At 36.3% G+C, this 288,358-nt stretch overlaps 4 protein-coding genes, 1 long non-coding RNA gene and 1 pseudogene across 23 annotated transcripts; 3 read left to right on the top strand and 3 right to left on the bottom strand.

Annotated features, from left to right (window-relative positions):
- Positions 1-32,956: 32,956 nt before the first annotated feature.
- Positions 32,957-138,909, bottom strand: CAAP1 (caspase activity and apoptosis inhibitor 1). Of its 10 annotated transcripts, XR_014247047.1 has the most exons (7): positions 138,499-138,909; positions 133,794-133,994; positions 132,867-132,951; positions 131,893-131,968; positions 104,474-104,547; positions 35,262-35,386; positions 32,957-34,433 (listed from the first exon to the last, which is right to left on the bottom strand). XR_014247047.1 is itself a non-coding variant. In XM_082400600.1 (6 exons), the coding sequence occupies exons 1-6, from the start codon at positions 138,802-138,804 to the stop codon at positions 35,328-35,330; spliced, it is 801 nt and encodes a 266-aa protein (XP_082256726.1). In that variant the 5' UTR covers positions 138,805-138,909; the 3' UTR covers positions 32,957-35,327. The 10 variants fall into 10 exon arrangements, 9 of the variants coding, with proteins under 9 accessions (XP_082256726.1, XP_082256727.1, XP_082256723.1 ...); XM_082400600.1 differs by having other exon boundaries at positions 32,957-35,386; XM_082400601.1 differs by lacking the exons at positions 32,957-34,433; positions 35,262-35,386 and adding an exon at positions 47,810-48,140.
- LOC309632762 (MICOS complex subunit MIC26 pseudogene) lies at positions 107,555-111,861 on the top strand (annotated as a pseudogene). Its single transcript has one exon. The product of its transcript is annotated as an MICOS complex subunit MIC26 pseudogene (transcript).
- Positions 138,910-148,714: 9,805 nt separating the features above from the next.
- Positions 148,715-185,048, bottom strand: PLAA (phospholipase A2 activating protein). The gene is made up of 14 exons (XM_082400542.1): positions 184,586-185,048; positions 178,097-178,290; positions 170,122-170,222; positions 169,914-170,034; positions 167,486-167,653; positions 166,583-166,718; positions 164,351-164,520; positions 160,615-160,772; positions 159,708-159,927; positions 157,780-157,851; positions 154,833-154,901; positions 152,200-152,301; positions 150,483-150,647; positions 148,715-149,448 (listed from the first exon to the last, which is right to left on the bottom strand). Exons 1-14 carry the CDS (start codon positions 184,921-184,923, stop codon positions 148,883-148,885), a joined length of 2,580 nt encoding a protein of 859 aa, XP_082256668.1. The 5' UTR covers positions 184,924-185,048; the 3' UTR covers positions 148,715-148,882.
- Positions 157,859-161,422, top strand: LOC309632779. The gene is made up of 2 exons (XR_014247067.1): positions 157,859-158,676; positions 161,002-161,422. It is a non-coding gene; the product is annotated as an uncharacterized lncRNA (long non-coding RNA).
- A 2,044-nt stretch (positions 185,049-187,092) lies between the features above and the next one.
- IFT74 (intraflagellar transport 74) lies at positions 187,093-265,963 on the top strand. 7 transcript variants are annotated; one of them, XM_082400549.1, is made up of 21 exons: positions 187,237-187,402; positions 191,994-192,132; positions 195,446-195,581; positions 197,772-197,820; positions 199,323-199,421; positions 199,588-199,648; positions 201,580-201,639; positions 202,818-202,879; positions 219,759-219,897; positions 221,314-221,376; positions 226,476-226,619; positions 227,948-227,988; positions 230,953-231,032; positions 248,246-248,299; positions 249,631-249,728; positions 250,548-250,674; positions 258,799-258,903; positions 259,553-259,716; positions 260,633-260,758; positions 264,247-264,307; positions 265,653-265,963. In XM_082400549.1, exons 2-21 carry the CDS (start codon positions 192,013-192,015, stop codon positions 265,769-265,771), a joined length of 1,908 nt encoding a protein of 635 aa, XP_082256675.1. In that variant the 5' UTR covers positions 187,237-187,402; positions 191,994-192,012; the 3' UTR covers positions 265,772-265,963. The 7 variants fall into 7 exon arrangements, 5 of the variants coding, with proteins under 5 accessions (XP_082256676.1, XP_082256678.1, XP_082256677.1 ...); XM_082400548.1 differs by having other exon boundaries at positions 191,838-192,132; XM_082400550.1 differs by lacking the exons at positions 187,237-187,402; positions 258,799-258,903 and adding an exon at positions 187,093-187,230.
- Positions 206,617-219,752, bottom strand: LRRC19 (leucine rich repeat containing 19). 3 transcript variants are annotated; one of them, XM_082400595.1, is made up of 5 exons: positions 217,340-219,752; positions 211,609-211,698; positions 210,072-210,585; positions 209,215-209,403; positions 206,617-208,691 (listed from the first exon to the last, which is right to left on the bottom strand). In XM_082400595.1, exons 2-5 carry the CDS (start codon positions 211,687-211,689, stop codon positions 208,363-208,365), a joined length of 1,113 nt encoding a protein of 370 aa, XP_082256721.1. In that variant the 5' UTR covers positions 211,690-211,698; positions 217,340-219,752; the 3' UTR covers positions 206,617-208,362. The 3 variants fall into 3 exon arrangements, with proteins under 3 accessions (XP_082256721.1, XP_082256720.1, XP_082256722.1); XM_082400594.1 differs by having other exon boundaries at positions 211,609-219,752; XM_082400596.1 differs by having other exon boundaries at positions 206,617-208,570; positions 211,609-219,752.
- Positions 265,964-288,358: the final 22,395 nt, after the last annotated feature.

The following is a 288,358-nucleotide window of genomic DNA, read 5'->3' as shown; positions in this document are numbered from 1 at the left end:
TACAAACACATGGAGGCTAAACGATACACTACTTAATAACCAAGTGATTACTGAAGAAATCAAAGAGGAAATCAAAAAATACCTAGAAACAAATGACAATGAAAACACGATGACCCAAAGCCTATGGGATGCAGCAAAAGCAGTTCTAAGAGGGAAGTTTATAGCAATACAATCCTACCTTAAGAAACAAGAAACATCTCAAATAAAAAACCTAACCTTACACCTAAAGCAATTAGAAAGAGAAGAACAAAAAAAAAACCCCCAAAGTTAGCAGAAGGAAAGAAATCATAAAGATCAGATCAGAAATAAATGCAAAAGAAATGAAGGAAACAGTAGCAAAGATCAATAAATCTAAAAGCTGGTTCTTTGAGAAGATAAACAAAATTGATAAACCATTAGCGAGACTCATCAAGAAAAAAAGGGAGAAGACTTAAATCAATAGAATTAGAAATGAAAAAGAAGAAGTAACAACTGACACTGTAGAAATACAAAGAATCATGAGGGATTACTACAAGCAGCTATATGCCAAAAAAATGGACAACCTGGAAGAAATGGAAAAATTCTTAGAAAAGCACAACCTTCCGAGACTGAACCAGGAAGAAATAGAAAATATACACAGACCAATCACAAGCACTGAAATTGAAACTGTGATTAAAAATATTCCAACAAACAAAAGCCCAGGATCAGATGGCTTCACAGGCGAATTCTATCAAACATTTAGAGAAGAGCTAACACCTATCCTTCTCAAACTCTTCCAAAATGTAGCAGAGGGAGGAACACTCCCAAACTCATTCTATGAGGCCACCATCACGCTGATACCAAAACTAGACAAACATGTCACAAAGAAAGAAAACTACAGGCCAATATCACTGATGAACATAGATGCAAAAATCCTCAACAAAATACTAGCAAAGACAATCCAACAGCACATTAAAAGGATCATACACCATGATCAAGTGGGGTTTATCCCAGGAATGCAAGGATTCTTCAATATACGCAAATCAATCAATGTGATACACCATATTAACAAATTGAAGAATAAAACCCATATGATCATCTCAATAGATACAGAAAAAGCTTTCGACAAAATTCAACGCCCATTTATGATAGAAACCCTCCAGAATGTAGGCAAAGAGGCAACTTACCTCAACATAATAAAGGCCATATATGACAAACCCACAGCCAACATCGTCCTCAATGGTGAAAAACTGAAACCATTTCCACTAAGGTCAGGAATAAGGCAAGGTTGCCCAGTCTCACCACTATTATTCAACATTGTTTTGGAAGTTTTAGCCACAGCAATCAGAGAAGAAAAAGAAATAAAAGGAATCCAAATCGGGAAAGAAGAAGGAAAGCTGTCACTGTTTGCAGATGGCATGATACCATACATAGAGAATCCTAAAGATGCTACCAGAAAACTACTAGTGCTAATCAATGAATTTGGCAAAGTAGCAGGATACAAAATTAATGCACAGAAATCTCTTGCATTCCTATACACTAATGATGAAAAATCTGAAAGTGAAATTAAGGAAACACTCCCATTTACCATTGCAACAAAAAGAATAAAATACCTAGGAATAAACCTACCTAAGGAGACAAAAGACCTGTATGCAGAAAACTATAAGACACTGATGAAAGAAATTAAAGATGATACAAACAGATGGAGAGATATACCATGTTCTTGGATTGGAAGAATCAGTACTGTGAAAATGACTATACTACCCAAAGCAATCTACAGATTCAGTGCAATTGCTATCAAACTACCACTGGCATTTTTCACAGAACTAGAACAAAAAATTTCACAATTTGTATGGAAACACAAAAGACCCCGAATAGCCCAAACCATCTTGAGAAAGAAAGATGGAGCTGGAGGAATCAGGCTCCCAGACTTCAGACTATACTACAAAGCTACAGTAATCAAGACAATATGGTACTGGCACAAAATCAGAAATATAGATCAATGGAACAGGGTAGAAAGCTCAGAGATAAACCCACTCACATATGGTCACCTTCTTTTTGATAAAGGAGGCAAGAATATACAATGGAGAAAAGACAGCCTCTTCAATAAGTGGTGCTGGGAAAACTGGACAGCTACATGTAAAAGAATGAAATTAGAACACTCCCTAACACTGTACACCAAAATAAACTCAAAATGGATTAAAGAGGCCAGACACTATATGTAAGGCCAGACACTATAAAACTCTTAGAAGAAAACATAGGCAGAACATTCTATGACATAAATCACAGCAAGATCCTTTTTGACCCACCTCCTAGAGAAATGGAAATAAAAACAAAAATAAACAAATGGGACCTAGTGAAACGTAAAAGCTTTTGCACAGCAAAGGAAACCATAAACAAGATAAAAAGACAACCCTCAGAATGGGAGAAAATATTTGCAAATGAAGCAACTGACAAAGGATTAATCTCCAAAATTTACAAGCAGCTCATGCAGCTCAATATCAAAAAAACAGACAACCCAATCCAAAAATGGGCAGAAGACCTAAATAGACATTTCTCCAAAGATATACAGATTGCCAACAAACACATGAAAGAATGCTCAACATCATTAATCATTAGAGAAATGCAAATCAAAACTACAATGAGATACCATTTCACACCGGTCAGAATGGCCATCATCAAAAAATCTAGAAACAATAAATGCTGGAGAGGGTGTGGAGAAAAAGGAACACTCTTGCACTGTTGGTGGGAATGTAAGTTGATACAGTCACTATGGAGAACAGTATGGAAGTTCCTTTAAAAACTAAAAATAGAACTACCATATGACCCAGCAATCCCACTACTGGGCATATACCCTGAGAAAACCATAATTCAAAAAGAGACATGTACCACAATGTTCATTGCAGCTCTATTTACAATAGCCAGGACATGGAAGCAACCTAAGTGTCCATCATCGGATGAATGGATAAAGAAGATGTGGCACATATATACAATGGAATATTACTCAGCCATAAAAAGAAACGAAATGGAGTTATTTGTAGTGAGGTGGATGGAGTTAGAGTCTGTCATACAGAGTGAAGTAAGTCAGAAAGAGAAAAACAAATACTGTATGGTAACACATATATATGGAATCTAAAAAAAAAAAAAAAAAGTGGTCATGAAGAACCTAGGGGCAGGATGGGAATAAAGACGCAGACCTACTAGAGAATGGACTTGAGGACATGCGGAGGGGGAATGGTAAGCTGGGCCAAAGTGAGAGAGTGCCATGTACATATATACACTACCAAATGTAAAACCAATAGCTAGTGGGAAGCAGCTGCATAGCACAGGGAGTTCAGCTCAGTGCTTTGTGACCAGCTAGACGGGTGGGATAGGGAGGGTGGGAGGCAGACGCAAGAGGGAGGAGATATGGGGATATATGTATATGTATAGCTGATTCACTTTGTTATAAAGCAGAAACACACCATTGTAAAGCAATTATACTCCAATAAAGGTGTTAAAAAAAAAGAATTAATTAGTAAAAATTCCATGGGGATTTTATATTTAAAGATAGTGTATTTAGCAATACTAAACTGAAAATACAATCAAATAAGAGATAATAAAAAATTTCAATTTGTAACTAAAAAAAATAATAATAACATTCATAAGTTACCAGTTACGTAATTAAATGCCAGAGGTGTTATCAAAGATATATTTTAAGGTCTAATTAACTGATAAGTATGGTTCAATGCTAAGTCTACATGATAATTAGTAAGACATAAGCAGAGAAAGTCTGCTAATCTGAAAATTATGAAGCTATTTCTTACCTGTTGCAGCATGGATGGAGATCTGCCTGCAAAGAAATGGCCTCAGGTTCTCAGGTTGGACTCAGAAAGGATAGATGTGGTTTTACATGCTGCTGGAATAAAATATTATTCATTGCTCCTGTACTCTTTTCTTTTATAGGTTTTTAAATTTTTAATTGTAGTAAAATACATATAACAAAATTTACCATCTTTATTTTTAAATGTATAGTTCAGTAGTGTTAAATATATTCATACTGTTGTGCAACCAATCTCCAGAAGTTTTTCACCTTGCAAAACTGAAATTATACTCACTAAACAACTCTGCATTCTCCCCCACCGCCACCCCAGCCTCTGGCAAACCATTCTACTTTCTGTCTCTATGAGTTTGACTACTCTAGGTAGTCTATAGATACCTCATTTAAGTGGGATCATACAGTATTTGTCTTTTGTGACTAGCTTATTTCACTTAGCATAATGTCCTCAAGGTTCATCCATGTTATAATCTGTGTCAGAATTTTCTTCCTTTTTAAGGATAAATAATGTTCTATTGTATGTATATACCACATTTTGTTCATCCATTCATCTGTGGGTAGACATTTGTGTTGCTTCCACCTTTGGCTATTGTGAATAATGCTGCTGTGAACATGGGTGTACAACTGGACTCTTCTCTTGATTTGATATAAACAGACACATTTTTCTGGTCCAAAAATTTGACCCTAACTTCAACCTCCAGTTGCCCCAGTTGCATTGGCAATGCATCCCCCCTGCGACTGGTGAACCAGTCTTTTCCTTGAGATTGGTGTGCTTTTTCCTAGGAGGGAATTTGGAAAAGATCTAATATTTATTATGCCCAGTATGTGTCAGTCTCTGTGAATGGTGCTTTTACTTTCTATTCCTAATAAACCTTTGAAGTAGATATTAATCTCTTTATTTTACAGATGAGGATCCTCAGGCTAAGAGTTTAACAATTTCCCCAAGATCTCAAAGTGGTGTCAGGAAAAAAATATTTTCCACTATCCTCTTAGGTAATTGTATGGGGGCCTGCAAATTAAACTAACAAAAGCTTGATTAACAGAAGACACACAATTTTTATTAACATTTACATGCACAAAAGTTCACAGAAAAGAAGTAAAACTCAAAGAAGAGGTTAGTCTCTGGGGTTTGTATAATATTTTAACAAAGGAAAGGCAGTTTAGGCTTTAAGGGACATTAATGTTGTGGAAGTGACTAGGAAATATATGGGGGAATTAATGGAAAATAAGGGTTATTTTAGTAAAGGCTGTTTATGCACACTTGTCTCAGTGTTGACTCTCCATCTCTGGTAATAAGAGGGTCCTTCTCTTCCTGGTAGAGGAGGACACTTTCACAAAGGGACATTTATGACCTGCTTGTAGGCAGTTAACGAGAGGGCAGAGACTCTTCCTGCATCTGTTGATCCTCCATTGCCTTCGACTCAAAATAATCCTATGCCAAAGTGGTATATTTGGGGGTGGCATATCCTGATCCCCTTCAGTAGTAAAAAGTGAAATGAGATTAAATTCCAAGTCTTTTGGGCTCTATATCCCATGTACTTTCCCCACTACATTGATAATTAATAGGAACAACTTTTCCCACTTACATTCACAGAAATATATCATACCATTTCAGGGGGGTCATTCCGCTTGTCAAATGTTTCTTCATTTCATCTGCACTGCCACTCCCATCCCCTCAGTCACCCGCTGTTATGTGTCTAGCCCTATCCTATGCACAATGGGATACTGAGGGATACGATGAGGTTATACCTATAAGAAACTCACAGCCTAGCTGGGAGAAAGCATGAAAGAATTTCAAGGGAGTGCGTCTCTACAGACACATTAGGGTGTCAATCAGGGCACATGAATTCTGATCCAGTGCCATCCACCGTGCATCCTCTGCTGGACAATTCACCTCTCAGTCTTAATATGAATCTGGAATATGAGGGCATTGGATTGAAATTCCTTTAGACCCTAAATTTCTGATATGTCATTGCATATATACAAACAGGTGTATATTACACGTGGCTGAAGGCAACTTGCTTAAGCCCTCAATGTCTTTGTGTCCTTATTTGTAAAATGGAAGGTTGGATATATGCCTTGTAAGATCTGGAGGAAATTAAAAGCAATACTTCCAAAAGACAGTCAGGAATACTCTTTGGTACAATAAATGGTAGCTAGAATTACGATAGATCTTCAGGTAGATTTATCAAATCAACAACTTTGCAGGGTAAAGATAGTGATATAGCAATGGGCTTCAGGTGAGGTATGGGAACTTTTGTTTCCCCTGGAAACAAAATAACCCTATTAAATATAATTTGGTTTACCATTCTTTCTTTTATCCAATCACAGAGTGGAAAGAAACCTTGAAATCATAGAATTCCATGATTCCTCAAACCTAGCTGGTCATCAAATCATCCAGAGTACTTATTAAAAATATGGATTCCTAGCCCAGCACCCAGAAGGATTCTGATTCAGTAGGTATAGCTGTGGTGGGTAGCTCTCCAACTATACCTGGAATCTGATTCCTCCACCTACGACCCTTTTTACATCTGGCTTCAACCTCATGCCAGGCTACAGGCATCCTTTAAAGAGTAGTTTTCCAAGCAATTCCACTTCTATGTTTATACCCCAAAAGAAACGAAACCAGTCACTTGAACAGGTATTTATACATCCATGTTCATAGCAGCATTATTCACAATAGCCAAAAAGGGGAAGCAACGCAAGTGTCTATCGACAGAGGAGTGAATAAAAAAAATGTGGTAAAGGCATACAATGGGGTATTATTCAGCCTTAAAAAGGAAAGACATTCTGACACGTTATAACATGGATGAACCTTGAGGACATTATGCAAAGTGAAATAAGCCAGTCGCAAAAGGACAAATATTGTCAGTTACACTTAGACGAGGTATCTAGAGAGAAGTCAGACTCACAGGAACAGAAGGTAGAATGGTGATGGTAGTTGCCAGAGGCTGGGAGGCGGGGGATGGAGTTTCAGGTGGGGAAGGTGAAAACGTTCTGGAGATAGATGGTGGTGACGGCTGCACAACAATGTGAATGTACTTAATGCCAATAAACTGTACACCTGAAAAATGGTTAAGATGGGAAATTTTATGTTCTATGTATTTTACCACAAAAAATAAAAAATAAAAATAAACTAGAGAGGTAAAAAAAAAAGTTTTCTGGCTGGGGGAAGGGAGAGATTTATTTTGAGCATCTGCCATAAACCAGGTTCCCTTGTAAGCACTGGGGAGATGGTTCCTTTTCTCAAAGAACCCGTGTACCTCTACAGAGAGGAACTGGATTGTTTCAATGAATTGGACCTACAGTGGAAAACTTCTCTGATAGCAGCCTGTGGAGTCAGAAAAGGGAGCCATCAACTCGTCCAGGGAAGGATGGGGTGGGCGTGGTGAGGGACAGTTGAAGGCTTCTCAGGAAAATAACACAGATGGTGAGTCTCCTCCGTAGCTCCAGCTCTGCTCTTACTCGCCTCCCCAGCAATTTCAGAGCCAGCGTTGCGTCCTCCTCTACTCCAGCCACTGCCCCATCTCCTCTGTTTCCAGGTCCTTTGTCTCATGTCCTGAAGTCCCAGCTTGAACTTCACGAGCACCAGCTGATTAACATTTTACAGAGGGCTGAGAAATTCTTCCTCAGTCAGAGGTCAGGTCCTTTAGGAAAGTCTCTTATACCTATTATTCTGCAGCTATTTTTGTTCTGCTTTGCTTTCTTATTATTACCATCCACATATCTATTGTAGAAATTTGTAAAAGCAGATAATAAAAAAGAAATGAAAAATAAAAGTCACCAATAATCCCACCACCTACCTACCTCCGGAAATACTAATGTGCACACACACACCGCACACACAAACACACACACACATTTTACATGAATGGGGTAACACTATACATTATCATTTTTAACCTGCTTTGCCCACTTCACCCTGTTTTATCTCAGGTGACGACGCCTCTAGATTTGTGGATGGGGAGAGCACTGAAACAAGATTCCAACATTCACCACCCCCCATGCAGACATGCAGTTCTCATGCCCAGGTTTTCTAAACGGCAGGATCCCTAGAGGAGTAAAGCAAGGTCTGCTGCTACATGGGGCCAGGAGCCTGAGGTTGAGGACGATGCAAGAAAAAGGAGTTTCCTGCACCTCCTGCCCTTCCAAAGTCCACTGCTCTCCCCACCCCTCACAGCCATCCCTCCAAATACCACTCACTGAAACTTCAGCCCTTTGGACTACACCCGCCCTGCCAGGAATCAGGCACCGTGCCACCCCAGCAGATGGGCCAGAGAATAGGTAGTCAATGTTGATTTCCTGGGACAAATAGGAGTATCAAGTGTAGGTGTTGAAAACAGGACTCCTAGGTAAGAATTTATCCTTCAGCACTCAAATCCTGACAGACACAGTCAGAATTCTAGCTGAGGGAAAAATTCACTCTGACCCAAGAGGAACAGCTGTCAAGTCTTGGGGAAAAAATGCTTCCGTGGAGAGGGGAGGGCGGCAGTGAGGCCAAGGAGCTCTCTGGTGGGTTCCCCTCGCATTCTGCAGAATCCATCTTCAAGCCAAAACAAGCTTGCTCAGCCCAGGCAGAGCCTGGTTAAGCGGCCATTAGAATGCAGAGCTGCACACGCAAGGCTCTCCAGATACATAAAGAGTCCATAACATTTGGGCTGCAGCCCTAACTCATTATTTGCTATGAAAGTTTATGTAGCCACAAAATTAAATGAGAAAAGCCCATTAGGAAGGGTTTGAAACCTACTTAACTCATGCCTGACAACAGCAAAAGAGCAGAGCGTAGCTGTCAACTTAGTGGTTCTGCTTCCCAATCTAAATCATGGCTACTCCTTTTGGGAAGTTCCAAGCAAACTGGAGCCTCTCACACATCCTAGGGCCTGCCCCCTGTGGCCTGGGACCCACTCCACAGAGGTAAGCGAGCCCTGCCTGTAGCAGTCGCGCCCTTACAGGACACTGCTGGGGCCCCTGCTCCAGCAGCCACTTGGCCAAAAGGCTCAGGCTGATTCTACAGGCTCCAATGGGTCATTTTAAATAGGGTCTGAAAATTCCCATTCAGCCACAGATTAGGCCTTTCAACAAGATCGCCTCTTTTTATTAAATCCTGAGTCAGCAAATCACGGCCCCCAGGTCAAATCCAGTCTCCTACTTGATTTTTAAATACTGTAAAGTTTTTTTTTTTAATTTTTATTTATTTATTTGTTTATTTTTAATTTTTGGCTGTGTTGGGTCTTCGTTTCTGTGCGAGGGCTTTCTCTAGTTGTGCCAAGCGGGGGCCACTCTTCATCGCGGCGCGCGGGCCTCTCACTATCATGGCCTCTCTTGTTGCAGAGCACAGGCTCCAGACGCACAGGCTCAGCAGTTGTGGCTCACGGGCCCAGTTGCTCCGCGGCACGTGGGATCCTCCCAGACCAGGGCTCGAACCCGTGTCCCCTGCATTGGCAGGCGGATTCTCAACCACTGCGCCACCAGGGAAGCCCTACTGTAAAGTTTAACTAGAATACAGCCACATTCCTATTTACACGTCCTCTAGGGTTGCTTTTACTTTCACCCCACTGGGCAGAGTTGTAAAGTTGCAAAAGTCTGCAGAGCCAATAAATTCAAAAATATTCACGAATCTGACCCTTTATAGATAAAGTTTGCCAACTCGTCTACTAAACCACTATACGGATCAACTTCTATTAGTCATTGTTACTTAAAAATTTTTCTGATATATTTTAGAAAAGACATGAAAACAGTGGTTATTCAGGGATGGAGGGATTATGGAGAGTTTTATTTCCTTCTTTTTACAGATGTGGTTTTTTTCCACAAATGTTATGTATTCTTAATTATTAATAGGAAAAAAAACATTTTTAAGAAAAAGACGAATGGATGCCTTTGCTATGGAAAAAAGAACCTGTGGGCCTGGTTGCAGTTGTACAAATGATGCTAAAACCAGACCAAATTTTCCATCTCCTTCCATGGAGAAAGGTGAATTTCTTATCATACCAAATATAGGTTGTATATGAGTCCAGGTCACCCAAGAAGCAGTACCCAAGACACGGAAGAACTTTCTAGGGGAAATGCCTGTGAGAGAAAATGAGGAGGAGCCGGGAGCCTGTGTAACGCTGGTCGGACCCCAAGTGAAAGAGAAAGAAAAGGAAGATTGGGTGGCAGCGTCTGAGAATATGGTACAGTTCTAAGAAAAGTTCAGGACTGTCAAGGAGTTCTTGAGCCGAAACCATCTGTCAGTGGAGGCCCGTCTCTCCCAGTGATGGGCGAGCTTCATATCCTAGCCTAGCTCAGGTCACTGACTGACAGCAGCTGGCAGGAAACGTGGCCTCACGGAATTGCCGGAATGGATTTTTAGGCCAGGAGCTGGGACCTTGAGCAACTACACTCCTTACAGTCAGAGATCTGAGAGATGCACTGTCACGGTCAGCTCAAAGAAAACCATAGAGAACACACACACAAAACTACGTGACTCCAGCAAAGGAAACCATAGACAAGACGAAAAGACAACCCTCAGAATGGGAGAAAATATTTGCAAATGAATCAACGGACAAAGGATTAATCTCCAAAATATATAAACAGCTCATTCAGCTCAATATTAAAGAAACAAACAACCCAATCCAAAAATGGGCAGAAGACCTAAATAGACATTTCTCCAAAGAAGACATACTAATGGCCAAGAAGCACATGAAAAGCTGCTCAACATCACTAATTACTGGAGAAATGCAAATCAAAACTACAATGAGGTATCACCCCACACCAGTTAGAATGGGCATCATCAGAAAATCTACAAACAACAAATGCTGGAGAGGGTGGGGAGAAAAGGGAACCCTCTTGCACTGTTGGTGGGAATGTAAATTGATAAAGCCACTATGGAGACAGTATGGAAGTTCCTTAAAAACCTAAAAATAGAATTACCATATGACCCAGCAATCCCACTACTGGGCATATACCCAGAGAAATACATAATTCAAAAAGACACATGCACCCGAATGTTCATTGCAGCACTATTTACAATAGCCAGGTCATGGAAGCAACCTAAATGCCCATTGACAGACGAATGGATAAAGAAGTTGTGGTAAATATATACAATGAAATATTACTCAGCCATAAAAAGGAACGAAATTGAGTCATTTGTTGAGACGTGGATGGATCTAGAGACTGTCATACAGAGTGAAGTAAGTCGGAAAGAGAAAAACAAATATCGTATATTAACGCATATATGTGGAACCTAGAAAAATGGTACAGATGAACCGGTTTGCAGGGCAGAAGTTGAGACACAGATGTAGAGAACAAACGTATGGACACCAAGGGGGGAAAACCACGGCAGAGTGGGGATGGTGGTGTGCTGAATTGGGCAATTGGGATGGACATGCATACACTGATGTGTATAAAATTGATGACTAATAAGAACCTGCTGTATAAAAAAAAAAACAACCTAATACTAAACTTTCTTTGGGTTATTTGTATGGAAATATGTTAATATAAATGTTTCAGACATTACATGAAATTCCTAAAAATCTTAAATGCTCTGGTATAATGTTATAAGTCATAATTCTAGTTATTACTTTAAAATGTATATCTCAGAAATAACTAAATTTCCTTGTCAATTGCATTATTATGCACTTTCATCAAATCTTTAACCGTGGTCATTTTTAAGTCTTTTGTCATTTACAGACAGTTCTGGGCGTACTCTGATGCTTTTGCAAAAATGTTCCTATAGAAGGGTTTCATCTTCAAGGAATTCATGGAAAAGACTCTGACAAGTACAGGTTTCTGGTAACTGACTATACTGCTGAACTGAATGAATAAGCATTTTCAGAACTCTAATGGAAAACTGATGAATTCATAAAAGTGCTAACAGAAGATCAAGATGAAAAAAAAATTAATGACATGGGACTGAGTGAACTGATGAGGATGATTATAATTTTTGTGCCTTTCTGTTTGAATTAAAAAAAAAATGTTAAAAAAAAAAAGTGCGTGACTCTATGAAACAAATCATTTTAAAACCCCAAAGAAGCATATAAATGAGATTCCAAAAAGATACTGACATTTTGGAAGCAGAATGGACCACAGAACTCACTAATTCAAGGTGTTTACAGATAAGAAGGTATTTCAAATAGTTCACCCTTTAGAAAATGTCTAATGTCCTATTTTTCAAGAGTATATTTTATATTCTGAGCAACACTGATTTGAGAACTTGAGATTTTCTGACATCGGTTAAATCCACAGGGCAGAGAAAAAGAGTTTCAGAGTCAAAAGTGAGCCTCAAATGTCGGGATCATTCTTTAGGCCTGGGCCCAAATTCATCAATGGTAAGATTTTCAGGCAGAGGTCAAATGGAAACCCCATCCTTTATTTCTTAGAGGCATATAAAATATCAGATGAAGGCTGGATTATAGAGCTATCTAGTCTAAATCTTTCAATTTATCAGATAAAGTCACTGAAGCTGTGGAAGTAATAAACTAGCATTTATTGAGCAAATATTACACGAAGCAATACGACAAGCAGTATCACGAGTTCACAGGTGTTTTGAGAAGCTAGTTCTAGCAGCACAACAAAGGCTACTTTGGAGGCACACAGGTCAGTTAAGAGGTCATTATAATTGCTGGGGCAATGATAGCAGGACTAGGAACAAGGGGAGACACACATCCCCTGGTCAAACAAGAAAGTGCTGAACGTAGAAATTAGAGAAACTGGCAAAAAAAGACAAAGATGTTTCCAGACTGAAGGAGTCAGAGAAGATGAGCCCTTTATCCAAGAGTCAGTAAGGACAGAGTAGGTGAGGGCAGAAGATGGAGAGAGAACAGACGCTGCTGAGCAAAACCAGACTTGTACGGTTTGAGAGGCTGCTGGAACTTTCATGTGGACCCAGCCAGAGAGGGGATGACAATTCAACCCTGAATCTCATTAGCAAGGACAAGGCTAGAGAAACAGACTCAGGAGTCATCAGTACAGATGTGAAAAAGGACCCGGAAGATGACAGTGTTTGGAGAGTGGATGGAGGCACAGTACCCAGCTGAGCACAGTGGGGAAAAGGGGCAAGAAAAGAACCAGGCAGGGCGGAGTCAACATGGCAGACGAGGAGAATGCAGAGTTCACATCTCCGCACAACTAGGGCACCTACCAGGCACTGGTTGGGGACCATGGACACGGACGGGAGGAACCTCCGAGCAACCGGGTGGAACATGGTGGGGAAGTGAGCGGGGAGGAGAAGTGGAGGCGGGACGGGACCGGTGCCCCTGAGGGGCGGCTGGGGGAGGGGAGGGGTTCCCACACCCAGAGGGGGAACAGGGGAGACCCTCGGGAGAGCGGAGGAACAGAAGGGAGCCCGGAGGAACAGAAGAGAGCGTGGCCGGTGTTTCCCCTGCCCACTTGGGCTCCAGGGAGCCTGCTGAGGTCCTGAGCCTAATCCTTTGGCTTCGGAGGCTCCCTCCAGCGGCACTGAGCCTAAGCCCTGCCCCTACGCCCCTACCCAGGGCCTTACCTCCTGAACTCCGGGCCCCCCCTCAGGCCGTGCTGCCTTTCCCCAGGTCCTAAGCATAGGCCCCGCCCCCTGCTTAAACATCACCCCAAGCCCCGCCCCCACCTAAGTTCCCTCCTCCTGCCTAAGCTCCGCCCCCCACAGCCAAGGCCTTTTCCGGACTCTTTTTTTTTTTTTAGGTTGTGATTCTGTCTTACCTTGTTGTTGTTGATTCATTTATATTTTTACTTATTCTAATAAATTTTTTATTTTTCTAATTTTATTTTATTCTTTATAATTTGTTATTATTCTGCTCTTTTTGGCTTCTTCCCCCTTTTTTTGTTGTTTTTCTTCCTTTTTCTGCTGTGGTTCTGTTTTACCTTGTTGTAGTTATTTCACTTATATTTCTCCTAATATATTTTTTATTTTTCTAACTTTATTTTATTTTTTATTCTTTGTTATTGTACGCTCCTTTTTTTTTTTTCTTTTCTTTTGCTGCACCATGTGGCTTGCAGGATCTTGGCTCCCAGACCAGGGGTTGGGCCTGAGCTCCTGTGGTGGGAACGCCGAGTCAAAACCACTAGACTGGGCTTCCCTGGTGGTGCAGTGGTTGAGAATCCGCCTGCCAATGCAGGGGACACGGGTTCGAGCCCTGGTCTGGGAAGATCCCACATGCCGTGGAGCAACTAGGCCCGTGAGCCACAACTACTGAGCCTGCGCGTCTGGAGCCTGTGCTCTGCAGCAAGAGAGCCTGCGATAGTGAGAGGCCCGCGCACTGCAATGAAGAGTGGCCCCCGCTCGCCACAACTGGAGAAAGCCCTCACACAGAAATGAAGACCCAACAGAGCCATACATAAAAAAAAAAAAAAAAAAAAAAACCTACTGGACTAACAGAGGACCTCAGACCCCAGGGAATATTAATCAGAGTGAGGCCTCCTGGAGGTCCTCATCTTGGCATCAAGACCTGGATCTACCCAACTGCCTGCACACTCCAGTGCTGGACGCCTCAGGCCAAACAACCAGTGAGACAGGAACACAGCCCCACCCATCAAAACAAAAAAAATGAAATGACAAAAAAAATATGTTACAGACGAAGGAGCAAGATAAAAACCTACAAGACCAAATAAATGGAAATTAAAAAGGCAACCTACCTGAAAAAGAATTCAGAATAATGATAGTAAAGATGATCCAAAGAACTGAAATGAAAAATACACTAGAAGGAATCAATAGTAGAATAACTGAGGCAGATCGAATAAGTAAGCTGGAAGATAGAATGGTGGAAATAACTGCTGAGGAGCAGAATAAAGAAAAAAGAATAAAAAGAATTGAGGACAGTCTCAGAGACCTCTGGGACAACATTAAACACACAAACATTTGAATTATAGGGGTCCCAGAAGAAGAAGAGAAAGAGAAAGGGACTGAGAAAATATTTGAATAGATTATAGTCAAAAACTTCCCTAAGTGGGAAAGAAAATAGCCACACAAGTCCAGGAAGTGCAAAGAGTTCCATACAGGATAAAACCTAGGAGAAACACACCAAGACACATATTAACAAAACTAACAAAAATTAAATTCAAAGAAAAATATTAAAAGCAGCAAGGGAAAAGCAACAAATAATATACAATGGAATCCCCATAAAGTTATCAGCTTATTTTTCAGCAGAAACTCTGCAGGCTAGAAGGGAGTGGCAGAACATATTTAAAGTGATAAAAGGGAAAAACCTACAATCCAGATTACTCTACCCAGTGAGGATCTCATTCAGATTCGATGGAGAAATCAAAAGCTTTACAGACAAGCAAAAGTTAAGAGAATTCAGCACCACCAAACCACCTTTACAACAAATGCTAAAGGATCTTCTCTAGGCAGGAAACACAAGAAAAAGAGAAACACACACAAAAACAAACCCAAATCAATTAAGAAAATAGTAATAAAAACATACATATCAATAATCACCATGAATGTAAATGGATTAAATGCTCCAACCAAAAGACACAGTCTGGCTGAATGGATATAAAAAGAAGACCCATATATATGCTGTCTACAAGAGACCCACTTCAGACCTAGGGACACATACAGATTGAAAGTGAGGGGATGGAAAAAGATATTCCATGCAAATGGAAATCAAAAGAAAGCTGTAGTAGCAATACTCATATCAGATAAAATAGACTTTAAAATAAAGACTGTTACAAGAGATAAGGAAGGACACTACATAATGATCAAGGGATCAACCCAAGAAGAAAACATAACAATTATAAATATTTATGCACCCAACATAGGAGCACCTCAATACATAAGGCAAATGCTAACAGCCATAAAAGGGAAATCGACAGTAACACAGTAATAGTGGGGGAATTTAACACCCCACTTATACCAATAGACAGATCATCCAGACAGAAACTAAATAAGGAAACACAAGGTTTAAATGACACAATAGACAAGATAGATTTAATTGATATTTATAGGACATTCCACCGAAAGCAGAAGAATACACTTTCTTCTCAAGTACACACTGAATGTTCTCCAGGATAGAACACATCTTGGGTCACAAATCAAGCCTTGGAAAATTTAAGAAAATTGAAATCATATCAAGCATCTTTTCCAACACAACGCTATGAGATTAGAAATCAATTACAGGAAAAAAACCCTGTAAAAAACACAAACACATGGAGGCTAAACAGTGCACTGCTAAAAAACCAAGAGATCACTGAAAAAATCGAAGAAGAAATTAAAAAATACATAGAAACAAATGACAATGAAAACACAATGATCCAAAACCTATGGGACACAGCAAGAGCACTACTAAGAGGGAAGTTTATAGCAATTCAAGCTCACCTCAAGAAACAAGAAAAATCTCAAATAAACAATCCAACCTTACACCTAAAGCAACTATAAAAATAAGAACAAAGAAAACCCAAAGTCAGTAGACAGAAAGAAATCATAAAGATCAGAGCAGATAAATGAAATACAAATGAAGAAAACAATAGCAAAGATCAATAAAACTAAAATTTGGTTCTTTGAGAAGATGAACAAAATTGATAAATCTTTAGCCAGAAAAACAGGGAGAGGACTCAAACCAATAACATTAGAAATGAAAAAGGAGAAATTACAACTGACGCCACAGAAATACAAAGGATCATATGAGACTACTACAAGCAAATATATGATAAAATGGACAACCAGGAAGAAATGGACAAATTCTTGGAAAGGTACAACTTTCCAAGACTGAACAAGGAAGAAGTAGAAAATATAAACAGACCTATAACAAGTAATGAAATTGAACCTGTAATTAAAAATCTTCCAACAAACAAAAGTCCAAGACCAGATGGCTTTACAGGAGAATTTTATCAAACATTTAGAGAAGAGCTAACACCTATCCTTTTCAAACTCTTCCAAAAAATTGCAGAGGGAGGAACACCCCCAACCTCGTTCTATGAGGCCACCATAACTCAGATACCAAAACCAGATAAAGATATCACAATAAAAGAAAATTACAGACCAATATCACTGATGAACATAGGGGTAAAAATCCTCAACCAAATACTAGCAAACAGAATGCAACAACACATTAAAGGGATCATACACCATGATCAAGTGGGATTTATATACATATATACAATGGAATATCACTCCGCCATAAAAAGGAACAAAATTGGGTCATTTGTAGAGACATGGATGGACCTAGAGTCTGTCATACAGAGTGAAATAAGTCAGAAAGAGAAAAACAAATATCGTATATTAATGCATATATGTGGAATCTAGAAAAATGGTACAGATGAACCTATTTGCAGGGCAGGAATAGAAACACAGATGTAGAGAATGGACGTGTGGACACAGGGGGGAAGGAGAGGGTGGGATGAATTGGGAGATCAGGTTTGACATAAATACACTACCATGTGTAAAATAGATGGCTAGTGGGAACCTGCTGTACAGCACAGGGAGCTCAGCTCGGTGCTCTGTGGTGACCTAGATGGGTGGGATGGGGTGGTGGGAGGGAGGTCCAAGAGGGAGGAGGTATATGTATACATATAGCTGATTCACTTCACTGTCCAGCAGAAACTAACACTAAGATTGTAAAGCAATTATACTCCAATAAAAAAATTTTTAAAGGAAAAGAAAGAAAAGAAAAGAAAAGAGCAAGGAAAGCCTGGTGCTGAGGAAGGCGGAGGAGGGGAGAGCCTCCAGACGCCATAGCACTAACTTGACGGAGATCAAGTCACCAATACTTCCAAGACACCCTGCCCCGAAACCAGGCCAGGAGAACAAAAGTCACACTGCAGAGCTGGAATCCAGCAGATTGTAAGGAAGTGGAGTCCAGCCAGGAAGGGAGGGAGCGGGGGAATTAGTGGAATAACCACTGGGGAGATGAAGGTTCTAATTGGCCAACCTTGAGCTTTTCTCCACTGATTTTGCTGTTGTCACATGCTCGGGTACTTGGGTCTTATTGCCTTATTTCTTCATTCACTCTCACTCCTGACACTTAAGTTTGCCTAATCTGGTTTCCAGGTAACTGCACCCCATAGAATTCAACTGCATTAAGGATTAAATAGGATTTTTGTGAGCAAGCCTCAGCACAACTATACGTAATAACCAGCTATAAAGGAAGCTAACCTATTCAGGATGTGGTCTGTCTCTTCTTCTGTTCATAGAGGCTTAATTTATGTCTTTTCTGAGCTTTATGCCTTAGAGAAGGAAAGGGATTGCAGTTAAAAAGCTTGTGTACAAGAAAAAATATTTTTTAATTTCTTAGTAAATTGACCTCTAAGCATAATCATATCTTGGATCTCTGTTACTCTCTCTCTCGGTCTCTTTCTCTGTCTCTGTCTTTCACACATCCACACAGTAGATGTTAAAGAAAGTTACATGAGTTTTTTTGGCTCTGGGATCATTATTATAAGTCATAATAATGTGGTTTTCAAAACATTTTTGTGTTGGCTCTGTAGCCAATCTTAACTGTAAAGATGATAAGCAGTTACTGTTATATTACAAATAAAACTTACACCTGTCTCTGTCTAAAATGCTACAGTTTATTATTGTTGTTGTTGTTATAGGAAAAGGAAAAAGCAGCCCTATAGGTATAACCCTTCACAGAAGAAAAATATCACGCTGGCAACTCATTATTTCAGGTTGTTATTATGTTAGATGATAGCTTCTAGGTGTAAGGCACACACCTATAATGATCACATTAAGGCAGAACCTCATTAATAATAGATGAGATCTGATTATATCCATTCCTGATGTTAGTTTAATAACCTGTGGCACTTTTTCAACAAAAAATAATCACTTGAACCTTTTTGCTTTTTAAAAAAGTCATCCTTGCCATATCTTGGTACCAAGCTAGAGAAAACAGTCTGCTTTTGAATCAAGGAGTCTTTCTGATATGAGTCTTCCTGGTGCCTTTTACCAGTAAGAATTAACATTTCAAAGAATAATAAGAATAATTTTAGACTGAATTTCTAGCCTTTTAGAGATTTGGGGAGAAGCGACTTGATCATTTTTCACTGTTGTATGTCATGATTTGGGTTTTTTAATAGAACACATCAGCTTCTGCATTTACACCAGACCCAAACACGTTGTATCTCCTGCCAGTGCATTTGGTCCAGTACAGCTATGATCTGTAAGACATGAACAGATATTCTGTGTAAAGTACTTGTTATTTTACATTATCAGAAACTTTGTTGCGGCTTTTCCTTGCCCAGTTTTTGTTTGATTCATCACCTCTTATACACAAGCCCCATGTGCTGGGCTTAGTGATGTCCCCTCATTAAAAGATCTCCATATGTTACCTAATATGGCAAAAAAGAACTTTGCAGAGGTGAATAAGATTCTTGAGATGGGAGACTGTGCCGGATTATGCGGCTATGTCTGATGTAATTACAAATGTCCTTACATGGAAAGAAGGTGATGTGATGGCAGAAGAAGAGACTGGAGTGATATGCTTTGAAAGTGAGGGAAGGACTTACTTCACTTAGCATGATAATCTCTAGGTCCATCCATGCTGCTTCAAATGGCATTATTTCATTCTTTTTTATGGCTGAGTAATATTCCCTTGTATATATGTCAGACAGAGAAAGACAAATATCATGTACTATCACTTATATGTGGAATCTAAAAAAATGATACAAATGAACTTATTTACAAAACAGAAACAGACTCACAGACTTCAAAAACAAACTTAAGGTTACCAAAGGGGAAAGGTGGGAGGAGGGATAAATTAGGAGATTGGGATTAACATATACACACTACTATATATAAAATCATCAACAAGGACCTACTGTATAGCAAAAGGAACTCTACCTAATATTCTGTAATAACCTATATGGGAAAAGAATCTGAAAAAGAATGGATGTATGTATATGTATAACTGTACACCTGAAACTAATGTAACATTGTTCTGGGTTGGCCAAAAAGCCAACCGAATAAATCAACTATATTTTAATACAAAATAAAAATTAAATTTAAAAAATGAAATAAATTTTTAAAAAATAAAAATAGAAATACTTTATTACTAAAAAAAAATGAAGGAAGGAGCCACAAGGCAAGGAATACGGGCACCCACCAGAAGCCAAGAAAGGCAAAGAAATGGATTCTACCTTCACAGACCCCAAAAGAACCAGCCCTGCCCACACCTTGATTTTAGCCCCATAAGAGTCATTGCAGATTCCTGATCTCCAAAACCGTAAGAGAATACATTTGTGTTGTTTAAGTCACTCAGTATGCAGTAATTTGTTACAGCAGCAATTGGAAACAAATACACCCCATATCTGCTTTCCTTTCAAAAGAGTAAGAGAGAAGGGTAGATTTTATGGAGCAGAAGAAAAGGAAAAGGAGATTCAATAGATATTATTATAATCCATGTGATCTTGAACAAAAGAAGATGTGCTTTTATAAACCGTAATTTTCCTATTGAAATATAATGCTTGCCTATATAGAAAGTTGAAAGGTGCAAAACAAAGAGGAAAAACAAACAACCATTTTTAACATTCTATTTTTTCCTTCCAGTCTCTTTTCTACGTTTATTTTTATATACTTGAGCTTTTACTATCAGAGTGTTGGAAATATCTATGGAAGACAGGTCTTTGTTGCCCATCTTGTAGGTAAGGAATTTGAGGACCAGAGAGGTGAAAGTCATTTTGCCCAGTCATACTACTCATGAAGGACAGAGCCTGGATTCCAGATCTCTCTTAACAACAAAACTCTTTTAACCACAGCATACGATGAAGTTAGGAGATGGGAGTAAAACTATGGGGGGAAGATCCATCAATTTTTATGGAGGCTTTAAGATTCCACTCTTGCTCAAGTAAGTCCCAAGGTTCCTGGAAGCTTGGGAATGAGGTTCTGATGAGACTCCCCAGTAGAGACATCTTCCTTTTTCCTAAACTGACTCTCCTTCTAACAGGCCAGTGAGGCCAGGAAGACGTTAGGTAGATGTAATTGATATTTAGATGAGATGCCTAAATTAAAATCCCCTTTCATACCAGCAGCCAAACTGCTCCATTCATACAGCTGAAGGGAGATTTTTTTTTTTAATTCTTTGCATTTTTGAATCCTCCAGATAAAGGCTTTCATGTCCATGCATTCTATTCATTGTGCTACCAATGCCATACTACTTTAATTGTTTCCACTTAAATGTATTTGCTTTGTCTTTTCAAAGGAAACTTAGAAAGGAAAGAAAAAGGGAGAAAGAAAAGAGGAGAGGGAAAGAAGCAGGGAGCACGGAAGGGAGAGAGGGAGGGAGAAAGAGAGAGAGTCAAGCTCTATGCAATGTGAAAAGTTGATTAACATGTTCTCACAATTTTGAGTTTTGGAGGATCCATAGGCTACTTTTTAAAAATTATTATTCACTAAACATTTCTACTTGTGTCAAGCAATTGGGAATTGTTTGCATTTAATAGTTTAACGCCTCATGCAGTCACTGATGTAGAGAAATTAATGTAAATGAAAATAAATTGGGTATTATGCCCAATAGGAAAGCACCCCAGCCTGCATCCCTCATCTAATTCACTCCCTAAGCCAGAGGGCAAAACTTCTAATGCAGTGTAATTTCCTCTTCGTAAGGTGCAAAATACAGCCTCCACTAATGGTCAATTTGAAGGATGTTTCACACAGGGAGAGTATCCACATCTCAGGAGGTACCTGGGGAGCTGGTGTCCTCTATAGGGGTTCTGGCTGGGACATTCATCCTGAAGGCAATTTGGAGAGAGAGACAATAGGCAATAAAGCTAAATCATTGCAGAGATATCAGAGGGCTGTCCTCTGCACCTGGCTGGTGAAGCTGGGCTTGTAGCCAAGGCTGTTCTACCTACTCAGAGTGCAATTCTCCCTCCTTCAAGGTCATTCTCCCTAATAAAAGGGATAAGGAAATGGGGTTGGAACTGAGATGAGATCTCTGACCCCTTTTACACAGAAAGTCTACAGCCACCGTGCTGCTCGCATTTCTCTCTTTATGCACGTACCTATTCCTCATAGACCCAGGGCCTGACTGCTCCAGGTCATCTGACTACATGGTTACAATGCATGAGGATTCACTGTGCTTGTGTTAGGACCTGTATTCTAAGATGATGATGATGATGATGATGATGATGACGACGACGATGATATGATGACAAGGAGAGAAGCTAGCCTTGATTTATCACTTACCATGCACCAAGCACTATTTTAAAAGCCAAATGTATATTTTTTCTTATTTAATTCTCCAATCAACCCTAGGAGGTAGGCACAATTGCCATCACCACCCTCTACATGAAGAAACTGAGGCACAGAGAGGCTAAATAACATACCTGACACAGCAGCAGCTAGTAAGTGGAGAAGCCAGAACCCTGGCTGTCTGCCTTCAGAGTCTTCGGCCAGTATCTCTTCTGCCTCTTTTACATTTATAGTTGGTAATTCTCCCAGCAACCCCTAGGACAGATAACATTATCTATGTTTTATAGATGAGGAAACTTGGCCTTGCCCAAGCTCACTCAGCTTCTCACATTTATTTATAATTCCATAGGGCATTGGTTTGCAACCATTTTTCTTTTGCTGAAGTCTTCCAAGAAGGGAAAATTTATTGGAAGCTTGAGGCCAAACAAAACTTTTCAGACTGGAGTGAGAACAGGGTCACTCTTCACATCCCCACTTGCAGCAGGCAGACAAAATCACCTTTGTTCCTTTCATAGCACTTATCATAATTTCCAATTATTTGATGTCATTGTCTGATACTTATTCATTGTCTATCCACATAACTAGGCTGTAAGTTCTATGAGGCCAGGAAACTTAGTCCTATCTTATTCACCTTTGTATGTCTAGCACCTAGCAATGCTCCAGGCACACAGTAAGCAATCAGTAGGTATTTACTGAAATGTACAAGGTTAAGTAATACTTTTCCCTCAATCCCATTACGGAGCAAATCAAGACAAAACAGAACTTCCAAAAACTGGAGAGCAGAAGGAAATGTTAAATGAGGTTCTCTATTAACTGAGGTTTTAGTTCATTTCTATCGCTAAAATCACTTTACAGGGCATTGCTGCCCCTGTGGGATAAGCGTGGTGACTTAGGTCACAGGCACAGGCTCCAGTCACTCAGCCCAATGGTGCAGTAGGAAAAGGATGAGAGGATGAACCCAACAAGCATCTTGGAAGGTAAACAACTACACTTATGCATAGAGAGGTCATCTTCTTTTAATTTGAAAAGTGTTCCCAGAGCATACCTGGTAAATTCCCCAGAGAAACTGAAGTACAATTTACTGAAACAATGCGATGTTGTAAAGGTTTCTATCGGGAAGATCTGCTAAAAAATTAAAGAAACCATGAAAGTAATGTCAGCAAATTTGGCTAGATCAAATAACCACATAAAATATTCACAAATAAAGTTAAAAGAACTTTAGAAAACTATTTTTAGCAAGTAGGACAGATACTATCAAAAGATCACCCAAATTAATAGGAAAAAAATTCTCAGACTTAGTAGACAATTCTATAATGGGATTAAATACAAGTCTCCAAAGAATTCCATTGGAACTAATTCTCCATTAAATGACTAATCAATATAAAGTCGTTCAATTTCACAGGAAAGCAAAAGAACTGTGACTTTAAAAAATGAGCAATGTCATTTTTTATAAGTTAGGTTTATTGAAGTATAATTTACACACAGGAAAATTCATTCAAGTATATAGTTCAATGAGTTTTGATAAATATGCACAGTCACGAAACCATCATCAAGATCAAGATATAGAAAATTTCCATCACCGCCAAAAAGTTCCCCTGGACCCCTTTCTTTTCAATTCCTTCCCTCTTCCCCAGACCCTGATCCAATTTTTTTCCCTATAGTTTTTCATTGTCCAGAATGTCATATAAATAGAATCATAAAGTTAAGTAGCCTTGGAGCCTGGTTCAATGTTTTTTTTAGTCTATCAAAGTAGCAAAGATGTAAAAGGTAATAATAATGTTCATGAGTGTGCTCAGACACAGCTAATGTATGAATAAACTGTTATTACCTCTCTTGGGTGCAAACCGGCAATATGTACTGAGAGCCTAAAAATATTGATACACTTTGACAACTAATTCAATTTGTAGAAATCCCTATACCAACAGTTAATATCAAAGATGTGCACAAAAACTTATATACGCCCAAAGATGTTCATTACAGTGTTATTTATTATGGTAAAAAATTACAAACACCCTAAATGTTCAATGTAAAGGGAATGTATAAGTAAATTCATACAATAAACATATTTATCTATACACCAATTAGAAGTAAAGTTTACTGAAAGTTTTTGATGACATGGAAAATACTTATAATACTGGAATAGTACAAAAGCAACATACAATGTTGCATATATATTATGATATCAGAGTAAAAATGCACAGAGAAAAGAATGGAAGGAAAATTATTTTCTCCAAGTGATAGATGACTGTGAAAAGTATATATTCTTCTGTATTGTCCTAATTTTCTTCAATGCCCTTCTATTAATTTTATAATTAGACAAATACCTTATAAGAGATATAAAGCTCTGCTTTCTATCTAACCTGAATCACTTTTGCTCTACTCTAAACTCTTAGGAAGATTCAGATCAACTGGCCAATTACTCACACCTTTAACTAATATTTATTAAGCACCTACTAGGCCCCGAGCACTCTGTTAGGTGCTAGGACTACAAAGAGGAATTTGACTCTGCCCTTATCTCAAAGGAATATTAGGTCAATATGTAAACACATAATATTGATTACTTCTAATAATTTATTTTACATCTTTACTTTATGCTAGATACTAACCATTTTTCATACATTACCTCACTTCCTCATCTGTAAAATGGAGATAATACTTGGGTGGTTATGAAGAGTCACCCTTAAAGCACATAGCCAGTTCCCGACATAAGGCAGGCAACAGATATTTGTTCTACTCTAAAAGGTGTTATAACAGAGGCAGGAACTCAACAAACTAAGAACTAAATATACTAGGGCACAATTCTACAGAGGAAAGAGAGGTCAGAGACACTTGTGCTCTGCTTGACAAGATCAGGATTTTGCAGGTGGTCAAGCAAAGGAAGGGTATTCCAGGCAGAGGGGCCAGTGTACATCCTCATCTCTTTGAAGATGACTTCTCTAGCACTTCTATAAGGAAAGAGTTCCCTGTGTGATATACTCACAAGAGCCTCTTGAAAGCAATGCTGCATAGTTGCATGAGATGGTCTCCAGTGTTATGACACCCCCTGACAAATGTCGAGATTCATTTTCTAACTTGATTCTATAGGAAAGAGAGACAATTCCACCCCATGTATTGGAAATTGCCCTTTTGTTGGCCTTCCTACACAGAGTAGGACCTTCACGGAAACTCACCAGAAAGCACACAAGCTACTAGGTAAATGGAAACATCACACAGACCTTTGGAGGCAGAAAAACAGCAATATTATTTTTGGCAACAAAGAGTTTGCTCACTATCTTTTCTTCCTTACTCTTTCCTTGTCCTTTGCACTATCTACTGGGAGCTCTTCAAGTGCACAAACAACATATAAATTCTAGCCATCTCAGTGATCTTCTGGAAGAGGAAAAAAGGGGAAGAAAGTTTTCTTTTAGATAAAATTATCCTTGTTTTGCTTCACAAAGATTAGTCACTAGTTGAGTGGTGTGACTGGTTACATCGCCAGCTTGAGCAGCATAAACTGAACACACAAGTTCAATGAAGACAGATGGTGAATATCCATGTTAGTTATCAACCGTACTGAAGAGAGAGCTGAAGAGAAACACCACGTCAAGGGAAGAAGAGGCACAAAGCACGTCAACATCACGCAGTTAGAAATTAGGTCCATGTAACTGCTTATGGCAGGAGGTGGAACTTTCAATATACATATTCAATATAGATAACCTTCAAGGTTTCTGAACTTTCCCTCAAGAATCCCAGTTATTTCAGCCATAATTTCCAAACACCACTGCTTCTGCTAATACTTTGGCCCCGATTTAAGGAAACACTCCTGTTTAATTTAGAACCTAACTCCCACTCATCTTCACATTTTTCTCATGAGCACAGCTCACAAGAGGTTTATTTATAAATGAGTACAGAAAGTCACAATGGACCGACAAAGCCAACGACATCCCTAGAAGTGGCCAAGTCAGCAGAAGCTTTGACATTCCATCAGCAGTCCTCTGCTCCTCTTAATGAAAGCACAGGAAGTAGGAAATGTAATACATGGTGGAAAACACTAGTCACAAGAGACCTTGTGAATATCTGTTCTTAGAGATGTTATGCATATAAACGAGGTCCATCCACCTTAGATTGCTGTGATGCTTTCCTGTTGGAACTGTGGGGCTGACTCTCAGAGTTTGTTCACTGATAAGATTTTGCAAAAGGTAAATTGAGTTACTCTGAAGAAGTTTTCCTAAGTAACTTAATAATATGGCACTTTAATGTGATGGGACTATTCAATCCTAGAGACAATTGTCCATGTAGAGTAAGAAGACTATAAGGTGAAAAAAAAAAAAAGCTTCCACTCATGAATCTCCTTTCCCTAATACCTAGGACCCACTGGACCTTCTGGATGAATATGTGCCATTTTATTTCAACTCAGCCAACCTACAATGGTCCTGAGCAGAACCCATAAATCCATCTATAATTTATTAAAGACTTTCATGGCGCTCTGTTCAACCAGTTCACACAGCATGCTCTGTTAAAAAATGGTTCCGTCACTGGAAAAGAGAAAATACAAGTCTTTGCCCCAAAAGGTTTAGAGTGACTGCATGTAAATGTTTATGGACTGGAATTCCAAGTATGTCTTGTCTTGATGCTGACCGGGCAAATAGCTCTGCATTTAGCCACAACTAATAGAATATGTGTCCATGGACATTCCCCTAAGTATGGCTGGACATAATTTCATCCACAACTTTCCCTGAATTCAAGGAGTCCACAACTTCTAGGGTAAAATTAAAAACAATAAACACTCAGATTTTTGGTGTAACTGCAATCTTTTGTTAGCATCTTCTTTTTGCATTTTGAGTCGCATTAGAAAGAAATGCTTCATGAGCACACCATGTGGAAACAACCCTACTGCTAATGTGTTATTTCTATTCTGGGTGTAATATATTTTTACCCAGGGCCAGCAGAAGAAGAGAAATGATGCATAGATTTCTCTAAGGGGAGCAGGAAGGGGGAAAATACTGAGAACACACAACTACACTACCAAAAAGGTCTCAGCCAGGGATCTGTATAAGTCGGAAGAGCTGGTTAACAAGACAAGGAAAAATCTGAGCCTTCACTGAACTTAACTTGGTGTCTTCCAGCCTTCTCAGGGCTGCCAGTGACAGAACTAGAGGGCCCTCTCAGATTCAGAGTCAATGCAGGACATACTTGCTAGGCACTGTGCTAGATGATATCACCTCCATCATGGGCCACATGCAAAGGGCTCAGGCCTTTGCAGGAAGACTTGGCTCCCCTTTGCTGGCCAGAGAATATAATAGCACCTAAGTAGGAGGCTTTCAGGATTGTGAGGCCAAGTGTCAGAGACCAAGTGGCCAATGGTGGGACTAGCACTGCTATTTTTAGAGCATTCACTGATGTCCAGAAGAATTCCCAGTGGCTACAGAAATTTAAAGAGATGAAACAGAAGCTCAAGGTCAAGGAGTGCCTTCAAGGCAGACTGTGCATGGTCGCTAAGGTCTTTTCCCAAGATGCCTCCACAGAATGATATTCACTATCTTGAAAGTAGACCGTGGTTCCCAGTAGGACAAAGTCAAAAACTAAATTTTTTCAGGATCCTGAGAATGAACCCACATCTCATATTAAACAAGCAAAAGAAACTAATGTGTAAAACCAGAACACCAATGTATTTTTTCACAAAGAGAAATTAGTATCAAAGGGAATACATGGATTCCATTTAACCATTGTTTTCTGGTTCTGTTCACAGATCTCTATGGAAAGCCATTAGAATGTACTTAAAAACAAGTAATAGAAAATCCAGCTCAAATTGGGTTAAACAATAACTTATTGATTGATTTATATAACCCAAAAAGTCTGTGCTAGGAAGTACTCCAGGCAAGGCTTGATCCAGCAGCTTAAGGCTGTCACCAAGAATTAAATTTCTTTTGATATATTGGCTCTATTTTCCATCATATTGGCACCCTTTCCATGGTGGCAAAATGGTTGTCAGCAGCAATAAGATGATATGCATTTTTCTATTCAACTTCAGTAAAAGAGTGATGGCTTCTTTCTGCCCAACCATCAAATAAAGGTCCTAAACTTTACTTTGACTGGAATAAATGAGATAAGTACCTATCCATGAACTAATCACTATAGCCAGAGGATTAGTTTAGGCCTAGGTCAGTTTTTATCCCTGAATCAATCACTGTGACAAAGAGTACAGGTTTGTGAAAATTGGTTTACAGCCAATCTCTGGAGTTAAGGGATGGCCAAACTACAATACAATCTATACAGTGTAAACAGGATGGGATAAATGCTTGGGAGGCAGCTACATGATTCTACTGTACAAAGGTATACTGTAAAGAGGGTTGCTTTATAAACCTGGGATCAGAAGAAATCAGAAATACACATTTTAATGGCGTTAAGATAAATAGCAGGATTCCCCCAACTCCATAAGAATTCCATTGCCAAAGTTTCTAGAAAGTAACTGGCTAACTTCTATAAATATACCTTAAGAATGAAAGGGGGAAAAAAGGCCAATACTGTGTGATTCCACTTACATGAGGTACCTAGAGTTAATCAAATACATAGAGACAGAAAGTAGAATGGTGGTTGCCAGGGGCTGCAAGTGGGGTGGTGGAGGCATGATGTGGAGTTTTTGTTTAATGGGTATAGAGCTTCAGTTTTGCAAGACGAAAAGAATTCTGGAGATAGGTGATAGTGATGGTTGCACAATATGAATGTACTCAATACCCCAGAACTGCACTCTCAAAAATAGTAAAGATGATACATTTTATGTTTTGTGTATTTTACCATAATTTTTAAAAAAGGAAGAAATGGATTAATTGGATGAGTTATGGGCATATCTTATAGGCCTTGGAGTTGAATTTCAGTATCTCCACTCTAAAGTGTTATGTGCTTGTTTTTAAGTCAAATTACGAAAGAAAAAAAGTATTATTTTTCTGTTGCAAAAGATCTAGGGTCAAACACCACAATGACATACTAAGAAGAAATTGTCTTAGGTTCCTTTGGGCTCAAGGAACAGAATGTAGGCAGTTACCTAGTCTCCCACCATCATATGGCTGAAGTTGAGTCCGTCCTGCTTAAGCGGGCATAGCTGGAGACAATTTAAATTGTGCTCCAGGAGAGAGATCTTCTGGTACCCGCCACCTCATATATTTATAGCTGGGAGGTGACAGAGATCACCCAACCCTGTTGCTCTGAAAACGAGGCACAACCTTGCAGTGTGAAAAAACATTCTCTTCTCAATGCCCATCTTCTGGGAAGTTTGTGTATCAGAATTGGTGCCAACCAGTACAACTTCTGGCTCTCTCTGCCGGGCCAGCTCATTACTGGACGACCTGAGAGAAAGTTGCTGGAGGCATCCAGAGAGAAACTGGCTCGTCCCTCCTCATCATATGACATCCAAGTGCTTGGAGGAAGCTTCACTGTGGTCCCTAAATACTGACTGAAAACATCGATTGTATTTCAAAAAAAAAGTCAGTAGGACACAGGAAAACACTTCATTGGTAGTTAAAGTAGCATGTCCAGGAGCCTGGAAAAAGAGCTGGTAGAGTTAGAACCGGTAAAGGATGAAGGAAGGATGCCGCGTGTGCACACCTGATAAGGTTTATAAGCCACACGGAACTGCAGCTAGGCTTTGGTTATCTTAGCATAAGTAACGGGGCTGCGTAGAGCTCTTTTATTACATTGACTTTGATTTCTTTATGCCGTGGGATCCCTGCGTATCCGATAATTGAACTCTAAAAACACCACACAGACACTGAGCTGATGTGGCCCAAGAGCAGCCATAGATATGCCCTCCAAAGACTATGTCTAACGTTGACAACTAAAGGATAAATATCTCACTGACTCCTTAATAATCCTTATAGAATTAATGCCATCATCTGGTGGTGGCTTAGCATTTCCTAAATAAAGGAGCAAGTCCCTGGAGGGATGTAAGATGTTAGGTAGTGATGAGTTAGTGTTTCATTTAGGCTTTGTAGTGAGTGAGACACTTAATACACCTATTCTTAGTGTGGTTGCACATTATTATTTGTGACATGGTAACAGTGTTTTGAGAATTTATTAACTGTAGGACATTGTGGTAACCTATATATTATACATCAGCTCCTCTAACCCTTAAAACACTGTAAGGTCAGTATCATTCCAAGTTCACAAATGAAGAAATCAAAGCCCAAAGCATTTGGTAATTTGTCCTGGATCGCGTAGTTAAGAAATAACAGATCTGTGATTCAAACTCATTATCTCTCTGAGCCAAAAAACTCACATTCTTCAGCATCATGGTTCAACAGGCCTATATGTTTGTTGGACTGATGAAGTTTTGGTGGGTATTCTACACTTTGAATTCTTCTCTCAAGAGGCATCTAGACAAAGCTGGATGTTGGGAAAACATAAATTTTATCCTTTAGGCAAAATAGATGTCCAGACTTGAAGTTCCATGATAGCCACTGTGACTGGTGATAGGCTGCCCCATCAGGAGAGGAAATTCAAACTGTATTCCTTAGTAAGAAGTGAGTTCCCCCGTTTCCAACCTTGGCTTTTTTATTTTTTTAATTTTTTATTTCTTTAATGTTGTATCTATTTTATTTATTTATTTTTGGGTCTTCGTTGCTGCGCGCAGGCTTTCTCTAGTTGCGGTGAGTGGGGGCTACTCTTCACTACAGTGTATGGGCTTCTCATTGTGGTGGCTTCTCTTGGCATGGGCACTAGGTGCACGGGCTTCAGTAGTTGTGGCACGCAGGCTCAGTAGTTGTGACACGCAGGCTTCAGTAGTTGTGGCTCACGGGCTCTAGAGCGCAGGCTCAGTAGCTGTGGAGCACGGGCTAGTTGCTCCGCGGCATGTGGGATCTTCCCAGACCAGGGCTCAAACCCGTGTCCCCTGCATTGGCAGGCGGATTCTTAACCACTGTGCTACCAGGGAAGCCCCCAACCTTGGCTTTTGAAACCTCCTTCAAAGGACTACTGTTTGAATAGCATCGGGTTTAAGCAGGGGTTAGCAGACCTGGGTTCAAATTCAAATTCTACCGCTTAATAGCTGGTCAACCTCGGTCAAGCTATGTAATTCCCAGAACATGACTTTTCTCATCTATAAAATGGATATCATACTAATGTAAAATTTTTGCTCCCTTTTAACCTTTGCCATTTAAATAAGCATGTCAGTTGTGGTTTTAGTTTTCATTTCCCAAATGACTAATTTCTCTAAGGACTACATCTTCTTTGCCAAATTCTCTGTTGAAATCTTTTATACATTTTTTTAAAAATTGGGTTGTTGGTCTTCTTAGTATTAAGTTTTGAGAGGTTTTTTAAAAAATAAATTCTGGATACATACCAAGTGTAGGTGAGAATATGTAGCATTTGGAAGTCTCATGCATTGCTGGTGAGAATGTAAAATGGTAGAACCACTTTGGAAAACTGCTTGGCAGTTTCTGAAAAAGTTAAATATACACCTGCAATATGACCCAGCCTTTCTATACCTAGGTTTTCACCCAAGAGAAATGAAAACATGTGTGCATGTTTAGTTAGTTTCCAATATTCCCCTTGTCCTGGGGATTGCCCCTTTTACAAAGGAGGAACCCCCCGCAGTCATGCCTGGACCACATGACCCTGCCTTCCTAGCCAGAGTCGGTCCATCTGACGGCAGGTCACTAAAGCTGAGAATTATAGATGTCAGTATTCTAGAAAAAAGGTCCATAATGTCCTGCTTCTGAGGTCCCTGACATTGCCTGGCTCCAACTCAACCAAAGACTGGTTGCTTTAACTCTTAGATTTCAGAACCTGAGCGTCCTGTCAATAAATTCCTTCTATGTTAGCTAGTTGGAGGTGGTGTATGTTGTCTGCCACCCGGGGGAAGAAATGAAATTGACATTTAACTCATTGCATTGATATTTCTTATGTTTTCTATCACAAGTGGGCACACCCCTATTTTTTAAAAAAAGGGTGTTCAATTGGCTCTGTGAGTCATTCATCCATCCCTTCATTTAACAAACTTTGATCCGATGACACACTCTATGCCAGGCACTGTACCAAACATTTTCAAATCTTGTTCAAATCATACAACTGCCTGTGTAACAATCTCATGCTCACAGCTGAGAGAGCTCAGGTTAGAGGGGTTCAGTTACTTGCTTAAAGCTGGAGTCCCTAATAGGTACTGGATCCTGCCTGCTACGATTCGAGCCCAGGCCTGACTAGCTTCAGAACCACACTTTTTCCATTACCCGTGCTCTGTCTGCTGGTAGTGGTAAGCCCCAACATGAGCAGTGAGCTCTCAGTGACCAGTCAAGCTACTGTGGCTGGCGGCTTTGGCAGTTAGGGGTGCCAAGATGTTTCCTGGATGCTCTCATGACCAACAGGAGTTAGGTCAGGAGTTTGCCCCTGTAAGGCTTAGTGTCCTGGGAACAGATGAATTATCTATTCTTGAAGGCAGGGACAATCAGAGGACCTTTTTTCCGGATGTTGATGTCTACCTAGTAATGAAACTGACTCCTCAGTGACAAACGAGCAGCAAAATCCTAAAAAAAAAACCAGTCAACCACAAGCACAGGAAATGCTCAACCAGTGCCACCCTTGGTCACAAATCAAAAGATAATGGGACTGAAATAGTCTTCCTGAGAACTCATTGGAACTTTGACCACTTATGAAAAGCTGAGGATTGAAGCTGCATTTTTACACAGTTGCTGGAAACACCCCTAATAATTTCAGTTGCACAGGTTCAGGCTAAAGCCAGAGACCTCATGGTACATTCTTTTCCTCAGGGAAGTAAGTCTACCAGAGCAGGGGGAGATTTTCATTTTCAATTTAGAGATTTCAGTATAGTTTAAACGTGCTACTATTGAATTTTAAAATATAATCAAAGGGGAAATTCCACAGACCTTCACTTTATATATTTTTCCTTATGATCAGCCTGAAGAAATACGAAAACTGCCCAGAGCTCATGTGCACTGAAAATCATCACAGTGTCATTTGTAAGAGGAAAAATGGAAACAAGCATTCAATAATCTGGTAATGATACGTACAATGTTACAAATTGATTTTATTCAATTTTTTAAAGTTTTTAAATAATCTGGTAATCCATGTGATAAAAACTATGCACACATCAAACATATTTCAAATACTAATTTAATAATACAGGGTAATATTTATGATTCGTTACATGATAAAAAATAGGGTACAAAAATAGATATTCAGTCTGATCCTGAAATGCGTGTGGTGTGTGTTTACGTGTGTGTGTCAGGAAGAGAATATACCAACAGCAGTGATATCTGAATATGTATAAAACGCTTTCCGCCTTACTTTTATATCTTATCCATTATTAAAATACATATATGCTAAATGTAATGTGGTACCTCAGCAGATTGGATCCTGGAACAGAAAAGGAATATTAATGGAAAAACATGGAATCTGAATAAAGTCTGTTGCTTAGTTAATAGTAAGGTAGCAATGGTAGTACTTTAGTTTGATAACTGTACCATGGTTATGTAAGATATTAACACTGGGGGAAGCCGAGGATAAGGCTATATGGAAACTCTCTGTACTATCACCGCAACTCATTTATAAATATAAAATTATTTTTCAAAATAAAAAAAAATTTTAAATACATATATGGCAAGCCACAGTGGAACCATAGTGGCAGAAAAGCCGTTCTTCTTTATTTGTAAGGGCTGCATAATTTAGCATGTATAAACTGTCTCATTTTCTAGATGTATCTTGTTCTTCCACTTAGACTGTAACTTCTTATGGGTCAGAGCTATCTTGGGCTTCTCTGGTGTTCCCCAGAGAGCACGTAGACCAGTGCTGGGCTAAGGATGTACAACCAAGACCAGCAGCTTCATTGGTTGGTTGACTTGTCCTGAGAAAGAAGACACCAAAAGGGACAGCAAAAAAATCCATTGTTGTGCCACTTTTCTCCTTTTCTTTCAAGCACTTATGGCTCATTTCCAAGTGTATTTTAGATGAATGATAGAAAATATTAACAAATTAATTAGTTTGAGCCATATGAAATTGCATTTTTAGGCCAAAGATGTCTGATATTTACATCCATATGGTGCAACTTAAATAACAAGTATTTTGTGTTAATCATTGAGGGAGGCCTTCAGAGGCAATACCTTATAAGCAACAGTCTACACTTTACAGCCATTATTATTTCCATGAGTTCCTCTTCTACAGGGTTTGCTATTTTTCACTCTCAACTCAGGCATTTTCTTCTTCTCCAAAAGTTATATGAGCAGTAAAAATCTCCCCAGTGGTTTGGAACTAATTTCTGAAACACCAATTCAAAAGATCACATGTCATGACACACTGATATGTCTTGATTAGTTGTGAGGTGTGTAGCAAATCACTCATTATTATTATTTTTTAATCCAAAATGTACAATGGGTTTGTCTTGTGCTTTTTCATATAAATTAGAACAAATTCAAGGTAATCCTTCTAATAGCCTTATACTCACACTCAGTCACTCTCAATGTGGTTTCTCGAGCAGGGGAGAAAGAGGTGCAAGAACAGCCAGGGCTCTGGGAACCATACACACCTGAGTGCGTCCACGTGGCATGTGTCAACAAAGCATCATCAGCCTGTGCACATCTGCAAACGGAGGGAGGGTGAACACCACTGTTGTAAAGACTTAGCAGCTGCTACATGTTCCGAATTCAGAATACAAGAGTCTGTTTAACTATTTAACCACACATGAGAAGTTGATTTGAAAGGTATATGCAACCTGACATCTGTAAGAATATCTCTTGGGCTTATGGTGACAATCATTTAAAGCAGTGCTTTTTAAACTTTTTTAAAATTAGGGATGACTTTTCTTTAAAGAAAAAAAAAAGCTATCTTACAGTTTATTTATTTGTACAAAAATTCTTTCTGAGTGCCTATTACATGCTAGGAAGTGCTGTGCCACAGTAATTAATAAAACAAATGCTGTCCCTCTGCACAAGAAATTAGTTGTAGAGACAAACAAAAAGTCAGGCAAACACTAAATAAAGAATTATAAGGAGTCAAAGTGTCATGAAATAAATGAACAGGCCCCAGGTGAGGGGGGGGGACCCACTTAGGCAGAGAGATCAGGGAAGGATTATTTGACGCAGTTACGTTGAAGGTGAGACCTTAAGAATCGGAAGAGGACAGCCATGCAAAGAACAGGGAGATGGTGCAGGAGAAAAACAGAAGTCCCTGAGGTTGGAAAATAAAAATGTGTACTGGTGCCAGTTTGCAGAACCATGTGATTTCCCTCTACTGATGCTTGCTTAGCAGCCAAGGTCAAGGATACAGAAGACATATTTTGAATTGACACAGAATTGGGAATTGGCAGTGAGCGTCACTAAAGGTCTAAGATGTGATAGAAATGAAGGTGTTTTGAGAAATATGCAAATGTTAACATTCGGTAAGAGACCAGAGAGATCCAATATTTACCTATGCAGAACCTTTTTTTAATACTCCTCTGCCAGCCTTTCCAGAGGTCTGAATGTTTCTTATCCATCACAGAGACACGGAGACACTCAGAATTGTCGAGCAGATTTCACTAAACCTGGAGGTGTCTGGAATAAAAGTGAAGTTCACATCATCGGGATTATACCATTTCTTAGAAGACAGCTGTCATCTATATATCAACAAATGGAGCCTAAGGCAGCACTTTCTTCAGTACTTTTCTGTGATTCCATCCCCCGCCTAAAGGAATATTGCCAAGTCCGTGATAACTTGCCATGTCTCGCATATTATCCACCATTAACATAAATCAAGTTTTCGTGTTTGTAATTTATGTTTCAGCACTTAGGGAATACCTTGCTAGTTATTTTAGATAGATAAATCAAATCAAAATTTTGTTAATAAAGTATTAGATATGTCATAAGACCTCTGATTTATTTAAAGATGTCTAACATTCTTGATCTCCATTTATTTCAAGTTTTAGGAAGAAAAATGGTTAGCTGGATCATCCTGCTCTTATTTTTATTCCTTCATTTAGGAGATTACATCTCAGCTCCAAAACCATTTTTAATAATAAGATATGCAATTTTTAACTGTTGATATTTTTTAAAGAATAAACACGATTAAGATTAATTCATGCCATCCCAGATATACTCAAATAATGGATTAGTCTGTATAGCACATTGGATTCACGTCTGATAGCCAAGCTTTTTTTCATTTTAGCTTCATCCATATACTGTATACAGAAATTTACTCCTTTGTTTGCATAAAAGCCAGAACTACTTATGCAATAGAAGGAAATGAATGTAGACTGAACACTGCTAGGTAGCATATACCAATTACCCAGCTTACAAATTGTATACATTTACAGGGAATGCCTAGGATATAGCAAATTAACACTATAAAACAAAAAGCAAATGGTGTCCATGGATTACAGAGAGGTCTTTTTCAAATGTAGAGTGTCAGGAGATAAGACTTAAATATATGGAAAAAAAAAGTAAAAAGAGCAGCAGAAAACCTTTGGAGGTGATGGGAAGGAGTAAAGCACAGATTGTAGTGATGGTTTCACAAGTGTATACTTATTTCCAAACTCATCAAGTTGTACACATTAAATATGCACAGCTTTTTGTATGTCAATACCTCAATAAAGTGGTTTAAAAAACAAACAAAAGAATTAAACAAATGGAAGACACTGAAAGAAAAAGACAAAATCCGGATAAGCACACAGAGGAGGAATGGAATGGAAACTTTCCTTTTCTAGCAAAGAGTTAGATCCATGACAGATCTCAAGTCAGATGCTGATTCTCCATTTTAGGTGCTGCCTTATTTACATTTTCCCTCTGGGAGTCCGAGGGACAAAAGGTTTGTCGTTGACCTTGGAAATAATTAGCAACATTCTTCATTTACTACTTGACTCATTTTTGGCCTCCCTGCACTGGTGAACATGTATATTTTAGATGCTGATGAACACTCAGACAAAACAACATGATGGAGTTAGTCACTGCTTTTACAATTTCAGAGTGGACAGCTAAAGGATTCATAGTCTGGGATCATATTGGAAGAACTTAACATTGATTTGTCTAGTATTCGCCAAATAATAATAAGCAACAATATTGAACATCCAAGTAACATTTAGTGTAAAAGTAATAAATAATTCATGACATAAAGGTTAAAAATGCAAAAAGAAGCTTGCAGTTCTTAAGGTCATTCTTACTTGGTGTTGACTAAACAAAGCATAGTGAGTTGGGGGGGGAGGAATTTAACTAGGCTCAGCAACTAAGTAGCCAGGTGACCTAGAAAAACTCAGGAGCTTCAGTTTCTCTATGGACAAGGAAAGAGTATGAAACAGTATGACTTCTTAGTACCTCTTTTACCTATAAAGTTCTATGATTGATCTAAGAGCCATGATAGAGTTGCCTTCCATTTAGTATAGAATCTTATACATTAGTTTCTGCCTTCTAAGTATGCTTAACTAATTACTGGATAGTCTAATAAAATACTACACTTTTAAGCTTAGGTCTTGCCTGAGAAATACTGGACCATACTATTGAAAGAGGTCTTCAAAATTAGTTATCTGTATAAACTCCAGCCTGAAGTAACATCCTCTTTTCAATTTCATTTCTATTCCTTACATGACTTGTTCAAAACCAAAAGAAGTCAGACACTGTTCTCTCCTCTCATTTAGAGGAATTCAATACTCTATTGCACACACATTATTCATTGTATTCACACTACACCTTGCACACATATTATAGAACTATCAAAAGAGTAAAAAGAATCGTATGGTCAAAGAACAAATGGTACAAATAGTGCAGTTTGCCACAGTGGCAATTTAAAAACCTCTAAATATTGTAAAGGTTAAATAAGGAAGAGAAAGAATTGCTTACTATGCCCAAAGAGGCATACCTGGGTACAATTAGGAAAAAAACAAAAGAGTAACAAGGATTCTCAGTAATACCTAATGCACAGCAAAGCCATTTCTTAAGAAAAATAAAGAGGAAAAATGGTTAGCACTAAGCTTAAACTGGGAAAAGATCAAGTTGCAGAATATAATTTTAAACAGAGTTTTATAGGACGAGACAACCTAACAGTGAGTCTTTTTTATTTCTTCCATTTTCAAATTCACAATTTCTGTGACTCTTTCCGGTGAGGTTGCCAATACCATACAATGGTAATGAAAAAAACAAATGAACAACCAGCAGCTAAAAGAATGAAGAAAGTCTCTGTATTCCTATGCCCTCAAAATTAAAATCCAGAGTCACCATTCCAGAGCCTGTCCAATAAGATAAAAGAGAAAAATTCAGATACTTGAATTTAGTCCCCAAAATCGCCCTGTTATATAAAGTGCTTCGCAGTCCTTCTCTCTCTGAAGCTATTGTCATGAGCCCTTTCCATCCTTGTTCCCATTAACACAATAGCATAACTGCCTCTGGCACATATGGGAAAAATGTAATAGCACCTCGATCTAGCCTTTCCAGTTGCAGGGAATCCAGAGAAGGCTGCAGTGGGAACACACGTCTACTTGCCCAGTAATGCTAGGTTTTACCTGTAGAGTATGAGTGTGTAGAGTATGAAGATGTAGTGGGTTGGAATAGTCAAGCAAACCAGGACGTGGAAGATCTGACTTTGCCTAATGACCTAAAGAGAAAGCCACATACGCCCTCCAATTTCCTGGGCGCAGAGAGAAAGGAGACTTGGTCTGCCTCTCCCAATTCCTGGACATCCCTTTGCTCTGTTTGGTGGGACATTAGGTGTCATGTGGCCCTGAAGAGAAGCCTCAAATCCCACATCTAAACTATAAGGAGAGGGACTTCCCTGGTTGCACAGTGGTTAAGAATGCATGGGACACAGGTTCAATCCCTGGTCCGGGAAGATCCCACATGCCATGGAGCAACTAAGCCTGTGCGCCACAACTACTGAGCATGCGCTCTAGAGCCCGTGAGCCACAACTACTGAGCCTACATGCTGCAACTACTGAAGCCCGCGAGCCATAGAGCCCATGCTCCACAACAAGAGAAGCCACCGCAATGAGAAACCCATGCACCGCAACGAAGAGTAGCCCCTGCTCACTGCAACTAGAGAAAGCCAGCGCGCAGCAACAAAGACTCAGTGTAGCCAAAAAAATAAATAAATAAAATAAACTATAAGGAGGAATGTGTTATCGCGAGATAGGGAAGTGCCCTACTCCCCTGCTCTAGCCATGGCTTCCTCATTGCACCCAGGGATTCAGGATGATGGAACCAGACTCATGAGAACTTACTGCTTTATGATGACCTTCAACATTAACACTCTAAAGAAAAGAAAACTTATTTATACCCTAAGCTCAGAGTATAGAAGCAGGAACAGTTGTGTATCTCAACCTTTGCCTAACCTGCAAAGGCATCATTGTGACGGTCCTGCCCAATCTCCTTGAATTTAACCTGTGAACAGAACATTCAATGTGTAAGGTTCAGGCATCCTTCTTCATTTCTCAATTACTCCTCTTTCAAATCCAGGTTTTTCTTGGGTCTCTAACAGCTTTCAAAAGTATTTCAGGCAATTCCTAGTTTTCTACCAAGGTTGAAGGGTCTAGAATGAAATTGGTTAATGTTAACACTAGATCCAGCACCCAGCACAGAAGAGGCTGGGATTAACAGGGATCCAGTTACCTGCATCTGACACAAATGGCCTTTTATTTTAATAAACTGCCTGTACAAGAGGCTTTCTAACAGAGCAAGAAAGAAAAGAAGCTTATGATCTGGCAAAATGTTCTGAGAAGTGTGCTAAGTTTGAACTCAAATTGAAAAGGACCTTATTAACAAAGTAGTCTTTCTTAGAAATTGAGCCACAATCTTATTAGGCTCTCAACATCTAAATGCCAGTTAAAACCAATATATAGTCGGCGCTCCACATCTGCAGGTTCCCCATCTGTGGATTCTAGCAACCGCTGATGGAAAATATTTGAAAAAACATTTTTTCAGAAAGTTCCAAAGAACAAAACTTGAATTTGCCATGGCTAGCAACTATTTGTGTAACATTTACATTGTATTAGGTAGTACAAGTAATCTAGAGATGATTTAAAGTATACAGGATGATGTGCGTAGGTTATATGCAAATACTATGCCTTTTTATATAAAGGACTTGAGCATCCGTGCATTTTGGTGTCTGGGGGGAGGGCTGGAACCAATACCCTACAGATATCAAGAGACTTCTGTAGTAGATAGAGAAACAAGTTAAATGAACCTTAAGGAAACTTTAACCTCAGAATGTAGGACACTCTACAGGACTTCTGACATGGTTTCTCCAATAAATTGATGCCATTAAAAAAAAAAAAATGTGTGTGTGTGTGTGTGTACTGTTTAGAATGAATAAAATTTTAATGATGTAACAACCAATTGCAACTTGTAGACCATAATTGGATCCTAATTTGAACAAACCAAATATTAAAAGTCACTCATGATAATCAGGGCAATTTAAACCAGACTGAGTATTAGATGATATTAGGGAAAAGCCTTTATCAGTTATAAGTCTATCCTGAAGTATTTACACATGAAATGACAAGCTACTTGAAATTTTCTTTAATGTCCTCAAGAAAAAAGTGGGGGAATAGATTAAACAAGATGGGCAAAATGTTGATTATTGTTGAAGCCTAGTGATAGGTAGATGCAGGTCCCTTCTATACTCTTATGAATATTTCACAATTTTCATGATAAAAAAAGGTTTTAAAAGACAATGCATTACCATTAATCTAAAAAACTACATAAGTATCATTATTATAACAATTTATTGCAGCACAAAATGGAAATAATCTAAATGTTCTACAGGAGAAAAAAAATTTTTAATCTCTGATAAACCAATCTGATGAAAACTAGGCAGCCATTAAAATGACAATACAGAAGAGAGAAACAAAGAAAATGGTTATGGAATTCTTATTTTTAGAATAAGGCCTACATTCACATTACAATCACAACTCTTTCAAATATGTGTGAATATAAACAAAGAATAGACTAGTGTATAAGAAATATAAAATAGCAAGTTGATGTGTCATAAAGTGGTGAAATGTTTTTCTTTTTGGTGATATAATACTGTTTCTGAAACAAATAAAAAACTGATATGAACAAAACAACAAAAATTGACATGGACCTACATATGCTGAAATGTACCCTAATGCAATGGAAACAGCACTGGCTTTGGAGTTAGACAATCTGGGTGATTTCTTTAAACAATCTGAGAATCAATTTCCTCGTCTCTAAAATTAATGTAAAATATTGGCCCTTTAGGGATGCTACAAGGATTAGAGATGTAAGTAAATATCTACCACAATACCTGGCATGTATATAGTAAACATTCTGTAAACAGTATTTACTACTATTATCATATTAAAAATGGGAGAGTTTTGAAAAAAAAAAAAAAAAAAAACCAGATAAAAGGTAGGTGAGCTAATGGTGAAATGGCCGCAGATTTTCATGGTGGTATGGCTTTTACACAAAAAACAAAGATAGGGCAAAATGCAAGGAGGTTTTAAAATCTTATCTGGGCCAGTAGGAGGTAAGGATGAGCTGGAGAGGGGCCAAGGCTTGGATGAGGGCTGGTGTAATGAGGCAAAAGAGGCCACGGAGCAGAGAATAAGGTCACCCTACAGGAAGAACGGGAGCAGCATGTAACACCACATTCAAACTACCCTGCAGCTTCAAGGCAAAAACTATAGTTCTAGAGGAAGGAGATGGAGGGAAGTAAGAAAAAGTACCTACAGGACCCCAAATCTGAATAAGGTACAAGAAATTTAAGTACCTTATTTGGGGGCTAGAGAGATGGGGCTTCTTGGCACTAACAGACAATACCTAACCGGGATGATTATGATAGATGATAGAGTTTCAGAGCTTGAATGACCTGGAGTTCTTATAAAATTATCTCATCCTGTCTCTCCATTCTACAAGATGAGAAAATTAGGTCCAGAAAAGGGAAAACTCCAGGAACTGTGACAAGATTCTATGGCAAAGCTCTGCCTAGGATGCTGGCTTATGAACCTGAGACCAGGGTCCTTGTCCTACCTCATCATGCCATCCTTCAGGATGGTTCAGCCTATAACCTCACCAAGTCAATCATTTTTTCCCATATTTATTAAACACATGTAGCCTTCCATGTCTTCAACAAACAATACAATACAAGCAGTTAATCTCTTCATTAATATCTTGCACGTCAGAAGCTCCCTATTAACTTCAAATTATTTTCTTGCATGAAACAAAAGAGAATGTACTGAATGTTTGTTTATCAAATGTGCCATCAGCACCTACTATGTACCACGCACATAAAAATGCATGGCACAGACCCTGTCGTCAAGGAGCTGACAATCCAGTGAAAAAGACGAGCGTGCCTGCATAGAAGCATAATCCTACAGGTACAGGTTACAATGTTGTGCTGTGGAAATGAAGAAAATGGAGCTCATTAGAACTGAGATGGGGGGAAAGGAAGAGAAAACTTCATGGCAGGTGATGCTGGAGGAGACCCTGAGGATGAATAGTTGGTCAAAAGGCAGGGACAAGAAGGTGGCTGGTTCCAATACATGCCTGGCACAATAGCTTAGTGAGAGGTGGTAAGGGAAAATACAGAAAATACAGCAAGCATATACAGGAATGAGAGTTGGGTGGGACTTGTGGTAAGAAAAATCAGTCAGGCAAACTGGCAGCAGAGTCAAGACCAAAATAAAAACCAACCTCTTTTAAGTTGTAAGGAAATATAAAAGAGAGGGAGAGAGAAGAAATGTATTTCTTATCTCTGAGCTCTAAGTATAATCAGGTGATTAAAAATGAGTCATTGCCAGCTGAGGTATAAGAAGACTCCAAGAACAGAGCTAATTCCTGTCTTGGAGAGATTCCAGCAGCTGCCAGCAAACCTACATCTGGGGGTGCTAGTCCTGGGGTGTATATACAAATTCCGGCTTCCTGGCAAAAATTCCTTTATTCCCTTTTTTTTCTGGGATCTGGCCTCTCTTCTTCTGGCTTGTCCCCCCCCTTGCTCTATAGATCCGTTGTGGTATTTAGATTAGATATTCCAACCCAAAAATATTTGGTCTCTCCTCCCTGGACCTGTATAACTTTCAACAAATGATCCTTCAAAACTACCTGATGATGACAGCCCTCAATACACAGATGCTCCTTCTCTAAAGAACAACGTCAATGAGCATCAAATTATAGGGACATACTATTACAGGGGGGAACTATCAATATATACTCAAATCCAAAGTCTACTCCAAGGAAAACTTTATGAGAGCTGCAAAATACATGAGGGCCACACAGGAAGGCGAAGTGAAAGTTCCTGAGGAAATGGACCACTTCCTCGAAGCAAAAAAGAGCAGGAAACGAACACTGCTTTATATGTACCCCCCTTGTGCTGGGCACCACCATGGGTACTTTACACATGTTACTGAATGTTTTTCTTCCCTTCTTTCCTCATTTCATTCAGTTTTATTCTTTCAAGTATCTCTCAGTAGTTTATACACATTATTCCATTTCTACTAAGATGATGGAGATGATGAGAACAAGGAGACAGCCAGTGCTAGAAAACCTATTTCTTCAAACTCATGTACATATATTCTTTGTAAGAGTTCTTACTAGTTTTCAGATGACAGAGCATTAAGGATATACACTGACATGAACATTAGTATTTCTTAAAATACATTGTGGGCATAAAGAATGCTAAATACTCTATGGGTTTTGCCTTGTACTAGCACATCCTTCTGTTCAAAATGAGTACATTTTCTGAAACTGGTTGCTGAGATGAGAATGAAGCCAGGAAGAAGTTAAGAAAGCTTTATGAGGACTTAGCTCTCCCACCTGGCAGACTCTCTGGAGACCACCCAGCAACCCTGACAAATGATTTACATTCTTCTCTGTTGCATGCTTGCCTGGGCCTATTGGACTATTACAATATTAAAAGGGTCTTGGTATCTGTCATTATTAATTTTAGAGAGTAACAAGGACATGCTGAGCCCTAGTATTGATAGATTTGTAGAATATGTTAATCAGAGCACTCATTACTCAGCTAAGTTACCATTTTTTTTCAGATGGGCTTTCTCCACTAGTCATTTTTGATATTTAACAATTTGTCATTTCCAACTATGCACACTTGTTCCCTAGAAATCTATTTATAGGGACTTTCCTGGTGGTGCAGTGGTTAAGAATCTGCCTGCTAGTGCAAGGGACACGGGTTTGAGTCCTGGTCCGGGAAGATCCCACATGCCGCAGAGCGACTAAGCCCGTACACCACAACTACTGAGCCTGCGCTCCAGAACCCGCGAGCCACAATTACTGAGCCCGCATGCTGCAACTACTGAAGCCCACATGCCCTAGACCCCATGTTCCTCAACAAAAGAAGCCACCGCAATGAGAAGCCCGTGCACCGTAACGAAGAGTAGCCCCTGCTCCCCACAACTAGAGAAAGCCCGTGTGCAGCAACGAAGACCCAATGCAGCCAAAAAATAAATAAATAAAATAAATTTTTAAAAAAGAAATCTATTTATATACATATTTTGTAATGTCTTGATAGCAATGATTTATTAAACATTTGTGCCTCATCACGGAAGGAAAAAAATCTTCTGACAAGTATCTGGAGAATTCAGCTAAGAAATGAGTGGATTATGAAATGTGGCATAAAAATAATATGTTTCTGCTTTTGAAATGAGAAAGCTGAAGCATAAAGCTAGATGAATTCCTAAGAACTAACATGCATGAAGATCTAATCTCTTCTAATTCCAGAAGCTTGAAAGGTACCAAGTTTAGATTTGGGGTGTGCATTTAACAAAGGCAAACTCAGGTATTTTTCTGGGTCAGGGTAAACAACTCAAATATAATTGAAAAAGTAAGAAATATTTTTCTGTTACCTAAAATACAAATTCTCTCTTCAAGTAATGATTGTTTTGTTTTTTTTGTGGGTGAAGGCCATCACACCCATATATCTCCCCAGTCTTTTTATTCTCCTCAATCTATTTCCACGATCATTTCTAAAAGATCAGTACTTTATCTGCCCAAAACAGAGATGGTGGTAGCAAAACACATAAGCCACAGTCTTAAGTCAGAGAGGCTTATGCTTCATACCCAATTATGTATAGCACAGTCTATGTTGAAACACCCAGGATGGTTCAATGCTCACACTATACTTCAAACAACTGTGTTACTGCTTACTTACTGCAGTAGCCTGGCTCTCCAGGACAGGGGCTCTGATGAAAGGGTGAGGAACGCAGGTGGAACCAGAGAAGAATTTGTCTGGTTGCAATATCACCATCACTATTTACAAAATACCCCTTAATGTGGCTTTAAGCAGAAACAGAAATGTTTTCTATTTGGAGGCTGAAGTAGCCTCAATTGGGCTTTGCCTAAGGTCGTCTCTATCACAAATCAGGTAGTGATATATCTCTTTTTTGACATGGCCATGGCTCTTCATGGCCCAGACTCATTAAATGACAAGTTAAAATAACAACAGGGACTTCCCTGGTGGTCCAGTGGATAAGACTCCACACTCCCAATGCGGGGGGCTCGTGTTCGATCCCTGGTCGGGGTAACTAGATCCCACATACTGCAACTAAGAGTCCGCATGCCACAACTAAGAAGTCTGCATGCCACAACTAAAGATCCCGTATGCTGCAACGAAGATCCCTCGTGCTACAACTAAGACCCGGCACAGCCAAAATAAATAAATAAATATTTTAAAAAATAACAACAGACTGCTTTGTTTGTCCTCTTGAGCCAAAACTAAAGTGCAGAAAAACCTCAACCAACCCAACCAACCAAACAACAAATGAACCGTTGAGGAAGGTGTTTTCCATTTTCAATATTGTACAGTTCATGTTTAAACTGACAATCCAGATCTATTCTCATGACCTTGGAGAAGCTCATATTTTTCAATTGTACAGTGTAAATCTCAGCCCACCTCCCCAAAGCATTGAATAATGAATTCTGTGAAAAAAACCATTATATAAAATGGGATGCTCTGGAAATAGGGTGTTATAATAAACCCATGATTCTCCACAAACTCCTTCTTACTTTCTACTCCTGTCATTAGACATCTGAAAATTAGTTCTTTTTCCATCCATTATATTCAGAATATAACTGAAAACTCTTCGGTGAGTGAGCCTCCCAAGTGGGTTCATTTATCATTCTGAAATCAGTGATCAGCCCATGTTACAGCAAGGGTGAAAAGTGTGATAGAAAATACAAGAGAATGTTGACACCATAAGTATCCTGAAGCCGTGGCTTTCCCATTTTGTTCCTGACACAAATGCTTTCTCTTGTGATCTTTTTCCTAAGATTTGAAAGGGGGTGTGGCAGGGAAAAGTGAGTGTGGGTGTGGGTGTGTGCGAAGAAGGGATGAAGAATATGGCCATCAAGGGCTCTGGTTCATTGACATTTGCTCCATCGTGGACTGAACTACTAATATCCTTCATGTCAGCCTTGTTGGCCACACAGTAGCTCTCTTTGTCTCAGCCTTAGTAACTTTGCCACAATAATACAACTGGATGATGCTATGAACTGTACCACCGCCCCCACAGATTCATGTGGTGAAGCCCTAACCCCCAAAGTGCTGGTATTTGGAGATGGGGTCTTTGGGAAGTAAACAGGCTTAGGTGAGGTCATGAGGGTGGGGCCCTCATGATGGGATTAGTATCATTATAAGAAGAGCCATCAGAAAGCTTGCTCTTTCTCTCCCTGTGGATGTACAAAGAAGAGGTCAAGTGAGCACCACTGGAGATGGTCATGGTCTGCAAGCCAAGAAGGGAGACCTCCCCAGAACCCAGCCATGCTGACACCTTGATCTCAGACTACCAGCCTCGAGAGTTGTAAGATAATTCATTTCTGTGTCTATGGTATTTTGTTATCACAGCGCAAGCTGACTAAACCAGGTGAAGAGACAAAGACATTCTGGGAAGAGTGATCTCCATAAAGATATAGTTTTTCTAAATGCAATGGACAGTTATTTCATCTCCTTCATACTCAAATTTATGTAAGTTTCATTGAAATAGACATCCCTTGGCCATACCCAGGGCTACCACCCTTAGAACAGGAAACAAAAGGATAAGAACTAAGGAACAAGAGGGTGGATACAGCCCTTCTCAGGAGATGGAGCAGTCGATGCCATTTTCTACATTTGATGTCTAGTCCAATTGCAACAGGTACAAGCAAAGACACTTCCTGATCCTCCCACCGGAGAGGCCAGCACTGGGGCAGACTGTGGGCCAAAGAGCCCTTCTGCACCCCATCGCCACCCTCCCTTGCCTCTGTGGTACCGGGAAGTGAATTAATTGAAGAGCTCACCTGCCTCCATCAAAGAGTAACTTAAGGAAAAGAATATAAAATGAAAAAGAAAGTATATATATATGTATATGTGTGTGTATATATATATATATATATATATATATACACATACATATACATATATATATGTGTGTATATATATATATATATATATATATAACTGAATCACTTTGCTGTACAGCAGCAATTAACACAACATTGTAAATCAACTATACTTCAATTTAAAAACCTTAAAAAAAAAAAGAGTAACTTAAAAGGAGAGGAAAACTACTAAATTCCACTATACAAACCAGGTTTGTTCAGTTCTTACTTTTGCAAATCTGAAGCATTCTATTTGACTACTTGTGGTTCTGTTACGTTAGGACTTGTGCAAGGCCAAGATAGCTAGGTTTACTAGCTGCCAAGGATCAAAAGTGAAGAAGCTCTCAGAGACAAATAAGCTTCTAATAAACTAAGTTTTCCCTGCTTTAAAAAAAATAAGAATAAAATGTCAACGCTGTGCAAGCAAGTTTACAGAGATGGAAATGAAAGCTCTGCCTATCACCACAAGCTTTATTTTTTTTAATAAAATTGATTTGGATCAATTTGAGATAACTGCTGGGAGATGCCAGGTTTTATTTTAGAGACATCATTTGTTTTTGTTTCTGATCTGAGCTCAAAAAGGAACATTGCCAGTGTTTTTCCAGTGGCACAATGCTGTTCTAGAAGAATTAAAATAAGAAACCGTACCTGCATAATCTGCCAGAAAACACATGAGAGGAGCAATCAGCTCTGGGAAGAGTTGCTCTGAATGAGGTTTTCCTGGCTGCTTTAGGCCATGCTGTTTGTCAGTCTTTCAAAATTCAAGTCATTACCAGATGCTGATCTACTATAATATTGTGATATTTTATCTGATTACACTTACCTGATTGTGCCTTATCTGCTATTTGCCTTCCCATTCTTCCATGTATATTAAATGCAGGTGCTTTTATTATTCTGGGAGCTAGAAAGTGTTGACTGCTCTGAATATAAATGGGGATATTATATCATTAACTTGCTCCAAAAGCAGGGCCATTCACTGTATAAATCACACGCAAGGCACCTAGTGGAGACACAATAAACCATAATGTCTTGAGAAAGAAAGCAACGAGGAATGGATAAGGAGATAAAAATTTAAGACATTGTTAAAGAAGGGTAATCTTCAAAACCCTATTTGGGTCTTTCAAAACCAGCATTGTTGATAATACAACCTTTATATTAGAAACTTTTTTAACTTCATAAAAAAAGCTTTGGGGGGAGGCATCATAACATAGAATGTTATCACTATTGGACTGCATAAAAACATGATCACTAACCTTCTATGGCTTGTCTAGGTTAGAAGAACATTTTGGGAGTACCAGTCTAAACTTTCAGAGATGTATACTCTGCTTTGGCAGATACAGTCTTACCCTCCCTGGGTTGTTCAGCTTAAACAAGGTGAGCAAATGGCCAAATGCTTTCAGCACTGCCAGACGTTAGAAGGTGAATAGTTTAGAACCTGGTTGCAAATTTCAAAGGAAGTAATATGCAGCGAATTAAGGCAGAACCGTGACCACGTGCGGCTGCCCAACAGTCTGGGGTTATACGCTCTGCTTAGTTTCCACTATGTTGGCCTCACTAAAAAGTTAATCCACAGCTATTTAAGTGGAAAGTTTCAGAAAATACATTTTCAGAGCAAATGTTTCAATGAGACACTGCCCTCTGTTGGATAGACGACTATCCGATGGCCTGTGCATTTATCAGAGTGTCAGGTTCCTCCACCATGTAACAGCTGGGAGCCAGGCCTTGGAAAGGAACACAGGTGACACTCTGCCTGAAGCAGGGTGGCCAGAGTCATCATCTGACTATCAGATCTGAACATACGAGACAGAAAAGAACAAGTTATGAGGACAACTGGGAACAGGAGGAGTAAGTTTGTCTCTCCTGTGTCATCAAGGAGGATGTGGTTTCTGCTCTCACTTTCCTCCCAAATTCCGTGCGAGCAGAAGAAGCCCAGCGTGTGGATGCTATTCTTGTCTCCCTGCCCCTCACTGTTACTTATAAATGCACAGAACAGTCCATTTTCTTTTAACTAAACAAACATATGTTTCAAACCTCTTTAAGTCAAGGTTGCTCTTTAATCAGAGAATCCTTTATTATTCTTAAATGATATGCTTGAAAACAAAGCATGAATATGGAAGATAGTCTGATCTTTTCAATAAGCCCATGTTTACACATATTTTCTCTGGAAAGACACTGTAATGGGTTTCTTGTAATGTGATGTTGGGGCTCAGGGCAGGATACCCCAAAATATGCCACAATGACGTATTGATTATTTTGAATTGAAGTTACTTGAGAAGCAGAGGACCAAAGGAGGAAACTCTGATGTTCCTCTGTCTCCCTGAAAGCAGGAAATAAATCTCTCATGTGAAAAGTGTACCCCCTGCATTTGGAAGTAAGACAGCCTTACCACAGAGACAGGGAGTTTGGGCCGAGAAGCTTCTATAAACTAACCTTGTTACTTCTTTAATTTACTACCACAAGACCAAACTCTGTTTAGATTCTTCACTAATTAAGCACCCAAAGCCTAAGTGTCTTTGTCCTGTCAATTCCTCACAAATTGTTTCTTTGACAGTTTATACAACTCAATATCAAAAAAACAAACAACGCAATCAAAAAATGGGCAGAAGACCTAAATAAGCATTTCTCCAAAGAAGACATACAGATGGTCAACAGGCACATGAAAAGATGCTCAGCATTGCTAATTACTAGAGAAATGCAAATCAAAACCACAATGAGGTATCACCTCACATGGGTCAGAATGGCCATCATTAAAAAGTCTACAAATAATAAATGCTGGAGAGGGTGTGGAGAAAAGGGAACCCTCCTACGTTGTTGGTGGGAATGTAAATTGCTGCAGCCACTATGGAGAACACTATTGAGTTTCCTTAAAAAAACTAAAAATAGAGTTGCCATATGATCCAGCAATCCCACTCCTGGGCATATATCTAGAAAAGATGAAAACTCTAATTCGAAAAGATATGAATACATGCACCCCAATGTTCACAGCAACATTGTTTATAATAGCCAAGACATGGAAGCAACCTAAGTGTCCATGAATAAATGAATGGAGGGACTTCCCTGGTGGTGCAGTGGTTAAGAATCCACCTGCTAATGCAGGGGACATGGGATCAATCCTTAGTCCGGGAAGATCCCACATGCCATGGAGCAACTAAGCATGTGTGCCACAACTACTGAGACTGCACTCTAGAGCCCATGAGCCACAACTACTGAACCCACATGCCACAACTACTGAAGCCCGCACACCTAGAGCCTGTGCTCTGCAACAAGAGAAGCCACTGCAATGAGAAGCCCATGCACCGCAAATCCACCAGAGGGCAGACAGCAGAAGCAAGAAGAACTACAATCCTGCAGGCTGTGGAACAAAAACCACATTCACAGAAAGATAGACAAGATGAAAAAGCAGATGGCTACGTACCAGATGAAGGAACAAGATAAAACCCCAGGAAAACAACTAAATGAAGTAGAGATAGGCAACCTTCCAGAAAAAGAATTCAGAATAATGGTAGTGAAGATGATCTAGGACCTCAGAAAAAGGATGGAGGCAAATATCGAGAAGATACAAGAAATGTTTAACAAAGACATAGAAGAATTAAAGAACAGAGATGAACAATACAATAACTGAAATGAAAAATACACTAGAAGGAATCAATAGCAGAATAACTGAGGCAGAAGAACGGACAAGTGACCTGGAAGACAGAATGGTGGAATTCATTGCTGCAGAACAGAATAAAGAAAAAAAAATGAAAAGAAACGAAGACAGCCTAAGAGACCTCTGGGACAACATTAAAAGCAACAATATTCACATTATAGGTGTCCCAGAAGGAGAAGAGAGAGAGAAAGGACCCGAGAAAATATTTGAAGAGATTATAGTCAAAAACTTCCCTAACATGGGAAAGGAAATACTCACCCAAGTCCAGGAAGAGCAGAGAGTCCCATACAGGATACACCCAAGGAGAAACATGCAGAGAAACACAGCAATGAAATTGGCAAAATTACAAAGAAAAATTATTGAAAGCAGCAAGGGAAAAATGACAAATAACACACAAGGGAACTCCCATAAGGTTAACAGCTGATTTCTCAGCAGAAACTCTACAAGCCAGAAGGCAATGGTATGGCATATTTAAAGTGATGAAAGGGAAGAACCTACAACAAAGATTACTCTACCTGGCAAGGATCACATTCAGATTCGATGGAGAAATCAAAAGCTTTAAAGACAAGCAAAAGCTAAAAGAATTCAGCACCACCAAACCAGCTCTACAACAAATGCTAAAGGAATTTCTCTAAGTGGGAAACACAAGAGAAGAAAAGGAACTACAAAAAGAAACACAAAACAATTAAGAAAACGGTAATAGGAACATACATATTGATAATTACCTTACATGTGAATGGATTAAATGCTCAAATCAAAAGACACAGGTTTCCTGAATGGATACAAAAACAAGACCCATACATATGCTGTCTACAAGAGACCCACTTCAGACCTAGGGCACATACAAACTGAAAGTGAGGGGATGGAAAAAGATATTCTATGCAAACAGAAATCAAAAGAAAGCTGGAGTAGCAATACTCATATGAGACAAAATAGACTTTAAAATAAAGAATGTTACAAGAGACAAGGAAGGACACTACATAATGATCAAGGGATCAATCCAAGAAGAAGATATAACAATTATAAATATATATGCACCCAAAATAGGAGCACCTCAATACATAAGACAACTGCTAACAGCTATAAGAGAGGAAATCGACAGTAAAACAATAATAGTGGAGGACTTTAACACCTTACTTACACCAATGGACAGATCATCCAAACAGAAAATTAATAAGGAAACACAAGGTTTAAGTGACACAATAGACCAGATAGATTTAATTGATATTTATAGCACATTCCATCCAAAAACAGCAGATTACACTTTCTTCTCAAGTGCACATGGAACATTCTGCAGGATAGATCACATCTTGGGTCACAGATTAAGCCTCAGTAAACTTAAGAAAACTCATATCATATCAAGCATCTTTTCTGAACACAATGCTATGAGATTAGAAATCAATTACAGGGAAAAAAAACCTGTAAAAAACACAAACACATGGAGGCTAAACAATACGTTACTAAATAACCAAGAGATCACTGAAGAAATCAAAGAGGAAATCAAAAAATACCTAGAGACAAATGACAATGAAAACACGACCATCCAAAACCTATGGGATGCAGCAAAAGCAGTTCTAAAGAAGTTTATAGCAATACAATCCTACCTGAAGAAACAAGAAAAATCTCAAATAAACAATCTAACCTTACACCTAAAGGAACTAGAGAAAGAAGAACAAACAAAACCCAAAGTTAGCAGAAGGAAAGAAATCATAAAGATCAGAGCAGAAATAAATGAAATAGAAACAAAGAAAACAATAGCAAAGATCAATAAAACTAAAAGCTGCTTCTTTGACAAGTTAAACAAAATTGATAAACCATTACCCAAACTCATCAAGAAAAAGAGGGAGAGGACTCAAATCACTAAAATTAGAAATGAAAAAGAAGAAGTTACAAGAGACACTGCAGAAATACAAAGCATCCTAAGAGACTACCACAAACAACTCTATGCCAATAAAATGGACAACCTGGAAGAAATGGACAAATTCTTAGAAAGGTATAACGTTCCAAGACTGAACCAGGAAGAAACAGAGAATATGAACAGACCAATCACAAGTAAAGAAATTGAAACTGTCATTAAAAATCTTCCAACAAACAAAAGTCCAGGACCAGATGGCTTCACAGGTGAATTCTATCAAACATTTAGAGAAGAGCTAACACCTACCCTTCTCAAAATCTTCCAAAAAATTGCAGAGGAAGGAACACTCCCAAACTCATTCTATGAGGCCACCATCACCCTGATACCAAAACCAGACAAAGATACTACAAAAAAAGAAAATTACAGACCAATATCACTGATGAATATAGATGAAAAAAACCTCAACAAAATACTAGCAAACAGAATCCAACAACACTTTAAAAGGATCATACACCATGATCAAGTGGGATTTATTCCAGGGATGCAAGGAATCTTCAATATACGCAAATCAATCAATGTGATACACCATATTAACAAATTAAAGAATAAAAACCATATGATCATCTCAATAGATGCAGAAAAAGATTTTGACAAAATTCAACACCCATTTATGATAAAAGCTCTCCAGAAAGTGGGCATAGAGGGAAACTACCTCAACATAATAAAGGCCATATATGACAAACCCACAGCAAACATCATTCTCAATGGTGAAAAACTGAAAGCATTTCCTCTAAGATTAGGAACAAGACAAGGATGTCCACTCTAGCCAGTATTATTCAACATAGTTTTGGAAGTCCTAGCCACAGCAATCAGAGAAGAGAAAGAAATAAAAGGAATACAAATCGGAAATGAAGAATTAAAACTGTCACTGTTTGCAGATGACATAATACTATACATAGAGAATCCTAAAGATGCTACCAGAAAACTACTAGAGCTAATCAATGAATTTGGTAAGTTGCAGGATACAAAATTAATATACAGAAATCTCTTGCATTCCTATACATTAATGATGAAAAATCTGAAAGAGAAATTAAGGAAACACTCCCATTTACCATTGCAACAAAAAGAATAAAATACCTAGGAATAAACCTACCTAGGAAGACCAAAGACCTGTATGCAGAAAACTATAAGACACTGATGAAAGTAATTAAAGATGATACCAACAGATGAAGAGATATACCATGTTCTTGGATTGGAAGAATCAATATTGTGAAAATAACTATACTACCCAAAGCAATCTACAGATTCAACGCAATCCCTATCAAATTACCAATGGCATTTTTCACAGAGCTAGAACAAAAAATCTTAAAATTTGTATGGAGACACAAAAGACCCCGAATAGCCAAAGCAGTCTTGAGGGAAAAAAACGGAGCTGGAGGAATCAGACTCCCTGACTTTAGACCATACTACAAAGCTACAGTCATCAAGACAATATGGTACTGGCACAAACACAGAAATATAGATCAATGGAACAGAATAGAAAGCCCAGAGATAAACCCACGCACCTATAGTCAACCAATCTATGACAAAGGAGGCAAGGGTATACAGTGGAGAAAAGACAGTCTCTTTAATAAATTGTGCTGGGAAAACTGAACAGCTACATGTAAAAGAATGAAATTAGAACACTCCCTAACACCATACACAAAAATAAACTCAAAATGGATTAGAGACCTAAATGTAAGACTGGACACTATAAAACTCTTAAAGGAAAACATAGGAAGAACACTCTTTGACATAAATCACAGTAAGATCTTTTCTGATCCACCTCCTAGAGTAATGGAAATAAAAACAAAAATAAACAAATGGGATCTAATGAAACTTAAAAGCTTTTGCACAGCAAAGGGAACTACAAACAAGATGAAAAGACAACCCTCAGAATGGGAGAAAATATTTGCAAACGACTCAACGGACAAAGGATTAATCTCCAAAATATATAAACAGCTCATGCAGCTCAATATTAAAAAAACAAACAACCCAATCCAAAAATGGGCAGAAGACCTAAATAGACATTTCTCCAAAGAAGACATACAGATAGTCAAGAAGCACATGAAAAGCTGCTCAACATCACTAATTATTCGAGAAAGGCAAATCAAAACTACAGTGAGGTATCATCTCACACCAGTCAGAATGGCCATCATCAGAAAACCTACAAACAACAAATGCTGGAGAGGGTGGGGAGAAAAGGGAACCCTCTTGCACTGTTGGTGGGAATGTAAATTGATACAGCCACTATGGAGAACAGTATGGAGGTTCCTCAAAAAACTAAAAATAGAATTACCATATGACCCAGCAATCCCACTACTGGGCATATACCCTGAGAAAACCATAATTCAAGAAGACACACGCCCCCCCAATGTTCACTGCAGCAGTATTTACAATAGCCAGGTCATGGAAGCCACCTAAATGCCCATCGACAGACAAATGGATAAAGAAGATGTGGTACATATATACAATGGAATATTACTCAGCCATAAAAAGCAACGAAATTGGGTCATTTGTAGAGACGTGGATGAATCTAGAGACTGTCATACAGAGTGAAGTAAGTCAGAAAGAGAAAAACAAATATCATATGTTAATGCATATATGTGGAACCTAGAAAAATGGTACAGATGAACCGGTTTGCAAGGCAGAAATTGAGACACAGATGTAGAGAACAAACGTATGGACACCAAGGGGGCAAGTGGGGGGGCGGTGGTGGTGGTGGTGTGATGAATTGGGAGATTGGGATTGACATATATACACTGATGTGTATAAAATGGATAACTAATAAGAACCTGCTGTATAAAAAAATTTAAAAAATAGGAAGCCCATGCACCGCAACGAAGAGTAGTCCCCACTCGCTGCAACTAGAGAAAGGCCAGGTGCAGCAACGAGGACCTAATGCAGCCAAAAATTAATTAATTAATTTAAAAAAAAAGAGTGGATAAAGAAGATGTGGTATATATATGCAATGGAATATTACTCAGCCTTAAAAAAGAATAAAATATTGCCCATGGTAGCAACATGGATGGACCTAGAGAATATCATACTAAGTAAAGTAAGTCAGACAGAAAAAGACAAATATTATATGATATCACTTATATGTGGAATGTAAAGAATAATATGAATGAATTTATTTATAAAACAGAAACAGACTCACAGACATAGAAAACAAACTTATGGTTACCAAAAGGGAAAGAGAGTGGGGGAGGGATAAATTAGGCATATGGGATTAACAGATACACACTACTATATATGAAATAGATGAGCAATAAGTATTTACTGTATAGCATGGGGAACTATACTCAATATCTTGTAATAACCTATAATGGAAAATAACCTGAAAAAATATATATATGTATATATACCTGAATCACTTTGCTATATAATTGAAACTAACATAATACTGTAAATCAACTACACTTCAATTTTAAAAATTTATTGTTTCTTTGTTTAAAAAGTATAAAAGCTGCTTGCTTTGGTCACTTCTTAGGTCTCTGTGTGCAAAAATTAACATTTGTTTCTCCTATTAATCTGTCTTGTGCCAATTTTATTACTAGTCCAGCCACAGAACTCAAGAAGGGATAGAGGGGGAAATTTCCCCCTCCCTGACAGTGAATAAAATTCATTTATTTGTTTATATATATAAGAAATTTAACTGGATATTATTTTACATAGCTTAGGAGATCCATCCTTGAAAAATTGTGAAAATTAGTGAAAAAGTGAAATAAATATCTTAAACATAAAAGCTAAAACTATAAGACTTTTACAGCAGAGTATAGGAGAATATGTTCATGACTCACGAGTAGTCAAGATTTCTTAGGTCACAGAAAGCAATAACCACAAAAGAAAACAAAAACAGGCTTCATCAAAATGAAAAACTTTTGCTCATCAAAAGACTCCATTAAGAAAATGAATAGTCAATCCAACAGACTTGGAGGAATCATTGGCAAAACATATATCTCACAAAGGACTGTTATCCAGGATATACAAAGAACTGTGGCACTTCAACAATAGAAAGACAAACAACCTATTAAAAATGGGCAAAAGATTTGAAGAATCAAAAATATATGTAGCTGAATGGCCAATTAGCACATGAAAGAAGTGCTCAACATCACTTGTTATCAAAAAATGCAAATTAAAACCACAAGGAGACAGGACTACACACCCATCAGAAGGGCTAGAGTCAAAGAGACTGACACCAGCCACCCATGGAAGCAGGGACACAGCACCTGGAGCAATGCTATCCACGGTGGGATAAATGACACAACCACGCTGGGAAAAGGCCTGGCAGTTTCTTCTAAAATGAAACATACATGTACCCTATGACCAGCAGTTCCACACAGAGGTATTTACCCAATATAAATGAACATACGTTCACAAAAAATACTTGCGATGTTTATCGTGGCTTTATTCATATAGCCAATAACTAGAAAGAGTCATAGTGCCCATCAACCGAAAAACAGATAAATACATGGTGGTAAGCAATGAAACTAGCAACACAAAAGAACAAATGACTGATACATGAAAGAACATGGATAAATCTCACAAGTATTATTAGGCAGAGCAAAAGAAGTCTTACACAAAAGAGTATATATTGTATGATTTCATTGACATGATGCCAGAAAATACAGAACGAATCTACAGTGGAAAAATTTCAGAACAGGGGTTGCCGCTGGGGTTTGGAGGAAGGATTCACTAGGAAGGGGAGTGAGAAAACTTTCTGTGTTCTGTGTCTTGATAGCTTATATGTGTATATACGTTTGCCAAAATGCAGCGAATGTTCACTTAAGATGGTGCATTGCATTGTAAATGTACATCAAAAGAAAAATGTCAGCAAATATTAAACTCTAATGCTAATGATATGCCTCTGAAGTATTTAGGGGAAGTATACTGATGTCTTAGATTTACTTTGAAGTACATCACAAATACAAAGATGGGTTTATTTATGGGATTGATAACTAAGTAACAAGGCAAGTCCAGTAAAGTGTTAATAGTAGAATCTAGGTGCTGGGTATGTGGGTGTTCACTGTAAAATTCTTACAGTGTTGCTACTTGTTTGAAAATTTTCATAATAAAATGTCAGAAAACATGAAAAAAAAATGTGAAGTATGATATGCATGGCAGTAAACTTCCAGTCTGGCTATTTATTAAGGTTCAAATTACAATTGTAGCAAAGGCTTATTTGCTCAGGTCTTAAAAACACACAAACAAGCTTAACTTTATTAAGTTCCACAAAGCAGGGAGTTTTGCCTATTTAACAAGTTATAAGCACCTAGCATGGTGTCTGGCATATAGGAGGTGGTAAATAAATATTTGTGGAATGAACTTTTTTACATATAATTCTTAATCAGACTATTTCAAGGCTTTCAGAAAGTGAGATGTGATCAAAGCAATTCAAGTGTCTTCTACAGCTCAGCCCATGATCAGAAGTATTCCTAAACTCAGTATAGATGATTCTTACACTGGTTAATATTAGTTGCCTAACTAAATTTATTTTTTTTAAGTTTTTTTTTTTAATTAATTAATTAATTTATTTATGGCTGTGTTGGGTCTTTGTTTCTGTGCGAGGGCTTTCTCTAATTGTGGCAAGCAGGGGCCACTCTTCATCGCGGTGCGCGGGCCTCTCACTATCGCGGCCTCTCTTGTTGCGGAGCACAGGCTCCAGACGCGCAGGCTCAGTAATTGTGGCTCACGGGCCCAGTTGCTCCGCGGCATGTGGGATCTTCCCAGACCAGGGCTCGAACCCGTGTGCCCTGCATTGGCAGGCAGATTCTCAACCACTGCGCCACCAGGGAAGCCCCTAAATTGATTTTTAAATGATGATGGGAGATAATAAAATACAAAGAATTTCAAGAGTTCTTGTAGTTTATTGATCTAAAACTGAGTTTGGCATCAGAATTATCTGAGAGTTTTATAAAAATTACAGTTTTCTAGGCTATACTTTGGAGATTCTGATTCAGTAGTTCAGTAGTTTTTTAAAAAGTCCTCATGTAATTTCATAGCATATCTAGGTGTGCCAATCAATGACCTTGTTCATTTCTTTTCAACTACTTCAAATATATCTTCCAAATAAATGGCAAGAGAAGTAACTTTTATTTAGCTGCTTCCACATACTAGGTACTGTTCATGTTATCCCATTTAGATCGCACAATGACCCCTACAGGTGAGTATGATTAACTCCACTTTACAGTTTGGAAAATTGAGACTAGGCAATGTTAAGTAACTTTGACTCAATTCATTATAGCTAACCGTAGAGGACCCAAGATTTGAAGCCAGATGTGTCTACAAAGCTACAACCCTAGAACTAACCTTTTCAAAAAAGATAAGGGGAAAAGTTCCTAGAAAAGTTAGTTTCTCATCTGGCATTAGCAACTGTGATATCATGCAGCAAGTTCTTAATTTATTACTTAAATGCCCGTTGGTATAATCTCAGCCTCTGCCTTGTTCCAGTATCAATGGAAAAGAGCAGCTAATGTGACCCTTTATATACAGCTTCCAGAAGAGCTTTGGAGGGAGGGGGGAGAAAGAGAGTTCTAGATCTTTATTCTTCAATTCTTTCTATACCTAGATTGCTCTACTTCAGTTCCTCAGAGTTCTCCAAATAAATGTCCCAAATTAAATATTGCATTTTCCTCTCTCTCACACACAAAAAAATAGTATTTAGCTCTTCACTGTCTAAACATATCTTAGGCAAACTGTCATCTGCCTCACTGCTAGGATAAAGAATTTGTGGTCAAGGTCAACAGTAAATTGCTACCTCCTTCCTGGATTGCTGAAGTGACTGTTTGGGCTTTAGTTCTTTTAAGCTGTTTCCAGGTTTGAAGACAATCTAATTACAGACAATACCTCTTCACACACACACACACACACACACACACGTTTTTATTAAGATTTTCATATTCCATATTGTGTTGCACATTATAAGTCAGGGTCTTTTCTCAGGGACAGTTGGGATCAGGAATCAGGTGTTGAAAATTTAAAACCTCCATCCTTCATTATATGGTTTCACAGCAGAGGTGTTCTAAGTCTTGGCACTGTTCTCCCTGCAGGGGCTCAAGACATCCTGCTGTTCATCCCTTTCAGAAGAGCACTGTCTTAGCCAGACACACTCTACTGCCGAGGAGATCAAGCCTTCCTGGGTCCAATTCCTTTTTAGTGCCCAACTTTCCTCTTTTATCCTAAATATCTCCTTCTAAGGAGGCATCACTGTGCACGTAACGACTTCATGTGATACATGAAAGAAACATAAACCCTAATCTGCTATAACAGCCTATGATTCTTTCATTAACAAATAAGATAAATGCCTAAGTCACAAAAATAGATGTTTTTTCAATCTTCCTGAGCTACAGATTCTTCAGCTATATAAAATAAGGAAGTACATTCCATGATCTCTATGATACCTTCCAGTTATAAAATTTTGGTATTAGACCAAAACAGGATTCATTGGTTTGGAGAGGGTTCTCATCCACTTGGTCCTTAGAAAGGGTGATACCAAGTGAAAAATCAAGATGCACTTTCAATAAATACTAGCCTAAATTGGGCAGGATGTTAGGTTAGAGGTGTTGCACAAAACTCAGAATGTGCCTATACGTAATAGGTACTCAAACCATTTTTGTATTAATCATAATTAACATTTATTGAACACTTTGAATGTGCCAGGCACTGTTCTAAGAAATTTACATATATTAACTTATTTAAACTAACAACTCTTTGAGCTAAATACTATTATTACGCCCCATCTCATAGATGAGGAAAACTGAGGCACAGAGAAATGTGAGGCCAAAGGTCACAAAGGTGCCAGGATTAGAACCAAGAGGTCTGACACCAGAGCAGAATTAGTATTTGGTTATACTCTGAGAAAACTACCCGGTACTTGAGGGTCTTTCTGGAATATATTTTACTGATCTAACAAGTGGTGGCAAACTCATGACTCACTAGCTCTTCCTGCACCTTTGGCAGACATCATTAATAGATCATGGACCACCTAGAGGGGTGGGATAGGGAGGGTGGGAGGGAGGGAGATGCAAGAGGGAAGAGATATGGGAACATATGTATATGTATAACTGATTCACTTTGTTATAAAGCAGAAACTAACATACCATTGTAAATCAATTATACTCCAATAAAGATGTTAAAAAAAAAAAATAGATCATGGCCTCCAGGTGGGTTCTCAGAATCCTTTGTAACATAGAGCTCAGAGCAGGCCTTCCTGTCATTTGGAGTTGACATGTGAGAAACCTACTATCCCTCACATAAGATAGACCACTGACTGAAAAAAAGACGTATATACAGCTACCAATTGTCTGCCCTTACTTTACTTTCCCATTAAATGAAAATACCTACTTGGCACTTGCTCATGCACCATCTATGATTAGTGACTTCTATGTTATTGGAGCACAGCTAGAAAATGTAAAATGCCTCTATCAATGATTAATGATGCTCTTACCCACTGTGTGCAGCTACTCAAGTGGGGAGACGCTGCTTCCCCTGACATTCACAGACGGTCACCAATGGCATTCAGGAACAAACAGGGGCAAAGTGGTTGATGGTCCGTGGGCGCCACGCTTCCCCAGGGTGGTATTCCAGTGATCAGACAAAACCTCCTGTCACCATCAAGGCGCTTTGTTTATTTTCTTGGCTCATAGCTCCAGCATACATTTTAATCTATTCAGATCCTCGGAGCCAGGAAACCATTTGTATGGGGTGTGAAAAAGTCTCTGGTTCCAGAATTAACTTTGTGTCTCCATAATTTGAGAAAGTTAAGAAGGTCCCTATCCTAAAATGATGTCCCCTTGTGATATCCAAAATTCCAGTTACCAGCCATTCATAGTAGAAAATCGTAACACAAAGGAAAGAGCCTGGCTTTGGAGTCAGACAAACGAACCTTGGCTCTGCTATTTTCCTGTGTTATTGTGGGCATGGCATCTAAGAAATGGGGAGAACAATCACTCCCCACTGGTTTCATGGTGGAGGACAATGTATGTAAAGTACTTGGCACAGTGCCTGATACAGGTAACTCATTATCATTATTAGTATTACCATTACCTTTACTGGTAGCATTGCCATTTCCCTGGGTTCTCTCTTAAAATGTCACTGCTCTTGGTATGTGTAATGTATTAAGTCCCCACTGTCTTTGCTTGATGGGATTTCTTCCCTCTTTGGGGCCCAGGCAGCACTGATGGCACTAATCCCTTCAGCAGGAAGGACACTTCAAAAGAGGCAATGGGTTGCCAGAAAGGCACTTGGCCTATTTCACAGCTCTGTCTGAGGACATCCATTCCAAATTAGTTAACATTCCCCATACAGTAGCTTTGCCCCTGCCAAGGGCCATACTGAAATAAAAATCTTTTTAAAAAAATGCCTCAGCTTGTCCAAATGTAAAGAGGCAGTAAAAAGCAGAGCGATGAGGCAAACCCTGTATGAAGGCTATTAAAAATGTAACACAATTTTTTCAACTCTGTTTTCAAACTTCTAACCACCCTGCCTGCCTACACCTGCCAAAAGCCTGAGATAATAGCTGATGGCACCCTTAGGGACCATTTCAGGCATCTCCTGGTTCCTCGTTCCTCATATGCAGAGATGCATAAAGGACTGCTTGGGTCCATATCTCACTTGAAAATTCAAATCATATTCACTTGCTTTTAGAACATCTCTTTGTTCATTTATAGAGCCAGGGAATGTTGCTAGGTTCCAAACAGGGAAACAGGGGCTGTTAGGCAACATACCTATCAAACAACTACAAGTTTAGAGTCCCTGCAGCATATTTATAGAGAAACACGGCAAGGGCAGGAAATGTCTTTGGCTACCAAGGTTATACTTTTATACAAGGCAATTGACATATAGATAGATAGATGATCTCAAAGACACCACATAACCCAGCCTCATAAATATGCCAAAAATGAAACTACACAAATATTTTATTGGCAGGTTTTCACAGATCTGATGAGGTTTTCACTGATGAAATCTATACTTTCTCATCTCACGACATCAGGGTCAAATTCAACTCACGAAACAGTCATGGCAAATTTCCATGATAGCAAGCGGAGTCGAGTGTCTAGAAGCAGCACAGGGGCATCTCTCACTGAAATTACAATGTACCTCCACACACCAATGCTCAGTGGTTGACCAGTTAGTCTCTGTTAGTCTGTAAAAATTTCTTGATCTCCAGAGACTCACTGAAATCCAAGGGTCTGGATTAGAAAACCCACAGAGCATTCTTAAAAGTCAAGAGAAGTTGAGTAGCTCTTTGCTTGCAGACTAACTCATCCATCTAGAGATAGATCTCTGCCAAATTCTCCGTGATTCTGTTACGCTGTTATTTATGAGGATGGTGGCATCATATTTCAGAAATTACCATCCAGTCAGCACTGATGGGTATGTATTTTTCTTGCTCACTCAGTGGCAAAACACATATATAATAAATTCTTAGGAACTTCATCTCTTTCAGGGAAAGTCGAAATAACTGCTGGCTCAGTGGTCTGCCACAAAATCTATTCCTGGATAAAAGGGAGGTCCACCCCCTTTTTATTGAAGTATTTCAATACTTCAGCATTTCCAACAAGAACAGAGAAGTACCAATGAGAAGCAAAATAAGAAACTATGTTCCATGACTAAGAAATTGTTTCTGAATATTTTTATACCATTTTAAATTTGTTCTCAATGGAAAGATGGCAACAGATTAATTGCCCGCATGCCCATTTGACAAAAAAATTTTTTAAAAACAAACTTATTTTACTTTTATGGCTGCAGATAGGAGTTATTAACCATCTGTCTTTGTATTATTTAAACATTATACGAATAAACATTATTTTACAACCAGAAAACAGTTATTCATAGAATTGTACATTTATTCCCCAATAATTCTTCTTTGCCACTTTAATAAGGACCTAAAGTTACCATCATTTCAACTCTCTTTAAAATTCATTACCTATATTACTAAGAAAAACAGATGGCAATACAGTTGTTTCATTGCAAATGAAGAAGGCCTAAAAGAGATTTTTAAAAAATTTATTAGCAGTATCAATTATCTCTAAAATTAAGAGGGAAAACTGACAATCTAAATTATAACTCACACTGTTAAAGGAAACGAGGGTAACACAAATAACTACCAGTTGACGGCTGCACTAACTAATACTCTTACATAGGCAAGTATCCTATTGCATAATAACAAAACATGGATAAACAATTAACATTTTAGTTCTCTACTTCTATGAAACACAGAAATGAGTATGTCTCCAGAATCAGACAACACATCGTATAAGATAAATAGAAAGACAGTTCTTTGCTATGTAGGGTGAGGGAATAGAGGAAAATAGGGGTAAAATGAGGCAGAGAGATAAGGCTTCAGATCACCTGAAGGGAGTATGATAAATCTAGATTTATTAAGACTAGAGAAACACCCTAAGGAACAGAAGTCAGAATAAACTAGCCAAAGACAAATCTGCACTGAAGACAAACTCTGACTTGCACTCTAAACCAGAGACAAGAGAGCGACGCAGAAAGAACTCTGCAGAAGTGCAGAGGCCTTCTCAAGTACTCAGCTGAGATTGAACAGGGAATGCAGGTGAGGAAACTGCCAAGGCCAGGAGAAGAACCACCATAAGGACAGGAGGTAATAATGCCCAGCATTCACACAAAGCTAGGAGCAGTGCCTGTTCACAACAGCCAGACTGGAACCTCATGACTCACAGAGCGCTAGGCTAAATACACAGAGGGCTTTTCTTCAGTAATGAGGACAAATTACACCTAGCATAAGCGTGTTCCAGTTGGGCCTAACAAATCTTAAAAGCAAGAATGGAAAGGATCAAATTGTTTACAAGTAACTTAACTATGTCCCAGTAAAAAGGCTCAAGACCATTTATATGAATAAAAATATCCAGCACCCAACAAAGTAAAAGTCATATTGTCTGGCATTCAATCAAAAATTGCCAGGCCTATGTAGAAACTGGAAAATGTGACCCATCATTAGGAGAAAAATTCATCAATTGAGACTAACTGAGAACTGACACAGAATAAGCAGACAAGGACTTTTTAAAAAGTTACTATAACTATTTTTTATATTTTCAAAATGTTAAACAATGATATGAAAAATATAAAAAAGATGCAAATCAAACTTCTTAAATTGAAAATTACAATGTAAAATATGAGAAAGTATTAGATGGGATTAACAGCAGGTTAGATATTACAGAATAAAAGATTGTGAATTTGAGAGACGAAGAGAAAAGAGACTTCAAAAAAATGAACAGAGCAGCAGTGAGCTATAATAAAAACTTAAAGTACTCTATATATGTGTAATGGGAGTCCCCAAAAGAAAAAGAGGACAATTAAAATTATTTGAAGTAATAATGGCTGAAAATTTTCCAGATGTGATAAAAATAATAAACTCACAAATCCCAGAATACCAATGAACCCCAAGCACAAGAAATATGAAGAAAACTACATAAAGCCACATTGTAATCAAATTGCTCAAAACTAGTAATAAAGAAAACTGTAAAAGCAGTCAGAGAAAGACATGTTATATACAGAGGAATAATAATGACAGGAGATATCTCACTGGAAACAAGCAAATGAGACCACAGTGAAGCAACATCTTTAAAATACTAAAAAAGACAGACAATTACATGTATTGCCAAGGAAACTGGAACCTTAGTACATTGTTGGTAGGAAAGTCAAATGGTACAGTCATTTGGAAAAAAGTTTGCGAATTCCTCAAAAAGTTAAACATAGAGTTACTATATGACCTAGTAACTCCACTCCTAGGTATGTATCCAAAAGAAATGAAAACATTTGTCCACACAAAAACTTGTACATGAATGTTCATAGCAGCATTATTCACAGTAGCCAAAAAGTAGAAATAACCCAATAATTAACAAACTAATGAATGGATAAATGAAATGTGATATATTAATACAATGGAAAATTATTTAGCCATAAAAAAGGAATGGAGTACTGACATATGCTACAACATGGATGGATCTTGAAAACAACAAAGCCAGATATAAAAAGCCACTTATTGTAAGATTCCATTTATGTGAAATATCCAGAATAGGCAAATCCATACACAGAAAAGTATATTAATGTTTGCCAGGGGCTGGGAGAAGGTGTGCATGGGAAGTGACTGCTAATAGGTATAAAGTTTCTGAACTGTACACTTTAAAAGGGTAATCTTTAGAATTCCCTGGTGGTCCAGAACTCAGCGCTCTCACTGTGAGAGGCCTGGATTCGATCTCTGGTCAGGGAACTAAGATCCCACAAGCCGAGTGGCAAAGCCAAAAAAAAAAAAGAAAAAAAGGGTAAACTTTATGCTATGTGAATTATATATCAACAAGACTGTCAAAATAAAAAAATGATAGAAATATAGTGTGGAAGATATCTAAAAGGTGAGATATAGTGTTACATATCATACACTATGTGCAAATACATATAAAAAATAAACTGCAATGAAATTTAAAAAAATAAAGTCAGAGATTGTAATATTGGATAAAAAAGTAAGACCCAACCATATGTTACCTACAAGAATCACAATTTAAATATAAAGACACAAATAGATTAAAAGGTAGGATAGGATATACCATACCAACGCTAATCAAAAGAAAGCAGAAGTAGTTATAATACTAAGAAAAAAATAGATTTCAGAGCAAAGAACATTACCAGGGATAATAATGTTATTCCATATGATAAAGAAATCAATTTTTGAAGAGGATATAATAATCCTAAACATCTATGCACCTAATAACAGAGCTTCAAAATACTTAAAATAAAAATGACAGCATTACAAGGAGAAATAGGCAAATCCACAGTTATTGTTAGAGATTGTACAACTCCTCTGTAGTGGGCAGAATTCTAAGAACACCCCCAAAATTCTCACCCCCTTGCTATAAATGCCCTGTATAATTCCTTACCAAGACCTGTAAATCTGATGGAATTTCACTCCCATGAACCTGTAAATCTGATGAAATTTCACTCCCATGACTAAGTTATGCTATATGGCAAAAGTAAAGGGATTTTGCAGATATAATCAAGGTCACTTATTAGTTGACTCTGAATTAATTAAAAGAGAATTATCCTGGGTGGGTCTGACCTACATAGGTGGGCCCTTTAAAGTAGGGTGTAGAGATTAGAGATGGAATAAGTCAGGGACTCTGTCCTATTGGCTTTAAGAAAAAAACAGGCCATTGTGAGTTCTACAACTGCAAGGAAGTTGCCAAACACATGAGCTTAGAAGAGGCCACCAAACCTCAGATGAGATCGCAGCCCTAGCTGACAACCTCATTGCAGACTTCTGAGACCCTGAGCAGAGGACCCAGCTAAGCCATCCACAAATTTCTGACTCATGGAAACCGTGAGATAATAAATGTGTGCTGTCTTAAGCCCAATTTGTAGTAATTTGTTATGTGGCAGTATAAAACTAATATGGCTCTCTCTCAATAAGTAAAAAAGTATACACAGAAAATCAGTAAGAACATAGAAGATTTGAACAACACTATTAACCAACCTGATCTAATTGACATTTATACAACAACCCACCAGACAACAGCAGAACATGCATTCTTTTTAAGTGGTCAAGGAATACTTACCAACATAGCCTACCAATATGGCCTATTTTAGACCATACTACAAATCTCAATAAATTTAAAAGGATCGAAGTCATAAAAAATATGTTCTATGACCACAATAGAATTAAGTTTAAAATCAGTAACAGAAAGATTTTAGAAAATCTCCCAATATTAGGAAACTAAGTAACACATTCCTATTGATAAGTAACCCCTGAGTCAAAGAAAAAATTAAGACGGAATGATGCTGTCAGAATATTGCAAATCACTGCAAAGAACGAGCAGTTATAGGATCACAAAGTTTTAGGTAACAGAATAACCAAATGTACACTTAATTATTGTATTTAAATATTTTAACATGCAACTATTATAGAAGACAATGAGCTTCTATTGCAGGTCTAGAAACAGGATTGTTATACTATCAAATATTTTTCCTACAAGCTGACAAAAAGAAACTGTCTCTTAGCCTGATGGCAATAAAAGACAGAAGATGAATCATTGCTTGTGCAAACCAATTTATTTAGTCACTTTGCACTGCCGTTATTTATTACTTGTCAGCACATGCTGTTAGTTCAATTAAAAACAAAAATTTTAAGTTCTCTTTTTTTCCCCACCTCCATCTTTAAAAAAAAAAGACACAAATTTAAAACATTAAAAGAACATTTTAAATTTATTGTGTTTCAGGGGGGCACCTTCAAGATGGCAGAGGAATAAGACAAGGAGATCACCTTCTTCCCAAAAAATACATCAAAACTACATCTACATGTGGAACAACTCCTAAAGAAAACCTACTGAACGCTGGCAGAAGACCTCAGACTTCCGAAAAGCTGATAGGGTCTTGGTGCTCTGGCCGGCTGTCAGGCCTGAGCCTCTGAGATGGGAGAGCTGAGTTCAGGACGTTGCCACCAGAGACCTACCAGCCCCATGTAATATCAAATGGTGAAAGCTCTCCCAGAGATCTCCATCTCAACACTAAGACCCGCCTCCACTCAACGACCAGCAAGCTACAGTGCTGGACACCCTATGCCAAACAACTAGCAATACAGGAACACAACCCCACCCATTAGCAGAGAGGCTGCATAAAATCATAATAAGTTCACAGACACCCCAAAACACACCATCGGACGTGGTCTAGCCTACCAGAAAGACAAGATCCAGCTTCAGCCACCAGAACACAGGCACTAGTCCCCTCCACCAGGAAGCCTACACAACACACTGAAACAACCTTAGCCACTGGGGACAGACACCAAAAAGAACGGGAACTACGAACGTGCAGCCACGAAAAGAAGACCCCAAACACAGTAAGTTAAGCAAAATGAGAAGACAGAGAAACACACAGCAGATGAAGGAGCAAGGTAAAAACCCACCAGACCTAACAAATGAAGAGGAAATAGGCAGTCTACCTGAAAAAGAATTCAGAATAATGATAGTAAAGATGATCCAAAATCTTGGAAATAGAATGGAGAAAATACAAGAAATGTTTAACAAGGACCTAGAAGAACTAAAGAGCAAACAAACAATGATGAACAACACAGCAAATGAAATTGGAATCAATAGCAGAATAACTGAGGCAGAAGAACGGATAAATGACCTGGAAGATAAAATAGTGGAAATAACTACTGCAGAGCAGAATAAAGAAAAAAGAATGAAAAGAATTGGGGACAGTCTCAGAGACTTCTGGGACAACATTAAATGCACCAACATTCTAATTATAGGAGCCCCAGAAGAAGAAGAGAAAAAGAAAGGGACTGAGAAAATATTTGAAGAGATTATAGTTGAAAACTTCACTAATATGGGAAAGGAAATAGTTAATCAAGTCCAGGAAGCACAGAGAGTCCCATACAGGATAAATCCAAGGAGAAACACACAAAGACACATATTAATTAAACTATCAAAAATTAAATACAAAGAAGAAATATTGAAAGCAGCAAGGGAAAAACAACAAATAACACACAAGGGAATCCCCATAAGGTTAACAGCTGATCTTTCAGCAGAAACTCTGCAAGCCAGAAGGGAGTGGCACGACATATTTAAAGTGATGAAAGGGAAAAACCTAAAACCAACATTACGCTACCCAGCAAGGATCACATTCAGATTCGATGGAGAAATTAAAACCTTTAGAGAAAAGCAAAAGCTAAGAGAATTCAGCACCACCAAACCAGCTTTGAAACAAATGCTAAAGGAACTTCTCTAGGCAGGAAACACAAGAGAAGGAAAAGACTTACAACAACAAACCCAAAACAATTAAGAAAATGGTAATAGGAACATACATATTGATAACTACCTTAAATGTAAATGGATTAAATGCTCCAACCAAAAGACGTAGACTGGCTGAATGGATACAAAAACAAGACCCGTACATATGCTGTCTACAAGAGACCCACTTCAGACCTAGGGACACATACAGACTGAAAGTGAGGGGATGGAAAAAGGTGTTCCACACAAATGCAAATCAAAAGAAAGCTGGAGTAGCAATTCTCATATCAGACAAAATAGACTTTAAAATAAAGACCATTACAAGAGACAAAGAAGGACACTACATAATGATCAAGGGATCAATCCAAGAAGAAGATATAACAATTGTAAATATTTATGCACCCAACATAGGAGCACCTCAATACATAAGGCAAATGCTAACAGCCATAAAAGGGGAAATCAACAGTAACACAATAATAGAAGGGGACTTTAACATCCCACTTTCACCAATGAACAGATCATCCAAAATGAAAATAAATAAGGAAACAAAAGCTTTAAATGATACATTAAACAAGATGGATTTAATTGATATTTATAGGACATTCCATCCAAAAAACAGCAGATTACACTTTCTTCACAAGTGCTCATTGAACATTCTCCAGGATAGATCATATCTTGGGTCACAAATCAAGCCTTGGTAAATTTAAGAAAATTGAAATTGTATCAAGTATCTTTTCCAACCACAACGCTATGAGACTAGATATCAATTACAGGAAAAAATCTGTAAAAAATACAAACACATGGAGGCTACACAATACACTACTAAATAACCAAGAGATCACTGAAGAAATTAAAGAGGAAATCAAAACATACCTAGAAACAAATGAGAATGAAACCACGACGACCCAAAGCCTATGGGATGCAGCAAAAACAGTTCTAAGAGGGAAGTTTATAGCAATAAGTCCTACCTCAAGGAACAAGAAACATCTCAAATAGACAACCTAACCCTATACCTAAAGCAACTAGAGAAAGAAGGACAAAAAACCCCAAAGTTAGCAGAAGGAAAGAAATCATAAAGATCAGATCAGAAATAAATGAAAAAGAAACGAGGAAACAATAGCAAAGATCAATAAAACTAAAAGCTGGTTCTTTGAGAAGATAAACAAAATTGATAAACCATTAGACAGACTCATCATGAAAAAAAGGGACAGAACTCAAATCAATAGAATTAGAAATGAAAAAGGAGAAGTAACAACTGACACTGCAGAGATACAAAGGATCATGAGAGATTACTACAAGCAACTATATGCCAATAAAATGGACAACCTAGAAGAAATGGACAAATTCTTAGAAAAGCACAACCTTCAGAGACTGAACTAGGAAGAAATAGAAAATATAAACAGACCAACCACAAGCACTGAAATTGAAACTGTGATTAAAAATCTTCCAACAAACAAAAGCCCAGGACCAGATGGCTTCAAAGGCGAATTCTACCAAATATTTAGAGAAGAGCTAACACCCATCCTTCCCAAACTCTTCCAAAGTATAGCAGAGGGAGGAACACTACCAAACTCATTCTATGAGGCACCATCACCCTGATACCAAAACCAGACAAAAAAGCCACAAAAAAAGAAAACTACAGGCCAATATCACTGATGAACATAGATGCAAAAATCCTCTATAAAATACTAGCAAACAGAATCCAACAACACTTTAAAAGGATCATACACCATGATCAAGTGGGGTTTATCCCAGGAATGCAAGGATACTTCAATATATGCAAATCAATCAATGTGATACACCATATTAACAAATTGAAGGAGAAAAGCCATATGATCAGCTCAATAGATGCAGAAAAAGCTTTTGACAAAATTCAACAACAATTTATGATAAAAACCCTCCAGAAAGTAGGCATAGAGGGAAGTTACCTCAACATAATAAAGGCCATATACGACAAGCCCACAGCCAACATCGTTCTCAATGGTGAAAAGCTGAAATCATTTCCACTAAGATCAGGAACAAGACAACGTTGCCCACTCTTACCACTATTATTCAACATAGTTTTGGAAGTTTTAGTCACAGCAATCAGAGAAGAAAAAGAAATAAAAAAACCCAAATCAGAAAAGAAGATGTAAAACAGTCACTGTTTGCAGATGACATGATACTATATATACAGAATCCTAAAGATGCCACCAGAAAACTACTAGAGCTAATCAATGAATTTGGTAAAGTTGCAGGATACAAAATTAATGCACAGAAATCTCTTGCATTCCTATACACTAATGATGAGAAATCTGAAAGAGAAATTAAGGAAACACTCCCATTTACCACTGCAACAAAAAGAGTAAAATATCTAGGAATAAACCTACCTAAGGAGACAAAAGACCTGTATCCAGAAAACTATAAGACGCTGATGAAAGAAATTAAAGATGATACAAACAGATGGAGAGATATACCATGTTCTCGGATTGGAAGAATCAACACTGTGAAAATGACTATACTACCCAAAGCAATCTACTGATTCAATGCAATCCCCATCAAACTGCCACTAGCATTTTTCACAGAACTAGAACAAAAAGTTGCACAATTTGTATGGAAACACAATTGACCCCGAATAGCCAAAGCCATCTTGAGAAAGAAAAACGGAGCTGGAGGAATCAGGCTCCCAGACTTCAGACTATACTACAAAGCTACAGTAATCAAGACAGGATAGTACTGGCAAAAAACCAGAAATATAGGTCAAAGGAACAGGATAGAAAGCCCAGAGATAAACCCACGCACATATGGTCACCTTATCTTTGATAAAGGAGGCAAGAATATACAGTGGAGAAAAGACAGCCTCTGCAATAAGTGGTGCTGGGAAAACTGGACAGCTACATGTAAAAGAATGAAATTAGAACACTCCCTAACACCATACACAAAAATAAACTCAAAATGGATTAAAGACGTAAATGTAAGCTCACACACTATAAAACTCTTAGAGGAAAACAGGCAGAACACTCTTTGACATAAATCACAGCAAGATCCTTTTTGATCCAGCTCCTAGAGAAATGGAAATACAAACAAAAATAAACAAATGGGACCGAATGAAACTTAAAAGCTTCTGTACAGCAAAGGAAACCATAAACAAGACGAAAAGACAACCCTCAGAATGGGAGAAAATATTTGCAAATGAAGCAATTGACAAAGAATTGATCTCCAAAATTTACAAGCAGTTCATGCAGCTCAATATCAAAAAAACAAACAACCCATTCCAAAAATGGGCAGAAGACCTAAACAGACATTTCTCCAAAGAAGATATACAGATTGCCAACAAACACATGAAAGGATGCTCAACATCACTAATCATTACAATAATGCAAATCAAAACTACAATATGGTAGCACCTCACACCGGTCAGAATGGCCATCATCAAAAAATCTAGAAACAATAAATGCTGGAGAGGGTGTGGAGGAAAGGGAACACTCCTGCACTGTTGGTGGGAATGTAAATTGATACAGCCACTATGGAGAACAGTATGGAGGTTCCTCAAAAAACTAAAAGTAGAATTACCATATGACCCAGCAATCCCACTACTGGGCATATACCCAGAGAAAACCATAATTCAAAAAGAGTCATGTACCACAATGTTCATTACAGCTCTATTTACAATAGCCAAGACATGGAAGCAACCTAAGTGTCCATCGACAGATGGATGGATAAAGAAGATGTGGCACATATATACAATGGAATATTACTCAGCCATAAAAAGAAACGAAACTGAGTTATTTGTAGTGAGGTGGATGGACCTTGAGACTGTCTTACAGAGTGAAGTAAGTGAGAAAGAGAAAAACAAATACCGTATGCTAACACATATATACGGAATGTAAAAAAATAAAAATCATTCTGAAGAACCTAGAGGCAGGATAGGAATAAAGACGCAGACGTATAGAATGGACTTGAGGACACGGGGAGGGGGAAGGGTAAGCTGGGATGAAGTGAGAGAGTGGCATGGACATATATACACTACCAAATGTAAAATAGATAGCTAGTGGGAAGCAGCCACATAGCACAGGGAGATTAGCTCAGTGCTTCGTGTCCATCTAGAGGGGTGGGATACGGAGGGTGGGAGGGAGCCGCAAGAGGGAGGAGATATGGGGATGTATGTATATGTATAGCTGATTCACTTTGCTATACAGCAGAAACTAACACACCACTGTAAATCAGTTATACTCCAATAAAGATGTTAAAAAAATAAAAATAAAAAATAATTTAAAAATAAAAATACATTTATTGTGTTTCTATTATTTTACTTAGGCATTGTTTATTAAACATTCTGCAACAAAGCAAAGACTTTTTCATTGCTTTGACTCGTTAAATTAAATGTTTACAGGGACTGGATATGGAAACATAATTTGGAAATTTGGAAGCTCTCCTTTCAGCATAATACAAACACAAAAATTTAAAACAAGGCACTCAGAGTGTTCATTGCAACACTACACTGAACTGCGAGAAAGCTAGAGACAGCAAACTCATAGGTATTAAAAAGTTGGATTTCTTGACTTTATTTCTTAACTTTCAGGTAAGTTATAATATTCATACTTGTTACATACATAGTATACGATACTTCACTCTGACCATACCACAGGGTTCTCATCATTTAACTGCAACCAAACATTTGTTAAAAATCTTGTTCATATCAAGTATCAGACACATGGGGGAACATGTTGCTATGGAAAAAAATGATATTTGGAGTATCTGTCAAGAGAGTAATATTAAGCACTGTATGTTAAGTAAATGTGCCACCTACTCCTGCCAAGCACTAACACCTGTTATCCCTAATTATGTTCCTCACTGAGTTTATACCTTTAAAGTGTCAAACACAGCCCACTAGTTCTGGGGCTAATTTCAGTTTTCAGTGATGAACATGTTTTATGCTTCAAATGACATTATGTGGCCAACTACCAAGGAATACTCAAGTCCATTTTCTCTATTCTATTGTTTCAGTGAACAGAAATTACATATATTCTAACTGCAGCTAGGACTCAAAGCGGATATAAGAGAATATAACAGGATGTTTTCAAATAGTTACCTAAAGATGATGTCTCATTTATCCAGTAAATCAAGAAAAGAAGCTGCCCATATATACAGTCTTCTTATACCCAAACATCTGCTTTTTACACTTTACAACAAAACTTAAATTTGTAAACAATTCCACACGAACTCCATTTCTTACAGACTCAGATTCATCATTAGACACATCAGTTATCACACTGTAGTGTGATACTTAGAGCAAACAAAACCTCCTGAGTGTGAAACTATTTGCCCCTGCACTAAAAGGTCTCCAAGGACCACGGAACCAGAGCTCTTTCACTTCTTTCATTGTGAGCTGTCATCTCTCCTACTGGATGTGCTTACTCCGCACATCTCCCAGCGCTGTCTCCTACCCCTCCAATATTCTCTGAGCTTGAAGAATCAGCAACCACAGTTAACACACAATTCTACGATACTAACACTTTGTAATTTCTCGATTATATGTATTAAATCTTGATATCTTAAGAATATCAACCCTACGGCTTTCATTTGTACACACGCTCTTTTTCCTCCAGATTGTTTGCCTTTTATGTTTTTACTCCTTATACAGATGGTCCCCAACTTATGATGGTTCGACTTAGGATTTTTCCACTTTATGATGGTGTGAAAGCAATATACATGTTCAGTAGAGACCGTACTTTGAATTTTGATCTTTTCCCAGGCTAGCGACATGCAGTATAATACTCATGATGCCGGGCAGTGGTGGGGAGCTGCAGCTCCCATCAGTTACACGATCATGAGGGTAAACAACCGATACCTTTACAACCATTCTGTACCCAGACAGCCATTCTGTTTTTTACTTTCAGTACAGTATTCAGTAAATCACGTAAGATATTCAACACTTGGTTATAAAATAGGCTTTGTGTGAGATGATTTTGTCCAACTGTAGGCTAAGGTAAGTGTTCTGAGCATGTTTAAGGTGGGCTAGGCTAACCTCTGATGTTCAGTAGGTTAGGTGTATTAAATGCACTTTCAGCTTACAGTATTTTCAGCTTATAATGGGTTTATCAGGCCATAACCTCATCGTAAGTCAAGGAAGCTCTGTATTCTTGACAACACTGAGTATCTTAACAACACACTGTGTGTGTGTGTGTGTGTGTTGTACTGCTAATTTGATCAACAGACAATGATTTTAAACATTGGAGAACAAGGCAAAATACCCAATAGATTACGTCTAGACATTGAGGCTCCTCTCTATACTTTTCTCTTTTGTCCAAGTTATCTGCAATAAAGCTCTAATGCTGCAAATGAGAAATTAGAAAACAGAGCTTTAAAAAAAAAAGAAAGAAAACTTTGAACGCAAAATCACCTAATGTTCATGTATTTTTAATAATTTAAACTGAAGCTGTGGGAAAAACAGGAGGAAGAGAATTAATATTTGGGTGACATATGCACTGAAATGATTGTGGGGAATGGGGGAAGGAAGTGGCATGACCAAAAGCTTTAATCTTTTCCTGTAACGGTAAAACACTAATTCAAAAATGAAGTTTTTTGAAGATCATGTACAAAAATAGACATTCAATTTGTTGGTATTTTGAACTAGATCTTTGATATCTCATCCAATCAAAAATTCTGTTTCTCTGATTCTCTATGATTATAAAATTCTCAATTATATACTTTAAAGAAAAAGAATTTTCTAAACATAAAGTTTTTGACATTTTTTTAAATATATAGGTTGAGAATACAACAAAGAATTTAAAAATTTTTCTCAAATAATGATCAGTTAAGGAAGAAAATGCAGAGCAGGAAAATGAAAAAAGAGTGAAGGAAAGAGTTAATATTTATAGCGAGGTGGAAGAAAAAAGGGAAGAAAAGCAAACAAAGAAGATTTACTAAAAATTTTGGTCAGTAGGGCTGTTTCAAAACAGACACACCAACCAAGCTAAGGTGGGTAGCTGCACCCCATGGTCTCCTATCCATTTGTTAGATCCATAAGCTCTAAATATAAAGTTCCTTCTCTTACCAATCAAAACTCTATTTTCTGATAATATCTAGCTAATAAAGACAAATAATTTCAAACTAATTCACAGTAAAGTGTGCTTAAGATTGACAACTCACAATGTTTAAATACATTGAGCTACAATTTAAAAGTTTCTGAATTCCAGGGCTTCCCTGGTGGCACAGTGGTTAAGAATCCCCCTGCTAATGCAGGGGACACAGGTTTGAGCCCTGGTGCGGGAAGATCCCACATGCCGCGGAGCAACTAAGCCTATGTGCCACAACTACTGAGCCTGCGCTCTAGAGCCCGCAACCCACAACTACTTAGCCCACATGCCGCAACTACTGAATCCCGCACACCATAGAGCCCATGCTCCTCAACAAGAGAAGCCACCACAATGAGAAGCCCGTGCACCGCAATGAAGAGTAGCCCCCGCTCGCCACAACTAGAGAAAGCCCGCATGCAACAACGAAGACCCAATGCAACCAAAAATAAATAAATAATATAAATAAATAAATAAATAAAAGTTTCTGAATTCCAAATCAATGCACTAATAAAGGTTCATTTTGGAGATTCAGGAAAAAAAAAACTGCCAATGAAATGCCTCTCCTCCACTAAAGACTAGCAGGCTTTCCTAAAAAAAAAAAAAAAATCAATTAACATTTAATTAATATATAAGTGGAAATATGAAAACCAAGTTCTTATAGTTGTCACGTGTCGATATAAACATGTTCCATAACTGGGAGGGATTGATTTCATTTACTCAACACAGAAAACAGTAAGTATTTATATAAGACTGATTTTTACCATAGGTTAAAATTCACATTAAGTTTTGACAAAAGAGTCTAAAGATTAAGTGGAAAAAGATGATATCTGAAGGTATATTGAAAAGAGAATAGTCAACTGTATGAACATATATTTTTTTAAAAAAGAGGGATGGGGCTTCCCTGGTGGCGCAGTGGTTGAGAATCTGCCTGCTAATGCAGGGGACACAGGTTCGAGCCCTGGTCTGGGAAGATCCCACATGCCGCGGAGCGACTGGGCCCGTGAGCCAAAACTACTGAGCCTGCGCGTCTGGAGCCTGTGCTCTGCAACAAGAGAGGCCGCGATAGTGAGAGGCCCGCGCACCGCGATGAAGAGTGGCCCCCGCTTGCCACAACTAGAGAAAGCCCTAACACAGAAACGAAGACCCAACATAGCAATCAATCAATCAATAAAATAAATAAATCTTAAAAAAAAAAAAAAAGAGGGATGATTACTTGTCCTCCACAGTTTCATAAACATACAGTATTTACAGTTATCATCTTTGGTTCTTTCTCATGTGACTACAGCAGCAGTTTGATCAACTAGTGTGCAGCAAAAATCTTTTTGCAGACTTCAGAATGCGTAAGAATTCCATTTATGCATTTAAATGTTAATACCAAGAACTATAAAACATGAAACCTGATTGAAATATGCAGTATTTTAACCTTCAAATCTGGCTGTAAATAAAATATACATAATAAACATTTTTTCTCTTTTTACATATTGCATATTTGACATAGATGTAAATAAGAAAATTTATATAATCGTGAATAAGCCAAAGGCATAATCAGATTTTAATTTGATATCTTAAGTGTTCCTGATATAGTCTCCATGTTTACTAATAGAAAAATTCCACAAGTAAGCTATTACACAGATATTTAATACCAAAACAATTGTGTTACAGTAATCAACCACATCAAGCTATCTTTTAAACTAAAAGACAGAGAAAAACTTTATGTAATAATGGTACTGACACCTTCTGAATCTCTTTTCAGGCAGAGTTTTTTTGTTTTTTGTGACCATGTTATAATAGATTGATAAACATGGCATACGATAATACCAATTTTTCATTAATATGGTGATTTTAAATATCACACTAAAGATAGAATCTTATTTAAAATCCTACACCAAATGTATTTAGAGGGGAAAAAAATCAGTTACTAAAACTCGTAGCTCTCTTTTGGCCCCAGGAAGTACGTTCCAGGCAGAGAAGATATACGAAAACAGAAGACTAATGAATAAATATAAGTTATTCAAAGAATAAGAAACAATTTATCTTTTAAAAGTGACACAGTAAATTCAATTCTCTTCCCCCCAAATTTTAAAACATTAAAATATTGGTTCTCTGAATCTATAATGTCATATCTTTTTATTTTTGTACAAATGACTTTTAATCTTAAGAGAATAAAAAAGATCTTACAACTGACAATATCTATTATAAGAATATACCTAATAAAGCTAATTCCCTTGCTATTAAGGAGCAGTACTAACGTGTTTTACATTCAGGGTAACAACTGCTTCTACCAGATAACAATCAAGCTTTGGTTTTAAAATAAAAATATAACTTTGTTAAAATTAACAGAATAATTTTAAGAATTCTTTGAAATAATTCAGTAAGATATCTCATATATATGTCAGCTCTCCCTTATATAAAGTACATTTTTATTTGTATACAGTGAAGACTGGCTACGTATCTTAAAACAAAAACACAGGGGTACCCTAGGAAGATAGTGGTAGCAAAAGCAAAAGTTTTTGAATCTCTACATAAACCCAGGGAGAGCAATGGAAAGAAAAACCGAAAACCATGGACAACATTTAAAACAAGGCTAAGTACAGGTATGCTACAACCTCAAAATATAAGTAGGTAGAACAAACCACTAACAAGTCCTATGACCTTCATAATATCAGCACTTCTGTAGGAGAAAACAAAGGGAAGCCAACGGGGCATCTAACAGACCTGATAATAGGAGACGCTCAAAATAAGTAGAAATCAGGTGAGGCAATTTGAGACAGCAACTGAAGGTGGGATGGGTTTTGCCTCTAATAATAGCAGGTGAATGTGAGGATAATAATGTCTCAAAGGAGGAGGAGCACTCTAGAGCCTAAGCACTTCTGAAACGGACCAGCCAGGGCTCCCTTCTAGGAGAGAGTCCCACTAAGAAGAATCACTTGGTGGTAGAATCAAAACTGATCAGGATAGAGGAAATCAACAGATGGAAAGAGAAGTTCAAGTAAAGGTGGGAAAGGGGAACAGAGCTAGGAAATCTCTGAAAGCAAGGCAGCATAATTTTGAACACTAGAGAACAAAAAACAAAGAAGGGACTTCCCTGGTGGCGCAGTGGTTAAGAATCCACCTGCCAATGCAGGGCACATGGGTTCAATCTCTGGTCCAGGAAGATCCTACATGCCGCAGAGCAACTAACCCCGTGTGCCACAACTACTGAGCCCGCATGCCACAACTACTGCATGCCACAACTACTGAAGCCCGTGTGCCTAGAGTCCATGCTCCGCAACGAGAAGCCACCACGATGAGAAGCCCATGCGCTGCAACGAAGAGTAGCCCCCGCTCGCTGCAACTAGAGAAAGCCCACATGCAGCAATGAAGACCCAATGCAGCCAAAAATAAATAAATAAAATAAATAAATATTAAAAAAAAAACAAAGAAAACCAAAAGCAGTATGAAGATAGAAAAGCTAATCTGAACCGGGTTCCTTTTAAAAGTTCAGAAAAATGAGCTTCACTAAAAATGAGAAACAAAAATATCAAGATCAAATCCTATGCTATATTGTTATAAATAAAACAGAGAATAAGGAACAGAATAACATCCCTCCAGACAATAAAAGTACACCAGAACGACCCACAGAACATATCAAAACTATTACCTTGGATTTTAAAATGAGATTAAAGTCATTAAGAAAATGATACAAGCCATTATAAAATGAAATATGAATCAGAATTAGAAATGAGGGGACAGAATTTAGGGAGAAATTGGAAATAAAAGAAAAATATCACTCCAGAAATGAAAACGAAACTAGAAGAAACATAGGAGTGAATAAACATAACAGATAGTGCCTTAAGAGAAATAGGTGAAAAGGGAAAAAAATTTAACTCAAAATGAGGATAAAAAAGGTTCACAAGAAAGTGACATATATTGAAGATAAGCAAAGACACATGGCAAATAACAGGAAATCCGGAAGAAAACCAAAGCAAGGGCAAAAGAACAAATACTACAATAAGAATTCAAGTAAATATTTGTAAAATTAAAAAGAATGTGAAATTACATAATGAAAGAGCACACGGCATATTTGAAAATACGGGCACAATAACTAACGCCAACACATATTCTCTTAAAAATTACTAGAGTGAAAGAAGAAAAACACATGGTGACCTAGATAAGCCAGCCTCAGGTATCACAGATTCTAGTCTACCATCATCCTTGTCTACTCTCTTTCACACCTTTCCACTTGAAACCAATTAATCTAAGCTTGGATTTAAGAAAAACAAAAACTCAGAATTGACCAAAGCAAAAACAAGTTAAAAATTCAAGCAACATCTGCTTAAACGTATACTAAACACCACATTTGCCACTGCTCTCTCATGAAAGTCCACCGAAATGATAAGAAAATTTTGGAAGCTGAAGCACAAATGAGTGGAATTGACTTAGCAGGTGAAGAAGTTTGCAACCTGAAGGGCTGTAGGAAACTAAGAAGCAACTTGCTTCTAAACACAAACCCAAGTAATGAAGATCCTAGGTTCCTCCAAAGACAGTGCAGAGGGGAAAACACGAAAGTTGGTTTCACAAACAGGCAAACCTTCATTCACCAACTTCACAGAAAACTCTGGCAAAGTTGAAGCATGAGATTCTAAACTCAGGCATACCAAGCAGAGCTAAGGGCATTCAGGAAAAAGCCTTCAGAGCAAACCGTGGATATCCTCAGGCAGCCCCAAAGAAAAGCGAATTGTACCAATTAACCAGCCTCATCCATAAACAGGGCTTCCAATCAGCTTTTTGGGGTCTTACTAATGAAAGCAGCTAAACATCACCACAGATTTAAGGAAATTTGAGAAAACCTTAGATAGAGAGGAAAACAAACAAGAAAAAAATTAAACTGAAGGAACTAGAAGGCAAAAAAGCAGAAGAAAACTTGAAAACAACCACTAAAATTAACATCCTCAGACAGGTACAAATGTTTCATCCACGAAACTATCAAGCACAAGGCCAAGGCAAGGGTCAAGCAAGGCCCAACAGACTTAGCCATTAACGAAAAACAACAAGCTCTTTTTAGATGCAGGCAGCTTCTTACTTACTCAGTGAAAAAACAGTAGTCAAAGGTGCCAAGTCCCCATGACCTTTGGGTAGGGTGACACCACAGTAAAAGGAACCAGACGCAACAGGATTAACGGGACACTGCTGCTGAGGCGCTAACGCAAGGCTGCAGCTAAGAAATTTTATAGCCTACAGCTGTGCCCTAAAGTGGGGCAAGATAGAAAGTCTCAAGTCTCCAAGGAACCAGGGAGGCAGATGGGAAAATTGCCTCAAGACATCCTTCTGCAAAATAGGGAGCTTCCCTCAAGAAGAAAAGGCCGATGAGAAAATGTTCTTGTGACAGCTCCTCACAAGATTTGACTGTCTGACCACGTTCCTAGGAAGATAACAGGGAATTGCACCAAGACTTAGGCCAGGAGGTTCAAGCCCTGACTGCATGGCCTACGGGGATATGTGCAAGGTCACCAGAACACCATGGAGTGGAGCCATGGCCCTACAGACACAACATACTGCTACTTTTAAAAGGGAATATTCAGAGAATTAAAAAATCTTTTGGATATTAAAAATATGATAGGAGAAAAAAAACAGTGGAAGAACTGGAAGAGAATATTAAGAAAATACATAAGAAAGCAGAAGAAAAAGATGGAAAAGAGACAGTGAGAAATAAGAAATTTTAAAATTAGGCCTAGATATCCACATCTTAATAAAAGGAGTTCTAGAAATAGAGATTAGAAAAAATTAGAGGGAAGGAACTTATCCAAGAAGTAATATTAAAAATCTTCCCAGAACTCAATGACGTGAATTTCCCTTTTAAAGAGTCCATCAATGATTAACTCAAGGATGAAAAAAGATCCATCCTTTAACACATCATCAAGAAATTTCAGAATATTAGGAATAAAGATAAGACACTAACAGCTTCCAAAGAGAAACAAACAGGTCACACATAAGTATCAAGAATCAAAATGACAAATGACTTCTCAATAGTTTCAGTGGAAGTTAAAAGGCACTGGTGCAATGCTGTAAAATTGAAAAGGACAATGATTTCCAGCCTAATGTCAACACTCACATAATGTTTCACTTGAACATATGGATAGAATTGAGCCATGCTGAGTCACACCAATGAATCAAAACTATTTATTCTTTATGCAGTTTTTCACAGGAAGCTGTTGGAAGAGGTACACCACCGAAATGAGGGAATAAATGAAAAGAGGAAGACAGTATTCAGGAAATGGGATATTCAGCATGAAAGAGGTGAAGAGCAACCAATCCAGATTAGCATAGAACAGAGAGCCCCAGGAGAAATGTCTTTAAAGAAAGAAAAAAAAAAAGCTAGATTACATGATGTGTTTGAACCTACTAAGAGACTGAAACTCCTGGAAGGTACTTAGGGTACAATTTAACTGCTACTACAGAGAACACTGAGCAAATGAAAGAATAAGGTCATTATAAATTAATTCCAAACAGCTTAAAACAAAAATTGGAACAAAAAAGGAAATCTAATTACAGATACCACACAACCCAGTTGTGAAAAACATTTACACAGTCAAAATAGTATAAATATTGAATGCTAACTGAACCAAAACTGTGATGTAACTGCACTAAAATGGGAGGATGAGAGAGGAAGCTACATTTTTAGGGAACAGGGAGAAGGAATAGAGCTTAATTTTCATATTCCAAAATAGATCAATAAATAAAATCTAAGACTGAAATATCAAGGAAGAGCAAAAAGTCATGTTACTTAGAAATACAAAGATAAAGTTTTAAGAAGGCTAAAAGATTTGAAAGTGGTTACCTCTCAGTAGCAAGAGCTGGTGTAAAAAGAATAGGGAAGGGAGTACTGTTTTTCATTATAAGCCTTGGAAAAAAAATTTTGGACTTAAAACTATCTAAATATTTTGAAATAAATAAAGCAATAAGTTAAAGATAGCAACCTAAGTTTACAGGCCAAAGTGAATAATTCTAGACAATACTTACCAAGTGACCCTGACAATAAAGACTAATAGGTAGGACTTCCCTGGTGGCACAGTGGTTAAGAATCCACCTGCCAGTGCAGGGGACAGGGGTTCGATCCCTGGTCCAGGAAGATCCCACATGCCACGGAGCAACTAAGCCCGTGTGCCACAACTACTGAGCCCATGCACCACAACTACTGAAGCCTGCACACCTAGAGCCCATGCTCTACAACAAGAGAAGCCACTGCAATGAGAAGCCCAAGCACCACAATGAAGAGTAGCCCCCACTCGCCACAACTAGAGAAAGCCCGCGTGCAGCAACAATAAATTAAATAAATAAATATTGAAAAAAAATAGGTAAAAGAAAAAAAAACTGGATTATTGTTCATATCTAGCAACCCTATGGGACAAAGAGAGATTAGACTGTTTCATTTTGAATAGGGGGAAGAGGAGGGGAAGCCCTAAGAAATACTTGAACTCAAAAGAGTTCCCTAAGTTTTGCAAATTTTATGGTATTTTCTACTGGACTCACAGGATGTTACAGCAGAAAGAAACCTTATATATTGGCTAATGATTCATCGCTCCCATTTTATAGTTACTTGTCCAAAGTTACACAGCTGGTTTGGGCAGAATCAGAACCCTCTGTTCTTAACTCTCACACTCTTGTCATTTTATCACAATGCATTTTAAAATAATAATTAAATATCAAGGAAATTGAGTTCCTACTGATATATTCATTAGCACTTTTCTTTTTATTTAAAAAGGGAGACTACTTGAATATAAAAAATGTAAAAATATCTATTAGTTTTAAGTTAAATCATATTGGTCTTTTACTTTTAAATAATTAGATATTATACAATAAAGGAAAAGTATCTATAACCAAACTCTCTTTTCCTATTTTTTATGATGAAATGGAACTAAGAATTTTTAAAACTTTCATGCTGCCATCTATATTTTGCTTAAATTGTGGGTTCACTCCTGCTTTATCTACCTTGAAAATGGCATTGAAAACACATATTTTATTGCAAATTGTATTACTATTCAAATGACTCAGAACACCTTTATTCAGATAGCTAATCATGCCCTAGGATCTAACGATTTGCTGAAAGTAGGTTTTGACAACAAGATTTACAAGGAAAAGATATACTGCCCTATAGTTTTAAGGAACTGATGGTGTTCAACAAAAGGATTTGAGAGTGTTAGGTGATTTTCATAATTATTATGCTACACACTGGTAACCTAGTGATAGGTTTTTAGGATATACCTTGAGTGTGTGGATTAATAGGAACATCAAAAAGTGGGCCAAGGCCTAATGCAGAGGACCCATTATTACCAGTTGCCACCTATCATTCAAGTCTTGGGTCAAGTTCCTAGTCAAATATCAGAATTACCTGACTTTGGATGGAAAGTTAGGCTGCCAATTTTTTTTCCTCTTAATCACTAATTAAACATTGCCTAAAATTTTTCTTTACCTTGGCAAAAGGGAAGAATTAGGCATAAAACGAAGCAGCGCTCATGTTTATTAATCAGTCTATTCCATGCTAAAATCTACACCACAACATTCCTACACCATAACAGTTTAAGATTCTGAACAAGACTAAACACCTTTGAGGTAGTCAATAAATACCTGTGAGCTGATGATTTAAATGACAGCATCAGATCAATATATATTTTCCCATATATTGATCCAAGCATTTCTAAAATAACCTTATTCCTGTTCTCTAAAGCCATTCATTTGCAAAAACCTCTCGTCTTTCAACATTACAAAAAAAAAAAGTGAGAAAGTTGATTTTCCAAGGTAAGAATCCACGCAGCCTCTGATTTCTTCAGTTCCTTCTACCTCACACACACCCACTCTAGTCAAATGTCCTCTAAACAATTCTGCAGTGAATATAGCACACAATGCTTCATGAAGGTGGTGATTTTAATCAGCTACGAAGCACTCAGACCTTTTTCTACTATGTTTGATCACACAAAAGTCATCTACTGCATTTTATAATTAATAAGCAGCAATAAAGTTTATTCTACACTGCCCTGTTATTATTTTAACTTTTAATTTAAGTTGAAATAGAAACTGATTTTTTCATTTTGAAGCAGTAACTATGAGAACTATTTAAATCATATCCATGTTTATCAACCTAAGAGAAGCATTTCAAATGATATAGGCCTCTGTCCTTCATTAGAAAGATTCCACAAGAAAAAAAAATGACAGCATTATTTAAAGGCAAGTTCAGGAACAACAAAAATGAATTTGTAACTGCAACTCCAGTGTTTCATAAATACTATTTTCATAAGAAACCCTCTAAAATTTACATATAATTAAGCCAGCTAATAAGACACAATCCCTGTAAGTTTTGTGTATAAGGAAAATCCTCATACAACATTAACAGAACATGGCTTATAAATAAAATATACTGTTTCTGTTAGCAAATATAAAAACAACAGTTCCAGATTTATCTTTTAGAAAAAAAATTAATTTATTTTAAGAGTCTCTGCCTAAATTTATTTTGGTATCAAACAACTACAATTAGTGATGGGGCAAGCATCCATAATTGTGGCAGGATGTTAATTTATTTACAAAAACTATACAAAATTAGATTAATTATTACATCAACTTATCAAAGCTTCCTGAAATTAATTTCATTTTTGGAAATGTATCAAAAGTCCTCAGATCCAGAATGATAGTCTTTATAATTTTTAATTCATGGAATTATAGCACATCAGATCTTCAAGCAAAAACATCGGATGAAAGCCTGTACGATAAAATAGTCTCCTTTTCCTAATAGCTTGGAATGTAAATTAAAATGTGTTCCCTTTTTATTGAAGGAAAAAAACTGAACTAAGCATCCAGTAATATCAAATACCTGTTAGAATAACTTGTCTGCTGGAATTAAAGTTGGGCAATTACTTCTACATTGTTAAAAAACGCTTTAAATTAAGTCCTTTTTTTCTTTTATAAAGAAAGCTTTTCTAAGCCATTTTGGATCTCTAAGTCTTGTAACAAAAATGTCACTCAGTTTCTACTAGCAAGTCCACACCCATAGAAGGCATCTTCAACGCAGTACATATTTTAAAAGTGCATATAAGCATAACTAAATTTCTTAAATTGTTAACAAACCTAGGAGCAATAATTTAATATTCTATCGCAAAATATAGGTAGCCTAAAGGCAACATGCTTGGTCAATCTTTCATAAACTTTTTGGTTTGATGCCAAAACATTTCAAAATAAAGAAAAGAATACCATGACTCTTTGCTAATGACTTTTCAGATATTAATTTGCAGATATAGCTAAATACTCATCTAACAAAGTATCCAGGTTACCCAATGATATTTGCCATGAATTCAGAAAACAATAACATATATAATACAAAAGTAACAACAACAAAAACATGTATTTTAGGCCTAAAATGAGTTTATCTAATAAGAGTTACATGAGAAATATCATGTAAGACCCCAAATAAACTTTAGATACAAAATTATATGATGTGGCTTTGTTCAAACACATCTAATATTCAGATACAATTTAAATAAACTAGGCTGGCTTTTTTATATCACCAGCTTTCATTAGGGCTTTAATAGCTCTTGCCCTCATCTCAAGTTCTAGCAGCTCCAGCTGCTGTGCAGAAGGCTGAACATCTTCTGGTGGAGGAACAGTCAGGGTGGCGGCTTTCGGTTCCTTTGGGCTAGACTCTGCCAGTCCCAGAATCTCATTCACACTTTTCTCAATGTCTTTCTCCAGGTCATCTATCTGACCAGCTTCACTTTGGACTGTATTTTCTGAGACCTCAGGAGCAGCTGCTTCTTCATTGCATGGGCCTTCTATGTCGCTGTCATAAGCATCTGCATTTATACTGAGTACATCACTATCTTCCCCTTTGCCTGTAACAAACAAAAAAAGGCAAAGAACCATGTAACCTAAATGCCCTGATCAAAATTTCCTTTCTGTTTATGATGAAAGGGCTGCTGTGACCCCCACCTCCCATCATGGAGTCCCAAATACATTCCATAAACCCCATCCCAACCCCCTTTTCCCCTGACTCAACTTCCTTCCTCCCTTCTTCCCTTCCTCCCTCTCTCCCTCCCTCCCGCCCTCCTTTCCTTCCTTCCTTCCTTCCTCCCTCCCTTCCTCCCTTTCTTTTTTTTTCCGCCCCCGCATAGACTGTGGGACTTTAGTTCCCTGACCGGGGATTGAACACGGGCCCCAGCAGTGAAGGCGCTGAGTCCTAACCACTGGACGGCCAGGGATCCCCCCTTCAACTTTGAAAACAGATCTAATTTAATGTAAATTTTAATGTATTTTTCATTCCAATTTAGAAGAATATGGAAGCACTGGGAAATGTATACCATCATATGGATGTCCCTGATCAAGTTTCCTAATTAAAATATCGTAACACTTTAGACCACAGTGAAGCCTCTACATTACAAAATGTTGACACCCTTTGGATAGAGTATCGCTTATTACTGAAGAAGCAAAATTCCATTTGAGAAGGAGTTTAAAATACTTTGCCTTATAAACTACAAAAAAGGAAAAATATCACTGGCAAGCTGGACACCACGTGCATTGCAATTATTCCAAAGCTTTTCATATACTTTTTCAAACACTTTGTTCTAAATCAATAAATTAAAGGAGAATGCCTAAGGCCACTTTCTAAGGTAAAATAACTTTTCACCAAGAGGATTTTAATTAATAAAGTTAGGATGCCATAAATTTTAAAAATACATTTGTTATAAAACTTCTATAACTGATGCTAAGAACTTGCACATAAACACAGATTGTAGCCCTCAACCACCTTGGCCTTGGACCATTACTAAAGTCCATGAGTTATTTACAACTTTGAGTGCTCCCTTATACCTCCAATTTATTTATCTTTTAAATTCCTAATATGTCTTTTAAAAAGAAAGTAATGATCCCCCAATTGTTAGCTTTGTTAGTTTTCTTGTAGTAGGAAGAACTTATTTACAAAACATAGATTGACAGATGGAAAATTCTGATAATAGAATGTATAAACAATTCTACTCCATGGATTTTAAAATAAATGATTTAGTGACCTTGATTCTCCTACACACCCTCTCAATGTTTTAAAGGAGAAAACTCTTTATGAAAAAACTTTTTTCAATTATATTTTCTATGGGTTTGTATCAAACATTTTTAGAGGGCAGAGGTGGGGTTTGCTTTATTTTTTTAATCAGAAACAGCTATACATGTTATTCACTGAAGAAATGGGGTTCTATAAATTTGGTGTTCTGTTTACATTAAAAATTATCCAAATCCAAGTGATTGAGTTCTCTGTACCACAGTATTGGTAAAAGCATTTACAAGTTCCATCTGCCCATTATACCTGCACCATGGATGCCAAAGCTTTGTAGAATCTGTACCTGAAATAATTTAGCATAAGCACTTCACTTCACAAATGTGAAAATAAGGTAAGTGATTTGTACAATGTAATCTGACAAACTATGGAAAGATCTAGGATCATACTTCAAGTCTTTTCACTATTTCTTAATTTTCTTCATTCTACTGACTCACTTTTAAAGTACAGCTTGCAAATATATGAATACATTTTCAAAGATAATTTACTCTCATCCTAAGTATTAAAAATTGCAGGCTTTTTTGTTGTCAATTATGATCCTCAAATCAGAAGGGGTATAACTTGTACACTCTTTCTAAAAAAGTAACTTTAACCTAAAATGCCTCATTCTAAGCCCTCAAAATATCAGTGTGGTCACGTTCTGTCCTTCCACACCCCCATTCTGCATATGTGAAAATGTGTGTGTGTGTGTGTGTGTTTGCGCACGCACGTGTGTGTTCAGAGGGAAGTGAACACACATTTAAATTATAAGACAATTCTACAAAAGAGCATCTTCAAGTTTTTACATGGGCTTAGGAGTCTGAGAGTAACAAATCAATCTCAGGGAAATTATTTGTACTCCTCTAAAATAAATAAAAACAGTTTCACTGTATGCATGATGTTAAAGTAAGGCTATTGAAATACACCAAGAAAAATAAAAGACAGGTGGGTCTGAGGTAAAATAATACAAATGTAATTGAAAATATTAAGAATAAGAATTCAGACTGTTAACTGTTAAAGACATTACAATAAAAAATGGCTCAGGGAAGAGAGCAAGCATAAAATTAGACCCAAATTACTGATGTCATAAAGCAGCAAAATAACTAAAGTAACTAGATGTGGTACATATATACAATGGAATATTGCTCAGCCATAAAAAAGAATGAAGTAATGTCATTTGCACCAACATGGATGAACCTAGAGATTATCATACTAAGTGAAGTAAGTCAGAGAGAGAAAGACAAATATCATATAATACCACTCATATGTGGAATCTAATTTTTTAAAAAAGATACAAATGAACAGATTTACAAGACAGAAATAGACTTACAGATATTGAAAACAAACTTATGGTTACCAAAGGAGAAAGGTGGGGGGAGTAATAAATCAGGAGCTTGGGATGAACATACACATACTACTATATATAAGATAAATAACCAACAAGGACCTACTGTATAGCGCAGGAAACTACTCAATATTCTGTGATAACCTATATGAGAAAAGAATCTAAAAAAGAATGAATATATGTATATGTTTATGTATAACTGAATCACTCTGCTGTACACCTGAAACTAACACAACATTGTAAATCAACTACACTCCAATAAAATTAAAATTAAAATAAACAAATTAAATTTAAAATTTTAAAAATAAAATAAAGTAACTTTAAAATATACACAAAGAAATAAGAGGGTATGATATATTCCTTACTAGATTATATAAAAGAGCAGAATTAATGTAACATGGGTCGCCGCTAAAATACTACATACCATTTAGAGAACTTCAGAGAAAAGCAGTATAACTAAAGAAATGAACCAAATAACTTAAGGGGAAGGACTAAAGGAGTTTAAGAATTTGGCTAAGCAATAGTTATAGGAACACAGAGTAAGAGTTAAAATATTTTTCAGGGAAAAAGCAATAAAGAGTTCAAGGATTTATTGAGCATTCATCTCTTATGGTTGATCCCCTAGCCAACTACTCACAAATATACATTCTATTCCATTTTCCTCTGATTTGTATACATTCATAATTTCTCTTTTCTTTTGTTTTCCTGCTATCTTCTGTGCTAACAACTTGATTCATACCCTAGTCAAATTCTACCCAAGTAACAAAGCTTTTTAAATAACAAATCAATCCATCTAGATTCAGTATCTAGACAGCAAAATGAATCAATCACTATCTAAGTTCATCACTAACACAGATGAATAAATGGAACAATTTATCAGAGAAAATATTTGTTTATATTATTTAATGAGGCATAGTTATAAACATGGGATAAAACCATAAAGGGAAAATATTTCACAACTAAATAGAACACCCAACACTCTTTAAATATTTTACTGACAAGGAGAAAATTTACAACTACAAAAGACTCAATAACTTTAAAATTAATATAGTTTCGGTATTTAAAAAAGGGAGTGTACTACATAATAGAAAAGCTAAAATGCAATACCTGTATTTTTATTATCATCTATAACAAACCTCAATGCTTGAAAGCTACAGAGATTCCCCTAAGCTAGATAAAGGAAAACATTTTATGTTTTATGTTTGCTTTTTGTTAAAGTAAAAGTTTTAATTATCCAAAGTAAACAAACATAGAAGAATTATTAAATATTTTGAGTAATAAAAATTAAAAAGGACTTTTAAGTTATGCAACATTTAAACCTTGATAGGGCCTATATTATTCCACTTGCAAATAATTCAACATATCAGAATACTTTTAAGGCATAAAATGAAAGCATATCTAATGTTATGAGTGACTACATGCTTGTGAAACTTCTTGATAGTGAGTTATTAAATTAAGCCAAGAGACAAACCCTAGTACATGGAATAATTAAGTATCTGTCTGAATTCCTGATAAAGATGGCAAATTGAGCACACATATCTAATTCCTTTCCCTATCAAGAATCCACTGAAGTGACAGAAGAGAGATACTTAAAAATAATAGCATAAAAACTGTAAATTAGGACTTCCCTTGTGCCACAGTGGTTAAGAATCCACCTGTCAATGCAGGGGACAAGGGTTTGAGCCCTGGTCCGGCGAGATCCCACATGCCGCGGAGCAACTAAGACCATGCACCACAATCACTGAGCCTGAGCTCTAGAGTTCGTGAGCCACAACTACTGAGCCCAAGTGCCACAACTATTGAAGCCCATGTGCCTAGAGCCCATGCTCTGCAACAAGAGAAGCCACCCAATGAGAAGCCCGTGCACCGCAACGAAGAGTAGCCCATGCTCGCCGCAAACTAGAGAAAGCTTGCACACAGCAACGAAGACCAAACGCAGCCATAAACAAACAAACAAATAAATAAATAAATATATTTATAAGAAAGAAAAAAAACCCTGTAAATTAAGTGAGGATGCAAATAACAAACATCAGTCCTTCCTAAGTAAAATACAAAATGGAGAATCCACAAAGGAAAAATATCAACAAATAAAGCTAAAAAAATGTAAGACTTCTGAGAAAGAAAATAGACTACAAATAAAATTATAAGACGGGGCAAACCTATAAGAAAATATTAGCAAAATACATTTTTTAACAGGACAAATGTAAGAATATATACGACGTCTGGGAATTGTTAGAAATAACTAAAAACATGGGCAAAGGATAGAAACGGGTTAAGCATTTCACAAAATATGAAATACAAAGGATCAATAAATATATAAAAAATGATCAACATAATTTTTAATCAGGGAAATACAAATTAAAACATTAAGATATTACTTTTTACTCATTAGTAAAAAATAAGAATTTCAGCCATCTGGAGAAAAAAATAATAAATTGGCAAGACGCAAAAATGATCAAGACACATTGTTAAGTCAAAAAAGTAAGCTAAAGAGTAATAATCATACTATGTTAAAAATAACATAAGTTATTAATAGTGGTTTACTTCTGGGGAGGGGAGTAAAAGTAGAAGGGGAAGAGAAGAAATTGAGTTTTCCAATTTTGCTCTATGAACATATGTATTTCTTCAACCATTTCTAAGAATATAACCTTGTAGAAAGTTTAAAAAAAAAAAGTTATAATATTAGATAAGAAGAAAGGGTATCATCTAAAAAGAAATTTTGCTGGATTTTTACAAAATGTAAGTAGGCAGGATAAAATTGACAGAAAAATAAAAGCAAAGCAAAATCACTGCCAAAGACACCACAGATAATTCTTTCTTAGAGAGTCTTGGAAGCAAGAAAGAGTTGGCTTTGAAACATACAGCAAGATAATTAAACTCATTCAGAATAGTTGAGTCAACTGAACCCTTCCTTCCTTCCCTCCCCTTCCCTGCCACATGCCCAAGCACTCTATTGGGAGGTCTACCCCATTCACTTACACTAAAGAGATCTGGTAGAGAAATATAACTAAACAGCTATTGAAGAAACCCAAACCAGCTACCAGAAAAACAACAATAAATGAAGGACCAAGATGAACAAAGGAGGACATAAAGAAAATTTAGGGATCAGAAGATATTCTACTGGAGGAGAATGAGGGGTTGGGGTGTCTACTTAGTATCCTTATGGAGTTTGAAGTAGACACTGTAGCCATAAAACAAGTACAGGGTGCAATGAAAAAGGACCAGAGAACAAGAAATATTATAGTTTACAATTACAGTTATCAAGAGCAAACATTCAACGGTTGTTGAAAGACAATGTTTTAAAAAAAAAAAACCTTTCAAAATGTAGAAAAGAAATAAAAATATATTTAAAATATGCAATAAAAGTTAAGAGATGAGGATGAATGACTCACAAGTCCAACAACCTAATATAATTAATTCAACAAATATTGTTGAGCACCTACTATGTACAAGACATTGTTTTAAACACTGAGGAAACAGCAGTGAATTTTAAAAAGTCCTCGCCTTACCATTAAGTCATAGGACAGACACTGTAAATAAATCAACATCAGGTGCTATGAAAAAAATAAAGCAGGACAGAAGATAGTAGCAGAATGCTGTCATAGAGAGTGATCACTGTGATTTGATACAGTAACAGTTGAGCAGAGACTTAAAGCAACAGAACAAGTCAGAAAGCAAGAAGAGAGGGAGTGGAGAAGGAAAATACTATGTATAAAATAGATAACTAATAAAAACCTACTGTATAGCACAGGGAACTCTACTCAGTGCTCTGTGGTGACCTAAATGGGAAGGAAATCCAAAAAAGAGGGGATATATGTATACATATAGCTGATTCACTTCACTGTACAGCAGAAACTAACACAACATTGTAAAGCAACTATACCCCCAAAAAATAAAAAAATAAAAATAAAGAAATAAGAGAAGAAAACTGATATGAAACAAAGAAGACTTTCACACTGAAAGGGTCTGCCAAGAGCATCACACCTAAGACACATCCTGTGAAATATCAGAACTCAACGATAAAAAAAAAAGTTCTTAAAATTTCCGAGAGGAGGGAAAAAATGATGTCCAAGAAAAGATAGCCTCAAGAAATCAAGAGCATTCTTATCAGCCACTGTGGACAATACATTCCAATGGCTACTGACATGCTCACAAAAAGGAGGAGTAATGACATACTCTGTGTCTCGAGGACACAACACTGCTTCTAAATATTCTTGTTAAAAGATTGAACATGAATCTGATCAAGCCTCTATATCTAATTGTCAATTTACAGAAAAATAATGTTAAATAAAACATTGAGATGCGATCAGTAAATTCAAACTGAGAAACTCCGACAACCCAGCTTCTTCAAGAAATAAACTGCAAAGAGAGGAAGAAAGGGAGAGAAAGGGGAGTAGATTAAAAAGAGACTCAGTATCATCCAATTGCAATGTAGGGACCTTATTTGGATCCCGATTCTTACAAATATAGTTTAAAAAATACTATAAGACAATCAGAGAAGTTTGAACACTGAATATTTCAGGATTAAAATTACATTATGACTGTTCTGTAATCCCTAATGAAATAATGGAACTAGACAATACTAAATCGCTATTAAAACCATTAGGCTGACAACACCTGACCCAATAGATAAATCTTAATATCACAATACCCACCAATGAACAACTAGGTTAAATTTGAACACTTTCTGAATACTATCTGATGATTTAAGAAATGCTACTTTTTAATGTATTATGATTATGTTTAAAAACCCACCTCTTATCTTTAAGAGATACATTGATACTAAAATATTTACAAATGAACTGAAAAGATGTAGGATTTGCTTTAAAATAACGTAACGGGTAGGAAGCAGGTAGGAATATAGATGAAAAAAGATTAGACATAGGTGGATAACTGTTGAAGATGTAGCTGAGTACATGGGAATTAATATTCCTATTTTCTTTCCTATTTTTGCTTGAAAATTTCCAAAATAAAAAGGTTTTTTAAAGTAAATTTTTATTTAGAAACCTGTAACAACAGGTTTTAATACACACACACACACACACACACACACAATGGAGAAGAAAATGAGAAAATCGAAATCCAATTTTCCTATCAAACATACATAGAGTTGGTTATTAGAAGGGTTAAACTATTTTACTTTTTCTATTTTAATTAGTTTTTCTCATCTGATTTGAAGTTATGCACGTTCAGTGGTTATGCCATTTAGAACAACACATTTCACCATCCTTCCCTCTAGAATCTCAACTCCCCAAGGCCTCCGGCGTTATCAATCTGCTGGAATCTCATTAGTAACAAAGCGTATGATATATTGGACAGCAGTGCTATGCCTCCATGGATTTCTTTTCTTAGACTACAGATAATTTCGGTTTAAAAAATTTTTAAGTTATGAAGAACACACTTTTAATGTATTCTAACTGTAGAAAGTCAGCTTGATAACTTTTAACATTTTTAGTGAGTTCCAGCCTTTTCAAGAAGCCAAAACTTTATTTTCTGAAAAAGAAACAAAACTGTTCTTTTAATATATAAGAATAATTTTTTTCTGGATAAGCCTTCAATCTTCCTCTCAGCAAAACTAACAGATCTTGGCTATTTTTTTTTCATGCAGTGTTTTAAACTATTGATTTAACTTTAAGTGCATCATGTTAACCATCATATTCAAAACTTAATCATGACATTAACCAACTATTACTCATAAAAAAGAAAATGCAAACAATTTAATACAGAAAAACTGTCTAGTATTCTACCAAACCCCTTGAACTATCCATTAAACTTCTGGATAAGTGATTGTCTGCTAGCCTGTAAACCTAACTTTTAAGAACCACTAATCCAGAGATTAGTCCAAGAATCAATAAATATTCACTCAGTATCTATTTACATAGATGCTGTAAAGGCCACAGAAGTAGGCCTTACAAAATGCCACAGGTAGTGTAGACTAAATATGTGTGGCAGGATTTAAGACACAGGTTTTGCCTTCATGGTGCTTGAGGATGCTTAAAATATGAACATCACACTTTAAAGTGCTAGATTGTACAATATAAAGTATAATAGAATATCACAGTATATAAAGCAATAGTGAAAAATCAAGGAGATCTTTACAGACATGTATTATTAAGTAGGTCTTAGAATCTAACAGGTGATACTGACAGGGGAGGAAACTCCCAAGTGTGAGGGACAGAATGGACAAAGGCAAAGTGTTAGATCTAAACTCAGTACAATATGTGAGCCTAACAGAATAAAACGCAGACGTGAGAATATAGAAGAGGGTAGTACCCAAAACTACTGCCTCTGAAGACATCACCATACCAGGACAAAAAGCACAATAGGAACCTCCTGCCAGCCTTTTACAATGGATCAGGTAAGTAAATATTTTGGGGTCACACTGGGGTACAGTAACAGGCTAACACATGAGAGATTCCTTACCACCCTTCCTCTAGTAATCTGAAAGTAAACAGGAAGAACATATGTTTAAATGTCATTCATCATTTCTCCTACCATTTGATTAAACAGGATTCTAATATGAAAACATACAAAGGGGTTAAAAATGAAGACAGAGTAGCGTATTTACAAGCACTGTTGTTTAAAATCAGGCAACTGTTCTCCCCAAAGATTTATTGGAACTTATGAATTTAAAAGGGCATCACACTCAAATATTCTCTGCTTGTAACATCTCAGTGCTCCGCAATCTGCCCATCCAAGGAAGGTGTTCTTAAACTCACCATCTACTTCACAATATGCCATGTTTCCTGCGACACTGCTTTAGTTTGTTTAAATATAAATATAAGCTTACAAAGAGATACTAAAGACTTGATGCTAATTTTAGATAATGTAAAAGTATCTTTTATATACTCATGCAGAAAGCAGCCAGTCATTATCAGTACGCCAAAAAAGTGGTAGTACATTTCATAAAACATAGAAATCCTACCCTAAAATTAAAAACACTTTCATTAAAGAAGTAGGAAAAATAATGAAAACTGTCAGTTTCACCCTAATTCTTTCCATAAAAGAAAATATGTGGAAGTAGTGAGAGTCTTTGGAAAAAATAACTATGTCACCTTAGAGTATATGGTACTGAGGCAGAAAATGCAGTAAAAAGTGTCCTGTATGTTTTCAGAATGGTTGGAAAAAAGGTATAATCTCATGGGGAAGGATAGTTCAAGAGTGTAGAAAGATGCTCAAAAATAAAACTCTATCCAAACACTAATTATCCAAATGAGGAAATATCCAAAGAAATATAAGCTACAGAAGAATCTCTATGATGACCACATATTTTATAAAGGGCACACGATCAATGCTTAATATAAAAGACTGGTATGAATCTATACAAGCAATATAAACAAAGCTAAAGGCTAAGGGAAACAAACCAAAACATGGCTCAGTTTTGTTAAGACCAGAAAGAAAAACAAGCTTATGAGCAACTCACTCTTTGGGGTAGGTGGTAGAATATTAATGGGTAAATATAACTAATATTCTATTTCACTTCTATCTTCTTTTTAAGAACCTTGTACATACTGGACAGGACAGAAGAGAAAGAAGGAATTCTTTTAGTCATCTATCCATCCACTTACTCATTCAAAAGAATATGAGTACCCACTATAGACAAGCAGTGAAGACTTAAAGAGTCCTAAGACATAATCCTTTACCTTACAGTACCTAAATTTAGGTTCTCATAAATGCTTCTTGAATTGAAAACAATTATTAATTATTGGGCAGTGTTATAACAGAAGTAAATAAACAGGCAACTATGGACTTTAGTTAGTAATAATGTATTAACAGTGCCTCATCAATTTTAACAAATTTACCACACTAATGCAAGATGATAATATGGGAAACTAGGAGAAGTGGTGCTAAGTGGGTATACAGGAGCTCTGTACTTTCCACTAAATTTTTTGTAAACCTAATTTAAAGCTGTTCAAAAAAATTTTAAGTATTAGTTTTTAAAAATAAAAATAAAGCTTGTTAACTACAAGCTCAATATGTATCAACTATATGATGTGGCAACCAAAATGGCTGTTTAAATCATAGGCTAGGTGTAAGGTGTATAAAAAGTTCAGGAACTGCTAACAAAATTGATTTCAAGCCTAGTATTTACATCTTTCTTTTGGTAGCAGCACTTCTATATAAGGAGGTGCTTTTGCCAATGAACTGGATGAGAACATAGTGGCTGAAAAACACAGAGGATCCAAACATCTGAGGAAGGTTTGGAGTATGCAACCTCCAAAGTAGCTCCCCTAAGAGTGTGTCTAGGATCCTATGAAATGTATCACAAGATAGAATGTTTAAAATGAGTACAATTTAAAGAAACATGGAAATAAACATTTCTCTCAGAATACTGAAGCAAATTCATAATTTCATTCTTGATAAAAAACACACAGAGCATTATGCATCCAAAAACCTTATCAGTTTACTTTTTTTTTTAATCCAGAAAAGTCTCACATTCAAATGCAACAGAGGGGCCTTCCAAAGGTACAGGAACAGTATGGGCTAATTTGCCATATAAAATGTAATTTTCACCCTTTCATTCAACTACTACTCATAGAAAGAGACAAATTAAAAAGCAGGGAGGATCATATTGGTGTCATTGCCGGTAATAACTTGTGAAAAAGCTCAAAGGAATGAGAAAAGAAATGTAAATTCTTATGCCACACCGATGGTTACACCACAATCTCTTTTTACTTCACCAATTGCTGAACTGGATAACATTTCCCCAGAACAAGTTTTTTAATATCTTTTAAAGAAGTTAACTCGTGTTGAAAAGCTGCATTCTGTGAATACTTATTTGTTAGAGCCAATCAAGGAGATAATCAAGGGCAAGGAGGAAAGGAATTAGACTCAAACTTTGAAAACAAATCAGTAGTACACATGCTTCTCTGCTTCCAACTCCAGAACAGCCTTCTAACACTTTCTTTTCAGTCTCCCCTCAGCTCTCTAACACTCCTACCTGCAATTTTGGTTTTCAAAGGAAGAGGCAGCACAGAGCTCATCTGCCAATCCAGAGACTTCTTCATGTAAAACTTTTGGCCTACAAATGCTACTTAATTAACTGATGATCTTCATTCTCTCTCCCTTTACAGTGCAATAAAAGTCTCTGATGACATTTTTCTCATTATCTTTTCAATTTTTTATAACTTGTACTTATTCCTTCATGGTTGTAAAGTTCTTTTCAGCAAAACTCAACCCCTTTGTAACTGCAAACTGATTTCTTCATTCTTTTTTATTCTAGTGCCTCTCTGTACCTACCTTCCCTTCTCCTAGTGCAGTACTACCTCAGAACAACAACAGAAGCAATAAGAACAAAAATTGAGTTTTTCCATTTCTCTCTCACCTTAAGGACTCAAATAGTCTCACACAATTTTGTTTAATATCTTTGCTAAATGATGGAAAATATCCCATATAAAATTTAATTTTTTTGAAGTAATAAATGAATACATTATGGCCACCATCAATCCTTTATAATAGTCTAAAAGAGTGGTCTCTCAACTTCATTATTTACATAAACCTATCAGTGAAAACATTTTTAAGTACCTGTCCAACTACATATTTTTTATTTACTTATAAATTAATACATAATTAATATGAACCATTACAATTACATATATGTAACTGAAAATTTTAAAAGGAAGAGGTTTAAATATATAAGTTTATATGTATTTATTTACTTTAGAAGCTCTAGTATTTTCATCTTGCATTCCCAGGGAGTGTGTATAATTACACTGTGGTGACCAGTGGTCTGAAAGGCTGAAAGAAGCCCAAAGAAAGTACCTATTCTAAACTTTCATCACATGGTTTAACGACTGAAAACAATTTTCCCCTGTTAAAGTCTACTTTTCAAATTCTTGAAGCTCTCAACAAGATAATTCTTAAAGCTGTCTATCATTCATTAACTGTTTTTTTAAAATTAATTAATTAATTAATTAATTAATTAATTTTTGGCTGTGTTGGGTCTTCGTTGCAGTGCGCAGGCTTTCTCTAGTTGCTGTGAGCAGGGGCTACTCTTGCTGCGGAGTGCAGGCTTCTCATTGCAGTGGCTTCTCCTGTTGCAAAGCACGGGCTCTAGGCACGTGGGCTTCAGTAGTTGTGGCACGCAGGCTCCAGTAGTTGTGGCTCACGGGCTCTAGAGCACAGGCTCAGTAGTTGTGGCACATGGGCTTAGTTGCTCTGCGGCATGTGGGATCTTCCCGGACCAGGGATCAAACCCGTGTGCCCTGCACTGGCAGGCGGATTCTTAACCACTGCGCCATCAGGGAAGTCCTATCATTCATTAACTCTTGAATTAGAAGGCCAAAATATAATTGCATGAGGCAACTACATTCCTTTAAAAAAAAAAAAAGTGACAAGATTTGAGTCTAACCACAGCAAAAGTCTGCATTTTGTGTGTGTGTTTGCACATCTTTCTCTAATAGAAAAGAGGAATAATTTGCACATGAGAAAGTTAATGTAAAAGATTCAGAGTAAAATGTAGTCAATGTCTTATTAATTTTAATCATTTTATACACCATGTGGTTACATTACTTATTTTTATAACTGTATTCAAATGAATGCATCTTAAGGAACCATCATACAGCTTAAAGACTAAAAAATCAAGCATCTTTTTCTCTAATAGAAAAATGTAGAGATAGAAAAAATTGTATATCTCATTCTTCTTCCATAAAACAATTTAATAAAACAGTTACTAAGAAGCACTCTTCACAAGTGCAGACACTGCTCTAGGCCCTGTTCGTTAGAAAATCTGATAGAAAGGAACTTCAAGATCAAGGCCAAACATCCAAATATTTAAACATTGTGAGACTCTGCTCTACAACAGCACCACCAAGTGGCCATTTGTGTAACCTGTGTTCAAACACCTTCAGCAATAGGGATGTATCTCAGAAGGCAGCCCAATGCATTTTCTGATACATCTGATTATTTGAAATAAATATATCGATCCAAACATGTTTAATGATAACCTTATCTACTGGCCCTGCTTTTATTCTCAAATTCTCAATACAGAACAAGTCTAATCAGTCTTCTACTTAATAGCCCTTCAAATATTTTAAAGGGACTACTATAAACCTCAACTCTTCTCGTCAACCTAAATACACAATTTTAACTTAGCTATTTAATCATGTATAGTAAAAAAAAAAATTTCTCATAACAATATCCAAGAAGGAATGCAAACATAAGAGCTTAATTCTTGAAGTTACAAAGGAGAATAATTTGCAAAATTACACATACCCCAGTTGTAAACTTTAAAGCAAAAATTTTAATTGTTTTAATATTACTAAATGTCTTAAATTTATTTATTTATAGATAAATATATAGAAGAGAATTCATTAAGATTAGCAAAGATTTGTTTGATATTTTTAAAGTATTTTCTATGCATTAAATACCTTTGACAAACAGCAGTTTCATTTTTTCTTAACTGTAGCACAAATGACTAATTTAGAAAATTTATATAAACCATTCTTATACAACTACCCTCCTGCTAAAAATGAAGGACTTAGGACACTAATCCTAATCCTAGTTTACTACAGGACCAATCAATCAACTAGTAGATTATATTTACATTTAAATGTTTGCACAGTGAAGGTGAACGTTAGTGTACAATCTGATACTCACCTTCAGCACAGCCAGTTTCATAAATAAATTTCCTATTGATAAGATAAATAATACCAGTACTAGACAAAGAAATGCCAATTTCAATCTACCTAATCCATAGTCACTGTTTCTCAATACTGAGTATTTTATAAGCTGAAAAAACTGAAAATATAATTTAAATAACTTGTCAGTATCATATACCATTAATAAGGCATATAAGATTTATTTTATCCTGAAAGACCAAAGAGAAAATTCAATGCTGCTTTATATTTTGGTCTACTGAGCAAAGGGTTACTTTAGTACTAAATAAGCTTCAATGAATTTTCTTAAATGGTCAAGCCATTAAATAAAATGACAACGCATTCACAAGGAGAATTATGCTCTGTTTTTATTGAGCTAATAACCGTGAGCAAAAATAGAAAGTTACAGATAATATTAAATCAATTTTGAAAGTTCTGCATATTAAAAACAGACAATGTTATTAGTTCATTTAAAATAAAGGCAATAATCTTTATTGAGCCTGTCAGGATTTGTTTCCTGGGGTACCTCACCTTCTTGGTTAACTCCAAGCAAGTTAGTTACTATCTGGTTCAGATTTCAGCTACACTAATATTTGTCTGTAAAAAGTTCTATATAATTGAATCTTCTAAATAACTTACGTTTATCCCATTATGCAACAAAATGTTAAATTTTAACCATTTCATAGGCATTCTTCTAAAAGACTTCACTTATTTCTCTGCTTTCTAAAAAGAGCTGAAATTTAATTTAACCATTTTCTACAAATTTAGTTACAGTATGAACATGAACTGTACTGCACAATGGTAACTGCTGTGCTTGGATCTCCTGTTTCCTCTCCTCTGCTTGCTGTCACTTACTGATGACAGTGTGTTCTTGATGTTTCTGATGCTGAGGTGAGAACCCAAGAGTGTCTATAAAGGCTCCTGAGCATAGAAAACTAGGCTTTGTGATATCTGGTTACTGAGTTATTTTTCTCTCCTTCTTCACCTCCATCGCTAATTTTCCAATGACTGAAGTTACCATAAAAAAAAAAAAAAATCACAGCAAAATAGGCTGTTAGCACCAGGAAGGGAATTCTGAAGAGAGCTCCAGGTGCCTGAACACAGGAGCAGAAAAACCCCTTCCCTTAGAGGGCAGCACTGGCTAATTTGCACAATGAGGTCTCCATTCTTTTTTCCCTGGGAACTGGAATCAACTTGCCCATTCTAGACTTTTCTATCCTTTATATGGCATTCTTTTTTTAAATTTATTTTTCAGGTTTTTTTTTTAACATCTTTATTGGAGTATAATTGGTTTACAATGTTGTGTTAGTTTCTGCTGCAAAACAAAGTGAATCAGCTGTATGTATACATATATGGCATTCTTCTCTCCACAGATAATTTAATAGCACAGTCTCCACACCCCCTGCTCATTAAATGCAAAGAACAGAACAAAGGCAGAAACAATAGCAGTGCTGTCAAATTACACATGGGGCATAAGAGTTAAATGACCATGACTACATTATATGGAAACGATGTGTGCTTGGCATGTATTGATACACGACAAACAAATGTAAATAAAACTATGCATCTGAGTTTCTGTCTGTGGGGGTGCTGAGAAGGAGTAAGGGCACAGAGATGTAATTTTGTCTGGCACTGGAATTCTCAAAATCATCAGAAATATTTATAAACACCAGAGTACGTAAGTTAGAATTACAGAAAATCTACATTTTGTTCTCACTACATATAAACTGAAGGAATCACAAAATTAATTAATCAACTTTTTCCCTTTCTTTTTTTTTTAAAATACATATTTTGTTTTTTTGTTTTTTGTTTTTAATTTATTTATTTATTTATTTTTGGATGCATTGGGTCTTTGTTGCTGCACGCGGGCTTTCTCTTGTTGCGGCGAGCGGGGGCTACTCTTCATTGCGGTGCGCAGGCTTCTCATTATGGTGGCTTCTCTTGTTGCAGAGCACGGGCTCTAGGCACGTGGGCTTCAGTAGTTGTGGCACAAGGGCTCAGTAGTTGTGGCCTGCGGGCTCTAGAGAGCAGGCTCAGTAGCACGGGCTTAGTTGCTCGGCAGCATGTGGGATCTTCCGGGACCAGGGATCGTACCCGTGTCCCCTGCACTGGCAGGTGGATTCTTAACTACTGTGCCACCAGGGAAGTCCCTCCCTTTCTTAATTAAGCATTAGTAGTACAGGTCACGGCTTAAAAAAAGAAATTCTGCCCAAGTAAACTGATGACCTGTTTCTCTCTACCAAATAAGTTCTTATGATTCAAGTTTTAGAGAAACTATTCTAAGCCATCAAAGACTAGTTGCCTACAAAATAAACAACATAACCCTCTTGGCTGCAACAGATTCTCACTGCTCTGAAGTAATTTTTATCAGGAAAATGGAAAAATGTGACGTAATCTTTGACTAACTAATAAAAATTTATTTTTACATTCAGTTTTCCCTACTAGGCATGAGAAAAAAACAACAACAAAAAAAGACATCTAAAAATTAGCCCTATTCATCTACCTGGCTTGAATAAATAACAACTACCATTTTACTTCTGTTAGCTGGTAATGTCAAAAATTACTGATTTATAGAAAATAATATATGAGGAAGAAAGTAAACAAGGACAAAATATCTAGCAAAAAAAACAGAAAAAAGTTACTCTATAAAACTTTTTTCCCCATATACAACCCAAAGCTATCCAGTTAACACAGCTACACTATCTTGGAGGTGAGAATACATAATAGATTACGGAATTAAAACTATTCAAAAATGACACCTTTCTGTTGGCATCTGTAACCATACATCACTAAGACAGAACCACTCCAACGGCTAAAGGAGTCATGAAATAAAGGATGTATATCTTACTCTTGATCTTAGACTAAATAAACTATTTTGTTTCCCTATCTATAAAATGGGGGCAAACTGGAAGACTGTGAAAATTTATTATTGGTAAAATGCTTACAATTTTCAGGTAAAATGTTACAGAAAAAGTTAAGTACGTGATCCATACCTTGTTTTAATTCCAAACCTTCAGGTTGCTTGTTCTCTCTCAGGGATGAAGTAGAATCTATACAGGTGTCTTGTCTGAGGAATGAAAATAAATAAAAACAATTTTTTAAACATTATTCAATGAAGTAATATTTACTGCTGAGGTTCCTAGAATTAAGTTATACACTTGAGAAGACACACTGAATTCTTCTCAGCCCCCAGGGTACCATTCAGTACATTCTGGAAACTCAGAAACATGTATACAAGTGTCAGAAGCAGCGGCTATAAACTACTACCAATTTAAGTAGTATACTTTGTAAAATCAAGGGACAAACCTGGAATGAATACCGAGGTTAATTTTCTCTCCCTTCCAATACTCTGCAGGGTAGCTGATGGGAGAAATCATAACTCACAGAAGAATCTAGTAATTTTTCAAGTTCAACTGTTAAATTTAATGGGCACTCTGGCATTCAAATTATTTTATATTCATCTAATTTCATACCTCAAATGCTTTGGTGTCTACAGGATGTGGAAAATACATATCTTATTTGTAATATACATATGTAACCAAAGTAAATGGATTATGTATAAGATCATGCCATAAAAAAAGCTCTTGATTCACTATTTCTGCAAAAGAGCTGTAAACTAAACTAATACTCTTTCTTAGAGAGCATTATACCATCATAATATTGATGTTACAAATACTTTACAGCAAAAGTCAAGACATTAATTATTGTAAATATTCAAAATAACTGTTTTCTTTAAAATACACATCTATTACCTTCTGAGAATTTTTATACACACCCTAAGACTAACATACTAGAAATATCTAGGAAATTTTCGTATTCACAAAACTTTTTATATCCACTTAATAACAAATCCCTCAAATAACTAAAGGATAAAGACTTGTGATCATTTCTTTGAGAAGTTTACAATTTTCTTTCCAGTCAACACATTTGGCACTTATAAACTTGTTCTGTATTAAAACTTTACTAATACAAGTACAAACTCAAATAGAAACTTTGAAAATATTTAACTTGGTATTATGACATCTTAGAGATTTATAATTGAGATAGCTCCATTTTTTATCCTTCTTTCTGTCTAATGTCGCCTACTCAGATTTTATTCTTTCACCAGAATGACTAGCAGATCCCAAGGAGGATATCAACAACACCCCCTGGCAATCTAGGGGCAGATTAAATGCCAATATATCACATTAAAAGCTTTGCAAAGGGGACTTCCCTGGTGGCACAGTGGTTAAGAATCTGCCTACCAATGCAGGGGACAAGGGTTCGATCCCTGGTCCAGGAAGATCCCACATGCCACGGAGCAACTAAGCCAGCGCGCCACAACTACTGAGCCTGCGCTCTAGAGTCCACGAGCCAGAACTACTGAAGCCTGTGCACCTAGAGCCCATGGCAAGAGAAGCCACCGCAACGAAGAGTAGCCCCCGCTCACCGCCACTAAAGAAAGCCCGCGCACAGCAACGAAGACCCAACGCAGCCAAAAAAAAAAAAGAAAAAAAAAAGCTTTGCAAAGAATAAAGTTAAAATATGCCACCTCAAGCCTTACATCAAGTTAGATTTTACCTACTGGGAACATTAATCTATTTCTAAGTATATTCCTTTAGAGAAAATGTTTGTTTGCTCTTATACCTGAATGGCACTTATTTCTCTTCTAAACACATACACCTAACATTTTAAAAAAATGACTTGAACAAAAACATAATGTAACATCAACATTAAAAGGACCATGGGCATTTGCAATACCTAATAAAGACACAACATCACTCACGCAATATTATAGCTGAGAGTGTATAACCTATATCATGAGGAATCATCAGACAAACTGCAAGTGGAAATGAGTAATGTTCTATTAAAAAGAGGGAGGGGAGTTAAAGTCAATGTTATAAAAGACAAAGAAAGGCTATGGAAATATTCCAGGTTAAAGGAGGCTAAAGAGTCATGACAATTAAATGTTATAACCGACTTGAGACTGCTCAACTGGAGGGGGAAAACATTATAAAGGATATTACTGAATCAAGTCAAACTAAAATACTGATGGCAGATTGGATAAAAGTATCAATGTTAAATTTACTAAAGCTGAATTTACTGAAGTTAACAATGTATTGTGGTTATACGAAAAAGAATATCACTATTTTAGGAAAAGTACAATGTAGTATTTAGAGGTAAAGTGTCATGATGTATGTAACCTAGCCTCAAATGTTTCAGAAGAAAATATACAAGTATATAAAGAGAAGGTGTGCAAATGGGACTAAATGTTAATAATAGGTAAATCCAGGTAAAGGATATATGTATGTTTCTTGTACTATTCTTATTCCTGCAACATTTTAATAATTCTGAAATTATTTCCAAATAAATTTTTTAAATTAATAATAATGTAGTGAAATGCATTATTTTATGCATTATTTGATTTTCTCTGTGAAAGCTCCTTGAATCGCCTTCAAATAAAACTGGACCCCTCTATAAAGACTATCTGCCGTCATAAACAAATTTTTTTACTGCCCAAAGTGAATGTTTATAATGTTCTGTTTTCTCTTAAGTTGGATTTGATCAGGCTGTTGAAGAAAGTCACCAAAAAAAAACTTCAGACAGTAGAGGTAGTACACCGCCTTGTGGCTGAAAAGTGAAAAGCTAGATGCTTTTACATCAGTATCATCGGAAGCTGAAAAAATGTTTCAGAAAATAGTTTGGAATTTAAATTTTTCCAAGACATAGATTTGCAACTAAAATTATCATACGCATTCAGAGTTCTGTAATGCAATTTAAAGATTTTCACTAAAGAGCATAAAAGGCAAGATGGAAACAAAAAAGGAAATGTCTTAAAGTGTAAGAAAATTATGTCTCCCCCAACATAATAAAACATACTAAGTGTCAGAGTTAGGAAAACCAAAGGAATTCCAATTTATATTTAAATGACATTTAAATATTTCTATCAAACGCTTTAAAACCATATAAGAATTTTATAACAACTGGAGAGAGAAGAGGTGAAGAGAAAAAAGGTGGGAGGGAAGGAACACACTAAAAATCTGGCTTGGGTTAAGAATCTTGCAATGCTTTTTGTAGTCTTTTCCATTAAGAAAAAAAAAAAGCCAGTTTTTATTTCCCCAATTCTCTTCTCCCATCTGCAATGCTCCTTAAAGCACCTTAATTTACAATCTTGGCCTTGAAGTATAAAAGAGCCCTGTATCTATCCTTGGGATTTAAGTTCTCAAACCAACATCAGTCCAACGTTCTTTCTTTTACTCCAAATACGGTTGTACGCTTGATGCTTTCTTATAACTCCAATGAATTTGTTTTTTAAAATCAAAGTAATACACTGGGAGATCTGTAGGACTTGATCAAGAACAACCACACATGTGAATTACTAAGGTTTAAAATATATTGCTAAACAGAAAAAAAAAAAAAAAATCAATTTCTTGTCCAAAAGAAAAATACTGGGAAGAGACCTCAACAGAAGGATAAAGAGAGAATCAAACCAGAAGGATTCCTCCCATTTTGGAAAAAGTCAGCTAACAAAGAATCAGGCAAACTGGCCTAACAATAGATATAACCCTTGGTTCTCTCCACTATCCTGGGAGTAAAACTAGAGGCTGAATGATGCCTGCTTATCATCTTACGAGCTTTCTACTATTAAAAATAAGAGACAGGCCAAGAAACTAGAGTAGCCAAAACAATTTTGAAAAAGAATAACCAAGTTTAAGGATGCACACATTTAAGGATATCACATTTCAAGAGTAAAAAGCTACAGTAACCAAGACAGTAATGGTATTAGAGAAAGGATAAACATCTGGATTAATAAAACAGAAGAGAGTACAGAAACAGATCTAACACGTATATGGTCAATAGTTTAAAACAACAACATAAATGTGTATCACAGTTCTGTAGGTCAGAAGTCTGGGAGGGGTCTCACTGGACTAAAATCAAAGTGTCCACAGGCTGCACTCTTTTCTGGAGACTCTAGGGGAGAATTCATTTCCTGCTCATTTGGGTTGTTGGCATAAATTTGTTCCCTGAGATGGTAGGGCCAAAATCCCTGTTGCCTTGCTGCTTACCCAGCTTCCAGTCAAGGTCTTCTCATGTCACATCTCTCTGACCTACTCTTCTTCTGTCTTCCTCTTCCGCTTTTAATAACTCAGTGTGATGAGACTGGGATAACCTGGATAACCCGGGATAATCTCGCCATCTCAAAGTCCTTAACCTTAACCAAATCTGCAAAATCCCTTTTCTCAATATATAAAGTAACACATTCTTAAGTTCTGGAGATGAGAGAGTCATTTTTCTGCCTACTATATTACCTGAACTGGAGAATGGATAAACAAACTGGGGTTCACCCACGCAATGGAATACCAACTACTCAGCAAGGAAAAGGAAGGAACTACTTATATACACAGCAACATAAGTGAATCTCAAATGCATTATGCTAAGTGAAAGAAGCCTATATACTGTACTTATCTATATGACATTCTGGAAGAAGAAAAAGTGTGAGGACATAAATCAGGTTGTCAAGGGCTGGAGACAGGAGAAGGAGTGGACTACAAAGAGCCATGGGGGAAATTCTGGGGATGATGGAACGGGTCTATATTGTGGCTGTGATGGTAGATAAATTTGTCCAAACCCACATAGCTATATAGTAAAAAAAAAAAAAAAAACCAAAACATGAATCTTGTTGTATCTAAATTACACTTTTAATATTTTTTAAGTTGGGGTACCACAAAGTCTTAGAACAAGTTCAGAAAAATGAAATCACCTAGTGCTCAAATGTAACCCTCAAACACTATGGAATGGAGCAAAACAATCTTTCTCAAAGGGCCTTTCCAAACAGCAAATAAATTCACATCTCTAGTGTTTCCCTCAGCAAGCTTATTCCTCAAGATAGCAAAACTGAACCCTTGTTTCCATTTCCTTTCCCCAAATAACAGAATTCCAAAATTCAGTTACCATACTCCAGTTTCTCTGATCCATGATTCTCTAAGAGTTCATCCTATAAATTGCCCCCCACAACTCCAAGTTTTTGTAAATAAGTCAATTCTCTAAATGGGGGCTCTAATCTATATAAAAGTGACTAAAGGGAATCACAGAGGTTCTCCTCTTTGTTCTATCCCTATATTACTGCTTTCAAGCCTTTTCCAGTTTTAAAAATTGTATGAGACCACTTTACAAGTGCTTTATTTAAAGGTGCACAAGTAGAATGTGCAAATATCCTACTAATTTGAATGTGGAGCCCTATCTAAGCGTTAAGTCGCAATACTGTCAATGATTAGTAGTACTTTCTGTGAAGGTTTTCTGAAAAACGTATCCTGTTATTTCTGATAAACTTATTATATAGAATAGTCTGCCTAAGTATTACAGCTAATTTAGAAGGACACAAGAACATAAGTGGGGTACAGATAACCAATTTATTACCCTTTACCAGCCAAAAAGCACACAGTCAAGCCCTTTATAATACATATACTATGTCTAAAAGAATTTAGCATACAGAGTAATGGCAATTTAACAAATTGATCTCATTTGTGAAAAAAATCCTTTTATGCTTTAAAATATGTATACAATAGTTTTCTCTTAAACTATGTTTGTAATAAATGAAAAAGTTAGACACTTGTAAGCAATAAATTGTTTTTAAAAAGCAATAACAGTAAAGAATAATAATTAAAAATCACAATGAATTCTTTTGCTTTCTTTAGGCTTTGATAAAAGGAATTTGGGGAAGGGAATCCCCAATACTCATCAATGTAAAGTGGAATTTTAAGAACAGTGATTGTGTGATTCAAAGTAAAAATTCAGTGATTCAAAGTAAAAATTCTAGAGCAAATACAGCAACATTTTTTCAATGCATTTCAACAAGTACTATTCTAAGCACTTTACAGTCTTTTCTCATTTAATCATCATCACAATCCTATGAGTAGATACTGATATTACTCCTATTCTACAAACAAGGAAATTGAGGCCCAGAGAGGTTAACTAACTTGCCAAAGGTCAGAGAGATAGTAAGCTGTGGAGTTCTGCTGCTAAAAATGCAGGCAGTTTAACTCTAGAACCTTCATTCTTTACATTTATGCAGGCTTTCTCCTACTTAAAGAAATAGTTCTCCAAGTGGTAATATTAAAAATTATACATAGCCATCACCTATATCTCAAAGTATCAGGTCAGTTTTCATTCAAAATTTGACCCCAAGACCTCATAGGAAAATACTTCTTTCTATTGGAAAAACTAAGATATGCTATTAAATCATTAAGACAGAATTATTATTTTACGGTGGAAAATTTCAATGAAAAGACAGACATGAGGCTCGCCGCTCGAGGCGCGACGTGCTGCAGCTCAACGTCGCGGTTTCCCCCCTGAGGCTTCCGAGCTAAGCCTTGGTCGGATCGAATTGGCTGTACGGCCGTCACCTGCACCGCGGCCCATTTGCAGTCGGAGGAATCGGGCCCTAGCCGGCCGCCGTAGCCACCTCTCTGTAGTGGGCGGGGTCAAGGCCGGGTGACCCCCGCCGGAGCCGCCGCTGCCAGCGACATGTTCAAGGTAATTCAGAGGTCTGTGGGGCCGGCCAGCCTGAGCCTGCTCACCTTCAAAGTCTATGCATCAGCAAAAAAGGACTCATCTCACAAAGCTGCTGTGAAGGTTACTGAGCTTTCACTCTACTCTGTTCCTGAGGGTCAGTCTAAATATGTGGAAGAGCCAAGGACCCAACTTGAAGAAAGCATCTCCCATCTCCGACATTATTGCGAACCAGAAATGTACTCCCAAACTAAGCCCAAGATGCAAAGTTTGGTTCAGTGGGGGTTAGACAGCTATGAATATCTCCAAAATGCACCTCCTGGATTTTTTCCAAGACTTGGTGTTATTGGTTTTGCTGGAGTTGTTGGACTCCTTTTGGCTAGAGGTTCAAAAATAAAGAAGCTGGTGTATCCACCTGGTTTCATGGGATTAGCTGCCTCTCTTTATTATCCACAACAAGCCATCGTATTTGTCCAGGTCAGTGGGGAGAAATTATATGACTGGGGTTTACGAGGATACATAGTCGTTGAAGATTTGTGGAAGGAGAATATTCAAAAGTCGGAAAATGTGAAGAATTAACCCGGAAATAAGTAGAATACTCCATGCTGTGCCCATTTTAATCAGTTATAGGTAAACATTGGAAACTCCATATGGTAAACCAGTATTTCTACAGAAAAATGGCAGAGAAGTTAGTATTGAATGTAGTAAATTGGCATTCTTCTTCAGGAGAAACTATACTAGGCCTCTTTGTTATCTTGGGTGATGCCATACTCCAAGTGGACTAATCTGAAGTTCTTTCACCTAGAGATAATGTATAAGCCTTAGAACTCCTCGTTCTCATGTTGCTATTTATGTACATAATTAAAATTCTAAGTTAAAAAAAAAAAAAAAAGACAGACATGAGCAAATACAACTGGTAACCAAAATAAATTCCAAATGAATAAAAGATTTAAACATTTAAAAAAACCATAAAGTACTAAGAGAAAGTATGAAAAATACTTTTTATAATTTCAGAATAGAGAAGGACTTTTGTAAATATAAAACACAGAAACCATAAAAGATTGATAAAATCAGACTACATAAACATGAAATATTTATGCATGTGCAAAAAAACAATAAAAGCCATAAACAAAGTTAAAAAAAAAAAAAGCAACAAGCAAAAAGAAAAAAAATTGCAACCCACATCACAAACAATGGATTAAAAAGACCAGAGGGGACTTCCCTGGTGGCGCAGTGGTTAAGAATCCGCCTGCCAATGCAGGTGACACGGGTTCAATCCCTGGTCCAGGAAGATCTCACACGCCGTGGAGTAACTAAGCCCATGTGCCACAACTACTGAGCCTGTGCTCTAGAGTCCGTGAGCCACAACTACTGAGCCTGCACTCTAGAGTCCGCATGCCGCAACTACTGAGCCTGCATGCTGCAACTACTGAAGCCTGTGCGCCTAGAGCCCATGCTCTGCAACAAGAGAAGCCACAGCAAAGAGAAGCCTGCGCACCGCAATGAAGAGTAGCTCCTGCTCGCCTCAACTAGAGAAAGCCCGTGCACCCCAACAAAGACCCAGTGTGCCCAAAACAAATAATAATAATAATAAAATAAATTAATTAAAAAAAAAAGACCAAAGCCCTCTACCTACATACACACACAAGGTAAACAAAAACAACAAAGCTCACAGATAAAGGAAATTCAAATAGCTTTGTAATATATGGAAAGACAGTCAATTTCACTCAGAGAATATAAATTAAATTCCAGTGAGATATCCTTTTTTACCTATCAGATGAACAAAGATCAAAATGTTAGATAACATTACATTAGCTAAAGTATATGAAAACATGTATTCCACATTTTGGGGGAGGGGTATAAATTGGTTTAAACTTTGAAAGTCAATTAGGCAGTACCTATTAAAATTTCAAATGCCCAAACATCTGATCCAACAATTAACTTATAGGACTTTATATAATCACAGAAGAACAAGATTACTTACATACAGAGATACTCATATCATATACAGTAACAGAAGACAGTAAACACTTAAATGTCCAGAAGAACAAGATTACTTACATACAGAGATACTCATATCATATGCAGTAACAGAAGAGAGTAAACACTTAAATGTCCATAGATAGACTTTTGCTATATTCAACAACGGAATAGTATACAGGTGTGTGTGTGTGTGTGTGTGTGTGTGTATGAAGCCTTATATGCACTAGGTAGAACAAAATCCAAGAAAAGTCATACTATTAAATGGAAAAAATTAAACAAAAAAAGGTATGGAACAGTTTGCACAGTATGCTACCATTTGTGTGACGAGAAAAACTATACATACACTTATCCATTTGTAAATGTATACAATTTCTCTGGGAGGATACAGAAGAAACTGGTTTACTGTGGTTGCCTACAGGAAGGGATTCAGAATGGGGAACAGAAAAAACAGTGAGACTTATTTTCACTATATACTTTTAAAAACTTTATACTATGTGCATGCATTTACCATTCAAATAAATAAGCTGTTAAATAACACACACAAGATACATGGCTATGTGAGAAAATGTCCTTATTTACTGAAAATTCAAACATAAATATTTAGAATCAACTTACAGTACTTCAAGAAAATAGATAAAACAAATATGGAAAATTGTAATAAGTGTTAGGCCTAGGCAACAGTTATTTGAGGGTTTCATTATACTGTTCTCTCTACTTTTCTATACACTTGACACTTTTTGTAATCAAAAACTAAAAATAAGAACAACCTAATACAGTGAAGTCCCTTTTGTCTAACTCAGACAGATGGTATCACTTAACTGAAAAAAAAAATATTTTATTGACACAGGGAAACACTTTTAAAAGTCACATATAGGAAGAGCTTCAAGATGGCGGAAGAGTAAGACGTGGAGATCACCTTCCTCCCCACAAATACATCAGAAATACATCTACATGTGGAACACCTCCTACAGAATACCTACTGCACGCTGGCAGAAGACCTCAGACTTCCCAAAAGGCAAGAAACTCCCCACGTACCTGGGTAGGGCAAAAGAAAAAACAGAGAAGAATAGGGACGGGACCTGCACCAGTGGGAGGGAGCTGTGAAGGAGGAAAGGTTTCCACACACTAGAAGCCCCTTCGCGGGCGGAGACTGCAGGTGATGGAGGGGAAGCTTCAGAGCCACAGAGGAGAGCGCAGCCACAGGGGTGCGGAGGGCAAAGCGGAGAGATTCCCGCACAGAGGATTGGTGCCGACAAGCACGCACCAGCCCGAGAGGCTTGTCTGCTCAGCTGCCAGGGCAGGCGGGGGCTGGGAGCTGAGGCTCGGGCTTCAGAGATCGGATCCCAGGGAGAGGACTGGGGTTGGCTGCGCAAACACAGCCTGAAGGGGGCTAGTGCACCACAGCTAGCCGGGATGGAGTCCGGGAAAACATCTGGAGCTGCCGAAGAGGCAAGAGACTTTTTCTGGCCGCTTTGTTTCCTGGTGCGCAAGGAGAGGGGATTAAGAGCGCCCCTTAAAGGAGCTCCAGAGATGGGCGCGAGCTGCGGTTATCAGCGGGGACCCCAGAGACAGGCATGGGACGCTAAGATTGCTGCTGCCGCCACCAAGAAGCCTGTGTGCAAGCACAGGTCACTCTCCACACCTCCCCTCCCGGGAGCCTGTGCAGCCTGCCAGTGCCAGGGTCCCGTGAGCCAGGGACAACTTCCCCGGGAGAACACACGGCACGCCTCAGGCTGGTGCAACGTCACACGGGCCTCTGCCGCCACAGGCTCGCCCGGAATCCGTACCCCTCCCTCCCCTCAGCCTGAGTGAGCCAGAGCCCCCGAAGCAGCTGCTTCTTTAACCCCGTCCTGTGTGAGCAAAGAATAGACGCCCGCAGGTGACCTACACGCAGAGGCAGGTCCAAATCCAAAGCTGAACCCTGGGAGCTGTGCAAAACAAAGAAGGGAAAGGGAAATTTCTCAAAGCAGCCTCAGGAGCAGAGGATTAAATCTCCACAATCAACTTGATGTACCTGCATCTGTGGAATACCTGAATAGACAACAAATCATCCCAAATTGAGGAAGTGGACTTTGGGAGCAAAGATACACATATCTTTTTCCCTTTTTTTCTTTTTGTGACTGTGTATGTGTATGCTTCTGTGTGTGATTTTGTCTGTATAGCTTTGCTTTTACCATTTGTCCTAGGGTTCTGTCTGTTTTTTTTAACTTTTTAAAAATTTTCTCTTAATAATTATTTTTTATTTTTTATTTTAATAACTTTATTTTATTTTAATTTATTTTATCTTCTTTCTTTCAATTTTTTCTCCCTTTTATTCTGAGCGGTGTGGATGAAAGGCTCTTGGTGCTCCAGCCAGGCGTCAGGGCTATGCCTCTGAGGTGGGAGACCCAAGTTCAGGACACTTGTCCACAAGAGACCTCCCAGCCCCACGTAATATCAAATGGCGAAAATCTCCCAGAGATCTCCATCTCCACGCCAAGACACAGCTTCACTCAACGACCAGCAAGCTACAGTGCTGGACACCCTATGCCAAACAACTAGCAAGACAGGAACACAACCTCATCCATTAGCAGAGAGGTTGCCTAAAATCATAAGGTCACAGACACCCCAAAAGACACCACCAGACGTGGACGTGCCCACCAGAAAGACAAGATCCAGCCTCATCCACCAGGACACAGGCGCTAGTCCCCTCCACCAGGAAGCCTACACAACCCACTGAACCAACCTTAGACACTGGGGACAGACACCAAAAACAACGGGAACTATGAACCTGCAGCCTGCGAAAAGGAGACCCCAAACACAGTAACTTAAGCAAAATGAAAAGACAGAAAAACACACAGCAGATGAAGGAACAAGGTAAAAACCCACCATACCAAACAAATGAAGAGGAAATAGGCAGTCTACCTGAAAAAGAATTCAGAATAATGATAGTAAAGATGATCCAAAATCTTGGAAATAGAATAGACAAAATGCAAGAAACATTTAACAAGGATGTAGAAGAACTAAAGAGGAACCAAGCAACGATGAAAAACACAATAAATGAAATTAAAAATACTCTAGACGGGATCAATAGCAGAATAACTGAGGCAGAAGAACGGATAAGTGACCTGGAAGATAAAATGGTGGAAATAACTACTGCAGAGCAGAATAAAGAAAAAAGAATGAAAAGAACTGAGGACAGTCTCAGAGACCTCTGGGACAACATTAAACTCACCAACATTCGAATTATAGGGGTCCCAGAAGAAGAAGAGAAAAAGAAAGGGACTGAGAAAATATTTGAAGAGATTATAGTTGAAAACTTCCCTAATATGGGAAAGGAAATAGTTAATCAAGTCCTGGAAGCACAGAGAGTCCCATACAGGATAAATCCAAGGAGAAATACGCCAAGACACATATTAATCAAACTATCAAAAATTAAATATAAAGAAAACATATTAAAAGCAGCAAGGGAAAAACAACAAATAACACACAAGGGAATCCCCATAAGGTTAACAGCTGATCTTTCAGCAGAAACTCTGCAATCCAGAAGGGAGTGGCAGGATATACTTAAAGTCTTGAAGGAGAAAAACCTACAACCAAGGTTACTCTACCCAGCAAGGATCTCATTCAGATTTGATGGAGAAATTAAAACCTTTACAGACAAGCAAAAGCTGAGAGAGGTCAGCACCACCAAACCAGCTTTACAACAAATGCTAAAGGAACTTCTCTAGGCAAGAAACACAAGAGAAGGAAAACACCTACAATAACAAACACAAAATATCTAAGAAAATGGGAATAGGAACATACATATCAATAATTACCTTAAATGTAAATGGATTAAATGCTCCCACCAAAAGACACAGACTGGCTGAATGGATACAAAAGCAAGATCCATATATATGCTGTCTACAAGAGACCCACTTCAGACCTAGAGACACATACAGACTGAAAGTGAGGGGATGGAAAAAGATATTCCATGCAAATGGAAATCTAAAGAAAGCTGGAGTAGCAATTCTCATATCAGACAAAACAGACTTTAAAATAAAGACTATTACAAGAGACAAAGAAGGACACTACATAATGATCAAGGGATCGATCCAAGAAGATATAACAATTGTAAATATTTATGCACCCAACATAGGAGCACCTCAATACATAAGGCAAATACTAACAGCCATAAAAGGGGAAATCGACAGTAACGCAATTATAGGAGGGAACTTTAACACCCCACTTTCACCAATGGACAGATAATCCAAAATGAAAATAAATAAGGAAACAAAAGCTTTAAATGACACATTAAACAAGATGGACTAAATTGATATTTATAGGACATTCCATCCAAAAACAACAGAATACACATTCTTCTCAAGTGCTCATGGAACATTCTCCAGGATAGATCATATCTTGGGTCACAAATCAAGCCTTGGTAAATTTAAGAAAACTGAAATCGTATCAAGTATCTTTTCCGACCACAATGCTATGAGACTAGATATCAATTACAGGAAAAAATCTGTAAAAAATACAAACACATGGAGGCTAAACAATACACTACTTAATAACCAAGAGATCACTGAAGAAATCAAAGAGGAAATCAAAAAATACCTAGAAACAAATGACAATGAAAACACGACGACCCAAAACCTATGGGATGCAGCAAAAGCAGTATTAAGAGGGAAGTTTACAGCAATACAATCCTACCTTAAGAAACAAGAAACATCTCAAACAACCTAACCTTACACCTAAAGCAATTAGAGAAGAACAAAAATACCCCAAAGTTAGCAGAAGGAAAGAAATCATAAAGATCAGATCAGAAATAAATGAAAAAGCAATGAAGGAAACGATACCAAAGATCAATAAAACTAAAAGCTGGTTTTTTGAGAAGATAAACAAAATTGATAAACCATTAGGCAGACTCACCAAGAAAAAAAGGGAGAAGACTCAAATCAATACACTTAGAAATGAAAAAGGAGAAGTAACAACTTACACTGCAGAAATACAAAGGATCATGAGAGATTACTACAAGCAACTCTATGCCAATAAAATGGACAACCTGGAAGAAATGGACAAATTCTTAGAAATGCACAACCTCCCGAGACAGAACCAGGAAGAAATAGAAAATATGAATAGACCAATCACAAGCACTGAAATTGAAACTGTGATTAAAAATCTTCCAACAAACAAAAGCACAGGACCAGACAGCTTCACAGGCGAATTCTATCAAACATTTAAAGAAGCGCTAACACCCATCCTTCTCAAACTCTTCCAATATATAGTAGGGGAAAGAACACTCCCAAACTTATTCTACGAGGCCACCATCACTCTGATACCAAAACTAGAGAAAGATGCCACAAAGAAAGAAAACTACAGGCCAATATCACTGATGAACGTAGATGCAAAAATCCTCAACAAAATACTAGCAAACAGAATCTAACAGCACATTAAAAGGATCATACACCATGATCAGGTGGGGTTTATCCCAGGAATGCAAGGATTCTTCAATATATGCAAATCAATCAATGTGATACACCATATTAACAAATTGAAGGAGAAAAACCATATGATCATCTCAATAGATGCAGAGAAAGCTTTCGACAAAATTCAACACCAATTTATGATAAAAACCCTCCAGAAAGTAGGCATAGAGGGAACTTACCTCAACATAGTAAAGGCCATATATGACAAACCCACAGCCAACATTGTTCTCGATGGTGAAAAACTGAAACCATTTCCACCAAGATCAGGACGAATACAAGGTTGCCCACTCTCACCACTATTATTCAACATAGTTTTGGAAGTTTTAGCCACGGCAATCAGAGAAGACAAAGAAATAAAAGGAACCCAAATCGGAAAAGAAGAAGTAAAACTGTCACTGTTTGCAGATGACATGATACTATATATACAGAATCCTAAAGATGCTACCAGAAAACTACTAGAGCTAATCAATGAATTTGGTAAAGTTGCAGGATACAAAATTAATGCACAGAAATCTCTTGCATTCCTATACACTAACGATGAAAAATCTGAAACTGAAATTAAGAAAACATTCCCATTTACCATTGCAATAAAAATAAAATATCTAGGAATAAACCTACCTAAGGAGACAAAAGACCTGTATGCAGAAAGCTACAAGACACTGATGAAAGAAATTAAAGATGATACAAATAGATGGAGAGATATACCATGTTCTTGGATTGGAAGAATCAACATTGTGAAAATGACTCTACTACCCAAAGCAATCTACAGATTCAATGCAATCCCTATCAAACTACCACTGGCATTTTTCACAGAACTAGAACAAAAAATTTCACAATTTGTATGGAAACACAAAAGGCCCCGAATAGCCAAAGCAATCTTGAGAAAGAAAAACGGAGCTGGAGGAATCAGGCTCCCTGACTTCAGACTATACTACAAAGCTACAGTAATCAAGACAGTATGGTACTGGCACAAAAACAGAAATATAGATCAATGGAACAGGATAGAAAGCCCAGAGATAAACCCACGCACATATGGTCACCTTATCTTTGATAAAGGAGGCAAGCATATACAGTGGAGAAAAGACAGTCTCTTCAATAAGTGGTGCTGGGAAAATTGGACAGATACATGTAAAAGTATGAAATTAGAACACTCCCTGACACCATGCACAAAAATAAACTCAAAATGGATTAAAGACCTAAGTGTAAGGCCAGACACTATCAAACTCTTAGAGGAAAACATAGGCAGAACACTCTATGACATACATCACAGCAAGATTCTTTTTAACCCAGCTCCCAGAGAAATGGAAATAAGAACACAAATAAACAAATGGGACCTAATGAAACTTAAAAGCTTTTGCACAGCAAAGGAAACCATAAACAAGACCAAAAGACAACCCTCAGAATGGGAGAAAATATTTGCAAATGAAGCAACTGACAAAGGATTAATCTCCAAGATTTACAAGCAGCTCATGCAGCTCAATAACAAAACAAACAACCCAATCCAAAAATGGCCAGAAGACCTAAACAGACATTTCTCCAAAGAAGATATACAGATTGCCAACAGACACATGAAAGAATGCTCAACATCATTAATCATTAGAGAAATGCAAATCAAAACTACAATGAGATATCATCTCACACCGGTCAGAATGGCCATCATCAAAAAATCTAGAAACAGTAAATGCTGGAGAGGGTGTGGAGGAAAGGGAACACTCTTGCACTGTTGGTGGGAATGTAAATTGATACAGCCACTATGGAGAACAGTATGGAGGTTCCTTAAAAAACTACAAATAGAACTACCATACGACCCAGCAATCCCACTACTGGGCATATACCCTGAGAAAACCATAGTTCAAAAAGAGTCAGGTACCAAAATGTTCATTGCAGCTCTATTTACAATAGCCAGGACATGGAAGCAACCTAAATGTCCATCGACAGATGAATGGATAAAGAAGATGTGGCACATATATACAATGGAATATTACTCAGCCATAAAAAGAAATGAAATGGAGGTATTTGGAATGAGGTGGATGGAGTTAGAGTCTGTCATACAGAGTGAAGTAAGTCAGAAAGAGAAAAACAAATACAGTATGCTAACACATATATACGGAATCTAAGGAAAAAAAAAAAGGCCATGAAGAACCTAGTGGCAAGACGGGAATAAAGACACAGACCTACTAGAGAATGGACTTGAGGATATGGGGAGGGGGTGGGGTGAGATGTGACAGGGTGAGAGAGTGTCATGGACATATATACACTACCAAAGGTAAAATAGATAGCTAGTGGGAAGCAGCCGCATAGCACAGGGAGATCAGCTCGGTGCTTTGTGACCACCTAGAGGGATGGGATGGGGAGGGTGGGAGGGAGGGAGATGCAAGAGGGAAGAGATATGGGAACATATTGTATATGTATAACTGATTCACTTTGTTATAAAGCAGAAGCTAACACACCATTGTAAGGCAATTATACTTCAATAAAGATGTTTTTAAAAAAAAAAAAAAAGTCATGTACCAAAATGTTCATTGCAGCTCTATTTACAATAGCCAGGACATGGAAGCAACCTAAGTGTCCATCGATAGATGAATGGATAAAGAAGATGTGGCACATATATAAAATGGAATATTACTCAGCCATAAAAAGAAACGAAATTGAGTTATTTGTAGTGAGGTGGATGGACCTAGAGTCTGTCATACAGAGTGAAGTCAGAAAGAGAAAAACAAATACCGTATGCTAACACATATATATGGAATCTAAGGAAAAAAAAATGGTCATGAAGAACCTAGGGGCAAGATGGAAATAAAGACACAGACCTACTAGAGAATGGACTTGAGGATATGGGGAGGGGGAAGGGTAAGCTGTGACAAAGTGAGAGAGTGGCATGGACATATATACATTACCAAATGTTAAATAGATAGCTAGTGGGAAGCAGCCGCATAGCACAGGGAGATTAGCTCGGTGCTTTGTGACCACCTAGAAGGGTGGGATAGGGAGGGTGGGAGGGAGGGAGCCGCAAGAGGGAAAAGATATGGGGATATATGTATATGTATAATTGATTCACTTTGTTATAAAGCAGAAACTAACACACCATTGTAAAGCAATTATACTCCAATAAAGATGTTAAAAAAGAAAAAGAAAAAAAAAGTTACATATATAATTTAAGCTTTTTAGGTTAAATTAAAACAGAAATGTATCTTCATTCATCATTCTTTGGATATGAAGCCTTATCTTTGATATGAATCCATGGAAAAGAGTTCAGGCTCATCCTACTCATATAAGCCATTGACTACATCTCTACTTTTGGCTTATTTAAAACACAAAAATCTGAGTGCAGAAAAAAATAACCCTTTTTATTTATACAGTGCTGCCCAAACTTTTACTGTTGTTATCCCACAGCTAAAAACAACTGCACTTTGAGTTTTTCCAAAGCATTCAGCGTGATCAAATAATCTTTTTATAGTGATATTTCACCTGTTTTTGCATATAACTATATTGTAAAACTACAGTAACTGCATTGGAAACAAACACATGTGACTCTTGGTAAGCAAAAACTTCAAATGGTGGGAGAAGTGCACCAGCGTATTAAAGAATAATCATTAACAAACAGTTTAGTGCACTTAACATCAGTGAACTTATTTTTCAAGTGAAATGGAAAAGACAGTTAATACAAAGAATCAGATAAGTGATTAAGAAAATCTTAAATTTTTTTAAAAAGTGATAAGGGAAGAGCAGAGAAAAGGAAAACTACCTGCTTACATCTAATCTAGTGCTTGAGCAGCAAGATGAGGCATTAAAATGACTGATGGGAAAACAACAGATACAGTTTAAAAATCAGCTTTCTGTAACACAAAGAAAGATTTTTTTTGTGTGTAGACAGTTACAAAACCAGAAAATCCTTCCCAAGACCCTCAAAATTCCCCAACGGAAAACAGAGTTGCAATTCAAATGAAGAGCCTATCTAAGACCTCTGAGAAGCTCAGGCCCTCCCATTCCAAGGAATGTTCTAAAGATTCTAGAGAGGTGCCTATTTGCTAAATATATAAAAAGAACTGGGTCAAGATCTGCTTCAAAGTTATCAAGTTGAAAGAAGTTGAAAGGAGGGGGTTAAAAATAATATGGGAGGAAACATAGTGGGTGATAGGTATTCAAGCGTTCATCGTACACTGAAATTTTTCATAATAGAGTTAAAACAAGTAACTGTTACAAAACAACCTCATACATTCCAGAGTGGGTTATATGAGTTAGATGAATCACAGGTCAATTTCTGAAGGTATTATTCCTAATGAGCCCGGGTCTAGGGTCTACCTGAGGCTTATTTTTGTATCTATTGATAAAAATGTTTACTTAATTACGTACTGTAGATTTATGTTGCCCATTAATTCAATGATCTGGAGCACTGTAAATTTTATTCAAATGCTTTATTCCTTTGAAGCTTAATAATAGCAGTTTATGAAGGACTCTTTTATTCCCAACAAGTTTAGTTTTATTGACACTTACTGAGAGTTCAGCATTTGGCTGAGTACTATTGCCCCTTTGAAAGTTACTTATACATACGTAATCCAAGGACTGCGTTGCTTGAATTGGAACAAATCAAACTCAGTACTCTAATGCCAGCTGAGCTGAACCCACAAGACAGCTCTAACTCATCAAAAAGGACATGAATGTGTCTCCCTTACTAAAAACAAAAGAAAAACTAACGCTTTTTATTCAACTAACAAACGGCATCAGAGTTCTACCACATATCACTATTAGGGTTGTTGTTCAAATTATATGTATTACCTAAAAGCTCTAAGGCCTGTTCAGGAGTATCTTACTTTTTCAGGAAGTTAATCATCCAAAACTAGACTCTGATAATAACTAATTTAGAACATGCCCATCCTCTGCTAAGGAGCAGTGACTAGGATCAATAGTTCCAGAACACTTCTACAGAACCTACTTGGCAGTATACCTTAGTTTGAGAATCTCGATTTTTAAATTTCTTTGCCTTCTAGAACTGGGATATTATCTCATCAATGCTTATTATCCACAGAGAAATACAACTTCATTTCCACTGACGTCTCCCTCAATATCATTCACTAAAAGCATATTAATTTAAAATTCATAAAGGTATTTATTAAATCAATTCTAAAACACTGTTAAGATTTCCCTAAAGTGTTTGTATTTTTATTCTTTTTATATAAAACCTCAATCCTGATTATTTTATTGCACTATTCAAGACTTAAATTTCATTACAAACATATTCTTTAGGGTGTAATCATCTCACATTATAGGCCAAGCTAATACCTGTTCTCATTTTTAGTGCTACTTTAGCTCTAATAAAGCTTCTTTTCCAAATGAAGAGAGCGCTCTGATTCCAGGCATATTACCTTATTTACTTAAAATTGTTGTTCTTGTTAAGCAACTTGTAATCTGTAACATGTGCAAATCTTGTCACAATATCTAAGGTTTTAAAACACTGCTAAATTATAAATGCTAAAATTTTTAGACTATCTCAGTACAATACAAAGTTGCTCATTTACTTACCTAAGGTGAACTAAAGTGACAGACAATCCCATCCCTCACCTTTTTAAAAATGAAGGTATTTAGAAACTACGAATGTTCCATCTTCATAGTTCCTGCATCTCATTCCTATTAAAATTGTTATGTTAACACTCACTAAGTTTCAAAGTAGTACACTGTCAAAAATTTCTTATAACTACTACTTTCTTTTTCCTTTAGGTAGTAAAAAAGAACTATTGTAAAGTAAGTATGAGTAAGCAATCAAAATTTTAAAAAGCAGTAGAGATCAAAAGAGCTTGGGGGAAAAAACATGTATTTGAAAGCTGACCTTAGAAGATAAATATAACTTAAAAATATAAAGCTAACAATGTGAGGAGATCATATAAAACTGAAAATATAAATTTAGATTTTTTTCCCTTGTGCATAAACATTTGTGTGTACTTCTGTATTTTCAAACTTTTAATGGTTTACAAGAAAAGTAATTTACATAGGGCATATTAAATACCATATACATACACATACGCATACATATACCTCATACTGAAGGTTGTCACTTTACAGCTTCTTAGATAATTCTAAGAAGCTATTAATGTTATGTCCTTTCCCATAAACACCACAATAAAAGCACACAGGTTGCCGTTAAAAGAAAATATCAAAATTTTCACGTGTCTTTAATACCATAGACTGCTTTATCTAGACCTATTTAAAATTCTTTTTGTTCATCAAAATTGGGATAAAAAGGTAAAGGTGTATGTCTCAGTTGATAAGACACTGACAAACTGACAGAACTGGTTCCAAGGCAAACCTTTGGCCTTTATGTATTTTCCCTTGAATCAGAGTTTCATTTTCTAGACATTCTGTACATTAAGCATATAGGCAAATGAAGTACTATGTGGCAAAGTGAAACATATATATGCCACTCAAAAAGAGAGTACCTACACTCAGCTCCAAATTTTTTTTTGCCCTCTCAGGAAAGGTTGCTTGATCTGATTTTCAAGCAACTCAGAAATCCAAACTTTGGTGTGTTATCACTTGATTTTTAAATGTTGGAACTATTTGAAAATTTTTAAAATATTTAAATTGAGCAAAACATCTCTATGGTTACAGGCAACAATCTAAAACTCTGGCTTATGTCTAGGTTTTAATCAAGTGCCTTGCATAGTTTTCTATTGCCACTGTAACAAAAATCACCACAAATTTAGTGGCTTAAAACAATGTGAATTTATTATCTTACAGTTCTGGAGGTCAGAAATCCCAAATTAGTCTTAACGACACTAGAATCAAGGTGTAGGTAGTGTTACATTTCTTCTGGAGAATCCATTTCCTTGTCTTTTCCAGCTTCTGCAAGATCACCTGAATTCCTTAGCTTGTGGCTCCTTTTTCCATCTTCAAAGTACATCACTCCAATCTCTGCTTCCATCATTCCATCTCTTTTAGCTGCCTTTGACCAGTTAATTACTCCCCACCACCAATGTTGCATGCGTGTGTGTGTGTGTGTGTTTGGTTTTTTTTGGTCTAAATGCATTTGCTAGAACCTCCAAGAAACACTGAAAATGAATGATCCTGTCTGATTCGTCATTTAAATTCACCAAGTGGGTAGTTAAGCTTGGTAAAATGGTCATTATCATATCTGAATAGTTTTCTACTATATCTTTTTTACCTACAGCTTATATTAGAAATGACTGCTGAATACTAGCAAAGGCCTTTTTAGCATCTACTTATCTGACCATGTAATTTTTCTCCTTTAATTTGTTGAAATGAATTATGCTAATAGACTTTCTAATCAAGTCTCCCGTAAATTCCTGGAGTAAATCCTACTTGGTCAGTAGCATAATTACCCACTGATACACTGCTGGATTCTATATGCTAATGTTGTACTTATAATTTTTACATCTATATTCACAAGTGAGAAGGCCTATAATCCCCCGCACACTTTTTTGGCACTATTTATAAAATTTGGGATATTAAAGCTATGCAGAAATCATAAAGTAAACTGAAGATCTTTTCATCTTTTTCTAGGGCTTGGACTAATTTAAATAACACAGGTGTAATCTGTTTGAAAATAGTTAACAGATGGCATTATTGAATGCTTTATTAGCTGTAAACACATTACATGTATCAACTCATGTAAATAATAATTCAGTTGTGAATTCACCTTGTCTTTTTCAACAGATCTCTATTCACCTTTCTAATTTCTTCTTCGTTAATCTCTTCAAGTTATCCACTTTTGGGAGAATTTGGTTAATTTGTATTTTGATAGAATACCATACATTTGCTCGCTTCAAGTTTGTTTATACAATGCTGCATGTGGATTCTCATTATTCTTTTAAACTCATACATGCCTATGATTCTGTCTCCTCCTTTCTCACTAATCTCAATTTTAATTGCTCTCTACTTATTTCCTTAATCAGACCGAAGAAGAGTTTATTTTATTTTCTTGTCTTTACAAAAATCAAGTTAATAAATTTAAATTTAATTATCCTTTTGTTTTCTGTTTCTTAGTTTTAATGTTTACCTTTGTTGTTTCATTTCTCCAACTTTCTTTTGGTTTATTTTGTTATTTTTAAAACTCCTTTAAGATGTGAACTAAGTTCCTGGGCTAGTCATTAAGCTTTTCTCTCTCATATCTAAATCTTCTCTTTAAATTTAGCTTTGAAATACTAACAGTCAAACAGAGCACATGAATTCCAACTGGATCCTGGATCAGAATCAGTTAATTAATTAAAATAAATAAGTAAACTATAAATTTTTTTAGTAATTGGGGAAATTTTATATGGGCAATATATTAGATGATATTATTTGAATTACTGTTTATTTCTGAAAAGTGATGATGGCATTGTGGCTGTAAGACTCTTATTTTTAGGAAGTGCATACTGAATTGTTTAAGCATGAAATGTTATGACATCTGTAACTTATTTTTTAATAGGTTATGAGCTGAACTGTTTCCCCACAAAGAATTCATATGTGAAACCCTAACCCGAGTGCCTAAGAATGTTGACTGTTTTGGAGATAGGGCCTTTATAAAGCTAATTAACTTAAAATAAGGCCATTATGGTAGGTGCTAATCCAATCTGACTAGTGTCCTTATAAGGGGAGACTAAGACACAGGGAGAGACACCAGGGGGACACACACAGAGAAAGACAAGCAAGTGAAAAGGCAGCAAGAGGGTGGCCATCTGCAAGCCAAGGAGAGAGGCCTCAGAGAAAACAACCCTGCCAGTACCCTGATCTGGACTTTCAGCCTCCAGAACTGTGAGAAAATAAATTTCTGTTGTTTAAGCCAGGCAGTCTGTGGTATTCTGCTATGGCAGCTCTAGCAACCTAATACAAATGGCTCTTGGGGAAAAAGGATAAATATAAGGAGAGAGCAAAAGCAAAAATGGCAAGATGTTAATGTTGCTGAATCTAGGTAGAGGGTATATGGATGTTCATTACATCATTCTTTCAACTTTTATATAAGTTTGAAGTTTTTCAAAATAAAAAGTTAGGGGGAAAAAATTTCACTGGGAAATTTATACACACACACATACATGTAAGTTTGTATTTGTTTGTTAAAGCTGCCATAACAAAATACCAAAGGCTGGCTGGCTTAAACGACAAAAATGTGTTTCTCACAGTTCCGCAAGGTAGAAGTCAAAGATCAAGGTGTCTGCAGGTTTGGTTTCTTCTGAGGCTTGCAGATGGCTGCCTTCTGGCTGTGTCCTCACATGGCTCTTCTCTGTGTGTACCCAGCCCTGGAGTCTTCCAGTGTACTCAAATTTTCTTTTCTTATAAGGACAACAATCAGATAGGATTAACTTAATCACCTCTTTTTTAAAAAAAAGATTTATTTATTTGTTTATTTATTTTATTTTTATTTTTGGCTGCGTCAGGTCTTAGTTGCGGCACTCGGGCTCTTTGTTGTCGTGCACGGGCTTCTATCTAGTTGTGGTGTGCGGGTTTTCTCTTCTCCAGTTGTGGTGCACAGGCTCCAGGGCACATGAGCTCTGTAGTCTGAGGTACGCGGGCTCTAGTTGAGGCGTGCGAGCTCAGTAGTTGTGGTGCATGGGCTTAGCTGCCCCACGGCATGTGGGATCCCAGTTCCCTGACCAGGGATCGAACCCACATCCCCTGCATTGTAAGGTGGATTATTTACCACTGAACCACCAGGGAAGTCCCATTTATCTCTTTAAAGACCTTATCTCCAAATGAGATTACATTCAGAGGTGGTAGGGGTTAGGGATTTCCACATATGAATTTTGAAGGGACATAATTCAGCCCATAACCAGGTGTTTTCTCCTTATCCTTGCACTTACAGTCTTAAGTCTTTAAACCAAAAATTTTAATTCTATCATTTCTTCAATACTTTTCTAGCTATTTGTTTCTCTTTCTATAATTTCTATTATGTTCAGGATAGGTCTACAATTGTCTTCCAGGTAGCCATGAGTTACACATAAGGATTTATACTTTTTGTGTGTGGTTTTTTATTATTCTGTATTTATTTATTCAACTTGATTTCTTAGGACAATGATGTAGCCCCCAGTCATAGCTAACCTCTTTATCAGTTTGTCTCCTAAGTTTAGGAATTCAGAATTTATTTTTAGTTCCTAAAACTACATTTGTGGGGACTTCCCTGGTGGCACAGTGGTTAAGAGTCCACCTGACAATGCAGGGGACACAGGTTCAAGCCCTGGTCCGGGAAGATCCCACATGCCGCAGAACAACTAAGCCTGCGTGCCACAACTACTGAGCCTGTGGTCTAGAGCCCACGAGCCACAACTACTGAGCCCACGTGACACAACTAATGAGCCTGTGCTCTAGAGCCCAAGCCACAACTACTGAGCCCACGTGCCACAACTAATGAAGCCCGCACACCTGGAGCCCGTGCTCTGCAACAAGAGAAGCCACCAGCCCCCACTCACCGCAACTAGAGAGAGCCTGTGTGCAGCGACGAAGACCCAACGCAGCCAAAGATAAAAAGATAAATAAATAAATAAATAAATTTATTTAAAAAAAAAAACTACACTTGTGCTCTAATTGTACTTCTTTGAGAGTTTTCATTATTTTGTTAAAGTTTTCTTTCCTATAGTCTATTAATTCTGTGTTCCACAGAAGCTACCTATTCAACTTATTCAGCTTCATTTTCCTCTCTCAAATTATTGAATTCCTTTAATTGGTCTTTGCCTACTCGTAACTGTTCCCTCAGCATCTGGACAGCTCAGACTACTGTTATTTATTAGAGAGTAAAAAACCAGCAGGTAATAAAAAACATGGAAATTTTCAGCACCAAGGACCAAACATGTTAACTAACTTAGCCCTCCGTTGAAGCACTGGAACGAGGTTTTTATAAGTCTGCCCACCAGGTTCAGTTCTCTTCTATAGAGATTAACAGGACTGAATTGTCCCTTTAAGCACAAAGCACATAGCAAATGTCAGGAACATGCACTAAAGCCAGCATCTTCTCACATTAACTCCCTGTCCCACCTTCACTGTTTCACACTGCAGTATATCTCCCCATTCATAACTAAGATTATTAATAATAAAATAGTAAACAAATAATAACAAACAAGTCACATTAGCTCATTTAATCCCAATAATCCTATTGAAGCAAGGATTACCCACATTTTACAAATGTATAAAGTGATTTTAGGGAAGGTTAAATGTCTTAAAGCCAGGTCCATTAACATGAATGCTTATATAATCTCTTCAGAACTAACATTCCTCCTACTTCCACATTCATTTGTGTGACCTCAGGCACACAAATCTTTCTGGGCTTTATCTTTCCATTTGTAAAATGATGATGCTAATACCACCTACCTCACAAGGTTGTTGTACAAACCCAATAAGTGAATGAAGGCATATAAAGTGATTAGAACAGTGTCTGGCATACAACACTTACTGGCTCAGTAAGTGTTAGCTTTAATATTATTATTTATCTGGCATCTTTAGCTTATTTGGCATCTTCTAGCTTAGTATTATTATTTATTTGGCATCTTGTAGCTTTTTTTTTTTAAAGCCTATATTCTCAAATAACTCAAAAGAATCCCAATGATCTGGCACTTATCAGGTCCACAAGTGGCTACTATGACAGTTTTGGGTAATATTTGTGATTGCTTAACCTGCTCATTGCAGCATTTAAAAGCTAACATGATCTGTCTTACAGTAACATTGTAAAAGTGGGTTCTTCGCAATAGTCACTTTGAATCTAATCACCATTTTTTTCATTAGAAAAAAAATTTTTTTAAGAGAATTAAGTTTCTAATCTGATTGGCTATCCATCAAATGGCTTCTAACAGTAAAAAAGGTAGCATTAATGTTCAGGTGTGAACAATAAAGGACTTAAACTTGACAACACCTCAAAAACTGGGAAAAATAAACAGAGGCAAACAAAGAGGCAAAATATTTGCCTTAAATAAAGGCAAACAAATGTAATCAAGCAGAAGTTGATGCTCTGTAAGAAACATCAAGAAGCAAGACGGTTAATTTAGATAATTTAAGAAACTAAGGACTTCCCTGGTGGCACAGTGGTTAAGAATCTGCCTGCCAATGCAGGGGACACGGGTTCGATCCCTGATTCAGGAAGATCCCACATGCTGCAGAGCAACTAAGCCCGTCATGCACCACAACTACAGAGCCTGCTGCGTTCTAGAGCCCACGAGCCACAACTACTGAGCCCACGTGCCACGTCTACTGAAGCCCACGCGCCTAGAGCCTGTGCTCCACAACAACAGAAGCCACTACAAAGAGAAGCCCACGCACCGCAATGAAGAGTAGCCCCCGCTCACTGCAACTAGAGAAAGCTTGTGCACAGCAACAAAGACCCAACGCAGCCAAAAATAAATGAATAAATAAATAAATAAAAAGAAAAAGGAAAAAAAAAAGAAACTAAAAAGTACTAAAAAGTGACAAGCCTTGTAAATGGTTAAACTATCTGAACTAGATTAGCATACTACATAGACAATTTAAAGCTAAGTATTTTGAAGGAAAATCAATAGCAAGACTTTTTAGAAATGTGTACATTTTCTACTCTGTGGGTAAGTATCAATCATCCTGTGACACTCCTAGGCAAGATGTATGTGATGACCAAAAATCTACTGATTATGAGGCAACCAAGATACAATGATTTCTTCAATACTTCAGTATAAGTAGATTATTTGATGCCCTCTACAGTTATAACATGACATTAAATTATCTTTTTTCAGTGATACTTACCCAATAGCATTGTATTAGAAATGAAATTATACTCAAGGTTTCAGGTTAAATATGTGCTACTTATTTATGCGACTGCCTCTGGTTATCTGTTTTTATTTGTGCTACTGCCTATAGCCAAACTCTGCAAACAGAGATAAAAGTCAGTCTTTGGCAACTACCAAAAAAAAAATTGTTTTAGTCAAAAATCATCAATAGATAATAAAATCAGTTGGTGAAAGTTTGATGAGCCCATGGCAGAGCAGAATAATCTAGAAAAAGAAATTAGCATGTTGCTTCTTGATTAGTCAGCATCCCAAAACATCAGGTATTTTTCATCATCACAATAATCAAATTTTATGTACCTATATAAAGTGAACCACCTTACTATCTCAGCTGTGAAAAGAAGCTATTATCACCAAACATTAATAGGTATGTAGAAGATATTCAGCGAGATAAAGTCTTCTAAACTACTAACATAATGTTTGGTAGAGTAAGTATAATACTTAATAAACAGTGGGTATCACTAGTGATACGTATATTCAAATTCCAAATGAGAAATGTGATTCTGCTTGAGGTCAGCATTGTTGCAGTCCTATATCTGAGCAGTAGTTTAAGAAAATCATCTTAATCCTGAAAGCAATTAACTTCATTCTCATATATACCAAAAAGACTAATCACTACAAGTAAAAAAAAATCAATCCAACATTGTTGAATCACTTTATATAAATATAACACAGAAAAACAATCACATTCTTGAGGTAAGAAATCACCAAAGGGATAACAAAGAAATTCTGAAATAAAAATGAAAGTTTTTAACTTACTGACTAACTAAATCAGATCCCATCTTAGAGCCATCATCTGCCTCTTCTTCCATATCAGAGTCCATACCATTGTCACCTTATGAATGACATAAAAAAAATAGAAAGCATGCTCATAGAATGTCAGAGTGATTTAATCATTATACAGAAAGTGTCATGTATAAAGTGACGATTAAAAAACTTGAGAGTTGCTGAAAGATGACATTTTTAATTGCTTATATTTAAAATGCCTTATTAGGTATTTGTCATTGCCTTCCCTTTATCTATTTTATAAATGTACAAAATATATATAAGCAAGAATGTGTGTACATATAATACTTACAAACTATACACACATGTATACATCTATTACCATTTTACATTTAAAAAAGATGTTATCTCTGGAAATTGAAATCCTCCATTTTTTTGTTCCTTCTCTTGTAATGCTAATGCTAATATCCTTGTAGAGTCCAAAAAGAAAAGCTTTAAAATCCAAAATTCTACAGGTAATATATACAAAGAAGAGTCTTACTTCAGGCAGACAGATAAATGTTGGCAATTCTTCTAACTCTGCATTTGGGACTTATTAGAGCAGAAATGGTATTCAACAGATAATTAAAAGCAGTAAGAATATAAAGCAGAAAATTTTAAAATATTTTAAGAGAAGGCTTTGCCTTCTCAATAAGTAATTTTTTTACAGCATTTTGGGTAAACATTTTTTATTTCATTTTTTTATTGTGCACAAACTTAATGTTCTTACCTACACAACTGATTTGGAGAAACCATACATACATCAAAAAGTCCATTCCTGAGATGCTATTCTGATATGTAAACTATATTTCTGTACAGAGGTAAAAATACTCAGTGATTACCCCATAATAAAATTAAAGTAACAGTCAAGTTAAAAAAAAAACAACAAAAAAAAGAATACCTCAGGATTTATGCTAAGTATAGTATTAAGCACTAAGTTACCAGAAGGTAGAAATACGTATTCTTACCCTCAAGAATCTTCAAGATTTTTTTTTCAGACAGGAGCTCTAACTGTTCCTGGCACAGTTTTTTAATTTCTTCTATTGAACAGTTCTAAAGAAAATGACATTTTAAAAAATGCATTTATATAACACAGCACCAATGTAAACTAGAAAACAGCAACCATTTAAAAAAAGAAAGTCTGCTAAGCAAAATCCTACAGTAAAACAAATTAAAAGTCACATAAATTTTTTTCTGGGATGAAATGTGAAGACCTGCCAGTTAACATGTAAACATTATAATTTATAGAGTTTTGATTTGGATATATAAAGTCATGTTTATTATGAAAGAACAAACTGAAGAATAAGTAGGTGCCCAGATATTCTTAATAGCAGCCTACTTATGTTAGGTAATACCTCTAAAGGCTTAAATATTCAAGTCCTAGTTCCATACATCTTAGATATATATGATGTTGGGCTTAATTTGTCCACGGCCTTTTTTCCACATCTGTAAAATTAGAATACCATGTATTTCCCTGAATAATTTTCAGAGATAAATATATGAAAACATTTATGAATTTAATGAAATATAGGCTATTACCAACTATCATTGCATACTGTTACACAGCAGTACACTACTTCTTAAAGCACCAGAAAGAATCAGTATACCTCTAACTTAGTTACTTAAACTGCCTGTATTTAATAGAATAATTTCCAGAAGGTCAAAAAATTCCTTACCTAAATATAGTAAAGTACCCTATTTCTTCCTGGCAAATTTTTAAATAGACAAAGCCATTTACGGTTCTACAAAATCCCTTCTTTATATCTTTTTGAAGTAGCTCATATTAGTTGAAAACATCCAATTATAATTTCCATTAAGTAAAATGATTGCTATAAAAAAAGTGTTTGTATATTTCTGTATATGTGGATAGCCTGATAATGTATGTAATGAAGTACCTTTAACACATCAGGAAGCATCTTCTGTAACTTCTTCTCTCCTATGATACAGAAACACTGCTGAAGCATTTCTTTTTTGTCTGATATATAGAAACTAACTGGTTTTAATGCCACAGTCAGGTCTAATCCACCTTCTTCAAGGTCACTGTGCTCTGCCAAGAATAACTCTTTTTCCAGAGTTGGCAAAAGATATTTGGCTTCCTAAAATTAAAAGAGATAAAGAACCATTAAACAATAGAAATATGTCTATAATGTCATACATTTTCATTTAATAAAATCTTCGTTAAACATTTCCAAATTCTTTTTTTGCACAAATTATTTATTTAAAACCATAGGAAAGATTATTTAATTGCTCAGTATTCTTTGAAGTTACTCTCCACTCTGTAATTATCAATAAATTGAGAAAAAGTGAAGAGATAATATCTTAGGACACACAAATGAAAATATACTCAATACTGAATGATTTCCTACAATTTTAGACTTGTGGAATACGATATTCCTCCAGTAGACAATTCACCCAAGAATTTTATGTATGCGTTGTCATTCTTCTTAATTCATAAAAAGAAATGGGATAGCAGCAAAAATGTTATAAACCACAAATATTATATAATAAAGTATCATTGCTTACCAGAAGCTATTGTCATTTTTTAAAATAAAGATTTCTTTTTTAAAAATATTTATTTATTTATTTATTTATTTTTGGTGGCATTGGGTCTTAGTTACAGCACACGGGCTCTGTAGTTTGCAGCGCGCAGGCTCTCTAGTTGAGGCGCATGGGCTCAGTAGTTGCAGGCTTAGTTGCCCCGCGGCATGTGGGATCTTGGTTCCTCAACCAGGGATCGAACCCGCGTCCCCTGCATTGGAAGATGGATTCTCAGCCACTGGGCCACCAGGGAAGTCTCTATCATTTTAAAAACTGTTATATATCTAATGATATTCAAAGCAGGCAAGTAATTTAAGACATTTCAATCAATTTTACCTCCTATCTCCCAAATCTATCCAGTCTCTCCAAATCTACTGCCATAATCCTGATCCAAGGTACCATCCTCTTTTTGCCTAGATTATCTGTAGCACTTAACTGGACTCCCTACATCTAATCTGAGGTCTTGCCAATCTGTTTTGTATACTGTCACCAAAATGGATTTTATAAAATGCACATATACTCATCCTTCCTATTTACTGATATAAGCTGTCAATGACTTCCCACTGTTCTTAGGGTAATATAGTCTATTAGGTCCTTCACACTCATTGTGTTCCAAACACAACGACCTTGTCTGAACTACTCAAACATAAGGTGTTCTCCCTTCATTTCATACAGGCAGGGCTTTTGTACACACTGTTCTTCTGTCTAGGAGAGTCTTTCTTCCCCACTTCCCCATCACTCTATACTCCCAAGATCAACAAACTCAGGTATCAATTTAAAAGTCATTTCCCCAGGAAAATCCCTAACTATATTATTCAAGTAGGTTTCCTTTTTATACTTTCTAATGCAATTGTTTAAAATGCAGTTTAAAAACAGGCTAATTTTAAAGAATACTATGATAATTACACTGAAAAAGCAAAGGTTAGCTCTTGTTCTAACTGCTCACAAAGCAATTCAGGTGTTAGCAAGGATGTAAAGGAACTGAACTCCCATAGAGTGCTAGTAGGAATATAAAATAGTGCAGCTGGTTTGGAAAACGGTTTGTAGCTCCTTATAAAGTTGCCATATGATGCAGAAATTTCATTCCTGGATATATATCCAAAAGAAATGTAACCATAATTACACAGAAACTGCACAGAAACTGGCACACAAATGCTCACAGCAGCATTATGCATAATAGCGAAAAGTTGGAAACAATCCAAATGTCTATCAATTGATAAATGAAAAAATTAAATGTGGTACTAGCCACACAATGAAATATTATTCAGCTACAAAAAGAAATGAAGTACTGATATGTGTTAAAACATGGGCAGACTCTGAAATAAAAATATGCTAGGTGAGAGAAGCCAGGCACAAAAGATCACATATGATTCTATTCATATAAAATGCCCAGAACAGGGAAATTTATAAGTCTATAGAGGGGACTTCCCTGGTGGCTCAGTGGTTAAGAATCTGCCTGCCAATGCAGGGAACACGGGTTCGAGCCCTGGTCTGGGAAGATCCCGCATGCCGCAGAGCAACTAAGCCCGTGTGCCACAACTACGGAGCCTGCGTTCTAGAACCGCAGCCACAACTACTGAAGCCGGCACGCCCTAGAGCCCGTGCTCCGCAACAAGAGAAGCCACCACAATGAGACGCCCACACATCGCAACAAAGAGTAGCCCCGCTCGCCACAACTAGAGAAAGCCCGCGCGCAGCCACGAAGACCCAACGCAGCCAAAAAAAAAAAATCTACAGAGATAGAAAGTAGATTAGTGATTGCCTAGGGATGGAATGGGTGTATGGGTGTAGGGGTAGTAGGGATGACAGCTAAAAATTACACATAGGGTTTCTTCTGAGGATGCTGAAAATATTTTAAAATTGACCACAGTGATGGTTGCACCACTCTGTGACTATACTCAAAAACCAGTGAACTGTATACTTGAAATTAGTAAATTGTACGGTATGTGAATTATATCTCTATAAAGCTGTTAACAACAACAATAGGGAATGCAATACACAACAAATATTATGGCACTATTGGAGTTTTGCGATGTTCTCTACATGCCTAATATATAATGACTTCTTTTTTTCTTTTACAAATACAGTTACTTCTCATGAGAAGTACAGTTTAGTTCTGTATGCAAATGCTTATAGAATCTTTATTATTGGTCTCCCCATAATAATAAAGAGTACTAAAGACATGTACACTATTTAAGATAAGAATGGTGATATCCAAAACTGAATCTAAAAGGGGTGGAAAAAATGCGTAGATCTATAACTATTGAAGAATTTGGGGAAAAAAAGATGGCGGTTAAGGGAAAAAACACTACCCCTAGAAAAATCCACCAGACCCCGATAGCTGTATGGTCCAACAGTCAAGTTCCAACATATCTTTGAGAAAAAGATATAAACTACTCTGGAACACACCAAAAAAAATGCAAAGCTTTCCCAACTCAATCCATAAGGCTACCATAACCCTGATACCAAAACAAGACAGGATAACTACAAAAATAAAAACAATAAGCTGATTTAACTTAAGAACATAGGCACAAAAGTAAAAATACTGAATTTCAGCGGAGTACAACAACCAAATCAACAAATCAAATAGTATTTATCCCAAGAATGCTGAGGACAATTCAATATAAGTTAACTTATCAATAAAATTACATAATCAGATTAAGAAGCAAAACTACTGATCACCTCAACAGAATGCCCTAAAGGCATCTGATAAGAACTCTACAACCCTCAGAAAACCACTAATTAAAGAAAATTTCCTTAACTTGATCAAAGGTATCTTTCAGAACCTATGGCAAATACACTTACTGGTGTAAAATTAGAAATGTTTCCACTACAAAAAAGAATGGGAAAAGAATGCCCACTATGAACGCTTGTGTTCAACACTATACTAAAAGCCTTAGATTAAAAAGAAAGAAAAGGACTTCCCTGGTGGCGCAGTGGTTAAGAATCCGCCTGCCAATGCAGGGGACATGGGTTCGAGCCCTGGCCTGGGAAGATCCCACATGCCGCGGAGCAACTAAGCCCGTGTGCCACAACTACTGAGCCTGCGCTCTAGAGCCCGTGAGCCACAACTACTGAGCCTGCGTGCCACAACTACTGAAGCCCGCGCGCCTAGAGCCCGTGCTCAAGAGAAGCCACTGCAATGAGAGGCCCGTGCACCGCAATGAAGAGCAGCCCCCACTCACTGCAACTAGAGAAAGCCTGTGCGCAGCAACGAAGACCCAACACAGCCAAAAATAAATAAATTAAAATTTAAAAAGAACAAAAAATAAGAAATATCAGGGATGAAAAAGAATATATATATGTATATGTATAACTGAAGCACTTTGCTGTACACCTGAAACTAACACAACACTGTAAATCAACTATACTCCAATAAAAAATTAAAATTAAAAAAAATTTTTAAATTAAAAAAAGAATTCAGGGCTGACAAGAGTTAATAAAGAGGCTGCATATCAAACGATTAATGGGGAAGCATAGAGACTTCCATGATTTTCCCTTCATTTCTGTGTTGTATACATTTAAAGTATGTATTCATGCATTTGTTTTCTAATGTAAGCAAACTTTTTTTAAAAAACGTTACTATCTTGCTAGGTCGATGGAGCATAAAGAACATGGCTTTTATAATCAGATATTGCATTCGAATGTAGGCGTTATTAACAAACTGTGACTGTGGGTAGACTTCCTTAACCTCTTTGAGCCTCAATTTTCTCATCTTGTAACGTGGAGGAAGAGAGAAATAAAGCGCGGCTCGCAAGGGCACTGAAGGGTAGTTCCTGACCCATACTTTTCAAGGAGACTGAGGAGACCACAGGAGTGGAAGAAGCCAAAAGCAGTATGAGTCAGACGATCGGTAAATTCGGAAACTTTAAGTTCTAGACGTGGGAGTGTGGGGTTCAAGGGAACTCAGGAGCATGAACTTCAAACACGGGACCCCTTAGGATCGCAGCGCTAACATGAGATACCTCCGGCTCCGCATCCCGCTGCCACATTCCGCTCCTCGCCCACCTTCTTCCGGAAACGCAGCCGCTTCGAGAAGCGGCGAGAAGAGCACGCACGCACCTGCTGCAAGGAGCCGGAGACGCTGGCAGATGAGTCAGTGCTCCTCCGCTTACGGCGCTCACTGCGCTCCACGCTGCTCCCACCCCAGCAGCTGCCGCCGCTCCCACCGCCAGTGACACTTCCACTCAAGCTGGTGTTCCCACAGCAGGTGACGCTCCCGCAGCCGCTGGCGCTCCCGCAACCGCTGGTGCTTCCACTGCCGCCGCTGGCGACGGCGGGAACCGGGTCCGGCGCCGCGAGCGCCGCCGCCGCCTCCTGACCGCTTCGTTTGCGCCGCTTCTCCCGGGAAGACTTCTTCCCAGTCATGATCCCGCCGCTGCAACCATCCGGGGAAATCCCGCCGCTTCTGGATCGACCGAAAGCCTGCCGCAGCAGCTAGCGACGGGCACGGGCGTCGCAGCTTTGACGTCACTTCCGGCCGCATCGCTAACGTCAGGAGTCGTTTCTGGAGGCGGGGCCGGGGCCAATAGCGCTGCCTCCACCAGCCGAGGAGGTAAGCTTCAGTTTGCGGCAGGTGAGCGGCGTGGGTGGTCTTTTGTTGTTTGTTTTCATACCCCTACAAAGGGCCCAAGGCGGAGCATTACAACAGCTCTTTGCCTTATTGACACTGTTTTTCAATCTTTGTCTATATACAATACATAGTAAGGTTAAAGGTATATTGTTTGATTCTCTAATGTCATTTGTCTTTCAATTTTTGTTTGACACTAACAACAATAAAGAAAATTTAAGGGAAATCTCATTATCCTCATCACGTGGATAGATTTTTTTTAATGTATTTTAGGGAGTTGTACAAGAGTAGGGTCTTCTGCTTCTTTGTTTTTCCCATTAACACTACTCTCTGGGCATGATTCCTTTTCGCTCTAAAGGCGCTTGACGCTTGTATTTATTCTTTCTCAATTTATTTAATATTCAAATACTGGCGCTTAGGTTGTTGACAGCCTGGCACATTGTCAGAAAAATGCTGCTATAAATAACTTAAGAAAAAATTTACATTATTTTGTACTCAAAAAAAAGAAATTGATCAAAGGATATCAGCATCTTATTTTTCTTCTATTTAATCGAGTTCCTTTGAAAAAGAAGGGCTGAACCAACTTAGAATGTCATGCATATACTGAAATCTTTTTAAGAATTTGTTCTAACACATGATAATAGTAGTTTTAACTTGTATTCTTGACTTACAATGTTGAATACTTTTCCACTGATTGGAACACTGTTTCCTCATCATCAAGTAGTCCGGTATTGTTTAACCATTTATCTACCAGAATAAGTATAGCGACCTGCTAAATGTAAATTAATTCTTTATGTTGGGGAAAGAGGAGCAGGAATAAAATACTATTGGCATATTAGTGTTGCTACCTTTTCTCTGTTCCTTCTTTCCTCATAAACTGCCGTTTCACACTAGTTCTTGTTTTTTTGAAGGAGAGGAAAACAAGAAGAGTTTAGTAGTGGAGGTGACCAATAAGGAGATCCCAGACCATTTTTTAAAGGGATTTGAGGCAAGAAATGCAAAAGAAAAGGAGCAGTGTGTGAGGGCAGCAATGGAAAAGAATAGAAGAGAATTTAGGGACTATTTCCGGAGATTATGTATTTCCTGCACAGAGTGCATGAGGGACAAGAAAAAGACGAGTGAGTTTTTGAAAATAGATTATGGGTCATAGTTTTATGAATGTTAGCTTTTGTGGGCTGCTGTGTGGGATTTTTGGATCTAAACACAAACCAGGTTTTAAAATCAGAGATCAAGAACACATAAAAAAATGTGTCACCGTTTGGCTTGGGTGGTCTCAGCTGAGGCCTTTAGCCACGGAAGGAAAAAGGTAAGGATAGGGCAACACTAGCTGGGTGGTAGTAATTTTCTAACTTTCATTGAGGTGATAGAAAGCAGTTGAAAAAAGAAACCTCCCTTTGACCACATTCCCTACGTGTCTCAGTCACTCAGCAACTACTTAGTAAGTGCCTAAAACAAACCAGGTTGCAGGGGCAATCCCAGGTCTGGGAAAATAGCTGTCTCCACTCCCCATTCCACCCATATATTTGTCTTCTAAAGTCAATGCTGAGGCCAGGCCCACTGTGCCCTCAGGAGTTCCATATTGGCCTCATTAAGTCTCATGCCTGAAAGGAATGGGAGTATTACAGTATATTCACAGACAGAATAAATACATAAAATCAATAACATGTAATGGTTGTGACCTTGTTACGAACTGAATTATGTTCCTCCAAAATTTATATGTAGAAACCCTAACTAACCCAATATAACTATATTTGGGGTAGGGAGTTTAAGGAGGTAATTAAGCTTAAATGAGGTCATGAGGACAGGGAAAGGGCTTTGACTCATGGTGTGAATATGTCAGAGACATCACAGGTTGGCTGAGAGTCAGTGAGAGGCCATTGTCTATTTAGGTTGAACCATATGAAATTGCCTTTTTTGTAGGTCAAAACTGGTTGAATGGTGACAGTTTCATATGGTTCAACCCAATATTATAGAGCTTAAGAGGGCCAGCACTAAATATTGTTATGAACTTAAAAGCTCTGCAAGCAGATGCAGGACTGCTTTTCTGCCCTGGAACAAATATACGGGAGGGTAGACAGAGATTGGGATTTATATGCCATTTTCATAACTACTCTTCAGCAACCCAGTGAGCATTAATCACAGTGATTGACTAGGGACAGGATGCATTAATGCTGGGGCCAATCAGTACTTCTCTGGAATCTTATAAAGAGACATTAGATGAGAATTTTGCTCTTTCATCTTAAATGATGAAGTATAAGGAAGTTACCTCATAGCTGCTAGTTGTCATGTTCCCTGACCTGGGAAGGATGCTACGAGAATGAGACCAACAAGAGACACTTGCTGGAACAAGACACAGAAAGTCCTAATGGTGTCATTTTTCATCAGTGAGCCAATAATTCTTTTTTTTTTTTTTTTAAGCTGATCTGTTACTTTCTGTCACTTGCAATGTAGAGTCCTAATTAATACAACTTACAACACGTAAGATGTTCCATGAACAGCATTTTTTTCTGCTGCCCCATATCTTTCCTAGAAATATACCCTCCGAGACTATTCAAAAACCCCACCTCCACTCATCTTAACTACATCTAAGGTTTCACTTCTTATTTAAAACCCTTCCAAATCACTTGCATTCTGAACCCTGCTAAGATTAGCCGCTTTTTCCTTTGTAACCTACTGTTCTCCCTACAGAGCAACCAAAACTGTCTACTGCAGGCACTTGCTAATATCTTCTTCAAAATACTGTTAGTTCTCATGAACAGAGGCTGTGTATTACATATCTTTGTAGTCTCAACATATAATACAGTATCTGGCACATGCTAGAAACTCAATGCTTGTTAAACTCTGTACTGAGAAGTTGCAGATCCACACACAGCTTCTTTCTATGTCGCCACTGTGGTAAATGGCATTAATGGCTCCAGGTCTTCACCTCTCTGTATTCATGCCCTTTGCCATGTAATTTGATAATGTCTCCTTCTTCCACTGACTAGAGACATAATTCCTGCAAAGTGGAGTCAGCCATATGACTTAATGAAGCCAAGGGGATATTAGCAGATGTGCAGCAAGCAGTCTCAAAAAAAGCTTGTGCAGTTAGGATGGTCCACTCTTGTGCTTCCACCATCACCATGAAAATTATACACTCAGACTAGCCCATTAGTCCCAGGAGAAAGAGGAGACAAATAGGGCTCAGCTGCCCCAGCTAAGCTATCCAGTCAAGTCCAGAGTAGAGTCACAAATGAGCCTCGCCAGGATCAGCCAAACCCCAAACTTGTAACTCCTGAGCTAAATAAATGCTATCGTTTTTGTTATTGTTTTCTGTGCAGTATTACTGTGGCTATAGTTAACTTATATGCATACTTTCTAGACTCCCCCTGCCCCCTCTTTCCTTGTATTTCTCTGCTAGTTATGAGAAGGACCTTCAACGCTGTTTGATATCAAATGAGTCACTGTTCAATGCTACAGCTGTAGGATGGGTAGATGTGATTCTTATATTCTAACAGAAATGCCTTTATATTTCATGGTGAGGTTCTGTGGCATTATAAAGAAGTGTAAGGATATTTGTGTTTAGAGTTCCAACCAACTGCTTTTATTAAAAAATCATCAGGACACCACCACCCCCTACCACCTACATGGGCACTTTTTCCCCCCATAGCAATAAAATCTAGCATTTTTCTTTTCCTTTTAAATATTCTTTGTACACAGCAGTCACTTTCATTGTTAAAGAAGATGTTAGACTTGGTTAACTTTGAAAGTAATGCTTGATAAACACATTATGTGGCAGATATTTTGCTAGGCTTTTTTTTTTTTTTTTGGCTGCGTTGGGTCTTCATTGCTATGCGCGGGCTTTCTCTAGATGCGGCGAGCGGGGGCTGCTCTTCGTTGCGGTGCGCGGGCTTCTCTTTGCTGTGGCTTTTCTTGTTGCAGAGCATGGGCTCTAGGTGCACAGCCTTCAGTAGTTGGGCTCGCAGGCTCTAGAGCGCAGGCTCAGTAGTTGTGGCGCAGGGGCTTTGTTGCTCCGCGGCATGTGGGATCTTCCCGGACCAGGGCTCGAACCTGTGTCCCCTGCATTGACAGGTGGATTCTTAACCACTGCGCCACCAGGGAAGCCTGTATTTTGCTAGGCTTTTACACAAATATCTTATTCTTCTATTTTATGAAATCTCAATGTAGAGATGTGTAAACTGGGACTGAGGTTAAGCAACTTGCCTTAACTCATTAGTAAGTGGTGGAAATATCACTGAACTATATGGCTTTTTAACTCCAAAGCCAGTACTCTTTTGCTATATTACACTGCATCTCTGGTTGCTCTTACTATTGAAATTTTAAATGATGTAGATGTAAGCAAACATTTCTTGAATTTATTAGTTCCTTTGAGGACACAAGAATGAAAGAAATGTGGTTTGAGGACTTGTTTCAGGCCACCTTTTTCTGCTCTATGTATCAACCTTACATGCCACTACCAACCATCATAGTTGCTATTATGATAAAGTGAAGTGGCTACTACAAATCGAGATTTTCCTCCATATGGATATCCAGTTTTGCCAACATCATTTTTTAAATGTAATTTTGTTGTTGTGTTACTACTGACTTGTCAAAAAAATTTACTTGACCTCTTTCAGTTTCTTCACCTGTAAGATTACTAGCAGTACTTGCCCCATGGAAATAATGGTAAACATAGGAAATAGCATAATGTACTTGCTTAATGCATGCTATTTAGTTTACTTAAATTCATCTGTTCTTTGCAATGCTGCTCAACTGGTTGGTTTTAAATACAGTTGCAAACCATTGAGTAAACATTGCTATATCATATGCCTTAAATGTAGAGTGATGTTATCTCTATCACATCATATCTAATGAAAATATCATTGCCACTTGGACATTATACTTTTCTGATTTATTATAAAGTGTCCAGGAAACCTAGGGTCAAGTTTTAAGTCCCAGGAATTCATCTTAGGCCTAGGATCAATATCAGCCTACCTACTTTACAGAAGTATGTTAGTCAACCTTCTCCTCTAAAACTTCCATTACCCACCTTATTCTGAAGGCTATTTTCCTCCATGACAGGCACGAGTGGTTTACTTTTGCCCTCAAAGTCAAGATCCTGCCTTTCTTAGTATCCCTGGAAAACAAGCATCCTAATTTCAAATATTAAACAAATAAAACCTGATAACCACTTTGGGAAGCAGACAGGTGGAAAAATATTTAAGAACAAGAAAACTTAAAAAAAAATGTTCCCCCATCTTTGTTGAGATGGTAATTAGAATGCCAATTATACCATTTTTATTCTCCTAACCTCCTTTAGTTAAGGGAAGGAAAACATCATTAAGGAAGCTCAGATATGATGCAATCAAGTAAAAAAAAAAAAATCAAACAAAAAACAGGTACTAATCGCCTGTGAATATTCTAGCCACAATAGTCAAATTTCAATCTAACCAAGCCTTTGGATTTAGCTTTCGGTTTATAGGAAATAGGTGTGGCAGGCAAATTCTAAGAGGGCCACCAAAGATCCCTCTCCCTGGTATTCATAACCTTGTGTAATCCACTTTTCTTGAGTAATTAACTTCCAAGCAATAGAGTATCTTGATGTTGAGGGGATGTCATGTTTGTGATTAAATTATAAAGATTCTTGTTGGTCCTGCTAGCAGACTCTCTCTTCCTGGCTTTGATGAAGCAACTAGCCATGTCAAGGAGGCCCACCAGGCAAAACTGATGGCAGCCTCTGGCCAACAGCCAGCTAGGAACTGAGGTCCTTAATTCAGCAATCAAAAACAACTGAACACTAACTACGTAAGTGAGCTTAAAAAAATGCATCCTTCCCCAGTCAAGCCTTCAGATGAGACCCCAGCCTTGGTGGGCACCTTGATTGCAGCCTCATGTGAAACAAAGAAGCAGAGGAACCAGCTAAGTTGTGGCAGGATTCCTCACTCACAGAAAATTTGAGATAATAAATGTGTGTTATTTTAAGTCACTAAGTATTGAGGTAATTTATTAAGCAACAGTAGGTAATACAGTAGGGTTATAAGAATATTTTTTACAATACAAAACAGGAGTAGTTAACATTCTGGATTGGCCAACACACTTCAAAGTCAATGATAAAAAAAAAAAAGGAGATGGAGGAACTGTTGTAGATTAAGAGACCAAACAGCCATATAACCAAATAACTAAATTCAATACATAAACCTTGATTTTTTAGATTAGATCCTTTAGAACAAAAGTTATAAAAAACATTCTTAGGACAATGAGGAAATTTGAATATACACTGGATATTGGATGTTATGAAATTACTAATTCTTTTAGTATGTGGTTATTAATAAGAATATTCTTTAAAATGTTTTTTCCTTAAAAGATGCATAATGAAGTATTTAGTTGATAAGTGTGTTATTTGTAACTTATTTTTAAATAATTTCAAATGGAAGTATTAACAATAGAGATAAAGCAAATATGGCAAAATGTTAACTGCAGAACCTAGTTGGCAAGTCCATGAGTGTTCATTGTATGTATGAACATTTTCATTAAAAAATTGAAACGAAACACATGGAAAAATGAAGTTAAATGAAAGTCTTCAAAATTGTATTTATAATGACAACTACACTGTGTGCTACAGACTGAATGTGCCTCCTCAAAATATGTTGAAACCTAATCTCCTACGTGATGGTATTTGGAGGTGGAGCCTTTGGGAGGTGATTAGATCATGAGAGTGGAGCCCTCATGATTGAGGGGTCCCCAGAGAGCTCCCCCCTCCCTTCTGCCATGCAAGGACACAGGAAGACAGCATCTAAGAGCCAGAAAGTGGGCCCTTACCAAACACCAAATATGCCAGCACCTTTATCTTGGACCTTCCAGTCTCTGGAACTGTGAGAAGTAAATGTTTGTTGTTTAAGCCACGAAATCTATGGTATTTTTGTTGTAGCAGCCGAAACAGACTGAGATACTGTGTATAATTTTCTACAGAAAAATGCACTAGAAATTAGAGTAATTATAAATTATTTTTTTAAATGATTGAATAACATCTCCTATTCTCAGGTGGGTAATTTATATCTCAAGACCTCTAGGAAGGATGATACGTCACAAATGATCCTCTATACATTTTATTATTTTTTCACAAAATAACCATAATATACAGTGATTAAGTGCTAAGGAAGCCATAACCCAGTCTTATCCCCAGAATTATCTTTGTGAAGGTTTTTAGCTATGCTTCTTCCATTACTTTAAGATTATGAGGTAGATAAAAAAAATTTGTCACATTGTTATAAATTCAGCTAGTCATGAAAACAATATCATAACATGCTCATTTTATTTATTTATTTATTTTTTGGCCACATCGTGTGGCATGGGGGATCTTAGTTCTCTAACCAGTGATTGAACCCTGCCCCCCTGCAGTGGAAGCGTGGAATCCTAACCACTGGACAGCCAGGCAATTCCCTAAAATGCTCATTTTTAAAAATGTAGTGCCAGAGGGACTATAATAGTTAATGAATTAGAGACAATGATAACTTAGCTCTTTTGCAGGCAACTATTTCTAATGCAATATGAAGGACATTAACTCCAAGACTTTTACCACTGGAGGTGATTTGGCAACATTTATCAAAGTTTAAAAATGTGCATTAACTTGACCCACCAATTCCAAGTATAAAATGTATCCTAAGGAATTAGTAAGAAACTTGTGAGATTTGCCATAGCATTGCTTGATAGCTGAAAATAGGAAACAATGTCAGATAATAGGAAATGGGCACATCGATATAATATTATATTTATTAAGGTGGAAATATGTGTACTATATGTCAAGTTTAAAAATCAGGTTATTGAACAACGTGTATCATACAATCCTTTTTTAAAAAAATAAAACGTTTACATACCAATTGATATGGCACAAGATGTCAAGAATGATTCTCTCTGGGTAGTGGAATTATAGGCAATTTTTATTTAATGTGTGTGTGTTTTATTCAATGAATGTGTATTTTTCTATTCAGAAAAAAATAATAAGGGAATCATGGAAAAAAGTAACTTAAAAAAAATCTTTAAAACAATTAGATCACCACTTATCACTTATCTTTCAAGTGGGATTTTTTTTCCTTTTTGCTAAACTGTATTTTGTAATTTTTCTTCAATAAACATGACATAACAGTATAATAAAAGTGGTTATAAAAACACTTGTACACTAATGGGAAGCAAACAGTGTTTACCATTTGCCACCCCTTACATTTTGAAGAGTAAACTCCTATTCTTAACGAAGACTTTACATCCTACCATTATTCAAAGGTACCTAGTATTTCAAAATATTGCAGATAAATTGTACTTACAATTGCATGCTAAACATGACATGTTAAAAAGAAAGCACTGTATTGTAAGCACTGAACCAGGCTGACCCAGTTATACTCTTAATGCAGTCATTTAACTTTGACTTAACCCCCTAGATCCCAATTCAACAAAAAGCAAAGCACGGGTAACTAATGGAACCAGCAAACAATATTTAACATCTGGGTACACACCAGAAAATCGCAATTTAATACTTAGCAAAATACATATCCCCTCAATTTACATTTTACCCATTCTCTTTTGATATTCCAAGTGTTTTTCCTTGGATTAATCTAGACAATCAAACCATTCCTCTCTTATTGGGGAAGAACTGTTCTTCTTAGACTGCAATTTGGCATTCCAAATCTGGCAAGCCAGGAAATTCATGGTTCTATATATCATAAATGTTGGGAATGATGCTCACTATTTTAGATTAAGAATAGTTTCACTTCTCTTAAGAAATTAAGTTTCTCTTAGACACAATAATTTATATAATTAATGGGTTGGTTCCCTCTTGGTGTTAGTTGCTAGGATGTTCATAGACAAATTTGTGACCCCCTCCCTCTCTAGGAAGTATGGCATGGTTTGTACTTTTCCTTTTTTCCATCATGATTCATCCCACTATCTTTACTTCTGAAAATAGAGGTAACATCACCCTACATTTAACAGGATTTGGGAATTAAATATCAAAGTGTTTAGCACTATACCGGGACCATGTTAGAGGCTCAAAAATACTAATTTCCCATGACAGTCTCTGGACTTGCAAATAACAGTTTGATGTATTCTTGCTCGCTCAATTGCCTGATAATATTCAACACATTCCAAATTCCCTTTGATATAATGGAAATGACCAAAAATAGACAATCAGATATCGAAATTGGAATGAATAATGAAGTTACCTCAAATAGTGAAGGGGAAAAGAAACTGGATCATAAGCCTGTAGTCAATTTGGGGCTTCATCCGTCTGAACTGATACACATAACACAGCTTAGTAATTTGCTTTTACTTCAACTAAAAATGAGCCATCAAACAAACTTTCTATTTACAAAGGACTTAAATGAAGAAATTATATCTTTTCAATATATGGAATAATTTATAACAAACTTAATTTTAAAAATTCTAAAGTAGTTGTCCTAAAACAAGACCTTGAAATCAATCAGTGCTGTTGAAAGAATCCAGAAATGAAAATGAGTAGAGCAGAAATTAAATAAAAGACAACCACCAACAATTAACAGTCTGGGGTATATAAGCAGTAAAGCAGATTACATAAATAAAAGCCCTTGTCTTCTCCTAGTTGGCTAAGGTAAGGGAACTACACCACTGTAGTTGTGTTGCTGTTGGTCATAGATCATTCTTCATTTATCTCTGAACTATTAAAAAACCTATCCCCATTACCCAGGAAAATTTCACAGTTCGTCAGTGCAAAAATTTTATTTCTCCTTTGTTTCCCCTTCCCCGCCCCCACTTTACAAGATCTGAAATTTTACTTAATCCACAGCATTCTTTTCATCATCTGTAATGTCATGTGAAATGTGAGAAAAAAAAATACTTAACAATTTAAAATCTCAGTCCCCTAGCCCACTGTTACAGTAAATTTAGGATAAGTCTACAGCATTCACTTACTTTAGCTGGTTCTGATACCGAGGCATACTTTTTTATTTGAGAATCAACGCCTAAAGATTTGGCTAATTGTACAGCGTTTGAATCATCACTGATAAGTGTCCCAAGAGCCACAAGAAGTCTAAAAGTGGCTTCCAGGTCTTGTACAACTTCCAAGACTGTGCTAATTACTGACAAGCACTGAGCTTTCCCTTCAATGTTATGGTCTTTATGAAAACAAACAGAATAGTTCAGGGTTAATGTAGCCAGAGCAATGTGAATGTTCTTATTGCTCCCTGATTTCAGTTCTATTGCATGGGATAGTAGTGATTCCCTCTGGGACATCATGAGCTTTTGTCCTGCCTGGCCAACAAAACAATTGCAAAAAGTCCTGAGAGCAAGCAGCTGGTTTGCTGGCTTTCCTTTAGGGTTCAGAAGACTGATGAGATGGCTGCTGAACCGAGCTCCTTCTTTTTCATTGCAGAAGTTCTCATTCACACTGGGATGTTTAATTGACAACCGAAGAATGTCAAGTGCAGGAAAGACAATATCTATTGAAAAGAAAAATTCATTAATGTTAAAAAAGCATTTTAAACATTAAAAATCATATGCCTGCTTTACAAAATGTGTATACTTCTGAAACTTGTGTTAACTAATTTTTCATATTTATAGAGACTGTATTTATTGCTACAAGATCACATTACTTTAAAAATATGGTAACTCTCCTGGGTTATTAAAATAGCTTGACATACAGTGAGTATTCAATAAATCTTTGTGCAAAGAACAGGATTGGGACCTTGCTTTTAAAAAATCCTAAAACAAGACCAAAGAATTGAGGGAAAGTTCTTTATAGGAGAATTCCAGTTCACAAATGCCAATAGGATGCTTATTATACACACTGGTGGAAGGATTTATATTTAAGGGACTGGGTAGACACCATGTAAATGAATGCACTAAACAATCTTAACATCATTAAAACTGAGGAAAGCAGAAATTACGGGCCCTGTGATATAAAGGTAGTATTCAACATCATTTATAAAGGATATTCACCTGAAAAAAACTACTGAACCAGAATCTAATTATGTCTAGCAGGAAAAACAGAGATAGAGGAACACATTAAGTGATCAGCCAAATTCAAAATATGGGACATTTTGCAGGAAAAATGATTTTTTTCTCCAATAAATCAATTACATGGAAAAATAATGGGGAAGAGGACACTTTTGGAATAAAAAGAATTAATTAACTAAATAAAAGAAAACATACTTATAGCAAATGTTTGTAGCCTATGTTTAACAGGTCAGATAGAGTTTCGTGGATGGCTTGCAGGGAATCCACAAATGCTCTGAAAGAGTATACAAAATGGTCCATGTATGGGATCATTACATTACCTTCAGATTCTCTTAAGGTATGTGACCAAAGCAAGACTATGAGTTACAGTGGTATAGTGAATCCTTTTTGTGAAGTTTTTCCCAATGCGAATTTCGACTAACATGTCAACTTTTATCTAAAAACACCAGTAGTATGGATAGAAATTAAAAGATATACTTTCTGCTTTCTAGTTACATTTTAAAGAGTGTTTCTGTACCTTCAGGCCAGTTAACAGCTTTCCATAAAATCTGAAGTTGCTGGGCTGTGGGTTTTTCTGAAGAATTATTACATATTAGAGATAGTATCTTTTCAAGAAGTACCAAGTCATCCTCAGTTAACTTCTTCTCTTCCGATGCAGTTCCATTAAGTTCCTTCAGTTTACCTAGAACCCAAATCCAAACCTTCAATATTCTCTAACTGTAATTAGGCAGATATATCACATAAATGCCAACATTTTCAATAAGAGTACTCTACCACACACCATGAGGAGGTAAGACTTTTCACAGCAATTATCAAAGACCATAAAACAAGAATAAGGCCTGGGAGTAATTTTAAGCTGAGTACAGTATAGAAAAAGAAAGATTACTGTGATGATTTTTATTTTACCTGTTGTCTTCTAAGATCTTCTAAAGCTTTTTGCTTTGAATAAGTTTTTAAGTATACCATATTTGTTATCATTTTGAATGCTTTTCAAAGTAATGTTATGTCATATATAAGTCAATCCCCTACTTTCTCAGATAGAAAATTTATAACAACTTTTAGCCAACTTATGGCAATTTCTATGACTGCCAATGAAATAGTCAAAAAGCTAAATGTGTATTTATATTTAATTTATTGACTTAGTTTCATCTGTACATTTGACATCACATTTTTAAAAAAACATATTTAATTTGCTTCCCACCATACTGACATTTCATGAAACTATTTCTTTAAAACTCTTCACATGCATCTTCAATATCAGCATCTTTGTCATCATTAATGTTACTTTGAGTCATCTAACACTATTTCCTCAAAAATTTTCATCTCCAAGAATAAAAAAGCCCAAATTTCCATCACAAAAGGTTTAAGAAGATACAATGTCCAAATTTACAAATTTTTATCAATCATAACTGGAAACTTGGATCTATTTCATTATTCTTTGGCACTAAAAATTGCTTAACACTAACAAAATATTAAAACAGTTTATTAAGGGAATGCAAAAAGCAAGAGATCTTTTATATTTGTACAAGAGTTTAAAAATGTCAAGTTGTCTAAAAGTGTGTATACACTTCTTTATTGTTCAAAAATAAAGCAATTAAGAAAAGACCTATGAATGATTTTTATAAAGATAGTATGAAGGATGATGAGAAACAAAACAAAACAAACCCCCCCAAAACAATAACACCCCTGTCATATATTCAGGTATGTATGTTATCTTATCTCAATAGACTCTCACCATAATCTTTGAGGAAAACAGAGCTAGTAATACTCTCAGTCAAAAATAAACAAACAAACAAAAAACAAAACAAAACCTAGTCATTTTGTTCTGAGGAAAACATTAACAGAAAAAGCAATGAAAGCCAACTGAGCAGTTTCATTTTTACAGACAAGATCTTTGTTTTTTAAATGCTTCACTCGTTCGTTTTCATTATTTTTTTTCTGAAATCAGTTAAGAGCTTAGGGAATGCGACTGATATTTTTCCCCTTTAATTTTTTTTTCTCATTAAAGTCATCAGAAAGCATTTACTTATATTTGTGTAAGGTTTCTTATAAAGTATTAATGTCCATTATCAGATCGTGTATTTTTAGTTGACTCAGTTGTGTAATACCAAAATACAAGTCTCTATCATGTAAGCACCTGATTCCCAGCACATGCTTAGGAGAGAAACAGCCTTGAGAGCAACTCAAGGAGTCTGTGGATATGTGAGAAAACTATTTAATTAAAATACACTTACCTAATATTTGTGTAGGGTTTGCTTGGTCAAAAGTGACAGCCTCTTTTTTAGGAAAATAAATATTCACTGTCTTAGATGCAGCTGATTGGTAGGCACTGTTCCCTATTTACAGAACAGAAGAAGGTGAAAATCATTCAGAGTGGTCAAAAGCAAGATTTTTCTAACTGACTTTTGTTTTCAAAATTACTGAGATACATAACTATTCAGTGCATGCAATAAAATAACAACCAACTTCAGAAAAAAAGAAAATAAATCCATAAGATTTTATATACTGTATATATTTGTTAATATAATAAATTTCAGTTTTTGGAATGGGAGCTTCAATGTAAAACAAAGCCTTTCCATTTCATATTTTCTACTTCTCTCATATTTTTAAGGTTAAATGTAAATTGAAAGTTTTTAAAAGATCAAAGAACACAAAACAATTATGAAACTTTCCATTTCCTTCTTCTCCAGGCATACTGATCTCTCTTTTCTCATTCCAAATCATGTAGTAGGCATTGTCATTTTCTCCAATAATTTTCTACATCATTTTTATAAATCCCTCCCAAGTTGTAAGCTCCTGAAGGGCATATGTATTTACTTCTTAAGTCCCCATTATAGCAACACTAACTCAGTATCTGATGATGAATAACAAACTGCCACAAGATGAAAATTCAACAATACTCAGTGAATAAAAGCTGCTTCAACTAAAGCATAATTTAAATCTAATGTATGTCTTACATTCATTTCAAATCTTAATTTATACAACATTTTTGTTCTGACGTAAAATGAAGGTATTTTGCAAAAAATATGAATAAAACATTTTAATCTTCTGAGTATATTAGGAATAGAAAGGGGGAAGGTAGATAAATGAAGAATGAGGTAAGTGCACAAAATTAATTCTAATTGCTTACAAAGCATTAAAATATTTATTGACATGATCAAAGACACTGCCTGTACTCCTGGTTGTTAGAGTCTATTTGTGGTAAGGAGATTGCAAATCAAATATCGTCCAAACAATTAAATATAATGAAAAGTTCTCTGAAGGAAAAGTATAGGATGCATTGAGAACTTATGATAGACTAGAGGATCTAGCAAGAGGTGTATGTGCATACCCAGGAAGTTTCACTGAATTCATTTAATAAATACTATACTGCAAAATTAAATAAAAAAGAAAAAGGAGGGAAAAAGCCAAACAATAATTAGTGGTCAAAATAGCAAAGTAGAGGGCACAAATATTCCCAAAGAGAACAGCGGTACCAAACTCCTGAGGTAGAAAACTGCATGCCATGCTCAAGACACTGATGCAAGCCAGTATGGAAGAAAAAAGGCAGAGAGGAATGTGATGCAAGGCAAGAGAAAGAGTCAATGGGAAGCTATTACAGGGTTTTAATCAAGGGAGGGGCATAAACAGAGGACGACTGAGAGACCAATTTGGAGGCCATTATTTCATTGGTCTAGGTGAGAGATGACAGTGGCTTAGATAAGGTATACAAAGGTCCATTACATATACCAAACTGTTAAAAACTTTAATTTCTTAAAAATGAGAGGAAGCACTGTTAACTTTAAGACTCTTTTGTAATACAACAGGTATAACATTACTAAGAATTTATTCCGTATAAAATGATTTACATATATTTCGTAATTTTAAACTCTTATTTCTAGGAAGTAGATATAACTTTACAAATGAGAAAAAGAGAGGCACAGAAACACAATGACTTGCTCAAGGTAAAACACATAAAAAGTAGTGGAACTGAGATTTGAATCTAAGCATTCTCACTCCAGAGTCCTTAATCTTAATTACTTACTACATTAAACTTCAATACTGCCAACCCATGTTACTTTCACAATGAAAAAAATAGCTTAAAAATCATATACCAACTTAGTTCTCAAGTAGAGTGGTGGGTTTATGAATATTTTATTATGCTCAATAACATATGTCACACATATTCTCTTGTCTAAAATAATAAATAGGGAAATATATATGCCAAGATATCTGTCAAGCTTACAAGAGGTGAACCACAAATTCAGTTCTGCGTTTTACGGCAGCCTATACAGAGTAAAAAAGTATGCCTGCATATGTTCAACAATGCTAAACAAGTAAGATGTGTCAGGGTCTAGGCTGGATACTAAGAATAAAAAAAGTTAGTTGCTCAGGGGAAAGCCAAATATTCCAGGCCTAAATAGTAAAAGCAAATTCTTTCCTGAGTCCTCTCAATGTGTAATGTAGTAAATAATATTCTAAACACATTAAGTATATAAGAATGAAGCGGAAGAGATGGGAGTAACTCAGATTTTGTAAGGATAGTGAGGAAACTAGCCTTAACACAGTAGAACAGCAGTTTTCAATCCTGGCTGCACATAAGAAAATTATAAAACTACTCTTGCTAAGACCCCAACCCAGAGCAACGTTAGATCAAGTGAGCATCGCTGGGGATGAGGTTGAAGTAGTTTTTCTAAGCTCCCCAGATGATTCTAATGTGCAGTAATGACACAATTCTGAGAACACTCTAAAAGCCAGGTCAAAAGTTTGGTCTTGATTTACTGTATAAAAAGTTTTCCAGCAAGAAGAAGATGCCAATTTCCTTAAACTTTCATTACATAAAAGTACTAATGAATTAAAAAAAAAAGAGGAAATGAAAAATGTGCACCTGTAAATGGATCAACTCCAGCCATGGTAGTTCCCATACTTGCAGACACTGGTACATACCGACCACCACCTAAAATGCAATAATACTCCTAGTAAGCACAGGTAACGGCAAATGATAAAGTTCAAACTGCTCCTTCTTTACACAGAATGACTTATTTTCATTATTAGTCACACTTCAGAATGACATCTTAATAAAACAGTTGTAAATTTAATACAGCAAAATGCTTAGAACAGTATCTGGCATGCAGTAAGACCTCAATAAAATTACCCGGAAAAGTAATTCGCAAGTTATAAAATAAACATTACATGCCTTATATACTATAATTATAGAAGTTTAATGAATTACAAAAGCATTAATAGATTGGAGAGAAAGAAAGTCAAAAGTTTCCATAATGAAATGTGAACACTATTTTATTGAAATAGAGACGGGATTAGTTGGCACATAAGACAAATAGAAAAGAAGCTAGGTAAGAGTTAGGGATGCTATGATAATAGCCCAGTCTCACATTTGAGAATACTTGTAGCTGCTTTATTGAAAATGGAAAGAAAGAAAGAAACAGGAAAAACAAGTGCAGAGAGAGAATCAGCAGGATGTGGAGATGTTCGGAGTCCTGGATCAGCCTTTGTGGGAAGAAGAAAGATGAGCTATTGTTCTAGCCCCTCTAAGCTTAATATTCAGGAGTTGGTATAACCACTGCAACAGATACAGAAAAAGCAAACAAAACTAAACAACAGAACAGATGTGAACAGGATTCATTAAAATAATGAAGAACACAGAGTAAGTGGATTTGCTGAGTTTTTACCATATGCTGGCTAGCATGCTAAGCATCTTATATGCATGACTCATTTAAATATTAATGAGAGATCATTATTATATAATATTTTAGAAGAGGAAGGCTGAATAATTTGCCCAAGGCATTATTATGAGGCAGAAGGTAGTCCTACACTGTTCCAAATGTGGTTCTCTGACCACTTGAATGAGAGTCACTGGTTCAATATGCAGACTCCCAGGGCCTGCCCATAATAGCCTAATAGTTCTCCAAATTAGCTTCACTTTAGAAACCAATAGGGAGCTTTTAAAACTACCTAAACAGCAAACCACATCCAAGACCATATAATCAGAATTCCTGGGGAAGGGATCCGACGCTGAGTATTTTTAACCTCCTCACTAATCTAGTGTATCAGAATCTCTGGGTGGGACCTTGCAATAACTAACTTAAACAAGCATCCCATATGATTCTAACTGACATTAAATGTTTGAGAATCATATAAATGAGGAAAAGAAAAAAGAATTAAGATTAACCTTAAGTTAGAAGCAAGACGGGGAATGTTTTGGCCCCAGAGCTGTTGGTAAAACTGGAGGAACAACATCAACAATAGTAATAGCTAACATATATTGAGGGCTTAAATATATTCCAGGCATTTTGCTAAACATTTTATATGTACTATACCACTTAATTTTTATAATATCTCAATACGGCAAACGTTTTTACCTATCTTTTATAACAGTGTGGTTCAGTTAACCTATTAATTCCATAATTCTCTTGGACTTTAGTATGCTATCTTGCATATCTCCATAATCAGTGCATCTTCTGAGTTACTGACACTGTGCAACAGTGAGACATGCTCCAGTTACGATGGCCCCAGTTGTTCTCTTGACTTTGTTGGTACTGTTTGAAGCTTGGTATATTCTTTCTGTTCCAAAAAACAGCTGCTAATGAGATTCAGGAACTCTGTCGTTCTAAGTTTCAGAGCATCACTGTGCCTGAATATGCTGATAGAGAAAGTTATCATCTTATCTACTCTTCAGATCTTTACTGCCTTTTCAGGGTCACCAAAGACTTCCTTAATAGCCATCATGCTATCACAACATTTAGCTTGATAGTTGGTTTCTGTAGTACACTGGTACACTGCACAGGGTACGGCTATTTATTTGCATCTGGGCCACCAATGCATTCTCAGGAGAAGGGAAGCTCACTGAGAGCAGTTCACAACTTCATGATACTGACCCAAGCTTGTGTGTTGGTCCCATCTATGGTTTAGAAAGGACTATACGGTCACTTTTAGAGCTCACAGTACTAAGTCTGCAAGGCCAATAGATACCATAAATACTACGAATTTCTTCCCAAATTTGGTATATTGTCCAGGAACTCCGGCTGAAGATCCAACAACAGCATCATAAAATACATCAAATGCTATTCTGAAAACAGAGATTTCTTCAGTTGCATTAAAGTCCAATTTTTTTCCAGTAGTGTTGATGCTGAGGCATGCATACCTTTGGTAAATAAAGTCACTTTGAAGAGACACCAACACTTCCAGGGCTTCATGAAGGCCATTAATAACTTAGATTAGGAAGACTAATCCTGGGTAGCTGGGTGGACTGTCTCCTTCCATGCTAAAGGCAAATTATGCCTGGGCAAACTTCTTGACTGCACTGCTCCATCCAGTCTCAGGGACTCACACGGCTCCTTCTCTGCTCGTGATCAGTAGCATCTCGCCAGTGACAGCACTCAGGCTGTGTCTTGGTTGGTGGATTCCCCTATTATCTAATTTCACAGATAAAAAAAATAGGCTCAGACAGGTTAAGTAACTTGCCAACTTCTCATAGCAAGTAAGCGGTAGAGCCAGATTTTGAACCAAGGTCTGTCTGACTCTAAAATCTATGCTCTTAATGACTCTGCTCTCCTTTCAGGAAGGACCGCTGGAGAAAATGATGAATTTTAATAATATGTTATTAAAAGTCATGAGGAAAGCTACAGAAGTACTCGAGGAAAAAGAAAAAATTAGAAGTTAAAGAAAAGGAGATCCATCAAAATTGGAAACACAGAAAATACAGACAGAACACAGAATTATCAGTTATGGATAATATCTTCAAAATGTAAAGCTATATAATACAAAATGTTATACATTTAGTGAAGAAAGACATATTGATCAAAACTGCTTCCCACCTGTAAAAGGATCTGCTGCAGGCAGTGTGTTAGAAGATCCTGATGAAGAGCCTGGAACATACCGACCACCACCTGTGCATGCAAACAAAGAAAAATCTGAAGTACGCCAGAATCCTGAATTTCATAAATGGCACAATGCTTACATCAGAAGACTCTAAATGTGGGGAGAAATAAAAGAGCAAGGCTGTCCCATGACAGAATAAGAGGAGTTATAGTCAGAAGTCTTATAGTTGGAAAGGTTAGTAAGAAACTAAAATTTCAGCGATTCTCCAAGTTTTGTTTTTGTTAACTTTAATCCTTTATTGTATCTTAGCTTCTGCACTTAAATATTAAAATAACTAGGAATTCAAACATAAAAAGATAAATTGTAGTTGGTCTCTGACCTAAATAATATACACATACAATCAGTTCCTGTTCCTATACGAATTCACTAGAATTCCTGCTGCTGTTGTTGCTATTAAACCACAGGCACCAAATGTGAATCTTTTAGAGAACCCCTGGGTTCATTAATTCATGTGTCAAACAGTGCATTCAGTGCTGAGATCCAGCAGGGAACAAGATTGCTTGTATCCACTGAAGCTTACAACCTACTGGAGAAAATTACAAAGGGGATGAGTGGTTCAAAGGAAACAGACTTCCCATGTATACATTTACAAATGTGTGGTGTGTGTGAGTACGTTTTGTTAGTATCTCTAAGGAAATAATCAGAGGCGTCTACAAAAAGATACATCTAAGGATGCTGATAGAGTTTCAGAAGAGCAAAAAAGCCAAATCGTTGTTAGATTTCCAGACAGAGCCAGCTGCTTTAATATCTGTCCTCCATCCCACAAGATAGCTTATACAATACAGTACTCTTTTGTACTGTAGACTGATATTCCAACCAACAGAAATATCCAGGTAATACACTTTTTTTTTTCTTGTTCTGTCAAGTGCATCTGCTGGGAGGGTCCTATCATTTATAGTTCGTGGTGAATCAGTCTGATAATCTGTTTAAGTCAACATGCAGGTGAGATTAACTTTATTATGTGAACGAACAATGGAATTTTGAACTAGAAGGAGAGGAGATAATTTAGGAGCATGAAGCATCTGTGAGGGAAGAAGAAAAAAAAAACACCTGAGACTAGAAGAGGATATGGGATCCTTGCAAAACAAGGAAGAGCACTAGCACATGAAAGATAGAGTCAGAAATAATAGGAACCCATTAACAATAAAGTGTGAATTTCAAATTTTTATTTAGAGCTAGCCCTATATCTAAGAAAAGATAGATATAGGGCCAGCTCTATATCTATCCCATACCACGGCCTCAGTTCCCAGGGCCCAGAGCTCAGGCTAATACCTCTAGAATTAAACTCCATTTCCAAGGATCCCAGACTCAGACTAATACTACTGGGATTATAATACTACTGGCATGAGAACCTAATACCATTAATAACATTTTAGACGCTGTATACTATGTTATAAACAACTGACTTAAAATGAACATGTGGAATACAAATAACATGTAAACTAAAACTACCCATAGTTCAGTTCTAGATCTGATACATAACTAACTAGTTTAGCCTCATGTGAAAACAGAATTTCTATTTACTAAATTTCACCAAAATATATATTTTAAAAAGAAGCAATAACGTGAAGGAACTTACAGGTTTCTTTTCATTTCAAATGACTGAATTAGTTTCAGTTTAATTTTATTTAGTTTATAGTGTGGCTGTATTTTTGAAAGAGAACGATTTACAATTGTTTCCATAAATACGAAATTACTATATAATTTGAGCCTCAAAAATATATATCTGCAGCAAAAACCTGCTGTAGATCTTGGTTTTTATTTAAACAGCTAATCATAATAGGTGTTTAAATACAACAAATAAAGAAAAAAAATAATCAACATTGGTGGAAGTATATAAGACTTAATACAAACCCTAACTTACCTGTAAACGGATCTGAAAAACTGGGGTTCCCAAGTCCCAACATTTGACCTTTTGTGTTATCAATAATAAATTTAGCCACCTGATCCAAAAACATAGGATTCAAATCATTCTTCTGCAAGAAGTTGTATGCAGTTAACCAGGGATCATCAGTGATGTTATATGGCAGTTTATATGATGGTCCACCTTCGTTGACATCAATTGAGAAAACATAATCAAACTCCTTTAATAGGAATATAAAAAGGAGATAAGTGATTACTATCTGTTCACATAAATTAATGACATACATAACACAGATTTATTTTAATACTTATAGTGCTAAACTTTCTCCAAAGCACAATTTAAAAATCTTCCACTTGGCAAATAATGTTTAATAGCAACCATATGCATGTGGTGCAAGAATAGTAGTTCACTGGCAGGTAGATGTGGGGGATGGATTATTACTACATATTAATTGTAAGACCAAAGGATGGTTTCCAATTAGTTGATCTCAAGGCCAAAAGTATTAGCTGTTACCTTACCCTACTCATGAAAACATGCTGGCATTATAAGCACAGCCCTGCAGGGTCCCTCATGACCTGTCAAGTTAAGTATAGCTAGGCACAAAGCAATAGATGAAAGGTGACACAGAAGAGCCTAATCCAAAATGGTTGGGAACAGCTTATCTATGTAACTACCAGAAGGCAAATAATGGCTGTGTCCATCACAAATGCAGCTCTCTCTACATGCAAAGATATTAAAAAAAAAAAAAAAAAAAAATCTACTTCAAGACTGAGAATCTCCCCATTGAAATCTATTTTTAAATATCAAAACACCAAAGAAAATTTTATTAGCATGGGGAAAGGGAAACGAAAACTTTTAATTTGTCTAATGCTTTAAGATAATAGCAATTAGAAAGAAGTCGACATACTTTCCCTTCATATAAAACTTTTCCAGATGTTTGCTGATTAGCACCAGATGAGCCAACAACATCACCAATTTTTATCCACCTCCCTTCACTAACACTCCACTGATAGGCTTCGACTTTCTCCCCATCTCTGATTAGGCGAGTCTGTCCTTCTCTAGTACCTTAAAATAAAAATTTTAAGAATCAAAGAGAGAATGGCAGAGTAAAATTTACAAACATTAGATAGAAAAGTTTTAACATTAAAGTTTATATATAAAAGAGAATATGTATTTTGGTTTAATAGAAAATTTTATGAAACAAAATATTTTAAAATGTAATTCTACTGGAAACTGGCCAAAAAGAAAATAATGGTTTAAAAGAAACTCTATTGCGACTTCCCTGGTGGCGCAGTGGTTAAGAATCCACCCGCCTGCCAATGCAGGGGACACGGGTTCGAGCCCTGGTCCGGGAAGATCCCACATGCCGCGGAGCAACTAAGCCCGTGTGCCACAACTACTGAGCCTGCACTCTAAAGCCCGCGAGCCACAACTACTGAGCCCACGTGCCACAACTACTGAAGCCCGCACACCTAGAGCCCGTGCTCCGCAACAAGAGAAGCCACCGCAATGAGAAGTGAGAAGCCCACGCACTGCAATGAAGAGTAGCCCCCTCTCGCCGCAACTAGAGAAAGCCCGTGCGCGGCAATGAAGACCCGACGCAGCCATAAATAAATTTATTTTTTAAAAAAACTCTATTAAATAAAGGATGGTTAAAAAGATGTGATTCTACTAAAAAGTAGCTGGCTGATCGAGAATAAAACAAGTTTTATTAACGAGTATCTTCTGACAATACTTCATTTCAGTAGATGATTCTCCATTCTAGCTGATCAGGCCAAAAAGAGTAGAAGAGTGTGATTCCTTTCTCTCAATTCTAATCCTTCAGCAAATTCCATCAGCTCTATCTTTAAACTATAGCTAAAACACTACCTCTTCTCACCACCTCCATTGCTACCGGTTGGTACAAGCCACCATTATTTCTCAGTTGGACTGATTGAATGGCCTCCTACTATAGGCCCTGGAGCCCCCTAGAGCCTATAACACTGGCTGTTTATTCTGCCTATGACATTCTCCACACAGATGTTAGCAAGATTTGCTCCCTTGTCTCCTTAAGGACTTTACCTGAAAGCCACATTCTCAACAAGGCCTTCAGTGGCAGAGACTGCTAGCTGTCCTCCAGAGATTCCTGCTCCTATTCCAACGGGTACAGCTGTAGCTGTCTAGTCGAAGACTACCTTATTCCGCCCCCTTACAGTCTGTAGTCCCTAGGTTACACAGAGTAATGGTCAGTGGAATCTGGGTGGGTGTGATAAATGCCAGTTCTAGGCCTAGTCCATCATCTTCTACCCTCCCCTCTTATGCTGTCTGGTGGCTGAATATCTATAACCAAGGGGACCCTGCAAGCACATGATGAAGATGGTGATTTCAGCATGGGTCCCTGAATGACCTAGAGGAGTAAAATTATTCTACGAACATGTTCCAGCATACCCTGCTGTCAACTGAACTTTAAATGTGCAACAAATAACCTTCTCTTGTGTTAAGCCACTGACATTTTAGGATTTATCTGTTACAGCAACCAGTGCTATCCTAAGTATTATACATTTCCTGACCACTGAATTTAAAACTCCTGTTTTATTTTATTAAAACTCAACGCCTGCTTTACTTTTCCCATAGTACTTATCTGACATACTTGTATATTTACGTATTAACTTTTTAATTATCTGTCTCCTCCTGTAGAACATAAATTTGTGAGAACAGAGATTTCTGTCCCTTTTGTTATCTGTATTCCCCAGAGCTTAGACCAATGCAGGGCAGACAGTAGGTACCTAGTAAATATTTATTGACTGTGTATATATAGAGACAAAAACATTACATTTTTGCAAAGAACTGTAAGAATATTAAAAACATGAAATAATACAGTGGTGTTCAAACTTTTGGTTTCAATATTTCTTACAGTCAGAAATGTTATTCAGAAGTCCAAACAGCTTTTTTTTAATGTAGGTTTTGTCAGTTGATTTACTGAATTTGAAATTAAAAATGAGAAGAGCAAAAAATATATTTACTTCATGGAAAACCGTAATAGATCCATTACATGTTGAATAAATAATAGTTCAATGAAAAATAAGTATAGTTTTAAAAATTTAGTGAGAAGTCTGGCATTGTTGTACATTTTTGTAAATCTCTTTACTGTCTCTCTTAATAGAAGACAGCTGGATTATCATACCTGCCCCTGCATTTAACCTGTTGCAATCTGTTGCTTGGTTGATGTATACAAAGAAAATCCAGCGTCACACGGATAATACAGTTGAGAAACAGAGGACTAGTTTAAAAGCCTTTTCAGAAAAATGTGGATATTCTACAAGTAGTAGATCCTAAAGGTTACAAATTTAGAATCTGAAACTATATCAATGAATTTTTCATGCTCTATTATACTAAAATCCATTGGTCTATCTTATACTTTGAACTGTTCTTTTACCCATGTATGATTTTGTAAGACCATGAACTGGTCATTTGGAAAATACTGATTCACTGAGCTATGCAGATCTTCCATATGATTACACATTTTATTATTCAATATAAAAAAACTGCATTTGTTACTATTACCACTAATGTCACAAGTTTTCCAAAATTTCAATTTTCATTTGGAAGTCTGAATTTTATCTTTGGCAACAAATGCTGTCAGTTGTTTTCCTTAAAGTGACATTCTTGCTTTGTTCATTTTCAAAAAAATATCTGCCAAATACCTAAGCCTGAATAACCGTAGTCGTTCTTTGAAATAAAAATGGCATTCCCTGAAAAAAGGGAGAGTTCAGCCTGCAACTCAAATGACTGCAGAAGTACTTATCCCTGAGGCACATGGTCCTACGGTAAACTGTATGTGTACTTTACACTTTGTCATCCAGAATGTTAAAAATGACATGTACTAAAGGGCCAAAATGTAACAAAATTATTTTTTAATGCTTCATCAGGGACACTCTTAAGGGCAGATGGCATTTTTTTTTTTTAAATGACGACTGCATAGCAGTGAAGAACACCATGACTACCTGAATAGTTTGGTGCCACTGCCTTGATCTATGTACTAAGGAGCCAGCAGTTTTACCCACCACCGCTTTTATACCATAAATGTAGATGATAACACAGTGTAAAAGGCAAATAGCATCTTAGTATTATAAAACTAGCTTTGACCACATGGATATCCTGAAAGGATCTCAGAATCCCCAGGGGTCCACAGACCAAGGGATCATGGATTTATCCAACCTAAGATTTCATTTGAGACAACTACTGTCCTCTGATTTTAAACTCAAATAATCCCTAACTCATTAAGGAGACACTGCTTTATTTAAACTCATTTTTATTTTTAGTCTGTACAACCTCTCAGAGAATCCAATCAACCAAAAGTTATTAAATGAGTGACTTCCGAACACCTACTATATATGAGCTAAGTATCAGGTGATTTATTTAAAGAAAAAAAGATTCCTGTTTATGGGGAACTTAGCTCAAAGTCTTTAAAACTGTGAGGCAGAGGCAAAAAGAACATGATTTTTCACGGTGGTTATGCATAATAAAAAGTCTCAAAGATCAGTACCTGGCAATGAGACTAATACCGAATGACTTAACAAAACAATCTTTTTTTCTTGTCACTCATTATTCCAAAAGGCAAACATGGTAGCATTTTTTACTACTAGATACATTGAAATATTTACCAGGTTCATTCAGATGTTCCCTCCCAGGAAGCTGCTCAGCATTAATGTCCCCTAAATCACCAGTTTTGGAATCAATGGTTGCCTGAGAGAGTTCTCTTTCAAAAGCCTTGATTTCCTCAGCACTTGCTGTCCGATCCTCTGATTCTGTAAACACTCTAATAATACCATCACTATAAGGAAACAGAAACTGATTTTAAGTCACTGCCACAGTAGGTTAACATTATCACACTTCAATGATCCAAAGCAAAAATAATCTGCATTTGTGAATATGAAAAATGTTACTATGTATTTATTGCTGAGTATAGAACTATGCTGATTTCAGCACACTACCCTCTATTACTTTCTAAAGCAATGGAAAGGGTGGAAAAAGACTAAGGAAAAAGTTACTGGCAAAGAACAAAGAAATATGTACTTAACACAATTTTCAATTCCAAATTAAATATTTACCATCATAAAAATCTACAGACATAGCATACACTTTTAAAGTGAATATTACACACATAGGTATTATGGTATAAAGAAGGGTAGTAAACTGTTTAACTTATAAAGGGCTCAAATACCCAGCATAGGGCTTAGAAAATACTAGATGCTCGATATCCGTTCATTAGAAATGCATGGAGCCTGTCCTTGCTATGCCATTAACTAGCAATGTAACCCGAATCAAGAAAAAAGACAGTTTCACCTCTGGACTAGATGGCAGTCTCAGCCTCTATTCTCAGAAAAATGACTTCATTTCCATAATTTCTCTTTGTGAAATTTTGGGGTAGGGGAGGCAAGTTAGCCACTTTCAACTGTACTAATCCTACTCAACTCTACAGAAAAACTTTCTTACTTAACCTTCTACTAACAGCAGTGTTACCCCTTTATTTTCTTCAACTTTAAATGACTTTAGGGTGAAAATAACTAAACCAACAAATCAACCTGTGGCCCAGCCAAGGAGTAAAATACATCCGTTTTATTAGACACTGTATCCCTTATGGCTGTCGCCCTTTTTCCTCTTGCCTTCAGTGCCACAGTAGTCTATAATCCTTTCCCTCATCCATTTCTTCAAAAAACTCTTTATCTGTCTCCTCTCATTTACCTTTTTCTATCATTTTCTATGAAAACGTGATGTCAAAAAAGTCACTACTAACATCTTTCAAAGCAAATCCAAAAGCTTTCCTAACTTTCCACTCCTTAACCCCTCATGTACTTATTGACACTGATCACAATCTCCCTCCAAAATCTCTTTTCCAATCTCTGAATTTCAACATCTGGATTGCTTTTTGTTTAGGCTACTGGCTTCTCTTTTTCTACCCACAGTGTATCACAAGTTCAGTCTTTAGTTCTGTTCCTCCCCTTCTATGTTTCTTCCCTCAGAGAAAGATGCCCTATTGCTTGACTCTGGAAGTTCTGTGCCAATCTTGATTTTCAGTCTCAGTTGCTACACTAGGACCCAGTCCAAATGCCCATGACCAATCTGCATGAGAGTGGCTTATCACCACTTGGATCCCAGGAAGTTATCACCTTCTTCACCAAACCAATTCTCACTCTTGTGCATTTTTATTAATGTGGACTTCTAATCATCCGAAGTTTGAAACTCTATCCTTTTCTGACATCCCCCCCTTCTGATCATTTTCCCTCCGCATTATCTCATTTTCTGGTCTTTTATCCATTAGCACTGCAGGATCAATATTTCATAACTTTACACCTACTACTGCAATTGCTGCCAACTTGGTTTCCTGCCCATTGTCACCACTAGTTAAATCTAACCTATGTATTTAATAATTCATAAGTTCTGCTTTAATCACAGCACTTCTTGCTCAAGAGCTACAACCCTTTAACCCCAAGCACTGAATCTAACAAATGCCGGGCATTCCAGGTTCTCCATAATTAAGCCCCACCCTACCATCTTCCCCTGTCATCCACTGTTCCCCAGCATTGTTCCTCCACCATTTTCCTTCATTATCTTTCAAAACCCAATTCAAATTTTTTCTCCAGAAAGTTTGCCCACACCAATCTCTAACTTCTCTAATTTCATGTTTCGACTGCACAACTTACAGTGCAATACTATTGTAATATATCGTGTATCATTAGTGCAAAAGCTGTTATACCTACTACTGTTTTGTTTAGTAACACAAATGTGCCTGTGGTCTCCCCAATTCACCTGAAATTCCTATGGCTTATCTCTGTGCACTCTAACACTTACCTAAGGCCTAGACACATATTATTGATTGACTAGAACATGAATACCTCGCACCAACCACAATGTCACCATTGTCTAGCACACAGCAGCACCATATAGACTGAGCTGGAAGTCGGATTGTTTGAGCACATTCCCCGTGTTTCCAGATTCTCAGAGATCTGTCTTCTGCTGTTGTCACAAAATCTAAAATTAATGAATACAGGAAAAATTAGTTTGAATAAATAAAATTAAGTACATTTATATATACCACCTTTCTAAATAGGCATACTGATTTTTAAACCCCAAAGTATTTATAAATTATAGCTTTAAATTTTATGTATTTGTCACATACAATATACAACATCAAAAAATCACATTTTTATATATTTCACATCTTACACACTATACTTTAAACCAATAAATTATAAGAAGTCTTTCCTCAGATGCCCAAGAACTTTTTACAACACACCATCAAGTCTGAATTAATATGAAGATGATCATACAGTTTTCTCCTTTAGGAAAAAGATACTTATGAAATAAAGTTACTAAATTATTCAAGTTACAGTTAGTAAATTGATTTAAATCATTAGCCCTCCGCCCCCCACCTCAAGATGGAATAGAACAATGCTCAATGCTCAATACAAAATTTAAAATATGGGGCTTCCCTGGTGGCACAGTGGTTAAGAATCTGCCTGCCAATGCAGGGGACAGGGGTTCAAGCCCTGGTCTGGGAAGATCCCACATGCCACGGAGCGGCTAGGCCCGTGAGCCACAACTACTGAGCCTGCGCGTCTGGAGCCTGTGCTCTGCAACGGGAGAGGGTGCGACAGTGTGAGGCCCGCGCACCGCAATGAAGAGTGGCCCCTGCTCGCCGCAACTGGAGAAAGCCCTCGCACAGAAACGAAGACCCAACACAGCCAAAAATAAATAAATAAATAAATTTAAAAATACGTAGTATAAGACAGTCTTACCTTTACAATTTGGAAAGACAGATATGCTATAAATATAATTTGTATGACCATAAAATACTTCAAGACACTCGCCAGTGATTTGCCACCTTCTAATACTAGCATCATTTGCACAGGAGAGAAATTCTGTTTCACTCAAAATTGCCAAGCCTCTTACACAGTCTTCATGCCCTGTATTAAAAAATAAGAACAAGATTAATCAATAAAAATGGATCATTTGGTTGATGGCTCTATGTATTTTATTAACATTATAAAACACATACCAGTGAATATTAAAAACCGATTTTCAAGTTAGAGAAATACTTTTATTTTTCCCGGTAGAAAAACCTGATAGCCAACATTTGTACTGTAGGCTTGGCAGTATTTTTTATCACCCGTCTTGGGAAGTTATTCTATATTTATCATATCTTCTCTAAATTATTTCTTAAAACTTTCTTAAACCCCTCCAGAAATAGGATTCTGATCCCCACAATTTTTTTTAAAGAAAATCCTTTATTTATTGATTGATTGATTGGCTTCACGGCATGCGGGATCTTAGTTCCCGACCAGGGATCAAACACGTGCCCCCTGAAGTGGAAGCTTGGAGTCTTAACCACCGGACCACCAGCGAAGTCCCCCAATTTTTACTTGACAATTCATTTCAACTTTTCTTCCCCAATAACAAGAGTAATTCATAACATACACAATATTAAAATATAAACAGATATATAACAAAGAGTAAATATCCCCTAAATTTCTCACCACATAATACTGAGATTAATATTTATAAAGCACCAAGAAAAGAAAAACTAAGATTACAAAAAAGATTACAATTATTTAAGAGTTTGAAATAAAATCTTTATCACAGAAAAGTAAACTTTATTAAAATGTGAAATAGGTTGAGAGAGATTAATTTATCTAAAACCACACAATCAGTGGCAGAGCTAAAGCAAGAATTCAAGTTTCCTGCCTCTTATTCCTACTTCTTTTAATTCAACCAAAACATAAATATAAAGCCAAACATTGTTGCTTTACCAAGGGAAATATTTCATAATTTATATAAATGCAGGCATTAAAATGATAAAATAAAAATTAATGACTATTGATTTTTTAAAAGGGCAAGAATTTATGGAATGAAAACTGCTTGTGTTATGCTGATTGTATATATACATACGTGTGTGCGTATTTATTCCTCTCATCAAAGGATATTAAATGTTTTCAAAAACTTGATAAGATTCCATTTTTTTCAATATTGAGGCACTGTAGATGCCACTACAATTTTTTTTAAAAGACAAAACATTCTCAGAAGTTTGTGATCTAATAAAGGAGACCAGAAGTCAAAACCTTTCCCATGCTCAGTATTTCCTATGCTGATTCAGATTAGCTATAACAGATTAATAAAAACTTAATACATATGTATATATGTTGTATATGGAAGCAGAAACAAAGGGATGTTTAGTTATAACTCACTGCCCATTTTCCACCTACAGATAGTTTTATCTGCACAAAGGGACTTCTTGAAGTATTATCCAGGATGCTGATCAACTTTTAAGGAATAAATACAAGGAAAAACAAACAAACAAACAAAATCATACCAAAAACGTTAAGTGCCCCACAAATAAATCATCAGTTCTAATATTAGACAGCAGATGCCTCGTTTTAGGAGTTATTTAATAGCTGAGGTTTTAAAAGACTACCCATCTGAAACCACAACATAAACAAAGCCTGAAAGTTGTTATTATTAAACAATGTACTTCAATATTAATAAAAGCACGACTGATGTTTTCCTCATATATGAAGATAACACTACTGACCCACCCTCAATAAGACTTATGCTTGGAAGTTTCAGGCTGAACTTGTTCAAATGACAACCAAAACATAACTGAGTACCAAAAATTACATATATAAAATACACAGAAGCACATACCCATATTGTAGCTATTTGTTAGTCCATATCTGGTCGTTTTATGAGAGGTCTCAGTACATCTTTTAAAAAGATATTACAGGGCTTCCCTGGTGGTGCAGTGGTTAAGAATCCGCCTGCCAATGCAGGAGACACGGGTTCGAGCCCTGGTCTGGGAAGATCCCACATGCCGCGGAGCAACTAAGCCCATGCGCCACAACTACTGAGCCTGCGCTCTAAAAGCCCGCGAGCCACAACTACTGAAGCCCGCGCACCTAGAGCCTGTGCTCCGCGACAAGAGAAGCCACCTCAATGAGAAGCCCGAGCACCGCAACGAAGACGCAACACAGCCAAAAATAAATAAATAATTAAAAAAAAAAAAAAGATATTACATATTAACTGTCAGAAAATTTACATTCACCCAAGTTAAATGGCTAAAATACACTGATGTTTTTCAAATACCACTTTAAAACTTCTAAATTTTTGAAAAAAATCACCTGTGCAAATAGGAAGCAAAGAGATTACAAAATCTGTCTACTCTGATCTTACCAGAAAAAGTCCTCTCGCATCTTCCAGCCTTCCACAGTTTAATGGTCTTGTCTGCTGATCCAGTTAACATTAAGCCCTGCTCAGGTAATATCTTTACTGCCCATACTGCAGCTGTATGACCCTGTGAGAAAAATGGGTATTAAGTTAAATTGCCACAGAATCATCATCTTTAATTATTTTCTCGAATATTCACATAGAACTACTGTACCTGTAAGGTCATCATGCATTTGTCATTCAGCCAGACTTTAGCAGTAGTGTCCCATGAGCCACTAAGTAATGTCCCAAATTTTCCAGATGAAAGACTACAAACTAAAGGGAAAAAAGGCATTAATTAACACATTTTCATAGAGAAAAATGCTCAACCTTGCTAGTTGTTAAAATACTACAATTTTAAAAACACTTTATGAAGTGACAGTATTAGCTAATTAAGGCTCAACTCAATGGAAATGCAGAAGAGTGCAGCGGTCAAGAGCACAGACTCTGGTGCCAGGCTGCCTGGGTCCAAGTCCTAGCTATACCACTTAGGAGCTGTCTGACCTCAGGGATATTACTTAACATCAGATTCCTAGACTGTAAAATGAGGGAGCAGGATTAAGTGGGTTGCACAATCCCTTCCAGTTCTAAGAAACTACACAGGAAAATAATGCAAATGATTTTCAAACGCTATTTATATAGTTATTTAGGGTCACTTTAGTTAACATGACAGAAAAAACTAGAGTTAAGCTGACTCATTTCATTACTCAACAGTAATGAAATGGTTAATTTAATGCCTTATGATCTTGATGTAACACTGTACAAGCTAAAAATTATAAATATGAAAAATTATCTAAAAACATGGAAACAAAAAAGACAGAGTTCTGATTAAAAATGGCAGATTATCCACAGTAATGCTATAAATGGTATTAATCTACAAGGACAAAGAAAACAGAAAACAACATAACTAACTTAGCAAAATGGAGGAGGTTACACAGAAAGCGGTGAGAAGCAGAGTAACTGGCCCCACAGAACTGAGACTAAGTATCCAGCCACTAGGTTCCATAGAGGATGGGGCTAAGCAGAGGAAATGAAAAATGAGAACACTGATTCAAAGGCTGCACACAACAGAGTGAAACACCAGACCTCTCCTCTCAGCCTACAGTGTCAGGAGAGTACTTCCTTATCCACTGCAGGAAGGAGACTGGAGGTTTATTCTCTGGAGGAACTGAAGCTGCGTTTCTAGACTCTGGTCACCAGGCATAATAAAGGGCTGGAATAAGGAACCCTAAGAAACACAAGGGGAATAAGCAGAAAGTCTCCATCCTGAAATGTGGTACCTACAGTCCCCCTGCTCCCAAAGTAAGAGGCAGGAGGACTGAATAATGTTAAAGAACTCCAGATGCAGACATTCGAGAGGGTTTCCATCTAAAAAGTCAGACCATCAGATCACCCTCTAATGAAGCCCACCAATCATCAAGCTCCACCTACACGAAAGAGAAAAACCAAAACAAAGAAACAGAAAAATAAGGGGCAAGGGGTTTGGGGGACCCATAAGAAACAAATCCAATTTCAGGAAGCAGAAGAAAAATCTCCAATACAATATTATTTGCAAACAGATATATAAAAAAAGAACTAATGAGAGAACAAGAATACTAAATGCTAAAAATAAAAGAACCAAACTGAAAAAATAATAATAAAACTAGGGGGAGAAAAGTCTCCTGAGAATTAGACCCAAAAGGCAAATATATGAAAAATAGGAAAGGATAATTAAGAATGTTAGAAAGTAATTTCAGAAGGTCCAACATCTAACAGGGATTCCAGAAAGAGATAATTGGGGAGGGGGTGGAGAAAGATGAGGCAAAGAACACAGAAATAGTACAAGAAAGATTCCTAAAAATGAAGGTCATGATATCTAGATTGAATGAACCCACAAAAGTGCCCAATGAAAGGCACTTTGAGAAACAGAGATAGACATGCATTGTGAAATTTTATAACATTAGAAATAGAGAAGACTCCAAAAGTTTGGGAGGGGACCAGAAAAGTGTCCCATAGAAAAGATGGGGAATCAAAATAGCATCAAACTTCTAAATAACACTATACACTAAAAGACAATAGAGCAATGCCTTCAAAATTCTGAGGTTAAATGGTTTTAACACAGGATTCTACGTCTAGCCAAAAAATCAAATATTCAATAAGACTAGAATAAAGCTATTTTCCAATATGCAAATACAATATATTTAACCCCCATGTCACAGCTTTCTTAGGAAGCTGCAACAGCTGTATTACACTAAAATGAAAGAGTAAGTTAAGAATGACAAAAACATGGGATCTAGGAAACAGGGAAATCCAGGATGACATTAGCCCGGGTAGTACCAATCCAACAGAAGGCTAGAAGGTTACAAGAGGAAGTTTCCAGGAAATACATGGAACATATAAATATTTTAATGTGTGTGGTAGCCATTAGTGATATTCATCAAATATTTTCTGCTCTTCACCTTCTAAGCAAATGGTAAGACTGAATTCCCCAGTTCCTTTGGCTTTAGGCATGCTACATGACTTGTTCTGGCATTGAAAAATGAGCAGAAATAATGTTACTTCCAGGTGGAAGCTTTAAGGACAGGTGCACAATGAAGCCATGCTCCCTCCCCACTACTCCAATATCTATGAAAGCACATGTTGCAGTGAAGCTTCTGTCATCCGGATCCCTGAGTGATTACAGGAGCAGAGCCCCCTGCTGCACTGGATCTATAAGAAGCAAAGCAAGCTTACTGCATTAAGCCACTGTGATTCTGGAGATGTCTGTTACCACAATGTCACCTAGCCTACCTGACTGATTCAGAATTAGTAGCAAAGGTGAGGCACTGCTGAAGCAAAAAGCTGAAATATATGGCAGTGGCTTAACAGGCAGGTAATGAGATTATTACCACAGAAGAGAAGGCTGGTGCTCCTTATCATGTAGTAAGGAACATCTGGTAAAGCTGTTACCGGCAATAACTCAGGACATGACAAACTTGTAGTCTAAAGAAAGAGGTTGGAAACCAGGACTTCAATGATGGGTGTCGCTTACTATTGGCCACATTTGGCTAGGTACTAAAAGAATGGAATGAGATCAAGAACTGGCTGGTTCCCAGCCAGAAATGAAGAGTCCAAACTTAGGGATTTACAGAGTTGGAAGAGCCAATTGCTTCTCAAGCCCAAATGAAAAATGTAAACCCGAGAAGTCCTTTCAGCAGCAAAGGACAATTGAAACTCAGCCATGTAACAGGAACAAATCAAAAACACGGCCATCCATCCTGCCAAAACTTCCAAATGGATTTAAAGCATTTTCAAAGCAAAGAAAATTAAGGTTGTTGCCCTGAAAATAAATGCTTTCACCTGGGAAAATAGCTCAGGGAAAAGAACCTAAAGGTTCAGCTTTCCAACTAAAGTCTGAAAGGCACAAGGTTTCAGTAGCTAAACCTGAAGAGGCACACAGGGAAAGAAAGAAGGAGAGATGGGGAGTAATACAGCAAATCTAGACTACAGCTGAGGTATGACTACTGACAAAGAGATCTGACTGGAAATCAAACAGGTAAAAAATATAAGTTTTTCAAAGAGTTATGCTGCCAATAACTAAAAATGTCCGTGACTGTTCAAGACTTAACACGACCCTTGTGCACCTAGCTCCCACAGGCAGAAAGCAAGTTGAAAAAGCTGTTTAGTCCCCAAGGAGGGTTAATGTGACCAAGGAGGATAATAGAAAAGAATCCCAGAGGGTTAAAGGAAAGCCATGAAGAAAAATGGATTGGGAAACCCCTTTTGGAGAGCAGAGGAAACTGATCACAAAAACCTATCACTCCCAGAGTAGGGGGTCCTTGAAACAGTCACCCATCTGAATTTCAGATGACTACAGATTAGAAACTGCTGTCTTGCATTGTTCCCTTTTCTGAATGGGAGTGCTTCCTCTGATTACCCTCAATATTCCACAGTTGTATACTGAATGAATGGGTGACAGGTAACTTGTGTTTTTTGGTTCACGGATCTCCAAATTTAAGAGGAACTATGTCTGGACCTGATGTAGAAACCCCTGAGCATCATTTCCCTGATGTTTAGAATACTATGTATCGTCCAGAAATTCTTAATTTTGAACTTGATGCTGCAACTGGATGGGACTTTTGGCTTCTCTGACATTAAGAGAGAAGTGGGTATATTTTGCCTGCAGAAGAGAGAGCAAGCTGAATAACTAGTAACCAGAGGTAAACTGTGGTAGCTCTCTCTTTTTGGGCCCTGGCACTTGCCCCGAAGTGTGGGATGGCACTTTCCTCCTCCATTACCTAAAACCGCAACTTGTAAAGTAACTGGAAACTGTTATATATATATATTGACTAAAAAACAGTACCACTCTACCATTTAGAAAATAAAATTTGGGCTAGAAAGCTAACAATAAAATGACATGACATAACGATGTCAATCATTAATTTCTTCATCTCCTACTCACTAATGTGGTAGGTTTTAAATTTAAAAAAGAAAGAAAGAAAGGAAAGAAGGGAAGAAGGGAGGAAGGGAGGGAGGGAGGGAGGGAGGAAGAAAGGAAGAAATGACATTTGGCCTCAAACCATCAAGTAACTTAACAAAATAACAAAAGATGACCTTATGATAAAGTAGAAACAAACCAGGCAGAAAAAATACCCTAAAATGTGAAGCAGTATTTTTACTGCACAGGTTTCTATGAGAAACACCTTAAAAATAAAATCAAGATAAATATGATTACATAAAATAAACTTTTGCATTACAAAAAGAAAAACAAGAACATATATAAAGTTAAAAAAGATAATGAAATGAAAAAATATTTGTAATTTGTATCAAAGGATTAATAACTCTAACTTATAAAGGACTTTTAAAATGGCCAATAACCCCACATTATATGGACAAGAATATAGTTCTCAGGAAAGAAAATGCCAACAGCCCTTCTGTATATGAAAAAATGACCCCTCCATAATGAGAGATGAAAATTGCCCCATACTAAAATATCATTTTTCACTTATTTTGGCAACAATCTAAAAATCTGACAATATACTTTGTTGATAAGGGAAATAGGGACGTATATACTGCTGTTGGAAATGCAAAAAAAGTTTTAACACCTAATGTGGGGATTTGGCAATAACAAAATTAAATATGCATTTACCCCTTGATCCAGAACTAGATATCATACCTAAGTTACACTCACAAAAGAACAAAATGACAGATGCACAAAGACACTTGCACTAGCAAAAATTTGGAAACTTAGCTATCCATCAATAGGGGACTGGCTAAATAAGTTAAAATAGCTATAGTACAGCTATACAGTGAAATACAATGCCACAGTAAAAATGAATGACGATTTCTATATACTGAAATGAAGTAATCCCTAGGACAATATTATCAAGCAAAAGTAGCCAGGGCAGAAAACTGCAGTAAGATACCTTCTATCTAAGAAAGGGGCAACATAAATATACATACATATTTGCTAATTTTTTTTTCAGAAAGAACAGAGTTAATAAACAATTAGTTACTTATAAGGATGGCGGGAGAAGGCAATATAGACAGAATCCAGATTTCTCTGAATGCACCATGTTGAATAGTTTTTTCTTTGCAATTATGTATGCTTTATATAATTACAAAACAAAATTAAGTTAAAAACAAATCCTGGTGAGCACCACTACAACTCAAATTGAGGTTTCTAAATACTATCTCCCACTAAAAGAAAAACATAAGGCTTCTTGGCAAAATGGCTGATTTCAGGTCTAGAACATTTTGTACTACCAAAAGCAAGGAAGACTACTGAAGGTCTTATCAAGAGGCCACAGGAGCCAATTTTTTAAAGAGGTTTCCAATGATCAAGTATGGAACAATTTGAGAATCAAAAAAGAAAAAAAAAGATGTTAGGGAATCAACTCATTCTGAAACCCAGTAAAACAGGTGACAGAAGGGGCAAGAAAAGCGCTTATCCTGTCTTCTCTGTGTAAATGTCTCACACTGTAACCAAAGAGTTGATGTGAAAAGTTCTTTACAGAAAAATGCTAGCTATTAAATCCAGAAATAATAGTAGAACTAGAGTATAATTTGCAAACTTTAATGAAATATTGGATCTATGCAATGATCATCAGTAGATGTTAAAGACTTATTTTCAAAGGCTGATGGGAATTTTATAAAGAATGGATGAATCTTAACATCATGAAAAGAAATATTACATGCCTCCTGTTGTGCTACAACAGAAAGTATACAATTCTTGCTCAAAACATGAATCTGAATCTGATCAAACTTCTAGATCTAACAGCTTACAAGACTACAGGACTGAGGAACATGAGGCTAGAAAAATGAGGCTTTAACCAGCAGAGTTCAGATTACAGGAAATTCTATAGGTAAAGTAAGCTGGTTTCAAATAGAGAGGGGATTTAAAAAAAAGAAAGAAACTAATAGGTCAAAAGATACGTGGACCTTGTTTGGGTCACAATTCAAACAAACTGTAAAAAGAAACATTTGAGACAACTGGGTAAATTTGAACATTCACTGGATATTTGGTAACGAGAAATTAGGTTTTGTTTTGTTTTAGGTGTGATAATGATATTGTTTTTAAAAAAGAGAGAGGGACTTCCCTGGTGGCGCAGTGGTTAAGAATCCGCCTGCCAGTGCAGGGAACAAGGGTTCGAGCCCTGGTCTGGGAAGATCCCACATGCCGTGGAGCAACTAAGCCTATGCGCAACAACTGCTGAGCCTGCGCTCTAGAGCCTGCCTGCCACAACTACTGAAGCCCATGCACCTAGAGCCTGTTGTCTGCAACAAGAGAAGCCACCGCAGTGAGAAGCCCGTGCACCCCAACGAAGAGTAGCCCCCGCTCGCCGCAACTAGAAACAGCCTGCACACAGCAATGAAGACCCAACGCAGCCAAAAATAAATAAATAAATTAATTAATTTTAAAAAAAGAGAATCCTTATCTTTTTGAGGGGTCAGCAAACTGTGGCCTGTGGGCCATCTGTTTTTGTACAGTGCACAAACTAAGAATGGTTTTTATATTTTCAAGTGGTTGAGAGAAAAAAAAAAAAAAGGTACTTGCTGACATGTGAAAATTGTATGACATTCAAATTTCAGTGTCCATAAATAAAGGTTTATTGAAACACAGACATGTTCACTCGCTTATTTATTGTCAGTGGCTGCTTTTGCACACAATGGCAGAGCTGAGCAGTTGTGAAAGTGACTGTATGGCCTGCATAGCCTAAAATATTTACTACCTGGCCCTTTACAGAAAGTTTGCCAAACCCTATTGTAGTGCTATATATTGAAATATTTACAAATGAGATAATATATTGGAAATTTCCTTTAAAATAATATTTTGGAAGAAGCAGAAGATGAAGCAAGATAGGCCTTGTGTTGATAATCCTTGAAGCTATGTAAATACATGAGTAGAAAAGGTCATTACACTATTCTCTTTTATGTTTGTTTATATATAACTTATTATAAAATACTATGTCTCTACTTTTGTGTACATTTGAAGATTTCCTTCAAAAAGTTTAAAAAAATCTGTATCACCCTGTATTGAAGATTTCCCATACCTACACACAAAACATTTTACAAACTCCTTAAAGAAATTAAGTTTAGAGTGCTTATGGGCCATACTATTTGCTTACAGATGTCCCAAACTATTCCAGATACATAAAAAAAAAGTAGTACACATACTGCATTGATTAAGCGTATCATTTTATAACAAAGAGCTGTTAAGCAAACACAAATCCAGGAATATAAAAGAATCAGACATGCAAATCACAGAAAATGCTGTTCAAAAGTATTAAATACTCTCAAATAATGATACCAGAACCCTAAATACATTCCTTCTGGGGCTTCAATTTGCTGCATAAATACAGACATAACAGCCCAAAGATAAAGAAGTGCTCTCAGTTTTCCTGAGTAAATGAATTTCTTGCACAAGATAGCTGAAAAATCAAAATTACAAAGTATATAAAACCATAAACTCTTCCTTTTTACATATATAATCATGTCAGCCTTTACTGATGACAATAAGTCTGTAACAGAGAATTTGCAGAACAATGATGATCCAAAAGGTTTTCACTATTAAGCCACAGCTATAGGTAAAAAATAATAATAATAAAAACAAGGGAAAGCAGATATAAGAATTTTATCTTCAAAAGGATGAAACTTATTCAAACAGAAAAATACCAAAGCATTATACTCACCAGTATTTTTGTGACCTTTTAGTACATAAAGTGGCGCTGGACTCTCCAGTGAGAAAATGCAAATATTGTGGTCATTTCCTCCAGTGGCGATTAGTCCATGAGGGTACATGTCACTTGAAGGTATGATGCATACACAAGAGACAAAATTGGAGTGGCCACTCATACAGTGCATTTCTGTAAAGCCCCTGTTAGGACTGGAAAGACATGAAAATTAATAAGATATACATTTGTCCTCTGACTTAGCCTGGGACAGACGTTGTCAAAGTACTAATTTTCTTTTAGTATCTAGGTTGAACTTTATATACTACTTTAAGAATCTATTGTTTTAAATTAAATATTAAATACCTAATTTGTCTTAGCTACTACAGAGGCTTAATCAGATTAGGAGAAGTTTAATTAGTGTTTCACTGTTAAGAGTATGTTAATTAACAGAAAGAACAAGGAAGGAAAGGAAAGGAGACAAATATCGTAAGTGGTTTTATTTTCCCTCCATCTGCATTTCTACTTATCAGTGATTGTTACCGTAAGAAATCTCTGGTGAGGTGAAACATTCATGCAATTAGGATAATGGAATCTACTATCAATAAGCCGTAAACACACTGAGGACATTTGCACACTGAAACATTAACTTAGTACTCATTAGTATAGCGTGTGTATCTAAATAGCTAGACTATCAATCACTTCCAATATGCAAACTAAAGGAACTAATACAGGGACATATAAATGACTGCTCTAGGGACACAGCATATTAATAACTGCCTGGGAATTAGAATGATTACCAATTTGTTATACACATCCTTCACTTAGCACCACTCCCTTACATAACAAGTCAAACAACAGATTATGATATACTATATGTGGAAGGCAGTAAGTTAGCTGTAGAGGGGGATAAAAGAATTATATCCCTGATTCAAGCTAAATCAAGGAGTTTGTGATCTAGCTGAAGGAGATAAAACAACTGTACATAAAAGAGAAGACTCCCAGATAAAGACTGCACACATGCTTATCTATATTCACTCCCTTCCCAAACACCACAATATGTATAATGTATATTTTATATCTATCTAACCATCTATGTATATTTTAAGAAAGGCATAAACCCACAAGGCCAGAGAGAATAAGAAAAAAAAAGAACAGAAATATAATCGAATACTGAAAGCTGACAGAAAAGTAGTAAAGGCCTTAGGATACTTGAGAAAAATGAGTTCTAAGCAGGCATCAGGAAAAGTAAGAGGCCCAATTTACAAATGAATCTGCAGAAGGCTCAAGAATTAGCAGCACTATGTATCTCTAGGAAATGGGAACAAAAAACTAGAATTAGGAAGACTAGTTGAAAGTCTTTGGAATCAGACACAGAATCATATCAAAAAATCTTCAAAGTAAGGTATTTGGTAGTAGCTATTTTTAACTTGTTTACTTTATTTTGGTGTTTTTTTTTTAAGTGTGGTCTTAGAAACCTTTTTTTTAAAAAATTAATTAATTAATTTATTTATTTTTGGTTGAGTTGGGTCTTTGTTGCTGGGCACGGGCTTTCTCTAGTTGCGGCGAGCGGGGGCTACCCTTCATTGCAGTGCACGGGCTTCTCATTGCGATGGCTTCTCCTGTTGCAGAGCACGGGCTCTAGGCGTGCGGGCTTCAGTAGTTGCGGCTCGCGGGCTCTAGAGCGCAGGCTCAGTAGTTGTGGCACACAGGCTTAGCTGCTCCACGGCATGTAGGATCTTCCCGGACCAGGGCTCGAACCCGTGTCCCCTGCATTGGCAGGCGGATTCTTAACCACTGCGCCACCAGGAAAGCCCTAGAAACCATTTTATCAATAAGCCCAAAGAAATGTAAAAGATAGGACATGTTTAAAAATCTATATTATATAAACCACTAAATCTACCTAAATGTGTCCCTTAGCACTCCCCAGTACAGATGGATGCTTGTGTGTATCTACCGTAGTGATCTGTGAAGCTCTTAATGGCAGAATCCAGACCTGGTTCTTCCCAAGTTTGTAGCACAATGTTGTACATGGTAATCATTAAGTACTTCTTGAATCAGTGAAAAAATGCTTTAAGCATCAAGAAAAAAAAAAAAAAAAAAAAAAAAGACAGACACTCCAGCCAGACAACTGCCCCTCTTGTACCCAGCAAAAGTCTGAAGTTTTTTCTTTAGAAAAGGTGAAAGTCTTTGGCTGGGGGTAGACACAAGGCACAGTTGAGCCTTGGGGTATGAGAAACATGTACATTCACCATGGAGGCCAAGACCACCAAAGACAAAACCTAGAAGCCAGGCAATCATCCTCTAGGCAGGAGATCAGCCCTATGAAACAGTCCAGCCAGATAACCCTACAGTGAAGCTCATAACCATGAAGCTCCACCGATACACAGATCTTCCCAGGAGTTTTTTAGTTCTCCCCCCTTAATGGAAAGCACAGAATAAGAATTACCAGACATTTGGGGTAAAATAGTGACCAAAACAAACAGGGAGGGGAAATAACCAATTTGGAGGAAACAGACCACTAAGGAGAAAATAACTTTAAAAAACTCAGCATTGCCATCCTTAGATATAAGATACTGCAACCATGAAACAAAAACATAATTTCACAAGAAGTTAAGGCAACTTCTGAGGAAGTATAGTAGAGAGAGAAAGAAAGAAATTTATAGAGAGAAATTAAAAAGCAATTTAGAAACAAATTCAATATATGAATAAAAAGTTCCAGAAAAGAGGACAGAAAAAATAAGATGAAACCAAAGAATTTAAGAAAACGTCCCAGAACTTATGGACATGACTTATGGACATTAAAAAGGACCACACTTAATGAATGTGAAAAATGAATGAATATAGACCACCTCCCAGAGAGAAAAAAAATAATAGGTCAAGAATAAGAATGGCTTCAGACTTCTCAACTGTAACACAGTGAATACAGTGGAGCAATGGCTTCAAAATTCTGAAGAAAATTAGGAAACTACAATGCTACAAACATTTAAATTATTATTCAAGTAGCTAGGCAGGCTAAAATCATGTTCCAATTGCAAGGTCTTAATACATTTATTATCACTGCACTGTATTTCAGGAAGCTCCTGGAGGATGTGCTCCAATAAGGTGTCAAGGAAGAAAACCAAGAAAGTTAAAGGATATTGATAATAGAAATCTAACACAAGAGGTCCAAAAAGGGATTCTCGAGAAGACAGCGAAGGGAGATCCCAGGATTAGCTGTGCACCAGAGGCAGACAGACCAGGTCAGAAAGTTTTCATCATCAGGAAAATGAAACTGTTATATATCCAATGTGTCTAGAGGTCTTGAGAGGAGAGTTAGACAACTAACAAACAATATGAAGTTGAATTAGTGATAAATACATAGAAAGTTAAGCAAATGAAAACCAAAAATAAGACAATTATTAGCTATAGGGAGATCATAAAATTGTTCAGGAAAAGTTATCATAGTTTATTCCACAGCTCACGTGTAGATAGACTCTGTACAGTCACAAAACACTGATTTAGTCTACATTAAATTAAACTATGTTATAAGGATCAGGACATAGAAAGGATGCATATGTGATGGGGGTTGGTAGAGGGTAGAAATGAGCGCTAAATTTTCATATTCCATAATAAGAACTAACAGAAAATGCTAAAACAGAAAACTAAAAGAAATTTTAAATGAAAAGTAATAGCAGTATAGCACTTTATATACAGATATGGAAGCAAAATTCAAAAATAAGCCATTAAAAGAGATGAAAATTTTGCCTCCAAGAAAAGGGAATAGTGGGTTGGAGGGTAGGAAGGGAATGGCTCTAATTTCTTAAACTCTGCAGAACTACTTGACTAAGGACCCAAGGTGCTGAGTGTTTACATGAGGGAGAAGTCACTCCAGCCTTGGCATGGTCAGGGAAAATTAACACATGATGTTGAATCTGAAGTTGGCATCTTTCAAATATGGGTAGTTTTCAAAAGGCAAAGCAATCGTTGGTGACAGACTTGGGAAATCCAGTTTACTATGAGGTGGGCTTCTAGAGGCTTGAAGCCGTCTGCAACAATGGCATGTTGACTGGTTCAGTTCAATGTACAACCAAAAAATGGCATCTCCATGCTGAAGCGCCTTCAGAAGACCCGGAGGCTTCCTCGGTTTTCAGTGGGCTCTTGTGAAAGATGAAATATCTGGTTTAGTCCACCCTAGAATAGAACTATTTTGCCTCCTTGAAACTAAATTAAATCCCCCCATCATTATCAGTCCATCCCTACATTATCCACCCCAATCCAGAGCCCTATCAACAATGTACATGAGAAAATAAAAATGTTTACTACTTGGCTCCAAACATTTTACTGCACTTCATTCATTTTATTAATATACCATGAAATAAATAGAAATTGTCAGGATGTCAGCCTTGAGGACACTTTTTATCACACTAAAGGTACGGCTGAGACACTAGTTAGGATGCCTAAGAGTGGCTATGAGATGCTCTACCACAGCACTTGGAAATGAGAGGAAAACAACCTTATCTCACCAATCACTCACTATGGAGCCCTGTGCCTGCTACAATGCAGGCTCTCAATCAGTGTTAATTGAATACCACATGAATTCTAAAAAACAAAACCGAAAGACAACGTGAACTAAGTGAAAAGAACCAGTTTTCAAAGAGAGGGTCATTGCAGCTCAAAGTTTGTCAAGTTCCTGTGATCCAGTGATTTAAGCTCCTGTCAACCTAACACAGTCCTACAACGCAAAAGTTTGAGGATTTAGCTGTTCAACAGAATTCAACTATTACAACAAGCATCCTTTAGCTACTCTTTACTGCAATGTTCATATCCTACTGGGCATGTGCTTCTACTGAACAAAATTTTAAATGTACAAGCTTAATCAGTAATTTGTACTCAAATACACAGAAGTTATGTATCAGTGTTACCAAGTGGTTTGGAATATCACAGAATCTTAAGCATTAGAGAAGCCCTTATCTAATTCAATATAGGAGTTTCCTCTACAATATCCCTAGTTTAGTCTGTCCTATTTTGGCTGCACTACTGCAAAAGCCTCTAAACAGGTCTCCTTCCACATTTATCCCTCTGCGATTCATTCTCCACCTGAAACTAGCAGAAACTTCTCCACAGGTAAATCAAATCATGTTGTCCTCTGCTTGAAACTCTGAAGGCTTCCACCTACTAACTTCTTTCCTCAGCCCTCTTCCCAGGGCATGATCTGGCTCCCGCCAGCCTCTAAGACCTGCCCTCACCTCACCGTTCATTCCCTCCTGCACATTGGGAATTTCCTCCTTCTCAATCCAGGGCCACTGTGTTTGCACCTCCTACTGTCTACAGTGCTCTTCCAATTCAACCCTTCTGGTTCCTCACTCCCTTGACCACCTCAAACTCAGTATCATTTAAGAAAAAAAACAAATGCCAAAAACACCTTCCTCAGAGAGGTTTCTTTCTTTAACATCGCTCTCCACTCAATTCTATATCTTATATCTATATTTGTTTTCTTCATAGTACACATGCCAATGTGCAATTATTTATTTGGTTGTTTCTTCATCCATCTTCCCTCCCAGACTGTAGGCAAGATCTATAAACACAGGAAACTTGTCTGTCCTTTTATTCTTCTTCAGGATCACAAATAGGAGCCACTCAATAAGCAGTTATCATCTGAATTTATGGATGAAAATGTATGGTTTCAATGAGTGAAACCTCTGACGGGAGAGTTACTACCTGAAGTAACTTACCTCAATTTTTCCCTGTCTGAACTGAAATCTGTCTTCCAGGTCTTAAACTTCCTGTTACAACAACTAAATCAGGGCTAAACACTTGAACTTGATTTGGACTGGAGCTTAACCTTCTGTTTCCTAATATTTTTTTGATTAATCTCTCTGAAAATCTTTTGAAGGCAGTGGGCTTTCTCTCCTCAAGAAAACCACTCCCCCACATCCAGAAAACATTTGAGGGGTTTCATCCCCTCCGCCCAAGTCCATCACATACCCCAGACTAAGAAAGTCTGAGTTGGACAACGTGGAGAGGAGCCAAGGCAACTTTTTGCAATGCAATTTTTGAGAACCTTAATTCTCAAATTTGAGAGAAGACTACAGAACAAATTCCAGGGAAAGAAGAGGACTTAACTTAATTACACATGCCAGATGCTTCCACATGGCCTCATTAAGGAGGGTGCATCTGGCGTCAAAAGTTTTTCAAATCGAAAAGAAACACAGGAAATCATCGTCCACAAACTGAAGCCACAAAAAATAAGTTCGTCCAAGGTCACTCAGTCGTTTAGTGGTCACGTTAGGACAAGAAAGTAGGTCTCTGTTCCCCCAACCCGGTGTTCTTTCCACGTAAACCTCACTAGTTTCTTACACTGCGTGCCCAGACTGCCAGTGCTCTAAGAACTAGGAGGGAGCGTGGACCGTCGGAAAGGCCGGGAAGAGAGGAAGAGAGCAGGATAGGGCAGGGAAGGGTCACTCTCTTCCCAGACGCCGAAGGAAGCTTGCAGCACAGCCGCGTAACAGCGGGACTCGTAGCGCTTACCTGTCTGGGACCCAGAGGCGGGTGGTGCGGTCTCGGGACACGGACACAAAAGCCCCCGGTGGATAGAGGCAGCATACCAGGCCCCGCACGTCCAACTCGTGGCCCGGAAGCGAGCAGCTCAGCCGGTACCTGGCGGCGCCGCTCGCCATGGCCCTAGTAGGTCCGGCGCCCGGTGCCCTGGCACCGCGCGAGATCAGTCCGCCGGGGAGGCCGGGCGTGCAGTGCGAGAGGGCCTGAAAGTTAGGGGTGTCGGGACCGGAAGAGCCCGAAAGCCGGTGCGGAAGGGCGGCCGGGAAGGGGCGCGCCCAGCGGGCCGAGTGACACAGCAACCCTGACATGCACACCGGAATTCATCATCGGCCTTAGCCCGCCATGACGCAGAGTGTGTGCGTCCCGACTGCTGAGGCCGTTGAGGAGCCGAGGCTCGATTCCCTCATGCGCGCTGGACCACCAGCGGAGAAAGAGATACCACCGTCCGGCCCCTCGGAGTGGGCGCCTGAATCCCGGTACTTTCCGAGCCCGCGTCCTCGCCGAGCCCCGGCTGAGCTTTTTATTGTAATACCGGATGTGGGCCGGACTACAAATCCCACAATGCCACGCGCCAGCGGGGCGTGAGTCGTAGGCGCGCCAATCCGGGTATTTTAAATCTTGGTCGGCTGTGCTGGGGATTGTTTTCTGGCTGAGTGAGTTTGCGTCGCTTGTAGTGTTGGGGGCTGGCTTACGCCGCCGATTTCCCCAAACCTTCTCTGCGTAGTTTCCCGAGATTTTTTTTTTTTTTCAATCTAAACTTTTTAAAATTAAAACGAGAGAGCTTGGGGCCAAGTTGGAAACAAATCACTTTCCTTGAATTCTGTGAATACTAAACCGGGTTTTTGGTACTTAAAAAAAAGTTTTATTTTACGCGTTAACTCAAAGATTTAAAATTTTCTCTCAAACTGTCACATCTCTATACAAATGGAAAATGCTGGGGCTAACTTAAATGTCTGAAAACACTAAGGGAGAAATGTCAGTAGCTTCTTTGTGAGACAACATACGGAATAGTTGGACAGTTAGAGGTTGTATGAGAGGATGTATCTTTTTCTTGCTACTCTTCTAGCAGAAAAGTTTTCTGCTGGGGCTCTGGAGCAAAAGACAGAGTAACAAGAGAAAAACAGGTGTTTTAACGTGTACCTCATATATACAAGGGAGAAATTCAGAGATAAATAACTCAAAGAGGTGACGAGAGCTTGGGCTTATATAGCATCTTAACAAAGGAACAATAAGTTTTTACACAAGCGATAAAAGAAAAGAACTTTTAAATCTTTAGAGGCAGCAAATTATGGGAAGCCGACTATATGGGAAACTAACAGTAGTTAAAGGTTAATTACTAAAGTTTTTATGTAGATTCTTCTGGTGCAGTCTCCAGGATGGTAAAGGTCTAAAGTTGTCTCCAATGATTAACTTTTGTCCTTCCTGGTTAAGAAGCAAGGAGGGGCACTTTGAAAATTTATATTCTGCTTTTAAGCAAATAGCAGAATAGTAGAGAACTTTTCCTGTACCTGCTTTTCAATTGCCTTCCCCTCCAAATAATCCTTATAATACCAAAGTGGCATATTTTGGGATGGCAAATTCTACCACCCTTCACTACAGCGACCATAAGGATAACAAATGACCACTACAAATATGTTGGTCTCAAATGGAATAATTACATGAAAATGTTTTACAAACTTTGAGAACTCAGTCACATGACATTATTTCATTTTGTATTGCACTGATTTTAACCTACTTGAAGGCAGGCATACAAGAGAATAAATCTGGGCATAAAAAATGTATGCAAGATGGGAATAATGTGAAAATGTTAAAAATCCAATATGTATGTAGGTTTAGAGCTCCCATCACATTTTTTTTTTTGAACTCCCATCATATTTAAGCTGTCTATAGGAAGACTGGGAAAAAAAACAAACTGCAAGTTACTTTTATTAGAGAAGTAGGATTTGAGACGACATAATTCTCATTTTTTTAAAAACCATGTTTAAAAAACATTTGATTTTAAAATAATTATTTTAAGACCACTTTGCTTTTAATTCAGCCCTCCTCACAAAATAACTCTGAAAGGAAGCCTAAAGGTATAAAGCTTTCAATGACATGAAACATATGGTACCAGAATCGCATCAATACTTAATGCTGTATCGTGTATGTTGTGTTCCTTCCTTCTAACAGGAAGGAAACTACTACTTATGAGAAACAAAAAGACTGTACAATGAATGCTGCCTACCACGGAATAACTTCAAATAATTCTTATTAAAAAGTCTGATGTATTACAAATGATGTTACACAGCGATATGATAAAACTCGCTGGAGTGAGTTCAGGTCATGCACATAATCAAGAGAGGTTACTCTGATTACAAAGAAAACCAAGGTTTTTAAATAAAATACTCTTCCCTAGCCAACTCGCCGTTCTCCCTGTCTTCCAGAGGTATCGAGGTAACAAAAGTTAGTCCTCAAACCTCGCGAGATCATTTCACTCTCGCTTCGCTGAGCGAAGGCCGAGGATTGGCCAATCAGGAGGAGGGGGCTTCACGGCAACCAGCCCCCGTTGCCGGGAGACGCGAAGGCACGCGGCCACTAGGGGTTAGGCCTTGAGGGCCCAGGAAAGCTGCGCGCAGGTGAGCGGGGCGTCTCGGGTGAGCTAACGGGTTCGCGGGCCCGACTGGAGGGCTACGCGGTGGTGGAGGGCTCGGAAAGAAGTGCGAGTGCCCTTGAGTCGTGCGACTTCGCTCCTTCCGCGCCCCTCCGCGGAGCGACCTCCCTCCTTCCGCGCCCTCAGCGCCGGCGGAGGTGAGAAATCCCGGGTCCAAACTCTCCCTCTTTGCCTCCCTTGCCGATTATCTTCGCCTTGGAGATGCTGATGCGTTTCAAACAAAATAAATCCAGCTCTTAGGTGTTCTCCTCCGCCAAGGAAGTTCCATTTCTAGTCCGGCAGAGCGTGAGGAGAGACCTCAAACAGTCCCCTGAGGAGACCTGCCAAGGCGAAACCAGAGGGAACGATCCGAGCGCCTCAAAGAGAGAGTTCACTGTGGGCTGTGGGATTTTACTCGAAGTAATAATAGATTTCTGTCTGTTGGTCAGAGCGGAAGGGACTTAGCAACTTTCCACTTCTTCATATATGTTAAAATGGTTGATTCGGGGAGGATAATGATTGTAATAATTAGGAGCCAGATGTTTCATGTAAAGTATCTGGAATCGTCACAACGGCTGTGCAAGCTAGAGCTCGCTGCCACACTGAAGATGAGGAAACACGTCCAGAGGGGATAATATGGCTGGTAACTGACGGAGCTCCGTTAGCATCCCTAAACTTTCTGGAACCTCTCTGGTTGTGTGAATAACCCCAGCTATTGTGTGAACATTTGAAGGACTAACCCCGGAGTTAGTGGCATATTTATTATTAGTGCCCCTCCCTTTTATTTTACCCGGTGGAACTGATCTAATGCTAACTAAACTTTTTCCACGATAGTAAAGCAGTGGCAAAGAAAATCAGGTGGAAAGTCTATATATCGTACATTTTCTTAAAGTTCCTCAGGAAAGCTGGATTAACACTGACGAATTCTGCTGGAAACAGGTTTATTGTATTAGCTTTCTCTGGGGGAAACCGTTTTGACCACAGACCTTGTCTGCCTTTCAAAAAGTTGTTTCATGAAACTCACTTTTCTATTTGAAATAATAATAGTAGTAATTCTACTACTTTGTCCGAAGAGTTCAAAACGGCAAGAAAATAGAATCACGGAGCTAGTTGGAATGGGAAGGTTGTAAGTTTGGCGTGAACATATTAAATATAAAGTGATAATGGGATATCTGAATAGAAATTCCCAGTAAACAGTTGAACACTTAGCATTGGTGCCCAGTTTAAAGGACAGAACAGGAGATACTGATTTATGAGTAATCAGCCTAGTTCAAGTTATAAGAAAAGGATGAAATATTATGTAGAGACGAGAAGTAATCCAAGGACTGATCATGAATGATGCTAAGGAAAGCCAGGGAAGAAGTACTGGGCATGGGCTATAGAAACTGAGAACCCATTTTAGTTCGAGAAATGATTTGTTTCCTTTTTAATAATTTAGTAAATTTTTGTAACTGTCAATGCCTTCATGTGGGAGGAAATTCAGACGGTACAAAAGAACAGAAAGTTTTTGCCTGGCACTGAGATATATGCTGGGGGTATAAAGATAAATAAGATCCAGCTCTTGCCTTCAAGGTAGAGAAATACTTAAGCAGATTATTTCAATTGGTGTGATAGGTCCTGGGATAGAGATGTGTATGGATCCATCGTAGCATTTAGGTCAGCCCTGTAAATTCAAATTGAAAAAGGTGAGGGTGGTTATGGTCTGGTCTTTGAAGGATTCCTAGGGAGGATAACAGGCAAGATGTGTGTTATGCAAGGGGACCACTCAGGAGGCCAGTATAATAATCCACTGGAGTCCATGAGGCCATGAACAGTACTATAGGAATGGAGAGGAAGTTAGATTTTAAACATTTAGGCATAAAATCAGTAGTAGTATTTCATTAGCTATGGGAAATGAGGAAGAGGCAGAAATCAAGGACTACGTTTCTGGCTTGTATGGATGGCTAGGAGTTGGTACCAAGAGGAAGAGCAAATCTGGGGGCGATGACAATGAGTTTACATTTAGATATATTTATTTTGAAATCCTGATGATATATTGAAGTGGAAATGTCGAGTAATTATTTGGATATAAACACCTAGGAGTGTGAGAAGTCAGGACTGGAGATAACGGTGTTGTGAGTCATTAGCTTATTAATTGTTAAAACCCTGAGTGTAGATGAGGTGGCACAATGAGAGCTTAAAAAGGAAAAAGAAAAATAGACTGTGGATGATATCTTGGGAAATGCTGCTAATAAAGGCAGGTAGAATAAGATGGAGACTGAAAAAGGAGAAACAGAAGGGGGGAGTGTCACGGAGATGGTTTCATGTAGGAGTGGACACCAGTAACAGAGAGATGACATTTACATTCCTAACTGCATTGGCAGGAACCATTTGAATGGAAGAGTAGGAATCCAGGAGATAGAGGAAGTGGAAAAAGTAGAGAATAATGGATATAAGCTATTTTTTAGAGTTTGCCTGTGTAGAAAAAGGACATGTAAGACTGTATTAAAGGTGGTTTCAGGATCAAGAAATTAGTTTTTAAGGTTAGGAAAGAATGGAACATGATAACAGACTGAAAGAAAGGAGACAGTTTAAAGACATACGTAAGAGCTGGATAATGCCCCAAAGGAGATTGGGGCAGGGGTGAGGGAGAAGGAGGTTGGCAAGGATAGGGAAGCTAATGTCCCAGAGGTATGGGATCAAGAGGATAAATCAGAATAGAGACTGATCTTGAATGAGAGAAAGGATGGCTATTGAGATTGGAGGTCAGGGTGTTTATAGGTAAGTGTGTGCTCCAAATGTGATAGATTTCATGTCTTAATTTTCTCAATTATGAAATTGAGTCATCTGCTGAGAGTGGCAGGGACAGACTTAACTGGAAAAGTGGTTAAGAATTGGAATCATCAAGGACAGAGTAGCTTATAAAGGAAAAATAAAATAATTTCTGAGATGAGGGTCCATCTAAATTTGGTGACTATGGCTTTGCAGTTCTCCAGTCTGTACAGTCTTGGGATTTCCATCAACAGTGTTCAGCAGTCCAGGTTGAATGTAGAGAATGGTTTCTGATTTTGCCAGAAGGGTTGAAGAAGAGTTCGAGGATGCAAATTTGTTGATGGTGCTCATGAGACAATAATTTAATATTGAGAAGGAAAGGAGTCCTTGAAACTGACCTCCTCAAGGTCACTAATGGTTTCTTGGATGGGGATTCCAATGGACATTTCAGTATTCATCTTACTTGAATTCCCAGCAGAAAATGGCATTGACCATTCCTGCCTTTTCTTGGCATCTCTGACACACACTCCTGGTTTTTTGTTTGCTTTCTGAGTCTTCGTTTTCAGTCTCTTATACTAGTTTCTCCTCTTCTGTGCAATCTCTAGGTATTGACATTCCTGAGGCCAGAGTCTTGGGCACTCTTTTTCTCCATATTCTGTCTCTAGTTCAGTATCTTTAAAACTCTTTTGAACATGACCTATAATAGGACATATATTTTACATTATAGACCAGTATACACATGTGTGTAAATTTATATAAATATAAATGAAAAAAAATATAATGAAACAGTACTCTTCCTATGTGCAGTGAACTCTCTTGTATTTTCTATTTTATTTCATATTTAAACCATATTGGTCATAACCTGCTAAATTGTTTTCATAAGCTACTAATAGGTTGTGACCCATAATTTTAAAATGCTATTTTAAATTATTACCCAAAACTTTAAATAATAATATATTCTGATGAGTAAAGGAGGGGGCTGGTAAACTGGGAGAGAATGAGTGAATAAAGGAAATAGTTTAAGGGGAGGTGTAGTGAGAATAAAGGTGAGAAAAAAGGTAGAAGGAGAGGAAATTAAGGCCAGAGAATAAAGTATTTCAATTAAGATATTTGAGATGAAGCAATTCCAGATGATGACAAGCTCCAGCTCTGGCCATGGCTATGAATGACTAAAATAGAGTTGAAATGATTCTGAAATTTAGGTCAGGGAACTGTGAAGCTAGAATGTTACATATTGAATCCAGTGTCCATGTGGAAGTCATCCAGGATGTTGGTGGTACTGGAATAGAGGACTGTGAACAAAAGATTTTAGTAAACATGGGGGAGAGATTAGGAGGTCCCTAGATAGAAGCAACCAAGAAAGATCCAAGGCAATATAGTTGCATTATTTGGTCCTCAAGGGAAGAGAATCCTGTTTATTTTTTTAAAAACTTGGAAGAATAATGTTTTGACAGTGACATTGTGGAGCAAGGAGAATGCGGTGTACTCCTTTGCTTTGGAATTGTGGGACAGGAAGCTAAAACAGCCTTCACTACCAAAAGCATTTTCAGGAGAAGACGGGAACCTGTTAAGGCAAAGTGTAAAAGGAACTATTTATAATAAGATTGAGAATATAAAGGAGTTTATTATAGACCAGAAATCACAGAGAAAATATCGGCAGAGAAGAAGGATACTGGTTTTGCCGGGAGAGAGAAAGCTTACTAGAGTATGGGATGAGAATCCAAGAGAGAAAGATATCTAGAGGGGCTTGCATTTTGATAAGATAACAGGGAAATGAGGAGGGCATGTTGTAATAAATGATTTCATGGTTCTAAATTGAACATTATTGTCAAATCTGAACAGAATTAAAGCGAGCTCAACCTTGTACGTAGTGATACCTGGAATGGCAATTGGCAAGAAAAGTCATCATGGATTAAATGTTTGAAGGAAGGGTATGCAAGTCACTACTATCTTGCTACAGAAGATACCAAAGGAGACCTATTCCTTGTTTCCAAACAGTGGTTAAAGTGAGCAAGCAATGGCCAGTAATCACAAACCTTCAGCAGCTCGCCCTGTTTCTCGAGGTGGGATTGGATTGACAGGAAGGCCTCCTTCTGGAATACGACCCCCATCAGGAAATATTCGAGTGGCAACTGGAGTAAGTTTAAAACAAATTATTGAATTATTATGCGTATATCCTGGTAGAATTTGGAAAGCTTGTCTATAATAAGAGATTCTTCTTTGTTTTTCTTTATTCTATAAAGAAAACATACTATTATATAAGTATGTTTTTTGGAAAACATCTAGAAGTATAAATGTGGGAGAATGTTTGAAAGACACTGTTAAGAGAAAGAGGCCTGCTCATGCTGATATTCAAATTTATTTTAAAGTTACAATAATTTAAGTGGTATAGTGTATTGGTGCCAAAACCAAGTGAAATGGAAAAGACCAGAAATGGAATCAAGCATGTAAGAATTTAATTAATGATTAAGGTGGCATTTCAAATTAGTTGGAAAAACATGGAGTATTCAGTAGTGCATTTCAAATTAGTTGGAAAAACATGGAGTATTCAGTAGTGCACTCAAATAACTGGTAAACCATTTGTTTTAAAAAACCAAATCCCTCCCTCACACAGAATTCTAGATATTTTAGAAATTTTATATTTAAAAAATGAAACCATAAATGTATTAGAGGAAAATATAGGTAAGTATTTTGTATAAACTTGGCATAGGCTAGGCCTTTGTAAAAATAAAAGGAAACATCAAGTACTGAAAAGGAAAGTATTTTTATATTTATATATTTGAATTTACAAAAATTGAAAACATCATAAAAGTTAAAAGAAAAATGACAAACTGGTTAAAAAAAAAAAGTATTTGCAACATATATGTCATACATAGAGTTCAGACTCTTAAAATGAAAAAAGAAAGTTTAGTCATTTGTAAAAGCTCTTTCTGTATTAAAGCTATAAATCCTATGTCCAATCAAAATTCCTTGAGATTTCTCTTGGGGTAGGGGAAGGAATATCATTGTAAAACTATTCTAACATTCACCTAGAACGGTACAAAGGCAAAAATAAGAAAAAGTACAATACTCTAATATAAAAATATAAGTAATAAGTAAAACAGTGTTCTGGTTGCTACAGCAGCCTAGAAACAAACTCTAGTGAATGTTAAGAGCTTAACGTAAGATAGAGAGTGTCATAAATCAGTGAATCAGTAAGAGAAACACACCACATTAGAAAGAATTGGTAAACTTTATAAGCTGATAATTCTAAGCAGAATAATATCCTGTAAGGATATTTATTACATTTTCATTATAATTATAATAGTGAAAATTTGAAAACAGCCTAAATGGCCTTACAACAGGTTAATCTTAAATAAATTATATGTCTATCCCTATAATCGGCTATTAAGTAGCCTTTAAAAATTATTTTCAAAAAATATTTCTGGAAATAATATATCTTTATAGTACAGTATTAAGTGAAAAAAGCACTGTGGTATCAGTTTAACATAAAGATATATATATATTTATATTTACATAGAAAGAAATGAATACTCCAAAATATTCATAGTTATTTCTCTGATGCTCACAAGAGATGGTTTTGCCTGTCTCATAAGGTGCGTGTGAGGTACTCAAGCTCGGACGGTAGACTAATTGCAAGCTAGAGATAATGTTGGGTGCCGTGTTTAATTCATAAGAAGAGCAGCAATTTTTGGAGGGAATAATTTTGTTAAAGTTAGGTTTTCTTAAAGTTTTAAGATTTTTCTAGAGTTTTAGGTAATATTATCAACATCATCATCAACTTATACTGAAATGATTTTTCTAAAGTCTTCATATATATGGTACTGAGCTAGGGTATCTTTTTCTATTATTCTAATAGTAAGAATTTATGCTTATTAAATATTTATAAAAGGAATCTGAAATATATTGGCCACCTACTGTTTGCCAGGTTCTTTAACTAATTTTTGCAATTACTAAAATGGTAATGCTTGTTGTAAAACATGCAAAGGAAAAGTGTCAGAGTTCCCTCCTTTTACCCCAGGTATAACCATTGTCTAAGGTGTGATGTGTATCCTTCTAGACCTTTTTCTATCCATTTACAAACACTAACACACATCCATATATAATTGTATGGTTTTAGTATTTTCCAAAATGAGGACAGTGCTATATGTATACATTCTTATTTATCTTGTCCTTTTCTTTCAATAATGTATTATAAATATATTTCTGTGTGAAGACATGAATATCTACTACATTCTTTTTAATGTGTGCAGTTTTAATTTATGCTTTCTTCTCTATACTTTCATCTGGTAAATTTTTTTTAAAGTGATATAGTTATTTGAGTAGCTGTCATAATTATGCTTGCATAGAGCCAAAGAGGAAATTATTCAGAAGGTTTATCCAAGGAGAGATTGAGCATTCTTTCCCAAAGATCACTCAGGATAATCCTGAACTCATTTCTTTTGAATTTGTAGTTGACAGTATTCCTGTATACAGTGTATTCTTTGGAATGTGTTACTGTTCCTGGCCCCCATACTCAAATTAATTACCAAGTACTTCTCAGAGTCACTTGAGAACTATGTTAGCTGATAGAATTTGAGGCTACCAGCTAAAAGAATTAAAAACAATCAAGATCAACCAGAATGGTTGTATCTAACCTCTATCTAAAATTTCTACTACATATTTAAATCTACTACTTTATTCTTTGGCAGAGAGTGAGAAAAAAGAAAAGAGGGAAAGGAAGATAAACAAAAGAAGGGTATCTTGGAACAGTTTCAGGCTGTCCTTTATACCTTCCCATGCCTGTACATACTATATGAACTGACAAGAAGGGAGTCTTTTGACCTTTCCTCAGGGTGTATAATATTACACTAGATTCTGCAGACCTGAAGTAGAGAATCATGTAGAGTAATAATATGAATGCTTGCTGAATGATGGAAACTCTTTAATACTTATATGGCTATCTTGTGATGTAATTATATCTTTTTTTCTCAAGATGAAAATTTCTTTATTTTTTTCTGATTTTAATGGTAATATATACTTACTGTAATAATGTTGAAAATATGAAATTATATAAAACATAAAATAAAAATGAACTATTATATAGGGATAAACTTTGTTACTATTTTTAAATGTAATCCTCCAGACTTTATTTTACAAAAATGGAATTATAACCATTTCCTATGGTTAAATAAGAACAAATAGGTGGACATTTTGCTCCTTTCCAGTTTGGGAGTACTATAAATACATCTACACATAGAATTTTAAATTTTAAAGAAATGTATTATTTAATTATCATAGAATTTTAGATGTTAATTTTATTTAATATTTCAGACATTTAAAAATGTAAGGAAAATTTTACAAATTATATATAATCTTAGTTTTTTTTAATATTCTCTTTGCAGTCTTAACAATATTAGAGGCACAGTCCTTTTCTTGTTTATTAAAACTGAATCTTGTTTGTCATTTAGATGCCACCTGGAACAGCAAGACTGGGCTCTCGTGGTGGTCCCATAGGGACAGTAGGAGTTCTGTCCTCTCAAATCAAAGTTGCTGATCGTCCTGTGACACAACAAGGTTTGAGTGGAATGAAAACTGGGATGAAAGGTATCTATTTTAAGAAGATGAGTATATTTTGTACAAGTATTACAGTATCATATTACTAAATCAGAATTATAGACTGAAAGAGGCTATTTTACTCAATTCTTATTCCTTGATTCACAAAATTGTAAGGGTTAAATAAAAGAATGAATGTGAAAATTCATTGTGAACTAGGGAGTTATATACATATATTGGCTATTTTAATCTTCATTTTTCTGAACATAGAAGTTTGCTATAACTTTTCCTAAATTGAAGTATAGTTGATTTACAATATCATGTTAATTTCAGGTGTACAGCACAGTGATTCAGTTATATATACATATATATGTATATATATACTCCTTTTCAGATTCTTTTCCCTTATAGGTTATTACAAAATATTGAGTAGTTTCTTGTGCTATACAGTAGGTTCTTGTTGGTAAACTTTGCTATAACTTGAAGAAATTTGAAATAATTTGAAGAAAAGAAAAGCTCAGGAATAAAAATTAGATTTCTAGTACTATATAGAAATATTCTGAAATACTTTTTTTTTTTTTTTTTTTGGTTTCTATACCAAAATGACACTGGTAAGGCATTTGTGTATGTATGAGAAATGAGTCAAGAAGTGTTACTTTTGGTAATAATTAATATTCCATTATAATGCTTAAGTAAGGAAGTGAGGCTAGCACATAGATTTATACTACATCTCTCATTATGCCTCTCTATGTTTAGAAAGGCATAATAATAACACTATATGTTATGATTCAGAAAGTTGGTCTATAATATATATATAATTCAAAGCATGGTGAACTGTTTTATAATGAGTTTTTTATTTTCTGTATTTGTGCAAATGACTTATCAGGGATGAAGATACTCTACTGGTACAAAGTTAATTATAAGATATCATACTACCTTCTGTAATACAGTATATCATGCCTTTCAGGAGACTTAAATTTTCTTACTTGTATTATAATACCCTTAGCTCACTAAATATTAAAAACCAATTGATTACTGGACTTCCCTAGTAGTCCAGTGGTTAAGACTCCATGCTTCCGATGCATGGGGTGTGGGCTCAATCCCTGGTTGGGGAATAAGATCCTACAAGCTGTGTGGCGTGGCCAAAAGATGAAAAAAAAAAAATTTGATTATTTAGAAATGCTTGCTTAATAATTATCAATACTGTGAAGGAAAATGAGTCAAAATTTTGTAGTTGTTTAGTCTTTAAAAATGTCTTCATAGAAGTGTTTATGTTTAATATTACTTATTTAAAAACAAGGGTAGAAACATACTGCAATTCTATAGAGAATTCATCAAATTTTATTACTGTATTAATTTCTCCTTTAAAACAGGACCAGTATCATTTAAGATAGTCATTTTCTACTTCAAAGCCTTGTGCGAAAGAGTTCTAATTGTTACCATCATGCACCACTATCTGCTGTGACTTTTGTTCTTACCTGTTCCAGTTTCTCATTTCCCATTCTAGTGAGACATTCTCTCCCTCTTCTCAGCATAGACCTCAGTCAGTACTCCCTAGCCATTTCTCTCATGCCTTGCAGGGCACTTCACCTCTCTCAAGGTTTGGGACATTTAACCTAGGAATACTTTTTTAGTCCTACTGAAACGTAAGATTATGTTTCTTTCTAAAAAGTCTCTGAAAAAATTATGTAAAATCATAATATCTTGCCTACATTGAGAAATTTGTAGTCTAAATCTGCACTGTCCATTATGATAGCCAATAGCTATATGTGGCTATTTAAATTTAAATTAATTAAAATTAGGTAAAATAAAAATTCATTTCCCAGTAGCACCAGCCATATTTCAAGTGGTCAGTATTCCCATGCAGCTACTTTATTGGACAGTGCTGCTATAGAATATTTCCATTGTTGCAGAAAGTTCTTTTGGTTAGCCCTGTTCTAGACCCCCTTAGACCCAGTTTCCATTCAGCCAACCTGACCTGTAGAGTCCACTGTTTTTGTTTTTGTTTTTTTGAGCCTGCTGTCCTAACACTATTTGTGGTCTTAATTCAAGCTTCCATTATGTCATGATGCTAAGATATTCTCTTTTCTATTTCAGTGCTTCTTCCTTGTTTTCAGATTTACTGGGGCATTTGTGAGCACTATTAGAGAACTGTTGAGTGTAATTCTGGTTGTGCTTTTGATTTGCTATTTTGGTGGCATTTTCAAACTGAACACTAATACTTAAAAAAATGTTTTTTAGGTCCCCAGAGGCAAATTTTAGACAAATCTTATTATCTTGGGCTTCTTCGGTATGTTAAAATACTTTTTTTCTATGCATGATCATGAAGTTTTAACTACGGTACTTATTGAGATAATTAGGTTGTAAAGCAATTATACTCCAATAAAGGTGAAAAAAAAAAGATAATTCGGTGTCTGTTAATTCCTAAGAATTTTGTATTCTAACATCATTTTTGGTTAATTTGGCTGTAAACAGATGTCATCACAAAATGTGGTGATACAGTTAGGCTGAGGTTTTAAATTTTATGTATTTGAATGTATGTGAACTATATATTTCAAGTTCACTGTTTTTCATTTAATAGTAATCTTTTATGCTTTTTTCACTAGTTATTCTGAAATATATTGTTCATACATATATGTATTAATGATAAAATATATATGCTTATTTATAATATATTTAGTACAGAGTTTTAAGTAAGTATGTATTTGGTCAGTTGCTATAAATGTGGCCTAATTTTAATTAATTCATAAGCTTTGTTATATATCTCTAAGTATGCAGCTCTAAATTAAGAACTCTTTTCTCCTTCTATACCTACCTTTTTCTCTGCTCAGGTGTCCTACTTTCTTATCTCCATTTTTCCATTACACTTTGTTTTCTTGTTGGCTCATCCTCTATATCTTCTTTCTCTCTGACTTGCATTCCATTTAATGCATCCTTCTATCGTGTCCTGAAAGCTCTGTTTTCTTTCTTAGTCCTTAATTCTTTTGTTGTTCAATTACCTGAATCCTTTTGATTCTCAAACTCCAGAAGGCAATAGGAGAAGGGTAGGTTTTCTCCATCTGTCCTCAAAGCTGCCATCAGTAAGAAAGACAGTGAGGCCATCAGTTGAATAGCATCTTTTGATATCCAGCCACTTTTTAATCAAAAGAAGGGAAGGTGATAGAGCTATTTCTCATCAATGCATTATTGCCTCTCTTCTCCAGGATTTGTGCTTCTGTATTAAAATATAGTTTTACCTATTTGTGTAGTTGACTGTAGAGCAGTGGTTCTCAATTGGTAGTGATTTTGTCCCCCAAGGAACATTTGGCAATTTTTAGGCACATTTTTAGTTGTCATAATTAGGTTTGGGGGGTGTGCCACTGTCATCCAGACCAGAGATGCTGTTAAACATCCTACAGTGCACAGAATACCACCCCCCTACCAAAGTATTATTCAAAGACCTAAAATGTCAATAGTGCTGCTCTTGAGAAGCCCTGTCCTAGAGGGTAGCAAGAGCTGTAAGGGTGACAATTAGGTATCTACTTCTGTCTTAGATTGTACCAGTTTTCCCAGGTTTCCATTCCAGTCCTGTTTCATCTTTTTTAATGAATAGAGAACCTATTATCAGTTTATCAGTTGGGATATACCTCCTTAATCAAATAAGCCACTTAAATTGTTTTTCTTTTTTTAGTGAAATTTCACAAAACCATTTATATTATTGTTACACATTTATGAAAAGTTTGTTTCGTTTAACTAGAGAGACTGTTTTCTGGATTGGAAATATTACTGACTTTTTTATTTCTTTTCATTTAGAAGTAAAATAAGTGAACTTACAACAGAAATCAATAAACTTCAGAAAGAAATAGAAATGTACAATCAAGAGAATTCAGTATATTTGTCATATGAAAAGAGGTGAGTAATTTTGCAGTTAAAGTATGCAAGGTATGTTTTTATTATGAGTAACATTTAATGTAGTATGTATCAGGAGTTTAATACTGAATTTGTAATTATACATAATATTCATAATGTTCATCTGCCTATTTATGTATTTATGAATGTTTTTATTTTATGTTTCCAGAGCTGAGACTTTAGCTGTTGAAATCAAAGAGTTTCAAGGACACCTAGCAGACTACAACATGGTATTTGTTCTTTTCTGAATTTCTTTTGAATATTTTCATTGTTTTTTACCAATTTAAAAAATGTTATTTTAAATACCAAATAATACATGAATACATGCGTATTGAGAATGATTGAAACCATAGAAAGTGTAGATATTAAAGTTTCCCTTTGCTTTCTCCCTCCTTTCCCTCCCCAGAAATAATTTGGCTTAACAGATTGATAAGTATTCTTCAAGCCTTTAAAAAAAAAAAAAAAAAAAAAAACAATTTATCAATACTTAAAAATACAGAAACATGCACACTTTTTTTCCCTAACAATGTTAAAATCATAATTTTTAAAGTAGATAAAATTTATTGGGTACTAGCAATGTCATTACTTTAAAAATGTTTTTGTCTTTCTATGGAGTGTTGTCATCACGAAATTTTAAAAATTTAATTACTTAGTCCACAAATTACCTTCATCAGTATGTTTCATTCAAAATACAGTGTTTGCCTTCTGTCAAAATAGAGTATCTAACATAAACATAGTTTTGCTTCCTAATGTGGACTTCCAGAAGATGCTTCCTAATGTGGATTTCCAAAAGAAATGATCCTGTTGGCAGTGTTGATTACTGCCTCAATCTTTGGGGTAATCTTGGCCCCATGAAAATTTCTAGTGGCAAAATTTTCTTCCTTCCTACTCTGTAGGTACTTTAGGCAGCAGTGGTCTCTGGACTTATTGAAAACTTTTATCTCACTTCTCCAACTAAAAAATAGTGTTACACAAAATAAGAAACATGCCACCATAACGGTTAGGTAAATTATGATATACCTACTTGATATTGTTACATTGTACTCATAAACAAAATTTCTCTGATTATAGTATATTGTAATTCTCACATTTGTTGGACTTTATAATCCATAATATTCTGTAAATGATGTTCTGTTCTAAATATGAGAAGAATAGTTTTTTATAAAATATAAAAAGACATTAGATGAAAGGGATTTTTAGTTGTACTAGAATGCATTAGGTAAGTTACTTAATATAAAAATATTAATAACATGTAAAATATGCTGTTTGTAAGTTTTTCTCTGATACAGAGAAAGCAGTTAGTTAGCCAGGTATCTAACATATAGTAAGGTCTCAATAAATATTAGAGCTCATTAGCACTTATTATTCATACCACAATTGAAAATGTGATACATAGTAATATATATTACATTAGGAAAGCTTAGTCTTTTAAAATCAATTACATCCAAATAGTTTGCTTTTAGTAGCCTCCTGTTCAGATTCTGGCTCTACAACTTGCTAAATTTCTGTATCTGCAAAATGTGGACAAAATATCTACTTCATAGAGTAATTGTGAAAATTAAGTGAAATAATACATCTAATAAGTTCAGAACAGGGTTTGGTACAAGGTAAATAGGTAAATATGTTTGCTATTCCTGTCATTGCCTAACTCTTTGAAGTAGGCTAACTAGTGTTCTGTTTGTGCCTTGCCCTGTTGTTTTTTTTTTAATTTTTTTTTTAATTTTTAGAAGACCAAGAAAATCATTTTACATTTACACTGGTGTAAATTTGTAAATCTGTTAACACTCCTCCCCACTGAAAAGAAAAAAAAAGAGAGAGAGTGAGAGATCTTCCCCCAGATTTTGTCTTCTCAACATCCTTCTTTATAAGCTCAGACATCTTTTCAGAGCAGGCAAAGCTCTTTGAGGTACGATCGGCAGGAAGAGTAGTTCATTATTGCCTACTTTTCCACCCTAAAGATGTAGTTTATTGATTGCCGTAATTCATAGTATATGCTTACTTAGCTCAATATTTGTTTTTGTCTTAGAATGTAAAGTACTTGGAAGTATTAATACTTAAATGACTACTCATTAGTTGTAAGGTTGAATACCTATATTATGGATTACAGAGAAAATTTATGAAGACTAATATAATATGTTTTTTTTTATACTTTTGTTTTTAGTTGGTAGATAAACTTAATACCAATACTGAAATGGAAGAAGTAATGAACGATTACAACATGGTAAGAAAATTTATAAGTATAAGCAATAGATCTACATAGCCTCCAAAACAAAGCATTTTTCTCTAGAAATAATTTGATAAACCTTATGTACCTTGGAGATAGGTATTACTCTGATCCTAAATACTACTGTTATAGTTGAGTTCCTTTAGTTGCTCTTTTAAAATTTCTTCCTGTTGGTTGGCTCTCCCAAGTGGATGCTTCAGTGTCTTTCTACAAGGCTGTGTTTGAACTGGTCTCTCACTAAGCATTAGTTAAGGAGTCCCGTCTACATATCCTTGTATATAAATTAGTTTGCAATACTTCTGGTTTAATATTTGTGCAAATGGAGCTGAGTACTCAATGAAGAGTTTTATTAGAAAGGGAGAAAATGAATAGTTACCATATGATGCCAGACATAATACTACTTTTGATTAGTAAATGAGAATTTGTGTTCTGTGGTCTTGGATTATTTGGTAGAAAACAGTAAAATGATAATTGCTACCTTAATTGATTATAAACATTTGGAAGAAAATAACATACAACTTATAGCATAGTTTATAATTTATACAATCAAAGACTATTTTATAAAAGCATAGGATTTATAAAATGACTTTTCTAAATTGGGATTCTATTAATAAAAGCAATGATAATGTAGTGAAATTATTCTTAGCTTTAGAACACAGGAGAATTCCCAATTTAAAAACTGTATTTTTAATGCCAAATGTAAAAAGGTAAAATCTTTGTGTTTTTTTAGTTTTTTGAGATGGGTCCAAATTCTAGGCTGAATATGCACAGGTAGTGTCAACTAGGAGTACTCAGGTAAAATCCTAAATGATTTAAGAATACAACTTGCATTGGGTGTAAATTTAACATATTACTAATCAACTATTGAATACTTAATACAATCTTGAAATTCTGTTTACATTAATGAAGTTTACATTAGATTACTTGACAGATCAGTAAACAATGAATATTTTTGGTGTGAGATTACAATGCCTGTGAAAAAGACCGTTTCTTTGTATTTGGTGTTTGTAGTGGTTTGTTAAATGAAGCATACTGTATTTTTTAAAACTTTGCCTGTGCCATTATGATTATTATAATAATCTCTAATTGGTTCATAATCAGAACAACCTTTAAAGAGATAGTTTGGTCTAATGGTAATTTTTTATCAATAACTTTTGTGTTAACTCTTTATTCAGCTTAAAGCTCAAAATGATCGAGAAACACAAAGTATGGATATTATATTTACTGAAAGACAAGCGTGAGTACAGTCCATTTAGAAATCAAACAGATTTATAAGTGACTTGTATAAGGTAGTTTAACTTCTGAGCCATTTATTTCTTTGCAATTTTGTTAATTGGTTTTCCCTGATGTATTTTTTTATTTAAAAAAGTTGAATATTTGCAATACAAATTGTATTGTTTATGTATCTTTTTTTTTTTTTTTTAATTTTCATCTAGTATTTTATTTTTTTGGCTATCTTGGGTCTTCGTTTCTGTGCGAGGGCTTTCTCTAGTTGTGGCAAGCGGGAGCCACTCTTCATCGCGGTGCCTGGGCCTGTCGCTATCGTGGCCTCTCTTGTTGCGGAGCACAGGCTCCAGACGCGCAGGCTCAGTAGTTGTGGCTCACGGGCCTAGTTGCTCCGCGGCATGTGGGATCTTCCCAGACCAGGGCTCGAACCCGTGTCCCCTGCATTGGCAGGCAGATTCTCAACCACTGCGCCACCAGGGAAGCCCCCTTGTTTATGTATCTTATCTTCATTCAGAGAAATAAAATTTCTATGTCTTGGAGTTTAAAATCTAAGATGGATAAGAACATCTTCATCTCTACCATTTGCAATTTTAACTTGAGCTCTTTTTTTTTTTAAAGATTTGTTTATTACTTATTTATTTTTTATTTTTGGCTGCGTCAGGTCTTTTTTTTTTTAACATCTTTATTGGAGTATAATTGCTTTACGATGGTGTGTTAGTTTCTGCTTTATAACAAAGTGAATCAGCTATACATATACATATATCCTGATATCTCCTCCCTCATGCGTCTCCCTCCCACACTCCCTGTCCCACCCCTCTAGGTGGTCACAAAACACCGAGCTGATCTCCCTGTGCTGTGTGGCTGCTTCCCACTAGCTATCTATTTTACATTTGTTAGTGTATATAAGTCCATGCCGCTCTCTCACTTCGTCCCAGCTTAATGCGTCGGGTCTTAGTTGCGGCACGCGGGATCTTTGTTGAGGCATGCAGGAGCTTTCATTGCGGCATGCAGGCTCTTCATTGTGGTGCACAGGCTTCTCTCTAGTTGTGGCACACGGATTCCAGAGCGCGTGGGCTCTCTCGTTTGCGGCAGGTGGGCTTTAGTTGAGGCACGTGAGCTCAGTAGTTGTGGCACGCAGGCTTAGTTGCCCCGCGGCATGTGGGATCTTAGTTCCCCGACCAGGGATCTAACCCTCCCCCCCTGCATTATAAGGTGGATTCTTTACCACTGGACCACCAGGGAAGTCCCTAACCTGAGCTTTTTAACTAATTCGAATTTCTGCGCGAGGGCTTTCTCTAGTTGTGGCAAGTGGGGGCCCCTCTTCATCGCGGTGCGCGGGCCTCTCACTATCGTGGCCTCTCTTGTTGCGGAGCACAGGCTCCAGACGCGCAGGCTCAGTAGTTGTGGCTCACGGGCCTAGTTGCTCCGCGGCACGTGGGATCTTCCCAGACCAGGGCTCGAACCCATGTCCCCTGCATTGGCAGGCAGATTCTCAACCACTGCGCCACCAGGGAAGCCCCCTGTGCATCTTTATATATAACCTGGTTAAAGACCAAATACCAAGTAACTTTGAGTTTGGCTATAAGGTAAATGTGGCAGTGACAGTAATGCCTACAAAGATAATAAATGGATGTAGTGTAGTTATCTTAGCCCATTTGGGCCGCTATAACAAAATACCATAGACTTGGTTACTTATAAACAACAGGAATTTATTGCTCATGGTTCTGGAGGCTGGGAAGTCCAAGATCAAGGCACCAGTATAGTCCTATTCTGGTGAAGGCCCTCTTACTGGTTCATACCTAGCGCCTTCTCAAGGTATCATCACATGGTAGAAGGGGCTAGGGAGCTCTGTGGGATCTCTTTTATAAGGGCACTGATCCCATTCATGAGGATTCCACCCTCATGACCTTATCACCTCCCAAAGGCCCCAACCTGCTAATACCATTACCTTTGGTGGTTAGGATTTCAACATATGAATTTTGGAGGGACACAAATATTCAGACAACAGCTTTAGTTAACATAATTATTCTTTATTGACTTTTTGACCTTAATTATTGTCTAAAGCAGTGCAAACAGAAGATGAGCTATTTTGTACATACTAATACTGCACACATTTTGTTCCATAAACTTATCAATATTAATTTCCTTGAGAGCAAGGATAATAATTAACCAAAATTATGTAACATCAAACATACTGTCATATTACATCTGCATGTACAGTAAATATTTGATGAAGAATAGGATGTTAAATATAAGGATGAACTATTTGAAAGATAAATGTAATTTTCTATTGATGAAAAACAAAGGAATCTCATTTTCCCCATCTATCATTTGATGCTACTATAAAGTGCTATCTTTTTTTTTTTTGGCTACACTGGGTATTAGTTGCGGCATGCGGGATCTAGTTCCCTGACCAGGGATTGAACTCAGGCCCCCTACATTGGTAGCACGGAGTATTAACCACTGGACCACCAGGGAAGTCCCTAAAGTGCTATCTTAAAAATTACAAATATACTGAAAGTCTCTTCCCTTTTACAAAGAAAATTCCGTATTCATGGTGACCAAGCACTTACTTGAAAACTTCCTTTTTGTTGTTGTTGTTCTGGTTTTAGACCATTTAGCAAATATTTATCATTTACTACATATAAAATACTTTCCTAGGTACCTAAAGAATAAGAAATAATAAGGTATAACCTGTTGAGGACCTTATATAGTTTAGAACATTTAGGTCCTCATTTATTTCATCATTTATCTGCAAAGTTATATGATACCCAGGTCAGATTTATAAATATTATATGTACATGTTTTATAGATATTTTATCCAAAAAGATAACTCCCAGATTATAAACTTAAGAATTTCATAGGTTTTTATGTCTATTTGGTTCATTTGATTAAGGAAAATGTTCTTAAAATAAAGTACTTTGTCCTGAAAATGTCAGCAGTTTCAAAACTTAATATCTGTAGTTTGTAACTAAGGCTGAGTGAAATAGGTTCTCCTGACCCTTTAAGAGGAAATTTAAATTAAAAACAAAGTTATTTTTATAAAGTTTATTTTTATATATCACAGGATGATAGATTTATTTCATGTGTTAATCAGATAGCCAACATCTTAATAACACGAGACTTTACCTTGACTCTGTACATTCAAAGGGAGCAGGAAATGTCATACCTTGAGAAAGCAGGTATAAAAATCTTGTTTTTATTCTCTTCTCTTTTAGTACCACCATTTACCGTGGTATGAGACCATCTAGTTTATTATGGAACACCTATTTTTAATAAATTGGTTATAGTATATAGCCTCAATATGTTACTATGACGCCTGTGGCTTTAATTCAGTTTCATGTGCCTGCTTGAACTAATGATTCTCTTCCAATTCTAATGTCTACACTTTTCTAGTTTGGTGTTAGCTAAAATCATTTATCCTTTAAAAATATATGTAATTATAATTTTAAACCCATTTATTTTTCTTTGTTTAGTCAGATATCTATTGAGTACCCAATATTTAATTATAAGAGGCTTTTGAATGTAAGAGATGAAAGGTAGTTTTTGCTCATTCATATTATATTTCATTTTACTACATTTCTCAAATATGAATATTTGCCTCAAATTAAGAAACGATATTTTGGTAAAATGATAGGTTATTTAGAAAAAGATGCCTTATATTTTTAAAGTTATCTCACTCTTATAATTGAGATTTAAAACCATAACATATAATTTACATTATCTGTTAGGAAATATTACACATAAGACATTTATATCTTTTATTGAAAACATGTTCCTATAAATACAATGCACATGACAAATGAGTCAGTTCTTTTATTTCACAGTGTGTATCATCCAAAACAGTTTTTATTTTCCTCAGTAGACATTTGAACTGAATTTACTATTGATATAACCTTAAAAATGACTGTTTTTAGGATATAATGTACATCTACATTATTTTTAGTCTCTTTTTTCTAAGAAATTATCAGGTATGTACATGTGTTAAAAACTTTATGTTACCGAGAAATTTGAACATACACAAAAATTAAATAGTGTATTTTACTCCTATGCACCCATCTCCATCAGCTTTTATCCAACCCTGCTCCATCCACACCACTAGACACTGTTCCCTTCCCTGTATAATGATGAAGAAAATTTTAAACCCCATATTATTTAATCCATAAATATATTTCAGTGTTTTAGAGATATTCCTTTCTCTAAAAGGTATAAATACTGTATACTAAATTTTCCCACATATGGAAGGTAAAAATGATAGATTTTGTTACAGTTTTTAATGCCACTATTTGCAGTAAGTTGTTAAAATTATGATTGTAGCCAATTGTTTATAAGGAATTGGCAAATAATTCACTTTAGACTCTTCCTATAATAGTCTCAAGGCCAGTGTTCTTTGGACCATTATTGTCCTATGAGCTATTAGTAGCTATACATCAAAGAAAAGGTTTTGTTGTCAAGGAAGTTTGGCAAATTCTTAATATTTTGCTCTTGAAGAGCAGAGAGCAGTTTAGTTTAGTAAAGCCTTGGGTAAGTCCTATAGTAAAGAAACTTGTTTGACTTTGTTTAAACCCAGTATTTCCTAGTAATTCTATAGTAGTTTGACCATGTACCTTTTAATCCCCCACCCTGTAAATACTTCTGAATGTCTCTCTGGAAGTTAATGTTCTAGAAGACAGTTTGGGAAACATTGCTCTATCTACAGCATCCCAAAGAACTGACCACGGACCAACTGAAGATTCCTCAGCCACAGCACAGAATCATTTGAATAAAAATCTCCTAAAGAGAGGCAGAAATAGGTATTTTTAAAAACAAGATTCATAGATGATTCCCACTTTGGAAGCCACCATATTATTCAATTGTGACAGTCATGCATTTTGATGACAGTCTTTCTTTGTAACAAAAATCAAGAGATTGTGCCTGGACATTGTACCTGTGCTTTAAATCACTACTAAATTTTCAGAAATTTGTTGTGCCAATTCAGGAAGCATTTAAAAAAATTTAAAAAGCATTTTCCAATTCCATGAATTCATTCTATGGGCATAAAATCAACCTTAGTGTGTTGTCAGTTTAAACTATCTCTGTTCTTCACTTTGACTTGTGATAAAATTCCAAAATCTTTATTTCTTTACTGATTCCAATCAGTAAAACTTTAATATGTATTACATCACATATCTGACTAATATGAAAATCTGTTCATTTTAATTAATGAATAATTTACCTTAGGCCTTTTCCTACTGTTATGTATGGTCCCCTGAATACTGCTGAGAATAGTAATGCTAGTATTTTAACTGTTAGCTAACAAGGAGTGGCAGTTACTGTATTTGGACCTACTTGCACAATGCCAATGAGAAGAGCATAATTTTGTGATATTTATGTGTGTTGCAATTAATATGATGGTCTACTAGCTATAGTTCAGTATGTCATGTATCAAAATCTCCATGTCTGAACTGTGAGTGAGCTGTTAACATTTTTTAAAGAATCAAACATTGAAAGAAATTAACTTTCTTCACGTAATTCATGAGTATCTATGTATTTGTCTTCAATAAACCCATCATCATCTACCACAAATTGATGTAGTTGTTCAAATATTACGGTAGTTTCTTCGTAGCTTGTGTCTGGTATCTGTGGAGGAGGACTTGGATTTCCGGTAAAACTATCTTCATAGGTTTCTGCTTCATGCTCTTCCAGGCGATGATGATTGTAACTAAGCAGAAAATTATACCATACTGGACATTTGATAGCAATTGAAATGAGGAGTGAAGTCATCAGTACAGTGACTACAACACTGACAAGAAAAGCCCAGCTTTTTCCTTGAGATTCACGTTCTTAAATGGAATACCGAGAAAGAGAGGGTGGGGGTAGTTTTGTTAAATTGACAAAAATAAAATAATCATAATTACATGTCCTAATAACTCCCCAATATTGGTATTAGAAATAAATGTACATAATCTTCTTTAAGCAAAAGTTACTAAAACTGCCAAAAATAAAGATATTTCATAGTGTGGTGAAAGAATACCTTTTTTCAAAATATCTACCTGTCTTTGCAGGTATTGTTTATCCATTCACCTAGGGACATTATTGATTTATACCTGTTAAGAATTGTGACTTAACTAGTTAATACCAAGGCTCAGAGAAGTTAAATATCAATAATCTGCATAACGGCATTTGACTGATAACTAGCAGAGCCTACTTTAGAAACCCAGTGTTTTGTCAGTCTTTTTTTGGGTGGAGGAATTGTTCTTTTACATTGTTTCTAGAAATTTAAAATACAAAAAAATAATGAGAACTATCTCAGTTTATTTGGTATGCTATCCTCAGCAATATTATTATTCAAAACCAGTACATTACCTGAATTTCTTGTTAAGTTGTTCAAAAAACTATTAAATGTTGAATTGCTAATGGACTGAAAATGAATGTAAAGATCTTCAGTTATAGATGAAGGAAATTTTGAGTAGCATTCAGCCTTGTAAGGTACTGTTTTGATATTGTAGCACTTCAGTATATCCGGATAGCTGCACATGGTGATGTTCTCATTTTCTAGTAAATTAGAAAGAATAAGATTTATTATGGAAAATAATATTATTATGGTTAATAAATTATTATGGTTAACAACATTTTATAATTTTTTATCTAGAATTTTTTGACATATTTATCTGTTGTCATTAAAGATATTATAAAAAAGAAACTGTTGTATTTGCCTAGAAACACAACGAGGGAAATGCCCATTTCTGTTTATTATGTTATAAATGTAGCTTAAGTGCAGTATCTGTTTATTGTTTAGTTTGTCTGTGTTAGTAAAGTAAAAATGTTATGACTTAGATTATGGTGGACATCTGGAACATGGCATGTAGTTTAGAAAGCAGGGCACCTGTTTTCACCTACTCTCTGACAAGATATCCTAAGAAAAGGAAGTGCTTTTAAAAATTAGTCTTATATACTGGAACTGCAAACTTAGTATACAAAGTGACAGTTTCATCTCATGTATATATAGAACATTTAAGTTTCTTTTCTTCTTTTTCTTTTTTTCTGGACAGGCAGAGGGAGAGCTTGTATTCAGCAATTGCTTTTCAGTGTTTCTTCTTGTTTCCCTTAAACAGGAATAGTTTCCTTTTCTTTTAGACATGAAACAAGAGACTTTTCTGGGGTAGAACAATCCAAAATCAATCACATTTTGGTTTTGACTAATTTAAATTATGATTGCTTACCTAGTGTCACATTCGATGTGTTCAACCAGTTTTGCAAATTCAGTAGACTACAAGAGCAGTTCCATGGATTTCCGTATAAAATTATGAATTCCAGATGAAACAGTTGTGGTACATCAAGATAGCTTATCAAATTGCCTTGCAGATTCAATAGTATCAGGTGTTTTAGAGGCACAAATACATCAGGATTCAGTTGAACTATTTTGTTTTGGCAGAGATATAACTGTTTTAGTTTATCTAAGCCTGTAAAGGCACCCTGTTGAATTATGTGGATGGAGTTTCTACAGATATTTAAAATTTCTAGATGGGAGAGGTTACCAAAACTATTATTATGTAGGATAATGACATTGTTCTCAATCAAATAGAGCTCGGTGAGTAAAAAATATGTCTGTAGAACTCTTGTATCTGTAACATTCAGAGTAATTTGGTTATAACTGAGGTCAAGTATAGTAACATTTTTATTGATATTTGCTGGAATCAAAGCATAATTCTTTGCAGTGAAATCACATTTGACTTCCTAAAAAGAAAATTAGAAATGCATTAATAAGGAAAAATGCTAGCAGAATTTCCCAAATTTTCATATGCAGGCAATTACACATTAGAAGGAAATACTTTTAGAAAAAAATCTACTATCTAATCTTTTGATGTTAAAATATGGAAAAGGTAAAGCAAATACTTTTTTTTTATTAGGATGGAATGTTGAAGATTAAGGAATTCTGATATATATAATTGAGGAAGGAGATCCTAGTTTGTCATACAAGTATCTTCCAACTGTTATTAAATAATCATTACAGAAAGAAAATATTGGTATATTGCCATTTATATATGTGGAAATAAATGGTAAATAATAATTCTGTTAACTTATTTAGTATTTCAGTGTGCAAGATTGACATTTATAATGAGAAAATAATGTAAAAATGTAATTTTTAAAAATCGGAGTTACCAGCACTACATCTAGGACTATTAAGTAATTAAGAAACAATATTCAATATATACCTCTATAGGGTTAACAGCTCAAAATTTGGTGTTTTAAAAGAAAATATCTTGTAACAGAAATTGAGCCATGTGTTGAATTTAAAGAGTCAGGCAACAGGAAGAAGTGCTTTCCTTATGTGGATATAAATCCAAAGAAATCGTTCTTGTTTTGACTGGTTTTGCAGTTGAAATGTCCCCCAATAATAATAATAATAATGTAACAACAGCAATTTCCCTCATAAATATGTGGTTTTTTAAAAAGTTTCCTACATTTTAAAGTGTGTTTTTTATGTCTTAACTAATCTCCGGTTTTGTAGTGAAATTTTACGTATTTCGCCTTTAGTCAGCTTTTAAAGAACTCAGTTTTTTAAAAAATGAAGACTGCTTTTGTCAAATTAGAATCTGGCTCAGAGATCACATGTTTTGAATATACACAGCTAACTAAAGAGTTTGTTTTGATAGCTTGATTTTTTTCTTCTTTCTTTTATTGCCTTCAATATTTTACTCAATCTACACAAAGTGTACCTTTGAAAATATTTTCACTAGCTTGATTGTAAAAACTTACGGTTTTAGACGTCTGGCTTTCGTCTGATAACAATAGCATGGAGAGCGGCCAAAACAAGATTGTGATGCTTGTGATTTTCATATTGCAAGCCTGACAGAAAAGAGAGTATTTATATCTCATTAGGAGACTAGAACATTAGAGATTTTTTAGGACATTTTGATTTCCTTTTTTCTCCTTTTAAATCTATTTTTTCTTAAAATATATAAAATATGAAACAAGTAAATATCCCTTCACCCTCTCTGCACTCTAATCTTAAAAAACTGGAGAGCTCTTGGGGAGAATGAAAGACAGTAATTTTCAGGGTGTCTCTTTAGTTCCTAGATCTATTGAAAGGAACTTTAAAACAATTGAAGTGGTTGTACATTTTAAAATTTTAATATATGTGCACAAAAGAAAGTCCAGAAGGATATATATTTATGTATATATACACGTTTAAGTATATGCTTATATTGCTACTTCTTGATTTTTCAATTTTAGGCATTATCTATTGATATTATCCTTTGACTTAACAGTTTGGGAGATGAGAGTTCTCAGCTTTCTTTTAAACACTCCCTACCTTCATCTTCAATGCATCAAATATATACTTACTGTCTCTTTACTCTCCGAGCACAGTCATTTGTAATTTTGGTTAGATGAGTACTCAGTGTTTATACTGTCAGGAATGTATAAAGCTGTCAATGACTGAGCCCTGTTAACAGGATTATTATTCTGTTCCTGCACACTTATTTTCTCTAATTAATTGTCCTGGTTTTCTTTTCATGCGCTTAGGGTTTTTTTTTTTTTTCTCATTAATTTATACCCAAACTCTCGCTAGCAAATCACTCAATAGTTTATGTATATTAGATAGTTTAATCTGTTTCATTTGCTTGAAGACGTCTCTCCCAGAGCCTGCTGCCATGCTCTGATCTAGATGAGCTGATCACTAGGCCCTCTACACAGCCTTCACTTCACTCTACACTTCCACTCTCCTTCCACCCTCATTGTAGAGACTCCCTTTTGCCCTTGTTACTGGATTCCTGTTTTCTAGAATGCCCTGTCTTGGATTACTGCCTTTTTTCCATGGAGCTTCCTGTAGGAGCTTCCTGAGAAGGTCCATAGACGAGAATTTTTTTTAGACCGTGAAAAATATTTTGGCTAGAAATAGAACTCTAAGTAGGAAATAATTTTCCCTCAAAAGGTTGATGGCGTTGCCCCATTGTCTTTGGGTTTCTGGTATAGTCATCCCTCAGTATCAGCAGGGGATTGGTTTCAGGAGTCCCTGTAGATACCAAATCTGTAGATGTTCAAGTCCCTTACATAAAATGGTACAATATAATGAATACAGTGGACCCTTCGTATCCACGGGTTTTACAACTGTGGATTCAACCAACCATGACTGTATTACTGTTAAGAACTGTGATGCTATACCGTTCTAATTCTTTATCCTTTTATGTAACTTGCCGTTTCTTAACCCCAAAGCTTTTTCTTTGCTCTACAATAATATATAGTTAGAGGTGTACAGTATAGTGAGTCACAATTTTTAAAGGTTATACTCCATTTATAGTTATTATAAAACATTGGCTATATTCTCTGAGTTGTACAATATAGCCTTAATATGGATATTCTGAAATTTCATGATCCTTTGTGAGAGTCTGTTTTCATTCATGAAACTGGGCAGTTGGTGGGCACTTTCAATCTGGAAACAATGGGAAATTTTCTAAATTAATTGATTGATGGTATTGATAATTTTCTTCCTCATTAAAAAAAAAATCTCACTTCTCTTTCTAGAACCCCTTTAATTAGGTGTTGGATCTCCTGGTATGATTTTCTAATTTTTTATGTTTACTCTTCCACATTTCATCTCTGTGTGTTTTTGCTCTGCTTTCTGGAACTTTATCGTCAAACTCTTCTATTAAAGTTTTCTTTTTCCTGTCATCTTCTTAATTCTAAGCTCTTTTTGTTCTCTGAAAATTTCTTTTGTAGTATACTGTGGTATGAATATATTTTTTTCCTTGTTTTTTCTTGTTGTATCTCTTGTTTTCTTTTTCCTTGAATAGCCTTTGTACCCTCAAGTTGTGCTTTTCCAGTTTATTTTTGTAAGTATCCTTTATGTTAGAGGTTTTCTTTTGAACTTTGTGTATCTGTTAATATTTGGTTTAGGACTTACATATAAGAGTGGGAAATGAAAAACCTGATGGGAAACTGTGCATTTGTGTGGTTCTTATTAACTTTGTTATTATTTTTTGGCCATGCCGCATGGCCTTTGGGATCTTAGTTCCCTGACCAGGGATCGAACCTGTGCCTCCTGCAGTGGAAGCGTGGAGTCCTAACCACTGGACCACCAGGGAACTCCCGGTTCTTATTAACTTTAGATCTTACTGTAGAGTGACCCTAATGGACTGTTTTTGGGGGGAATCCCTAAATGTCATTATCTTTAGATTGTTCCTCTTGGGCTGCTTGGATTCCCCAAAATGACATTTTTAATCTGCTTCCTGAAAAGGTGAGGCCAAGTAGCCAGCATTCTGAGAGCTCAATGGTGGAAAAGGTGGGTTTATCTCAGTAATTAGTATGTAAACTTTAACTTACTCTCCCTGCTTTTGGCATAACGTCCCTGCAGTCACTTGTGCCTAGTGCCTAGATTCCATTTGTTTTATTTTCCCCAGAGCAAAAAAACAAAAGCCTTATTTTTCTGCTTAGGTAGGAGAAGACCTTTACCTGGCTGGGCAGTGTCAGGGAGAAAGACTTTCAACTATGTTTCAGCCCCTCCTTTTCTACTTCCAGAATATCTGGTACTGCCAATCTGTGGGCCATCTAGGGATTCTGCAGCGTAAATTAAGTGGCTTCTCAGCTTTCCCCACTGCTGGCTTGGGAGAATTTTGCTTTCCCAGTCAGTTTGCACTTAACTTTTCGCTTTCTAGTTTCTAGATTTTATTGCTGTTGTTTCCTCTTCCATTCTTTTTGTCGTTATGAGTTTATATACTTCAAATTACCTTTTATTTTCATTTTAGTAGGGTTTTGGACAGGATTCAAAGTTAGTGGGTACATTCAACATGCCATGTTTAACTGGAAATTGCCATTTATTTCAGTAATTCTTCTTACTAAATACTTTCCATTTAGTCATTTTATTCATGACCTTGATATTTCTTATTTTTAGTTCTGTTTTCTTAAAGTCAACATTAGAGACTGCTGCATAAAGCAACTATATTCCAATAAAAATTAATTTTAAAAAGATCTATTAAAAAATAAATAAATAGGGACTTCCCTGGCGGTCCAGTGGTTAAGACTTCACCTTCCAATGCAGGGGGGTGCAGGTTCAATCCCTGGTCGGGGAGCTAAGATTCCACATGCCTTGCGGCCAAAAAACCAAAACAGAAAACAGAAGCAGTATTGTAACAAATTCAATAAAGACTTTAAAAAATGGTCCACATCAAAAAAAATTAAAAAATAAAAAAATAAAATAAATAAATAAGAAACTGCTGCAAACAAATGATCTGTTTGAAATGATATGAATATGTCCTGTTACTATCATCCTTAGTGGTTAAAATTTAGTCTTTTGAGCCTTCTTATAGCACTTGTTACAATTAGTGGTTAAAATCCTTAGTGGTTAAAATTTAGTCTTTTGAGCCTTCTTATAGCACTTGTTACAATTAGTTGCTTATGATTTTTTAGGAAAATTTATTCCACGAGAGCAGGAGGTAAGAAACTACTCGGTGAGCAAGATTCATTTCAAGTTACTAAAGTCTGTTGCTGCATTAGCAATGAGGAATTTATTGTTATGCCAGTACTGGTCTATTCTAGTTAACTTCCTCATTGCCTTCCATCTGATGATCTGTTTATGTTTATTCCTTTTCCACTTTCTTTCTTTCCATGGCTAAATCAAAGTTTGAAGAAAAAGCCACTGTTCTCCTAGATTTTACAGTTTGAATGTAGATCATAATAGAATCCCTTTTAGAGTCAGAAATGAATTCAAGCTATCACTTATTCCAGACCACTGCCCACAAAAGGGGATCCCTAAATCATATATAAAAGGTAGTTTACCTGTATTTAGTGATTTCTAGGAATAAGTATGCAACCTCCGCAGTGGCTTGTTTCAATATTTCTCAATGGTGTAGTGAAATTCTTCCTGATGTTTTTGTAGGATGCCCATGTGGGTAGGGCAGTGGTAAGGGAAAAGTGCTTCTTTTTTTTTTCCCCAGGAATAAATAGGATAAGGATGAATAAAGGAAGCAGATAGGCTACAAAGAAAATTAACTAAACTAAAGAGTTTATGTGGAATAGAAGCAGCCGGAGAAGGTAATGGAGGTCAGATGGGACTGAGACTTTGTGAAAATGGAGACAGAGGATTGTCTTGTATTTATTATCTTTATCATTTGCGTTATACTAATAATTGTCTTCTCCAGTGTGCTAAAGTGAATAAAATTGTAAGGGTTAGAAAAGGAATCTTTTTTTTCCTTCTATTTGATAAATTTTAGAGTTAGAAACTATATATACTTAGAGCTTAAGGTAGATTCTGTACAAGAAAGCAGTCAACAGATTTAAACCATTATTAGGTCTAAAGCTATGAAATGCATTGATTGAGCTGCAAGGTCCATGGGGCTTTTCATATATTTGTACATGTTTTGAGAGGGGAAAGATTGAAAGACGGGGTAGATGGATGTTGACCGTCACAACACTAAATAGACAAATCCTTAGACAGCAACATTTGCTAGCTTTATTGGCTATCTTGAAGACATCAGATTGGCAGAATAACTAGCCGGTAGATTATGCAGAAATTGTTCTTGAGTCAGTTTACCCTATTTAAAAAGTTGATTTAAAAGGAAACAGTTATTATTGCCTTTTTCTCCCTTTGGATTTTTTTCTCAATTTGATATTTATTTTGAAATGATATGTGGGCTTGAGTTTAGTGATTAAAAAATAGAGAAAAAATGGAATATCAGGTTTTTTTAAAAACTATCTTACAAAATTAAGTGCCCTTTTATATAGCCTATAACCTATATTACAGAAAAAAAGATTTTCACAAAAGGAAATGGTAGATATTGAAAAAGAAACAGTGTTCTTCTTAGTGCAGTTTCAAGTACAAGTTTCTGAGAAGTTTTTGGTCGTGTACTTTATATGACTATTATATACCATGAAATAAAAAGATACTGCAATTATTTTGGTTTTGTTAAATAAAATGTGTATACTGTAATACAGTTTTGTCATTAAATATTTTAGATATTTATACCAGAATTCAATGTATTTGGAGTAAGGTATTAATAATTCACAATTAACTTCTCTCTTGCAATTTTATAGAACTTTTTTTTTCAAATTTAAAAACTTTTATAATGGAAACTATCAAGAAAAAACCTCTAAGTAGGATAGTCATTGCCCAGTTTCAACAATTATCACCTGGTAGTCAGTCTTTTTTCATCTTACAAATTTGTTTTTAAGTTAATATCACTTCAGAATGCTCTGTGATTAACATATTTCAAAATAAAAAGATCTTATAAATTTGATTGGCTAGATGAAACCTTTTTTTTTCCAAAAGAAAAATAATTACTTTTTATTACATTATCAATTTATTTGGGAAAGATTTTTTGGCCATGTCCCAGGTTTATATTTCTAAGGTAGATCTTGTGAAAAATACAATCATGTTTTCTGCTCTTTCATCAGTTATTAGAGACAAAGATTTTTGTATAGACTTAACAAGTTTGAATATGATTTTAAAAAATTCAACAATAATCACCAAACCTATAAATATATAAGATCTTACCTTTCCTTTTTCTTTTGTCTCTGAGACTGGTGTGTAAGGAGTCTACTCTCTTTCTTCCACAGCATTAAAAAAAAAAAAAAGTATGTCATATGATTTTATTTCACTTTGTTTTAACCTTTGTACCCAGTGAACAGGTGGGAAAAAAAAAAGAAAGAAAGAAACTAGACTTCCTTAGCAAAAGATTGACTAGAAGAATAATTTCTTAAAGTCATCTTTGACTTTTTTAGTGTAACAACTAAGGTGGCTTGCTTAACCTTTGTGATGCTTAATTACTCTTAAAAAATTTAAATATTAACAAATTTACTTTGTGAGTTAAAGTATATAATATTGAGAATGCATAATTTGAAAGATACATTGCTGAAGTGATTTAAGTGTTGATCCTAAAGGTATTTTGTGTTTTGAAAGATTCAAGTTGAAAAGATTCCACCAAGTTTTGTATTCCACTGAGTTTCAACTTTGTTGTTTACTCATTTTTATGACACCATCATTGGTAGTTTTACTGCCAAGTTATAACAGGAGCAGACTGCTCAAAGCATCAAAAGACCCGACCCTTGGCCATTATGTGGGCTTCAAAAAATCAGTTACCTTCCTTGTGCTTCCTTGTGTAACTTCCCCTCTGTAAAATGGACTACTTTACAGCATTAGTTCCCATCTAACTGTAGTAGATATATCAGGCAAAAACATGGTTAAGATTCATTGTTGGTAGTAAATAACCATGGAGTTCAGAGTGAGTTAGATCCAACAAACTTCTCTGGGCTTCAGTATCCTTAATCTGTGAAACAAAGAGATTGAAATAGATGATCTTTTCTATTTGAAATTTCTATGAGCGCATATACCCGTATAAATTGTAGCAGCAGCAGACACATTTTTTTATGCTATAGTAATTGAGGCTCAAAGTGAAGACATCACTTCCTGTTCAATAATGAGACAAAAATAAATAGAAATTCCAGGTTGTCTGTTTCATTATGTTCATCTTTTATTTGGTTATTATGAGATGCTGTCTGTAGGAAAATTTCTGAGTTTAGATTATCTTATTCTGGTACTAGGGTATGAATGTGTAAAGTGTGTGGAGGATAGATATGTGGATCTATGAGGCTTAGTTAGTGATTGTGAAAACTGTTAACGATATCTACATTTGAAAGAGATTGAATAGAATAATTATATTTTGAAACTCAAAGTAGAAATTTATAATATTGAGACTGAGAATTTATCATCAAGCAAGCTTTTTATATGTAAATCTTGAAGTATTTACATGACAACTAGCATCTTACCTCTATTTTTTTCAGAATTTTTCTCTACCCTATTTATAATTGATCTTGCATAGGTAATAAGTGGCACATCACTGGTATTTCTTGTGATTATATGATAAAGATGGTTATTGTTTGTAATTAATTTCATTACTACTACTTACATGATTAGACTTGTAATGTTCCTGTTATATTTTCAAGGAAATTAGCTTATTATTTTGCAGTGCTAAAGTACAGTTGATAATTTGTGAAATATCAATACCAATTTTAATTAAAGCAGTAGATAAAAGGGAATTTAAGCAAAATATATTAATCTAAAGCTATGAATTTTTTAATCAAATTGCACTGTTGGTCTTCCTACTCCCCAGTGCAGTCAGAGCTGTGTTACTTGAGATGATTTACGTGGTAAACTTCCATACAAGATTTCATTTGGTCAAAGAATTCTATAGCTAAAAGATACTTGAAAACCACTATTCTAAAATTTAACTCTCTTGTTTGTCTTGAGGGTATGATAACAAAAAGTGCAAATACTTTCTCATATGTATAAGACTTTAAGGATTTTCTGTGATAATCTTTGTGTTTTTTTTATAAGAAAGTAAAGTGGAGAATAAGGAAATACATGGATTTGGGGATTGAGAAGAGAAGGATGTAAAATAAGTCTGTGTTTTGTTTTATTATAAATTTATTTGTTTTTGGCTGCGTTGGGTCTTCATTGCTGCGCACGGGCTTTCTCTAGTTGCGGCGAGTGGGGGCTACTCTTTGTTGCGGTGAGCGGGCTTCTCATTGTGGTGGCTTCTCTTGTTGCGGAGCATGGGCTCTAGGCACACGGGCTTCAGTAGTTGTGGCACACGGGCTCAGTAGTTGTGGCACACGGGCTTAGTTGCTCCGCAGCATGTGGGATCTTCCTGGACCAGGGATTGAACCCATGTACCCTGCATTGGCAGGCGGATTCTTAACCACTGCACCACCAGGGAAGTCCCAATAAGTCTGTGTTGATGGGGCCAAATTTTGTACAGGTCAAATAAAATTTTTGTGTACATTTATAAGGACTTTTAGATCACAAACTATGGTTAAATAACTTTTAAGTATCCTATTTAATTGAGACTGAGTAAAAGTTAATTGATTTTTCCCCTCAATATTGTAAGAGGAATATTGTATACTTTTGATTTCAGGAAGGAAAAACAAATTAGAAGTGTAGAAGAAGAAACTGAACAGGAAAAACAGGCAGCAGAGGGCATTATCAAAAATATGCCTCCTGAAAAACAAGTCAAGTATATAGAAATGAAAACCATGAATGAGAAATTGTTGCAGGTAATACTAATTACTACTCTGTGCTGGGCATATAGCAGTCTTACTACTAAAAATGTGATCTGAAGGTGGGCAGCATTGGCATCCCCTGAGAGCTTGACTAAACCTACTGATCAGAGTCTTCATTTTAACAAGATGATTCATATGGACATTTGAATTTAGGAAGCACTGATCTAGAAAATTTTGTTTTCTTATGTTGCATAACGACCTAGCTTTTACTCTATTATTCAGCTCTATGCGTCATTCATTTTTGCAGGTCATAAAGATACATGAAACACTTGTTGTTTAATGAACTTTTAATGAAAACATTAAAAGTCCTCTTACACCAGAGCCACATGGATATTTACTTTCCTTTTCTTCCTGCCTAATAAACAGCAAGTCGTTTACTTGCTATGTCCTTAATTTGAACAGCTATTGTCCCCTAATTATGGTGTTTAAATAAGCAATTTGGATGCCTGCTGAGGGATTATTGAGAATCCTCTCAACATTCAGTCATGGTGGTGACTCCGCTTTGCAAGGTAGTGCCCTTTGATGCCCAGATATCCCTTAACCAGTTAACAGAGAATTAGTCCCCACAAATGCCAATAATGAATGTAGTTCTAGTTTCTCAGATAATCCTTTATTGACAATTTAATATAACTTTTTATTTTAGACAGAATTTATAACATATAATGAAACATTGTTGAAAGAATATTATAAAAATGCCAAAATATTATCAAAATATAGCTAATGTCACACAGGGGTGTTTGAATGGGTCAGTTGACCCTTGAACAACTTGGGTGTTAGGCACACTGACCCCTGTGCAGTTTAAATCTGTGTATAATTTATAGTTGGCCCTCAGTATCGAAGGTTCCACATCCACGGATTCAACCATCCATGGATTGAGTAGTACTGTAGTATGTATTTCTTGAAAAAAATCCACATGTCAGTGGACCCATGCAGCTCAAACTTGTCTTATTCAGGGGTCAACTATAAACAGTTCAAGGGTCTTATCCCTAAGAGTGAGCCATATAAATGGCTACAGGTCTTGGCCTTAAAAGAAAATAGGCAAAAGATATGGAAATATGGTTAAAAAGACAAATAAAAATTATAACTTTAAACAGTACCATCATTAATTTGAAGTCTTCTGATATTTGATATTCTCAGAACACAGTGATGGTTCACTGTGAAAACTTCTGGCTCCCTTTAAAAAGCTCATAAGTATTTTAAAAGGTAGATCATGGCAAGGTTTTTAGTAATAATGAAATAAATTGGCAAAAATAGAAATAATGAACGTTAGTAAATTCTAGTCAGATTTTAAGATATGGGTTGAAAACATTTACAAAATTTACTTTGTCACATCTGTATTTGAAATGTTGAGAAAGAAATTATTCTTAATGTAATTCGCATATATATTTGCTTTTTTTTCCTTCTTCTTAGGAATTAGATACACTTCAGCAACAGCTAGATTCACTGAACATGAAAAAAGAGAGCTTGGAATCTGTAAGTAAAAATCAAGTAAAAGTTTTCATATTACTCAGCTACAAAAGAAAATTTAGTTAAATATATTAATGGAACTCATTCAGGTACATATTTATCTAGTAGTTTACTAATAGGAATGTAATAATTTTTTTTCCTGTTCAGGACCGCAAATATCTTAGTTTAGTAAGAAAACAGATTCAGTTATTGTACAAAAATCATTCTGCCTTGCTGAGGCACACAAAACCTAATGGTAATTTAAAACTACCAATGGCATTTTTCACAGAACTAGAACAAAAAATTTCACAATGTATGGAAACACAAAAGACCCCGAATAGCCAAAGCAATCTTGAGAAAGAAAAACAGAGCTGGAGGAATCAGGCTCCCTGACTTCAGACTATACTACAAAGCTACAGTAATCAAGACAGTATGGTACTGGCACAAAAACAGAAATATAGATCAATGGAACAGGGTAGAAAGCCCAGAGATAAATCCACGCACATATGGTCACCTTATCTTTGATAAAGGAGGCAAGAATATACAATGGAGAAAAGACATCCTCTTCAATAAGTGGTGCTGGGAAAACTGGACAGCTACATGTAAAAGAATGAAATTAGAACACTTCCTAACACCATACACAAAGATAAACTCAAAATGGATTAAAGACCTAAATGTAAGGCCAGACACCATAAAACTCTTAGAGGAAAACATAGGCAGAACACTCTATGACATAAATCACAGCAAGATCCTTTTTGACCCATCTCCTAGAGAAATGGAAATAAAAACAAAAATAAACAAATGGGACCTAATGAAACTTAAAAGCTTTTGCACAGCAAAGGAAACCATAAACAAGACAAAAAGACAACCCTCAGAATGGGAGAAAATATTTGCAAACGAAGCAACTGACAAAGGATTAATCTCCAAGATTTACAAGCAGCTCATGCAGCTCAATATCAAAAAAACAAACAACCCAATCCAAAAATGGGCAGAGGACCTAAATAGACATTTCTCCAAAGAAGATATACAGATTGCCGACAAACACATGAAAGGATGCTCAACATCACTAATCATTAGAGAAATGCAAATCAGAACTGCAGTGAGGTATCACCTCACACCGGTCAGAATGACCATCATCAAAAAACCTACAAACAGTAAATGCTGGAGAGAGTGTGGAGAAAAGGACACCCTCTTGCACTGTTGGTGGGAATGTAAATTGATACAGCCACTATGGAGAACAGTATGGAGGTTCCTTAAAAAACAAAAAACAGAACTACCATATGACCCAGCAATCCCACTACTGGGCATATACCCTGAGAAAACCATAATTCAAAAAGAGACATGTACCACAATGTTCATTGTAGCACTATTTATAATAGCCAGGTCATGGAAGCAACCTAAGTGTCCATTGACAGACGAATGGATAAAGAAGATGTGGCACATATATACAATGGAATATTACTCAGCCATAAAAAGAAACGAAATTGAGTTATTTGTAGTGAGGTAGATGGACCTACAGTCTGTCATACAGAGTGAAGTAAGTCAGAAAGAGAAAAACAAATACCGTATGCTAACACATATATATGGAATCTAAAAAAAAAAAATGGTTCTGATGCACCTAGGGGCAGGACAGGAATAAAGACGCAGACTAGAGAATGGACTTGAGGACACAAGGAGAGGGAAGAGTAAGTTGGGATGAAGTGAGAGAGTAGCACTGGCATATATACACTAGCCAATGTAAAACAGGTAGCTAGTGGAAAGCAGCCACATAGCACAGGGAGATCAGCTCGGTGCTTTGTGACCACCTAGACGGGTGGGATAGGGAGAGTGGGAAGGAGACGCAAGAGGGAAGGGATATGGGGATATATATATACATATAACTGATTCACTTTGCTATATAGCAGAAACTAACACAACATTGTAAAGCAATTATACTCCAATAAAGATGTTAAAAAAAAAACATACAAACAAGAGACTAAAAACAAATGAAGAGGGAGAAGTCAGTTCATTACTTTAAAGATGTAAAAGCTTGCGTTTGTTTTATTATTTGTTTATTTAAAGCGTTTTTAAATTCACAAAACATGTTTTTTATGAAAAAATTGAATAAGATGAAAGTAAAAATGCCTATTTCTTTTCCCTCTTTCCAGACAGAACTGCTCTCACATTTATTGAGTGATTACTATGTGCTGTTTTTGAGCTCTTTACATATGTCACCAGCATTGTCATTTTATCTTCACAGCAATCCTATAATCCTACCTTCATTTTACTGTTGAGAAAAACCTTAAGTGGGATGTACACTGGATATGCTGTCTGCAGCTTTTTTTTTTTTTAACCTAACATTCTCTCTTGAATGTCTATTCATGTCAGCTCTTAAGATATCTTTCTCATTATTTGAAATTACTGCATTGTATTACATTGTATGACTATATATAGCACAGCCTTGTAGATGACTAGGTTGTTTATATTGATAGTTTTTTGAGATTATAAAACAATGCTGTAGTGAAAACACACATTTTATGCAAAGTTACTACGAGTGTATCTTAAGATAAATTTCTTGCATTGGGTCAGAAGGTACAAACTTCTAAAACGTTGTAACATTGACAAATTGCCTTCCAAAAATGTTCCATTTTCTACTCCTAATCTCAATGTATGAGAGTGCGTATTTCCCCCTGTACTCATTAACAGCTGCATTATCCATGCACCTTTTCCATTTTTACTTGTTTAATAGTTTAAAATTAGTATCTTGTTTTAATTTTCATTTATTTATACAAAAAGTTGAGTATCTCTTTATATATTTGTTGGCCAATGTATTCTTTTTCTGCAAACTACCTTCCCACTGTCTGTACATCAAATCTTGCCTGCCTTTCTTGATTTCCTGTGTATTCAGGTAGCTATAACGATGAGAGGATTAGTAACAATTGTAAATTGACATGATTGCTTTCACCTAGCTTGCAAAAGAAATAAACCATGAGTATTTTGTAATCATTCTTTTGGAAATTTGCTATTGAAAAAACTAGTTTGCTTAAAAATATTAAGACGATTTTCTATATCCAGTTGTCTACATGTGGGTACACAGAATTTTTATTTTCTTTGATCTCTGTGGTAATAAAAATATGCTTCAAGGAATAAGGACTGCATTTATATAGTATTAATACAGCCAGCTTTCAGAATTCCTCACTATCTTTTTAGGGTGTGTAGGAGAGAGTTAGGTCTTATTTCATTGGCAGATTTAGTTTCCACAGGAAGAGGTGTAGGGTATAACCTTGGAGTTAGTGTTTCTATTGATGCCACTCTACTTTGGCATTAGTACATGTATGCCTAAAATTACATGAATTTAAAGAAATTTACAGTATTCTCAAATGAAGAAAATGTAGATCCTAATTCTGTTTAACTTTAGCTGGATTCCTTTGTAGGTCTTTTTGGTGCGGGGGGAGATTTGTTCTTCAAGATAACATCATGTCAAGTATCAATCAAGTAGTGTTTATTGCATATCTGCTGTATGCTCCCTACTGTGCTAAGTATTGCTGATTCAGTTCATAGGAGTGTGAAAAAAATCAGGTGAAAGGTCAACATGAGCTTGAGTCTTCAGGGGTGGTTTTATCAAGATGCAATAATGAACATGTCTATAGGTGGTTAAGCAAAAGGGAAGGGGAAGGTACTATGAAAAGGGATACATCAAAATGTCTGCATTTTTTCTGTCGGTATTTTATTATCATGCCTTTTCACCTGAAGCTAATACATTACTTAAGCTGTGTATATAACCCTTTGCCTATGGACTTTCAAACATTTCCTTTTGTTCACTTTTTCCTTTTTTTAAGATTCCTTCTCTTTTGCTTTCAAAAAGGAGGAGGTCTCCCCTCTTAAAAATCTTGTTCATACTGTGGGCCTGGTTTCAGATATCATTAACTTTTTTTTTTTTCATGATTAACTTTTATTTTTGTTAACTTAGAAAAATTATTTAGATATCAGATCATCAGTTTTCTCATCTGTAAAATAGAGATGATAGTACTATCTTACAGAGTTGCTTTGAGTGTTAGAGATAGTGTATAAAAAATATGAAGTATAGTGCCTGGCACAGAATACGTGCTCAATAAATAACAGCTTCAAATGTCATTTTCATCATCATAATCACCACTACCACCAACATCCCTCGCTCTTTTGGTTATCATTTAAAATGATCACATCCCTTATTTTCTCTTTGTGAACAGTAGAACAGTGGTGAATACATGATAATTTTACTACTCATGTCTATTAGTTTCCTAGTGCTGCTGTAATAAAGTATCACAAACTGGGTGATATAAAACAACAAATTTTCTTGTAGTTCTGGAGGCTAAAAGTCTAAAATCAAAGCATCAGCAGAGACTTGCTTCTTCTGGGACACTAGGTAGAATCCTTCCTTGCCTCTTCCTAGCTTCTGGTGCTGGCTGTCAATCCTTGGCATTTGTTCCTTGACTTGTAGCTACAACACTCCATTCTTTGCCTATATCATCAAATGGCATTCTCCTCAGGTGTCTCTGTTTTTATCTCTTCTCTTCTAATAAAGAGCAGTTAATACTGGATTAAGGTCCACTTTAATGACCTCAAGATAATCTTAACTTGATTAAATCTGCACAGACTCCATTTCAAATTAGGTCATGTTCACAGGTGCTGGAGATTAGGACTTCAGCATACATTTTGGGGGGACATAATTCAACCCATAACATTGTAGGAAAGCATATATATGATCTATTCAGGGGAAAATATCTTCCCTCTAGAGATCAGTTCCTTGGACTTTGGATTGGGTTTTGTGGTTAAAGTTATACATACATCGTTACATTTTCTTTATTATCTTCCCATTGGTAAAGATGTCTTTATCTTTGTTTAGGTCTTATATTTAGAAAATAAAATAAACTAAAGCTACCACCTTCTTGTGAATCTTAGACTGAAAATTGCTTATGAAAGTATATAGGGATTTATTTTTATTCTTCCATGTTTAGAAACATGCTTTGTAGCATTATTGAGTACTCTAGGTTCTTGATATCTCTATTTAAAGATGCTGGTAGTTTAAATTTGTCCTTAGTCTTATAAACTGAAAACTATTTGAATAGTTTTTGATAAAATACTAAAATTATTTTAATTCTCTTCAGGAAATAGCACACTCCCAGGTAAAACAGGAGGCTGTATTGTTGCATGAAAAACTTTATGAGTTGGAGTCCCATCGAGATCAGATGATTGCAGAAGACAAAAGCATGGGATCCCCAATGGAAGAGAGAGAGAGATTACTTAAGCAGGTAGGAAAAACAAACATACTTATTTTAATATGTCAGGATTTGGTAAATATATCAGTATGTTTTATTTAAGGCATATGAATTGAACAGAAAGCTAATAAGCTTATTTTCTTAAAAAACAGTGAAAAGTGAACTCCATCTAAATTAATATGAACTGCTTGACCAAGAAGATCTAGGTAAAAGTCATTTCTCAAATAAACTTTTTTTTTTTTTTTTTACTTAAATCCTTATTTTATATGGTCTTCATGCATATTTTGGTCATTTTTTCATGTTTTGGATCCTTATAAAAAAAACTTGAAACTCTTCTTATTGGTCAGTAAATAATTAATCTTATTGAAGATGTATTCCATTATTTGTTTTGGGCCTCATATTTAGAAAATGAAGTGCCCCAAGGCTGACGACTTTGTGTGGTTATTTCTATCAGTGCCACCATGAAGTGAATGGAATTAAAATGTCCTGTGAAATCACAGTATGTCACCATGTTATGTCACATGTGTTCAGTAGCTTTCTTACTATCCCAAGGCTGGCTTTAATTTAGCCTATTGTTTATCCTGAGACACCCTAAATATACAGCCCTTAGGAGCCTATATATTTGGGAGCACCTCTAGTCAGGAACCTACAAATGGGACTCCTTTGTGGTCTTAGATTGAATCCAGTGGGTTTGCAGGAACCTTAGGGATCAACTCAGGAGCTATTTAAGTGTTAGAATCATTCTAGAAAGATATCAAAATCTAGAATCTCTGAAGTTCCTTGGAAAGAGATCATTGAAGGCAGGGGATGAAGAGTGATCTTGGGATAGAATTTCTAGATAGAATACAGAATGACTAGTTAAATTTGAATTTCAGATAAGCAGTGAATAATCTTTTAGAATAAATATATACGTAAAGATAATAAGTGTATTCCAAATACATACCACAAAAGTTATTCATTGTTTTTCTGAAATTCAAATGTAATGGGGATTGCTAAATCTGGCAGCCCTACCGTGTGCGTGGGTTGGGGGTGGGGAGCAGGGGGAGCAGGGGTGGGGAGACAGGCTCAAAAATCCTAGATATTTATGTAAATTGATCCAGGCCTGAAGTTGTGTTAACTTCTTGGTGCCATGTGGATAGGTATGGATATTTATCAGTCACCACTCTTCCTTTGAGGAGGAAAGAAAAATCTGTGAATAGTTCCCTAATGATGTTCCTTTTAACTTCAACGGTTGAATTTCAAGAAATAAGTTCAAAGCGACTAGATTTGATATTTTAGTACACACCCTAGAAGGAAAATCTTTAAGATAGCCTAACAATGAGTAATTCTTTAAATTCTGTTTTCTCTTTATGCCTTTATAGGTTAAAGAAGATAATCAGGAAATAGCCAGCATGGAGCGACAGTAAGTACTTCTACACTAGGACATTTTACATTCATTTCTCATCTTTTAAATTGCATTCTAAATGTGTAAGAGGTGCATATTGTTACAGTCATTTTTTCTGTGATTCACATTGACAATATTGATGCAGCTTTCAGTTTGATTTATAGCTTTAAATAATTCTTTGACTGTTTAGTTAAGAGCCATTACATAGTATAATTGCTTTTTAAAAACAGCTTTATTGTGTTATAATACATACCATACAATTCACATATTTAAAGTGTACAATTCAGAGTTTTTTAGTATATTCACAGAGTTGTGCAACCACCACCTCAGTCAATTTCAGAACAGTTCAGTCACCCCAGTAGAAACCCATATCCCTTAACCATCACACCTCTCATCCCCCATTCCCAGCCCTAAGCAACCACTGTACCTTATGTCTCTGTAGATTGGCCTGTTCTGGACATTTTATATAAATGAAAGCATACAATATATGGTCCTATGTGGCTGGATTCTTACACTTAGCATAATGTTTTCAGGGTTCATCTGTGTTGTAGCATGTATCAGTATTTCATTTCTTTTTATTCCCAAATAATAATCCCATTGTGTGGCTATACCATATTAATTTATCCGTTCATTAATTGATGGACATTTGGATTGTTTTTATTTTTTGGCTGTGATGGATCATGCTGGTATGAACAATCGTGTACATGTTTTTGTGTGGACATATATTTTCGCTTCTCTTGGGTATTTACCTAGGAGTGGAATTTACCTAGGAGTGCTGGTTCTTACGGTAACTCTATATTTAACTTTTTGAGGAGGTGCCAGACTATTTTCCAATGCAGCTGCACCATTTTACATTTTCACCAGCAGTGTATAAGTGTTCCAGTTTCTCCATGACCTCATCAACACTTGTTATTATCTGTCATTTTTGATTACTGTGTAGCCGTCATAGTAGGTGTGAAGTGGTATCATTGATTTGCATTTTCCTGATGATTAATGAATGATGTTGAACTTTTTTTCCTGTACTTATTGGTCATATATATATATTCTTTGGAGAAATGTCTATTCACATTCTTTGCCCTTTTTTTTTTGTTTTATTTAGTTAGTTATTTATTTTTTATAGATCATTATTGGAGTATAATTGCTTCACAATACTGTGTTAGTTTCTGTTGTACAAAAAAGTGAATCAGCCATATGCATACATATATCCCCACATCCCCTCCCTCTTGAGCCTCCCTCCCACCCTCCTTATCCCACCCCTCTAGGTCATCGCAAAGCACCAAACTGATCTCCCTGTGCTTTTGCCCATTTTTAAATTGGGTTATTTATTGTTTTATTATTGAGTTGTAAGAGCTCTTTATGTATTCTAAATAAAGTCTCTTATCAGATAAATGATTTGCAAAATTTTTCTTCCATTATTTGGGTTTTCTTTTCACTTTCTTTATGGTGTCCTTTGAAGCACAGAAGTTTTAATTTTTTAAGACTTTATTTTTTTAATAAATTTATTTATTTTATTTATTTATTTTTGGCTGCATTGAGTCTTCATTGCTGCGCACAGGCTTTCTCTAGTTGCAGCAAGCGGGGGCTACTCTTTGTTGCGGTGCCCGGGCTCCTCATTGCAGTGGCTTCTCCTGTTGCGGAGCACGGGCTCTAGGTGTGCAGGCTTCAATAGTTGTGGTGCACAGGCTTATTTGTTCTGCGGCATGTGGGATCTTCCCATACCAGGGGTCGAACCTGTATCCTCTGCATTGGCAGGCGGATTCTTAACCACTGTGCCACCAGGTCCCAGTAGTTTTAAATTTTGATTATATCTGGTTTATTTATTTTTTTCTTTTGTCGTTTGTGCTTTTGGTGTCATATGTAAGAAACCAATGCCTAGTTCAATTTCATGAAGATTTATGCTTATGTTTTTTTATTTAAGTGTTTTATAGTTTAGTTCTTATGTTTAGATCTATGACCCACTTTTAGTTAACTTTTGTGTATGGTATGAGGTAGGAGTCCAGTTTTATTCTTTGCTTGTGCATATCCAGTTATCCCAGCACCATTTGTTGAAATATTCTTTCAACAAATATTATTTAATGTTCTTTCTCTGTTTAATTGTTTTGGCACCTTTGTCAAAAATCAATTGTAGGGGCTTCCCTGGTGGCACAGTGGTTGAGAATCTGCCTACCAATGCAGAGGACACGGGTTTGAGCCCTGGTCTGGGAAGATCCCACGTGCCGCGGAGCAGCTGGGCCCGTGAGCCACAATTACTGAGCCTGCGCGTCTGGAGCCTGTGCTCCACAACAAGAGAGGCCGTGATAGTGAGAGGCCCGCGCACTGCAATGAAGAGTGGCCCCCACTTGCCACAACTAGAGAAAGCCTTCGCACAGAAACGAAGACCCAACACAGCCATAAATAAATAAATAAAAATTAAAAAAAAAAAAATCAATTGTATATAGATACAGGGTCTTATTCCTAGGCTCACAATTCTATTCCATTGTCTGTCCTTAAAAGGATATGTCTGTCCTTATTCCAGTATCATACTGTCTTGATTACTATAGCTTTGTAGTAAGTACAACTGCTTTTGTTAAAATTTTAACCCATATAATCTTCTCTCAATGGTAAATTTTCTCTTATTTTCTAACTTTTCAGACAAACTTGCTAACTTAGTTTAGTTTATATAAACCTACAAAAAGAAGGTTGCTAAAGATTTTTTATTCTCTTAATATCACAAGTAAAGCTCAAAAGAAGGCTGGGGAAGGGTCTGCTGTTGAAGTCAGGCAAGCCAACATTCTCAGAACACACTTGTACTCTAAATACGAATCATGAAAAAAGATTTTTCTCTCAAAATTTATAGTATTGTCCTCAGAATAAAGCATACTATTTATTGATATTGTTTCTGCAGATTCGAAAAGATTTAAGATTTCGTAACATCATCACTAAATGTTTTTACTGAATATCTAAATTGTCTGCCATAAATTCATTAAATAATATTTTCAACAGGTTAACAGATATAAAAGAAAAAATAAATCAGCTTAATGAAGAAATTAGACAACTTGACATGGATTTAGAAGAACACCAAGGTAATTTTTAAAATATATTTATGATGTATAATATAGATACATAGCAGTATTTATACAGTATTAACTTGGGCCTCAGGGACTGTTTACCTGGGGTTTATTATTTAATTCTTTGTGATATCACTAAGTTTAACTCTTAAAATACTAAACTATTAAAATATTTAGTAGTAGTAACTAAATATTATAGTAAGTATTGAATCATTTAAGTAATATTTTAAATATTATAGTTAGTATTGAATTTTAATAGTAACTAAATATTTTAATAGTAACTAAATATTATAGTTAGTATTGAATTATTTAAGCCAACTAAAAACTTATATAACTTAAAATGGTTATATAATGGCAAGAGTTTATTTTGTTTTGCAAAGAAATTTTTTTGTTAATTGGGATATAGTTGTTTTACAATGTTGTGTTAGTTTCTACTGTACAGCGAAGTGAAGTAGAGTTCCCTGGGCTATACAGCAAGAAATTTTTTTTTTAATCAAGTAAAACGGTTTAAAGTTGCTCACAGATTTCTAAGTTATACTTCTTCAGTATTGTCAGCTATTAACTGGGGTAAGTGGTAGAGTTACAGGGGAGTGAGGATCAAGTCACAAATATCACAAAAAATGCAGGAAGAATTATTCGCTAGGGGACCCACTAATGTGGTGGCAAGTACTGATTATTCCAGTCCTCTCTCAGCTTTCCCCAGCAGTGGGATTTGAAGAGCCAAGGCAGGGACCAGAGCACTTGTGGTGGAAATGCTGGGGTGGGGATTTGGGAGCTACAGAGTATGTGTGGTTGAGGGAAGAGTTTGGGCATCACAGGTTCCTAACCAGCTTGTCTCTAACAAGGGAGGAAAAGCTGGGTTACTATGGCACTTTAATCACAGATTAACTGCAAACCAGTTAACATGCTATTGAATTATCAAGAGATGACTATATATTCTTATGAGTTAGATATTCTATTGTAAATAATATGCCTATTATGGCTAAAGAAACATTCATAGCAGGGGAAAAGGGTGTTCTTTTCCTAAATTAATTTTTTATTTCAATTTTAATGCAGTGTATTAGTTTTATTTATACATTTTATTGATTTATGAATAATAGCATTAGCTACTATTAATTGATTACTTACCTGGAACTGGTTACATTGTGATCTTTGCAGGAACACTTTGAAGGCTTCTGACCTCTTTTATGCTTGTTGAAACTCAGAGAAGTTAACTCAAATTCTTACAGCTAGTAAGGGGTAAAGTCTAGATATAAACCAAGTTCTCTTTGACCCCAAAGTGTTAGTTCTATTGCCCAAACCTACTCTTGGCTTTCTGATATGAAGTGCTTTATTTGTGAAATAAAAATATTCTTGTGAAATGCTTACAGTCTTATTTACATGTGGCTACATGTAAACAAGACATCTAAAATCAGACAAACTTTTTAAGTCCTGGTTATTAGGTAAGTAAACTTATCTGAGCTTTCATTTTCTCATCTGCAAAATGAATATAGTGGTCCTACCTCACTAAGATTTACGAATAGTAAATGGTACACATGGAAAGGTAGGTTCACAATAAATTGTTACTAAGGTCATGTTGTTTTCTTTATTAAATTATTTTATTGCTTTTAATTTATGTAGATCTAGTATATAGATTTTCTTTGTTAATAAATTATTCTGAGAAATCTGATAATGTTCTTGATTTCAGATGCTTTATGGGATACAGTGTAAATAATATTCCTCCTTCTAAATTTAAATTTCTAGCAGAATTCTATTTATTTTTCCTGTAAAATAACTCATTTGGGGGTAACAATTTATTATTAATTGCTAGTTCTACGATAAATAGAATGCTTTGAATTGTAGCTTCCCTTTTCCTTTTTGTTTTCGTAAATTCTTTGTCCTTTTTTTTTTTTTTCTTTTTTTCTGGCCGCACCACAGCTTGTGGGCTCTCAGTTCCCCAACCAGGGATCGAATCGGTTCCTCCTGCAGTGGAATTGAGGAGCCCTAACCACTGGACCACCAGGGAATTCCCTGTCCTTTTTGATTAATGTAGAAAGACACAATCTATAATGTAATGTAATAGTAGCAAAAAAGCATATATATATGTACATATAAAAATATATGTGATATATAAATATTATGTATTGTATGTTCACATATATATCAATGCATTAGTTTTTTGTTCTTCTACTACACTTTGATCATCCTGGATTATTGGTTCAGCAGCACAGGGGTTTTTATTAGAAGGTCACTTGTTAGTTCAGGACCTCATTATTTCTTTCCTGAACTATTTCAATAGTCGACTAACTGGTCCCCCGATGTCCAATCTTGCTCCCTCTCAGATTCATACACCACAGTGTTGCCAGAGTGACTTATGTGAAATGTGATTCTGTATCATTCTCCACTTAACAGTGGTTCCCCATGACCTACAAGATAAAGTTTAAGAATCTCTGTATGGCATTCTAGTCCCTCCATAATCTGGCCTGTACATTGTCAGCCTCCTCTCCTACCCCTCAGCATCTCTATCCTTACATTCTAAGAATAATAATAATAATAATCTACCAGTGGTACCTCACACCTCACCCTCTTTATCATACATCAAAGGATTGTTTCATGCTCAATCCTTTGCTCCTATTATTTGTTCCCTTTTCTTGAATGTTCTTTTCCCTGTTACTTACTTTACTAACTTCTCATTTTTTAAGATCTAGCTCAGGTTTCCTTTCATATCCAACATAGTAACCCTAACTTCTCTCCCTGACCTATTTCTGGGCTGGGCTAAGTGAGTGATCCCCTCCGTTATCAGAACACACGGCGTAAATGTATTGACCACTTTACTTTACCACTTTCTACTTAGGTGTTTGTCTTTTCCCTTAGGCTATACATCCTCCAGGGCAGGGACTGTGTCTTGTTCACTTTGGTAACCTCTTTCATCAACACTGCCTGGGAAAATAAACATTCAATAAGTCTTTGTGGAATGAATTAAACAGTCCTGTATTTTATTTATATATTTTTTTAATAATTATTATTTTTTTTGGCTGCACCGTGCAGCTTGTGGGATTTTAGTTCCCCATCCAGGGACTGAACCCAGGCCCTCAGCAGTGAGAGCATGGAGTCCTAACAGCTGGACAGCCAGGGAATTCCCAGTCCTGTATTTTAGAAGGGAAAGATTTGTAGAATGAATTAAAGGTGAGAGTTGGGCTCTAGTCACTTCTTTGGACCCTCTAGTTCTTAAGATATACAAATGCACTCTTATCTACAGAGAGAGCTTGATTAGTTAGCAACAGTTTTATTACTTTTTAGAGGATTCCTACCTTCGATTTATGATTTCCAGTAAAGAGGTGGATTCTTATCTACATCTGCATTCTCAGCAGTCCCTTGACTCAAGATTGTGGATAATCTGCTCCTTAAGATGTGGAGGATTATCAAGTTATTTTGACTTTCTGGTCCATACTTATCTCTGCCCCCAGCTTTATTCCTTTTGGCCCATTTTATTAATTTCTTAGATGTTACCTGGTTTCTTCCATTTATGGCACCTGTGTGTAATCCAGCTAGGCCACCTTTTGCCTTGTAGGGGTTCTGGTTAACATAACATTTAAACCATAAATGTGTTTGTACATGTCTGACTTTGTTAGCACTTGCTCCAACCCTTCAGTTTTCAAATAAACTTTTAAAAGGTTTGTATAATTCATTCTAAATTTAAAGGCATCCTTTGATACTGGTTTAGGTACAGTTATGTTCTCTGCTAGATATTAATGGTGGTCCTGTAATCCAACAGCTTCTTCAAGTTCATCATATTTTTGCACTTTTTAAGTCCTTAAAGTTATAATTTGCTAAAAGTTACATTGTCTCAAAGTTAACTAGATAAAATCAATTAACAGTTATTTGGCTATTCTACAAAAATCTTCATTATTCCTAGATTATCAGTTTCTGTGACAATCTGGATAATGCAGAAAAAATCCTCATAATACACTTACACTTTTGACCAATTCTAGATGGGCTTCTTTGCTCTCAAATCTTTATTTAGTCTTTGTAAGTAATTTTTAAAGGTGAAATAATCTCATAACAGAGAATTTTCATTATAATAAGATGTCTTTACTTTTTTAAACTGCTGGGGGATTTAATCCTATTATGTTAAGTATTTGTTAGACTTCACCCCTACAGTAGTTTTTACTTTATTGCTGGATCAGGTAATTTTGTTATATGGGTTCTAAAAATATTTAGGTTTAAATATGTGTACTATCCTATATTTTAGCAGGAAAGGAATTGTTAACTATTTTTGCTAACTAGAAGCAGTGAGAAATAGCTCTATTGAAAGTTGTTATATGGTCAGAATTCAGCTACAATCTGCATCATTATTAAAGCAGAGCACTATTGGCAGATGCCATGCTACTTTTCAGAAAAGCCTGATTTCTCCTGGAATCCATCCTGATTTCTCCTTTCTCAGCTGAAGTGCCAACCATTAAATATTTACTTAATTGTTGCTTTTTAAAATGCTCCTTCTGTATGAGAAAGGGAAAGTAATGGAAAAGGCGTTGTAGCTCTAGGTGAAGGCAACAAGATAATAGTAGCCTATATTCTCATTCAACATAAGATATTATTTTTATTATTCTTTTACCTAAAGATTTACTTCTAACATATAGTTGAGTAATTAGTTTTTGATAAGGTAATTGTTGACTAAGAAAATTTATTCTCACCACAAATTAATTTTTGTATATTTCATATTGAAGGTCCCTCAAAGTAAATGGTGTTTATTGGTCCACTTAACTCAGGCCTCTACTGTACTCTTCACTATATTCCGTTAAATTCTAAAAAGAGCAGTGTTACTATTTTAAGACACGACAAAACCTTTCATGGTGTAGGAACACAAAATAAGTGATTGTCTATGCAGAACTCCTGAGCCTTTTGAAATTTGGTTAATTCTCAGCTTTACCCAGTGCAGCATAGGTTTAGACTTTCTCAGGTCTGCTAAATTAGTTACCATTTGTCCATCTGCTTCCAGCTTCCAAAATTTTATTACTATTGTTTCCTCTCCTATTTTCCTCATTGCTGGGAGTTTGACCTTTAAAAATTCTTTTTACTATAATTTTAGTGGAGTTTGGGGGGTAGGGCAGGTTAGGGTTAGATGTGCATGTTCAACCTACCATCTTTGTCAAAAAATTACCAGTTATAAACTTACCCAGAATTTCTTTTTTTTTTTTTAAACATCTTTATTAGAGTATAATTGCTTTACAATGGTGTGTCAGTTTCTGCTTTATAACAAAGTGAATCAGTTATACATATACATGTGTCCCCATATCTCTTCCCTCTTGCGTCTCCCTCCCTCCCACCCTCCCTATCCCACCCCTCTAGGTGGTCACAAAACACCGAGCTGATCTCCCTGTGCTATGCGGCTGCTTCTCCCTAGCTATCTATTTTACGTTTGGTAGTGTATATATGTCCATGCCACTCTCTCACTTTGTCCCAGCTTACCCTTCCCCCTCCCCATATCCTCAAGTCCATTCTCTTGTAGGTCTGCATCTTTATTCCCATCTTGCCCCTAGGTTATTCTGACCATTTTCTTTTTTTTTTTTAGATTCCACATATATGTGTTATTAGCATACGGTATTTGTTTTTCTCTTTCTGACTTACTTCACTCTGTATGACAGTCTCTAGGTCCGTCCACCTCACTACAAATAACTCAGGTTCATTTCTGTTTATGGCTGAGTAATATTCCATTGTATATATGTGCCACATCTTCTTTATCCATTCATCTGTCGACGGACACTTAGGTTGCTTCCATGTCCTGGCTATTGTAAATAGAGCTGCAATGAACATTTTGGTACATGACTCTTTTTGAATTATGGTTTTCTCAGGGTATATGTCCAGTAGTGGGATTGCTGGGTCGTATGGTATTTCTATTTTTAGTTTTTTAAGGAACCTCCATACTGTTCTCCATAGTGGCTGTATCAATTTACATTCCCACCAACAGTGCAAGAGGGTTCCCTTTTCTCCACACCCTCTCCAGCATTTATTGTTTGTAGATTTTTTGATGATGGCCATTCTGACCAGTGTGAGATGATATCTCATTGTAGTTTTGATTTGCATTTCTCTAATGATGAATGATGTTGAGCAATCTTTCATGTGTTTGTTGGCAATCTGTATATCTTCTTTGGAGAAATGTCTATTTAGGTCTTCTGCCCATTTCTGGATTGGGTTTTTTGTTGTTTTGATATTGAGCTGCCTGAGCTGCTTGTAAGTTTTGGAGATTAATCCTTTGTCCCTTGCTTCATTTGCAAATATTTTCTCCCATTCTGAGGGTTGTCTTTTCGTCTTTATGGTTTCCTTTGCTGTGCAAAAGCTTTTAAGTTTCATTAGGTCCCATTTGTTTATTTTTGTTTTTATTTCCATTTCTCTAGGAGGTGGGTCAAAAAGAATCTTGCTGTGATTTATGTCATAGAGTGTTCTGCCTATGTTTTCCTCTAAGAGTTTGATAGTGTCTGGCCTTACGTTTAGGTCTTTAATCCATTTTGAGTTTATTTTTGTGTATGGTGTTAGGGAGTGTTCTAATTTCATTCTTTTACATGTAGCTGTCCAGTTTTCCCAGCACCACTTATTTAAGAGGCTGTCTTTTGTCCACTGTATATTCTTCAGGCTCTGTTATCGTCATTGTTCTATCTTTTCTCTGATCTCACAAACTGACTTTTGTACTTTGATGGTAAATTTCAATGGAAAACTAGTATAATTGCTTGGAAGCTTTGGACAGTCAAAAATGCAACATAACCCCTTTCAGTCAGACTGACCCAAAACCCAACACACTATTAGATTTTCTGTACACAGACCAGGTGCCCTGCCGGTATTGCCAGAGCTGCCACCAGTTAGGAAGCTATAAATTGAGAATTTTTCCACTTGACAATATTAAATACCATATTGTTTTTCACCCCAAGTTAGGTTGTAAGCCCTGGAAAAATTCAAACTTGTAAATTTTTGTTATCTTTCAAGGAAGAGCCAGGGATGCTCTGTTAGAAAAGTGACTGTGTTTAAGCCATGGATAAAACATTCTTAAGGGAATTTTGGTTTATATTGTTAAGATACCCAGAATTTCTGAAGAGTTTTAATCACCTTGAATATACTTCATTTTATGGGTGGGTGTGGGTGTGTGTGTGTGTTGCCTCAAATGACCATTCTCGTGTATTGTCATTAACTGTGCAAATTATCAGTCAGCATCTAAGAGGTTACCCCTTCCTACTTTTTAAAAATTTTCCTTAAAGTAGTTAAAGTTATTTTAAAGACTCCAATTAACTTATTTTTTTAATTGTGTACTTTTTATATACAAATCTGGTGTGTGCTTAATGTGGAAAATTCAAGCAATACAAAAGTGTATAAAGTAAAAATCATCTCCTTTCTCCTCATACTCATCCCATTCTTCAGAGGTAATCATTGTTTACAGTTTGATATGTATAGCCTTTTAGACTTTTTTCTATACATGGCATATATATATATATATTTAATGTATATATATTTAATTGAGTGATACAGTTCTTCTGAGCTGAGTCTTCTCTTTTAACTGTATATAATGAACATTCTTCCATATGAGGATGTATATACTTCATTCTAAGAAGTATAGCATAGTAGCCAATGTCAGGGCTTTAAAGCCAGACTAAGAATGGTCCCTGGCATATATTTAAGTACTTACGAAAACTATTAGCTATAGTCATGTTGATATTCTTGTTAAATAGTATTAGCTGTATCCACATTGACATTAGGTTGTTTCAGTTTTTCACTACCAAGAACAATGCTGCAGTAAATAACCTTGATACATACATGTTTGTTAATTTGTATATTTCTATAGGCTAAATTTCTAGAAGTAAAATTTTGAATAGAAAGTTACTTATGTATACAATTCTGATTATTTCTGAAAATTTCTTTCCAGAAATGGTTGTACCAGTTTATACATCCAGCAGCAGTATGTGAAAGTGCTTCCTCACCAGTGCTAGTTACTTCTCTGACGGTTCACTGTTCTCAAAGGCCTGAATTTGTAGTACTACCATGATCCACGAGGTGGAGCTAATTTTCTGGATATCTGCATGCTCAGACAAGGCTTAAGGAACACAGTTAACAAAGTACAGTCACATTTCTCACCAAGAAGGATTTTTGGGCATTATTGCTCACTACAAATTATTCCTTCAATTTTAGAGTACAGTATCTTCCCAAAGATTGATAAAATCTTTGATAAAATGGCATTGATAAAACCACAGAATATCATGTGGTTATTAATACAGCATATCACAGACATCTAAATATCTAACAGCTACAGTGTGATAAATATGTATCATAATAGAAGTATGCATAAAATGCTACAGGATCATTGGATTACTGTCCTAAACTTCAAATGCATTCATTGCAATTTACTCTATAATTTATATGCTGCTTTCAAGAGTAGTAAAAACATAAAATACAACCCTTTTCTTTGGTTTGTCTGTAGGATACTTCTTCCTACTCATAGTTCCAAGGCCCAGCTTAGAAGCTTTTATTCTCTGATTATGTCAGGTAAAATAGAATTTATAAAGACAGAATAGTTTTGTTTTAGAGCACGGGTTCTGCAACCCGAATGCCAGGATTCAAATCTGGGCTGTGCTGTTTTACTGGCTGATCTCAGACGTGCTACTTGACCTTTCTGTACCTTAGTTTCCTCATCTTTAACGTGGGGATAATAACAGTACCTACCTTCCTTTTAGGGTTACTGTGAGGACTAGATGAATGGAGCATGTGTGTGTGTGTGTGTGTGTATGACTCAGAATAGCATGCAATTTAAAAATTGCACATAAATGTTAGTGATTGGCTGTTATTATTAATGCTATTTATTTATTTATTTATTTTTAGTTTTTTTTAAACAGCTTTACAAAGGTTTAATTGACATACAATAAAGTGCACATATTTAAAGTACATAATTTGATAAGTTTTGACATATGCATCCACCTGTGAAACCATCACCACAATCAAGAGAGTAAACATACCCAACGGTCCCCAAAATCTCCTAATATGCTTTTGCAGCCTCTCCCTCCCACTCCTACCTGCCTCCCCAAGTAACCGATGATCTGGTTTCTGTCACTGTTGATTAATTTACATTTTCTAGAATTTTATATAAACAGAATCATAACTATGTACACATTTTTCTCTGGTCCTTCACTCAGCATAATTATTTTAAGATTTATCCATATAATTGCATGTGTCACCAGTTTGCTCCTGTTCATTGCTGAGTAGTATTCCACTGTGAAGATAAACCACAATTTATTTATTCATTCTTCTTTGCCTGACTTGGATTAATTATTTTTAATGATTCTATTTTATCTTCTTTATTGGTCTTTCAGTTATAATTCTTTGTTTTGTTATTTTAGTGGTTGCTTTAGGATATTGCGTATATCTTTAACGTATCACAGTCTACCTTCATGTTATATTATACCTCATTATGTATAGTATAAGAACCTTGACAATGGCATACTTCTACTTCTCCCTTCCTGATCTTTGTGGTATTGTCATCACACATTTTCCTTTTACATATTTTATAAGGTAATAACTACATAGCTATTATTTTTGACAGTCAATTATATTTTTAAAAGATTACTAATAAGGAGCAAAATCTTACTATTTACCCATGTAGTTACCATTTCTGCTGTTCTTCAGTCCTTAGTGTAGATCCAGATTTCCATCTGGGATCTTTCTCTTTCTGCTTGAAGGACGTTAAACATTTCTTGTAGTTATGGTCTTCTGGTGATGAATGCTTTCAGCTTTTGTAGGTCTGAAAATGCCTATTTGCCTTCATTTTCAAAGGATATTTTTGCTGGGTATAGTCAAGGTTGACAGATTTTATCTTTCAGTACTTTAAAGATGTTGTTCCACTGTCTTCTCACTTACATTGTTTCTGATTAGAAATCTCCTTTTTTTTTTTTTAACATTTTTATTGGAGTATAATTGCTTTACAATGGTGTGTTAGTTTCTGCTTTATAACAAAGTGAATCAGTTATACATATACATTTATCCCCATATCTCTTCCCTCTTGTGTCTCCCTCCCTCCCACCCTCCGTATCCCACCCTTCTAGCTGGTCACAAAGCACCGAGCTGACCTCCCTGTGCTATGCAACTGCTTCCCACTAGCTATCTATTTTACATTGGGTAGGGTATATATGTCCATAAATACACTACCACTCTCTCACTTTGTCCCAGCTTACCCTTCCCCCTCCCTGTGTCCTCAAGTCCATTCTCTAGTAGGTCTGCGTCTTTATTCCCGTCTTGCCCCTAGGTTCTTCATGACCATTTTTTTTTTTATTCCATATCTATGTGTTAGCATACGGTATTTGTTTTTCTCTTTCTGACTTACTCCACTCTGTATGACAGTCTCTAGGTCCATCCACCTCACTACAAATAACTCAGGTTCGTTGCTTTTTATGGCTGAGTAATATTCCATTGTATATATGTGCCACATCTTCTTTATCCATTCATCCGTTGATGGACAGTTAGGTTGCTTCCATGTCCTGGCTATTGTAAATAGAGCTGCAGTGAACATTGTGTACCTGACTCTTTTTGAATTATGGTTTTCTCAGGGTATATGTCCAGTAGTGGGATTGCTGGGTCGTATGGTATTTCTATTTTTAGTTTTTTAAGGAACCTCCATACTGTTCTCCATAGTGGCTGTATCAATTTACATTCCCACCAACAGTGCAAGAGGGTGCCCTTTTCTCCACACCCTCTCCAGCATTTATTGTTTGTAGATTTTTTGATGATGGCCATTCTGACCAGTGTGAGATGATATCTCATTGTAGTTTTGATTTGCATTTCTCTAATGATGAATGATGTTGAGCAATCTTTCATGTGTTTGTTGGCAATCTGTATATCTTCTTTGGAGAAATGTCTATTTAGGTCTTCTGCCCATTTCTGGATTGGGTTTTTTGTTGTTTTGATATTGAGCTGCCTGAGCTGCTTGTAAGTTTTGGAGATTAATCCTTTGTCCCTTGCTTCATTTGCAAATATTTTCTCCCATTCTGAGGGTTGTCTTTTCGTCTTTATGGTTTCCTTTGCTGTGCAAAAGCTTTTAAGTTTCATTAGGTCCCATTTGTTTATTTTTGTTTTTATTTCCATTTCTCTAGGAGGTGAGTCAAAAAGGATCTTGCTGTGATTTATATCATAGAGTGTTCTGCCTATGTTTTCCTCTAAGAGTTTGATGGTGTCTGGCCTTACATTTAGGTACTTAATTCATTTTGAGTTTATTTTTGTGTATGGTGTTAGGGAGTGTTCTAATTTCATTCTTTTACATGTAGCTGTCCAGTTTTCCCAGCACCACTTATTGAAGAGGCTTTCTTTTCTCCATTGTATATTCTTGCCTCCTTTATCAAAGATAAGGTGACCATATGTAATGCTATTAATTTATAAACTGAAACTTCAATAACTTTCCTGGAGATTTTCCCAAAACATATTTGGAAAGTATTTTCCCCAGGATGTACAAGATAATATATTCAGTTTATCATCTGGTATCTGAGTTTCAAATGGCATCTTTACATTGCTGTTTTGTAGTTTCTCAATATACATACAATGAAGAAGAATGAATCATTGCTTATTGTTCAATTTGGGGATTGGTTAAACTATTCATTAGTATGGTGGTATTATCTTCAGACCAGGCACTTCAGCACCATCTGAAACTTGTTAGAAATAAAACTTCTTGGACTCTACCCCAGACCTACTAAACATGAAACCTTGGGAATAGGGCTTAGCAGATTGTGTTTCAACAAACCCTCCTGATGATTCCAACGCATGCTAAAGTTTGATAACCACTGCTTTAGGAAATAATTAAGAACTTACATTGTGTTTAGTATACATGCCAAGTATTACTCATTATACCATCTGATTTTATGGACATTACTCTGTTGAAACAAACTTCTTCATAGTCCTTTTTATTTTCTTCAGAAATGGTGAGGCTTTAGGCAATAATTTAACTTTTACATATTTAGAGAATTTTTATTGTATATATTTTAAATGTCTCTAGTAGATAGAATAATCAGACCTTGTCTGCATAGCTGTAAAGAAACTTTCCTGCCAAAATTTAAAACATTTTGTTGAATGTATAATTGATAAATTGGGTGAAGCTTGAAGCTAAAAGTTAGTTTAAAACATTAAACTTAGATGTACTCATTTTAGCGTACCAGTTTAGCATTATTTGATATATTAGTTTATCACTTACTGCTATAGTGATGTGCGAAAAGTAGGTGAGAGAGAGACTGAATGTAAAAAGATGAAGTTTAATAGGACTCCAAAACTAATTAAAATTGAAGCAGGAGTGGGGGAGGAGAAAGTGCTGTAGCTTACTAAAATATGTGAAAATGTTAGAGGGGGTTTAGATAACTGCTCAGTGTGAATTCATGTGATAGAGCCTCCAGAACAGCTGGAATCCTAGATTGCATTAACAAAAGATGAATATGTGGACTATGAGAAGTGATACTCTGCTTGGAATCCTGTTTCTTGGCATCATACTTTAAAAGGAATGAAGAAGAACTGGAGTAAGAGTAGAATGAACAGAATGATAACAAGACTGAAACTATGCCACATAAGGAACACTTGAAGGTACTGAACGCTCGAAGGTACCGGGATATTTAGCTTGCCTCAGAAGGACCCCAAGTGCTAGAAAGGAAAGAATCCTACCTTCCAGCAAAAGTACCTCGGTGTTTATTTTTGCCCCTCCTCTCTAATTTTATTTGCTATCTGCTACTTTTTCACCTCTAAAATCAGTAGGTCTGCTGACTTGGGGGCCTTGCAGCCAGGGGAGTCACTAGCATGTTCCTTGTTGTACACTGATCATGAGAGAAGATTGAGGTAGCTACCTGTTCTGGAAAATGGTGATCAGACCCTTCTCCAGGGTCAGAACTGCTTCTCAGAGTATAAAAGCCAAGATTGCTCTGTAAGCCTTGATTCAAGAGAACATTTTATGATAGAGAGGTAAAAGAGTCAGATGACCTTACTGACAAGTGAGGAGAAAGGTGGTTATGGTGGTACTCAGCCCTTTAGTGCTGGAAGAAGAACCTAGTTCCCTTACTCCACTGGCTGGCTATAGCTGAGAGTATCAAAAAGCAATAGTGTCCTTTCTGCAATAGCCCAAGTCTTTTGTAACAGTCCGTACTCATTTCTTCTTTCCCCCTTATAAGGGGAAAGAGGCCTGAATTTATAGTGGAAATTTTTGGGTTCTTGTCTTACTAGAGCATAAATTTCTTGAAGGAAAATATCTTATTCATCTCTGTAATTCCTCCGTTACCTGTTAAAGTGCCTTGCTGATATGATACTTTCTATGTAAAAGCCTCCTGAACTCTTTTCACCCATCTAGTTATCGTAGTACTTCATATATAGCTTAGTTACAGTACTTATGTTGCATTGTAACTTTTTGCTTTTGTTCACCTAACAGATTGTACACCCTTCTAGGATAGAGTGGCAACTGTCTTGTTCATTTTGATATCCCCAACACCTATTATAGTATCTGGCACATAATAGGTACTCACTAAATTTGGAAGAAATAAATTATGTAGAACTATGATCACAGCAAATACTCAGAGTTTGAGGATAGCTCTAAAATAACCCTCATTTTATGAACATGTCCTTTTCCTTCTCCTTTGGTCTCTTCATTGTTGATCTTTCTACAATGATTAGACCCTTTTTCTGGCCTGCTTTGCACCTCCAGTGTGATAGCTGATTAGCTTCCCCAGGCTATGATCTTGTCCTCTCCTATAATATTAAATCTAAGGATAGATTTGGTAACAAGCCCTATTTTTTACCCTACTTTAGGACTGCCCACATCTGTACATTGCCTCTCTTGAGAAGCTCAGATATTAATCCACTAACTGAGAAATCACAAAATAGAGGAGTTCACTAGGGCCCTGATCTCTTCTCTTTTTAGCAACAGTGATATGGGAGGAGGTTTTATGAAGCTTCGGAATTTGCTAAGATATATGGGAGCTCTGTCCTAACTAATCCAGCTGGCCAGCTGTATAGCTGGGAGACATTGACCAGATATGTCTTCCAGCTCAATCTGATGGCAACTTGGAGCATGGATTTGAGAGGAGAAGGAGGGAGGAATCTCCCAGGTTTCTGACTTGGATGATAAATGTATGGTGAAGGGCTTTCAAACATAATAGGCAATACAGAGGGGTACAGACTTTGAGGGGGAAGACTGATGCATTTAATTATGGATATGCTGTGTATTAGGATGTCATGAAACGTGCCCACATGAATATATGTAGTAAACAATTGGATAAAACAATCTGAAAATTAGGAAAAAGGTCAAATTTAAGAGTTTTTAAACCACAAGAATGAGAGGGATTTCCTTGGATATAATGTAGCATTAGAAGTCAACGAAGAGCAGAATCCAGAATTTAAATGAAGAAAGGGAAAGTTATGAAGAGAAGACAAAGAAGGAATGATCTGAGAGTAAGAAAAACCAGAAAAGCCCAACCCCCAAGCAACAAAAAACATAAGCGGAAAAAAAATTGGAAGAAGAAAGGATGTATCAATAGTGTCAAATATTACAGAGTAACATAACTTGAAACTGCCCCTTGGATTTAATAATTAAGGAGTCATATAATCTTACTGTGAACAATTTCATTGGAATGTCAGGAGGAGAAGCCTCATTGCAGTGTCGTAAGGTCTAATAGCAAGATGAGGAGCTGGAAACAGCATGTGTAGGAAATTCTCTTAAGTTTAGAAGAAGAAAGATAAGATGGTAGTTAAATGCCTATAAAGCCTAAGATGCAGGCCTTCTTCTTAATCCCTTAATGCCTGACCAGTCTCCCAGGAGGACAACTTCTCAGACAGCCACACAAGGAACTAGGACTTTTTTAGAAACCTAGGCCATGGCAGATTCAGCAGATACTAGCTTTTCTGCTACTTCACATATGTTATATAATATTTACGAGCATATCAGCCTCCTATGAGGATATTCCAGATCATGTATGCTGCAAGCTCATATTCTTTCTCTTTGTTTCCCACCCAAAAACTATTGCCATAAATTACTGAATGGTAACATCATTATAGGGCTAATCTTAATCTATCTATAGTGTACTTTTCAAAAAAACTTAATCATATACAAACTTCGTTATTAGTAAAACAAAAACATCTCTCCCCTTCCCCTTACAACTAATCATGCTGCGTCAGTATGCTCTGAGACCATTGTTGATCATCTGAACTGATCAGTAAAGTTGTTAATGCATCCAAAGTCTTAGAGTGAACCAAATGTTTCCCATTCATTCTGAGTGTTCACTGGCTGGGAATTCATGACCTCTGGGTATTTACTATCCTTATACAGTAGCTTTCAGCTTTTTACTACGAGTACTGGTGGTGGGGGCCTTGACAAGGTTTTCTCTGTATAAGGATTGTCCTCAGTGAATTTGGGAAAAATGTTTTCAGACCAGAAAGCAGAAAAGCTGTCTGCTGACCTGGGTCTCTGACTTTGCCATCACCTTTGTGTACTCGTAACTCACTTCCCACCCAAGCAAGTATACGATTGGAAGTCCATAGCCTCCATGTAATTAGGGGCTCTATTCTGACTATCTGCCTACACTCCCTAATGTTATTGCTGCTCTAGCCGGTACTTGGCAAAACCGTAGAGCTTATAGGAGGATATATAGAACACAGGCTGACCAATGGGTTTTAGCCTCTGGACTCTTAACTATTGGCTCCCGCATTTTCTTAGAACTCTTCTTCCTAAAGTCCTTCTAAATGCCAGCTTCTTACCAGGAACACCCTTAGGAATCTCTTATTCTCTCCATCTTTGCTGGGCATTGTCTTAGTAAGCTTCCTTCGTTTCTCCAGAATGCTAAGCTCTAACTGACTTTAATGAAGCAACTGTACAGATTGGAGCAAGCACAAATTTATTCTGCTTTCTCTACCTGGGGCCCGGGGAGCACAGGACTGCAGCCATCTCACTAGTTCAGGAAGATAGCCCTGGGCCTCCAAATCTCAATTTCTGTTACACTGAAAATCCTGTTTTTCTAAAATAATCATGATCCACCTCTACTAATGGTCCCTTTATGCAGCTAAAGTGTCCGATTTCATCCATCTGTACGGGCCATGGATTTTTGCCCTTTTAATCATATCTTTCACATATATTAAATGCAACATGTCTAAAACTGCTGCAAGCAGTTTCTTCCTCAATTTGCTTTTTATTTATTTATTTTTCAGTACCACAATGTCCTCGATTGCCCAAGCCAGAAACCTGGGAGTCATACTTGACTTCTCCCTCTCTGACCCACACCAAAATCCTCACCTCACTCTGGCTCTTAAACGTCTCAAATGAAAATCCTCTCCCTTACATCCTAATTGCCACCAGGCAGTCTTCATCTTTCATTTGGATTACTTTGACAACCTCCTAACTGGTCTTATTGCCTCCACTCTTACTTCTCTTTTATTCTCCAGATCAGAAATGCAAGTTGATAATTTTATTCCTCTGCTTAAAATCCTTCAGTAATCTTTGCCCTTAGGAGAGAATCCAAACTTTTATAACATGTGTCTTATAAGGTCTCTCATAACCTGCCTCATCTTTGTGCCACTTTTTCACTTCACATTCTCTGCCTCTGAACTCTTTCGGTTTTTTGTGCTACCATATTCATCCTCACTTTCATATTTCTGTACTTATAATGCTTTGACTTTCAACTCCTTCTATATTTTGACCAAGTAACTCCTATTCATCCATTCTTTATAATGCAGCTTAAATATTACTTCTTTAGAGGAAAATTTCCTGAATCCCTGAACTAGATTAATTGTCCTTGCTGTGTGCTGCTATAGCACCCTTTACTTTCATGTGATAGCACTTAGTACATTTTAATTGTTAAATCTCTAGACTTTAAGCTCTGTGAGGGAAGTAACCCTGCTATCTTGTTTGCTGTTATGAGCTATTCAGAGAAAAATGAAATTTCATGGGAGCTTATGTTTCCCGTCACCAGTGTGTTCATGCGTAGGTTGAATAGCTCCAAGTTGGAAGTGAAATAGAGAACCATTGGAGAGTCTTTCAGTCCTTTCCAGTCAGGGGATTGTTCTTTCCAAATAGTCAAACATACATATATATATATATATATATAGCTGTTTTGAAAGACCCTGTAAGTCAATGTAAATGAATTTCACCTAATTGAAAATACTGAATATTTAATGACTAATGGCATATAGAGAACCTAAGAGATATTTCTAATTTAGAGTACTATATCTTGAGTTCTTGAAACTAATGTTAAATTTTTTATCTCTTATAGGTGAAATGAATCAGAAGTACAAGGAGCTAAAAAAAAGGGAGGAAAATATGGATAGTAAGTGATAATCTTATAGATGTGAAAATATATTCTCAGACAGTTGTTCATTTATACTGAATCAGAGATCTCATTTTGAGAAGATATAATGACTAATAATAGAAGTGCAGAAGTGTGGACATTCAAAGCATTTGCCTTGAAGTATTACTAAATATCTAGCATAGTTTAGATGGGTAGAGAATTCTAGAAAGATTTTGTACATGTGTATGTATGTGTATGACTGTATGTTAGGGATAGATTCTAAAGCTAATACGCACATTTATAGTCTGTATAGAGAGTCTATAGACCACTCATTGATTGTTGAATGTTCTCTTTTACATGCTTCACCTTTAATATCTTTCACCTTTTTTTAAGCTTTTCATAGTACTTATCTCATTATTTATTAGCCCTCACCTCTGATTTTGTTTCTTGGTTCTATCACTAACTGAAGCTTTAGTAGCCTTCTATTGTAGCTTCTCATTCACTTTTTTAAAAAATCTGAATTTGACTTTGTAAATAGATCTTCACTTAAACTTATGTTGTACATTCATAAGTTTATCAAAATTGACTATATTAACGATTACTGGTTTCCTTTTTAAATTAAATTTTTCTAAAATCTGACATTTTTATAGGTCTGAGGTCAATTGTTACCTTCATAGAAACATGTTATAAAGCAGTAATTACCAACTCTGGCTTAACGATGTCCCAAGATTTCTTTAAAATCTCAGCAAGTACCAAAAATTATCTCAAAATTAATTTGTTGTTTCATGCTAATAGTAAAATTATTTTAAGTTAATTTTTGGAAGATCCATAGAAATATTTTAAGAATGTAAATAAGAGCAAATTATGTACTTATTCTATGTTAGAGAAGAAAAAGGAGGATTTCTTAGAATATTTATTTGTAACAATAAATTACTAAACTTACTTAGTTGAGACTAATTTGGCATTATAAAATACTCAATTTTCAGGTTAAAAATGTAGTTAATAATATTTTCCAAAGTAAACTTAGTGGCTATTTCTAGATGTTAATTGTAGATGTATCAATGAGATCCTAGCGTAAAAACATAGGATTTATTCTCATCTCCATTTTATCAACTGTTACTTCTGAGCCTGAATTTATAAATTTTTAGTTTATTTGTATTAAGGTCATAACAAACTTTAAAAGTCTGAAAGTATGTAGAAATGTTCTTATTGAGTAATTTAATTACCCTTGGGTTAATAAAAAATTAAACAGTGATAGTTTAAAATTTGCCTTGAATTTCTAAAAAGTACTTTTCAGACCTACAAATCAGAGCTTATGTAGTATTTAGCTATATCAGCAGTAGCATCTCATCATATTTTTCAATTGGCAGCCTTTATTGAGACTTTTGAGGAAACTAAGAACCAGGAACTGGAAAGGAAGGCACAGATAGAAGCCAACATTGTTGCACTCTTGGAGCACTGTAGTCGAGTAAGTACCATGTGCCTGTCTTAGTGTCTTCATTATTTTTACTGTGATTACATTTCTAAATACAACTCAAAAACTGCAGTGGTTCACTATTATGTAAGAGTACAGGATACCTAATGAGTATCTTGCTTCCTCAAAAAATGTTTATTGAGGGCTTCCCTGGTGGCGCAGTGGTTGAGAATCTGCCTGCCAATGCAGGGGACCCAGGTTCGAGCCCTGGTCTGGGAAGATGCCACATGCCACGGAGCAACTAGGTCCGTGAGCCACAGCTACTGAACCTGCGCATCTGGAGCCTGTGCTCCGCAACAAAAGAGGCCGTGATAGTGAGAGGCCCGCGCACCGCGATGAAGAGTGGCCCCTGCTCGCTGCAACTAGAGAAAGCCCTCGCACAGAAATGAAGACCCGACACAACCAAAAATAAATAAATAAATTAATTAATTAATTAATTTTTTAAAAAAATGTTTATTGAGCAGCTACTATTGTGTGGTACCATAGGAGGAAAAATGCATGGTCTCTTTTCAATATTCTAAGTGTTTTAAAAATCCAGTCAGTTCCTAAAATAGAATAGTTGAATTTTTTCTGCAGTAAAATAAAGCAAATGTAAAAGAAACAATTCTGAATTTTAATTTAACCTCTCCTTATTGAGAAAACCTGACTTTGAATCTCACTGTATTCTTTTATAAAATATATATATAATGAATGATGTATTTCAAAAAAGAATACCCTTTCAAAACATCCAGTCCTTTGGCAGCATTTTCAAGAGTTTTATTGGAAAGTTAAATCAGTGGAATTTTTTCCACTTTTATGTCTCTGCAAATACAGAATATAAATCGTATGAAACAGATATCCTCTATCACCAATCAAGAGCTGAAGATGATGCAGGATGATCTCAATTTTAAATCCTCTGAAATGCAGAAATCACAAAGTACGGCTAGGAATCTGACTTCAGGTGAGGAAACAATCTAGATTTTAATATCCTTTTTTTCTGTAACAAACTGGAACTTTTAAAATCTAATGTTATTCTCTTTGATTTTTTTTGAAAGACTGAGGATATAATTTATGATTGCCTATTGCTGCAGTCATTCATAGGCTCAGAATTTTGTGTGACTTTTCATATCAACTTAATAGTAATTCACTGGCATATTCTCACTCATTTAACATTTATTGAGTATTTGCTTTATGCCTTTGCTGTAATTTGGGTATACAGGGATTAAAAAAAAAAATCCACTCTGTTTCCTCAAGAAACTTGCAATCTGGTGGAATGACAAACAAACAACTGAAGTGTAATGAAACAGTGTTATGATAGAAGGATAAGGAGCAATGTACGTGCACAGGGCTCGTATCCACTGTGGTCTTGGGTAGTTAGGAGAGGTATCCTAGAGGTGGTAATGTTTTAATTATAGTTTCAGCCATTATGACTAACATGAGACTAGAGCAGCATTGTCCAAAAGAAATGTAATGCCAGCCACATATATATTTTGAATTTCCTAGTAGCCACATTAAAAAAGTAAAAAGAGACAGGTGAATTTTAATAATATATTTTATTTAACCCAGTGTATTCAAAATATTATCATTTCAACATTTAGTCAATATAAAATGATCAATGAGATTTTACAGTTACAGCCCATCTCAATTTGGACTGGACACATTCCAGTGCTCAAAAGTCATATGTGGCTAGTGGCTGCCATTTGGATAGTGCAGGCAGGGATTAGAAACAAATATACATAATTGAGCTTAAAGAGCCTAGGATAAAGTCAAGTCAAAATTTGTAGAGCATCTTTGGTTTTTTGAAGTGGCGGATTCTAACTCTGACGGTGTATGGTGACTTTGAATTAGCTATGTTTTATTTATCTACTTGAAATTACTCTGTCAGTTTGTGAGATCATGGAGAAGGAAGACGCTATTTGCTAACTTAAAGATGTTGAAAGATTCCCAAAATGGAATAGTTTCCATAATATCCCTTTATCTGGAATCCCCAAATCTAAAAAAGCTCTTTACAGCAAAACCTAACCTGACCTGAACTGACATGAGGCTATTTAATTACCTTACCTAGTGTGACTGTTCATACTTTTTGCTGCAGAAGTATATTCATCTACCTGATGTCGGGTTGCTGCCTCAGACCCTGTCATGAAAGTTATATAATAATCAGTATATACACTATATTACTTTTCTAAAATTCAAAGAATTCTGCATTCTAAAACACAACGGCCTAGGAGTTTTATATAAAGGATTGTGAATCCATAAATGCATATTGAACGCAATTAATATGCAGTTGAATTTAAATTGATGATATAGGTGGAAAACTGTACATTTATTTTATCTGCCCAGATTTGCTTAAAGTTTGTTTGCCATAGTTTTATTTGTATATCTGAATTATATTCCACGTAAGTAGAGAGGTGCATTCTAAATTTGATTTATACCTACTGTTGGTTTAACTATGAGTATTTTTTTAATTGTGATAAAAAACACACACAATTTACCATCCTAACTATCTGTAAGTGTACAGTATGGTAGTGTTAACTATCTACACATTGTTATGCAGCAGATCTCTAGAACATATTCATCTTGCAAAACTGAAAAACTTATACCATTGAACAACAGCTCCCCATGTCCTCCTCTTGAGCTCCTGCTAACCACACTCTACTTTATGTTTCTAAAAGTTTGACTATTTTAGATACCTCATATAAGTGGGATCATGCAATATTTGCCTTTTTGTGACCACTTTAGTTCACATCATAATATCCTCAAGGTTCATCTGTGTTGTGACACGTGACAGGATTTCTTTTTAAGGCTGAATAATACTCTGTAGTATGTACATACCACATTTTCATTATTCATTCATTTGTTGGTGGACATTTAGGTTATTTCCACCTCTAGGCTATTGTGAAATCCTGCTGCAGTGAATGTAAGTGTGCAAATATCTCTTCAAGATCCCATTTTCAATTATTTTGGATGTATACAACTATGAGTGTTTTTACATCTTTATTTTCTTTTTTCTATAAGCTGAAGAATTTTATGTTTAATTATTTCATCTAAGAAACTTCTGTTTTGTGTTTTAGACCATAGTTTAAAATTTTTCATTTTCTAAGGTCAATATTAATTCAACAAGTTTTTGCCTCCTTTAAGCTATCTTTGTATAATGGCTGTCGAGAAACATACATTTTTTTAAAAGGGTAAATATCAGTACCAGGAAATGAATTCAATAATCAGGACTTTGTATTCCTTTCATACTTTTATACTTTGTGTTTACATTTCTTTTAAAAACCTAGTCATTGTATTTTCTCCAGAGATGTAGAATTAAAAAAGAATGAGAACTGGCTTCAATGGAGATAAAAATCCGGTTTGTTACTTTGATAAGGATTTTACTGAAAATTTCCCTTTTGAAGTTTGCATTATCTGACCCCTACAATTAATTTCACTTAGTCAGTTATTTTTAAGTGTTAATTTAAGCCAAGCATATAAATTGTTCTTCCTCTCTTTCCTTAACACCATCCCCCACAAGAAACTTTTTCTATCTGGAAATCACCATAAGAGGTTTATAATATTCTGGTTCATCTTTCAGAGATAATGAATTTTACATTCCCCTTTTGTGAACTGCCTCCCTTTGACCCTTGAAGTTATAACTGGAACTCACCTGATTTTCTTAGTGTACTCTATGCTTCTTAATGGAGCAATATCACTCCCAAGGGGGCAAAATTACTTCTTGGGGGGAGGGTAAAAAAAATTTTAGATACTAACTATAAAGGTGTGTGGCCCTCCAAAGGGTCACTGTACATAAACAGATATACATCTGTAATATAAACAATTCATGGGAGGTGACTGGGAAAACAATAGTCTACAAAAGACTCCTTAGGGGGACAGTAATGAAAAAAAAAAAAAGGTTAAGAAACACTGATAAACTGCATGAGTAAAGAGACAAGGAACCTGTCAGCAATAGTTTTTATTTATATTTTTGGAAAGGAAACTCCAGGGAATAAACAAATGCGCTGATGGCAGAATATTTCAGGAACATTTCCCCAGGTCAAAGTGGTTCCTTCTGAGATTTTGCTACTATGTACACACTACTTAGTAAACTTTGCAACTTCATAGCATATCAGAAGGAACTAGTCTGCATCCTCTTCCTGTCTCTTCTCTTGGAGAAGCTTTTAGCTTTTCATGGGGTCCTGCGGTTAAAGGAAGATAAACTTTACCCTGTACCAACCAACCATTTTCTCCCTTTCTCTAGGAAAAGCAGTATACATAGTTTAAAAATGTATTTCCCTAATATATCTTTAAATTAAACTTGTAGTTAGATTTATATAACTTTTCACCGAACAGCCAAAATATACAAACTCAGTACATTTCCCATTTAGAGCATTGAAACACCATAAGCTTCAGTGACTTTGATTCAGCACTTTGATTCTCAACTATTTCCAACCCTAGTAGAAATATTAATCCAACAAAACAAAACCCTCTTAACAACATTTCAGTCCATATATTGATACATCTTTTAAAATAACATATAGTCAATGTGGTTGAAGGAAATGTTCACATTTAATTATACCAACTTAGGACAAATTTGGTTGGTAACAACCTCCTTTCTTAAACCAATGTCTTTTGAAGCTTTTTTTTTTTTTTTTTTTTTTTTTTTTTTTACTATTTGGTATTTTATACTCTATGTTATATTCATAAGTAGAGAGTTGCTCGATTCTTGAACATGATATTTTTATTATAATGTCACCTTCCAGGTATATTTTAATCTTTCTGATTTCATAGGTAGAAGAGGAAGGTTTAATAGCAGCTTTGTATTGATCTTTCCATTAGAAAATCTGTATAGGTAATAAAACTTAAATTTATTAAGTCCAAGTAAATTTTGCTAAAGCTTACGTGAAGAAACCAACTTACTTACTCATTGCCTGCCCTGTATAAGAGAGACATCCTGGTAAGAAGGAGTGCCAAAAATCTATGTATAAACTCTAACCAAATCCTAATCTGACTACTGAAATGTGTATGCATTGAGTAGGCTTTATGGGACCTAGGAAAAAGCAGCAGCTAGAAGTTGAAAGAACTGAGTACAGAGATTTAAGATGCTACCCACTCCAAAGGAGAAAAGTTTAGAGATTTATTTAGTTCAGCAAAGTTAATTGCTTATTTATAATATATATCAGCACTTTTCAAAGGAGCAAAATACAAAGTCTCTACAACATGTCATTTAAAATGTCCATTATACCATAAAAATTCACATTTAGTAAATTTACTAAATTTACATTTAGTAAAAATGAAAAAAGAAGAAAATGTGAGTGAAGGGGAAAGGCAGTCACTACACACTGAACCTGAGATAATCCAGACGTTGAAATGAAAAGAAAAGGACTTTAAATGTTTATAAACATATTTAAGGGCTTGAGGGAAAATAAAATCATAAAAAATGAACAGATTGGAGAATCCTACAGAGAAATGGAAATTACAAAAAAGAACCAGGTGAAAATTCTAGAGTTGAAAATATAACTAAAATGAAAAATTCACTGACCTTAATAGAAGATTGAGGACAGCAGAAAAAAAGAATCAGTGAACTTAAAGATAAATAAATAGAAATTATCTAATCTGAAGAAGAAAAAAGAATGAACAGAGCCTAAATGACCTGTGGGACAGTTTCAAGCAGTCTAATTTACATGTAATTGTAGTCCCAGAAGGAGAGGAGGGACAGAGAATGGGGGAGAAAAGATAGTTGAAATAATGGCTGAAAATTTTCTGAAAATTTGATGAAAAACTTAATTGTACAGATCTAAGAAGCTCTTTGAACCCCAAACAGGGTTAATGTAACAATTCCTTACCTAAGCACATCATCGTCAGACTGCTGAACTGCAACAATAAAGAGAAAACAATGAAAGGAGCCAGAGAAAAATAATATGTATACACAGGGTACAATATATCCCACTATGAGATTAAATTTTATCATAAAAATCATTCTGAATTTTGTATTTTACTCTGACATATGTTACTTTAATATAAAACTCTTCTACCCCTAAATCTAAGTAATTTAAGGAAGATGTTCATATTTGGCTTTTGACACTCTGAAATACCACTGTTTTTTTGAGGGTATTCATATTCCTACTTTAAACTAGAGGAAAAGTGAAGGTAAAATGTTCTAAGATGACAGTGCATCACTGTATGCCTCTACAAATAAGTAACTACAGGATGTATTGGATTATTCCCATGCCTATCCCTGGGAACACAGAAGAGAAGAAACTGGCCAAGGCAGGTTTGAATCCAGATTTCTTCGTCTAAATATACAGGATATATATTTCAATTCCATTTTAGTATCTGTTTTTGAGTTAGCTGAAATCAGATTTTATTTTGGTAGCTATAAGGAAAGCAGAACAAAGGATGATGCCTGGGGAAAGAAGCCTGAAGTAGCAAAATTGACCAAGTGTTACTGTTCCTCTTCCCACAACTCACTGTTGCTCATTGAGGCATCTTTGGATCATAAAGTAACATTTGCTATTGTAAAAAATGAACCTTTCATAAAGGTGATAACAATATCACTCAGCACCAAAGCTTGACTGGCTGTTGACCTTGGGCAATAATTACCTTTCTAAGCTTTAGTTTCCTCATATAATAAAATTTACCCTCGCCCAGGGCTATTACGAAAAGTAAATCAGATAATATATAAAGCCAGGCACATTCCAGGTTCTCAGTAATATTGGTTTCCTCTTAAACCTTTCTTTCCCTTTAAAACAGAGACTTTTAAAGCCAGCATCACAAAGTTAAGAAGTCTTTGAAATAGAGAAGGTAGGTATTATATAATCCTACCAGAATGGAATATTTTTTAAAATACTGTTTTCTGATTATAAATGCAATTCATATTCATTATAGATGTTTTAGGAGATATAAGCAAGCATAAATAAAAACTAGAAATACAATCCCACTATCAAAAGTTTATTACTATTAAAATTTTGGTATCTTTTTAGTCTTTTTTCCATATTTTATCACATCTTGGAAAAAAATAAAAAGCCTTTTCCGAATATTCTCTGCCCAGCTATTATCCCTCTCGTTCAAAGGTTTCACAGTCAAATTTCTTGAAACCTTCATATCACTCTTGATTCCATTTCTTTCTGTGAAATCTGTTCTCAGCAGATACATCCAGGTTCTCCTGGTCAGTAAATTCAACACATATTTTGCCATCTTTTTTTTTAAATCTCTAAGTAATATTCTGTACTACAGACCACTTCTTTATTCTTGAAATATCTTTTCCCCATGACTTCTGATTTTTCTCTTATTTCTTTGGTCATTTCTTATTCTATATGGATCCTTCATGTTAATTTATTTTAAAAATTTGGTATTCTTATAGGTGCAGTCATGAATCCTTTTCTGTTGATGATCTGAACCACTCCCATGGCTTCAGGTGCCATCTCTATGCTGGTGGTTTCAGAATCTGTATCTTCAGAGCTCACATTTTTCCCTCTGGGTTTTAGACCCATATTTCTATATATGGACATCTTTACTTATCTCTGTTTGGATGTTTCTGAGGTATCTCAAACTCAATAAATCCTAAATCGACTTCAGTGTATCATAAATCCCTCCAACAGATAAAATTTGTATGTCCCTCTGCCTACCCTCCCATACACTCATTTATTCAAGTTGGAAACAGGATTCCACATTTTCTCTCATTCAACTACTGTATCCGGTCAATTGCCTGTTTTGTTAATCCCAAATCCCTAATATTTCTTGAGTCCCTTCAGATCTCTCCTGCACTGTTTCTTCATTTATTTTTATCTGACATAACTGTATATTTTATATATATAGTCTTCTTCCACTGGAGTATAAGTTCTTTGTTCGTTGCTGTATTCCCCATGCCTTTCTATTTGCCTGGCACATAGAAAGCATTTATTTAATAAATATTGGGTTTTTTAAAAGATTTTTTTTGATGTGGACCATTTTTAAAGTCTTTATTGAATTTGTTACAATATTGCTTCTGTTTTATGTTTTGGTTTTTTGGCCATGATACATGTGGGATCTTAGCTCCATTACCAGGGATTGAACCTGCACCCCCCACACTGGAAGGTGAAGTCTTAACCACTGGACCGCCAGGGAAGTCCCTAAATATTGTTTAATGAAAAAAAATCCCCACCAGTCTAAGATTTCTTGCCTAGATCACTGAATCAACACTTAACTGGTCTTCCTGCACATAGTTATGCTATTTCAATTAATTGTCCACATGGCAACTAGAGAGAACTTTCTAAAATTTAATTATGTTACTCTGATTTGAAACTCATTGATGACTTGCCATAGCCCTTAGCATAAAGTCCCAACTCCCTATCTTGACTTAAGCCCTTCATGAACTGAAATCCTTCAATTTTTCAGTTTTCTCTCCTACCACCATCCACTTTGAACTTTGGGTTCTAGTCATACTGAACTTCTCTTATTTGCGCAAAGGTACCATGCTTTCTTACCTGTAGACTTTTTTGCACATGTTGATTATTTTCTCTGGAACACTCACTTTTTCCTTTGTATGGTTGATTCCTAATCCTTAATGCCTTAGTTAAAAGGCATGTCTTCAGAGAATTCTTCTGACCAATACCACATGTTCTGTGGTACCCTGTATTACTCTTTTCATAGTAGTTATCCAGTTTACTGTCAATGCTTATTCAATTTCCTAATTTAACCTCTAGAATATAGCTCCTCGAGTGAAAACAATGATGTCTCTGTTGATTTCCATTATATCCTCAGCACCTGGCACATAGTAGATGCTCAATACTTTTGAAAGAAAGAAACACACACACACATACACATACACACAGGCAATCTTCATTATTTATGGATTGTGTATTTGTAAACTTGCTCTCTCACTGAAATTAATTTGTAACCCCAAATTCATATTTGCAGCACTTTCACGGTCATTTGTGAACACACGCAGAGGTGAAAAATTGGAATTCAAATTTGAAAAATTTGAATGCTCGAGTTCCCAGTGGAGGTTGATTAAGGCAGCACTATGCCTTCCTGCATTAGTTCTCATACTATAAACAAGAATCCTTTTCATGGTATATTATTTAATGTCACTTTTTTTTTTTACCACACTTCTGTGTGTTTTTGCTAGTGCTTTTGCTATTTAAAATGGCTCCCAAGTATAGTGCTGAAGTGTTGGCTAGTGTTCCTCAGCGCAAGGCTGTGATGTGCCTTACAGAGAAAATATGTCAGTTAGGTAAGCTTCACTGAGGCGTAAGTTGGCCTTGAGTTCAATGTTAACAAATCAATAATATATTAAATAAGATATTTAAAGAGAAACATACATAAAACAAGGTTATGTATTAGTTTGATGATAAAAGTATCATCAAAGTTGATAAAAGTATCGTGACCAGAGACTCACAGAAACCTAATCCTGTATTTCCCATAGGAGTTCAGTATTTGCTAACTCAATGTTTACAATAACTTTACAGAATATAACTACCACAAATAATGAGAACTGACTGTATATGTACTTATAAAATTTTGCTCATAACGTTTCATAACTTGAATTTTTCCCCACATAACTGTGTGTATATGTATGCACATATTAAAAATGATGAATCTTTATCTCATGTATTATTAAGTAAGAAAAAGAACTATGTGTGTTCTTACATGTTTGTATGAGAATGGAGACAAATGTGATTAATATACAACAGGTTATGTTGGTTACCTGGGGGGTGAGTAATTTTTTAAAAATTTATCTTTGTATTGTCTCACTAGTTGCAGTGAACGCATGTTTCTTGTGCAGATACTCTTGTAAAACATGATTTTTAATGATTGCATTTCCTTTTGTGTAAGGAATAAAATTTCGACTAATTATGGCCTTGAATCTTCCTGCATTTCAGATAGTCAGCGTCTACAGTTGGATCTACAAAAAATGGAGCTACTGGAAAGTAAAATGACTGAGGAACAACAGTCTCTAAAAAGCAAAATTAAGCAAATGATAACTGATCTGGAAACATATAATGATTTGCCAGCTTTAAAATCATCAGGTGAAGAAAAGAAAAAGGTAAATGGTAACAGTTCTATGAAATTGTAATTCAAGTTGGTTTTTTCTTGATTAATTTTAATAATATATGTATTTTTTTTAATTTATAAAATTTATTATTTTCAGTTGACTGATATATAATCTAAGAAAAAATAAAGAAGTTTACATATATAGTAGGAATATAGAGTGATTTAAGTTTCAAAACAAAAGACAAACATTGAAAAGCAAGCAATAGGGTACTTCAAATATAAACTTTGTTAAATGCAAATTTGATTACGATATTTCTCTACTTAAGACTTCTCAGTGGCTTTTCATTGCCATTTACATTAATTTAAAGTAAATCTGGGGCTTCCCTGGTGGTGCAGTGGTTAAGAATCCACCTGCCAATACAGGGGACACAGGTTTGATCCCTGATCGGGGAAGATCGCACATGCCGCGGAGCACCTAAGCCCGTGCGCCACAACTACTGAGCCTGCGCTCTAGAGCCCGCAAGCCACCACTACTGAAGCCCGCGCACCTAGAGCCCGTGCTCTGCCACAAGAGAAGCCACCGCAATGAGAAGCCCGTGCACCGCAACGAAGAGTAGCCCCGGCTCTCTGCAACTAGAGAAAGCCCGCGCGCAGCAACGAAGACCCAATGCAGCCAAAAATAAATAAATTTAATTTAAAAATTTACAAAAAAATTAAAAAATAAAGTAAATCTGGTGGTGGAGTACAAACACATATGACAGCCCTAATGAGTTATTATTAATATAGTTAATAATAATTTAGTTTATTATAATTAAAAGGATATTTTTACAAACAGGTTTTAGAGTAATTATAGCCTTGGTAGAATTTTATCAGAATATTATTGAAATTGTTTAAGTCAAATGCTGTTTATATCGGTTTACTAGGTATCTGCTAAAGCCTGTTATTTACTTCTGTTTGGATCTATCTAGAAATTGCATCAGGAGAGAACAGTATTATCAACCCGCAGAAATGCCTTTAAAAAAATAATTCAGAGACTAGACACAGAATATGAGACACTAAAAACACAATTGCAAGAAAACGAGACACATTCTCAGGTAAAAAGAAAAAGAAAAGACTGAAATTCATTTCTATTTTTAGGCTATCTGGCCTGTTCTCTTGATCTATATTTTCACTCCCAAAGTAATCCATTCCTTTTTTTTTTTTTTTTTTTTTTTCACCTGCTTTATTTACCTTCCAGATTTTCTGGCTTTGAAGATAACTAGATTCTGTATAGTCTCCACTCAGAATGAATTTACTCCTGCTTTCCTGGCTTCTATAAACCTATATCGAAGGCCAGCTCTGTGCTAGGCACTGTTCTGGGCACAGCCATTATGGTAATGGCTTTTAAAAATTTCAAAAGTAAAGTGTTTTTAATGCAGAAACTTTAGTACATAAATGCTGCAGATAACAAAAATGAGCCGTAATGACTAATATCCCACCACCCAGGAGATGATTCTGTGGATATGAAGACAGATATTTCTAGTCTATATTACTATGTTATGTGTACACTTAGTTTATACATATACATACATACACATTTATTTCTGTATATTTATAGAAATGGTACCATGTTGTACCTATTCTTTGGAAACTTGTTTTTCATTATTAACTATACATCATAAATACTTTACCTTGTCAGCAGATTTTTTTAAAATATGATTCTATATAATATTTGACTATATGGATATAGCATAATTTACTGAGTCAATTCCAAATTGTTGGACATTTAGGTTATTTCTCATTTTCAAACTATTCAAATAATGCTATAAAGAGCAGTACTGTTCCTGAATTTCTTTATTTACATCTCTGATTATTACACAGGATGCATAGACAAGCCCCCTTTTCATATCACTCATCCTGTTGATAATTACCTGAACAAGGTCCAAGGTCTTCTACATTGAGAGCTCTCTCTAAGGGCAGAAATGATGTCTCTTTCCCTCACTTTCTCCCCAGCACGGTGCTAGTGGTTGGCAAGTAATAGGTGTTCAATAAGTATTTGTTGGAGGATTAAATGAAGCATGCGTGTCATATACAAAATCAGAAATTATGGTCTGATAAAGGTTGGTCATTCTCACATCTAATTATCTACGTTAGCAATTTGCAACTATGATTTATTAATGCTAAATGCATTAAATTTTTTCTTCCTTCGTGTACTAATATGATGATGATAGACAACCATCATTAACATTTTGGTATAATATCCTTGTAAATTTTTTTTCCTTTGCAGTTATACACCCTTAATTATATTGTTTTTACAAATAATGAAATCATTCTATGCATATGCTCTTTAAGCATTTGTTTTCTTAAGTGTTTTCAAGCGCTTTTTTTGATGATATTTTTATGGCATCAGCTATTTCATTGTGTGGATGTACCATTTAAAAAAAAGATAAACCTTATATTCTTCTTGAAAGGGGTGGACTCTCATCAAAGTTTGCCACAACTACTAAAAGCTTAGAAGTCACTAATTTACATATTTCAAATTTATTCGTCAGTTACTCTGTCTCTACTTTGTAATATACAGGCCTGGATATAAACTTGTGAATAGCAAAATTATCCTAGTCTGTTTAGAGTGGGAATGGATACTGGAGAAGAAACATAAGAAAAAGTTTATGAGGCCATTGTTTTATGGTTCATAGGAAAAAATACTGATATTTCATATGGATTTTTGGCCCTCCTCTTCCACTGAATGGATGATTTAAAGAGGAAAACATTTGACAAACACAATTTCTTAGAGCCAGTCAGTGGCTACCTCATTTATTCCCACATTAAGTGCTAATCTTATTCGTAACCCCACGTACAGGAATTTGTAACATAAACCACAATTTACAATGCTTCTCTGTATTATTTGTTGCTTTTTGTGAATCCCAACTGTTTGAATCACATCCTGGTCTCTCTATCTTTTGCAGTTATTTACTCAAAAACTGGCTTTTGAGATCTGTAATTTTTACAATAGACCTTTTTTTTTGAGTGGTTATTGATTTGAAATCATTTAAACACATTTATATTGGAAGAAACTGTAAAACTCCTAGAAAACATAGGGGAAAAGCTCCTTGACATTAGTCTTGGCAACAAGTTTTTTATTATAACACGAAAAGCACAAGCAACGGAGGCAAAAATAAATAAGTGGGTCCACATCAAACTAAAAAGTTTCTACACAGCAAATGAAACAACAAAATGAAAAAGCAGGATGGGAGTAAATATTTGCAAGTCATACGTCTCATAAGGGGTTAATATCCAAAACATATAAAGAACTCATAACAGACTTTTAAAATAAGTTGCAGGAAATAAAAGACAGATGTGTGCTTCATGACATCCTTGGAGCTTTAAAGGCAAGTAACTGAAATAGATGTATAATATAGAAGGAATTTGACCATCTGACACTGTTGCTTTTATATCATTATTCATGTAGCACTTAAGGGGTCTGCTGCATTATAAGGCCACCCCTTTGTATGAAACAAAGAGGAAAAATTTGGTACTTGACTTTGCAAAAGGTTATTAGAGATTTATTGTCAAAAAGTGCTGACTGCTTCCTTAAGTCCATCTTAACTTCAAGGCTCTATCAGGGGAAGCTAGATCTGATTTAGTAGCATTAAGTCACAGCACATACAGTTCATATAATTAATTAGTTATGATTCATCCTAATATCTAGATTTATCTCTTTGGAGGAAACAATGGGATGGATGCTACATTAAGACTGAACTTAACGCCCTGAAAATAATTTTAACATGAGATTAGAAAGAAATATTAATAATGCTGTTTCAATTATCAGATTTTTTAAAATGATTATTACTTCTTGGAAATGTCCAGGCACAACATTATTTTAATGTTTCATTTTTCAGACTGTCCTTTGTTTAGGAAAAAAACTATGTGCATCTTAAAAAAGAAAGACCATAACCCAGAGTTACAAGGTTAATTAAATCAGAAAAACAATTTAATTCTATAACAGTAAAATTGTCTTTGGAGGAAGCAACCATCAATATAATATCCACATTAGCTTCCTGTTGATGCAGAAATTATTGTAACAGTGCCAGCTTTTTACCAGCCCTCTTATAATCTTCACACTGCAGCTCTGCTCTTATCACAGCCTGTGGAATTAGACAGGAAATTTAGCCCTGGAAATAAGGAAGTTTCTCCTATATAGCTGAACCTTTGCAGTATTAGAATATATAGTACTTTTGTGGCATTAGACCTTCAGGTTTCAAGGAGAGATTCCTATCATGTCCCATTCTTCTTTTTTAAGTTCTTTTAGGAAAGGGAAAAATCATAAATTGTCTTTCAGTTGGTATGTTCATTGGTATAATAAATAATTTCCAATTTAAGTAAACAGAGTAAACCTGTTGTCAAATTCAGCATTGTATTATTGTATTTACTGTTATTTAATTTTTTTTTAATTTCTTTTTTGTCTATCATGGCTTTATCTCAATAAAATGCAGGGAGTTGAAAAGATTTAAAATTGGGGGTGTTTTTTTTCTTATTGTCTCAAAGGGGTGTATAATTGTTTTGAATATGGGCACTGGTTAACATTTTTCTTTTGTGTTTTTAGCTTACAAATTTGGAGAGGAAGTGGCAACACCATGAGCAAAATAATTTTGTGATGAAAGAATGTATCCTTTAAAAAACTGCGAATGAGCTTGACTGAGTGATTTTTTTTTTTTAGGAATTTCTTTAAAGACTGAAATGAAATTCAGTTCAACATCAAATACCTAATATGTACAAAACACTGGCTAAACTTTGTGGGAAATAAATGAATAAGACTTAGTTTCCATTCTATGATAGTGTGTGTGTGTGTGTGTGTGTGTGTGTGTGTACACCAAACTAATAGAAAGGAGACTGTACAGAGCCATAGTGTGGCATAGTGACTAAGTGCACAGGTTTTAGAGTCAGGAGATCTAATTTTAAATATTGACTCTACTATTTATAGGTTATGGACTTTGGACAGTTTAATTGTTTAAACCTCAATTTTATCATCTCAGATACAGTTAATACTTCCTTCTCATGGAGTTGTTGGGAGAATTACATATAACCATATATATGTATATACGTATATATGTATGTATAGTCATTTGTTGTTATTTTTAATGCTGTACCTTGGATATCTGGGCAGCAAAGGGAGAGATAAACCAAGTAGTGTCATGAGAAATTTGACCTTCAAGCTCATCTGTGTTTCAGCCAATTCAGCTTCATCTACCAAGATAGTACTATGTCCCATCTTATTTCTATCAAGATGGTTCTTATATTCAATCTTCTTGCTTGTCTTTTTGTATGGACATAGAAGGAAGCAGCTGCTGAGGACAAGTATTGTGGAGTTGTAAGAAACATTTCCCCAAAGGTTGTTTCCTAGTCCCTTTTTGACCTATTTACGGACATCTCTGCTTAGAGAACTAGATCCTGACTCACTGGTTGCATAGGTTCTCCTCTAGGACACTACTGAACATCAGCTCAGGGCAGCATGGACCCCAGCTTACCTCCAGATGAGATGCTTTAAGGGCTTTATTCCCAGTGGTTGTGCAACTTATTTTAAACGCAGAAGATTCCCATTCACAGTATGATAAAGTCCAGAATTCTGGTTTTGTGCAACATAAAGTAGGTGATTTTGAAACAGAGTGAAGTCTAGAGACTTGCCTGAAATTCTGTGTGGTACTCTAAAGGACATAGTTCTTCTGAACGTTGAATTGTTCTACGACCAGATTAAGATTGAGATGAATAACATGTTAACTCTAAAAAAGATTTTATACCATAGGTGAACTTTTTTGAAACAAGTTTTGCCTGACCTTTTGGGTTTCAATTGATGCTTAATCTGTTTTTTTTAATAACTATTCTAATTGTGCTTTTTTGTGCCATCTTCAGTTTTCAATAAGAAAAATACTAGTACAGTTTGGGTCCTTCCTGAGTCACAAAATTAGATTAATATTTGTTTTGATAATGTTTCCCCTTAACTCATGTAATTAGTCATAGCAACCAAGAGTCAAGAGAGTGATTACCGGCCAATTATGAAGAATGTGACCAAGCAGATTGCAGAGTATAATAAAACCATCATGGATGCTCTACATAGCATGAGCAGAAACTGAGTCTGAACCAACTACACGTCTCTATAGAAATATCCTCTTGCTGCTAAACTTCATACATGCCGGATGAAAAATAATAGCTTACCCTTGAAGAGTTTTACCTAAAATTTTTGAATGTTACAATTTTTGTGGCCTCTTTGAAGTGTGAAATTTTAAATAGTATAATAGTTTAATAAATAGTTTACTTATAAAAAAGTATCGTCTCCTTTTATATTTGTATTTGTTTTGCATGGGTGATAAAATGTCTCAAAGAACCAGGAGATAAACAAACTAAAAGTGGCCATTGTTACTCATTTCGTTGGTATAATACATTTATGGCAGCACATGAGATCATCTTTTCATATGTCAAGCCTAGGAGGGGTGTATGGAGTATGATTCTGATTTAACACTTATCAACCTTGCCAATTTTTGCTTCTAGAAAAAGTAAGAATAGAAGGGAGGTATTTAGTTTTGAGCTTTACTTCTCAAATAGGGTATATTTGATGTGTTTTAAGACATATAAAGTCACATGTAAATATATAACATTTTTTATATATCAGTTATTCCTAAAGATTTCGAATTAAGACTTTTAATCTTTGCATTTTTAAAATACTTTCTCACATGTAAATATTTGCTAGGAAAAACATGAAATTTTAAAGAAATGTTGTACTTATGGTCGGCTCTTTTGGACTATGGCTACTGCTGTTCATTTCCACCGTGGAGTATGCATTCACTCTTTAGTACTATAGGAGGACTTAAGTAGATTAATTTATAAGCATTGCCAGAACATTTGAAAGGAAAAGGTGGAAGAAGTAGAATTGTGTTATAGGAATCTGGGAGACATTATGGTAACTAAAGATGTATCCTCTCTTTTGGGCAGGAATGAGTCACCTTGGCCGGCATAAAATATTCCTTAAAACTATCCTTCCTTTGCTCTGATCTCATGTTCATCAAGTTATTCTTCTTCTCAGTATTCATGAAACACAAGCATATTAGTTTCTTTTTTAAAAGGCTTTATTGAGATACAATTTATATACGATAAAAATACCCATGCATGTTGCTTTCTTGAAGTAAATATTTATCATTAAATTATTCAACTTTAGTTCTGTGTGAGTTTAGGTAGAGGGGTGAACATTTTTGAGTTTGATTAATTCTGAGTTACTAGTATGGCTGAAGATCTTGAACAGTGATAAATTCATTTAGGTGGCATTTATAAAGTGTGTCCTTCAGATCCTGAGTTCCTCAGATTTTTAATAAGTGTTATACCACCAAAGGATTCATAGTGAAAGGAATTTGGGAAACATTATTTGAAACAAAGGTAAATTGTTTTCTTTCTTCTTGACTGCTCAGAACCCTTAATGTGCTAATGTGCAGTAAGTTCAAGAAGAGTATATACTATTAATATTAGAGTCTTTTTTTCTGAGTAGTGGGATTGTGGATCTTTTAATCTTCGTTGAACTTTCTGATATGTTCTCAAAATTATCTGTGATGTACATATAATACTTAGACATGCAATAAATATTTGAATAAAGTCATATATACAGTTAGTACTTTAACTTGTAGAAAGGACATATGATAGTTAAGACAACTCTGTAGTCATTGAACTAGAACTGAACCAGTCTTTACCCAGAAAGGAAGTAGGAGGAAAATTGCCTATTCATTAAATATATTCATTTGCATTATAACAATGAGAAGTTCGGCAGAAAAAAAATTTGAAAATTTCTTGAAAAAAGCAAGGTTCTCAACTTCCATTCTAAATTACTCATATATGATATTTGGGGAACATAATTGAGCAGGATTTCTTTAAACTAAAACGTGTTATCTGAGGGAAATTCTTGACTAATGTCTCTTCCTTCCTCTCAGAGCTTTTCAACAAATCCGACAAGAATATTCTCTCTGCTAGGATAGACCTGGAGGCTACTATCTGCATGAACCGGCTCTTCCTCAGTCAGTCACATTGCTCAGTGAGTTTCATTCCTGTTAAAATAACACCTTGTAAGTCATGTGGAAAGAAGCTGCAGACTGAACAAACATGCTGAATAGTCTTACTAATGAAGATCAACATGGGAAAGTTAGCAAGTCTTTGTTTTTCCCGTCCTTATCTTTATCAGTAAATAAACATGAGTTCTTTATACTCTTTTTCACTAATGGGAGTCCCTGGTTTGGACCATGTTCTGGTTTCTTGTTAATGTGTAGAATCCAGGCAGGGTGAGAGGATTAGAGCATGGAGTAGTGCTGTTCACACTGGAGATGAAAGAAGATAGAAGATAATAGAAGCTCCAGGGGTTCTTGCTGTCCCCCTGCCCAATTTCTCTGTTGTTCTTTCCTTTAGCTATATGATTCCAGCATAAACAACCTTAATAAATTAGAATGTTTAGGCTTGAAGTAAGAAGAAATCAAGATGGACTACTAGAGAGTACCTTTTTAAATAAAAGCAGGTTGTGTCTTTAAATTGCAGATTCATAGTTTGAGAACTGAGATTAAACATCTTTAAAAAGACCGGTTTTAATACAAAGGTAGAAAAGTTAGGAAAGACAGATAAACAAAATGAAGAAAATAAATTACCTCTGATCACACTAGTCTCTAGATGTGCATCTATATGTCTTGTCACTCATTATCTATTTTTCATTATATACTTACGTATTTTTAATAAAATTAATATCATACTGTTCTTAAACTTACTTTTGCTATTTATAGTTTTGCAAGCATTTGTTCGTGTCATTATATATTCATGTACAACAACATGTTAAATTGCTGCGTACTATTTTATTATAGGAATACTTTCTGAAAACAAACGCCATGTTATTGAATGAAGTTTGAGGGGTGGGGTTAAGTGTAAGCTTTGACTAAGGTAACTGAGTTTGAATCACAGCTCCACTACTAACTTGTCATGTGACCTTGGGAAGTTACTTAGTCTCTGAATTTCAGTTTCTTCATCTATATAATGAAGTAGTAGTGCTTAACTCATAGGATTGAGTCAAAGAGTATGCAGGGTCCAAGGCTTTTGACACAAAAGGCTCTCAGAAAGGTGGCGTGCTTAGCAGTGTGCAAGAGTGCTTATTTTCCTCACTCTCACCACCACCTGCATTATCCAGGTTGACGTTGCACTACCTGATTTGTTTTAGTTTTTTAAAGTAAACCAAACTGCCTCCATTACTACAACTAGAAACCTTGTGTTTTAATCAAGAAAGCACAATGCAGAATGTGTTTTCATACTAAAAAGAAAACAAAATATGATTTTAAAAACTCCATTAAAAATATTTATTCATTATAACTTTGTAATAACAAAAGCTTAATGCTTACTGCTTATATTTAGAAAATAATGGATTATACTTTGCTGCCTCAATATCTTCTCTCATAACATATTGTAATGAATTGCTGCTCTGAAACCTGACTGTATAACCTTAAGGGGCATAGGAATAACCTGTGTGTAAATAACCTAGTCAGTAAACAAGGCTGTTCTGCCTGGTCACTTTATCCTCCTCTAGGTCAGAGTGATTACACATAAGGAGAAGCTGTGTCATGGGAGGGAAAATAACACCCATTGGAGAGTCCAGTGCAGAAGAGAGTTTGGAGGAAGCATGAGTCAGAAGGATTTGAGTTGTCTCCTACCTAAAAGAGGCTTAGACACACTAGATGAGCATTTCACAAGAAAAATATAAAAACTAAAATGAGATTTTCAAAATTAACTTGTTTTATTTCAAAATCTTTTTGTAAAACGGTATTCTTACCATGATAACAACATAGTAATACCATGGAAGAAAGCAAACTTAATTGATTAGAATTGTATTTGGCATAGGGTCAAGAAAGAACTGCTACTAGCCAAACTGAAATATTATTTCTGTGTTGTCACTTTCAACAGATAAACTCACCCTATTAGAGGAAGTCTTGACTGACATGACGGTGAAAATATTTGGAAGGCAGCTATGCTCATCACTATACCACCAACGCTGAAGGTGAAAATATTTGATACAGTCCATAAGCTCAACCTGAATTTTTTTTTTTATCAAAGGAAACCATAGTTCATTTTTAAAAGCCTCTCTCAATCTTTAAACAGCTTCTTGTTAAAATGAACTTTCCCTCAGTTTACTGGAGTGAGGGAGGGCCACCTTAGAGGCCAACCATTACCACTCCATCCACGCCCCAGCCAAGGACAAAGCAGGGACCTTGTGTCTCAGGATTAGGGGAAATGGTTAAGAAGGAGAGGAAGAGAAAATTGCTTTTCCAGCCTCTCTAACTTCCCATGTAGCCTACAGAGAAAAGCAAGCATCCCTTGGGAGGAAATAACAAAAGTGCCAAACAGTAGATGGATGGATGAAACCTAAATCCCTGCAGTGTACTAGAGCTCTTGCCTTTATAAGCCACATAAGCTCTGTCCCTTGTTCATGGTGGTTATCAGAAGGCCACATGGACATATACTACCAATTGGCCCTACCTTCCTGGGGGCCTCTAGCCTTGAAGGTGTTCCTTGGCTCAGTTCCTTTTTCTGCCAGAAATATCAAAGTCAGAGAAGGGGGGCTGGTGAAGCTGTAAAAGTCCAGTTGCCTTGTTTCCTTTTCCTGTGGCACACTTGAGGTAGCCAGTTAGACCATAAGAGGTATCCATAAGAGACCCTAAGAAACAGCTAATTGAAAGAAGTGTCAGGTAATAGATAAGCAAGCTTCTTACAAAACCACTCACCACTGTATTATCTCTAAGGTGCCCCCACATCAGCCAAAAAAAATGATAGAAGGCCTCCATAAAATAAACATTCAAAGTTTCTGTGATCCAGTATCTTTTTATTGAGCACAGATTAGATTTCCAGGACAGGTTTTCCTTATCACATACTCTGATTTGTCAGACTTTTGATTCCTAAGAAATTTCATGACCTCACTGTGCACTGCCATCCCCCTGCCTAAACAATAACCTCAACAAGCCATATCTCTTAATTATCTTCTCAGTAAGTATTAAGGTATGACCTGATGAAAAGAATTTTTTAAAGAGTATATTGGATTGATTGTCTGCAGACTGGAGAGGAGATTTAGCACTAACACATCGCACCTCAGTAAGGAAAAATCGCTGGAATTTTGACTGCCACACGGGTCAGACCCTTTGTCCTGTCATCTGACTTTATCCCTGTTTCACCCATGGTGCTAAAAGCATCCACCATATAAGTATAATTAGTCATTTCTTTAACTTTCCTCACTGAAGCAGCTGTCTGCAGAGATCTTCCTCACTTACTAGAAGAAATAATACCCCTTCATATAACCCAAGCTAGTCATACACTTCCTGTGGATCTTTCCTTCACCACCTTTCTCTTCTGCTTGTACATAATTATTGAGGAAGGCAGCATAATGGAAAAGGCATGGGACTTGGAGTTTGCAGAAGCACCCATGCAGCTCACTAGCTGAAGGATTTTGGGCAACTCATTCAGTCTCCCTGAGCCTATTTCCAGGGTTATTATGAGACTCACATGCATCTAATATGTGTGAAATTACGTTAGTGTATAAAATACTATATAAATAAAGTAGTAGTTACTATATTCCTTTCACTTGTACCACTACCTGTATGCAAACATCTGCATCAGTACCCATCCTTCCCTCTCAGAAGCATAATTGCCCCTTCTCAGAAGCATGTCTTAGAAGCATAGTTTCTAAGTCTTTCTAGAAGGCCCCTCTCTGTTCAAGACTAGTTCCTACACTGGTGCTCATCATATCCAGTCCAGATTCCTTATGAATCTTCCTTTATTTTCTATCTTTCATCCCCTTCCTCCTATGGCTTTAGCCTTTCCTCCATTGATTTCATCCTCTCAATGCAGAAACACATTCATCTTCCATTATTTTCACATTTGAAGTTCTTAAAAGACTAGTTTACTTCATACCCCAAGCTTTTTTCCAAACACTACTCCCTCTACTCCACTGAAATTGCTTTTATTAACGTAACCAATGCTATCTTTTTTTTTTTTAACATCTTTATTGGAGTATAATTGCTTTACAATGTTGTGTTAGTTTTTGCTGTATAACAAAGTGAATCAGCTATATGTATACATACATTCCCATATCTCTTCCCTCTTGTGTCTCCCTCCCACCCTCCCTATCCCACCCCTCTAGGTGGACACAAAGCACCGAGCTGATCTCCCTGTGCTATGTGGCTGCTTCCCACTAGCTATCTATTTTACATTTGGTAGTGTATGTATGTCCATGCCACTCTCTCACTTCGTCCCAGCTTACCCTTCCCCCTCCCCATGTCCTCAAGTCCATTCTCTACATCTGCGTATTTATTCCTGTCCTGCCCCTAGGTTCTTCAGAACCTTTTTTTTTTTTTTTTTAGATTTCATATATATGTGTTAGAATACGGTATTTGTTTTTCTCTTTCTGACTTACTTCACTCTGTATGACCGACTCTAGGTCCATCCACCTCACTACAAATAACTCAATTTCGTTTCTCTTTATAGCTGAGTAATATTCCATTGTATATATGTGCCACATCTTCTTTATCCATTCATCTGTGGATGGACACTTAGGTTGCTTCCATGTCCTGGCTATTGTAAGTAGTGCTGCAATGAACATTGTGGTACATGACTCTTTTTGAATTATGGTTTTCTCAGGTTATATGCCCAGTAGTGGGATTGCTATCTTAATTACTAAAGTTAGTGGACTCTTAGGTTTTATTCCAGTAAAAGTTCTGTGTAGGGTTTAAAATTAGTAACCACTACCTTCTTGAAACTTTGTCTTCCTTTGCATTTTGTGACATCATTTTCACTTAATTCTTCTACCTTTTTGTCTACTCTTCATTCTTTTCCCCAGGCATCTCTTCTGCTTCTACAAGAGGCTTAGAGAATTTTAGCTTGCCAAATTGAATTCTTTCTTCTTGGCTATTGGAATTATCTCAAAAAGAGTCCTATGTGTCAGGCTGATTTCATACTTTGATAATGATTTTGTAATTAAGATAACTATATAATGAAAATTGGATCATGACTACTTATTTCCCATAGAATTCTAAAGTGTCACTAGATGTAGATAAATTTTAGTACAACTAATGAGTTCAGTTGTGGCCTCATCTAAAGGTAAAAAAAACCACAGTAGCAGCAATGAAAACAACAAAAATCCCATTATTAAACATTCCCTGAATGCTATTGTTATTGTAAAGTATTGCAGTCATTTGAGCATCTTATCCTCATCTGGTACTATTGGGCCACAAGTATTTTCTTCTCTCTTTAAGGTAGGCACCAGGTGGTAGGAAGAACTTCTCACTCATTTCTACTAAACTATGAGGTCTTTCACCAGGCTGTGAGCTCCCTGCAGACAGGGATGATGTCTTAGTCATCTGCATCCTCTCTGCCAAGTGGACCACTTGGCACATAAGCTCACAGTGAATGCTTATTGAATTGAATTAGTTTGGGTGGGTTACACTAAGCCAAATTGAGAAGGCATGAGAGTTGCTTTGGAAAGCAGTTTGAAAGTATCTTAAAATGGTAAACATAGAGTTACCATGTGACTGAACAGTTCCACTCCTAGGTATATGTACCCAGGAGAGTTGAAAACATACATTCACACAAAAACTTGTATACAAATGTTCTTAGCAGCATTATTCATAACAGTCTAAAAGTGGATACAACCCAAATATCCATCAACTGATGAATGGATGAATAAAATGTGGTGTATAAATATACACAATGGAACATTATTCAGCCATAAAAAGAAGTGTAGGGGCTTCCCTGGTGGTGCAGTGGTTAAGAAGCCGCCTGCCAGTGCAGGGGACTCGGGTTCGATCACTGGTCTGGGAAGATCCCACGTGCCACGGAGCAACTAAGCCCGTGCACCACAACTACTGAGCCTGCGCTCTACAGCCCCTGAGCCACAACTACTGAGCCCGTGTGCCACAACTACTGAAGCCCATGCACCTAGAGCCCGTGCTCCGCAACAAGAGAAGCCACCACAATGAGAAGCCCGCGCACTGCAATGAAGAGTGGCTACTCACCGCAACTAGAGAAAGCCCACACACAGCAATGAAGACCCAATGCAGCCATAAATAAAATAAATTAAAATAAATAAATAAATAAAATGGCCTGGCACTTAGTAAGCTTTAAAAAAAAAAAAAAGTGTAGTACTAATATATGCAACAATATGGATAAATCTTGAAAACATGCTGAGTGAAAGAAACCATTCAAAAAGGCTACATATTTTATGATTCTATTTATATGAAATATTCAGAATAGATAAATCCATAGAGACAGAAAGTAGATTATTAGTTGCCTAGGGATGGGATGGGAGAGAGTTGAGTGGGTGATAACTAAAGGTACAGTGATTATTTGCGGCTGATGAAAATGTAAAATTGATTGAAGGGATGTTTGCACAACTCTGAATATTTTAAAAAATCATATAATTGTACACTTTAAATGGATTTTATGATATGTTAATTATATCTTACTTTAAAAAAAAGACCACTAATAAAAGGGAACCATATATAAATCTAGACTAAAAGTCTTTGGTTAATGTGGAAGTGACTCAATAAAATTACTCATTATTATTTTGTTTTAAATGAGGGGGCATAGTAGTTGTGGGACAACTCTCGTTACTCAAGAGCCCTTTGAACATTCTCTTGGATTTCTGTTGAGAAGCAGAAATGTCAAAAATTATGTTCCTCCTCCCTAGCACCACTATTGTAATCCAAGGACAGCTTTTTGAAGCTTATTCAAAGACAGGCCAGGTTTCTGTTCCTCTTGGGATATTTTGATGATGATGGATGGATAGATAGATGGTTACACCACTTGGGAAAAAAACAAACAAGTACAAAACTTGCCCTTCTGTAAATGTAATTCAAAGAGTTCTTTTTTGTGGATCTTTGGAATTCGTAAGAATTTTGATAGCTTTTCTGTTATCATACTTTTGACATCTCAGCAATTGATTCTGTCTTCTCTTTTACTGTGGTTGAGGGAACATCTGTTGAGACTCATCATCTAGGCTCCCATTTGCTAGCCTTTTTTCTAGGGTCAATGATTTGTTTATTTCTAGGCAGAATTTTTTAAAATAAAATGACCATTGCTTCTCTAAGAATGTATCCCCAAAAAAAGTAAAAGTGAAAGGGTAACTGAGTCTGGTACAGACTTAGAGCACCTGTACAGCTGGTACAATTGTCAGTCATTTTAAGCTCTGTGGAGATGCACTTGGAAAATGGGGGACATATCTATCTATCTACTCTTCCAGAGAGAGCTAGTGATTAACTAGATAGTGCTTTAAAAATGTTTTGAATTAAAGATATTTTAATGCATAAATATACTGTAACTCATTCAAACATGTCTATTTAGGAATGAAGGTCTTTGATCTTGGACCCTGTAAGAGGAAATACTGCCCTGATGATTTAGAACAGTGCTGTCCAATAGAAATATAACATGAGCTACAAATGTGAGCCAAATATGCAAATTTTTAATTTTCTAATACCTAAATTAAAAATGTAAAAAGAAACAGGTGAAATTTGTTTTAATATATTTCATTAACTTAATATATCCAAAATATTATTTCAACATCTAATAAATTTGAAATTATTGAGATACTTTATATATTGTTTTTCATTCTAAGTCTTTAAGATTCGATGTGTGTTTTACACTTACAGCCAATCTCAATTCAGACTGGCCACCTTTCAAGTGCTCAATAGCAGCATGTGGATAGTGGCTACAAACCGGACAGCATAGATTTAGAATTTAGAACTTTTTATTCTGATTATAGCAAGGGGATGAACCATAGGAGGAAGCCAAATGGCAGTCTTGTTAAATAGAGGAAGACTGTCCCATAAGGAAAAAAAAAAAACTTTCCTATGTCAGATTATACTCTAAAGTCGGACTTTTTGCATTTCCTTTGATGACTATTAAATTACTCTTACAGACATATTTCATTGAAAAGTAACCTTAATTGGTCAAATGAAGAAAAAAATATATGTAGTAGTTAGAAATATTTAATTATTTTCTTCTGAATGGAACCTCTGAAAGAATCTGACAGGCCAGATCTTCTGTAACTTCAGTAATTGAAAAGAGCAGAGAGTTTGTGAACTGTACTTACGTTTAATAACCCCAGTATTCAAAAACACTTTGCAACCTATATTCTATGGTATAAATATTTTATATCATGCCAATATCAATAATATTTTCTTCATTTATCCATGTACCTAAATAGGAAACTTTAATTGCCAGAGTTGAAAAGCTTTGAATTACAGAACTATTCTAAGAAAGCCTCTAAACTGAGACCTTCTTTGGAAAAAAAAATCAGTACAGGGGAAACTTCTTCTAGTTTCTCCTCCAATGCCCCAACTTCCCCCATCAAAAAATAGTATATCTAAAAGTCTGTTTGACTAAGTATACCTTTTATTTAAAATAATATTTACGTTGGGAACAAAAAGAAAGTTTAGATGAAGTTATAGACAGTTCTCAATAGGGATTTATTTTAACAACATGATTTTTTTGATGCTTAGCAAATTATCAAATATTGTTATTTAATAGTGTGTGAAATCGGCTGGGTTACACAAATAAACTTACATTGCAGTCTGCTACCTCTTGAGCTCTGCATGAAGCTCTCCCTGCCCCCTTCCCAGCCACACTCTGGCTCCCCAGGCCTTCCTCTCAACCTCACAGATTTCTGGCACTAGTATCAGCAGAGGAAAGACTGAGGATGAAGGCAAGTGGATTAAAACAATGGGGAAGGGAAGAAGACAGAGTAGGCGAAGTACCTTGTGACCTTAAAATAACGAGCCACATTTTCCTGTGTGTCTGGTGAACTGTCTTTAAAGACAATTCCAAAAAAAAAAAAAGCTATAAAAATGTTTAAAGGCAACATCCTTCAGCTAGGAGCCTGCCCTACCAAGTTTGCTGCTTTGAAGCTCAACACAATCTGAATTTAACGGCAAAGCAGATTTCAGTACGTTTGGAAGGTGAGGAATGGGGGTGAGGTGAGGATTAGTCTTACTGTTTGAAAATCATTGTTTATAAGTCATATTACGATCTATTGAAATAATTGATAAAAGAAGTAGTGTTCCCCCTGCTCCCATCTATCATAAAAAATAATCAGGCCTTCTTGGTTGAGATGGAAATAAATTTCCAATTTTGTTTATTCAGGGTAAAACTCTGCTGTGTGCCTCTAAACTTTTCAAAATTTTTCAGTTTTTTACACGGAAGCAACAACACAGTGAATGAGCAAAGAGTGAAAACTTCAATGCAAGTAAGATTTCTAAGTAGCTGTGGTACACAGAATTAAGATTTTGATATCCTAATCCCCAGAACCTGTGAATATGTTACCTTACATGTCAAAAGAGACATTGCAAGTGTAATTAAGGATTGAGATGGGAAGATTATTCTGGATTATCTGGGTGGACCCAGTGAAATCACAAACCTCCCTTTAAAAGGGAGGCAAGAAGGTCAAAGCCAGAGAAATAAAACATGAGGGTTAGAAGCAAATGTTGGAATGATGTACTTTGAAGGTGGAGGAAGGATCTATGAGCCAAGAAATGCAGGCAGCCTCTGGAAGCTGGGGAAAGAAAGGAAACAGAATCTCCCCAGGGCCTCTAGAAGGATTTAAGCCTAAGACGTCTCAGACTTCTGACTTCCAGAACTGTAAGATAATAAATTTGTGTTGCTGTAGGCCATTAAGCTTGTGGTAATTCACTACAGCCGTGATTTATACAACATATGCCACAACCATCTGCAATTACTTTTTCACCAATTATAGTTTCCATCCTCATACTTATTTGTCATAATTTCATTGCCAATAGCAGGAACTTCTAATGGTGTGAAGTCCATCATATGAGGAAAGCAAAACATATCTGTATATATAAAGCCAACCATACCACCAAGTAAGGCTGCCTGTTTTCATTTATCAAATTCATTCAACTAATGCTTATTGAATAAAGAAGTGAACAAGACCAACAAAATTTCTGCCCAGATGGAACTTACATCCTAATGGAGGAATAAACAAACAATGCAAGTTCATGTGATGATAACTTTTCCTGGTAAATGTCAATACTGGCTGATACTGGAAAATTAAAGTAAGTGTCTCTTTGTAAACCCAACTGCCAAGTTCATGAACCCTTTACCACCACAAAATATGTTTTTCCTGAGGCATTCAAGTAAAACCTCCAGGGGTTTTCATATCAACTTTCTCAAACTTTATGGATAATTTCTAAAGTGATTAAAGGCATAAGTGAATATCACAGCTTCTGTCCCTAGGATCCATCTCTAGCCTAAATGCCGTGTTCTGACCAACATCCCAGAATAACCCAGGACTGTTTAGTCTCACATTGGCTCCAGAATGTCTGTATGAGAGGGCCTTAAGGATTGTAATTTCATTGAAAGTGTGACTAGGAGACTTGTCTTAAAGCTGTATTTGACTAGCAAGCACACTGTTTATTTGGGAAATAGTGATATAGATTGGGGGTGGAATTCAAAAGCTTCCCCTAAGCTACTCTTTGGTACTGCCACTACAACACAGGTAACTAGAGAGCTGAAGAAGATCTAGTTACTGCCTTGGGCAACTTGGGAGAAGTTCTGGTCCAAATGAAGGGAAGGTTGAGCTCAAGGGAATCAACAAGCACAGTTAGCTAGACATATGGCACGTACCAACCAAGTTCTGTTAATGTGCTGCCTTTGCATTACTTGGGAGTAGAGCACCTCCCAACAAAATGTGGAAGTATACTTTTCTTACCTTTATGCCTGAAATAATTAACCAGTAACTATCTCAAGTGACTATAAGTGATATTTAATGGAACTGCACAGGTAGTTTCATACTATCTATGTTTTTGCCCAACAAAATTAAACTCCAAGTAGGAAGTAAGTCTACATGCAAAAACAGACTTAAAATTAAGAGACATCCTTCAGGGACTTCCATGGTGGTCCAGCGGTTAAGACACCACGCTCCCAATGCAGGGGGCCCGGGTTCGAGCCCTGGTCAGGAAACTAGATCCCACATGCCGCACCTAAGACCCAGCGCAGCCAAATAAATAATTTTTTTTTTTTTTTTTAAAAAGGAGACATCCTTCATTCCTTTCTTTCCCTTAACCTTTATATTCAATTTAACAGCAGCTTCTAAAACTTCATCTCCAAAATATCACCTGTTTATTCTATTTATTTTCATTTCTTTTATTATAATCCCAGTTCAAGCCACCATCATGTTTTAGTTAGACCTTAACTTTGTTCAGTTAAGGTCTAAGCAAAAGTTAAGGTCCCTTGCCTCTCTACAATCCATTCTTTAAGAGCAGCCATGATAATACTTTTGATTTTATTGAAAAAAATTTAAAACTCAGTAAATACAAAGAATTTTACAACAAATGCTAGTGTACTCACCACCTGGAATTAGTAAGTTATTAATATTTTGTCTTTACATATGAATGACATTACAAATATGATAAAAATAGGTATTACATGTATTGTGATGTCATCTTTGTTTCTTTCTTCAGCCCCATAGCCCAGAACTAATCACCACCTTAAATTTGGTGTTTGTCCTTCAAGGCTGTTTTCATACCTTTACTCGATATATGTGTTTATAAACAAAATATAGAATTGTTTGTATGCTTAAAACATCTATATAAAAGCTATCATTCTGCACCTTCTTTTTTTCGACTGAACATTACTTTGTTGAAAGCTATCCATGTTGATTCTTACAAATCTTGTTTATTCATTTTAATTGCTGTGTATTGTATTCCACTGTATGAATAAAATACAACCTACTCTTCAGTTTTGCTACTGATTGATGTTTAGGTTGCTTTATATTTTTCTGTTTTTGGCCGTGTTGGGTCTTCGTTGCTGCGCATGGGCTTTCTCTAGTTGTGGCGAGCGGGGGCTCCTCTTCTTTGTGGTGCACGGGCTTCTCACTACGGTGGCTTCTCTTGTTGCAGAGCACAGGCTCTAGGCGCATGGGCTTCAGTAGTTGTGGCACACGGGCTCAGTAGTTGTGGCGCACGGGCTTGGTTGCTCTGCGGCATGCGGGATCTTCCCAGACCAGGGCTCGAACCTGTGTCCCCTGCATTAGCAGGCGGACTCTTAACCACTGCGCCACCAGGGAAGCCCCTAAAGTAATATTTTTAAAACACAAGTTAGATCACAGTCTTCCCCTGCTTAAAACCTCCAGTGACCTCCCACTGCTAAACATTTTGCCTTGACCCACAAATCTGTTCTTCATGATCTTGGGGAAGCCTTTTCTGATCACCCAGTCGAACACACCCCCCCCCCTCCCGCCCGGCAACACTCTATTTACCTCATCCTGTTTAATTCTCTTCCCGGCACGTATGTTTTTATCTCTTCATGGTATGTTCTTCAGTGTTTGATTAATTCCCCCCACCCCCCGCTACCCGACTCCAACTCAACTAGAATTTGAGCTTCATAACAGACAGGACTTTGTCTTTTTTACTGTGGTACCCACCAGTGCCTTGAACAATGCTAGTGCACACTTAGGTTTTTATTAACAAAATGAAACAATGACCTTACCATAATTCTGTACAGTTTGTAGTATATATTGGTATATAATAGAATGTGGACCGATTCTCAATAATGCTTAGAATAATGCTTTGTATATGGTAGATTCTCAACAGATATTGTTTGATAAATGGTTGGTTGTTTTTGTCATTATCATAAAATTCTGAATTAAGAAACTTATGCTCAGTGTTAGATAGTAAAAAAAAAAAGTGTTGCATAGTGAACAAAACTAGGTAAGCAGCATTCATCATAGCATTTTTCTTGATGGGGCTTCCTTCTTTCCAGATATACTGCATATCATAGAAGCCCTACAACCAGACTTGTATCAGCTAAGAAGATTGGGGTATGACTACAACAGCCTTTCCAGGAGAAGAAAGGGTTACAATACAGAGGAAATCTGGTTTCAGAACAATGGGGAACACATATAGAATAGTGGTTAAGAGCATGGGTTCTGGAGGTAGTCAAATCCGGGTTTTAATCCTGGGTCTGCCACTTGTTAGGGTAACCCAGGACCACCTACCTTCTCTAATTTTCTCAGTTTTAGCAACTGCAAAATAAGGAAAACAGTGTCGTCTTTATAGCATATAGATGAAATGAACTGATACAGTAAAGCATCTGCACAGTGCCTGCCACCAAAGTGCTCAATAAATAGTAACAGTTAATATTATTAAATGGAAGTTATTATATATTCCCAGATGTTATATAATGTAAATACAGAGATTTTAACTTTTAATGGCATTTTAAGACTACAGTCTGGTTATAATGTACTAAGGAATACTTTTTCACTGTAAGAACAAATTGCCTTAGATGATTTACTTCTTGTCTTGACTTCTAGTTTTCATTGATGAATTATTATAGATTTGTGCAAATTTCAAGCAATATTGACTAAGCTTTTTATTTTTAAAAGTTCATTACTTTACTGATACATTTATATAAATATACATAACATTTTAGATAATGCATAAATGTGATCATATACATGTTTTCATAGTGAAGTTTTTTTTTAAATATCTCTCTCCCCCCTCTTGAGCCGCTTTACACCCCATTCCCATAGTAGCCCGTGTTAATAGCCTAATATGTATCCATCGATTTTTTTCTATTGATTTATCCAATTCTGTGCAAACTATTCATAATATACTTATATACCTATGCAAATACAGGGTTTTTTGATTATTAATTTTAAAAATGAGACCATATTCTCAAGCATGTTGCTTTTCTCACCCAGCAATACCCAGAGGAACAATTCACTTGGGTATAATGTGAACTCATATTTTAATGGCAACACAATATTCTATGATTTAGATATAACATTATGTATTCAGCAATCCCCCAACTTCTGAGCATTCATTTTGTTTCCATTTCTGGCACTACAAATTATGCTACAATAAACATATTTATATGTCTTTATCTACTGATGTGTTTATTTCTTTGGGACAGATTCCCAGGAGAAGGATTGCTAGGTTGGAGGACATGTTTATTTTTAATTTTAATAGATATTGACAAATCTTTTCTACCAACAGTAAGAAATGTAAAAACATTTTGTGTCACTTTTACAGAAAATGGCACTTGTACATAGTAGTTTTGTAGCAATAAATGTGACATCTTTTTTTAAAAAAAGAACAAACTTCTGGTAAGGAAGTTTCAAACAAAAGAAGCATTCCATTGGGATATGTCCTCCTTTTTTAATTACTGTAATTGGGAAGTAGAGTTGGGTAGGGGATGGGGGCAGGGAGCAGGAGACTTGAAGAAGAAAGGATACTGAAATAGAAATCCTTCCAAGTTTACTTTCATCAATAGGTGACTTTCCCCTCCATAAGTGTGCTGTCCTAAAACAGGATGTCTGAGCATCCTGGTAATACACGGTCGTATGGCTGTTACACACTTTTTCTTGCAAGTTCAGTGGCTTCGTATTCTTTTGGCTAAATGTTTTGTGGTGTACAGAATGCTGAAATATAACACTTAAACATTTTTCACTAATTTCCTCTGGTAAGAAGATAGTCTATCTTGTGAAAGTTTAGATGATGCTATCAAGTCCCTCAAGAAGTTCAAAGTTAATTGTTCAGTTCACTAAATTTATAGTGCATCTTTGTAGGGAGTAGAATAAAATACCATCATTTACTTATTGGAATGAAAAACATCTTGATAAATTTATCAAACTGTTCCTGTTAATGGGAAGAACACTAATAGACGCTAGTTAGCATTTTGAAAATTTCTCCTTTAGTAATTTCCATGAGGAAATGTGAGTTCTGTGCACAGTAGATATATAATAAGTAAGAAATATTTATATACTTAATTTGCACATTTACTTTAAAAATATGATAGAAAGATGAAAATTGGCTAAAAAGGTCAATATGGTAAAAACTTACAACTGTAAAACCTCTTTCCTACATATCAACAGGAAAAGAGCCTGATTAATTCATGGTCAAGTGAGCTAATGACAAAGGATAGCATGAAGATGAAATTTGAAACAAAGGAGATATAAAATTTAAGTTATTTCAAGAATAAATCAAACACTCCTACAAATATGTTTCATTAAACATGAAAATATAGTTTTCAATATAATTTTGTCGAAGTATTCTTAGCTTGCTTTCTCAACACATTGAGAAACTTAGGTAACGAGAATACTACCTTAATTTCTTATCACTTTCGTTTTCTTGCTTCTTGCATTATTGTTGTACTTAAGATGAGAGCGTTCTGGAAAATATTTATGTATATTTTACTGAGAAATTTGTCAACTTTTTAAAGGACTAAACAGACTCAATTTTACAGTTTTTAAAAAATATAACAACTCAAATTAAGTGGGTAATATGTTCATGAAAAAGGGGAGAGATTCTTAGTCTGTTCCTGCAAAAAGTCAGGGGCAGGATATATAATATTCTTTTGCAGTACTGTTAGGATGGTCTTTCTTCGTCAGCTCTAGGTTTGGATAAGCTCTAGGCCTGGTCTTCATCAGGTTTCCACTGAACTGAAGAGAAAGGAGTGAAGGTACAACCAGGCATATCTCACAGAGTGGGAGTGGCTAAGAAGTATCATATCTCTTCTTTTAAGTCTAAATCTTCAAAGAGGGTAATGATTAGAGGGTAGTTTAAACTATCAAGCCAAGGAAATGCACACACCTAATACCTAACTGTCAAAGGGGCGATTCACAGCTTGGTTGCATAACTGGAGGAGAAAAAGAATCTTTGGGATTAGAATAAACAAACATATATACAAACAGTTGTACAAGATCTGACAAAACTCCAAGTGGTTCTTCCCATAATTTGGACGATTTTTTAAGAAGGGTGCCTAGACATCCAAAGCTTATCTAGTAACAACTCAAATTCAACACAAATCAAACAAATTATCTTCCTAACCTGCTCCTCTGCTTTTGACTCCTTTTCTGTATGACAGAGCCTATTAACTGGGTTCTACTTATATTTTGTATTCTGTTATTCTATCTGTATTTTTAGAGAAATCAGAACAGGAAAACCTCACTGAATTAACTCTAAGAAATTTTATGTAATATAACCTCTCCAGACTTCAGTTCCTCATTTGTACATGAGGAATCAAGCCATGTAGGTCAAAAGAATATAGAACTCAGAAACCAGAAACATCTGTTCATACCCCAACTCTGCCACTTACCATGTGTGTTGTCTTGGAAAATTTTAGCAACTTATCTGCATCAGTCTCCTTGTTTTTACATTTTTTGACTTAATGATTTATCTGATAATGTTTCCATGTTTGTTGACATATTGAAGAAAGTTAAATGTTAGCTTTAAGAGAGCCATAAAATTAGTAGACATAGATTGCATAGCTTGTATATATTGTAGTTTTTTTTTTTTTAAATTAGAGTTGAAAGGCTCCTAGGAAAGTGCTTCAATCCACTTGACTCTCTCCACAACCATGTTCCTGGCTGCCTCTAGCTGCCTCCACCTGAAATGTCCTCCTCCCCATGTCCGTTATGTATTTTCTAGCCACACTTCAAAGCCCAACTCAAGTCTTATCCTCTCACTGAAACCGTATCTGAATATTTCAGTGAAAATTAAACAATAATTGAAATTTCTGTAATAACAATACTTAAATTCATTATGTATTTCCACCCTTAGCAATGTATAATAAACTATTTGTTTTCCATGCATGACTTGTGCTTAAATTATTTGTTCTCTTATTTACTTCCTGTAAACTCATTGAAAGTCTACTATATACTCTGAGATCTAGGACTTTATGTAATGTTTCTTTGTAAAATGGGAATGGAAATTCCTATTTCTTAAGGTTGTGGAAAATTGAATAAGATAACATATATGTAAGTGCCTGGCCTGTGTTATGGTTTAAATGTCTTTTTTCTTTTTTGTCAACAGCTATTTTATGAAAATTTTTAAAAAATGGACTTCTTAACTTGTTCTCAGAAATTAAGGATACCCTATGAAGAAAGCAGGTTTCTTTCTTTGTCAAAGGAAGCATATTGTAACTACCCCTGTCATTTTTATTAGAGTATTTCGGTATCTACTTGGAGATGTCACTTGAAAAAGTGTTCTAACTTTATACATTAATAGAATTCCATGATCAAATGTCTGGAATACTGGGACAAAAATAGTAAGGAGACTCCTTTTTCCCCACTTCCTTATGTGAGGTTGTTTCATACAATTGTAATGCAGTTGGATTCTTTTGTTACATTCTTTATACATTCTGAGATCCCCTGGCCTTCTAAACAATTTTTTAAAATTTGCATACAGTAAGGTTCACTCTTGGTTCAGTAAAGTTCTATGGGTTTGACAAATGCACAATGTCATATATCTACCATTACTATATCATATGGGATAGTTTCACTGCCCTAAAAATCCCCTGTGCTACACATATTCATCACTCTCTCCAAACCCCTGGAAACCACTGATCTTTTAACTATCTCTACAGTTTTGCCCTTTCCAGAATGTCATATGATTGTAATCATATAGTATATAGCCTTTTAAGACTGGCTTTTTCAGGCTAAAGACCCATGAAAAGAACTAGGGGTATAGAAATTGGTACTGAGCAAAGGTCCACAGTCTAGAAAACTATGAAATACTTGAGGGAATTGCTTTGATAAAGAAAGAAACAAAAGGAAGGAAGAAAGGTAGGAAGGAAGGAAAGGAGGGAGGGATGGAGGGAGGGAGGAAGGAGCAAGCCTATTTGGCAAGAAACACATAATTTTCTGATCACTAAACTAGTCCCCATAGAAGGTATACTTTCCAGTAACCTTTCATGATGACTGACTCAGACATAGACTGTGTAAGAAAAATAAATGTAATTGTACCTTAAAAAAAAAAAAAAAGACTGGCTTTTTAATTTAGTAATTATGCATTTAAGATTCGTCCATATCTTTATGTGGCTTGAGAGCTCCTCCTTTTTATCACTTAATAGTATTCCACTGTATGGATGTATCTGAATGTTTAAAAAATAGCATCCTGCTCTTGCTTCATGCATGCAATATCTTTTCATATATTTCTTTTTTATTGAAATATAGTTGATGTACAATATAATGTTACAGGTGTACAATATAGTGATTCACAATTTTTAAGGGTTATACTCCGTTTATAGTTATTATAAAATCTTGGTTATGTTCTCCATGTTGTACAATATATCCATACAGCTTATTTTATACATAGTAGTTTGTATCTCTTAATTCCCTACTCCTGTATTTCCCCCCCGACCCTTCTCCCCACTGGTAACCACTAGTTTGTTCTATATATCTGTGAATCTGCTTCTTTTTTGTTATATTCACTAGTTTGTTGTATTTTTTAGATTCCACATATAAGTAATATTGTACAGTATTTGCCTTTGTCTGTCTGACTTATTTCACTTAGCATAATACCCGCCAAGTCCACCCATGTTGTTGCAAGTGGCAAAATTTCTTTCTTTTTTATGGCTGAGTAGTATTCCTATATATATATTATATTATATATATATATATATATATATATTATATATATATATATGTAAAACACATCTTCTTTATCCATATATATTTCTGATATTAATATAATCCTTTAAAAAATTTTGCCATTTCTTTCTTCCTTAGTAGTCTCTGTTTCTGCCAAGTTGCTTTTCTTCTGGCCTTTCTGTAGGCCTGTACTTTTACATTAAAGGCTTTCTGCAAATATCTGTTTGTCCTGGCTGTCTGTTTAAGAGTGGGACATCAAAAAACTGACTGGAAGCTCTGAGCATGAGTTCAGTGTGTTGCGCCTCTGTGCAGCAAAACTAGCGGAATGGTTTTGTTGGAGGTGCCCTACTGATATATCTGTTGGAGAAATATCAACATCTTCAGACTTATTCACTAGGGCTGGTCAGAATTCCCAGAGATCTGCTGAACTCCTGTGTGGAGAATAAACTTTTGCCAGCCTTCTGTGAGACAATGGGCGAAGAAAGCCCAAGGTCTAAATTCAGTTCAAAACTTTAGCTTAATCCTACCTGCTGTCTACAACTGTATGGTCCAGAGTACCTCTCTTTTATACCTCCTCCAGAGAAAAAGACCTCTTTGACACCCCTGCCCCAGTCTTCTATGTGGTGGAAAAGGTATGTTTACTCCACTGTGTGGAGAGCAAGAAGAAATGCGTCAAGGATCTAACTGTTGTGTGGGTTTTTGGGGGGTTTTTTGGAACAGCTTTATTGAGATATCTATGTACTGTACAATTCAGCTATTTAAAGTGTATGATTCAATAGTCTTTATTATATTCGCAGAGTTGTGCAACCATCACCACATCAATTTCATTTAATTTATTTATTTATTTGAAGTATAGTTGATTTACAATGTTGTGTTAGTTTCTGGTGTACAGCAAAGTGATTCAGTTACATATATATATTTTTTCATATTCTTTTCCATTATGGTTTATTACAGGACATTGAATATAGTTCCCTATACTATACAGTAGGACCTTGTTATTTATCTATTTTATATATAATAGTTTGTATCTGCTAATCCCAAACTCCTACTTTATCCCTCCCCCACCCCCTTTCCCCTTTGGTAACCATAAGTTTGCTTTCTATGTCTGTGCATCTTTCATAAATAAATTCATTTGTGTCATATTTTAGATTCCACATATAAGTGATATCATATGGTATTCGTCTTTATCTTTCTGACTTACTTCACTTAGTATGATAATCTCTAGGTTCATCCATGTTGCTGCAAATGGCATCATTTCATTTTCATGGCTGAGTAATATTCCATTGCACCACATCAATTTTAGAATGTTTTCATCAACTCATAAACAAGCCTGAGTCCTTAGCAGTCACCTGCCCCGCCATTCCTCTCATCCTCCACTGCCCCCACTACCCCAGACCTAGACAACCACTAATCTACTTTATTTTTCTATGGATCTGCCCAGTCTGGACACTTCATGTAAATGGATTCATACAATATGTGGTATTTTGTGACTCAATTCTTTCATTCAGCATAATGTTTTCAAGGTCTATGCATGTTGTAGCATGTATCAGTACTTCATTTTTTTTTTTTGCCAGAAAATTCCATTGTATGGATATATCATATTTTATTTATTCGTTTGTCAGTTCATGGTTTGGGGTTGTTTCTACTTTTTGGCTATTATAGATAATGCTGCTATGAATAATCATGTACAAGTTTTTATATGGACATGTTTTTATTTCTCTTGGGTATATACCTAGGAGTAGAATTGCTGGGTCACATGGTAACGCTGCAGTTAACACTTTAAAGAACTGTTTGCCTGTTTTCCAAAGTGGCTGCACCATTTACATAATCACCAGCAATGTACAAGTGTTCCGATTCTCCACATTCTAGACAATACTTGTTATTATCTGACTTTTCCATTATAGCCACTCTAGTGTGTGTGAAGTGGGATCTCATTTTGTCTAACTGAATTTTAAATATACATTCAACTAGTCCTTAATTCCACCTTATCCCCACTTCCAGAGGTATAGGTAGTCACTAACTTACCATCTTTTAGAGGTTCTGCAGTGTATATTGCTTTCCCCTCCACCAATCGCTAAGCAGTAACATTTCTGTGCTTGTTATATCAGGTAACTCTGGCTCAACAGTTTTCCAGCTTCTGAAATTTTGTGGTTTCTGCCTTCTCTCCCATTTTCTTTGGCTGGTTGGCTTTATATCCTTGAAGAATTCATTTACTCTATTTTAATGATTTTGAGAGGGAGGAGTAGTTCTGCATATGATTAGTTCACCATCTCTAAACTGGAAA

Source organism: Balaenoptera borealis (genome assembly GCF_965194805.1).
Source record: "Balaenoptera borealis genome assembly, chromosome: 8".
Lineage (NCBI taxonomy): Eukaryota > Metazoa > Chordata > Mammalia > Artiodactyla > Balaenopteridae > Balaenoptera > Balaenoptera borealis.
Note: the sequence above shows the minus strand (reverse complement) of the source record. Positions and strands in the feature narration are given on the sequence as shown.

Coding starts and splice junctions, on each gene's coding strand:
- CAAP1 (XM_082400597.1), bottom strand. CDS start 138,804: ATGACTGGGAAGAAGTCTTCCCGGGAGAAGCGGCGCAAACGAAGCGGT. Junction 132,952..133,793: donor TGCTTCCTGATGTGTTAAAG/GTACTTCATTAC, acceptor CATTTTCTTTAG/AACTGTTCAATAGAAGAAAT. Junction 87,349..104,473: donor AGGTTTGGAATTAAAACAAG/GTATGGATCACG, acceptor TGTTTGTTACAG/GCAAAGGGGAAGATAGTGAT.
- PLAA (XM_082400542.1), bottom strand. CDS start 184,923: ATGTCAGGGTTGCTGTGTCACTCGGCCCGCTGGGCGCGCCCCTTCCCG. Junction 166,719..167,485: donor TGTCTTTCCAAATTGTAAAG/GTAAGACTGTCT, acceptor CATTAATTTTAG/ATTTTGTGACAACAGCAGAA. Junction 159,928..160,614: donor AAGTTTTATATGAAGGGAAA/GTATGTCGACTT, acceptor TTCCTATTAAAG/GAGTTTGATTATGTTTTCTC.
- IFT74 (XM_082400549.1), top strand. CDS start 192,013: ATGGCCAGTAATCACAAACCTTCAGCAGCTCGCCCTGTTTCTCGAGGT. Junction 199,422..199,587: donor TATTTGTCATATGAAAAGAG/GTGAGTAATTTT, acceptor TTATGTTTCCAG/AGCTGAGACTTTAGCTGTTG. Junction 227,989..230,952: donor ATAGCCAGCATGGAGCGACA/GTAAGTACTTCT, acceptor TATTTTCAACAG/GTTAACAGATATAAAAGAAA.
- LRRC19 (XM_082400594.1), bottom strand. CDS start 211,728: ATGAGATATAAATACTCTCTTTTCTGTCAGGCTTGCAATATGAAAATC. Junction 210,586..211,608: donor AAAGCCAGACGTCTAAAACC/GTAAGTTTTTAC, acceptor TTTTCTTTTTAG/GAAGTCAAATGTGATTTCAC. Junction 209,404..210,071: donor CACATCGAATGTGACACTAG/GTAAGCAATCAT, acceptor CTAATTTACTAG/AAAATGAGAACATCACCATG.